Here is a 287,157-nt window from a genome sequence, read left to right as displayed (position 1 = left end):
TAGTAGTAGTTGGAATAGGTGTAGTAGTGGTAGTAGTAGTAGTAGTAGCAGCAGTGGGAACGGGTTAGAAGCCCCGAAGGGGTTGCTTGGGTTCTGTTCTCGGTACAAAATGGTTAAATTACAGACTTGCCAAAATTTTATGGCAGCTTATTGAAAATTACGTGCGTTTCAGATTCGACCTCTATATTTCCACGTAAATACGTATCTCAGATGTAAGTGCACGCCATATTTCCATTACTTATACACTACTCTATTAAAATATTAGAAATTTCTTCTGTAAATTTTAAAATCTATGGATCTGTATAGTATAACCGCATCGTTAAAAGTACTTTGTATCATAATAAAGTATATGCGACAAGGGCTTTAGAAGAAATAGTGACTGAAATATATTTTTAGTTTTGGAGCCATAATTGCGCTCTTCTCCAGTGATTTGTTTGCTACGTCACGACAAAATGCTTATCAAAATGCTATCGTTTAAAAACACAATATACTTTTGATGCCATAGAATATTATGAGATTTTTGGCAGCACATCTGCTACGAGAAATGCTACGATAAATGCTTTCGTCTAAAACTAGTCTAACACTAGTTGCCTCGAGAGAAATCGGTTGCTTGGGCGTGAGCGAAGACTAAAGGGAAATTATACGCGTAATGCCAGTGCGTTTTGGGGATATCTGGGAATTGTCCTCTTTCCGTAGCGGTTTGCGTCAACGCAACGAAAATTTCGTGATTTACAGTATTATCCGACAATTAGTATAGTTGTTATAAATACTTGTTTCATTATTTGCGTTTCGTTGCGAAGTCTCTTACAGACTGAGGCTCCTTCGTTGGTTAATAGCCTATTAGAGAGTTCTTTATTACTTGGACAAATTCCATATATTCTGGTGAGTAGTGTCATCACCTGTCCAAAGCAAAATGTAGGAACTTCATGCAACGAACGAAGGTAAAAATGTGTGATCGCTTTCAGTAATACTAAGATAACTCTTACTAGTGAAGAGAAAATCATATTCATATACTTGCTGAAAGGAAAGTGTGTTTTAAGGTTTTCTCTTATTTTGAAGACTGTATAATAGTGTGGAAACTAAACTCCAATAATAATAATAATAATAATAATAATAATAATAATAATAATAATAATAATAATAATAATAATAATAATAATAATAATAATAATAATAATAATAACCAACTTCATCAATAAACATGAAAGTCGGGACATTTTAAAGTCATGACACGACCCGCTCGGGAAAGTAATACTCCCGGAAGTAACTTTTTCCTACCATAGCAAGCTGTTTTAAGTTGGTCACAAAATTTACATCATGGGGGGCCAAGGTGGAACAAAACGAGCCTTGTGGGGCTTCTAACCTGTTTCTCCTCCTCCTTCTTCTACTACTACTTATCTGCACGAAAGTAAGTTCAAATTCTTTTAATGGAAAAAAGTTATAAAAATAAAAACCCTTTCCTTAGGTCAGGTTTGAACCCACGCCAAAAGAGATTTCCACTACTAGCATATTGGCCTAGCACGCTCTGGTTCGAGGGCGAAAGCAGTAGGCGTTTGATTTCTGCTATATGCAAATTACGTATCTAGAAACAGATAACGCCAACCAATCAGAATCGTGTATTTAGTTCCTACTTCCGGGAGGCATTTTTGCCGATCCCAAGCTTATCATTTGTGGCGGACCGGCGGTATGTGTTTGCGTAGACCGACACCAACACAAGAGAGTTTAGTAACGTACCAAAATACTTCTGGTCAAGAAAGATTTTGTAAATACCAATTATAACTCGAGTGGCAAAGTTACAAACTGGAACAGGAACTCGGATAACAACCAATTTGAAGATCTTACTATTTTATAAGGTAGCGCTGGCCTCAGCCAAGACTAAACTTCCAAGAAATAGGTGTTCGATTATCTCCATTAACGCTTGAAAGTCATCATTTTTTTTTTTTTTTTTTGGTATCTTAGTAGCAAAGCCAAAAGAGTTTATTCTTTGCAGTATGCCTGCGGTTTATTAGTCCTATTGATAATATAAGTCCAAGAGCCTGGGGGCGTTGTGTAGAAAAGTGTATAAAGAGTTTGTAACTTACGTGACTTGTACCAATCGGCCATCACTTTAACAAAAGAATTCATTAATAAAACATAATAAAAACTTCACTAGATTGGGAGGGCACGAGTCAGTCCTAGTACAATTTAACTATTGTGTAACTATTTGATCTAACGGTGAGTTATGAGTTAGCTAGGCAATGGACCTAAAGTCTATCCGAACCCATATCAAATAGGGGAGAAACAGAACTTCGAGTGTCAGCTACCTAAGTTGACCACCAGTTTCTGGCGCTATGTCCGGGCTGTAGTCAAGGTTGCAGAAGCAGATTGCCAAGTTCGAAGGAAGCAGACTTTGACCATCAGTTTCCGAAACTGACCAGCGATTATGGGAACGCCACTGGCTGTTGTCAAGCTTTCAGAAACAAAATGCCAAGTTAGCCCAGAGGATGAGGTATGGTGGCTTCCGGGAAAGCCGGGCAGAGTGAGGCAGAGAGACGGCAGAGATTACTAGTTATCACTCGAAGTTCTGAACTGCCTAAGAGATTACGGACACCGTCTAGATAGTACGATCTTGAGGGCCTCAGAACCAGGGATAAGATGCCGAAGGATTCCAAAACCAAAACCTTCCCCTTGACTGTGCAATGCATGAAGCTTCCAAAGTGGTCCTTCAGGTACGGTTAACACTGAGGGCTGGTTGGTCTTGACACACCTCGAGCGAGGATAAAATTTTGTCAAAAAATTTGAAGGTAAAATTCTGAAGCTCAATTCTTCTATGATAAAGCATTAACGTCGTAAGCAACATCTGCATAGATATAATGTATGCTATATAAAAAATGAAATAAATGTTCTGAACTTCGATCTTGAAATGCAAAAGCAGAAAAATAACGGTGTAGATTAGAAATACAGTTCTTTTTTTTTTTTCATTTTCAGGTAAAATCTGTTAACTCGCAAAAAGAAATAAGGAGGATATACGAAAGCGGAAAAATAACGACGTAGATTAGGAATTCTATTTCTTTTTTTAATTTTCAGGTAAAGTCTGTTAACTTGCAAAAAGAAATAAGGAGGATATGTAGATAGAAAACGTGTGAGGCTGTAGCTTTACAATAGAGATCCCACTAGAAATAAATTACATATACAATGTGTCTTTTTTTGACAAAATTAACCCATAGTACTTTCTAGAAAGTATTTTCTAAACAATATTCCACTAAAGGTTGACCTTAGGAGGGCATAAATACAGTATTCATTGGGAAAACTCCATGCAATAGCGTAAAACTGGAGGGCTATAGTCGAGATGCGTCCGTAGGGAACAGGCGAATTTGCGATGGTGGGTATACGTGCAAGCGAATTAGGGGTTCACTTGAGCAGACGGTTCTGCCAAATAGAAAATTTATAGGCAAAATACGATGTGAAACATTTTTCGTGAAGGAATGAGACTGTGGATATAAGTAGTTACCATCAATCACAGCATATTGAAATGACGCTTCCACTATCCTCGTATACAGTGAACGTATACCACCGTCGCTGACAACCTTGCTCCCTATGGACGCATCCGCTCGCTATTATTCGGGCTCCCCTGATGCGCTCCTACCCTAACTCAGATAGCATTCGTGCTTTATAGTGGGCCGCATAGCACAACTTTATTCGTGTCTTATGTACTGTAGTTTTTATGTCATACGTCCACACTGTATTTATACTGAGCCCTTCTGAAGTCAATCTGCAAGTAGTAATAGAGCACTTCCTTTAGTGCATGCTCTGCTAAAAGAAATACAAAATTCTTATCTAACCTGAATAAGTAAGAAATGTGTCAACATTTGATAGAACTGCCTGCTCGAGTACTGCTCAAATTAGTACAAAAATATGCATCAAATCTGTCGTAGGTGGTCACTAGTACCTAGTTTCGCATTATAATTGCATAATTATGAACAGTACATCTTCCATAATCACAGATTACATACATGTGAACCGATGCGTATTTTGAGCAATTACAGCGCAAAACAGAAGGTTAATGTTTTCCACACTTGTCTTTTCTTATGCACACACCACAATCGCTAATGTGCATCCTTCCGCGGACAAAATCGCGCGTGATCCCTCAAATTGTGCCCAGCTTGAAATCGGAATAAATGCGAACTTAGAGTGTGTTGGGCATATAGCACAGATTCGTGCGTGGTTCTCGCACTTATGTATTTATAACACATAAGTTTGCAAGCATATTATAAATGTGTACGCAGCTGCTTGGCAGGTAAGAAATTAAAAATGTAGAAGCCAGATCATAAGTGGAAAAAATAGATGGTTGCGCTCCTCAACTGTTTACCTATGTTAACTGGGAAATGTAGGCAAACACCAATAGGTAAACGTATGTAAAAGACATTAGAATATTTTCAAGATGAAATATGTGCAACTGTTGAATCTATTTTCCCCATCAGCATGGGCGTCGCCAGAAACTTTCGCAGGGGGAGGTCAAGAACAAACGCTAATAATACACACACACACACACACACACACACACACACACACATATATATATATATATATATATATATATATATATATATATATATATATATTAAAGAAAATCACAATATTATAATTAGGAAGTCATGCAACTATATATACTATGTTGCAGCGGCGACTGGTACTATATGTTGCATGGTTGTGCAACCGGATATTTTTTAATACTAGAACTATTTTTAAGTATTAAAGTAGTGTATCAGTAAAAAATAAACCTCTGCTCTTGAGCGCAAAACAGTATTGAAGCATTTCTGAAAAAAGTCAATTAAAAAACGGAAAGAAAGAGAGAGATTTACATTTCCGGTGGCAGCGAACGTTACCACTGGAAACAGTAACATTGAGCATATGGCAACAAGCTCCTATCTCTTAACATGGGGAAGTGGATTTATTCCTGCATCGCTCTTATCTTTCCGTATAGCTCTCTTGCGGTTGCTTTTCTTCCGCAACTGGTCAGCTTCTGTAATAGTTACGAATTCATCCGCTTAGCAGCGCTTGACTCAATTGACAGAGTGAGGGAGATACAGACGCTTGGAAGAAAGAAGTTATTCACAAAACATAAACTCGCAAAGAACAAATATAAGTTTGGTGGTAGCAGGGACGGATCCAAGCTGAAAGTTTGGGGGGCGGTCGTTCGAAGTCAATAGATTTTATTTAACATTTATAATACAAAAGTGAAAATTCTTGGGATAAGATTTATTAAAAAAAAAACTATTCTGGGGGGGGGGTCGATCGAGTCTCGAAGAAGAAAATGTCTTACTACTAGTCTAATTCGTAGCTCTGTGTCTTTCGTGCACATGATTCCGTGTTCGATTTCCGGCGGAGAGCATAAATTAATATCAAATCATTCACTTCCAATACTCATCTGTCTTCTTTAGCCTAATTTGCTGGAATGTTAAACTATTTTTTTTTTTTCATTTTCGAAGGAAAACATCTTAGATTTCATGCTTCTTTACAGACAAAAATACGTGGTTTCTGAAAATGGACTTTTTGTACCGTATATTTATACAAAGAAATGCTAACAAAATGCATATTGTCGGAGGAGAGAGGTGTTTCTGGACCCTAAAGAAAATAAAGCGGAAAATATTTGTGGTAGCAGTGCTTTCTATTCAAAGAAACTTGGTGAGCCGCATTTCAGATTTCAATAAAGTCATAGAAAAATTTGAAGTCCAAAAGATCGAAGAAAGACCTTCCATTCTAAAATAATGCATAGTTTATATAGTTAAATAATTTTATTTAACTGCGTGTATGCAATTTTCTTGCTTTTTTTCTTCTTTTCGGATTAACGCCATCATTCATGACTTATAGCACATACTATATATTCGATTTCTCTCGTGTTCAATAACATGAGTGTAGAGGTTTTGTATATAAATAGTGTATAAAGGTACATTGATAGTGGTGTTTAAAAAAAAAAAGGAAATAGCTTATATATTAAATCAATATTAGAGAAACAATTTAATCAATAATATACAAATAGGGCTTAAAAGACTTTCCTCTTCATATTTCCTGAATATTTTGGGGGGGGAGGGGAACACTTGCGCGTACATATATACCTTTGATATTGCAACATTGCAACCGGTGCTTGTACAGACTACGAGCCGCTACTGCTATGTTGACTTTAGAAGAACTTTCCGAAGACAGAATCGTATGTTCCCTCCTTAATACTTCATAATAATTCCTGCTTTCAACATCTCAAACGTTGAAAGAATCAAGGAGAGAGAGAGAGAGAGAGAGAGAGAGAGAGAGAATGCATGTTCGTGACTATGTTGCTACCGTACGTGCCTTTGGTGTGGGAGATTCGAGTTGGATTCCTGGTAGAAGTTGAGCTCATGAAATTTGCATCCCATATGAAGCTTTCGGTCCACATCTCACCCTCGAGGCTCTAAGGGACACTAAACTCAGAATAAACCAACCCAAAAGAGAAAACTTTATAACAGTACTGTGTTTCTTGATGTTTATTTATCAGTCCTTTGCGAAGTCATGCAACAACGAGACTGGTCTCGGGATCTCAATAAATACAAGAAAATATTTTTTGTGCATGAAAATCAGAACCTAATCATTTAATATATAGAAATTTAAAAAAAAAAATAACACATGCAAAATGTATTTACGAAAATATTACGGTTATACTTACCAAACAGGAAAAGAGCAGATTTTATAAGATGAAATCGTCGTCATCTTCGTGTTTGTAAATGACTAAGCCACCAGGTAGAAATAATTCCTTGTCTTGTTTTATAAAGTTCACACAAAATGCACAAAATTTTCTTTCTTCCGTAACCACTTTACAAAACGCACTTTACAAACTTTACCCGACGATACTGCTAAAGCCAACGCTTTTGCCACATACCTCCAGGATATATTCACTCCTTCTGCACCAGATCCAGTATTTCGCCGACATCCCACTGACACTTTAGATCTTTCGTCACCAGACCTTCAACCTCACCCCAATCATCCATTACCTCTCCACAATCCACTTACAGCTCCTATCACTGTTTCTGATATCCAGCATACCATCTCTCGAAAGAAGAACACTGCCCGTGGCATAGACAAAATCACCTACGGCCACATCAAGGAAGGTCCCTATGTATTGCTTTACCTTCTTTTCACCATTTTTACTTTCATTTTTTGCACTGGCTTCTATCCTCTACCTTGGAAAACTTCCACTACCTTAATGTTCCTCAAACCTGCCAAACCCCCACAACCTGTCTCTTCATACCACCCTATCCAACTCACCCTTGTGTTTAGCAAGATTCTCGAACGTATCCTCGTCATTCGCCTTCCCACACATCTTTCAGCATATAACTTACTACCTCTCCATCAAGCAGGTTTTTGTCCTTCCTTTAGTATCTCCGATCAACTCCTCCGCCTTACTACTTTCATCACTAATCAGTTTAACACGTCCAAGCCTTCCTGCCTGACCTTATTTGACCCCGAGAAAGCTTTTGATACATCTGGCATCTTGGCCTCCTTTATAAACTTTTCTCCTTTCACCTGCCTCACTGTTATATTCGCCTCATCTATCAATTTCTCTCCTGCAGACTTAGCTATATATCAAATAGTAATCACCTTTCCTATCCTATCTTCCTTCATTCCGGAGTCCCCCAAGGATCAGCCCTATTCCCTCTGCTCTACCTTCTATATGTCGCAGACTTTCCCACACTTCCCCCCAACATTACCCTCTTTCAATATTCCGACGACACTGCCTTTTTAGCCACAGGAAATACGATTCAACGCATTAATTATTCTCTTCTTTCTTGGTGTCAGAAGTAGCGTCTTACCATCAATGCCGCTAAAAAGCAAGCGATTATCTTCTTACCGCCTGGAAAGCACTCCCACGTTCATCATAATTTTACCAATCTCCATCGTATACCCCATACTCCTGTCATCATCAGCAAAACAGTCACTTATTTAGGCATTATTTTCGACCAACATCTTAAATGGATTCCATACCTCAAGTACATATGTGCCAAGGCTTACTCACGCCTTAACCTTCTTCGCCACCTTACAGGCACTATCTGGGGTCTTTCTTCTGTCATTTTTCTTAATACGTACAAATCTTTCCTCCGACCAGTCTTTACCTACGGCTTTACAGCTTGGATCGATGCTCCCTCTTCTTTCTTTAAACGCCTCCAAATTCTAGAACACCACGCACTCCGACTTGCTTTTCGTATCCGTCTTCCCAGCCCTACCCGAGATCTGTATGACCGTACTCCGTTTCCACATATTCTATACCACCTTGAAACACTCCGCCTACGCTATATTTCTCAAAGCTTCCAGAACCACCACCCCTTACTTTTTGACACCATGTACACCGACGCCACCTTCCCGAAACCAGAACTTCTTCGTCATACACCGTTGTCTCTGTTTTTCTCACTGTATCATTACTCACTGTCACCTGGCAGCATTAATCTTCCTCCCGTTGCCGATTTCATCACTCATCTCGATTCACCTTACATTTTCCCATCTACTGCACAGTAGTCCTACTGTCTCAACAGGCCTTCCACTGTCTTAATCACGATCCAGAGTAACCCTGGATCAGAAGATAATCAGCATTTGTCGAACTAACCAAATACCTTGTGTTGTGGCGTCTAACCAAATACCCCGCCGGAGGGACGAAGGCGTAATTAGTGTAATCGAGTAGGTGGCCCGGCGGCGGCGTCCGCCAGCGGCCCGCCATTCGCACGTCGTTGGGCCTACGGCTGCCCGCTGGTGGAATGCTTATGGGGTACAGCGTAGCCAAACCCAAACTATCACTTAACTCAGTATGATGTTCTTATTCCCAGGGGTGGCTCTAGGATATTTTATATCCTAGGCGGAAACATATCTACGCCCGCATAATCTCATTCTTCCCCAATCCAAAACAAAGTGAAGCCTTGTCACCCCTGACATTTCACCACATCATTACATTGTTACCATTTGTTTAAGCATTAAATAAAATAAAACTTACTCCCAATGCCTCTTTCTATCGTATTAATAAGTAATCTATAACCCAATTATTTTTAAAAAATATTTTCATTGCTGTGGCGTTTGAAATGAAATTTTACTAATATAACAGGAAATTAAAGTTTTATTGTAATGTAAACCATGTTGATGTCCATTGTAAATATAAAACAAAAGATGGTTGTAATTCTTTCTAAAAAGATTCCATAGAAAACGTGATTAATGCTTGCAATGTGTCCAAAATTTAATTTTTGCTTGTTTAAGGAAATCAAAAGTCAAGAGGTATACTATAAACAGCTTCGGGCTTTGAATTTGTGAAATTTATTCTATCAAAAGCTGAGTAGCTTTTAAAATGCCCACGTCAGTAGTTATCTGATTATATAAATTTGATGGTCAGTGAAAGAAGGACCTTTGAATAATCGACAGTCTAGGGCGGGAAAGGTGGAAGAGGTGGGTATTTGGTGCTACGCAGGTAGGAATGTAAAGGGATAATTCTTGAAGTAGGACTTCAGATCTTAAGTTTCCTTGACTACTTTATGTAGAAACTTCAGGCCAGTGACATTTCTGCGAGCATCCGGAGTTTGGATATTCAGATAATGCAGATCTCTTTAGTCATAGAATGAACAGTGTGAACACGTAAACGTACTATGGCCAGACAGATGTTCCCCGCACTATATAGGTGAGCAGTAATCGATCTTGGGTAATCCCACTTTTCATTAACATCCTCTTCCTAAATATGCAGGGCGCTGGCGCACGTAAGTTTTAGCTAATATTGATAAACCGCATCTAAAAAAAAAAAAAAAATACCTGCAACTCCGCCCCTAAATGTTTCCGCCCTAGGCAGCGGCCTAGGTTGTCTATATGGACGAGCCGGCCCTGCTTATTCCTTTTTTTAAAAAAAAAAAAAAAAAAAACGAAAACTCGATTTAACGCCCGTTCAAAAATTTTGTGACCCCTGATCCTAAAACTAATTATTGGCCAAGATCGCAATCTTTTGTTGCATTTTTTGGATCATTCCTAAAACTCTTGGTCAAGATTGCAATCTTTTGATCCATTTTTTATCATTCCTAAAATTATTGTTTGTGTGGGTAATATACGTCTTTCTTCAAACAAGTTAAGCAAATTCATTTCCGATTTAAGCAATGTTCCGGAACTTTCCGGAAAACCGCTGTAGTACCATAAGATGTGCCTTGATATTGTCTCTTGGAAACTTCCAAAGAACTGCGTTTCTACCTCTTACTATTCTTTTAAAATCGAAAAAAGCATACTCTAATGCAGCGTTTCCCAACCTTTATCAACTTCGCTGCACACTACGGTTGTAACTTGAATTCTCGGGGCACACTCATAGATATTATTATTTGTAAATATAAAATACCGTGGTATTTTTTTCTGTGATTAATGATCTTTCTTACAAAGAGAAAAGTTCGATCACTGCCTCCCCCCCCCCCCCCGTGGTTAATCATTATGGTTATTTTTCATTCTAATTTAAAAATAAAAAAAATCGATGAAATATTGGACTCAGGTTTGCAAAACTACGCTTTCTTTTTCGAAAACTGTATCCAACCTTTCACTAAGAAGATAGATCACTAAATAACGAATGGACAAACAAATTTCTTTTACTTTTAAAACACAAATGTAGGCAATTTGTATGCATGTTTGCTTTATCGAAAGTATTGAATGATATTTTAAAATTTCAAGTTACGAAATAGTCTGCAACAATAAAGGAGCAACAATAGTCACAACAATGATAACAAACACTTTTTTCAACATTAAAATTGTACACAAGAGTAACACGGTATGAAACTTAAAATTGTAGATTCATAGTAGAGGTTCATAGTAATGTGAAATTCAAATATACATTTTCCCTTATGCCTTGCAATTTGATTTCTATAGAATGAATAATTTTCTTTCGATTTCCCCGCGGCACACCAGCGGTCCATTCACGGCACACCAGTGTGCCGCGGCACACCGGTTGGGAAACGCTGCTCTAATGTTACATTCAACATGCGATAATTTTCGAAAGCGTTGACTCACAAGTAAAGAGTCCAAATGGCTGAATCGAGTTGCGGGATGATGCATAGTGCCCCTGATACAGAATGTGAAAATATGTGTATGTGCAAAGTTATAGCGGCTGAGCACGATAAGAAACGAAGGAAGAGGGGATCAAAGTTGGTACGACCCGCTCGGGAGAGTAATACTCCCGGAAGTACGTTTTTCGCGCTCTACTTAGCCAACTGTTTTACGCGCTATCCTAGTCAGTTGTTTTAAGTTGGTATCCTCAAAATCTATATCATTTAGTACAAGGGGAACAAAACGAGCCTTATATCATGGACAAGGGCAACAAAACGAGCCCTGCGGGGCTTCTAACCAGTTCCTACTACTACTACCACTTATCTGCATAAAAGTAAGTAAATCACATTTTTGAGCATTACTTTCGTATTATTTTAATTTAAAAAGTGTTATAATAATGTAAAAAAAATGTTTATAAAAATTTCCTCGGGCCGGGTTTGACCTCACGCCAAAAGAGATTTTCGTTACTCTCATATAGCGCTAGTCCACTCGGCCACGAGGACCGACATCAACAGTTGTCTAAATTCTGCTATTTGAATGCAACGTGGCAAGACATAGGTAACGACAACCAATCAGAACTGTGTTTTTCGTTTCTACTTCCGGGAGCATTACTCTCCTGAACTAGTCCTAAGTTGGTGGGAGAAGTGCTATGCTATATTATACAGTAGAAATAAATCAAATAAACTGTTGAATCTTAAAAATAGTGAAAGGTAGACAATGCGAACGGTGGTAGTTTCACATATTGGCAAAAGAAGAATGGGGAGAGTAGATCACGAACCTCTGCTGCCATTTTAAAATCCGCCATTTTGAAATATGTGATATTTTTTGAAATAGAAAGGTAGCCATGCGGCACATGTGTTAAGACTGTGTTTTGACCATAAATGCAATGCTGCTGTCAATTTTGTCATATCACTAGCCGTTGATGAATTATGGCCTGTTTTATCACTTTGGATACAATCATAATAGGGGAGAGTAGCCAAAATCGCACCACTTTTTACATAAATGGTTTTAATTCGAAACTTTTGGAGAAAGGGCCTGTGACACATCCATAAGGTGTCTAGGCCACAACAACCAATTTTGACGAAACTTGGTAGACTAATAGGACACCTTGCAAAACTAATGTAATTAGCAGGAATTTGTCGGAAAAGCTGTAGTTTCTGAGATACAGTCAATTCATTAAAGATGACATTTGTCGTGATATCTCGAGAACGGCTCCACCGAGATCAAGCAAACTTTGCAAGCCATAGTAGATACATGATAGCATTAAAACGAAATTAAAACGAATTGTCTGCGCAAATAATTGTGCGCATGTGCATATCTCGGATACGTGAAGACTACGATATATTTTTCTCTTGCTTAGTTTGAACTATATGACGAGTATAACATAATGCAAAAAAAAAAAAAAAAAAGAAAAAAGAAAAAAAGGAAAAGAAAAAAGAAAAGAAAACTAGATTCAAAGGTGAGCGTTTTCAAGCAATTGAGGTGAGAAGATGTTGGGGTGGTCTGTCCCCGAACACCTGACTCGAGTTACGCACTCTATCTGGCTTCTCAGTCATACATTTCCATTATACCTGTGTAGAAGTCATATAGTTAACGTTAATAGTCGACATATTCGGGTCGTAGTGATATCAAGTACTGTAAGTCATCAATGTTGCACAACAGTAACACAGTTTTATTTATGCTATATTAAGATGAGGTATAATACATCTTTAAAGAGAAAAAAATACTGCAATGTAAGTAACGGACCACAGAAATAACACCTTAGAAATAAGCTAAGTAGAGATGCAACCTACAAGTAAAACAAATTAATATTTCTATGATATATCACATTATTTTATCTCAGTGTTATTAATACGAGGAAGAAAATCCATATTGTTGATCTAATAAGCAATATTGTTCATAATCCTATGAAATAACATATCTATATTTATGGAAAACAGACAGCTACACCTTATGTGCACAAATATCACATTGGAATGGACGCTCCTTTCCTGAAACACCCACACAAGACTCATGTATCCAGACTTTACACAAAACACCCTCTACCATATTTTCGACTAAATTTTATTGACAAAGGACGCAGAACCAATCTTGTTCATTGATTTCAAAAGCCACATTTGAAATACTGCGAATATGTTGCTTGGAATATTGTGATTTGGATTTATCTACTTTTCGAATACGCTTTTTGGTATTAAGGTTTCCTGAAGCACATACAAACGTAGCTGACGGTTCAGAGAGATTAGGTCTCTCCACACATTTAGATACTCTTGATTGCCTTTGCCGTTATTCTGTAAGATGCTTTTTTGTAAGGACTTGATGAAAGTACTTCTGTTCTTTGTGGTTGCATGTTGGTAGTTCTATTTCCTCCTGCTATTGGACTGGGCAGCGTCACTTTATTTTCTCTATATATTTTTTCCAAAGCACGATTCATAAACTCCGGAGACCATTTTTCATATTGCCATGTGCCCACCTTGTGTAAATTGTAACGAGAAATAAATCAGGAGAAACAATTCATCAGGGAGCCAAAATCGCACTGGTGCGATTTCGGACAAACGGTAGTAGTGCGATTTGGGAAACTACACCATTTTTTTTAAAAAATATTCTTTACATACCTCACAAATTAAAAGAAGAATAACTTGAGTTTGTCACTATAATATTAATGGTATTTTGTTTCTTACTACTTAGTGAAACTTAAGCTAATTCTCTTAGCTTAATACTTATTCTACTGTGAAATACCCCGAAAATTAGTAAGGAATACTCCAATTATATTGTACTGCAACTGCACACACACATAACTTACTGAACGTCATCACTTTTCTCTGTAATTATGGAAATATGCTTAAGTACTTAATTTAACTACCAGATGGCGTGTTAGTATTATGGTTCTTTTTAAACTAGGGGTGGTGCGATTCAGAACTCGGTGCGATATCGGGAACTCTCCCCTAGTACAGTAGAAAAAAGGGTGTGCCCGGAAAAAATGGTACAGAAACAATTTATGGCTTATTTGAAAGGTTTATGTTTGTACTTCAACGGAACAAAAATCCACCAAAATCCCTCTCGGGAATATCGAGATATGACATCATCAAAATGGCCGCCCGTGATTTCGCCTGAGTACATTTAAAAGTGCATGAAACCTCTACCATTCGTTAAAAAAGTTACATTTTCAGTTCATTTTTTTAGGGAATACATCAGAAAATAACTTATGTGAAAATATCTTGCCTATATATGGCGTCTAACAATAAAGTAAATCGACTTTTCTAAGTGCCCTTTGTATAAGGAACATTTCTTTACAACACTACTAACTGCAGAAACCCTTATATCAGAAATTTAATGAAACATTCTATGTAATTTTTCTGTTCGTCACTCCCTAGCACATGTTATTTAGCCAGCAAGATCGCATGATAAATTTCAAAATGGCGGAAATGAGAACTTTTCGTAATTTTTGCAATTCGTAACCTATTCCGCAATTATTAACTAAACCAAACTTAGCATAAAGATGGATATATACAATGTCTCAGTTGTGTGTTAAAATCAGCATGGTTCTGCAAAATCTTTTAACCTCTTCACGGATATGGCATTAAAAGATACCACATATTTATCGGGAAAATAATCCGATTTATTTATTTATTTTTTTTTTTTTGCAACTATCTTCATGTGTAGTTTAAAACAGGGACATTGAGGGAGTCTGAGGCGCTACCACCATATAATTTAACAAGAAATTGGAGGCCACTGTATGCAATAGTTTCTTGGGTAGAGTTAACTTTGCAAACCTGTTCATTAAGGATTTGACGATCTTTTAATGCTGCGAGTATTTTTTTTTTTTACACAAATTCCTTTTCCACATCCAAATAGAGCGGATGTGGTATCAGACCCAGTCATTGCATGGATGAACAACAGATGCGGCTGAAGATTTTCTCCCACATTCTGTAACATACGGTGCACAGTAATATGTTTAGTTGAACCTTATCGTCTAGTTCCAGACATGAAGCAGACATTAACCATTTCCGATTTTAGATGATAAAGTAGCATAATGAAAATATCTATTTCATCAGCAACTGCGATCACTTCATGGCCTTCTAAAGCTATCTGAAGTGAGGCTGCAACGACTTCTGTGTCCGCGTTACCAGAAGCTTGAATCACCTTGTGGCCATCGTCTGAAAGATGCTTGCAGAGTATAGAAATGAACTGTCTTTTGTTGTATGAATTTACGAGGAAAGCATTTTGGTATCTCTGGATTTTCGTGTCTTCAATAACTTTTACGTTGGCTGACGTGACTATAGCAGAGCGCCGTTGATGTTTATGGTCTTTAATGGAAGACTGGTCACCATAGCTATCAAATACTACTATAATTTGATTGGATCTTCCATATTTGCAAAAATGTTACTGTTGGCAGATGGCTAAGTAGGTTCCAATTGTAGGCCATTGAATGTGATGAAGAAGAGCTCCATCATCTAAGACATATCTGTCACATACTTTAGGTTGTGGAGCATCAGGCATATCCTTCATTAATATTATTGATTAGCCTTATCTTGCTTTGAACAGTGCTGCAGACTCAGCAGTAAGCTTATATTTGAGTTGCTCAGCCACATTTCCATTTCGTTCAGGAATGGTAATACGCCGTCGGAAAAGCAGTACGGACTGATCAATGGGGAGCACTGTGTGGACAACATTGATTTCTTTCTGCGAAGTTATTAGCGTTTGAACTTGATCTGCTTTTCGAATTGATGTTTTACACACTTTCTTATTGTTCAATGTCTTCTGTATTCTTGTGCCAATATCTTCAGCGTCATCGCAATTAATCCCATCTTCCAAAATAGCACAAGTATCTGATGACTAATTTCGAAAGTGAATCGTCACTGATGTCAAATGAATTGTGAACTTCAAACCACTCAGATACCTGATTTAGATCTGCTGCATCACGGTTCCTTCTAGACGACCTCATTTCAATGTGTTGTTCTCCGGAAATGTGACGAGTTACAGTTAGCAAAGTCATAAATTCGTGGACAGCGGAGCACATATGCATAGTGTGGCCCAAAGCAATCTTACATTGTCAGAGAATCTTCTTCCTTGAGTCAGACCGTCTCTTAATTAGCGTTTGTTCGATGAGAAGGTCTGGCCATAAACAAGCCCATTCGCAACTCGATCGACAGATTGTACAGGCATTTGATATGAATTATTCATATAACCACGGATGAGATGTCGGAAGTTTGTAGATGAATTGCAAGTACAGGCGAGCACATTTTGCGTATTGTATGTGTCCAGTTGCTGCAAAGAGACTGAGCATACGACTGACAGCAAAGAACTACAAGTGTCAATCACCAACACCCTCAACATGAACAAATAATTTCACAGTTTCCAAATACTCGAGATACTGCAACCACAGTCGTGATATCTGGGAATTTTCTGGAAGAAATTCTTTGTACTTCTGGAGTTGTGGGTCCACTACAAGTACTTTACTATAGTCATATTCGCTTAATACTTTAAACGAGAAAATACACCTTGCACGATAAAACAGATTACATCTCTGCCATCTTAACGCATACAGTACTGGTACTAGGCTCGTTTGAATGTTCATGATATACTCTAATCCTGATATAAATATATTTCCGCATATATATATAAGAATTTTAAAGTTATTTACTATTAAACACTGTAATGCACACTATGAAAGTCTATTTCTTTTATTGTTAGACGCCATATTTAAAAATGGCGGCAATCTATGCATGATATTTTTCACATAAATTCGTTTCTGATGTATTCTCTAAGAAATGAACCGAAAATTTAACTTTTCTATTAAACGGTAGAGGCTTTATGCACATTTAAATGTACTGAGGCGAAATTCACTGGCGGCCATATTGATGACGTCATATCTTGATATTACCGAGGGGGATTTTGGTAGATTTTGGTTATGTTGGAGTACAAACATAAACCTTTCAAACAAGGTATAAATCATTTCTGTACCAATTTTTTCCGGGTTTCACCTAAATGAAGGTTTCTGCTACTGTACTAATAACACATGTTCGAAATGACCACCCTGCGCAACAATAGCGTGTGCCAGACGCCTCCTCCACTCCTCATGCACAGCCAGCAAAGTCTTTGGACGCACAAAAGCACATACATCCTCAATACGCTGCATGGCATGTGGTAAATTCCGGACTTTGACGGAGTATACTATGGACTGAAGGTGGCCCCGCAAGTAGAAGCCGAGATCCGAAGAGCGTGGTGGCCATTCCATTGATCCCCGACGCCCGTTCCACTTCCCAAGGAACTGTTGATCCAGGTACTCCCCGCATACCAAGTTCGTAATGGGGAGGGGCTCCATACAGCTGGAAGAACGTTGGATATGAACCGTCCTCCAACACTGACAAAAGGATATCCTCTTCCAGCAGCTGTAGGTATTGGTTGGCTTTCAGAGAGCCGTAAATGAGGAATGGGTCAACGAACCTCGTACCAAAAACACCACACCATACCATAAACCTGCAGACCACCAACCATGCCTGAGGTGTCATTCCAATGAGGGTTATTGTCATTCCAGTAGCGGTGGTTTTGCTTGTTTACTTCTCAATTCACGTAAAAATTCGCCTCGTCGGAGAACAGGACGATCAAGGGAAAATCTGTATTGGTTACCAGTTTTTCTGTTGCCCATTCTGCAAACTGCACTCGACGGTCTGGATCATCCTCTGTTAGATGCTGGTAAACCTGGAATTTGTATGGGCGCCGCTTATTCGTGGAAAGTATCCTCCGAATGGACGCCTGACTAAATCGACATTCCTGGGATAAGCGAAGTGTGCTACGTGGAGGCTTTTACGGAAGGATACGAGAACAATGACTGTGGTTTCCTCATCTGTAACGTTTTCGGACGACATGACGCCTGTCGTCCATAGAACATGTCTACCGGTGATAAGTTTGGCAACACCATTGTGGGATGTGAGCTCTCTTTCGGTGTGTAGCGCATTAAATTCCGCAGCTACCACATGCGAACTGCGATTTCCAAACATCAAGATGACCGCTACACGTTCGTGGGTCAGTCACTGGAATCTGCAAAGATAAAACAGGCCATAATTTATCAATGGTTAGTGATATGACAAAATGGACAGTAGCATTGAATTCCTGATTAAAACGCAGTCTTAACACATATGCCGCATGGCTACCTTTCCATTAAAAAAAAGTCACAAATTTCAAAGTGGCGGATTTCAAGACGATAGCAGAGGTTCGTGATCTACTCTCCTTATTTCTATTTGGTCAATATGTGAAACTACCATCGTTTGCATCGTCTATCTTTACTATTTTTAAAATTCAACAGTTTATTTGATGTATTTCTATAACATAGCATAGCTCTTCTCCCACCAACTTTGACCCTTTCGCCTTCCGTTTCTTATGACGCTCACCGCTATAACTTTGCACATATACATATTTTTACATCCTCTTTCAGGCGCACTATGTTTCCTTCCGCAACTTGATTCATTCATTTGGACCCTTTATTTGTCAGCTTGATGATTAAGGTACCTTTTACTTCAGTACGAAAAGCTACGTTGGTTAATCGATGTCAATTTTCTGTACAGCTCTGGGGGGTTTTCAGTAGAAAATGTAAATGGCTCTTTCTTTAAAAATTGTCTGAAAGAACTCAATCTGAGAAGAAACTACACCTTGTGGATATTTTCAGAAAAAAAAAAAGACGCCACATGATAGGGTTGTAATGAAATATCTATTTATGAAATATAACCAAGTTGCCTGTGTAGTTTTTTTCGGGGGGGGGGGGGCAATTGACCCAAAAGAACTTACCCTAAGAATAAAATATGAGTAACTACACCTTTCGATTTTTTCTTGAAAAATGACACAATGTATTATAAGATAGTTAACGGTATATTAATTTATGAAATATAATCAAAATCGTTGAAGCCGTTATCTAGAAAATCACAAATTTTAAACTTTTACCCTCCAATAAATCACCCTTATTTTGGGGTCAGGAAGAGAATTCGAAAAATGCCTGTAGAGGATCTCATGAAAATGTTAAGTTAAAATTTGGTCTTTAAACATTGAACAGTATAGTTTCTAGGCGGGTCTGTATGAATCGGCACGAACGAACAGACAAATATCCAAAAATTCCGCTTTCGGCATGTAGGATGTGTAAATTTGTTGAGATCTTGAAGTCGATTATTTTCACGATCACCATACTTTCTTTCATCCTATCGTCCCTCGAAAGTAAGAATACACGGAAATAAAATAGAATATAAAATAATATTGAACGTGCAAAGGGTATTTGAGAACTCTATCCCCATTTATTTTTAAAATAGTAAGGTGAAGACATATTATATAACATTCCCGAAGTCATACATCCCTACTCACATCATCCAAGACTATTTATTGTTAAAGTAATACGTAAATTCCTTCCAAAATTTTGCAAATTTGTGAGCTCATGTGCGACAGTAGTACCGATGAAATCTAAAATTCAATAGTGCTAATTTTTCTATCTTCTAGAAATTGATAACACAAAAATACTTACACCAACACTGTTTTCAAAAATAAATAAATAAATAAAAAAAATAAAAATGTCTCCCCTATTCATTCTAATTTAGTTATCAATATCATTTCACCTGCTAATTCCTAGGCGTCTAGCCAAATACAAAAAAAAAAAAAAAATATATATATATATATATATATATATATATATATATATATATATATATATATATATATATATATATATATATATATATTTCAGTTGAAATGAGAGGGTTTTTACACTTCTTTTGTCATCTCTGACTTCTGCCCTTTCTAAATAGGCACAAAGTGTCGTTTTGATTCTAATGGCGAATATTTCAAGCCATTCCGCTTACTATCATTATAGTAATTCCTTTCGCAACACTATCTGTTCTGTAGTTGAAGAATTGCAGAGAAATCTGTGTAAAAGGAGTAGTGGGCACAAAATTGGGTTTTTCGGTTTCCAGATTTTAGGAAAACGGAAAACGGTTTTTGAAAATTTTCAGAAAACGGATTTCCACTGAAACAAGTTTCGGTTTTCTCCAAAATCGGTTCCATTTTTCATCGAAATCGGTTTCAGTTTTTCCAAAACTGGTTCTATTTCTGACCAGAATAGTGTTTCGTTGTTCTCCGGGAACCACAGAAATAGTTTTATGCGTTTTCCAAAACAGTTTTGGGTTTTTAGTTTTTACTAAAACTAGTGCAATTTTTGTCGAAGCTGGTATTGGTTCCTTCTTGGAGAAAAGGACGATGGGTGAATACAGAGAAACCGGGCTCTATGCCTCACCAGCACACTTGTATATACAGATTTTGGAGAAAACCGAAACTAATTTCGGTGAAAACTGAACCGGTTTTGGAAAAAAACGAAATGTCGGTTTTTCGGATTTCAGTTTTTCTAGAAACCGGTTTTGCCCATTCTTAGTAAGAAGTTAGGTAAAAAGACATGTATTCTTTCTACTTATCGCCTGTTCCTATATTCTTAAAGGAATTAAAATAAATTTAAAATAAAGCATCACTTACAAATATCTAAATAATAGTATTTTTTAAATTAAAATAGCACATATTGTGCATTGTGTGCTGGAGGGGGGGAATAAGAAAATTTCGACACAAGTACGATATATATGTCCTTGATTTTTCAGGAAAAATTAAATTAACATCTAAAAGAAAGTGTCTAAAACGTTTCATACATCAGAAACTAAATTAATCCTTATTCATAGCTATATGTTCATTACACATGTGAAAGAGAACGTAAAAAAAAAAGTAATAAACGAAGAAAAGCACAATGTAGAGGAGTCGCTAAAATTAATTCTCTTTAACGAGGACGATTTAAGAAACATCACCTACTGATTGAAATCCAGATTATTTTCCAATAAAGTAACTTCCAATAAACTTTCTTGTTATTGTTAATTATTCCATATCGGACTCCCGAAGAAAACTCATCTAAACAACTTATTGACCGCGCCAATAGCGACTACTCTCAGTCATGACTCCGTTTTCTTTCATTCAGAAATATAAAAGAAAGAGAAGAAAGTAGAAGGGTAAAGAAGGAGGTAGAAAAAGAAGAAAGAAAAAGACAGAGGGTATTTTAATAAGAAACAGATTACTGGATAATTCCGGAAATATAGTAAAAAGTCGAGAAAGTCGTTGAAAGATGAATCATTCTAAATGTTATTAACGACTAATCAATTTTGGAATGCTTCGGAATAGACACATGTTCCCTCATACCACCCAGACCTAGCTCCAGGCACCACGATCATGGGGTTGCCCAGACCTAGACCTGGAAATGAGAAAAGTAAAATTTAATTCTTTGTAACGTTATTCCAACCGGTGATTGATAACCATCCAGCATCTGAACTCTGTCCTCTAGGATCGACCACACATATGAATTAGTCAAAAAAAAAAATCAAACTTATAAACTCAATATAAATTTATGTATCGTATCAATAAAAGTTTCGACTTCCTGGAAGAAAGATGTCGTATCTAGGCTCATCCTGCTATTTTTGTTTCACTCCTAGAGCCGATTTAAACCATTAGTAGCGGTCCTTCATGACCTAGGTTATTTACCTTAACACATATGTTAAAACATGACACATATATTGCAGATGTTAATATGACAAATGATATCACACAAATTACTTAAATTAAATCCATCATGCATTCACACGCTCACTCACTCAGGACAGTGTACATATGTTCAAAGGAAACCAACTAACTACAAGGGTACAAATAGTTTATTACATTCATAGTGAAAGAAAAGACAAAACAAATAATTATGAAGAAAATATTAGAAGCACAAGTTCTTAGTTATATATTAATAGAGTACATAGTGTTATATTTTAGTAAATTTTTATATATTCAATCACATTGACAAATGGAAAGAAAAAAAAATTATTTACATGTATCATATCTTAGGCATGCTCAAGCAAATTATGATTTGCGACATACGCAAAGAAGACACTTATTTCACTTAAAAAAAAATTGAACAAAGAGGAAAGAAAAAAAACTTTTTGGTGTATTAGAACTTATATGAGTCTCTACCTCACATTGGGCGATAAAATATTAATAATTTTGAGCGTTCCAATCACAAATCACGCACTAGTCGTAGTGTCCAAAACATTTCGCTCCATTTAACTTAGTTTGTGTTTATGTATATATATATATCTCTCTATATATATATATATCTAGTGGTTTACAAAAACCATTCATCGACTATATTTGGTTTGTAACTGGTAACAGTTTATATCTGCAATCGCACACTGCTACGTCTATACCCATCTGGGGATTTCGAAAAAATCACTTTCGCCAGAGGATGTTTCTCCTCTTAGACGGTCCATTTCCAAACTTATTAATTGGATAGTTTTAAGTTATTTATTCAACACTGGGACACGTCATGAGACCTTTCCTTTAGATCACTTTGGTATATATGTATACATGGTTCGGATTTTAAAAAACGATCTCCCGCAGGTGTACGGAGTATGATGGTTTAAATTGAGGATAAAAAAAAACTGGTCAAGTCACAGGATACATATGCAGATGAGAAGGATTCAAGGTACACTTTTCACAATGGTTTTTGGTTAGTAGTTCAGGGATAATATTCGTTATGATGTGAGTTACGTTTAGACCTGCCGTTACTTTTCAATACATGCCATTACATAATTACAGAGGTTATCGTTTACATTTATTCAAAAGAAAAGGAAAATTACTTGAGTGCACGGCGGTATTCTTAACAAAATCTACATTCTTACATTCGTCGGAGAACTTACTGGTAAACTATAGCAACCAACACACGTTTAGGGGGACAGACACGAGCGCTCTTACATATATTCATATAATATATTTAATATCATACTTTTACTTTAAAATCATACTCACATACTAAGTACATATACATTTCGACGTATTCATTTCTCTCTATATATATATTTATAATAAATGCGCACACATTTAAATTAATCACCCCAACAGTAATGTCTGAAAAGGTTGCAACATTGTCCAAAACAAATGACTTCCGACATTACATATGAAAAAGAAAATCGCTTTTCTACCTGATACCGCGCATCTATAAATTTTTCACTTTTATATAATCAATTCGTGCTTAAATCATGAAGGAAAAAAAACTTTGTGAGGCAGGCACGTAACACAGAGCATTTCTAAAGATATAACTAGATAAACCAAAATACAAATTTCTGGGCCCAGATCAACTACAAGGTAATCGAAAACCAAAACAGAAAGGAAAGTGACCAACGGATTAAAAAAAAACTCAAGAGGGACGATGGTGAAAGAACGTAATCGAAGTGTCGTCAACTACGAAGTCTTTGTTCATTTCGGCGATAGGTCAAAATGTGATGGAGGACCCAATCACTATCTACTTTATCCATGAATCGTGTCTTGCAACGTCTCAGCTGGTAATTTCAGATCAGAGTTGTATGTTAAATAAATTATAAGCAACAAGTTCAAAATCGGGGGGGGGGGGGGAGGTTGAAAATTTGAAAAAAAAATCTCGAAGTAATGAAGACAGAGAGAGAGATAGAGAAGAAGGAAGACGAAGAATAGGGGCGCCAAAGACTTAAGTGAGAAATAACTAACGCTACAAAGATAGAAGTCGAATTTCGCTCTCAACAAAATCCATAGCCAAAATATTCTTAACATGCCAAAAGGGGTTCGGCTTACAAATAAATAGCCGAAAAAGCTGTCTGCGAAGATGAGACAAGTCTGTGTCCACGATGGGATTTTCGGAAAGACAAAGGCTTTAGGGAAATCCCACCACTCACCGTATCCGGTCAACACCCTTGCAGACTCCGAAATCCTCCGGAAGGTTAGAGACGGCGTTAATTTAGGATTTCAAAAGAAAAAAAATCATCCGACCTCTTGGAAACTAGAAGATTCCAGACTAGTAATGAAATTAGAGTAATAGCTAAGATATCCCTAATTAGTGATTTGCCAAAATAAAAAAAAATTAAATAAACTGAATTTTGGATCGGTGATTTCTATGGCCAAACCTCACCGATAGCTCCCCTTCGCAGAATGCGCTAAATTCTGAGGCATCGATTAATTTCCATCACTATCTAGTTTAGAAACTAGGAAAAGAAAACGAAAATATTCAAGGTGGGATGGGGTCGATGCCCGGGTACGGTATATATATATATATATATATATATATATATATATATATATATATATAATTGTTTTGATTCTGTCACCCTGTCAGAGCTGTCGCCTCCATGAACATTGTAAGCTAGCTCGAGTAGGTAACGTGAAGGGGAAAAAAAATCTCACAGAGCAGGATATTCTATTTTTAAAACCGACCAGAAGATATGATTCACTACAGCCCTGTTGTATAACTACTATTGTCTTTTCATAATTTATTATTCAATATGTCTAGTCAGCGATTATATGATGCTACCCATTCTATCAGATGGTATTACTATGCAGGGGCGTCATTTAGGGGGGCAGGAGGGGGCAATTGCCCCCCCCCAAGAGTTTGAAGAATACATATACTTTAATAGATTGCCTACTAATATACTAGTACAAAACGTGAAAGTCTTATGTCGGTGGTGCTCTTGCCCCCCCCCAAGCAAAGTCTGAAATGACGCCCCTGTTACTATGGTTGATTATTATTATAACACATAAAACTACAAAGCATTACCATAGTCCGAATATATATCGCCCTCCTGTCCGCGTGATATCATGGTGCAGGGGTCAGAACCCGAGATGTTTGTAGCTACACGTATCTATTCAATATCTATATATCAACACGCGGCGAAGTATTCACTGGGCTACTATATATATATATTTAACTATATGGGTGTCCTATCTTCTATATTTATTTACTACAATATTCATATACTTTCATATTCATATTCATATTAATATTCATATCATCATTCCTTTCATTTACTAAGACGCTATATTTTACAAACACCCTGTTTCCTCTATTTACGCCCAGCCTATATACACATTTCATCATAACACTTTAAAATCTATAATCACTACAAACATTTCCCATTCCGATCACTGCACGACAACCTCACTCGAACTCAAGACTCTTTCACCACACACACAATACTATGTAATACTCGGTAGCTTTATTAAGAAGAAAGAAAAAAATCCTACGTATGTTCACTGAAAATAGAATTATCTGCGATAATGTTTAATGTTTATGAAATTCTGCAGCAACAATGAACTTCTGCAGCCACGAAGAAAAAAATGGACATTTAATATAATTTCAAAGCGAAGAACTAGCATCATATCGCCCGACTTCTGTTAAAAATTTACGTATTGTTTATTTACTTAAATATTTCGATTTCTAGACTAGGCAGAATGTTGAAATTTTCAGCATATATTAATTTTGGGTCACTTGACCTAACTGTACATTCATATGGGCTGTGAATTATACCTTCTAGGTTTTATTTCGGAAAGAAAGGTCAATTTCATGAAAACTAAATCACTAAGCACCTCGACAGAAGAATGGCAGTTAGTACTAACTTTTGACACTAGGGCTATAGACGATATAATCAACCCTTGAACAACTGAATGTGACCTTGTACACGGAATTATTATACTATATTACGTTCACTTTTATAAATATTGTGTATGAGTTCACTTAATGACGGAATAATAAAATATTTATCGCATAGTAAATACTACACTGTCCATATTTAATTATCTCACACACTCTTTCATCACTTAACTATCACAATTACTACTACTAGAACATGTTTCTACATTACGAACACATACATGCCACATTCATACTACACACTACATTAATACATGTTATACTAATAAATATACACAGAAAACATTCATATTTTACCATGTTAAATCGGCTCGAAAGGAAAAGGAAAGAAATGAACAGGGCCAACTGGCCCTTATATTTACTAAATCACATTCTTTACTCAACCTGTTTAATCGATGCCCTGAGGGGACATATCGAAGTATGAACTAACAATAGGACCCCTGCCCTGAAGGGGCCGGAACCCGGAACAAACTACATGTTCAACTCATCCCGCTGGAAGCCGTACTCCCTATGAGTCAGATAGGAGCCCTTACTGTAAATTTACAAGTGCATTATTCTACCTATCTTAACTACAAAGAAATTAAATACCGCCATGTTACTAATGAATAAATACGAAAAGAAATCACATCCACTATATACACGAACACAAACGGTAGTGGGGCAGGTCTTACGTAACTAGAAAAGGAATAATTTTAAGGATAAAGTATTTTAAGGGGAAAACACCACTTTCCGAAACTGTTTGTGGGTCCCTAAGAACAACTCGCGAACTGATGCACTTCACCAAACCTGTCCACTATTAACTATATCTGCTCAACATGGCGTTACTAAATTATGCTTCCTATTTTTGCTTTTTTGTCCAGTTTCTACTATGAAATTTAATAGTTTTTGGCTCCCCAAGACTTCCAGTGATTTATAGACGTTAATAAAGTCCCAATATTACCTTTATTTGCAGCTTTTCTAACTCCCTTTTCGAGGTTTTAAGCTAGACGATAAGAATCTAGCGTCTTCAGTAACACTTCCCGGCACGGAATGGAATAATTGCGCCCTAATATCATAGCGTGGGTTTATCAGCCAATCAAAACTAAGCATTTTGGCGGTGGGGCTTTGAAACGAATAAAATTTGGTAAAATCTGGATTAAACTAGTTTTTAGAGGGACCTAGGTATCTAAAGAGAGGTGAAGGGTGGTCCTGAAAATTCTGTCGAATTTTAGATTGGTTATTTGATCTGGAAAGTTCCGTCCAATAGTGGACCTATGTTTTCAGATAGCACTGACACCGTAAGAATTGTAATAATCCATTTACACATCCATATACAAGACTTATAACTAATTTAAAATATAAATAAAGATATTGATTCCCAAAACTATAATTCCTAATGAATTTTTTACAGTTTTCCATGTTAATTTGAAATAGAATAACAAATAAAATTACGAATTATATGAACAGCCAGAAATTTTTTGTTAAACATCAAGTACAGTCGGTGCAAAAAATTTCGGGCACCCTCCTATTAAGAACATAATATCATTAGACTGTAATGGCATATTACAGTTCCCCGGCGTCGTTAAAAAAAAATTTGTTTGAATAACAAAATTTTGTTGAATAGAATTAACATGTATTAATACTAATGAACTAACTACTCACTCATACACTCATGCACTCAAATGAGACAGTGTAACATTCACTTTGGGTATTGAGATAGAAGTTCCTGTTTTTTGTCCTCAGTACAGTTGGAAAGCTTAAGATTTTGGAAATTGTGAGTTCCGATACTTTCACCTTTTAGATTGTGTAATACAGCGCAATTTTTCAATAATTTAACTGCTAAAAATGTTCACAAAGGAACAGGACGGACAGGAGTTCCAGCTGAGATATTGAAAGAGACAACTCATAAGGGTTCACTCGCAAACTGGCATATCCAATGACATTAAGATCTAGTTTCTCGACTATCAGTCCCTCGATTCGCTAGACATGCACGCGGGGATACGCAGAATTTTAATGCTAGTATTAGCACAATAGTTACTTCACATGAAACTCTGTAACATTCCATATCAAAATATACACGAAAAACGTAAAAATATTACTTGTATTTTCCTCTCTTAAAATTCAGTTTCAATGTACCTAGGTATTTCTTTCATTACATGAGCACATCTTTACATCAAATTTAACGTATTTGAAATGAAATGAAATCTTTTTTTACATCCCACGCTTATACTGGCTAGGTTAAGGAGACGGTGATGATGAGGAATGAATGAAATTGTAGAATGAAGGAAGTGGGAGGAAACGACAGAACCCCGAGTAAACCCACGCATACGGTGTTTGTCCACTACAAAGTTAACTTGGCGCGAGCTGGGATCGAACCAAGAATCCCATGTACCAGAGGTGAACGCTGTACCATTGAGCCCCGAGCCTTGAATTTAACGGATTTCTTTATTCTATTAAAAGCTACCACATCTTTTGTTAGTGATGTTTTGTATTCTATATTGTTTAGATGTAGTTCTCAACTACAGTTTGTAATTCCATACTTATAGCATCAGAAAAGTATTGCATTTAGAATATAACTTTTGATTTGCATACATAGGCGACTCGTGAGGTAAGTCACAATGATAAAAGTTTTCTCACTTCACACAAGGTTTTATCACTTCAAACTGAGATGAAAATATTTAATGTATTAATTCTTGTAAACAACACTTGCATGGTGCATTAGGAATGCTTTCTTCTTTTAGTTTGAAGCGATAAAAGTTTATTTTTTACTGGTGTGACTGACTTTCTTTACTCACCGCTTCTGATTAACTCTTATATGTTTATATCATATCTTACCTAAATACAATAATAATAATAATAATAATAATAATAATAATAATAATAATAATAATAATAATAATAATAATAATAATAAATATCATTGAATTATTTCAAATTCTTCATGGTTCATTTCATCCACTAGAAATGATTCTTAACAAATTTGCAAACTGTTAAATCAATTCTATTCTACAAGCGTGTAAGTCAATGCTTTGCAACTCGACGTCGCTTGATTTTGGTCGTAAATTCTGAACTAACGATAAAATAATACTAAATTTCCTTCATATGGTTCAGTGAATTAACTGGCGTGATCAGGATGTTGATTTCTACAATTTTGTGAGAGTAACATTCAATGGTGGTATCACCGGGTGTTCAGAAATTAACTATGCAGTGTCATGTGGTGTGCTAAGTGATGACATTTATGATTGTCAATTAGTAATACAACACTTTCCATTGTTTAACGTATTTGAACCATATTTGAACCATATTTGACAAGGTATTTGTATTTCTTCACATGTCCTGTTTGATTGAAGACCAACGTCTTGTGTGGCATCATTGTGATCTAGATCATCATGCTGACGATTGAACAAAGAGTGTTTCTTGTGGAGCATGTGTTCCTCAATTGAAACAATGTAATATGTCTATTACAGTTGTGTATACTAATAATAATAATAATAATAATAATAATAATAATAATAATAATAATAATAATAATAATAATAATAATAATAATAATAAAGGTTTATTATTCGCAGTAGAAGTTGAACACCCTGTATGAAAATGACTCTGAATATTAACAAATTTTCTCTTTGTTTATTAAATTCATTTATTTTACGTCCCAAATTAATTTTTATTTTATATAATTTAATATTATTTAGGTGAAAAGACAAAACTTATAATTTCAGAAATATTTTTATTTGTTCTTAAAATTTAAAATATTTCGGCGTCTATTTCCATATTTGGGCATAACATCTGGCAAATATCTGGAATACACATTTTTTTCTTTCTCAAACCATCTGTCAAAACACCTTTACAAGTGTTTTTAACTCTCCTCCAATCATAATTTTAATAAAATAGTTTATACCATCCCTCATTTTTCTGAGATTCCCATATTCCAAAAAATTGCCATATGTTAAAAGCGTCATGATGCTTTACACAGAGGAGAGTCATATGACTTCACTTTTGATCATAATTGATCACAGGATTTTCACCGTTGTTAGTTCCAGCGTCAAGCGAGTTAGTTCTTTTCCGGCTCTTGAAGGAGCAACGGTGGAGTTCTCGTTTGGCTTTTGGAGAAGCCACGGCACTCTCTTATTATCATTGCCGGGTTCGACATTAGACATTGATATGAAGTATACGAATTATTACCCAGTGATACTGAAATAAGACATTAGCAGTACAGAGCAGAACTGAATATTTCATTTTGCAATACTTACAAGATAGTTCGAGTCTAAGGAAGGAAGAGATTGACTTTGTCACTGAATGCAACGGCAGATAAGCTGATTAAGGAACATTGGATGAATCGCTTTCAGACACTGTGAGACTTTGATAACCAGTTTAATATCACAACACGTTCCTGTATAACATCCTGCAGAAATTTCCATGGGATTGTTTACGTCGCAGTTCGGCTAGGAACCATTGTAAGAGATTCGTCAAGATACGATCCGGGACCAGGTAATCTTAAGTCAACGAACAGTGAGTATGAGTTGTTTCCTATCCGGAACGCTATAGGAGATTTTCGACAGTCAAAATTTAGATCTTTTTCTTTTTTCCAAAAGTTTTATTAATTTTATTCCTCAACCGAAATAGCCTGTCCCTTATTTAAGTTTATGCAAAATCATTCTAAAGCTTCTTGTCAGTTTTGTGTCATTATTCGCTTAAGACCATGAGTTACAGTGTTGTAATGTATAAAAAGATAGTTAACAAGATGATAGCTTAAATCTATCCGGACTTTCTATTCATCCGGAGTTATCATTTAACCATGTAGGGTCAGTTAGTAGAAATTCCTTCCCACCAGGAAGGAATTACCACAAAAAATGTGTTATAGACTTTAGGTCTAACCAACACTAGAAATTAGAGATGAATTAGTCAGAACCCTAAGGCCACATTGTCTTCGTCAAACTCCTCCCTCCTATATTTATTTATTTTAAAAAATCCGTAAGTGTATAGTCAGAGCTAGTTTCATTTGAATATTAAACGAAGTTAATAATTAATATTTTTCATTTATGTATATTTATGTGTAGGTGTAAGTAGTATTTGATGTGTATTACTGTTTTGTTTGCTTTGGGTAGTATTAGTTGTGTTTGTATATGTATGTGTGTGTTTTCTTTATGTATTTGATTTTTTAACAGTAATTTAGTTTTACATTTTCATCGTTTTGTTTCAATATGGAACTAGTAAAAGGCCGTTAGACACAAAATTAGGTAAATTATCATCAAAATTCAACTTTGCGTTCGATCTTAACCATTTCGCCATTTACATTGAAGTGATGTCAAACCGTTTCAAACAGTAAAATTGCTGTATTGTAGTTTCTTTGTTTAAACCCACGCCTTGAAAACTAATTTAAGTCAAATTATCTCAAAATGTCTGTATAAATGTAAAATTCTACTAAAATGATTTATTGTAGACTAATCCGATTTATTACAAACTATTAAGGTTAGTGAAAGTTTTCTTAGGACTAACTAGGGCCTATCTGCTGACTGTATTTTCAGAAATAATGTTGTTGAGTAATGGGATTATTAAGTGATTTAAATAAGAGAACGTAGCTTGCATACTGTGTATTTTGTGGGATGATAGATTTAATTTTAAGAATTGAGCGTGCTATAAATAAAGACGTAGTATCGTAGAAATAAATAAGTAAGTAGTGTTTATACATGTAATTCGTTGTATGTGTAGAGGCCACCCTGAAATATATTTACGCCATAGATGGAGTGGGTCAGTGGGTCAAGTGGGTCGAGTTTTCTGAGTGGGTCAGTGGGTCGTGGGTCAACATCATGCGACCCACTGTGACCCACCACCCACCATGACCCACTGTGACCCACCACCCACCGTGACCCACTGCGACCCACCTCCCACCATGACCCACTGTGATTCACCACCCACCATGACCCACTGCGACCCACCACCCACAATGACCCACTGCGACCCACCACCCACCATGACCCACTTTGACCCACCACCCACTGCGACCCACCGACTCAGTATGATCTATCGACCCTCTCTGCTCACTGCATTGTAGACAGTATCTTCTGAAGACTGGTAAATTTGTCTTCGTTTTACTTTTAAGACCTTCATTTCTCTTTCTTTTCCACTTGTTTCTGTCTACTTACCTGAGGTGAGCATATCTAACCAAGTGAAAAAAGAACTTCAAGCACTTTCGGATATTGATGTTTTTAATATTAAATAGTAATAATAGCAATAGGACTTACACTACAATTTGGCTTTCGAGACCTGTGGGTTTTTAGAGCTAACTACTGGAAAAAATACATTTTTGAATCACTGTAATATATAAATTATTTATAAAAAAATTGAATGTAATTATGTGTGCCTGATCATCACGGTCAAATTGCAAAGTCAAATGAAATTACTTTTGGTATATAGTTAGGCCTTAGTCCAAATTGGGATGTTATATTGCTTTTATTATAATGCATAATATCCTAAGGAGGTAGTGAGGATCCGAATTTTTGAAAAAAAAAAAAATGAGTATCTCGCAAGCAGTTAAACTTACGGAGCTGAAATTCAGTGTATTAACTCTTTATTGAAAATAAACAGAATGTGTCCAAGCATTTTTTAAAATTCTCCTTTATGTGTGTGTGTGTGGGGGGGCACTTTCTATATATGGAAAATTGGTAGTGAGTTGGTTTGTAAACATGATCGAAAACGATCGATGTTATTTAAGAAAAAAAAAATCAGAAACAAAAAATACAGTGCTTGGCTCCATATATCCATTGCTTTCTGCTATAATAATTGCTGAAGCGCGTTTATTATATGGACCGCTCACAGCACAGGGCAATCAACCCATAAAGTTGTGAGAAAAATAGGCATAAAATTTGTACTGTAAGCTTAATTACACGGAAATTTGAAGTTTGGATTGCACGCATAATTGTATGGAAAATTTTACACCTTTTTTCCCTTTACGTTGGTCTACTTTGATTTGGAACTTTGAAATTTCATCCTTTTTTCCACTGAAAAGTATCGATAATTCAGCAAGGAAATAATTATACTATGATAATTTAATTGAAATTCATCGTAATTTGGCACATGGCAAACAGCAGTGTGGTAATTGAAGTTGAAGAAGGAGGGAAATTCCCATTCACCTCTGAACACTTTCCAGAAACCTCGTTCGTTTTCGCTTTCTAGACGGGGGAGGGAACTTGGTAATGGTATCAAACCTTCATGTGTAATTACAAAAATTAAATTTATAAACAAATAAGAAATCATCAGTTTATCAGGCTTTAATTGATAATTTATTCACAAGATTCCCTATCAAACACGTGGTAGATGAAGTTTCTGTTCTACATGGGTCGACATTGCCAACTGACATGGTCGATATGGAAAAGATGTTGTATGGTGATAGGTGATACTTCTTGCTAAGTATTTCAAAACTGACCAAGAAAAATCGGGAGTCACAGACTTGCGCACACTTATCTTCTTTATCAGCAAAGGCCAGATAAGAGGTTGATTGACAGTATCTTTGGCCAAGATTGCGCACAGGATCGGAAATCGACGTTGCCAGGTGATAAAAACAGAATTGTGCACAACATCTAATGAAGAAAAGAAAATGAGATTTCTCGATGCTAAGTCTGAAATACTAGTTATTCGTACTTGGAAGGGAAACAACACCACCTACTTTTATTTGTAAAGACAAATTTCAGTGGGTCCTGTTTCAGATAAAAAGTCCAGTGCATATAAATCAAAAACGGCTGGGAATAAAAAGATGAAACGAAAACTGAGGCAGGAAAATGTCATAGGGCACATCACATGGTGTTGTTGTGGTGACCCCCAGGGCCCTCCTTGAAGGGGGTCCAGAAGTCAACTTTAAATGTTCAAATGGAAACATGTATTGAATCATACCTCATTCGATAGTCCTAGAACCGCAAAAAGTGGTTCCTGTATCAGACAAAACGTCCAGTGCTTATAAATCAAAAAGGGCTGAGCACAAAAAGATGAAACAAAAACTGAGATAGGAAAGTGTCATAGGAACATCACATGGACCCACAGAACCTACTTTTTGCGGCCATTTTGAAAACGGTGACCGAAATCAAAAATTATTTCATTGTCGAAAGGATTGGAGACAAACATATAAACTGTTTTTTGGAGACAAACATATAAACTTAGCATTTTAATATATAGATTTGTAAACTACACATACATGCAGAGGCGGATCCAGGGGGGCTATAGCCCCCCTTGATGCTCAGTTATACACTGGATAAAATGGACTTCAATTCTGCTTTACACTGGATAAAGCTGCAAACTATGGTTTAGCCCCTCCCTTTATCATATCCTGGATCCGCCACTGCATACATGTGTAGGTAGGTCGTTCCTCACCTCTCCACATAATCACCAATGAAATTCAGACATTTGTCTCATCATTGCTCCAATTTGTCCCAGTGGCGGCTAATGTTAGCGTTGCAGCGTTGCGCAACGACCAAAATATTTCAAGAAAAAATATTATTATCAATAGTAGTAAAGAACAGAAAAAATATTTTTAATACTCGCATATATACACTTTAAATAACATAATTTTTACTTCTGTAACTGTCCGTTCCGTTAATCCGTTTTAAAAAGCGAAAAATAATCCGTCACAGAGTCTCTAATTTATATTGTGTTGCAGCGAGCATACAACGACCAGATTCATTCAGCGCGGCAATTGGAGCAAATGTTAAGTCTCCTTTCCCCTATCTCAGGAATAAAAGGGTCTGGTCGTTGCAGTGCTTCTGCAACACAGCATGGTTTCCAGTGAATGAGAAAGTTTTTCGCGCTAAATGAGCTTTCTGAATTTTATTTCACTAGCAATTAACAAGAGGAATTTGTTTTTATGCATTCATATTTATAAATTACGGGATCATACTGAAGCAAATCAATATAATGACAATTAAAAAAAGTGATTGCAGAATTACAAAATAAGAAAGAAAAAAATATCTAGTAGAGGAGAAAACAAATGAAAGTACACTCGCATTTACAAGTTAATTCTTAGCTTATATTGATAATGAAGGCTTCTTCTACAGTAATTTGTGAATCAAATATTAATAAGTCAGTATGTAGAATCGCTCCCCCCCCCCTCTGTGGATAGTATTTTGGTATAAACATATTTCTTTTATAAAATAAGAATATTTTATACTCTTGATAATTTCCACATAAAACTGTATGATGGGGAACGCCAGATTGAATTTGGGACTAGTTAGCAATGCTCAGGGGCGTATCCACGACGGGGTCCACCGGGTCCGGACCTCCCAAAAATTTCGAAATTTGACTAACATTTGTAGACTTTCTTAACGAACTATACTTGTTTAACAGAGAAATGATTAATATACGCTAAATATTTTATTTTACGCCTCATCATGTACTCTTTCTTTTCTTATAGAAATAATCGTTCTATAATTTTTTCTAAAAATATAGGTGACATATTGTTCCTATATCTCGCGGGTTTCAAGGTTGCTTTCCAGAACGTATGACATTTATAAACATTGTTTCGCCTCATGTGGAAGTATATTGTGTTCGTCGTGAATTGCGTAACAACCAAGACGGATGATTTGGAATGTAGTTTTTTTCTTTTACGCACATGTGTGTGTGTGTTGATATATGAATAGGGTTGCCAACTCTGTAAAATATAAAAACCAGCACTTCCTCAAAATTCTCTATGATATGGGTATTAGCGTGAAGTACCTCTGTTCGGACCTATCCATGGAAAGGAAATGTACTATCGTGAACAAAAGTGCATTAACGCATATATTCTGTACGTCCTTAGAACATTCACTAATAAACTTAATAGATACATTGTGCTATAAATGAGAAACTGAAATTGATCAATCGGCATTGATCAATTTATTGTATTTACCAGTAACTACCATTTCTTTAAAATTATCGAAACAGATGAACAAAAGTATAATAATCTTTACGTGACAATTTTGGATTTGGAAAATGAAATTCACTCTTTAAACATATAGTCTCTACTTCAACTGTAGGCAATTGCTTTAAGAAGTCCTTTTCCACTCTTAATAAATGTATAAAATTCCTTGAAAGGAAATTTACATTTTCACAATTTATTTTAAAACTTTCCTAGATAAATTGTGAATAAAGCGTGTTCAATGTACATTTTTTATAACATTAATCTCTGCTACGAACTCTCTTCAGTCTAGACTGAAGAGGAATTCGGATCACTGTCAGGGACTGTTTGCTAGAATGAATTGTTCACAATAATGTAGAAAAATATTTAGTGAATATATAAAGCTTCCGAAATTAATATTAACTGTACCTATAGCGTCAGTAAAAGAAGAAAAGTTTTTTTCACATCAAAAAGAATTGACACTTTCAAGAAATTGAATGTCCCAAGAAAGGTTATCACCATTGGTTATGCTTTCCATCGAAAAAGACCTGACAATAAGAATACCAGAGTTCAACCAGCATGTATTAAACAGATTTGTTCCAATCAAAGAGAGGAGAATGAATTAATTAAGGTGATTAATCGGATAAAATGTTCTGCGTTTTTTATTTTTTAAAAACAGAATTTTATTTAATTTAACATGTCAGATAGCATTTTTGCATCAAAAGTTATGCTGATTAATCAATGAGTCAACTTTATATCTTCTGTCTCTTATCGTTCGTACTGCAACACCCGAAACCACAATCCACCGGCCGCCACTGATTTGTCCTCATTTTTTGCTATGCGTGCGAAGTTTTTTCTGGGTCCTGTTTCAGATTAAAAAAAAGTCCAGTGCATATAAATCAAAAACGACTGAGAATAAAAAGATGAAACGAAAACTGAGGCAGGAAAATGTCATAGGGCACATCACATGGTGTTGTTGTGGTGACCCCCAGGGCCCTCCTTGAAGGGGGTCCAGAAGTCAACTTTAAATGTTCAAATGGAAACATGTATTGAATCATACCTCATTTGATAGTCCTAGAACAGCAAAAAGTGGTTCCTGTATCAGACAAAACGTCCAGTGCTTATAAATCAAAAAGGGCTGAGCACAAAAAGATGAAACAAAAACTGAGGTAGGAAAGTGTCATAGGGAACATCACATGGACCCACAGAACCTACTTTTTGCGGCCATTTTGAAAACGGTGACCGAAATCAAAAATTGTTTCCCACAAAAATTGTTTCCTTTTTCAAGGACTACTGAATGAGGTATGATTCAATACATACCATTTGAAAATTTGAAGTTGGCCCCTGGGCGCCTTCAAGGAGGGCCCCTGTGGTCACCACAATAACACCATGTGATGTGCCCTATGACATTTTCCTGCCTCAGTTTTTGTTTCATCTTTTTATTCCCAGCCATTTCTGAATTATAAACACTGGACGTTTTATCTGAAACACCCTGTATATATACTGTAGTTGTTACCGTCAAGGCTGAGACCTGCACGGTCTAAGTTTTGAGCCCAAGCATAAGCCTAACCCGAATAGTGTTGTCAACCAACTCTGCTCGGTTTAACTCAGCGAACAGACATCTTTCAAAGACTCTCAGAGAACAGACAGACATCTACAAACCGCATACCTTTCAAAGATTATACACGGTGTTCATATAAAGATAATAATAATAATAATAATAATAATAATAATAATAATAATAATAATAATAATAATAATAATAATAATAATAATAATAATAATAATAATAAGTGCAATAGTTGTATCATTGATAATTATATTATCTATGTAGGATTGGAACTACACACAGGATTTAGGACGAGTTGGCTCGTTTTGACTGGACTCGACTCGAAACTCGACCCAAATTCGAGTCGAGCTCAAACATGTCAGTTTCGAGTCGAGTCGAGTTTCAAAGAAAACTCGCTCGAACTCGCTCGTGCCCATCCCTAATAAAGATATGAGGAGTTGCAGAGAAGCAATGTATAATTGTCGAAATAAATTAGCCCCTACTCGACCCATACTTTCCAAGCTATTAAGCAGATAATAATGCAATGAGCCTGATCAGTACGGTACTGTATACCTACTTTTGGGACACCCTGTAAACATCTAAGTTTGGCAACGTTGTGAAAAAACTGTGCGCAAACCTGGATTTTTGGATCTTGATCTGTATAACTGAAAAGTGTGCGCAATCTTGGATCTCAAGTGTGCGCAAGTCTGTTGCACCCGAAAAATCGTTGTCAGACTTAAGTCTAACAAGTAGATTGTCGATGAGAAGTTGCAGAAATCGGGTAGAAGTATTATCAATTTCCACGACAGAGTACGAACAGGGATTTCCCCTTATGAATTTACAGATGACTGATATTAGAAATAGATTAAGTGCTCAAACATGGTCTAACTTGTTGTTCATCAATGTTAATGGCCCACTGCTAGACAAGCTCAAAGTAGACGAGCTAGTTATTTCTTGGCTGAAGGATAGACATCATTCCACTGCGGATGATTTACCGCCAAAAAGTTACCAACAGGAAATAAATCCGATTTCAGATTTGTTTTAAGGTGGAAAATTACGGGTTACGGAAAATGTATACTTGTATTACTAATGGCTTATTTTTTTTATTCAACTTTGTACCTACTTTTTAGTAAGTCTCTTCTTTGCTTTAGGTAAACTACTTTGGAATAAATATTCATATTAATTGCAATTATGCATATTTGTAACTTAAATTTAACGTGGTGTTTTAGTGATTACACAAATTACAATTATGAGCATACTTTATGGAGATGCTCTCACATAGAGTACCCGAGCACCTTTATACCCTATGAACAACTGATTTTTCTAGTTTTTTGTGAGAAAAATACTGTGAACTGAGAAACCATGACCTTTTCCATATTGTACAGGGGTATTTTCCTGCGAATAGAAGTTTCTTGTGGAATGCGTTCAGAAATTAACACTGGCAAGAATACTTTCTTAGTACAAGTATATTTTAGACACACACTAATTTCCCCCCACTTCGAACTGTTTCAATTTCCTCACTGACAGAAACTTTATCATTTTATATCGTAAAGGTCAGATCCACCGTTATTGTAACAGAGTGGTGCTTGAGCGATTGACTAGAAATTCAAACTCCGATTAGTGACAATTTCACAGTCTTGTTTTATTACAACTGTAAACTCTTTAGTCAGTTCAGAAGAGGCCGTGGATCGTGTTCAGAGTTGATGACGATGGATTTTGATGAGTCAGAGTAGGTCAAAATGGATGAGAGTGGTTCATGGTGGGTGGTGGGTCAGAGTGGGTCGCCGTGGGTGGTGGGTCACGGTGGGTGGTGGGCCATGGTGGGTGGTGGGTCAGAGTGGGTCACAGTGGGTAATGGGTCATGGTGGGTGGTGGATCAGTGGGTCGTGGGTCAAGTTTTCATTGACCCACGCCAACTCTGCATAGGGCTTTACCACACCAGATAAATTATGCTACGTTCTCCTACGAAATATCCCTCAATGCAGAAAACAACAAAAAAACCTAATAGTAAGTGGGTAGAAATGAATACAAGGCCAAGTGGTTGCGAGATAGCTTCTACGGCGAGGATCGGTTAAGTGAAGGAAACTACTAAATCAGGAAGTTTATATTTGCGATATGACTCATGTGAAAATATTAATTGGCACTAGTGGGGCCTGACAAAATCTTTTTCTTCTTTACTTTTCCACTATTCGTTAAAAATTAAGCAACCGAGTACTCAGAGAGAAGAAACGGTACAAGAGTGAATAACCTGAAATATTTTTTTCATATAACTGGTATCGTACTAGGCACTAAAGTCCCCTTTCCCTGTTTTGTTTCTAAATTATAGTAACAGTGGAAATTAATCGGTGCCCAGAAGTTCGCGTCCCTGCGATTGCTATGCGACCTGTGAGTCTTTGGACTAATTACAGTGGACTCTTTTTAATTCGAAGTCCAAGGGGACACGAAAAAACTTCGAATTATCCAAAATTCGAATTATCCAACAACATTCATTTTCACATATATTACAACAAACAAACCAAAGTACTGAACATCAAAAACATATTCATATGGTGTAGACTTTATCTTTAAAGCAGCTTATTATTTGCGCGATCGAATACCGCAAACTAACAAACGACATTGACTCCACATAATTCGAACTACGTGTACAATGGAAAATATATTTATGTACAACACTACAACATACATTGAATACAGGGGTGCCCACAAGGGGGGGCTATGACGCAAACTGCGTCATTGAAATATTTGGGGGTGTTAAAAATCTATATAAATATCTTTGAGGGGGTGTAAAAATTAATCGAAAAGATTTTTTTTTCATGGAAGAACACCTACGGATAGACAATTGAGGGGTGGTGCGTCATGGAGTTGAGGGGGGGCACCCCTGTTGAATAGCCCAAACAATTAAATACCAGTAACAATTTGAATATTCTGTTCTCACTTTTAAGAAGTCGTAAACCTCATTTGCTTAAATTTGATTGTTTCTGTACGGTCAATAAATCTTGAATTTCATGTATTGCGTGGAATACGGTATTAATAACATTTGGTTGACTTTATCAATAATTGATCTTAAATTTTCAACCAATTCTGAAAGAAGATGAGATTGGCACACGTTTTCTATCTTTACTTCTTCCCAACTCACCTTCTTCTATATCATTACATAGATTTTCTATTTGTCTTTTGTATTACTTTTCCCTATGGCTGCATCTGGATAACTGAAAACACGTTAAAACTGCATTTCTCTGTTTTTATCTGTTCAACATTAAAAATTTTCAACTGTTATTTACTTCGAATTATCCAAAACTTAGGTTCAAAAGTTCGATTTATCCACGATTTTTTACTATTGTTTTCAATACAGTTTTCAAGGGGAATGGACTTCTGTTCGAATTATCCAATATTTCGAATTATCCAAGTTCGAATTAACGAGACTCCACTGTAATACTTGCAGGTACTAAATTATTTTATTTAATACTTTTTTCTCAATTTGGCTAACATTAGTTAGGGATTTTTTAAAATTGTACTAACTCTTATTCCAATTTTCTACACTTTGCTCCAGACTCTGCTCAGCTTCTGAGGGGTCGGATATTTTTTAAATTTAGAAATTTCTAAATTAGAGACTACACTGACACTTCCTGTAGTGCCGGGGTCTCCAAGGTCTCAGCCAGCTGGAAATGCTGTGGGCTTGGAGATATTTATCTTAGGCTACGTACTTAATAGGCCACCTGTTTCGGCGTATGAAAGAATGTTTGGCAGAAGTGATTGTTTGTCATATGAATAAATTCGACCACTTATTCTTTGTATTTAGTATATCTATACTTTTTGGCGCCGCTATTATCTTCTCTCTACCTTCCTTCTTGTCCAAGATTTTTTAAAGTTTTAACCTCCCTCTCCCAATCTCCTCTTATAATTTATTTTAATTTTTTTGACATTTTAAAATTTTTCTTTATTCTTTGGAATTTACGTCTTTTTTTTACCGTTTGGTATACGTAGTTGAATTGGAACATTCTATTGAGAGGTAGATGATTGGGATTTGTAAGACTATTCGCTCTTGCTAAGCAGTAATAAAATTCTACACCGGTAGTTTTGACCGATTGAGTACGCGAGCGATCGCACAGTGGTTACTTTATTCCGACATTATTCTAATGACGACTAATTGACTTTTCGTGCACTTTATAGTTCAAATTTTCAATACTATTTCTACGGAGTACCATGGGATGAGAAATTTTAAGTTTAGATTCTTAGTATGTTCGGTTTAAATTAGGATTCTTTGTAAATTCAAATTTAATTTTTATTTTGTACTCGACCAAGTGTCACTTACTTGTCGAGAAATTTTGGGAAAATTGTTTATTACATATCTGGGATTTAGCGATATATTGTGCCTTGATATTTTTGGTATTGGGATGCATAACTACGTAACTGCGAGATTAGTTGAATGTATGTAAATTAAATATTTCATTACACGCGGTAGATGTTGTTTATGAGAAGTATTCTTGAAGAATTAAACGTCGTTAGAGATAATGTAATAAGAAGTATGTGTGAATATAAAAGATGTAAACTAATGCTTTGAAGGTTTATCTCCAACTCCGTGTTCGTCATATAATTCATAGAATATAAATATTGCACGTAGTTTGAGCAATCACTTTAAGTATAATTGCACTCCGTAACATCGCTTGTAAATCCTGGAAATATAGTAAACTTTATGTATTAACCCCTTTGTAAAACTAATGGCATGAAAGGGCAGGTTATTGTGCCTTCACTAGTTTTGCTGATAACCCGTACTACAGAACCTCATCAGTCTGAATTACCAAATCTCCCTGGTCCTGAATGTGTACCTCAGTGAACAGTGCTACGAAAGTTATATTCAGAAGATGCGATAGTGACCGAATGATTGGAAAGGTTTAAAAATTTTATCACAGTGAGTTTTTCTTTTTTTCTCCTTTTTTTCGTTTAATCTAAGTTGAATTCTACAATAACTAGGGCAAGTTCCCTCTAATGTTCCAAGAAGTTTGTTTTCATTTGAACGGTTTAACATTCCACGGATACCACTATTTCACATTATATCTTGATTTTGACTGTTCAACACAAATCCTGATTTTGATTATGAATGTGATTATGTTTATGTTTTGCAATTGAACTTAAATACTGAATAAACGGTATATTGTGTCGTGTTATCGTATCCTAGGTTTAATGACGATATTTTCGATTTGTGAAGTGCAAGTATGATTCCGCTAAAGGGGGATACAAAAGTCACTAGCTGAAAATTAACAATTCTGCGTATAGACACCTAACATGGTGCAGTGAAACGCGAAAATTTTCAAGTGATAGTAATAAACGAAGAGAATTGAACTCTTTCATTTCATTTTTTTTGTATGAAATGATGAAAAATAGACTCATTTTCATTTCGCTTTCTTTTTTATTTTTTTTACCAAAAAAATGAGAAACGGATTCATTTTCGTTTTCGACTTTTTATGACTATGAGAGATGGACTCATATTAAATACTTGATGTCATTACTCTTTATTCTTCATTAATCTAAATTTAAAAAAAAATATTTAGATTTTTTTTTAAATTAATCTTATTCTGTTGTATCCATTAGAAATAACTATGTTTGCCACTAATTTAACGATATATCCATTTATATTGTGATTTACGGAGTTTCATCCTTTAAGTTTATAAGCTAAATATCTATCCATGTATCTTCCCTGGAATACTTAAGTACACCATATAATTTTTACCTATATAATGGTCAACTTGTATATTTATGTAACTTGTCAAATACGTGTTTGCTCTTGCACAATAAATGTAAATCAACTTTCAGTAGATTAGTTTCCTTAAAAGTAAATTTTACCTAAATGTTGATGTGAAAGATCGTCCAGTATGAGTGTGCGTGTATGTGGATGGATGAACTCTTAGTTTTAAGCATGGTAGAAATAAGACAAGGTAAGTTTATCAGCGAACGCGTTTGCGTCCTACTCGCGCAATGACGTCACCTTCGACACACGCTCGGGATAGGAGTCGCGCTGTCTTCTGCTTGCTGCCGTGACTTTAAGATGTCTATTTGCTATTTCCAATTTAGATGTTTATTATATTACTGGAATTTTATTCCGGCATGGGAATATATTTTATTTTATATGTAGACAAATTACCCGTTACAAGTCACCCGACAACGCCTGAAGTATTGTCCGTGGTGTTTTTTTTTCTTAAATGGTATCCCCAGTAGGCCTAATCCACTTGAATTTGCCAATCAGAATTTTTTTTACTGACCCCTTAATTCTCTCACTTCACCACTTTCCTCATTTTCTTGTAAAGTATTCTTTTGGAGGAAGAACTTTTCAGTTGCTTGTTTAGTTCATTTATTATTATGCATGTTCTAAGCCGGATAAAATATGTTAAAACTTTCGGTTCACACTTATTATCGAATTCATTTTTCATGATACCGTTAATTTTTCTAATGATGCTTTTTCCTTTGCGGATAAATTCTCTATGATATTCAAGACAATATTTGTTAGCTACTCTGACTGTGTCTAGACGTTCCTTTGATAGAAATGTCAGTTTTCCTTTTGAAATTAATTGAGTCCAGTTGTATTGCAGTCCCTGAAGAGGTTCTTTGACAGGGAGCTGTGAATATTTGATTTTTAATTTGAAACCTACCCGCCCAGCTATAAATTCAGGACTTCGTTCTTCAAGGTCATTCGTATTTAATGAACACATTTGACCTTCATTTTCATTTTCATCTTCTGATAAAATATGCATGAACAGTTGCACTGTTGTATATATACATCATGCACTTACAGTACGGATTTCTTCAAATATACATATCTTCAATTAATGCAGATCTTACTGTTTCCTGCTGCGTAGAAGATTCTTCAATAAATTGACATTTTTTTTTTACCGTGGGTAAGTAAAATGGCAGAATTCTTTTCATTATATATCCTCTTAGTCTGTACTTAAATCCTAGAGACTCCGGATGGTCTCATATAAGAAAAAATGTTTTCTAAACTATCTTAATTTAATTTCCTTGTCAAGAACAATTTTCCTGCATACTTTTGTAATTTGATTCTTCATCAAAATGAAAGGAACAAATAACAGCTGAAATAAACGGAAAAGAATGGACTATATTTATTTCTTTTTTCCTGTTTAATCTAAAATAATTTTAGAAATAATAAGATTATTAAGAATGAGTTGCTTAAGAATGAAATTATTGCATAACAAAAGCCACAGCTATGAAAATATTCGAATAAATTATCTTCTATTACCCTGATAAAGAAAATAAAGTTGACATACATGATGAAAAATCATATGAATCTAAATTTAAATTTTCATTTCAAAATACTCTCTTATAAATCACTACTGAATATTAGAAAATAAACACACATATAAATTAAAGTTACCTGATTAACTTAGGACTTCAAAAACCAATACTCAGAAATCGGTATGTAAAGTCTAGCTCATGCAGATTATTTATTGAATAACTAGCCTTTGGTTAGCCGGGAACTTCGCCTCTAGACCCCTGCATTTGCTTTTCCCACGGCCTTTCATTTCTTGTATCCCTAAGTTCTCTCATCTGAAGGGATTTTGAGATATGGCTATCTTATTATAACAATTGCAACCAGTAATTTTTCTTCCCCTCTCTTTTCCCTTTTAACAGTAATATATATATATATATATATATATATATATATATATATATATATATATATATATATATATATATATATATATATATATATATATATATATATAAACGCTGAAATACATAATTAAATAAGATGCTTTTACTCTTAAGGGATTTCGGGATATAGCCATTTTATTTTACCAATTACAACCGCAACCCCTTTATCTTTTTTCTTAGGAAACATTAAAAAACGGAACATGTCTTTAATTGTTTTAAATTTAATTATTTTAAATTAAAAACACAAACACAAATTTTCACGCTAATAACTTTAAGGGATTTCGAGATATGGCTTTCCGATTATAACAATTGTAACTTTACCCTGGTTTGTTCCCTTCTAGGGCAAATGTAAGAAAACGCTTGCATACATATCTAATTATTTTAAATGAGAAGTCCAATTACTGAATTTCATGTCTCGGAGCTTAAGAGATTCCGAGATATGGACATCTTATTATAATAATTCTAATTCCCACCCCATTCTCATTCCCACTTCTTTTTCTTCCCATCACAAAACCAAATATCACAAAACGATAAAAGATGTGTATAATTATTTTAAATGAGAAGTTCATATACCAAACTTCACGTCTTTAACGTTCAAAGATTCCAGGATATGGAGATTTTAAGATAATAATTTCCACTCCTCTTTCTCCCTTCCCCTTCGGATTTTTTTTTTGGGGGGGCAACCTATGCTCTGTCTAAATTTTAAGTTTCGAACTTAAGCGGTATGGCCTGACCATGGATCAATCAGTCAGTCAGGACTTGATCTTTTATATAGGGCGTTGCACAATAAGCAAATTAATGTCAAAAATATTATTACAAAAGCAGTATTTAAAGTGGTAGTAGCAAAGAACACGTTGTGTTACTGTATACAGTATATTCATTCATTTCGTAAAATTCATAGAACTATGGCTGACATAAGCAGGGTGTGGACCTACGGACTTCTTGGGCCTAACCTCAGATGACAAAATTACGCCCTTATTCTTTTACAATTGGTTTTACAATTGCTATTTACAATCCTCCTGCTTTGGAAATGAATGGAACTTGACATTCTCTTCACCAACTTTTCTATTTCATGTGTTCATTTTACAGCCGTACACAACAGTGTTGGGTAAGTTACTTGTAAAAATGTAACGCGTTACAAGTTACTTTACTTTCTCTTAAAATGTAACGCGTTAGTAACGCGTTACTTGCCCCCCAAAAGTAACTGTTACTTTACTTCGAAAGTAACGCGTTACTAACGCGTTACTTTTAGGTCCGAAATTTTAGAAATGTAAAAAAATTATGACTTCAATTTTCCGTACTATTATTATTATTATTATTATTATTATTATTATTATTATTATTATTATTATTATTATTATTATTATTATTATTATTATTATTGCACGTTCTGAATCGCTTTATGTAAATGCAAGGACAAATTTTTACTTGATATATGAACATTTTCATATAATGTAACATTGATAAATTGCCATACTGTGTTACTCGTAGGGATGGACACAAACGAGTTTTCTTTGACACTCGATTCGACTAGAAACAAACATCTTTGAGCTCGACCCGAGAACTCGACTCGAAAAATTTCCTCCAATCCGACTCGAATTGGGGTCGAGTTTCGAGTCGACTCGAGCCAAATACGCTGTGTAGTTTCGAGTACATTCTTCAAGTATATTACATAGACATTATAATTATTATCAATGACACTACTACTACTACAACTTATATTATTATTATTATTATTATTATTATTATTATTATTATTATTATTATTATTATTATTATTATTATTATTATTATTATTATTATTATTAGGGTATATTATTATTATTATTACAACTATAACAACACTGTATATAAAAAGAAAGATAGGTGGTTTGTATTTGAATACTAAAAAACTAGTTGATTGCCAACCTTGGTAGTCGTGAAGTCTAGGGGTCAAGGACATTGTTCACGATCTTCTGAGTTTGGGTTGAGGATCTAGGTTGAGTACTCGGGCTCGAGCCAAACACTGTTAAAAGTTAAAGGGCACTGGCCAAATATCTTCAAAACTGCTCGGCCCGGGTTTAGAATTGTCAACGACTCGAGCGGCTCGACTCACGCCCATTCACTATCGACCCGAACCGAGAAGTGAGCCAAGCCAACAGCTCATCCAACCGACTCGGCAAAAGCCCTCGGCTCAGTAAGCCGAACGGAACTCATGGCTCATCCCCACCAAGCCAGCCCGAGGCGATGGTTCATCCCAAGTGAGCCGGCTCGAGCCATCTTCTCAGTTGAGCCGAGCCGAGCTGAGCTTGTTATAAAAATCTCTTGTGGTTTCGCTATCGAGACGAGACGAGATGCGAGCCGTGTCCTGTCTCGTGAGCAACACTAAAAGTATTCCATAGCTTACATTTCTCATGCTATCGTCTTCCAGTGCAATCAGGCCATGATTTCAAAACGACTTAAAACGAACGACCCATTTATCAAACTCGACTGGACTCGAAACTCGACGCGAAAAACTGAATCGGCTCGGAACTCGACTCGAGGATATTACCCTTGACTTGACTCGAAACTCGACTTGAATTCGAGTCGAGTCGAGTTTTAGCTTGACTCGTGCTCATCCATATACGTTAGAACAAATGCGGTTGCTTATTATTATTCTGCTAAACTAATTATATAATAATAACAATGTTATGTAAAATTAAAAATAAAGAGTATACTGTAGAGAAACATTACACTACTCTATAATCAACGGGACTCTAGGATAAGCAAACTGATATGAAAGGACTCGCATATTACATACCATCAGCAGACTATTTTATAGTAACAAAGTAGGCCTGCTCATCAGAACACAGTTTATTCATATTAACACCTTACTGTAAATCTTTAATTATGCCACCCTAGTTGTTGATAAATATTTTCCGTTGGGGTACTTCATACAGTTTACTTTTAAATTCTGTCCACCACCATCCTCAGCTCTTAAGAAAAAAAGTATTCTTTCAAATGTTCGAACGGTAAAATACTTTAGTTCTCCATCTTTATTAAAAAAAAAAACACCAATCAAAGTAAAATAGTTGCACTCCTAGTTCACTCACTGAATGTATTGATTTGGAGCTGTCAAAATCTACGACAAAATCTTCCAGGTTCTTGCAATCAGTACACGTGATTTACCTAGGGCTGTCCTCATCTTCCAAAAACAGCAAATGGCACTACGAACTTATCTGTTTCTCTGTGTGTCTATGACTGTCGGTCACTGACATATGTAGTACATGCTCGATTGTTTCATTCTGAGAAATTCACTTACAAGAAAGAAACATTTGTTTCCGAAAAAAGTATACATATATTGTAGTTACTCATCTGAAATGTAACGCGAAAAAAGTAACGCAAACTAGGTACGTTACTTAAAAATTTGTAACGCGTTACCGTTACAGTTACTTTTGAAAAAATGTAACGCGTTACTAGGAAACTTTACTTAAAAAGTAACGCGTTACAAGTAACGCGTTACTTGCGTTACGTTACTTCCCAACACTGGTACACAATGCGTGAGGGCATTGTTAAAGCTTTCAAAGTCAATGTAACAAATACAGATGAGTTCTATCTATACAGTATGTACAGTACAAAATAAATTGATTCAAGGCCAGTTTTCAGGGCAGTATCATATTTTTTGAGCAAAGAACTCTCATGCCAAGATGGAAAACATCGTAAAAAATAGGTTAAGCGAGGATTGATGAAGATGCCCTTAAAAGGAAAAAGGCTGAATGGGCTGAAATTGAGGAAAGTCGAGACAAGAACAATTCTAAAATAAACTATCTTCGTAACAATGGAATCTATGTGTTAATATAAAAGAATTAGTATCGTATAAAGCTGTGTGCACTAATGCGGTATCATTTTAAGGAAAGAGATGGAAAGCGCTCGGAGGCGGATCTAGAAGGTAAAGACGGGGGGGGGGGGGACCAGAACCCCAACTATGATAGGTATATCATGAGTTTACTTGAAGTTTCAAAAATATAATAGCGTCAATTATTTTTGTCACTCACATAACTTTGAAGGGCCTTGGTTTCCCGGCCCCGGCCAGATCCACCTCTATAAACGCTGATCTAAGTAATATGTGAACTTATGTAACTTAGCATGCCAGTAAGCAGGGGTGCCAATCCCCCCCCCCAAAGGCTGTGACGCCAATGCCCCAAATTAAAAAGTATCCCCCTCACATTTAACTTTACACCTCTCCCTATCACAACACCTGAGATCATTGGTAAGGAAAGAGGACTAAAGGACTCAAATTACAATCACACAAACTGTAAATTTAAATATAGTTTATTTCAACGTAAAATTGATAATTTATCATTGTACACTTAAGGATGTTTCATTTTGTAAGGCAAAAAATAAAATGTAAAATTTTTGCAGACTTTGCTTATGTTCCTAAACGTGCATATATATATATATATATATATATATATATATATATATATATATATATATATAATTATTATTAGTATTAGTATTAGTAAGTATTCTGCCTTTCGGCAGGTCCTGGGTCTAAATGGATATATAGCTATGTAACAGATTTCAAGAAGATTGGATAATACGAGGGTCACTACGAAAGTTTTGAGATACGCATTGTTGTGGCACAGTATTTGAATTCCAACAATTGCGTTCGATAGTGGTATCCAGAGCGAAGAAGCGAAGCAAATTTCCACTTGCCTCGCTTATCGGCGTGGCCGTATCGCCTTCACTTGTTTGTTGATGTGAGCAGTATTCGGCTGTCTAGAATGGAGCTCGAAAGAGAATCTTTTCGGGCAATGATCCTTTACGATTTCAAAAGTGGTTTGAACGAGACACAAAGCCTTGACCGTTTACAGGGGGCATTTGGGGACCTTGCTCCTTCCCGTACTACAATATTTTAGTGGTTTGGTGAATTCAGAAGAGGCCGGACATCGCTTAAAGATGAAGAGAGAGCTGGACGTCCGGCAGCAGCTGTGTCAGATAAAAACATTGCCGCTGTGGAACAAATGATTCGAGAAAATCCTCGAACAACTTTCAAGGACATTGAATCTACAGTGATCATTGGATCGCCAGCAGTAACAAAAATTTTCCATGATCATCTTCGGCTCAGGAAGGTTTCGTCTCTTTGGGTGCCTCACACTTTGACTGAACAGCAGAAGCGCATGCGTGTGGAATGGTGTGAAGAAATGCTTGCAAGATTTGATGGAGGCAATTCTCGACGCTTCTCTGACATTGTTACTGGTGATGAGACTTGGATCTATCAATTTGACCCAGTCTACAGTTTGGATCTTTCCAGACGAAAATCTACCCACGAAATGAAGTGACCGCGAAGTGTGGGGAAGAAGATGGTCGCGGATACTTTCTTCTCCAAATCTGGCATTGTTGCAACTGTTCCACTTGAAGAACAAAGGACTGTTATTTCTCAGTGGTACACCAGTGTTTGCCTAACAAAATTGTTCCAGAAGCTTCGGGAACGGGGTCCAAGAACTGGATTGCGTGGGATTCTCCTTCATCATGACAACGCGTCCGCACACACGGCCAACATCACAATTCAGTTTTTAGAATCTACGGAGGTCAAACTTATGACTCATCCGCCGTATAGCCCTGACCTGGCCCCGTGTGATTTTTTTCTGTTCCCCAGGATCAAAGATCGCATGCGTGGGAAGAAATTTTGCAGTCCTGAAGAAGCTGTAGTGGCTTACGAGAATGAACTTTCAATACTTGAAGAAAAAGACTTGCAACACTGCTTCCAAAAGTGTGTACAGTGTAATGGTGAATACTTCGAAAAAATGTAAGTGCTAAATTGATTTCAAGTATGTAAGTTATTTCACATCTCAAAACTTTCGTATGACCCTCGTATTTAGAGGCTGCACACTTTGATCAGTTTTGTAAAAGTAGGCCCAAAACACGATTTTTCAATGTTAGTTACTTTTATTTTTGAAACTAGACATCACAAACTTAAAATAGTACTAAAACTAGACATTAAGATTAATAAATAGTGTGATAGGCAAAACACATGTGATATTAAACAATTTTGAATGATGCAGTCCCTTCTTTTGTTTGCTCGTTGATGACTTTTTTGTGATGTTCGACTATCCTCAACAAGAACATTTGTTGTTTGACCCGGGCTTCAAATTTTATTTTTTTTATCAGAGCAATTCATCTTTATCTTGTACACTTAATTAAAAATTTTTATTTTACTTTTTAACTGACCTAAAATTCCCTATACACCTCGATATTCACTTGTAATCTGTATTTTACTGATTTATTTTTACACGTATGTTTATGTTAAAATTAGCCTTTATTTAGGCATATTATTATATTTATTTTGACAACCATTAACCAAAAGCAAGGCTACATGAAAATAAGTAAAATAAATTTTCTTAAAGATACAGAAAAAAATTGCATAATTCCAGAAATTGTAATGTGTAAAAATTACATCAAGTTACACAAGTAAAACTGAATGACAAAAACATTGAATTTAATGAATCTGACGTTTTAACAAGAACTTTTGTCTTTGTTTACCGGTTAAGGAAAACTGATCAATAATGTCCTCATATGATAATTCGTTTAAAATGTCAGCCTCGCTATTTAAAATTAGTAAGTTATTTAGCCAAGTGTCCCCCAATGCTTGTTCTTATGCGATTTATTTAAAATTTTGATCCAACTCATGGTTCTCTCAGCTGAGCAGCTTGTTACAGAGAGTGAAAGCAGAATTCTACAAAACCCATTTAAATTTGGAAATGCCGAGAGCTGCTGTAAACACCTGTATGGCTTAATAAAACCTCGTGTAATCCAGAGCTTCACAGTTGCATCCATGCTGTCTTTCTCTTCATCATCAATTTATTTTCCATCTAAAGCCTCTTCTTGAGCATCTTCTGAGTCTAATTTACTACTATTGTTCTTGTCTTGCTTGAAAATCTTAGACTTTTTTGGTTTGTTTAACAAATCAGAAATGTTTATGTTATGGTGTGAGGCCTTCTATACGAATGAAAAGTTTTCTAGCTTAGCTACTGTTTCTTCACCATCAAAATGGATCATATTTGACCGGAGACTTTCATTCAGTTTTTTAAGTCTATCATGGAAAAAGAAAGCCATTTGGGTTGGATTGATTTGAAAAGCGATCTAGTAAGTGATCAGTCAGTGAGTTAAGGATCAAGTAAACACGAACTTTAATTTTTCTGAAAGGTTTAGTTATTACTTCATCAACTGCCAGTTCGACCATAAACCTTTTCCTCTTCCGTGAAATATCCTCCCAAGAATTTTAATGACGCCATTGGCGTCATGTTTTCCCCTTGTGGGCACCCTTGCCAGTAAGTACTGCATACACAGATTATTAGGCTTGATGCATGGTTACAATATAGTTTCTCATGGTTAGGAAACCTCAAACGCTCGAAATAAGTGTTGCTGAAGACAAGGGCGCCGATCCTGGGGGGCCGAGGGTTCCGCCACCCCCACCCCCAAAGCTCATGTGGGCCCCCGTGCAGTATTTATGAATATACAATTTTGCATAATTTGAATGCAATTTGTCTTAAAATCCTCATATATACACCTTCTGTATCTGAATGGGACCCCAAATTTACAAAGAAATCGGCGCCCTTGGCCGAAGATGCCGTGAACATAATGCCAGGAAATTTTCATTAAAAACAACATAAGAGCATTCATGAACGTTTTAACATCCACAATTGTGTCATCTGATTCACTAATAACAAGTATTAGAAAACTACTCCCTAAATTGCTTGATAATCTTCCAGACGAAACTCTAAAATTGTTTTAAAAAAATGTTACATAGAAAAAAAACTTTAGCATTGAATAAGACTTAAGTTTAATAAGATGAATGGTAATGTTGACTAAGTATTGAGGTTTTCTGCCAACGTTTTTCATTATTTTTATTCATGTTGGGAACCACTGACTTTTTAATGGAGTTGTATAATATATTATCAATTTTCTTAACAGAAATGTTTTCTATTCCTTTTCCTTATTTTTTAGTAGATCTATTAAGAAATCTCTTACATTATCATGATAGTGCAGATGACATTACAACAACAAGCACATTTCAACTGATTAAGAAGATTTATTATATGATGCAGCGAAAAAATCATTTTGATTGGCGTCTGCTTCAACGAGAGGTGATGCTTGAACAAGGTCATACACTTCGTCATGAGATACTCATTCATGGAAAGCTCCGCCTATCCTTCGTGACGCAAGAAGAAGTCTAGTAAACACACGCGTTTTAAACAACATAAATTAATACCCTCCGATCTTCCGGAATCAAGACAAAAAGCCGGTCTGTCCAGTAGAGTTAAGTAGAGAGAATGTTATTGTTAATTCAATATCGTGTGTAAGTGGAAGGAAGATATAGAAAAATACTGGTTGTAGTGAAAAAATGATTCATATAAGAAAATATTTTGAAATAGTGATTATTGTATGTAGGTCAGAAGGGCAGTAGACAAAGTCAAAAGTCGATAGACATAATTCTAGGTAAGTTTTCTTGCATTATTCATTAAGTACTTTTTATTATATAACTGACATTTTAGATAACGCTTTATTCATCTGTTAAATTATAATAAAATATTTCACTTTTAATATCAATTTATGAGTGTGTAAACCTCTTAATCAATCTAAAGAAGGCAATCTATGATCTATTATAACTTTTATTTCCCTGGTTAATTTCATTTTAAAAAATCTTTATTTCTTTTCTTTTTCTTGGCTACAATTTAGCAAGCACAAATGAGTAATAAATAACCATGAAATTAAGAACACCTTTCATTTCACATAATACTCATTATATAGCTACCAGAGGGAGACCGGTGGCTCAGTGGTTGAGCTCTTGGCCCCTTGTACGACGATTTCGTAGTTCGGTATAGGTCACGTGAGCTTATGGAGACATCGTGTTCTTTGACCTTCCCGGAGTTCTCCCACATTCGCATTAAACGATCTCTTCTCCAATCACTCATTTCCATTAATCACAGTGGTCGAAGTAAGACGGTACGCGGTGGTATGCCATACCGCCTCTGGTTTTTCAATAATGAAGACGTACCGTCTGTGGTTTTTCAATGAACAAGACATATTTAAATAGCCGGTATATTCAGTGGCGAAGGGTACTATGAGGCTCTGAGGCCGGGCCTACCCTGTTTTCTACCATATATTTTCTTTATCTTTGGTTTCTTATAAAATAAAGTCAATACTTCAACATTTCGGTTTTTCCGGTAACAAAACACTATCTTGGAAACACTTGGAGTCCCTTCCGTCTGAGCCTCACCAGCTCACTAGACAGGTTTACGGGCAATGCTGCTCAGGGAGCGAAGCTATTATCGCTGGGGATTGCACGCATTGTGGGGAAGGTACGAAGGCTCGCCTCCGGGAGTTTAGTTTTAGCGTTGAAGGCATCTTTCAATGCTAATATGTTATAAAATGATTTCCTTAACACAGAGTACGAAGTTTCTGTGTAGAATTATGTATTTCTATTAGTGATAAATTGTTTAATTTAGGTATACACTCTCAGGAGAATAGCTGTTTTTCCCCCTACATGGGGCCTAGTCCATAATACCTTATAGAATATAAGTCTGATACATTAAACATATGTATAAATTTACCAAACGCTACACTAAGAAATAAAAGGACTAGGATTTTCGTGTAGATACATCGTGTTTACGCGGGTGCGCTTCTTAAGTAATGTAATTTCATGTATAAAAGCACAGCAGGTGGGAACACCATGCCAAGTCTGGAGTTCGGCGTCGAACTAGACTCGCTGTGATTGAATAATTTTATTCACATGATTGATTTCGTGTTAAAAACTATTACTCTCGTAAGATAGAGAGTCACAGATTTAGAAAGAACCAAGAGCTGACAGTCGTAGGAAGGTGATAACAACATTATATACCTAAGTTACCACCGTCGGAATGAGTATGGCGTTAATTCTAGATTTGAAATGGTGGTCCCACAATACAAAATTTTCGCTGGACGGTGGTGTAGATCGTAGGGTAAATGTGCCTGTTCTCGACCACCTAACTCATTTTCTTATCGTCCTTAGTCGTTTTTCACTCAATGGAACAACTTAGGAGGATGCAAGTAGCTCACGTGTGTTCCTAAAACTATATCTTATTTATACTTTATCCAAAATCGAAATAACTTATACCATTTATGTAATATTAGTCGGAGAAACACCAGTAACTGATTTCTTTTAGTGTTCGACCATTTTTCGTTAATGTTCGACCGCCTACTGTTTAGACATCGACCAGTACTCGGTTAATGTGCTTTTAATTACAGTATGAAGGCTAAAGCATAACTTGACCAAATTAATAGCATCTATAGATGTTACATTATTAGTTTTTCAGGTATCACTTCGCAGTTTCGCACAATAGTCGCTGAGAATAAGTAATTTTGTGATAGTTTTGTCAAGAAAGAGACCACCAAATTCATTTAAGGTTCAGTGGAATGCAGCACCAAACATGCTTCGTCTTCTCTGGGTTGAACGGCTATAAACCCCATCTTCTAAATTCGTTTTTAATTACTAATTGTGTTGCTACCTTGTATATCACTCTTTTAATTAGTGGTGCAGAAATAACACATGTAACATTTTACTCAGTTTCCATGTAGAACTCTCGAAAACGATTTGAACACCGATACGTCGCAGGGTTGAAGAATGTGTGTGCTGTTTGGTGGAAGCCAGTAGAGTACTATAGCATGGCTGGAACAAAATTCGGTGACTTCCATTGCCAAGTGAGTCTTGTGGCCGTCGATTAGCAGAAGGACTGGTTTCCTAATAGAGAGATCATTCACCCATTTTAGGAAGCCGTTTGCTATCCATTCGTAGTGTTTCACTTCGCATCCAGCCGCTATCTGACCTGACCTTCCTATGAAAATCTCTGAAGAAACTGCACTGATGACGTCCTTTGGAAGATACAATTTCTCCTGCTGCGGAAAAAGTGCAAAGCAGTGTTAATGTTTCTTTCTCGTTGCCTTTCACCTCGTACATATTTTTCCACGCTTTGAACCCCAACGCTTTTCTTGATTTAGGACACAGTTGAAAGGTGGATTCATCAGCATTAAATATTCGCTCAGAATCATTTAGAATATCAGATTGTCCCGTTTGTTTCAAGTATTTCTCAAGGTCCTAAAACCACAAGCGAATGTTTCCCTCGGTTACAGCGTATTACGCCTTGTTCAAAGTTTAAGGATACGATTTGTGGCTGTCTCCTCAAGTAAGTGTAGTACCAGGTTTCACCAGCTCGATTGTCTTTGAACGGCGTTTTGCGTTTTTCTGAATCGATAATTATTTAACACTGTTCAGAAGATCGTATTTCTTCTGTAGAAAGCTCTTATGCTCACACTAGCAGCGTTCACCCCGCTTCGCTGCGGTCACCCCGGAACGCAATAAACTTTGTTACTTAGATAATTTTTACTTTTTCGCTTTCAAGTGATATGATAAAAACCATAGAAGATTGCAGTAAATGTTAACATTATATCGCCTGTCATTTATGTTAACCCGCCCCGCTTCGCTGCGGTCACCCCCGAACGCAATAAACTTTGTTACTTAGATAATTTTTACTTTTTCGCTTTCAAGTGATATGATAAAAACCATTATAACGCCTGTCATTTATGTTAACCCGCCGAGTGACACGGTCATGCGGGTTGCATATACATACGTTTATTTTTATACCTATGATGAACTAACAAAGGATTTGTACGTAATGGACACCTGAATGGTCAATTATCTCAAGACACTGGTAATTGAAAATTAAAGTGATATGATAAAAACCATCTAGGGTCCAAATCCTAATAACCCCCCAAAAATAAAAGAAATTGGTTCAGCCGTATTAGCGTGATGAGCGGACAAAGGATTTGTACGTTCTCTTTTATATATATAGATTAAGGAGCTAATTTGCTAATCCCTCTTCTTCTTTCTGTGTTAGGTATGGTTCTGGATCTATTTTTCGCTTTTTGGGACTGTGACCATGAAATTTATCCATCAGCGTTACCCCAGGAATTCCATAGATTACTGATGCCTTTCGTATGGAACGTTTTTTTTTTTTTTTTTTTTTTTTGCGACAGGACTCCAGAGGCTTTTGTAGATCCTCGTTTGAATAAGCTGGCAGTTTAAGCTTAGGCCTACTCACTCATTATCTCTGAAAGAAACAAAACTTCTTAAGGACATGCAAAGAAAACAGATGTATTCCAGACTTAAGCTGATAGTAGCTATTCCGCTAACAATATTTGAATGCGTTCCACGACGAAGCGAGAATAGTGTAGTTCAATATTAAACGAATTTGACCAAATATAATAAATTTATTATTCAGATTAAATGTCATACCCTAACAGTGCCGTTAATTTTCCATGAAAATGTTTGGAAACTACATGAATATTCAGTTACTTGAATTTGAATTTATTTTATGGCCTTTAGGCATCTACGGTTCCGACCGGGATAGGTTGGGGGAGAGGGTGTTGGAAGTTAGACGGCCAGGGCCTATTTTGATGATACCATCCCAGCATTTGCATGGTGTGACTGAGGAAAAACTCGAAAGAACTCAGTCAAGATGGTCGACCGCTGGGATCGAACCGAGGACCTATTGAATGCTAAGCCAACGCTTTACTATTTTTTTCAAAGTTCGTATCAGCCGAGACATTAAGCCTGAATGTTCCTCGAGCCAATTGGAGGTAATCCAATCCTGACAGGGACACGAACACAGAAATATCGAGGACAATTAAAACTACCCTTGCTCTTGAGAGGGATTCGAACCCTCAGTGGATTGCCTCTTCACCATTACCATTGAGCCACGGCCATTTGGTGAATATTCATGTATTAACGGTAAGACTCAGCAGATGATTATACAAATGCAAATTGCTCACTGAATTAGTGTTTGAATCAAGAAATTCTGCGAGAAAGTACAAACGTAAAGCATGGTCGGACACTGAGAAAGAAACAGCTAATCTTCGACCAGTACAAATGCATTACGAAAAGCAGTGGTCGAACACTAGCAAGTGTTTTTGTATTCCATTATAACTTCAGAATTGGTAACTAGGTACTCATTTCATGCAGATGAATCGAAAGTTAGTCGTTATTGATATTTCTACTATTTTTCAGTGCTCGACCACCCTGTGGTCGAACACCAGTTAAAAAAGAATATTTCATAAGTCATTGTCCGACCACTACATTTTATTGATTTATTCTTACTTCATACCTGACAGTTATCGCTAAAATTTAATTACTAAAATGTGCTCTACAGTTACATGTAACAGAATAACATGTGTATTTCTTACCTGGTGAGATAAAACTATAGAAAAGCACGAAAAACAGGGCGCTGTCGTTCCCATTTGCAACAGATTAAAGTTGTCGAAAACTCAGTGCGTCTTCCGTAGGCATACATTTGATTGGCTATTACCGAATGCATGTGCAATATATTTTGACAGTATCTTTGTGATTGGTTCAGAATAAGCTGCAATTCAATTATAACGAAAAAGCATCCTTTTTTATCGGCAAATAAGCCTAATATATGGTTTTAAAGTGAAAAGTGGTGGGCAACTAGGGGGTGGTCGAAGACTGGCACATCCACCCTACTACTGCTGAAACAACATTACTTAATGTGGTGACGCGCGTAACCTGGTAAAAACAGCATTTACATGCCGACTGGATTATGCATATATATCTCCGTGTACTGTGCAGGATAAAACAATTATATTTGTGTGTAATTTTAGTTGTTTCCATTTCATAGAATTAATGGAATATTTACGATTTTGTTCGGAGGCTTTGATTCTTTCGGGAGGGACTTTGCCAATTTTATTCCTGGAAATGTGAAAATTCTGTAATATATATAAAACAATAAAAAGTTGCAATAAAATTTCGGTGAGTGCTTAAGCACGGAAGCCACCCTCTTAAAATGCCACTCCATAGAATGCAATATTAAATATCTTGCGTTAATTGAAATCGAGTTCCTTCTGAGAATTAACATTTCTAGTTAAGTCATTATCACGTAATGCATTAATTAAATACAATATTGTACTTACTTTAAAAGTGAGAGGTGCAAGTAACAAACGTTTATCCAAGAAATTTGACAGCTAACAGTAAGAATGTACTTTCTTTTTCTTTCCCTCCATTTTCAAATATGCTGGAAATGAAAATAGCAACTGAGGAGGAAATTCCCCTGCAAATCCCAGAAACAAGAAAATATGAAGTGCACTTCAAAATATTTATATTGGAGCTAAATGGCAATATTCCATTAATACATATTGTGTGTTTCCCTCATGTAAATATTTGTTTAATAATAATAATAATAATAATAATAATAATAATAATAATAATAATAATAATAATAATAATAATAATAATAATAAAAATAGACTACTTTCCGTCTACTTTTGCTTATATATTCATTCTTTCTTGTTAAATTAAACAACAAAAACAACAAAAAGAACTCATATGTATACATGCACATAAATTCAACTCTAAACAATGTTGAAAATACAGATAAGAACGTTCTTTAAATAAATAGATTTGGCGGTTTTTTGTTTAACTGAATAAGAAAAATAGAATTCTGATTGTAATTTTAAATATTTTATGATACATTAAATCCTATTTGTGTTATCAGTTTGTCGGGCCTATCCTACTTGTGGGATTAGTTTCGCCACTGGGCATTTTGAGTCAAAATCATAATAAAACATACGTCCTCTGCTCTTTTTCCACTTCGGACACTGCACCCTTTCCATTATTCTAAAAGACATAAATATAGGACATGGAACTAAATATTTTATTTCTCGCTTCATTTATGGCCTGAAGCATCTGCTCCTTGTTAAGATCTTGAGAGCGAAGAAACTAAATTATCTGACAAACAAGTAAAACTTTTCCCAGAAAATTTTGGCTGGGGAAAAAGTCAAAATTTGAGAGAGCTGCACTGGGACACTATTTCGGTATGTTAGCAACAGTAATTTAATTCTTTTAATTTCCGAGGGGGAGGGATAGTTGGCCAACTCCTGGAAGAGGGGGAGAAAGCTGCCCGGAAAGTATGCCTGTAAGAAACACTAGCAAGGACATAAATCAACGACGTGGAAGGGCAAGGAAGAAGACGAAATATAAATACGAAAAATAAGCCCCGCGAATAATAATAAATACGAAGTTTTGTAAATACAAAAAAAAAAATGCGATTTTCTTTCTATTAAAGCAACCACTTACTTCTCTTATACTAGCTGAAATGCTCGAATTTCGTACCAGGAAAGAAGGCTTATGGAAAATATTTGAAAACAAAGAAATGTATAACAACAAGCAAGGTTTCCGGCACTACCGATTCTTGCATATGCAACCTGGAACACACAACGAGCATATAAGTTGCCTACCTCAAGGTAATATTGTTCTGTGTTCGTATACGTACTTTGTTTGTAATTTTTGTCCACATCGAGTGGAAAATAGAAAAGGAACGGCTCCTTATGTGATTAGATATTTTAGAGATCTATGTGTGTACAAAATTTGGTGGCTCAAGATGACTCCTTTGTATTACGAAAGGAAATGACAGACTCAAAGTCTCATACACATAGGTATATATATATATATATGTGTGTGTGTGTGTGTTCCCGGAATTTTGTTATAACTCTCTATTTCCCCAATACACTTGCTCCATCGCTCCTACCATTACTGGAAACACCGACGAAAGTTCTCTTTTGGAATCTTCTGAACTTGAGCCGTCGCATTGGTTTTGATCTCTTCTACGGTGGTGAAACAATTACCGGTGCTGTTTTCCTTAAAACATTGTAACTGTAAACTGTTTTTAAGACTGTCAAAGTAGAACTCTGAAACGAATTTCGTCAATTTGCACATGAACTTGATGTTTACACGTTCCTCAAACTGCAACATTGCTCCAACTGATCACCATACACTCCTCCGTTTATTTACACAACTCGTACACTGCTTGCTATGGTCTATTCACACTCAAATTCATACTTAGACTACATGTAGTGTACAAGATTCATTGTGATTCCATCACTTGTCAAAACTACAACATTCCGGGAACTTTTTGACTGCTCGCCGTATATATATATATATATATATATATATATATATATATATATATATATATATATATATATATGCGGATCTAAGGGGGACTATAGGGGCTATAAAAATGGGCTTCAATCCTATTTTACACTGGATAAAGCGGCCAACTATGGTTTAGCCCCTTGTTGATTATACCCTGGATCCGTGTCTGTATATATATATATATATATATATATATATATATATATATATATATATATATAATTTTCTAAAAATGGTCTTCACGAAGAACAGAGCACTATGCTACTACAAGTCACAATAAAGCAAAAATGATATATAATGGTAAGTTTATGTACTCCAGAGCTATGGGAAATTAAAAGAATCAGTATGTGGCAACGTCATAGATTAACTTGGAATCATTAACGTTCCTCTACGAGTCTATCAAACGGTTACATCACGACTCATGTGGTGCGATTGTTAGGCTATTAGGTGGTGCTAGTGTTAACGTCTATGGACTCTGCCATCTGGAAAGAATGGATATAACTACATTTGATGGATTGGTAGGTGGTTATGGTTCTTTATGTGCGACGTTGCAGCATAGTACAATTCGCGTTTCCAGATGAGGTTCCGAAAGGTATACAATTATATATATATTTATAGCTTTTTTTGATTTGTAGAGCTTGGGCGTCATTTTTAGAACAACCGAGAAACTTGAAGAAGGACGAAGTGTGACCAGCATGGCCAAGAGTTTGGTGGCGGCCACAGTGTTGTTTCATATGCCTAGGGAGCATTGTAATGTTATGCGAAGGAGAGGTGGTGGTCAACCACGATCATCTACAAACAGCAGATGCAATTGCAAATACATTTAACAGGAATACAAGGTGTCCAATCTGACACTCCACAATAGGACATCGATTGCATGGGGGCTGTCTCTTTTACCGACTGTCATTACGTTGTATTCTGTTGACACCCGTACATCGCGGCATTTTTTGTGGTGGTGCCAGTAACATCAGGACTGGACCAAGGAGGAGTAGGGTCGCGTTCTCTTCTCGGATGAGAGAGATTGAGTTTAAGTAGTGATTCAGGACGTACACTCGCCTGGCGAGAGGTGGGAACGTGCAATGAACGCAGAAACATTGTCAGACATGATAGTTTTTGTGGTTCAGGCGTTTCTGTGTGGGGCAATACGAGTATAGTGTTGTATTGGCATACCTGCCTCCAAAATTTTGAAAATCATCCACTCACCGGACAGCAATTGTTGCTGTGAACTGTTAGTGGTATTGTCAATTGTTATCGTGGTACTGCGCTCCTTCTGTGCGTCTTTTCGAGGTGCAGTCAGCCCTAAGGTCATCTCTATGGACGATAACGCGCGACTGCATCGAACAGTGCAAGTAGCGGAGCTCTTAGAACGAGAGGATATTCGACGAATGGACTGGTCTGTTAGGTCCTCCTACTTGATAGAAACGTATAGGATACAATAGGGAGATGTCTTGCAGCGCGTCCAGATGCACTAATGACCATCCAGCAGTTGTCAATGGCACTAGTGGACGAGTGAAATTCCATGCTACAACAACTAATTATTAATCTTGTGAGCAGCATGGAAGCAGTTGCAGAGCGTGCAATATGCTGTTCATAGTGATCATACATTCTTCTAAGGACCATTTCACTCGTACTGTATAATCAGGCTGGGGTCACAGAAACTTCAGTGTAATATTGTTATAAAAGTCCATTAGTAATTTTCTAATCACATATTTCTTCCTTTTTTCTTCTGCATTATACTATGGTACTGATGAGTACGTTTGTTTTATCTTGGCAAGCTTCCCAAGTAAACGATGGGTCTGTCTGCAATGCGTTCTTGCCACGCCGCAGTTAAGTTGCGAGTTAAAAACGCTAGAGCAAAACGCCACACCACTCACAAGTCACTGTAACACACTTGTTCGCATGTGGCAACTAAGCACTTCAACTACCCACCAAATAGCAATGACCTCATTTCATAGGCTGTCTGATAACTAATGTCACCTACACGACAAATCCAATAAGACGTTTATTGGACTGAAACGTTCACGTGAGTGCTAGCAGAAAGTACTTTAAAAGCCAACCAAGTGCACTGGCGGGAAGCGTGCCAAGATAAAACAAACGTATTCTACATACATGGTATTTCAAAACAACACCGACAACGTTTGGGAGGTGATTCCTGACACCAAAATAAGACAAAAAGTATAGACCAACCTGGGTGCGCAAATGCTTCCTTTCGGAGTTGTAGGGTGCGGAGAACGTGAAAAAAATGAAATTTAAAGGTCCATAGCTCCAAAACTTTGGGGCCTACCGTAGTCGGGTCAAGACTTTCCTAAGGAACTAATTTCTGCTCTATCCAAAAATACAAGCTTCAGAATCCTGCTGCACTTCCGCAACAAGTTTTATAGAGGTAGTTAGTGAGTATTTCAGATTATATGCCCGTAACCAAACTGTCTGTGCAAAAATTGTTGCGTGAGTACGTTAGGATTCTGAAACATGTATTTTTGGATAAAGTACTTATTAGTTCTTAAGTAAAGTCTTGACCCGACCACAGTAGGTCCCATAGCTTTAAATTTCATTTTTTCGTTTTCGGCAGCCTATAACTCCGAAAGGAAGCATTTGTGCACCCAGGTTGGTCTATACTTTTCGTCTGATCTTGGTGTCAGGAATCACCTCCCAATCGTTGTCGGTGTTGTTTTGAAACACCCTGTATAGTTCAACTTTCACCAAACTATGCCACCTGAAAATGACACACCATGTGAAACTTACATTCGTCCTTAACTTTTGCCCCCAGTATAAATAGTACGTTCAAAACGTCCCTCTGCAATAGATGTAGTAACTTTTATTGTGAGAAAAGGGTTGAAATAGGTACATTTCGCCAGCCCCCCACCTTGGAATTTCGAAACAAAACCTATGCCAATTGTTTGTGCTACGTTTGTGCCGGAATGTACCGCAAAAGTTTTCGTTTGTACCACTTCCGGCACAGAGTTATAAGTTTTAAAGTGGGGGGAAACGGCAGCCCCCACCCTGGAATTTCGGAATCTTCCGGTCCAAGGTTATAAGAGTTAAACGACAGCCCCTCTACCTTGGAATTTCGAAACAAAACTTACGCCAATCGCTTGTGCTACGTTTGTGCCGGAATGTACCGCAAAAAGTTTCGTTTGTACCACTTCCGGTCCAAGGTTATAACAGTTTTAAAGTTGGGGCTGTGAAAACGGCAGCTCCTCCACCTTGGAATTTTGAAACAAAACCTACGCCAATCGTTTGTTCTACGTTTGTGCTGGAATGTACAGCAAAAATTTTCGTTTGTACAACTTTCGGTACAAAGTTATAAGAGTTTTAAAGTGATTGGCTGTGGAAACGGCAGCCCTTCCACCTTGGAATTTTGAAACAAAACCTACGCCAATCGTTTGTTCTATGTTTGTGCCGGAATTTACAGCAAAAAGTTTCGTTTGTACCACTTTCGGTACAAAGTTATAAGAGTTTTAAAGTTGGAGGTTGTGGAAACGGCAGCCCCCCCACCTTGGAATTTCGAAACAAAACATATGTCAATCGTTTGTGCCGGAATGTACCGCAAAAATTTTCGTTTGTATCACTTCCGGCACAAAGTTATAAGGGTTTCAAAGTAGAGGGGCAGTGGAAACGGCAGCCCTCTCACTTTGGAATTTCGAAATAAAACGTATGTTGATCGTTTGTACTAAGTTTGTATTGAAATGTACCGTAGAAGTTTTTGTTTGTACCACTTGTATGTAATTAAAAGTGTACCCTATATTTCTATAGTTTTTCATTTTCTTTTGCATTGTATATGAAATATTTATCCGAATTTTCGGATTAGTTTGATCCCACTGTCTTATTAGAATATATATGTTTTGTTCTCCTGAACGTGATAATACGTAACTGAAAGTCTTGTTCCGTTCGCTTTTTTGCTGCCACCTATTAAACATAAAGGTAATTAGCAACCGATATTGTAAATATATAATTTTTGGGTTGTTTGCTCCTTCGATAGATGTCGCAGAATAAAGAATGCTATATTTTCTTTCATTATTTCCACGTTCTTAAAAGTGAGGGTATTCAAGTTCATTTATTTATTTATTTTGTAAAGTATTTATATTACTAATGTCTGATACTAAAACTGCCCAAAAGAGATAACGTTAGGTATTTCTTAGCAATTTGGTATATAGGGGAAAGTCGTCTGGTATCGGACAGCGGGTGGTATCGGACAAAAGCAGTTTTCGTTATTTCCTGCTTAAGGCGGCACCTGTCAAGCATACAGTTAGTTGATCGAAATGAACTAGCCAAGCCCACGACATTGTGGATTTGTCCGATGAACGGTGTATCTCGTGCATCAAGGTTTTTGTATTTTTGCGAGTGATCAGGTGCACGGAGATTGATTTGTGTGCCTGCAACTTCTCACAAAGTAAATGTATTGATATATTATTGCCATCACAGCATTTATTAGGGTATATATATATTGTAATTTAGGCGCATAGTTGCCTTCGTGTTGTTACAAGCTGGTAGATAGCCATTCATAAGTTACAAGTGTTTCGGCTGGTATCGGACAAAAGGGAATCGGGTGGTATCGGACACAACACTGGTAAGTAAACTTGACGTTTTTAATGGTTTCTGGCCTTTTCAGGAAACCGTGGGGAAAATACGTGGCAGTTGGAATGAAGAAAATATGAAGTTGACCATGGACAAAGCTATTTCCAAAGAAGCACGTGCGGACAGTGCTAGATATCGTGTTCCTTAGAGTACATTAGAAGATCGTGTCGGAAGAGAAAGAGGTAACAGCTAAGCCTCGCTGCTCGGATAACAAAGGCACATCTAATAGAACGTGACCAAGAAGATACTATACAATAATGTAAAGGCTTTGTATAGTTAACTAGTCTAATGCCACTAAGAATATTAGCATTTTTAAAACTAGTTTAGAAACTTGCTGAAAAACTAAACATTATAATCTGCGGTGAGACTTTTGATGATTGGATACTGCGCAATATATGTAAAGACTTGGTGCATGAACAATATGAAAATTTTGAAGGGAGACTGTTTTATCATTGTGATTTATGTCAGAACAAAAAATAACTCTTGATGAGACTAAGAATTTTAAGATCTATTATTTACTCTTATTTTATGCTGTATTTCAAAGCATAATAAAACTCTATTTTGTGTGTAAGAACTCCTGTAAGTAAACAGCTAATATTTGCAAATTCTTTTGTTATTAAATTACGTCAAAAGACCAATTCTCTATAGTTTTATGTTTGTCCGATACCACCCTCCACTTTTTAAGAATGGTAATTTGTATTGCCTTTGATTTTTTACAAAAATATATATTAGTAGTTTTTACCTCTCAAATCACCTTTAACACGTTGTGTGTAAGATACCAAGGTATCATTTTGTGCATTAAGTAATTTGATATAGCTATTTATCAGCCTGACAAACAAAAAAAAGCTAAGGTGTCCGATACCAGACGACTTTCCCCTAATCCAGCATTTAATTTTGAGGCACGAAGTAAATAAAATACATATATTGCAGTCTTCTATTTGTTTGGAGCTATCTTCAGTAATTGAAGTGTATTCGTTGTATGTTCGTGAGTAGCATTGGTTGTGAAATTAAACTTTTGCTACGGTTTTTCAACGAAGCGTTCTGTGTGCTGTAAACCGTTGTGTTGTGTTTGTGTGTGCGTGTGTGTGCTGAAAATTGCGTTGTTATTTACATGTGATTCATTGCTGCTTTAAATATCTTTGTGAGTAAACTTTAGTCTACAAAAATGCGTAGAAAGCCTGTAATTGGAAGAACACTTCTGCTTGATGAAATTATCAAGCAGAAGTGTTTCAAAAGTGAAATACTCTGTTCTGACGGTGATATTTAGCCTCCATCTTCAGACGTGTGGAGAAATATTAGCGAAAAGTTGAACTTTCAGTGTTCTCCTAAGCATTTATATTCCATTGTGAAGTTCAACCGACATGTTCACGAACTGTTGGGGAATTTGACAAAAAATGGGAATAGTGAAGGTGAAGAAATGAAAGAGCTAAGTGAGCAAGAGTCATCGCCATCAGTGTATTCAGAGACCGAAGATGTTCAATGCAAGACGTTTATAGTAACTCTTTCGGCCGAGGAATTGGAAAAGATCAAACCGCAAAGTGTACAGTATAAGTGTTTCGAAAAAAATGTTTGGGAATCTGTAATCAATGAACATTTCTGGATACATACGTCGTTGCCTTGTTGCTTAGCTTTTAAACGGTCAAAAATATATCCTCGTGGCGCGAAGTACTCTATAATGTGTGCAAAATGCTCATCATGCAAGTCAGAACTTGAAGGCTATATTGAGAAAGAGCCTGCAGAAGGCACAAGAGTTCTTGTGCACTGCCGATATGCAGGAAATTATGCTGTGTAACTTCCTCAAAAAGGAGACTTATAGGACCACCGAAGGTTAAGGCTGTGAAGGCTTTGCTCGAACAAGGACTTTCCACCACAGCTCACCGAAAACAGGAAGCAAGGAAACCCAACACCAAGTCAGTTACCTTCCGATAATGCTTTACGAGTTTTAAAGTCTAAAGAGTTGAGAAAGAATTTTATTCATGACGATCCGGTGATAAGACTTAGTCACATGATGCATGAAAATCAGTTACAAGGATCAATCAAATGGCTTAGTTACAACCCATTTTACGTCCTGCATTGGCTTCCTTTTCAAATACATGTATATCACGCGTACTGTAAATCTGACGAAACTTCGAAAATAGCAATCAATGCAACAGGTGGTGTAGTTAAGCGCATTCAGAGACTTTATGGAAATAAATCGGCTCATATTTTCTTGTATGAAACCTCTGTACATATGGGATCACATCAATTTCCAGTAAGAAATATGCTCTCCGAAAGACACGACAAAATAGTCATTGCCATTGACTTTCAGTTTGAAAAAAAAAGAGGCATTATTCCAAAAGAAATAGTGCGCAATCATTCGCTAGCTCTCGCCGGAGCTATCATCCAAGCATTTACGCAATTCAACGATCTGAAAGATTACATCAGAGCTTTCTACTGCATTATATTTAAACAAAGACAAGTCGCCATACCATATTCCTTCGTTCGATTTAATGTAGCCCATACTGTTAAAATTGTAACAACTTGGAAAGCTTTGAAAAATAAAGGTTGACGAACGCGCCAATTTTTTATCAGAAGTTTAGCATTAATAATTCAGTCGCAAGCAATTAACGATGTGAAGAAGATTTTGAAAGATTTGTTCATCGTTTCACAATATGAAACAGGAGGTACAGATAAGAACACAGGACAAATAACATCTTGTGAAAGGACCCCGCACTTTTCTTATGGAAAGTGGCTTTCGGCTAATGTTGTTGAAACTTCGCTGGTTGATAGTTCTTAACATATGGATCAAAAGTCTCAATGGGCACAAAGACCGAAATCCACTCCTTCCCCCCCAAAAACCGCCTCCAAGTAGCTGGGGGGCATTGAACTGATTTCAGCATGTAAAACAATTTGTTGTTTTAATCAACTCAACAAGGACCCCAAACAACCACATGTTAGACTATCAAACTACCCCACTTGACACCGCCCTTTGCCCCCCACATTGCCCCCCCCCCGCGAATTACCTTACGGATGTTCCATATTACTGTAGTTTATAGTTGCGCGTATGTGTTGAAATACCTACAGTTTTGGTCTCACCGACGATATAATGGGTTTCACGTATCGCTGATTACGAATCTGAGGTGAGAGTTCTAGAATTCAAGATGGATGATCAATATGGCGGATTAAAAACACGAAACTCCTGAATGTAGCCACAAATAGCTGTTTACTAGGGTATTTTGGGTCGTTGGTTACGAATCTGAGGTCAAAATTCTTGAATTCAAGATTGCAGATCCAATATGGTGGATAAAAACGTCGAAGCCACAAATCGTAGTAGACTAGAGTGTTTTTAGATCGCTGTTTAAGTACGCAACATTCCTTGATACTTCTGCCACCATGTAGAATTATTCTGCACCCTTGCCCTTTACCAAAACCCACCACAGATATCTTAATGCTGAACGGTGTTAAAATAATTCATCAATTATCTGTTCATTATTTTCATCATTTCGGTTTGCAGCATCTAATGTGGTACTTAGCAATGAGTCATCGGGATATCTTATATTCTGTAAATGTCATGCATGGCCTAAATACCACAAGACACTTGCAACATGCGCACATGTACCTAATGTACGAGCACTGCTTTGCCATGTACAGTAGTAACATTTTGATCATAATCCTGGTCATTGTGTTAGTAGACAGAGGATACCGCGATGCAATTCCTTTACTGGAATATTTAGGAATTGATCATAGAATGCCCGCACTCCTACTACCACGTGAAAGACAACTATCAACAGAAGAAGCGAATACTTCTCGACTAGTTACAAAAAGTCGATGGATACTCGAGGCAAGAAACGGGCATCTAAGATCTGTTTTTAAGTTTCTAGCACAGACGTTGAATCTGCAACATGCAAAGAAACTGAATAGTTTCTATCGCATAGCTGGAGCTATTTTGAACAGATACCATCCCGTTATTTTCATGCAAGATGCAACCATTGAATTAGCTAGAGAAATGAGAAATAGATCAATCATGCCGAACGTTGTTAAAGCAAGAGCGGAGGTAGATAATCTTATTAGAAGGAACGGTCAATGGGTACTGCTGAATGATCAAGGCCTAATTGATTTCTCTGTACTTAACTTAAACTACTTACGAGATTTGACTGTAGGCACATATCAAGTAGATCTCTCATCCTCTTACGTCCAAGATAAACTAATACGAGATAAGGATGAGCAATTCCAGCTTGACGAAAACGTAACTGAACCGGGATTCCTGCGCATACGTCTCTACTCAAGGTTCCGCAATGCAACTAAGCATCAAGTTTTCATAGCATATGTAGCCAATGATGAAGATGACCAGGATTATGATCAAAATGTTATTCAAGGTTACTACTGTACATGGCAAAGCGGTGCTTGTACATTAGGTACATGTGCGCACGTTGCAAGTGTCTTGTGGTATTTAGGCCATGCACGACATTCACAGAATATAAGATATCCCGATGACTCATTGCTAAGTACCACATTAGATGCTGCAAACCGAAATGATGAAAATAATGAACAGATAATTGATGAATTATTTTAACACCGTTCAGCATTAAGATATCTGTGGTGGGTTTTGGTAAAGGGCAAGGGTGCAGAATAATTCTACATGGTGGCAGAAGTATCAAGGAATGTTGCGTACTTAAACAGCGATCTAAAAACACTCTAGTCTACTACGATTTGTGGCTTCGACGTTTTTATCCACCATATTGGATCTGCAATCTTGAATTCAAGAATTTTGACCTCAGATTCGTAACCAACGACCCAAAATACCCTAGTAAACAGCTATTTGTGGCTACATTCAGGAGTTTCGTGTTTTTAATCCGCCATATTGATCATCCATCTTGAATTCTAGAACTCTCACTTCAGATTCGTAATCAGCGATACGTGAAACCCATTATATCGTCGGTGAGACCAAAACTGTAGGTATTTCAACACATACGCGCAACTATAAACTACAGTAATATGGAACATCCGTAAGGTAATTCGCGGGGGGGGGCAATGTGGGGGCAAAGGGCGGTATCAAGTGGGGTAGTTTGATAGTCTAACATGTGGTTGTTTGGGGTCCTTGTTGAGTTGATTAAAACAACAAATTGTTTTACATGCTGAAATCAGTTCAATGCCCCCCAGCTACTTGGAGGCGGTTTTTGGGGGGGGAAGGAGTGGATTTCGGTCTTTGTGCCCATTGAGACTTTTGATCCACATGTTAAGAACTATCAACCAGCGAAGTTTCAACAACATTAGCCGAAAGCCACTTTCCATAAGAAAAGTGCGGGGTCCTTTCGAAAGACAAACTGAAAATGAAAATTGCTGGAAGTGTTCCTGAACAAGATTTATCTGATATCAACATCGAAAGTTCGACAAATGAGTTACCTCCTGATATCAGCATCACTGATGTAGATGACAATTCTGATTTTGGCCTATGGGAAAGAAACCTTGCCCAGGAAAGTCTTTAGCAAGTAGAGAAGGAAAAAGGAGATCATGATAACTTACAATATTTACCTGAGATCGTCCCCTGCATCGTAGATTTTGTAAAACGTGTACCATTATGGTCAGCGTTAATGGTACTACTCTTTGGATATGGATCATCAACGTGTAGTTCTGCATCCGTTGAAAGCAGTTTCAATGATTTGAAAAATCGAGCTCTGGCTCACAAAAAGCTGCCGTTGTGCCCTGATGTTTTTTCTGGACTTGCATATAAAGTCCATTGAAGGAACAATGAAACTTGTGGCAGGAGAGTGTCGAACTGAAAGGGGTTAAATGAAGATTCAGTTATGTCAAATGCAACAGAAGCACTGTCTGGAAGGAAAGAGAAAGTACAGCCAATAATTATCTTGTGGCTTGCAAGCGCCGCAGCTGGATTAAAACGTGCAACACTCTTGCTGACACCTCTCATCCCACCAAGTTCTAGAAGCGTTTCCATCAACTCATCGGCAAAAGTACCCGCACCTCTACCCACTTTTAGATGGCGATCATCCTCTTTCCGATGATACTACTAAAGCCAACGCCTTTGCAACCCATCTCCAAGGTATCTTTACCCCAACTGCGCTTGATCCGACTATTCGCCACCATCCTACTGATCATGTAAATCTTTCCTCACCGAACCTACAACGTCACTTCGATCATCAGCCTGCTCCAAACAATCCACTCACTGTCCCTATCACTGTCCGGGAAATCTGTCAAACCGTCTCTCGACAAAAGAACACTGCTCCCGGCATAGATAAAATCACATATCGTCATATCAAAGAAGGTTCTTATATCTTACATTACCTCCTTTCCGTTATTTTCACCTTCATCCTTTGCACTGGCTTTTATCCAATAGCCTGGAAAACCTTCACCACATTAATGTTTCTTATACCCAACAAACCAGTGCACTCTATTTTCTCTTATCGCCCCATCCAACTCACAATAGTATTATCAAAATTCTTGAACGTAGCCTTTTCACCCGTCTCCACACCCATCTCACTGCTTATAATTTACTCCCTCGCCATCAAGCTGGTTTCCGCCCTTCCTTTAGCATCTCAGATCAACTTCTCCGTCTCACTACTTTCATCATCAACCAGTTCAACACTTCCAAGCTGTTTTCTGTTATTTGATCTTGAAAAAGCATTTGACAAGTTATGGCATCTGGGCCTTCGCTATAAGCTCTTTCACTTCAATCTATCATATTGTCACATTCGTCTTATCTATCACTTTCTAACCTGTCGCCTTAGCTACGTATCCATTAATAATCACCTATCTCATCCCATTTTCCTTCACTCAGGTGTTCCACAAGGCTCGGCTCTCTCATCCGTTCTCCATCTTCTTTATGTCGCAGATTTTCCTACTCTACCCGCAAATATTACCCTTTTTCAATATGCTGATGACACTGCCTTTCTTGCTACAGGAAATACGATCTCTGGCCTTAATCTCTTACTCCAACCCGCCATCGATTCCTTTCTTTCTTGGTGCCACACATGGCGACTTACCATCAATGCCACAAAACCCAAACGATCATCTTCATACCACCTGGATAACGGTCCCGTGTCTATCGTAACCCCACCAGCCTCCATCTTCACATTTCTCACACTCCTATTGCCCTCAGTAAAACAGTCACTTATTTAGACGTTATATTTGATCAACACCTCAAATGTACTCCCTACCTTAAGTATATGTCAAAAGGCTTATTCTCGCCTTAATTTTCTTCTTCGTCTGACCGGTACCACGTGGGGCCTTTCTACTACCACACTTCTGAATATCTATAAAGTTTTCCTCCGACCAGTCCTCACCTATGGCTTTACAGCTTGGGTCGCTGCTCCTCCTTCCTACAAACGCCTTCAAATTCCTGAACGTCATGCTCTCCGGCTTGCTTTCCGAATCCGTCTTCCTAGCCCCACCCGTGATTTATACGACCCTACACCATTTCCATATATTTTCTATCATCTTGAAACTCTCCGCTTAAGATACATCTATCAACGCTTCCAGAACCACCATCCGCTTCTCTTTGACACTTTGCACTTTGACGCCACCTTTCGTAAAACGAAATTACTTCGCCATACTCCCTTATCTTTACTATTCATTCTCTACTACTACTCCCTCCCACCAGATAGTATTCACCTTCCTCTCATCGCCGATTTCATCACTCATCTTGATTCATCTTTCATTTTTCTATCTACTGCATAGTAGTCCTACTGTTTCACTAGGTCTCCCACTGTCTACATCATGATCCAGAGTAACCCTGGATCAGAAGATAACATGCATGTGTCTACTCTAACCATCTCTCTGTTGTTGTGATATCTACCGCACCTCATTCTCACCTCATCCCATCCTACTTGAATGATTATGGTTAAAGGCCATAATGTTCTTGCAGCTCAAAGATAGTCCCGCTGCTGCGAATTGATGCTTCCATCCACATTGTTTTTTTATTTTATTTTATATGCAAATAAAGAAATGAATAAAAATTGGTTTCCACCATCCACCATTTACCTTTCTCCGTCAGTTTTCCTTTCCTCCCTCATCCATCAATAAAGGGTGTGACCCTTTGGGCGGGTGCTAGTCGTATGCAGCTAGCAAAAAAAAAAAAAAAAGGCGTTTTTGTTGTTATTGTAGCATTTTAATAGATAGATGAGCAAGGAATCAAATCTCTTCTTATACCTTCATTGTTTGAGAGTGCAAAGGACTTGTATCTACTTGCGTTGCTCTTGTCAATTTACTTAATAAAATATGAAATACTATATATGGTATTTTAACTGAAAAAGATAGTATCCGATTAATTATGCAACTTTTCGTCAAACAAGGTGTAAGAAACAACCAGGAAAACTAACATTGATATACACATATTCAAATCATGTCTTGCCCCCCACTTTTAATTTCCAATCGCCGTCACTGCGTATACCTGAAATACCTCTATCCCAAGCTACACAGAAATCGGCGCCGCTGGTGGTCTCCACGTTCGATCAGAAAAATGGTGACAAAAATGAATGAATTGACCTGATTTTCGATTATGTAAATGGCAACAACATAATGTTCAGTAAAACCATGTAAAAATAAAATGATCATAAAGATAAGTATAAAATATCCTAATATGCATGAACCATTAATTAAGATATTGTGAGAAGTAGGATATTCATTCACATGAAGTACGTAAGTAGGAACAATAACATAAAAAAGAAATTAATTTCAACCTAAAAAGGAAAATCTCAACAAAATTGAAGCCCAAAACAAACAATTAACCAGAAAAAAAGATTTGCAGTGATTAATATCATTACTTCTTCTACAGGATTAGGATTAGGAATTGGATTTCTGGATCTTCGGAATCTTTGGCCATGTTTTCAAGTCACATATATGAGGGATGACGTCCCTCGGCAATCACACTGTTCGTGGAATTGGAGAGGAAAAAAGGAATGTGGAAGGGCGTGAAGCATCATTGTGTTTCTGGCTGCGCGCTTTTCTCGCTTTACTCTTATACAGTGATGTAATATCTATCACCAGCTAATCAGCGTCGTTTCCGATATGACCCAACCTTACTACTTTATTAACCTTGTACTTGAAGATAATAAAATCTGTCTGGAATGGCTTTGTTTTCTTGAACAGAACTGCTAAATATTTTGCTTTGATTCAATTGATTTTAGTAAACTAAAGTGAATAAATGAAATGGAGTGATTTGACTAAATATCTAAACTGTTTTATGTTTTTGTTTATCGAATGCAACTGTGTTGAGGCAATGTTTTGATTTCATAAATACTAAATTCATAACCAGACGCATAAATTCATTTCTTTAAATATGATTTATAATATACCGTTGCACCATTGTTTGTTTTAAAGTAATTGCCAATTAATGCCTAATCCTCTTTGGACGTTTGACCAACGTTAATGCCAGTAGAATTTCAAAGCATATACAGTGGGCTCACACTTAACCACCCTCTCTTTAACATTTTGTTGGCTTTACCACCCATCTTCCAAGATATGTCATTTTCGTTCTCAATTGCAGCCGATGCTGTACAACAGTATGCTATACAACAACAAAATAATTGCACCGAGGCTGTGTTTTTGCCTTGATATTGTTTCCACATCATAAATACACAAACACCGTAAATAAGTGTTTGGGTTGTGTGATAGTCTACTGCGATTTATTCAATATAAAGAATTTCGTTCAATTGAGTGCAAGAGGAGCGACTCACTTGTGGTCAAGGCTTTTGGTTAGATTTGTTGATTTATAATACCGTCAGCCCCTAATTCAATTTAGGGGCTATGATATGGTTATGATCATTTTAACTGGGTTTATCGTTAACAGACCAGGACCCGGTTCCGTGATTATCAGTTAACAGGAAATCCACTGTAATTGTGTTAACATTTATGCTATTTCAGTAAAATATTGATTCAAACTTTTTTTTTAAAAAAATACTGATTAGTTTCCTTTATTTTACGTTTTGTAAATTTACAATGAAATAGTTTATACAATATCACAGTGGTTACTATGGTTGTCGTAGTACACTCACACTTTGTGTCAAGACTAAATATATTCTGTTGTAGTTTAACAGACCCTTTCATTGTAGAAGTAAATTCATGGGTCACTTTTGTCAACGATATTACCTATTAATTTTTACTTTTATTTTTGAGATTCCCTTTTCCATTTGTTTAATTCTAACTATAGTAAACATATGGAAAAATGTTGCTTACGACCCAAGAGTTGAGGTAGCCTCGAACCGATAAAGTAGCGTGAAAGTGATATCCAGTGTTGAGTAAGTTACTTGTAAAAATGTAACACGTTACTAGTTACTTTATTTTCCTTTAAAATATAACGCGTTACTAACACGTTACTTGCCCCCAAAACGTAACTGTTATCCTACTTCGAAAGTAACGCGTTACTTTTAGGTCCGAAACTTTGAATATGTGAAAAAATCTTTATACTTCAACTTTCCGTACTACTACTACTACTACTACTACTACTACTACTACTACTACTACTACTACTACTACTACTACTACTACTACTATTATTATTATTATTATTATTATTATTATTATTATTATTATTATTATTATTATTATTATTATTATTATTATTATTATTATTATTATTATTATTATTCCACGTTCTGAATCGCTTTATGTAGATGCAAGAACAAATTCTTACTTGACATTTTCATATAACACTGACTAAAATACCATACTGCGTTACTCGTAGGGTTGGGCACGAGCGTGTTCGAGCGAGTTTTCTTTGAAACTGGACTTGACTCGAAATAGATCTTTGAGCTGGACTCGAGAACTCGGCTCGAAAACTTTCCTCCAACTATACTCGAATTCGAGTCGAGCCAAATCGAGCCAAATCGTGTGTGTAGTTTCAAGTACTCTCTTCAAATATCCTACATAGACAATATACCTAGGTAATTATTATCAATGATACTACTACTATTACAACTTTTATTATTATTATTATTATTATTATTATTATTATTATTATTATTATTGTTTAATATGACAACACTGTGCATAAACATGAAAACTAGGCAGTTGTATCTGAATACTAAAAAACTAGTTGCTTGCCAACCTCGGTAGTCGTGAAGGCTAGGAGTCAAGGATATTGGTCACGAACTTCTGAATTTGGGTTCAAGGTCTAGGTTGAGTATTCGGCCTAGAGCCAAACATAGTTAAAAGTTATAGAGCGCTGACCAAATATGTTCAAAAGGGCTTGGCCTGGGTTTAGAATTGTCAACGACTCGAACAGCTCGGCTCACAGCTCATTTAATTCGAACCGAACCGAGAAGTGAGCCGAGCCAACAGCTCACCCAACCGAGCAGGCTTGAGCCGATGGTTCACACCAAGCGAGCCGGCTAGGGCCATCGGCTCAGTTGAGCCGAGCCGAACTGAGTGCGTTATAAAAATCTCTTGTGGTCCCGTTATCGAGATGAGACGAGATGCAAGCAGTGTTCCCTTTCGTGAGCAACACTAAAAGCATTCCATATTACTGCTTACATTTCTCATGGCTTTCGCTTTCCAGTATAATCAGACCATGATTTCAAAACGAGTTAAAAAGTGAGCTGAACGAGCTAGCAATTTATCAAACTCGACTCGATTCGAAACTCAACGTCAAAAACAGTGAATCGGCTCGGAACTCGACTCGTGAAAATTACCTTTGACTCGACTCGAAACTTGACTTCCGACTTTCGACTCGAGTCGAGTTTTAGCTCGACTCGTGCTCATCCCTATGAGTTAGAAAAAATGACTGCTTATTGTTAGGAGTAGAAAATATAGACGTTTATAAGAAAAGGTTGTAAGCGTTGAGAAAATAATAAGGCACTAGCCAAAAAAAGAAGAAACGGAAGAAAAGAGATGTTTATGTTGCTAGGGACAGTTTTAGGTTGATTTGTAAAATGTAAAGTTGGGGTTGATTCAAGAACAGATCTTTTGACTTTTGAGTTTGATATAGTTGAGAAATGTTGTTAATAGTAAAGTATGATGGTAAGAGAGAATTTTGAGTGTACCAGTTGAGAAATAATAAAAGAGTAACAGAAGTTTACGAGTATATTGGATCAGTGTTGTTAGTAACCTAGGGGTTAGAATTTTGAAGATCAACCTAAAAAAGTTTTGAAAGTGAACTGAATTTAACCTAACGAATTAGGGGAATATAACTTAACCTAAGAGACTTGGCGGAACTTAACAGGAAGTTTTATACTAACATTGGCGCAGTCGTATTTAAGAACATTACGCTTTTAGATAAATACAATGGCTTCATTTGCTAATTTTGAACCCTTTGATGTTGAATCAGGCCGGATACAAGTTTACATTGAGCGTTTCGAGCAAGTGGTTTTATCTTCAGCCTTGCCTGAAGACAGAAAACTTTCTACTTTCTTGTCTGTCATTGGTATGAAAGCGTACGAAGAACTAAGAAACTTATGTACTCCAGTAAAACCTGCTCAGAAGTCTTATTCAGAATTGAAGGAATTAATGCTTCAGCACTACGGTGTACAGACAAATGAATTAGCAGAACGTTTTAAGTTCCACAATATTAGACAACAATCTCATCAAACAGTGGCACAATTTGTTTTAACTCGAAAGAAACAGGCTGCTTACTGTAATTTTAATGCATGTTTAGATCACGCTCTAAGAGATCAATTTGTATTTGGGATGAAAAGTAATATCGCTAGAAGACAAATATTAACTTCAAGTATTCTCACCTTCCAACAGGTGATAGATATAGCGACTGCAGTGGAGAATACGGAAGAACAGATGACCTTATTTAATAGTGTACCAGAAGAGATAACAAATCAACTTAATGTAGTACAACCTCGATTGAACAGTAATAATTAAAAAAAAAGTACAAAGAAAATCTGGATATGCTACTAACAGTAGTAGTTGGTCTAGAAGTGTGAGGCGTTCACCAGGAAATACTTCATCTTCATCAGACTCTATGTCGAAGTTGTGTCGAAGCTGCTTGCGTAGACATGATAAAGAAATTTGTCCTGCTTTCGGAAAAAGGTGTTTTAAATGTACAGGTTTACACCACTTTGCTAATGCCTGTGTTGTGCAGTCTACAGAAGGAGAAATTAAAGAACTCTAATTTCATGTTTCTGATGCTGAAGTTGTTCACGACAATGTAGAGTTAAGACAGGGTGATGTGAAATCTTCCGCTATATTAGAACCAGATAATGTACAGGATTCATTTCAAGTATTAACTTTGGATACGTTACATTATCAAGATCTTAGGGATAAACCTGATGTTATGCTATCTACTGGTGTCGTTGAGGATTATACAGAGCCATCTAAGGTTAAACTGGGAACCTCTACTGGATTATCTAGTAATCAAGATGCAGTTGGAGCTACTAAACTGGACCAGAGCACTAAAAGAAAGAAGAAATTTTCAAAACACAAATCTAAAGAAAAAGACCGTCAACTAAGTTACAAACAAACAAAAGTTACTATAATCTTATAGATGATCAAGTAAAAGAGCCTTTGATTGATGCCAAGGAAGACAGTGATAGTATTTTTCTCAAGTCGGAAGAAGATATTGATAGCAGAAGAAGAAGTGTACACAGGGAACACGGTACGAAAAATAAGCAAGTAAAGAATCAGGAGTTGAGTTTAATGGAGGACCAGATATTAGATTTGAAGGAGGATGTTTTCCAATTTGTGTTCGAAGAATTAGTATCTTGGATGAATAAGATTAGAACATCGTGGATGAGAATGAACAGAATGGAGAATCGATGCATGCTTTTAAAAGCTAGTTGTTCCAAACTCTATAATCAACGTGACTCTAGGATACGCAAACTAATCTGAAAGAGCTCCAATATTACATACCATCAATAAACTATTCTATAGTAATAAAGTCTATGACAAAATGTTCCAGGTGTTTGTTTACACGTGATTTCCCTGTGGCTATCCTCATCTTCCGAAAACAGCAAGTGGCACTATGACCTGATTTGTTTCTCTGTGGGTCGGTGACTCTCATTCACTGACATAGGGCCTACGTAGTTCATGCTCCATTATTCCATTCTGAGAAATTCACTTAGGTGAAAGAAACATTTGTTCCCGAAAAAAAAATATATATATTGTAGTTACTCATCGCGAATGTAACGCGAAAAAAGTAACTCAAAACGTTACTTAAAAATTTGTAAAGCGTTACCGTTACAGTTACTTTGGAAAAAATGTAACGTGTTACTAGGAAACGTTACTTCCCAAGACTGGTGATATCTCGTCTCGAAAAGTGATATCTTACTATGCAAGAGCTCTTTGTCGTCTCGTATCTTATGATGAAAATTCTGTCTCGTCTCGTTTCGTGAACAATCGTAATGAACAGGTCAAGAAATACAACCACAGCTTTAGTATACAATCCACTGCAAAGTGCAAAATTTGAAGGGCAGAGACAGAAGAAGTAACTAGGCTAATAGTGGTTACTTTATTTACGATAAAGTACATACATCACTGGGAAAGGGAGAGAATGGTAAAGAAAGGAAAAGCTACGTAGCTGGAAATTTCTGAGTAAAAAATTAAAATAAATAAATAAATAAAACGAAAGAGAAAAAAATTTTGTTGTGTTCTGCAGAAGAAAGAAAGAAAAAAATATGATAGTGAATACCCATCTTCAGCTGTCAAAAAGAAAGTAATCTACATGAAGGTAGATGGGAGATGATAGCAGATATCAAATAGATTGTATCTTATTTCAATGAAGCTACAGTAAGTGAAGTAAACAAGTGCTAGTCAAGAGCAGTTATCGATTCAGATTTTAGTTTAGAGATAACGAAAGGTCAATTACAGTGACTTACAAAGCAAGAAAGTTAAGTTCGTATAAAAAATGGAATATTGTGAAGTTAAAGAGAAATAGAAATATCTTGATTCGTTTCTACCAGCAAAGATGTAGGAAAAAGAAGCAACGTTGTCCCCTTGCGGTCTAGTGGTATCGGTCAGTGATGGAACGAGTCATGAGTCACCAAGTCACTTGGATCACGACGTTTGTCCTGTTTATCCGAGTCTGGCTCTTGCTTCTCAGAGCCCGACAAAACCAAAGATCCATACAGACCCGGCGGTTCAGACGGTTCTACAAATAGCCGGAACATCAGCTCTGCAGCAGTATTGCAGATTTTTATAACCAGTGGTGCTATCAACGGATTCGCTAAACAGTTTGTTATGCCCAGTGTCGCAGCTCCAGTACGCGAGCAGAACGTACTTTATAATTTCAACTTCAGGTTTAACAGTATGCGAGCGGTCACACGTCAATAAACAACAAACATATTAAGTTTTTCTTAATCTTTAGCAGCAGACAGATTCATGGGGTGGCAAGTTCGTTAAATAATAGAGACGAAGTTAATATCTCAGTTTATTTGTAGAAAGTAAAGTTACAGTTGAAGTCCGTCGGTTAATTTAGACTTACAATTGCCGAAAAAGAGATTGACCAACGGACTCCCGAGTTACATACTACGACGTGTGTCTACGAAGTTACTTCCGTTTTTGGAGACACATCACATTTATAGTAAATGCTAAAAACGTGACAAGTTTCTGCATCTTATGTCAGATCTTATGACTATTTTGTACTTTGGCCACCAATGTTAACTTTCCATATACACCCTTTTGTGCATCCAGCACTTCAGCTGCGTGCGCACATAGACTCCAAGTATTTTCCCTCTTCGTACACATTTTTTGTTATATTAAAAAAAATGACACATTGATATTTAGTGCTTAAGTCCTCACCACGTGTAAGGCCTGGTGACCATTTCCTAACAAACATCTCCAAAAATCTCTTTCATATATTGTCCTGAATTACCCCTTTGACTTTGTCTCAACCTTGTAGTCTCTCGTATGATATCCAATGCTAATAGGAATTTTCCATTGAGAATATTCTATCATAGGGATTTAAGAATACACAAAACATACATATTAAACAGACGAAATAACGAAACAGACATATACAATATAAACAATTGGTAACTTCTCAATTAAGAACGGGAGATCGGCCGTCCTTTTAACTTCCCATAGCATAATTAAATATGATTAACCAACAAGAATTACATAATATTCAATTAAAGAAAAAAAGAAAAATACAATAATAAGATGTACACTGTAACCAATAACCGTGAAAATAAGTGCCTCCTACCATAAAAAATATACGGTCTACCGTTTTTCTAAAATAATGGTAGGAGACCGTTTTCCTGTCAGATGCTTGTGTCGGGCATGCGCATTGGAGAGAAAAAGCACATGTTCGAAGCGAGGATTCATGGCGCGTAGGTTCGGATGTGTTGTGCTTTGTTTTGTTTCTTTCTTTTGTTTGTTTGTTTGTTTAGTGTGTGGTTTTCTGGTGTGATATATACGGTATTACAGTTGAAGATATCCTGGAAATTCAACATTAAGCAAGGTAATGTATGGGAAAGCACCATGTTAATATTTGAACTTTGTTCGGTGACAAACAAAACTTTAGTTGGCTATCGTGGCAAGCAGATCGCTCCAAAGTGCAACGATTCAAAACCAAGAAGCTGCTGGATGTATAAAGTCTTATGATAATGTAGCCAACTACGAGTGGTTTGTGAAGCTAGAATTACAATCACAATATTCAAATACTAAAAAAAAAAAAAAAAAAAAAAAAAGTGTTTCGTAGTTTACCGTAACAGCATTACATAACTTGTGTTGCATCAACTGGAATTTTTCATGTTACAGAAACAAAAGTATACTGTCACTCATGTGTGCCCAAAGGAGGGGCAGAGGGTCGCTCCTCTAGCTAGTGAAAACGTATTAAATTTCTTAATACAAATAAAAAATATCAGGGTATATACTAACCAGGGAGTTGAGTCCCCTAGAAAATTTTCATCGGGCGCCCATGCTGTCATTATTTTTTCTGGATAAATAAATTGTTAATTTGAAAAATATTTCTGTAAATGTTTTTATCTTTAATTTTGTTCTGAGTACCTATAATCTGTTCTGGTGTCTTGTTAATACATTTGAGCATTTAATAGTCTAAATATGATAAAGTTCGATACTCTGGAAGTTTGGTGACTTTTTTTTTAAACATTGATGCCACTGTTACATAATTACACAAACACGTATTTATTAATTTGAGATAGCGGATACTGGATACTGTAGGCAGTGTTGTGAGAAGTCATTCTAAGCTATGTTGTCGAGTGCCTGCTTGGTTATCTGAAACCGTAATAATGCGACTAATCGAATGAATCGCTGATTAGAATATTTGAGGTCTATTAGTCTACTGGTACTCATAGCGAAAATACATGCAATAAAGCTAGTCTTAACACTGTAACAGAATATCGATTTATGAATATCTTAAAAGGGCATGGATGTTTGTTCCAACTACATCTTCAAAGCGTGCGAAAACAGCTATAAAATTAAAGATTTTTTTTTTTTTTTTTGTATGTAATATCGAATCCTCTTCTGGTGTTTTGTTCAATACATGACAAAATTAGTAATTTTGAAAAGAAAAAGCAATGTATGTTCAAGATGATATCAGAACAAGGGTTCGATATTACACACTAAGAATTAATTTCAACTTTTATTCTTATGGATATTATGCACGTCGTAGGTGCAACGCTTCTTTCGTTCACTTTTGTTTTCTTTAGTTAAGTAGTCTTTAACAGCAGTGGACCAGTGTGCACTCTAGTTGCATCAATCCAGCAAAAATTATTGCTAGCCAGTGTGTGATACAGTTTCCAGCAATTCGATGAAAATTGGGTCAATATATATTGACCAGTAAGAATTCTTACTGGATCTAGCAAGAGGACACAGGTGTGTTATTGCCGTAAATCTTGTACGGTAATAACACACCTGTGCTTTTTTTTTAAAAAAACGAACCCTAAATATTACGGTAAATTACCGTAAAATATACGGTACCAAATTTCTTTCTAAACACGGTCAATATTATTTTGCTTCTAAATATACGGTCTGCCGTTTTTATGAAAAAACGGTGGTCCGTAAAATTTAGGGTAATCGGATGGCAGCGAGAGTTGACGGTAATCGGTCAGTAAATTTAAGGCGAAATTTTTTACAGTGTACGGCTGTGACACCAGACATAACAGTAAATTTTACCCAATTATACCAAGGAACAGTAAATTTTAGTTTAAATATCTTTGTTTTTAGAAATGCTTACATGCAGAGGGTTAAACATATGATCTCTCAGAACAAGGTATAAGCGTTTATTTCTTAATCTCAAATGCGCAGATATCACGAAAGAGAACTAACTAAATGAGTGTAGTGGTGAGAGTTATTTATATCTGAAAAGCATACATATCATTATCAACAATTGTCGATCCATTGCTGTATTCGAACTTCTGAAATACTTTTTGAAACCATCTATATTGGATAATTCGTTGCCTAGCTATTTGCAGTGCTACCTAATTTCATCACATCACCTTGTATTAGGATGCTGTGTAGGTCTCTACTTGTCACTTCATATACAGAACCGGTTGTTAAAAAGTTAGAATAACACCACTGTTTATAACTGATTAATGATGCTTACTACTCCAGCTCGAACATTCATTTATTTGATTCACGATGTGATTTTTCTTAATCACGATACAGTGTCTTGAATATTTCGAATATAATTTCATGGCAATTCTTCTTCCCGTACTAATACGAGAGAGAGAGAGAGAGAGAGAGAGAGAGAGAGAGAGAAAACGCCGGCTGTTTGGTTATCGATGACATACACTTGCAGATACAGAATTTTTATTATACACATTAGAAAACTATAACATTACATTACTTTTGACATTTTCTCACGTGCGTGAAGCTTGCTCATTCCAATTGAGCACATTTTTTAAAAAATAGTACCAAAAAATGTTCTAAAAATGTGCTTCACAGAGTACAAAACCTTTAAAAATATGCTCTTCAAATTGGTGAGAAATTAGATGATTAATTTGGGCGAAGCTAGCTTCAAGCTAGTCCCGCCCACCCTATCGGGGCACATCACACTAGTGCCAAATAATAGTGCTAAAAATATGCTCCCAGAAAAGCATCAAAACAAAAAATGCGCTCAATTATTTACCATAGAAACAGTGTTGCCAGGGCCGGCTCGTCCATGTAGACAACCTAGGCGGCTGCCTAGCGCGGAAACATTTAGGGGCGGAATGTTAGTTTTTTTTTTTTAACGTGAGGTTTCTCAACATTAGCCAAAACGTACGTGCGCCAGTGACCTACACATTTAGAAAGAGGATGTTAATGAAAAGTGGGATTACCCAAGATCAATTAGTGCTCACCTATATGGAGCGAGGGAACATCTATCTGGCCATAGTACGTTTCCGTGTTCCCACTATTCATTCTATGACTAAAGAAGATCTCAACTTTTGACAGAATAATTACACAAATTCAAAATAACTAAAAATGAATTAAGATGTTTCATTTGCTTTGTCTTAACCATCTTTTGTATTATATTTACAATTGACATCGACATGGTTTACATTATAATAAAACTTTAATTTTTGTTGTCCTGTGGTTATATTAGTAAAACTTCATTCATAACGCCACAGCAAGGTTTCACTTTAGTTTGGGTTTGGGGGAGAAGGTAATTAATTGGACGCAGACATGTTATTCGCGTATCGTATAAAATATCCTAGACCTGAACCTGAGGGTTGCCAAGTTGTGGACCAGTGTGAAGCTAGCCCCGCCCACCCAAAAAGGGGGGCCACCAAACTAGTGCCAAATAATAGTGCTAAAAATGTGCTTCCAGAAATGTATCAAAACAAAAAAAGTGCTCAATTATTTACCGCAGAAACAGGGTGCCAAGTTGGGGCCAGAATGAAGCTAGCTCCGCCGACCCATCGGGAGCCCACCATACTAGTGCCAAACAATAGTGCTAAAAATGTGCTCCCAAAAGAGCATCAAAACAAAAGATGTACTCACTTATTTACCGTAGAAAGAGGGTTGCCAAGTTGTGAGCCAGTGTGAAGCTAGCCCCGCCCACCCAAAAAGGGGGGCCACCAAACTAGTGCCAAATAATAGTGCTAAAATGTGCTCTGTGGAAAGCATCAAAACAGAAAATGTGCTCAATTATTTACCGTTGAAAGAGGGTTGCCAAGTTGGGGGCCAACCTGAGCCAACCGAACTAATACCAAAAAGTAGTGCTAAAATGTCCTTCCAATTAAGGTGGTCAGTCTTGCTATTAGAAATATTGAGAGTTGATTGAACACGTACCGGTATCTCTTTTTATTAGTGAATTGTTAAATTATGTTGATGCAAAATACGTATAGTTTGATACAAACCTCCCAGTGGATTTATATGTAAGGAAACCACCATATATAGCGCTCCTCTGTGGCTAAGCGGTTAGCGTACGTGACTTTGGCGTGGGAGACCCGGGTTCGATCCCCGGCGGGAGCTCATGTGGTTCGGATTCCACGTTAATCAGGAGGTCCCGTCTCATATAGTCTCGCTGCTGAAAGGAACGTTAAACTCAACTCAACGCAACAAACAAACAAATAAACAGTCATATACAAATTTGAAATAACTCAACACTGCCAGCTTATTTTGCATTTAATCGGTTCCGGGAATAATGAGGCTACAGGCCAATATGATATGTGGCGGGGTATTTGCAAGTTGGCACGACAGCGATAGAGGGTGCGCGTGTAATCAGTCACTTCCTACAACTCAAACCCGCAGTGGGCCGCAGCTCACTTCTGGTGCGTGGAATCTCTTGTTTGATTCCAGCTCGCGCAAGTGAGCTCTGTGGTGTACAAACACCATGTGCATGGGTTTCCCTCAGGGTTCTCCCGTTTCTCCCACATTCTTCATTCCACCATTTCATTCATTTCTCATCATCACAGTCTCCTTTAGCCTGCACGGCATAAGTGTGGGACGTAAAACTGAAAGATTTCATTTCATTATTTCAGATCCGCAGTGAATCTACATACTTAAATTGTAAACTTGTGTTGCAGATGTAGCCTGACTATCTCAGTGACCACGTTTCATATATATATGAGATCCTAAATTTAACGTCCCACAGATGAGCCCTTAGATAAGACGGATGATTATGAAACAATTGGTAGAATGAGATTGTGGGACAAAACTAAAAAAAAATCCAGAAAAACCCAAAGGCATGATGTTGTCCCCCACAAACTCACATAACTAGGAATCCTCACACTAGAGTTGAACGATCTATTACAGAGCCACCATATCTTCTACTTACTTTTCGTACCACTCCTAACCTCTTATAAATATAAACTTTCTTGTAAATACATTTGTAAAGTTTACAGAAGAAATGTGTTATTTCGAAAGAGATATGTATACGTCATCAAAATATATGGAAAACTTACCTGTGACGTGAGTAATGATGTTCGAAAACGCATTTTAAGTGTACGCTTTTAACTAATTAATAGTTGATAAGGAAGCCATAATGAATAGAAATTCTGAGTGAATGCAGTGTGTTAGTCGTGATCCGTAGCGATATAAGTGTCCGGAAGCTGTTGCAGGTAAGGAATAGGAACTCAGTGTGTTTTCACCATCTTTATTTACGCGAATATTCTTGTTGCTAAACCGCTTGCACCTTGTACCGCTAAGCTGCGGACAACCTCGTGCGGACTCATCAATTGTGCCCTGCCCTTACGCAGGTTACAACTCTTCATTTTAGTTGTCACCTGGCATAGGTTGGTTCATATTTTTTGCGCTGTCATTTTTACGGTATATGCTCGCGTGCTATACAGTATGGTGCTAAATTCGTTGTAAAAAAAAACCAGAGGAGTGATTCCTGGGAGTAAAACAAACAAAAAAGTTCCAATAAACGCGGCGAAACCCCATCGTTTACGTGTTATAGGCTGCCGAAATTATAAAAGAATGACTTTTAAAGGTTCATAGCTCCAAAACTATGAGACCTACCTTGGTCGGGTCAAGACTTCAGTTAGGAACTAGTATGTGCCCTATTCAAAAATGCGTGTTTCAGAATCCTGAGGCGCTTCTACAACATTTTTTTAATAGATAGAGTTTGACTACGGGCCTATGGTATAAAGTACCCTCCAACTACCTCCATAAAAATTGTTGCGTGAGTACCTTAGGATTCTAAAAACATGTATTTTTGGATAGAGCACATACTAGTTTCTAAGTGAAGTCTTGACCCGACTATAGTGGGTCCCATAGTTTTGGAGTATTGTTAGTAATTGCTTTTAAGATTCTTAACTTTACATCCCCAAATAACACATTATTTTGGTTCAAACATTACCTATGAGCTCTAGTGAGATGTTTAGTCTTTCATAAAAATCAAAATACCTTGCACTTTTAAATGTGTTTTTCTGTTTTGTTATTGTCGCAAATTAACGGATTTAGAAGCGTGGCCATAGATTTTCTGATGTAGGTTCTATTGACATTTTGACCAGTTGCCCGTTTGCACAAGGTTTTGGTAGAGAGTTGAGATTTGTTCTATCTTCTTTTATTTAACAATAGGTTTCATGCAATATGGTACTTTACCCCCGGTTCCATTTGCAAAATTTCAGTTGGACCCCGCCTGGGACCCTGCGAGTGCCCCGGGGACACAAATTTTTCATTCAAAAGGTGCTAGGCTCCCCACACTAATTTGATATGTATTCGCTGAGTTTCCTTACCCTACCGTTCCCGAAAAATCTGACCCGGAATCCGACTTTGTAATGTATAGTATGGAGCTCAATTTCTAACTTTTCACGCTTATATCTCCGCAACGGTTGCGATCGAGGATGTATCCCTTTTCGTGTTATGTTCTTTTGGGACAAGGTATCCAACGGCCATAGTCTCGACTCGAAGTCAGAGTTACACTTGGATAGATTCCCTCGTAAGCAGAGCTAGTCCTTTTACATTGAATGCTTTGAGCGGTGGTTCTTAAGCCTTATACTTCTTTACATATGTTGATGATATGTTTGCTATCTGGCCAAATTGACTTAAAACCTATAGAATTTTTCAACAGTTGCCACCTTCAGATCAAATTCACCATGGAATTGGAGCGTAATAGATACCTCGTTTTTCTTGATATTCTTGTTCGCCGTAAACCTGATGGAACATTAGGACACAGCGTATATAGGCAGTAGACACACACCAATCTCTAAATGTAAGAAACTGTCATCACAAGTCACAACGTCTTACAGTGTCATCTTGCCTCAACGAATAGTCTCTGTATGTGGCCAGAAAAGTTTAAAAGAGTAATTCAATCATCATCGCTCGATGCTACAAGAGAATGGTTACAGCCTTCAACATGGCTATAAAAGGAGCCGTTACTTCCCAACACAAAGTGATCAAAAAAGTAAAAACTGAGGATTATCTCTCCACTACTGTATTGCCTTTCATCTGTCACACCTCTAGCAAACACAGCGGAATACTTTCCAGACAAGGTATAAGTTATTCACAAACTTCCAGCCAATATAAAATCGTTATCAAACCAGTGAAGGACAACCTGCACCTGCACACTCCTGTGATTCTGGCAGATCATACATAGAGTAAACTGGACGTACCATAGATCAAAGATGCAAAGGGCACAACACTTACATCAGACTTCAGGAACCCAAAAAGTCAACACTAGCAGAGCATAGCTTTTGGGACATAATAATAAATGAAACGAAATGAAATCTTTGAATTTTACGTCCTACGGCTAGGCTAAAGGAGGCGGTGATGATGAGAAATGAATGAAATGGTGGAATGAAGAAAGTGGGAGGAAACGGGAGAACCCCGAGGAAACTCATGCATACGGTGTTTCTCCACCACAAAGTTCACTTGGAGCGAGCTGGAATCGAACCAAGGACCCCATGCACCAGCGGTGAACGCTCTACCACTGAGCCACAGCAGCCCATGAGAACAATAGAGGAAGCTATAACCATTTCACGTGAAAGCAACAATCTCAATAGAGACAATAGATAAGTCAGTCTTATCTGGTCGACCCCTTTAAAAAAAAGCGTTCAAGAAAGGCACTTCTCGTAACCACAACAACTGTTACTGAGGAGCCAATATTTCCCTCAACCAATCACAAGTCCCCATTCATAGCTTCACCTCTACATAATAACCATATTCGGTATATATATATGGCCACCTATCTTTGGTCTCTTAATCACAATCCCTGAAGATGAATGCAATGTCTGCATTCGGAACGTCGGAAGTCAATATTTTCACCTGGCTGATAACCCGAGAAAACTTACTTGAATGCGCTAAATACCTTATACGACCGACATCATTTGTATATAATTATAGAATATTATTATTAGGTTTAGAAAGGAAGCTTCTATCAGATCATCCATAGCGAGAATAAGAAGTAATGGTCCTAATGAAACTTTGTGAACACCAGAGAAAATAGAAAGACAATAAGAAGTAGCCCTACAAACAAAAAAGAAAATCATTTTTTATGATGTTAGATACATTGAATATATCACATAATTTATGTACTAGTTAACGATGATTAATCGTATCAAATGGGTAAGCAACATCAAAGTAGATAAAGTTTTAATTGACATGTCTCCCTCAATGTTGGAACTGGAGGGGACTGTCCACCCCAATAATCGATTTGAAATGTGTTTTTGGGTAGAAATGTGATGATTTGTGCCCGACTGGCACTTCATCTACATCTAATATATAATATACAACAGGCTCCCCTCAGAAATCAGATTCGTCTACCATAATTTGAGTCTCACTTCCCCTCCCCCTTCACAGAATAAGCCTGCTTGCTTCCCAATGTCGAAGACAACTCTGCTCCTCTGATCCTCCACAGCATTGTTTCTGTACTTCATAAGTATTTTGAACATCGCTTAAAAAAAAAAAAAAAAAAAAAAAACGCACTTACCCGTCCCCCGATGTTGAAGACAGATTTGCACTGCTGATTGTACGGTACCTGTACGTCTAGGTAAGTACAAAGGATAGACAAAATCAAAGAAAGGATTGTGAGGTAAAATCTTCCAGGAAGAACTCTTTGTGTTGAATATGAAAAACAATGTGAATTTTTGTAATTGATTCTTGATTATTTTATGAAAACAGTAGGCAGGAGTGAGATCTGGACCAGATCATTTACTCCAGGAATTAGTTTCTTGACATAGATAGTAGGAAAATACTAGTAGGATTTTTGTTAGAAAACATATGACTTATTGATTAGGAAACCTGTTACAATATCATTCCTTTTGTTTTGCTTTCTAAATAGATTACTATTGCGATTTAGCACACTTCGTACCTTTTCTTAAATAATTGATTGCTTGTGTACTTTAAATGTTATTTGTGGCTCTGTTTGGCTTACATTTGTAACTTTTTATTCAACACGGAAGCGAAGTTTTAATTGAATGACCACAACCGGTGAGCATTTAAATAGCCTTAAGAATAACTAAATAATAGGTTATTTTACGATAAGAATTATATTATAATTAACTCTCTTTTTCTTTTACACATAATATTCAAGTAATACGTTTTTATTATACACTACATAAAGTACATTGATTTTCGCTGTTGCCTTGCCAGCAACACGCAAAACAACAATTATTCGGCCATTTGTCTTTGTTTATTGTATAATATTTAGCCTTGAGAGTTGACAAAAAATGGCCACAAGAAAAGTATCTGCAAACGTAGCATATTATTGGGTTTTCGTCCTTCATTAGACTTTTTTTCTCTGAAGAAAAAAACGGGACAGTGTATATCGTACCCGATCTATCAAGCTGATGTGATGTTGATTTAATTTTGTGTAGTGGTAGATCTTACTGAACTTAATGTGCGTATGAAATATTATGGTAGAGAGCTGTGGTTTCCGAGTTATATGGGCCATCAAAGTTGAAGTTGGGAATTTTCCTGCAAAAAATTCTAACTGCTATTTAAAACTAAAATTCATGAAACATGGCTTAAGGTGATCATCACCCGGAAGTCAGTACATATTTTAGCTCATTCCCTTAACTACTGAGCAATGAAACGTTACATATTAGAAATATTGTATTATAAGATAAAGTTATGTTTCAGCTACAACACAAGACACTGATTCATTTGGTTGTATCTTCTGATATCGAAAAACGTAACAAATAGAAGAAAATATTTGATTCGCTTTACAATGAGCACACAAGATGGCACTTGCTGTTAGATCTTACTAGAAGTGCTCAATTTTATGAAATGTTTATTTTTATGTGTAAAGTATTTTAAAGTAACGATCTTATTACGAAATAGATATATTGCTTGACCGTTTTTCGTGTTATGTTTCACATTTTATTTAAATATGAATTTACATGTAAGGAAATAGATTTCGAGAAGAAACTTGCGCAGAGCGTCATAACGTGTTGTTGCCAAGTTTGTACGTTTAATTCCGGGATTCTACCGTTGCAGTTCGAGAAGTGGAACTTAGGTGTAAATTGCGGTAAGGGTCGAAAACTAATTTCTCCAGTAAGTATCCAAGCAGAATTCCATGATTTCTTCCTTTATTATCTGGCACCAGTAAACACTCGGCACCAGTGTTTCTTCCAGACATGTTTTTTGTGGGGACATTGCCCCCCGGAGCTCTGAGAGTGCCCCCCGAAGGAGACCAAAACAATACGTCTATAATATAATAATAAATAGAATAGTATCAGCAGTGGCCCCCGAAATACTAAATGTGCCCCCCGGAACATTTTTTTCTGAAAGAACGACTGCTCGACACTACCTGGCAACGCCGCACTATTCAAACAGCGTCAGTATAGCACCGAGAAGAGAACACCTAGTGATCCCAGCACATAATAAGAAGTTTAAGAAAGAAATTGATGATACGGTTCATTAGCTAGGTTTAAATGCACTGTGCGTTTGCAATAAATATTTGCTGAAAAAAAAGAAGAACCAATGAAGGACGAATGTTTTAAACAATAGAGTAACAATGCGCTTATCCTTATCATAACCTTGCTCAGTGATGTAAATGTTTCGGAATTTTTAGTCACCGATATAAAAGCAGTTCTTCCTGTTTTTTCCGGAAAAAATGGAAGATTTCAGGGGAAATCGTATCATTTCTCTTAACATATATTACCTTTAATGAACATTAAAATTTAATATTTCTGGCTTCAAATATGACAGTTACACTGGATACAATGCAATTAACATGGAAACTTGCGAGATTCTATTCCTAAAGAAAGAAATGGGGTCTTGTAATTATTATGACGTCTCCAGGTTTCCGCCACTATTAGGAGTAGGACTTTGAAAAATTGTAGATAGGATTGCTTAGGAACTTTGAAAAATTGCTTAGGGAAGGCTGTAAATAAGTCGGAACTTTGTCAGATGCAACCCCTAAAACAGAAAAGAGATTTTTGAAAGATTTACTAAATTTTCTAAGACCTCGGAAACTATTAGAGGTAGAACTTTAAAATTTTCTATACATACTCCATATACAGAGCCGGCCTTAGGTGGAGCGGGGCCCCAGGTTTACAACTAACTTACACCAAGGTCTGTAGAACCTCTCTCTCTCTCTCTCTCTCTCTCTCTCTCTCTCTCTATATATATATATATATATATATATATATATATATATATATATATATATATATATATATATATATATATAAAATCACACGAAAAAGTCACTTTACTTCTCAAAACAGTAACTTTTACTGACAAATTTGAAAAAAAAAACTTTTAGTGACCAACTTAAAAAAAGCAAATTTTAGTTTAAAAAAAGTGACTCGATATGAGCCTTGTTCCACTCAATGAATTTACGTGAATAAAAATATACTTTACAAATAATTAAGCTAGCGCCAAATGCGTTCCTGCATAACACTAGACTCAGTCTAAAATATATATAATTCTTACTTCAATCGATCACTTCATTTCTAAAAACGTCCGTCCGTTGATACACCACTTGCAGAGTAGGCTCGAAACCAACCACAGAGCTTTGGGGGCCATGAATATGTTAGGAGGGGCCAAGTCATTAAAAATTCTCTTTCAAATATCTAAATTGTGCATTTTGTATTGAGGTCTGGACGGGACATGAAAAATTTAGGGAGGGCCAGGCCCTCCCCAACCCTCCTCTAGTTGCGAGCCTGTTGCAGAGTAGCACTTACCAACTGAATCTGGTAAAAGCTTATTACTATATTGTCACATTTTTCCTTATTGAGGAGGAGGTAGGTGAATGACCGCTCAAGACGTTGCCAATTTCAGTCATCTGCATCTGTCCATCAATCTCTTTTCTCGGAAACGACCGCGGAACCCAGACAACCCGAAACAATGAGGTCGTGTGGTTCTCGAAGCCGTACATAAGAACGAGGTCGCTTCGTATTTTGAAGTGAAATAAATAAATAAGAATATTGCCTGCTTTCCTAAACGCTAAACCTTTTTGAACTTGATGTAATAAATAACCTACAGGGTGTTCGAGAAGTCCTTCCCTGATTACAGAAATTGATAACTCAGGCTAGAAATAAGATAGAAATATGATACTGGTGTTGAATTGTTTACAAACTATAAAAGTTTTGGTCACATCAGTACACTTCCACATGAGCACCCTTGGTAGCACGTAGTACATCTAGGCGATATTCAATTTCCATCCACACATTAGCCAACATCACTGGAGGGTTCTTGGTCGACCAGACCTCGGAAGGTCAGCAACCGACCCTGTGTTCTTGAACTTCTCATACCAGGCTTTAATGCTCTTGACATCAGGTGGAGTCCTCCCAAATGTTGTCTGGAACTGTCTCTGCACCGTGGTTGGTGATCGTGTCTCATGGTACCACAGGACACACTGTGCCTTCTCCTGGTTGGTTGGCATGGCTCCTTGGGCTTCTTACTTACGTACTACAAACCTAAAACAAACAAAAAAAATGAGACTTGGCAAAACAGAACAAACCTAACACAGACAAAAACTCTTATAGTTTGTAAACAATTCAACACCAGTTTCATATTTCTATCTTATTTCTAACCTGAGTTATCAATTTCTGTGATCAGGGAAGGACTTCTCGGACACCCTGTATATGATACTGATTGATACAATTGGATTTGGGGGAGTATTCCTTTTCCATCCAGGGGTGTGTGTAAAGAAATTTGGAGGGGTGTTAGGTGGGTGTTGGGGTGTGTAGATTACTCCCTGTTAACTACGCCATTGATACTGATTAATCTCAACTTTGTTTCTCTCATTTACCTATCTGGATGCACACAGTTGCTATTTTACAGTACAGTATTAGCTTACCATACTCTTGCATAACTGTCTGACAGTGATCTAATTTTTGAAAACGGATTTTGAATGTCTGTTCGTTTTTCCTTTCATGCTGATGTAAAGATTTTCACTGGCAAATGGGCCATACCTTTCAACATATCAAGACCAAATTTTAAACTTAAAGTTTTAAAAAGATTCCTTAGGAGCATTTTTCTTTCCCCTTTTAAAATTTTCTTCTTCGTACTTCTAAAAATAAGACTAGTTTACTGAAGGGTGAAAATTAAAATTTTCGATTTTCTCATATATACTTCACTCACATATACATACAGGGTGGTAGATAACTCCACCGAAAAACTTTAGGAGGTGATTCCTTATATGAAATGAAAGAAAAAAGGTCTGATAAACATAGGTCGAAGAACGTCTCCTTTCAGAGTTATGAATCGCCGAAAATTTGAAAAATCATGTTTCGAAACGCCCTGCCTAAGAAACCATAGGACCTATCTCAAGCGATTTAAGGAATTACACAGGAACTAGTATGCGATCTATCTAAATATTCATGTTTTAAAATCCTCTGTTATCAGCGAAATGAACGCACCATTAGTACTTAAAGGAGTATCCCTATACCTCAACTTCCTTTTTTAGTTCGTTTCCCCGGTAAAGGACCACGGTAGAACATAAATATTTAGATAGAGCGCATACTAGTTCCTTTGTAATTCCTTAAACCGCTTGGGATCGGTCCTGAAGTTTCTAAGGCAGAGCGTTTCGAAACGTGAAGTTTCGAATTTTCAGCGGTTCATAACTCTGAAAGGAGACGTTTTTCGTCCCATGTTTATTTGAATTTTTTTCTTTAATTTCATATAAGAACCACCTCCCAAAGTTTTTCGGTGGAGTTACTTACCACCCTGTTTACAATTTACTCATTTCATTCGGGTCATGTTTCACAAAAGCTATGTAATACGTGACAGCAATCTTATAATACTAAAGTGAAACATTAAAGCGCTTACTATTGCTTATAATATTAAATTATGACAAATTATAAACAAGAGCATGTGACAGTTTTCATGTGACAGTAATAACTGAAATAGGGTTACCATGTTCTGAAACACCAAAATGCAAATGATCTTAGAAAATGCGGACAAATCAGGGGATTTCGAAAAATGTATGCGGACGGAATTTTTTCTCTCAAAATACAAACATGTCCTCAAAATTGCTTACATATGGTACCCCTAAATGAACACAAGGTAGTTATTCGGTTTCATTAAGAAAATTCAACCTGCACGTTTCAATTACGATTTAATGTTATTTAGTTTACTGCATAAATTTCATTCACTCATGATAACATGTCTATTAATAGTACCTATAATAGTTCTCATAAGGAAATATACAACAATATTAATTACACGTTTTCACACATACTCAAATTGATTGTTTTCTCTTTGCCCTTTTATTTAATACTAGCATCAATTACCTGCTTCGCTGGGTTTAATTAAAAAGATAATAATACTTGTATGTTCCGATAGTCAGTCACTTTTCACTATTATTAAAGTGCTCTCTGATATCGGTCATTTTCGATCATTTTTATGTTTCTTCCTCCTTCTCCCCCATGCTGTGTCGTCGAATTTAGATTTAAACGGTATTCGGAAGTGTCACTGTTCATCTCAGCGACCTCGAAGACTATAGATTCGACACTAATATCGGTCATTTTCGAACATTTCCCACTCTCCTCCTCCACAAAGTTGCATCGTCAAAGTGATCAAAACCATCATAGGTCTGAACTTCATCTATGTTGAAAATTTGCTTGATATAGGTCGGGTGGTTTAAGAGTGACGAAGTCACAAATACAATCATTTCCATTTTTATTTTTTATATCTCTCCCCCATCTCCCTCCTTTACATTACACAGTCAAAGTACGAGTAAAATGATTTAAAAAATCCCAGTTCCAAACCTCATCGATGTTGAAAATTTGATATAGATTTGTCTTTTGCTTCAAGAGTTAGTAAATTTTGTTTATTTGTTATTATTTTTTGTATTTCCTTCTTCCCTAAGTTTTACCGTCAAAGTGAAAAGATTAAAACCATCACAGACTCGAACCTAATCTATACTGAAAATTTGATCACTTTCAATTTTATAATATAGATTTCTTTTTATCCAATGAGCATTCTCAAAGTATTAATAAGTTATTTTTCTAGATACATTCTGTGAGCTCCATTTCTTGAATAAGAATGTCTTAATAATTCAGACTTTTTCATTATTTAAGATCAACTATAATAGTTTGTAAAACTTACACGTTATATCTATCTAGAAAAAAACTTTATATCTCTGTATAATGTTTCTTCTTCTTCTTTTTGGCTTAATCATTTGGAATAAAATGTAGAATCTTAAAATACAGAAAAGAGAAAACAATCAAAGTGAAAAAATTAAAGGAATTGTAAGGACGAACTAGAAACTCATTTTAAAGAAGTTTAATTCACAAGAACGAAAGCTCCTTTTCATAAGTTAGGAAACGGAATTCGTAACTTTCCAATATATAAAGATAAAATGTATACGCAGAAATAAGAATTCAATTAGGGATGAGACATAGATGAAAGCGATTAGAATTTAATTCTGTCTATACCTCCTCCACCTATTTTTTGTATCTCGAATTAATGTTTGCTTAAATATGATACGATGGTTTTCATTATTGTTCTAGGCATACTTGAGTACAGTGTGAACCGGCACTGAACGTGAAGCATCTTCAATGGATTCAAGGAAATCTTCAATCAAGCGTGAGAGCACCAAATTCAAGTTGGAGCCTCCAGATGGTGGATGGGGTTGGATGGTCGCATTTGGAATGACACTGATGTTTGTAAGTAGTTTAAAATCCACAGTTAAATATGCTTGAATCTATTGACTGTAGTATGTTGGTTTTTGTTTCGTGAAAGCAAAGCTGCTCTTGTATAAACTACTAGCAGCGTTCACCCCGCTTCGCTGCGGTCACCCCGGAACGCAATAAACTTTGTTACTTAGATAATTTTTACTTTTTCGCTTTCAAGTGATATGATAAAAACCATAGAAGATTGCAGTAAATCTTAACATTATATCGCCTGTCATTTATGTTAACCCGCCCCGCTTCGCTGCGGTCATCCCGGAAGTTTTCGCTTTCAAGTGATATGATAAAAACCATAGTAGATTGCAGTAAATGTTAACATTATATCGCCTGTCATTTATGTTAACCCGCCGAGTGACACGGTCATGCGGGTTGCATATAAATACCTTTATTTTTACCTATGATGAACTAACAAAGGATTTGTACGTTATGGACACTTGAATGGTCAATTATCTCAAGACACTGGTAATTAAAAATTAAAGTGATATGATAAAAACCATCTAGGGTCCAAATCCTAATAACCCCCCAAAAATAAAAGAAATTGGTTCAGCCGTATTAGCGTGATGAGGGAACAAAGGATTTGTGCGTTCTCTTTTATATATATAGATTAGTTTTAATGGTTTCATCATGTTTTACAAGCTATAGAAAGTGTCCTGTTGTTATTGCTACATGAGAAGGAAGTAGGTCTTGATTTCTCTAAAGGTGTGAATGACATTTGGGATGTGAATGACATTTTGGATGTGAATGACCCTTGATGTGGCAACAAGACCATGGTTCCTGGCTTGAGAGTGCCCCAATGGGTCCCCAGGACCTCGTATAGCCCCTGGTCTCTCAAAATGGCCCCCAGAAGCTTTTGAGGCTTCGTATGCCAAAGCATACTCGTTGTTCCCTGATTTTCCAGGTTTGATACTAAAGACAGTATAAAAATTAGTTGTTTAAACTTGATTCCTGTAGCGCTGGGTCCCCAGAGACCCTCAAAAATGGTGCTCTCAGACCATTTGTTTTTCGCTTCGATACGAAGCTCATTGTTCCCTGACTTTCCAGGTTTGATACAAGGTAGTGTATAAAAACTAGTTGTTAAAACCTGATCCCTATAGCCCTGGGTCCTCAAATGTAAAAACTGATCCCTGTAGCCCTGGGTCCCCAGAGACCCTCAAAATCTCTTTCCCAGGACCCCCTATGTGAAAGGTGTGCACAATAACTGCATAGCCAAGGCGTTAGAAACTTTTTTCTACAAATAAAAAGAATGGGAACCGAACCCTCTTATTTGACTTGTATTATTAACATATTCGCTTCCTTTTTGGAAGCTTTGAACAAATTTATTTGTGATTCTATGAAGAAGTCGCTGTTAAAAATTCCTATGAAAGATTGGATTACAAACATTGTTTCGTACGAATAAAAAAGTTGGAATCGAACCCGTTGACCCTATGTGAAAGGCGTGCACAGTATGTGTTTAACACGGAGGATTGGAGGAAGGTAGAATTCTTTATTTATTCGAACACTTAAAGTGTGAGTGTACTAAAAACTCGATGAACAATCTATGATTGTGATCCAATAAAAATGTGAAGTGGAAAATCTTTATTCATTCATATTTTTCATATGCTTGATGCTGGTTTATATACTGTATACAGAACATGGTCTTCATACGTCCTTCTCTGCCAAAGTCAGGAGACTGAATAAAAGCTAAGAGGAAAGCTTGCTGTTCTGAAAGTGAAAGTGTGTCTATATGTGTGACGTCAGAGATTTACTCACCCATTCCCAACGTCACATTGCCAATGACCGGACTGCACAGTTCGTTAGAGGAAAATACGTATGAAGGTTCAGTACTTGGTAATGACCTCTTGTATTTTACCTCGCCCTCTCTTTTCTTCTGCATACTGCATGTGAGTGACCTACCAGTATGATTCGAGCTGAAAGTGAAAGGGGCAGGGGAGGAAGCAACTCTGTGTTGTACGTGTGAGAAGGAAATTTTGCTGGCAATAGTATATAGCCAGCTTCCACTCTCCGTCCTTTTGCATTCTTCTAAAATACAAAATTTGGAACATACCCGTGAACTTTCACTGGATCTCCCTAAGTGGGTTTTCACCAACATATACTACCCTAACCTAAGTAAAGCACCGTAAGACAACACAAAACTAACATGAAGTGTCGATGAGAATGACATAGGTGATAGTGTGAGCAAGCAGTACAAATAGTATTATTGTTCACGGACGTGGCTTTGATTATGTGACGAAGTTTAGCTGAGGTCGCATAATTATAATTGGGCATTGGGAATGCATTACATGTCAACACATTATTAATGTTGTATTGGATGTGCCATTAGCAACTGTTAACATTATTATAATACATTTAAAACGATACGAAAAGACATGTGTAGATCCGAGCTTGGATAGATTGGAACTAATACAACGTCTGACGCATTCGACAGTCCGGAGCATAAGACCCCAGCCATTAAAATCTGTCAATGTCATCGCAGCCTACAGTCACTCACATTAATATTAGGTTCTTATTAGGAATTCTCAAAAAAGATTGGATTTGGATAATAAAAGGACAAGTAAACGTAAATTGTAAGTGAAAAGATATGTGGATATATATTGTGAAGTATCTGTCTATTGGAAATGAAGTGACTGTGTATTTGATATAAAGAAGCATGAACTTTTGGAAACTTATTGAAGAAAACTTTGACTAGAAGTGTACATTCTCAGACACCTGTTGTAAATGCATATTTGTTAAATAAACTCGACTAGCTTCCTTCTTTCCTTTCCGCATACCTTCGAGCACAGCCTGATACTTCCCGATTAAGTCATCATTTTTGAGTTGGACAAAACTAGGAGGAACAGAACAACAAGGGGTATTCGGTATTCGACACGCGATCAAGAGAGGTGCAGGATCATCGGAGAGAAGCGGATCCCACCATTGGAGGACCACCGACTCCACAAGTCAAAGAGTACCATTCTGACGGTTCATCGCCGCAGACATCTTTAAGTTTGTCACCAGAGTAGTAGAATGAAGGTGTAGGAGGACAACATCGCAAAGACGCATCATCGACGCCCCTTGCAGTTCAACAGGATTAAGATCCAGATGTTGACTGTTACCAGCTAATCCAGACTTCTCCAGATATTCATTCCAGATGACCAGGACGACACCAGCTTCGTTGGATATGTCAGGCTAGTGCTCATTCCTATTCTTTAATTACAACCTTTCTCTTTCTCTCACCCTTTTCCCCAACTAGTCATTTTCTAAATTAAAAACATTTGAATTTTATTTAAATTCAACCACAATTTTACAGTTAAGTACCGTGTTGTGCATCAGTTCCATCCCCATTTGATTGCATTTATTTATTTCATATTCTGAGCTATAACTGATGACACAGCACCGGCACATGGTGGAGATGTTGTGAGGCTTACGCCTTTGTTACGATCCTAAAATTTTGATAAATTACGATTCTAAATATTCGGTAGATGCTTTAAGATCCCAAATTTTGAGTAATTTGTACTGTGTAATTTTAGTTTGTCAACAGAAATTAAGTAGAGTTATTTTAACCCACCCGCCCCACCCTCGCTACTTTATTCATTTGCTCTGTTAGAGTAATTTTTTTTTTCTGTTTCTTAATCGAATGATAAATGGGTGAGAAGAGAAATTTTTGCCAAGTTATTATATTTTGTTTTTCTTTGTGTTATTTACATTTTGGTGTTGGATATATATACATAGTAGTGTAAGATATTTATTATAAGTGTGATTTTGAAAATAGATATAATGGAGAATACTAGTGTTATGTCTTCTGCTATAGATCGTTTAGTAGAACCCCCCAAATTTTCCGGCAAATTGAACGAGTCAGTTCAATCATTTTTTAGTCATTTTGAGGATTTTTCTGTCCTTCATAACCTACGTGATGTACAGAAACGTCATTTGTTGCCGTATTGTTTAGAAAATGGGGCTCGTGCTTATCTGCTAGCTTTACAATCAACCGCAGAATATGATAATCTCATGTATGTACAGATTAAGAAGAAATTAATAGAGGCTTATGAAGATAATATAGTTTCGCAAGTTTTAGAGCAAGAAATGAGAAATAGAGAGCAGTTAAATTCTGAATCTGTCCTAGATTACATTTTTCATAAATGGAAATTAATACTTGAGTACGATCCGAAGATGCCAGTGACCGAACAAATTAACTTGATAATCAATGGGTTATTGCCTTCATTTTATTCTGTAGTTGTAAGAAAATCGTATAAGACTGTTATTGAGTTAGCAAAGTCCTTAGGTCTAGAGGAAAGAGTTAATTTTCTTGTCAGCATGCGTAGTCAGCAATTGAAGTCCTTGGCAATAACAAACGAATACAATATACATCCTGTTAGTAAGAATGCTATACAGCAAAAAGAAAATACTTTAGATGTTAATATTCAGAACGAAAATGAAATTGTAAGTCAGCCTGAAAAAAAAAATACATTGATAGCTCAGTTAGACGGTATCAAAGTCCAGTTACAAGATCTTGTGCAAAGAACAGCGCTCGCGAAAGTTTCTCACGCACACAAAGGAAAATCTGTGTGTATACAATCTTATGAGCATTCGCGTTTGGAGCGAAGAAATCCTATTCATGAATCCTCTCCATCTTTTGCTTATCCGTTGCCTTATGCTTCTGTCAATGTAAATGAGAATGTTAAATCGAATAATGGGAATAAAGTAGACAATAATATGTGTAATAATGTTAGAAATAGTAAGCGATATTATGTTCCTATTCAATATGAAGCTGATTTGCCTCATGTTAAAGCATATATTGATAATAAGCCGCATTTATTTCTATTGGATTCAGGCAGCACTGTCAGCTTAATTTCTGGTAATAGTTTAAGCAATAAGCATAAAATACTCAAAGGAACTACTTTTATTCGTGGTATCACTGGAAATTCTCAAGGAAGTGATCAAATCGCTTTAGTGAAATTTAAATTAGGAGGACAGTATTTTACGCATCCTTTTCGAGTGTATAATAATTTTCCGTATAATAGCATAATTGGCCAAGATTTTTTGAAAAGTCATCTTGCAATGGTTGATCACAATAAGAATTCTTTTAGTTTTGTTAAATTTGGTATTCCTCCAAGAATTGAATTGCCACCATACGTTTCTTTTGAAGAAATTTCTAACCATATAGCAAAATTATATAAACCTCAATTTTTAGTGGCTCGCTCTGTTGTTTTGCCTCCAAATTCAAGTGTTCAAGTTACATTGAAAAAAGTAAATGATCTTGCAGGAAATCGCAATTTATTAGTTCCCAATGAGTTAATAGATACGCAGGCAGAAATTTTTGTGCGTAAATTAGTTGTAGACGAAATTCATCCGGTAATATCTGTGATTAATCCTACCAAAAGTAAACTTTACTTAAAAAAAGATGTTGTTTTGGGTTCTGCCGAAAATGTTATCAGTAATACCAACTTTAAGAAACAAAATACCACTAATAACAAGGTTCATCAAGTTAATGCAGCAGATACGAAATCTTTTCCTGAAGGTTATGATAAATATAGAGTAAATGTTAACCCTGAATTGTTGCCACATCAACAGCAGCAATTATATGATTTAGTAGAGGAATTTTATTCTAGTTTTTCTTGGAATGAATTTGATTATGGTTGTGCTAAAGGATATAAGCATAAAATTGAATTAGTAGACAATATCCCAGTAAATCGACCCCAATTTTCGATACCATTTCACCTACGGGATGAGATCAAAAAACAAGTAGATATTTTATTGAAAAGTAAGATCATTGAACCTAGTATTAGTCCGTATAATTCTCCGGTAATGCTTGTTAAAAAGAAGAATGGACAGTATAGATTTGTGCAAGACGCCCGTTATATTAACCGGAAAATGGTTCCTGACAGCTATCCGGTTCCTCCTATCCAGGATATTTTGACTAATTTGGCAGGACGCAAATATCTATGTTCTAGCGACGTTTTTGGAGCGTTCTTTAATATTCCCCTCACTGAAGAATCTAAACCTATTACAGCTTTTTCGATTCCGGGCGTGGGATCGTACCATTTTAATTTTTTGCCTCAGGGTGTCAAGACATCTACTAGTGGTATGAACAGATTAGTGAAACTCACCTTAGAAGGTCTTCCACAAGATAAAATATTCGCCTATGTTGACGATTATTTTTGGTCTAGTGATAGTTTTGATGAAATTTTGCAGTTAACTCGTATGTTGCTTCAAAGAATAAAAGAAATTGGTTTAAAGCTTTCCCCAGAAAAAACAAAATTGGGATATTTTTCATTAGATGTTTTAGGTCACACTGTTAGTAAAGATGGTTTGTCTATTTCGAAACGAATAATTAACTCAATCTCCAACTATCAACGTCCCAAAACAAAGAAACAAGTTAAAAGTTTTTTAGGATTGGCTTCTTTCGTTCGTTCGTATTTACCTAATTTTAGTCAATTAGCAGAAGCGTTACTTTCTTTGTTGAAAAAAGACGCTCCTTTTCGTTGGAAGGACGCACAGGAGACAGCATTCAATAATATTAAACAAGCCATCATTTCAGCACCTTGTCTCATGGGGTACAAGCCTGATTATCCTCTGTATCTCTATTTTGATGCCAGCAAACTCGCTCTTTCTGGACTAATCAAACAACCTCAAAATTCACCTGACGACACAAATCTAGTTCCTATTAGTTATTGTAGTCGTGCAACGTCTCCTAGCGAGAAAAAATTACACCCATATCAGCTTGAATTACTAGCATTATTGTACTCATTACGTTCATTCAGATATTTTCTATTGGGACGTCATTTTTATTTGAAGACAGATTGTCATAGTTTAATTTATTTGAAGCAAACAAAGAATGTAAGTAAGATTTCTAGATGGTTGAGTGAGATCGAATCGTATAATTTCACTATTTCACATATCAGTGGCTCCAGTAACGTAGAGGCAGACGCCATTTCACGTTTTTCTAACCCCCCTAGAGATTTGGAAGACGAGAAAAAGAATCAAGAAGATCCGAAAATTTTGTTTACTCAGACCACAAATTCATTTTCAATTTTAAATGAGTCAAATCTGGCAACAGAACAGCGTAAAGATCCGTTTTTTAAAGATATTTTTTCTTGGTTGGAACAGAAAGAAAATAGAAATTCTAAAATAGAACGCCAAGCATTATATTTTACTATTAAGGATGGAATTTTGTATAGAAAACAGAAAACTTCTCAAGGTATAAGATTTTTAGTTGCAGTTCCTACTTCTTTGCGTTATAAAGTTTTTAATGCTTGTCATACGTCAGCATTGGGATCATCTCATTCTGGTTATTCTAAAACCTATGATATGTTAGTAAAAACAGTGTATTTTCCCAACATGAAGAAATATATATATCAGAAATGTAAAGAATGTACGATTTGTCAAGTATCGAAATCGAAAATTGGTTCTCCGTATGGTACATTGCTTACTTATCCCTCCGTTCCCCCCTTCTATCGCATCCACATAGATGTAGCTGGGAATTATTCCCCCAATAATATGTTAAATCACAAATATATGATAGTTGTAGTAGACAGTTGTACTAGATACATAATTGCAGATTCCCTTCCTGATGTTACAGCAAGTACTTTGGCTTCATTTCTTTATCATAAAGTAATTTTAAAGTTTGGAATTTTCTATGAAATTGTCTTAGATAAAGGCAGTGCTTTCACTAGTGGACTATTTAAAGAATTATGTGCTATGATTGGTGCTAACATGCGTTTTGTAAATGTACATGGGCATTATAGTAATGGTGTTTGTGAAATTAGTATTAGAAACATAGAACAACGATTGAAATCAGCTTTATGTGACAAGGATTTAGGAGAATGGATTGACTTATTACAACCCATAGTTTTTTCGCTTAACGTCACCAAGAATTTATCGTCTCAAATTTCACCATTTGAATGTCTTTTTGGCTTCAAACCTAGGTTACTTCATCAGGCAATTTTAAATACCCCGTGTCAATACGAAGAAAATGCCGTTCGTTTACAGCAACTACAAGAGATTAGAGACAAAGCGCAAGAAAATCTTTACAAACGTCATAAAACGGCGACAAAATTTTTTGACAAGAGACATACGAAACCTGTTTTTAAAGAAGGAGAAAAAGTTTGGATTTTAGACACCACAAGAAAAAAAGGTCACGCCAAAGCATTCAGCGGAAAGTTTATTGGTCCAGGCATAATTGAACGTGTGGAAAATCCAAATTCATATTTTGTTAAGTATAAGACCGCCCGAGGATCTTACAAGATAGACAGCATAGCAGTCCAGAGATTGAAGAAGTTTTATGAGAAGGAAAACCCGGAAGAGGAAGACCACCTTGAAGACTCTGACGAAGAGATGCCTATCAACGTCTGCACGGAAGACCATACGATGAAAAAGAAGAAGACGAGACGCGAAGACCATCAAGAACCACCAACTGAAGAGATTTTCAACCCCAGGAAACAATGTTTGGAAGAAGAAATTTTCATCCCTTCTCTTCATATTAAGGATGTTGTAGATGCCGAAAATCTACCAACGTGGGCAACTATAGGGAAGAATTCTACAGAAGAAAAACCGAAATTTGCCTGTAATACTGCCATCAATCAGAAGATTAGTATTTATAAAGGTAACATAGTGGATATAAAAGCAGATGCCTTAGTAAATCCAACGAATGAAACCTTAACTCCTTTAGGTGGTGCAGATAAAGCCATTCAAGACGCAGCTGGATCTGAATTTTTAGAAGAATGTTTGACCATATCATCATTGAAGCCAGGAGAAGCGAAGATTGCCAATGGTTATCGTCTACCAGCTAATTATGTAATTATGACATGTGGACCGCGGAATTCAGACAAGAAGATTTTACGAGAGACGTACAAAAATTGTTTTAAAGTGATGTTGGAGAATGACCTATCTACAATTGTATTACCTAATATTTCGACTGGAGCATTTAAATTTCCGAAGTTAGAAGCTGCCAAAATTGCCTTAGCTACAACAAGAATATTTTTAGAGGAACATCTTGATGACGTAAACCGTGTCGTATTTTGTGTTTATGATAGAGAGAATTGGGACATTTATCAGCGATTACTCCCCATATATTTTCCCATTGATGAAGAATCTGTTAGTCCGTCTGTCCGTACGTAACTTGTATGTGGACTACTTTTCTTGAAGATTGGATTGTGCATAGGAACACCTTGTAGATGGATGATGAACTTTCTTTTAGCACTGGCCACGCTTAGAAGTTAGTTTATCTTGGTTTTGAATTGTGCATCCAAATCCACCGGTGGAAAACTTCGAAAACTTAGAACACTTTGAAACTTGGAATACTTCGAATTTTGGAACATGTTAGTATCTTCAAGAATTGTACCATTTCGTTTGATTGGACAGCGTATCATTACAGAAGTTTCTTACTTTTATTTTTTTTTCAAATGTGAGTATGTGAAGAATGAAGAAAATCGACGACACGTATATGGATAGATATTTCGATGGATATATTAAGAAGATGTAAGAAGATTGAAATCAAGATCGCAAGAACCATGCTCCATCCTTTAGATGTCTAGTATTCGATGCCCGAAGAGGACAAGATTTAAGAAGAAAGAAGATGAAGATAAGAAGAATTTATATGTTAGTTAGGGTTGTAGGTTATATGTGGTGAATAGTTCTCTCGTGCTGATTTCATATAGTTTGATTACAGCCAGTATATGGGGCTATAACCATATCTTGGAATTCTTTTCCAGTCTACGGACGCTTTAAGCCTAAATAACTTAAAGCTCATTTTTCTCAAACTGAAATCAGTACCCTTCTTGTGCAGTTTAACTTTACTATCTTTGGTTAGCTAGATAGTATTACACCGTTTTTTTTTCTTTTCGCGTATTAGTCACGTGTGATATTGATGTTATTTTCTGCATTAGAGGAACATATATATATATATAGAGGTCTACATTGGATTATGAAATATTTATTTATTTGATTATGATTTTTTATTATACGTATCTAAGTTTTGATAATCTGTGTTAGTGATAATTAAATTTAGTATTATTCCTACCTTTCATTTCCCTTCCCTGAGCACTTAACGGAACTCCAAACTAACACATGTCACTCACAATGATATTATGCAAGCACTAATGTTTATTTTTCTTTTTCTTATTTTCCATTTTCCCAGAGACGCTGTCGTCATATCTTCAGGTCAACCTACTGAACTATATGAACTGTTTCAGGAACGCACATTCAGCATTTTGTACTTTTGTGGTCAAGGATTAATTCAAAACAAACAATATGTTACACAAAGAACTCTCTTACCTTTAACGAACAAATTTTTTTTTTTGACTTTCTTCAATATTTTTATTTTTTCTTTTTCTACTACGGAAAATTAAAATTTTCGTGTATTTTGATTTCGAGGAGGGGGTGTGAAGTATCTGTCTATTGGAAATGAAGTGACTGTGTATTTGATATAAAGAAGCATGAACTTTTGGAAACTTATTGAAGAAAACTTTGACTAGAAGTGTACATTCTCAGACACCTGTTGTAAATGCATATTTGTTAAATAAACTCGACTAGCTTCCTTCTTTCCTTTCCGCATACCTTCGAGCACAGCCTGATACTTCCCGATTAAGTCATCATTTTTGAGTTGGACAAAACTAGGAGGAACAGAACAACAAGGGGTATTCGGTATTCGACACGCGATCAAGAGAGGTGCAGGATCATCGGAGAGAAGCGGATCCCACCATTGGAGGACCACCGACTCCACAAGTCAAAGAGTACCATTCTGACGGTTCATCGCCGCAGACATCTTTAAGTTTGTCACCAGAGTAGTAGAATGAAGGTGTAGGAGGACAACATCGCAAAGACGCATCATCGACGCCCCTTGCAGTTCAACAGGATTAAGATCCAGATGTTGACTGTTACCAGCTAATCCAGACTTCTCCAGATATTCATTCCAGATGACCAGGACGACACCAGCTTCGTTGGATATGTCAGGCTAGTGCTCATTCCTATTCTTTAATTACAACCTTTCTCTTTCTCTCACCCTTTTCCCCAACTAGTCATTTTCTAAATTAAAAACATTTGAATTTTATTTAAATTCAACCACAATTTTACAGTTAAGTACCGTGTTGTGCATCAGTTCCATCCCCATTTGATTGCATTTATTTATTTCATATTCTGAGCTATAACTGATGACACAGCACCGGCACAATATTGAACGCTGAATGAAAAAATGTGGCACAAAATACTAATCAATGCTTGGTAACAGGATCTGAAACAGATAATTTACCAAAAATACCTCCCATTAATATTCGGTTTCGATAACGCCAACGGTGTTTACTCGTTTCTGTACTACGTAGAGGGCATGGTATGGTGACAAACATATACTACAGATGACAGCAGAAGAGAGGTCATAACAGAGGTGCATAAGCATTATTGAACGTTGTGAATCAAACAGGTCACATGGACTGTGGCGAATATGAATACAAAAGGTAAAAATACAAGTCTCAAGCAGTGGCAATTGGATCTGTCATCATGCAAAAGGGCGTAAATTCGCTAAAATAGCTGAAATATTACATATCCCCAAGAGTACCGTTGGAGACATTGTCAGGATGTATAAAATGAAAATAGAATAGAATCCATACGACAAATTGGACAGCCCAGGGCATTGTCAGTTAGTGGCGAACGTGCTATTCTTCGCAATTTAAGAACAGTCCGAGGCTAAGTGTAGTGATTGTTGCGGTATCCCCAAACCCCGAGTTTGGCAAGAACGTTATATCAGAAACAGTCAGTCCGCAGTGTTGAAATATTAAGTGTTTTATGATAGGGTACCAAAGTAAGTACAGTCAATAGAAGAAAAGGTTTAATTTCACACTAAAACATGTTGGTAAGTGGGTAAGTCTTATTCGTGGATGAACGTAAATTTGAGGTTTTTGGTTTAGACGTTTTCCTCCCAGTCTGCCGACTTACCCACATGTTCTCGTGCGAAATTAAATATTTTCTTCTATTGATTTTTCTTACGTACGGTTTCTTACTTGGTACCCTACCATCAAACACGGAATATCTCAACACTCTGCTGAGTATTTCTGCTATAACATTCTTGCCTAACTCTTAGTTTAGGGATGCCCCAATACTCACTGCACTTAGCCTGGAATTGTTCCTAATTTTGCGAACAATAGCACGTTCGTCATTATCTGACAATTTCCTGGGCTGTCCAATTTGTGGTATGGATTCTATTCTATTTTCATTTTTATACATCCTGACAATGTCTCCAACGGTATAATTTTAGAAAATAAAGCATAAAACATAATTTAAAATATATAGCACAATTCTTGGAAAATAATGTTTAACTGCAAGTTTAACACTATTAATGTTTTTAAAACCAATATTTACATTTCAAAATCATTGAGAACATTACAATGCAACAATGAAAAGCTTGTTTTTAGTTCTGTAAACTTTTCGTGTAATCCTTTGATGTGAAGAAAAGAAAAAAGGAAAAGAAGAAAAACTATTATTATTATTATTATTATTATTATTATTATTATTATTATTATTATTATTATTATTATTATTATTGCACGTTCTGAATTGCTTTGTGTAAATGCAAGGACAAATTTTTACTTGACAGCTATATGAACATTTTCATATAATGTAACATTGATTAAACTACATTACTCGTAGGGATGGGCACGAGCGATTTCGAACGAGTTTTCTTTGAAACTCGATTCGACTAGAAACAGACATCTTTGAACTCCACCCGAGAACTCGGCTCGAAAAATTTCCTCCAAGTCGACTCGAATTCGGGTCGAGTTTCGAGTCGAGTCGATCCAAATCCGGTGTGTAGTTTCGAGTACTCTCTTTAAGTATCTTACATAGGCAATATAATTGTTATCAATGATAGTACTACTACTACTACAATTTTATTATTATTATTATTATTATTATTATTATTATTATTATTAATTATAACAAGACTGTATAAACATGAAAGATAGGCGGTTTGCATTAAAATACTAAAAAAAAGTAGTTCATTGCCAACCACGATAGTCGTGAAGTCTAGGAATCAAGGACATTGTTCAAGAGTTATAGGGCCTTGGCCAAATATCTTCAAAACTGATCGGGGCCGGGTTTAGAATTGTCAACGACTCGAGCAGCTCGGCTCACAGCTCATTCACTATCGATCCGAACCGAGCCGAGCCACGGAGCCAACAGCTCACCCAACCGAGCCGGCTCGAGCCATCGGCTCAGTTGAGCCGAGCTGAACTTGTTATAAAAAATCTCTTGGAATCTCGCTATCGAGACGAAACGAGATGCGAGCACTGTGCCCTCTCATGAGCAACACTAAAATATTCCATATTACTGCTTAGCTTACATTTCTCATGGCTTTCACTTCCAGTTTAATCAAAACGAGTTAAAACGAGCGAACCATTTATCAAACTCGACTCGACTCGAAACTCGACGTCGAAAACTGTGAATCGGCTCGGAACTCGACTCGAGAATATTACCTTTGACTCGACTCGAAACTCGACTTCAATTCGAGTCGAGTTTTAGCTTGACTCGTGCCCATAACTATGCGTTAGAAAAAATGGTTGCTTATTATTATTCTGCTAAACTAATTATATAATAATAACAATGCTGTTATGTAAAATTAAAAATACAGAATATAGAGAAACATTACACTACAACTAATAAAATTAGAACACATGAACTGGGGTGAATCAAAACTTGCCAGTAACTTTAAAATCGATACATGCTTTTTAAAGTTAGTTGTTCCAAAATCTATAGTCAACGATACTCTAAGAGAGACAAACTGATCTGAAAGAACTCCAATATTACATACCATCAGCAAACAATTTTCTAGTAATGAAATAGCCTGCTCATCAAAACACAGTTTATTCGTATTAACCCCTTATTGTATATCGTTAATTATGGCAACCTAGTTGTTGATAAATACTTCCTGCCGGGGCACCACTTTACTTTTAAATCCTGTCCACCATCATCTTCGGCTTTTAAGAAAATTATTCTTTCAAATGTTCCAACAATAAAATATTTTCGTTCTCCATCTATATATATATATAACACCTATCAAAGTAAAATAGCCTACCGGTACCATTGTACTCGCAATTCACTCATTGAATGTATTGATTTGGAGCTGTCAAAATCTACGACAAAATGTTCCAGGTGCTTGCAATCAGTACGCGTGATTTGACTGAGGCTGTTCACATCTTCGAAAAAAGACAAGTTTCACTATGATCTTATGTTTCTTTGTGTGCCAGTGATTGACTGTCGGTCACCTACATCGTTCATGCTCCATTCCTCCATTCTGAGAAATTCTCTTACAGGAAAGAAACATTTGTTTCCAAAAAAAGTATTTACATATATTGTAGTTACTCATCCGAAATGTAACGCGAAAAAAGTAACGCAAACTAGGTACGTTACTTAAAAATTTGTAACGCGTTACCGTTACAGTTACTTTGGAAAAATGTAACGCGTTACTAGGAAACGTTACTTAAAAAGTAACGCGTTACTTGCGTTACGTTACTTCCTAACACTGCTACAATATATGTATATTTTTTTCGGAAACAAATGTTTCTCTCCTGTAAGTAAATTTCTCAGAATGGAGCAATGGAACATGAATACCTATGTCAGTGACCGACACACAAAGAAAAGATAAGGTCATAGTGCCACTTGCTGTTTTTCGAAGATGAGAACAGCCTCAGGGAAATCACGTGTACTGATTGCAAGCATCAGGAAGATTTTGTAGTAGATTTTGACAGCTCCAAATCAATACATTCAATAATTAAACTACGTTTGCAATGGTACCGGTAGTCTATTTTACTTTGATTAGTATTGTTTTTATAAAGATGGAGAACAAAAATATTTTATCATTTGAACATATGAAAGAATATTTTTTCTTAAAAACTGAAGATGATGGTGAACAGAATTTAGAAGTAAAGTGGTGCCCCGGCGGGAAATATTTATCAACAACTAGGGTGCCATAATTAACGATATACAGTAAGGGGTTAATATGAATGAACTGTGTTCTGATGATGTAATATATTGATGTACTTTATTGATGTAATATTGATGGTATGTAATATTCGAGTTTTTTCAGATCAGTTTTCGCATCCTAGAGTCCCGTTGGTTATAGAGTTTGGAACAACTAGTTTTAAAAGCATGTATCGATTTCAGAGTTACTGGCAAGTTTTGATTCATCCCCAGTTCATGTGTTCTCATTTTATTAGACGTAGTGTAATGCTTCTCTCTCTATTTTTAATTTTACATAACATTCTTATTTTTATATAATTAGTCTAACAGAATCAGCCATTTTTCTAACGTATAGGGATGGACACGAGTCGAGTTAAAACTCGACTCGAATTCAAGTCGAGTTTCGACTCGAGTCAAAGGTAATATTCTCGAGTCGAGTTCCGAGTCTATTCACAGTTTTTGACGTCGAGTTTGATAAATGGCTCGCTCTTTTTAACTCGTTTTGAAATCATGGCCTGATTACACTGGAAAGGGAAAGCCATGAGAAATGTAAGCTAAGTAGTAATATGGAATTCTTTTAGTGTTGTTCTCGAGAGGGGACAGTGCTCGCATCTCGTCCCGTCTCGATAGCGAGACCACAAGAGATTTTTATAACAAGCTCAGTTCGGCTTGGCTCAACTGAGCCGATGGCTCGAACCGGCTCGCTTCGGGTGAAATATCGGCTCAAGCTGGCTTGGTTTAGATGAGTCTTCAGCTCGGTTCAGCTCAACTGGGCTGAGGGCTCTAGCCGAGTCGGTTAGGTGAACTGTTGGCTCGGCTCACTTCTCGGTTCGGATCGATAGTGAATGAACTGTGAGCCGAGCTGCTCGAGTCGTTGACGATCTAAACCTGGGCCGAGAAGTTTTGAAGATATTTGGCCAGTGCCCTATAACTTTTAACAATGTTTGGCTCGACCCCGAATACTCAACCTAGACCCTCAATCCAAATTCAGAAGCTCGTGAACAATGTCCTTGACTCCTATCGAGATTGGCAATCAATTAATATTTTAGTATTCAAATACAAACTACCTATCTTTCATGTTTATACACAGTATTGTTATAATAATAATAATAATAATAATAATAATAATAATAATAATAATAATAATAATAATAATAATAATAATAATAATAATAATAATAATAAGTTGTAGTAGTACTAGTATCATTGATAATAATTATATTGTCTAGGTAAGATACTTGAAGAGAGTACTGGAAACTACACACCGGATGTGGCTCGACTCCCGTCGAGTTGGAAGAAATTTTTCGAGCCAACTTTTTGGGTCGAGCTCAAAGATGGCTGTTTCTAGTCGAATCGAGTTTCAAAGAAAAGTCGCTCGTACCCATCCCAACGAGTAACGCAGTATGGCATTTTAGTCAATGCTACATATGAAAATGTTCTAATAGCTGTCAAGTAAAAATTTGTCCTTGCATTTACATAAAGCGATTCAGGACGTGGAATAATAATAATAATAATAATAATAATAATAATAATAATAATAATAATAATAATAATAATAATAATAATAATAATAATAATAGTAGCGGTAGTAATAGTAGTACGAAAAATTGAAGTAATATTTTTTTCACATATTCAAATTTTCGGACCTAAAAGTAACGCGTTACTTTCGAAGTAAAGTAACAGTTACTTTTTTGGGCAAGTAAAGCGTTACATTTTAAGAGAAAGTAAAGTAACTTGTAACGCGTTACATTTTTACAAGTAACTTACCCAACACTGCAATATAGTGTGGACTTCTTGTGTACTATTCATTGTTGGCGGAACGTATTTTTCTTCTTTTCCTTTTTTCTTTTCTTCACATCAAAGGATTACACGAAAAGTTTACAGAACTAAAAACAAGCTTTTCATTGTTGCATTGTAATGTTCTCAATGATTTTGAAATGTAAATATTGGTTTTATAAACATTAATAGTGTTAAACTTGCAGTTAAACATTATTTTCCAAGAATTGTGCTATATATTTTAAATTATGTTTTATGCTTTATTTTCTAAAATTATGCTTTTAAAATTAGTTTGTTCTGGACCCTTAGACAACCACAACCACGTTCAAGGTACCAACCATATGTGTAAATTGCTGTTATGCTTTTGTATTTCCCGATTGATTAAGTTTCGCAATCACATTCGCTTCAATCGTTCTATACTGTAGCTGACAATCCTCTTCAATATTTTTCAATCTCTGTCACTGAGTCTTTCCTGTGTATGTGTGAGTTTTTTTTCAATATTTAAATGTTCCCCATTTTTATCTATCTATAAAATTCCAATTCTTTCCGCCTAGAAACGGTAAACAACAAATTCTTCTGAACCCTTCAAAAAAGATTATGCTCCAAACTGTTTCACCCCTATTGTAAAAACTGGCGGCTGCTTTTCGACTTGGGTGCAATTTCCTGGTATTTCATGAAACTTGTAATTTCTCAGGAAGCATTACTGCCACCTATTGTGTATACGTGTATGCCTTAGGAGACCATGTGCCTCCTGTGGTGAAGGTATTGTTCTTAGTTAATGATGTAAGTTCCATGAGGACAATGCACCAGTTCACATTGTTGGAATGGTTAAGGGTGGTTTCATGAATATGGAAATGAATATCACACATTTTCCGTATTTAGCTCATTTCCCAGACCTCAGCATTATCGAATACTTGTGGTTAGTCCTGGAACCCAGAGTCTGGAGCAGATTTCCTCCTCCAATCCACTGACAGAACTGAGTATTTTACTGCATGAGGAATTGTGCAAAGTTGTTGCTAGTGCTCTTAAACGGGTCAGCTCGGGTCGGGTCGGGTCAGGTCAACTCAGGTCGGGTTATCGGGTCGGGTCAGTCGGGTCAGCTCGGGTCGGGTTGTCGGGTCAGGCTAATCGAGTCGGGTTGTCGGGTCGGATCAGCTCGGGTCGGGTCAATTGGGTCAACTCGGGTCGGGTCAATCGGGTCAGCTCGGGTCGGGTTATCGGGTCGGGTCACTTGGGTCGGGTTATCGGGTCGGGTCACTTGGGTCGGGTTATCGGGTCGGGTTGTCGGGTCGGGTCAGTCGGGTTATCGGGTCGGGTCAGTCGGGTCAGTTCACTTTGGTCAACTGAGTTTAGGTTGAGTTTAAACTCGGCTGGAGTCGAAAGCTGCTGTTTTTCACTAGCTGCCTAATTAAAAATAGCAATTTTCAATTGATTTTATAGAAAGCATAAATCTATTTTGAACACTTGCAGCTAGTGTTTTTATGATAAATGCTTATTTTTCTAATTGTGTGTACTTTAATTTTTAAATGTGGAAGATTGATTTTACCAATCGACTGTAATATTAATATCTACGCCAATATGGAGTCTGGATTTAGAACAAAACTAGAAGTTGTTTAAGCAACGCCAAAAGAGAGATTGGATATGGACGACCAAGCCCAAGCAGGGCCGCGGTGGCTCAGTGGTAGAGAATTCATCTCTGGTGCATGGTGTCCAGTAGCGTAGCTAGATTTTTTTCAGGGGGGCCAATGAAGGGCCCAAGAGGATTTTGAGGGGGACATCTCCAATATATATATATATATATATATATATATATATATATATATATATATATATATATATATATATATATATATATATATATATATATATATATATATATACAGTAAAACCTGTCAACTTGGCCACCTCTCTAAGTTAGCCACCTGCCTATCTTGGTCTGGTTCGTCTTGAACCTGCATTTTCCCATAAGTCATTCGTTACTTATTACCTCTGCATGTTGGCCACCTGTCTATCTTGGAAGTTGGCCGCATTAAAGCAATGTTTACCCTATGTTGATAATGATAAATTTACCTGCGTATCTTGGCCACGCGAATACGTTATGTTATTTTTCTTAACTCTTTCGTATTCACGTATGAGAACCAAATGTTTTGTATTTGTTACTGGAGACAGAGAAGCATAGATTCCCACGATTTATTTTTGGAGGTCAATGGCCAGAACACTACCCTTATAAAGGGATGGTGAAGGAAGATGCGAATAAGAAAGAGCACGTACAGGAATTCAGGAAATGGTTGTACGTTTTTGTTTACCCGGCCTGTTTTGATAAAGCCATTAGCTATATCGGCTCCTTTCATCAGTGGGGAGCTTTAATAATTCCGAAAAATTTTCAAGGTTAAAGCAAACCATCTCAATTGTCATTTATTGGCACGTGACTGCTTGTCGAAAGGTAGCGGAGGTTTCACGTCTTTCGCTCCAAGGGAAACACTTGTAGCTCATTAAGAAGAGGTAGTTACTACAAAATTAGAATGTTCATATGTGCAAAAAAGAATAAAAGACATACGTTTAGAATGAACCACAATAAATAAATTTGTTATTAATAACTGATTTGCTACTTTTTGAAAGGTATCTACAGAAAATATTTGTCATTGCCGAAAAAAATGCATATAAACTGCATATAAATTATTGAATTTAAAATTTTGCTTTTCTTGTTTTCAATCTGAGTAACTCAGTTTGCTACAATACCAATTTCAATAAAGTGCGTACATGTGTTTCGATTTTATAGTTGTTTGTGTGATTGTGTTTTCCATCCGAATAATTCAGTGTACCAGACTAGTTTTCAAGAAGAAGAAGGTACATATATTAAATATACTGTAGTATTTTTTCTAGTACTGTACAGAGATGGAGTGGGTCAGGTGGTCAAGTGGGTCAAGTTTTCTGAGTGGGTCAGTGGGTCGTGGGTCAACGGCATGTGACCCACTGTGAACCACCACCCACCATGACCCACTGTGAACCACCACCCACCGTGACCCACTGCGACCCACCGACTCAGTATGATCTACTGACCCCCTCTGCTCACTGCAGCTAGCTGCATTGTAGACAGTATCTTCTGAAGACTGGTAAATTTGTCTTCGTTTTCCTTCAAGGCCTTCATTTCCTTTCCTTTTCCACTTGTTTCTGTCTACTTACCTGAGGTGAGTATATCTAACCAAGTGAAAAAAGAACTTCAGGACTTTTGGATATTGATATTTTTAATTGTAATAATACCAATAGAACTTCTACTTGGCTTTCGAGATCTGAGTTTTTAGAAGAGCTAACTACTGGAAAAAATACATTTTTGAATCACTGTAATATATAAATTATTATATATATAAAAAAATTGAATGTAATTGTGTGCGCCTGATCATCACGGTCAAATTGAAAAGTCAAATGAAATTACTTTTGGTATATAGTTAGACCTTAATCCAAACTGGGATGTTATATTGCTTTTATTATAATGCATAATATCCTAAGGAGATAGAGAGGATCCGAATTTTTGCAAAAAAAAAAAAAAAAAAAAAAAAAGTATCTCGCAAACCGTTAAACTTACGGAGCTGAAATTCAGTGTATGAACTCTTTATTGAAAATAAACAGAATGTGTCCTAGCATTTTTTAAAATTCTCCTTTATGTGTGTGGAGGGAGGGGACAATTTTATATATGGAAAATTGGTAGTGAGTTGATTTGTAAAAATGATCGAAAACGATCGATGTTATTTAAGAAAAAAAATCAGAAACAAAAAATACAGTGCTTGGCTTCATATATCCATTGCTTTCTACTATAATAATTGCTGAAGCTCATGTTTATTATATGGAGCGCTTTCAGCACAGGGCAATCAACCCAAAAACTTGACTAAAATAGGCATAAAATTTGTACTGTAAGCTTAATTATACGGCGGACATTTTAAGTTTGGATTGTACGCATAATTATATGGAAAATTTTACACTTTTTTCCCTTTACGTTGGTCTACTTTCCTTGATTTGGAACTTTGAAATTTCATCCTTTTTTCCACTGAAAAGTATTGATAATTCAACAAGGAAATAATTATACTATGATAATTTAATTGAAATTCATCGTAATTTGGCACATGGCAAGCAGCAGTGTGGTAGTTGAAGGGGAAGGAGGAGGGAAATTCCCATTCACTTCTGAACATTCCAGGAACCTCGTACCCTTTCGCTTTCTAGACGGGGGAGGGAACTTGGTAATGGCATCAAACCTTCATGTGTAATTGCAAAAATTAAATTTATAAACAAATAAGAAATCATCAGTTTATCAGGCTTTAATTGATAATTTATTCACAAGATTCCCTATTGAAAGCGTGGTAGATGAAGTTTCTGTTGTCCATGAGTCGACATTTGCCAACTGACATGGTCGATATGGAAAAGATGTTGTATGGTGATAGAGAGATTATACTTCTTGCTGAGTATTTCAAAACTGACTAAGAAAAATCGTTATGAGACTTAAATCTAACAAGCAGATTGTCGGTGAGGAGTTGCAGAAATCGGGTAGAAGTATTATCAATTTCCACGACAGATTGCGAACGGGGATTTCTCCTTATGAATTTACAGATGACTGATATTAGAAATAGACTAAGTGCTTAAACATTGTCTAACTTGTTGCTCATCAATGTTAATGGCCCACCGCTAGACAAGCTCAAAGTACACGAGCTAGTTATTTCTTGGCTGAAGGATGAACATCATTCCGCTGCGGATGATTTACCACGAAAAAGTTACCAACAGGAAATGAACCCGATTTCAGATTTGTTTTGAGGCGGAAAATTACGAGTTATAGAAAATGTATATTTGTATTAGTAATGGCTTATTTTTGTTATTCAACTTTGTACGTATTTGTTAGTAAGTCTCTTCTATGCTTTAGGTAAACTACTTTGAATAAATATTCATAATAATTGCAATTATGCGTATTTGTAACTTAAATTTAACGTGGTGTTTTAGTGATTACACAAATTACAATTATGAGATTACTTTATGGAGATGCTCTCACACAGGAATTTATTAGTAGCCAGGGAAGCCTGGGAATTTCCCCCCTTCTAAATTTTGACTTCCCTGTCTCTAGGTTTAATCCAGACTTCCCAGCCTGGGAAGATGTTTTCCCCCTTTCTTAAGTTATAAACTGGTTTGAAGTGCAATGATTCATGTTTTAGTAGCGATTCTTTATTTTTTTCAGTATATTTATTGTCACGAGCTATATTGGTCTTGTTTATGAAATTGCCTCCCGAAGAATTGTTCATAGAATTGCTTGCAGTTTCTTCTGCAGAGTGTAAGAGAGGCTTTTCCAACTTAAACTTACAGCATACTGACGCTAGAAACCATGTATCTGTAAAAACCCTCGAATCTCTTCTTTCCATAAACGTTAATAGGCCAGACATTACTTGTTTCAATGCAGGAAAGTATGCCTTCAGTGGGATAAAAAGTGGATATCATGCTGCTACCGAGAAACCAACTGAAAAAGACGATATTGCATGTAAACCAACCTCCTATTGCTTCACTATTCTAAAGTGAGGTACGCTGTGAAAATATTAATTTATAAAGACAGTGTTAGATAACACGCCGTAAGTCATGCTTTAGCTTAACTCAAGGTGAAATTGGCTGTCAATCACTTCTTGTGATTTTGTTGTAAAAACTGTAAATGTTGTAGGCTACAATGGCTGTTTCAATTTCGAGAGTAAAAGTGAAAGAAAAGTTAAAGTATTTTTTTTACTTAGATAGCATCATATTGGTAATTGTTTAATAGATGCTCATGATTCTTCGGAGACCAGATTACAGTCTTTGTTCAATTCTGGATTCGTTTTAATACCAGTATGTTTTGTTGACCAGAACAGTGCTACGGTCACACACCCCTGAATCTAATTTTATTAAGTAGAAGGAGCAAGTGCAAAAACTCATTCATGATATGACGCATGATATTTAATACTGTCTTTCCCATTCTATTTAATAAAACCAGGTTCAAGTGTATGTGCACCTATCACTGTTCTGCCCAAAGTAAACTCTTACCTTTTATCGTATTTATTGTTCGGGCGAGGAATTTGGTTTTCAAAGACCAAATTAGAACGCACTAAAGAATTATTTGTCATAACAAAACTGTTTAACGTAGGAGTGTGACACTTGTTATGACAAGTTGTGCAGATTGCAATGTAACTATAGGGCTTTTATTGGATGCTGCACCCTTGTCTTCAGCAGTAGGACGAAAAGTAGCAAGGTAACATATGTTAACTAATCTACCTAACCAAATCTTATCTAACGTAGCTACCCGTATTTATCACAAAACTTTTTAAAAGGATAAAAAAATGAACTTGGGGACCGCCTATCAAACTAGTAGCATTATTTTAATGTAGGTAGGTTTAAAAATAACGTTGTCCCAACCCGACTTTAAAGTTGTTCTGTAATACGGAACACAATCTTGCATAAACATTCCTCCCTTCTACAAAATCCACAAATAAATCACTGCTTTCACTTAGGGTACCCGAGCACCTTTATAAACTATGAAAAACTGATTTTTCAAGTTTTTTGTGAGAAAAATACTGTGAACTGAGAAACCACAACCTTTTCCATATTGTACAGGGGTATTTTCCTACGAATAGAAGTTTTTTTTTTTTTTTTGGAATGCGTTCAGAAATTAACACTTGCAAGAATACTCTCTTAGTACAAGTATATTTTAGGCACACGCTAATTCCCCCCCCCCCCACCTCGAACTGTTTCAATTTCCTCACTGACAAACACTTTACCATTTTATATCATAAAGGTCAGATCCACCGTTATTCTAACAGAGTGGTGGTTGAGAGATTGATAGAAATTCAAACTTCGATTAGTGACAATTTCACAGTCTTGTTTTATTATAAGTGTAAACTCTTTAGTCAGTACAGAAGAGGCCGTGGATCGTGTTCAGAGTTGATGACGATGGATTTTGGTTAGTCAGAATAGGTCACAGTGGATGAGAGTGATTCATGGTGGGTGGTGGGTCACGGTGGGTCACGATGGGTGGTGGGTCAGAGTGGGTCACCGTGGGTGGTGGGTCATGGTGGGTCATGGTGGGTGGTGGGTCACGGTGGGTCGTGGGTCAGAGTGGGTCACGGTGGGTGGTGGGTCAGTGGGTCGTGGGTCACGGTGGGTCGTGGGTCAAGGTTTCATTGACCCACGCCAACTCTGGTACTGTATATTGTTATAATTACTCAATATACATTATTTAAAAGTAGATGTCGTGGTATTGCTAATTAAAATTTTACATTCAAATAATACTAGAAGTTCTATTCTAAAAATACACCAATCACACTTATTTTCTGTAAGTTGGCCGCCTGCCTAAGTTGGCCACTTTTCAATGGAACGGATGGTGGCCAACATAGACAGGTTTCACTGTATATATATATATATATATATATATATATATATATATATATATATATATATGTGTGTGTGTGTGTGTGTGTGTGTGTGTGTGTGTGTGTGTGTGTGTGTGTGTTTATTCAAGGTGAATGTTTCCATCTTTATTGTTCATGATTTTACTCTTTGGAAAACAGTGACAATATAAGAATTTAGTACCTCAAACAACTAGGATTCATTAATGCAATTGATTTCTAATATAAGTAAATAGTTATTTAATCATGGCGTTTAAAATATGTGTAGCTGGTTGACTTAAGTGGAAGCAAATACACTTTTACAGGTAAAGAAAATAACTTATAGGTTCATGCCTCTACATTACTTGAAGAGGATCTTTCTATTCGTGTGGGCAGCAGCAAACATATCCACAACTTGTTAAAGATCTAACGATTTAGCAATTTTCTTCTCAATATAAAGTAACACTAAGTTTTTCAACCTATCATGAGTCATTGACTTGCGTATACAAGTCTTTAATCTTTTCAAAGAAAAGAATGACATTTCACATGTGGCACTAGAAACTGATATAATCACAGAGATGATACCTAGCTTGTAGGTTTCTAGGAATGCGTTTTTGTAGACACAAAGAAGATCAACGAAATTCGTTAAGGAATTAGCTTTCGTTTTCTTCTCGTCTTCATACAACTTAATTGTTAGAGCAACCCACATTATGCTTTATTTCTTGTTTAATTATGCTTTTTTAAATTTATGCTTTATTGTTAATTTCAATGATTATTTTACATTAATCGTGTATAATGTATATTTATTATACATCAAATATTCTAAATATCTTGATCTATTTATCGATTTTTTTTTGCAACTAGTTTCTCTCATATTTAATGAACTTTCTATACTTAATTCTTTGTAAAGAGATGTGCTTTGCTCGAATAAATTTTTTCTATCATTTGTGTGCGCCTTACAGGTACATATATACAGAAAAGGAAAGTAAAAGATGCCACCAAAAAGTACAAAAAGTGCTTAAGTTCAAAAAGTAAACATAACAATACAGTGATGACGCCAGAGGGGGGCAAGGGGGGCGAGCGCCCCTCTAGTAGCTACTTCTGCCCCCCTGACTACCACCTAGACTGCCCCCCCCAGACTCGTACAATCTTTAAACATTCTTCATGTAGTATTATATATCAGTATCATAACCAATCTCATTGACAAATTGTAGTCTACTTTCCATGAATTTACTATGTGGCAGATTAATCCTCAAGCTTTCTTCTTTGAGCGTCTGGGTATGCACGCATATTTCTGTTTTCTAATTTAGCCCCTTTTGAGGTAAATTTTAGTTATACTTCTTTCTTATGATTTTTAATAATTGTGCCTAGCGAACAATAGTAGAGTTGGTCGACTTGTTTTCTTCTCATTGGATCAACTTCGATTGGAAACAAAAGAAAGGTAAAACCAGTTACGTAACTTGTTTGTATTTGTCCAGGTTTGAAGTTTTCAGTTTCATATTTTGTTTTATTTAAAACTTCTTTTTTCTGAAACATTATTCTCGGCTTCCAATATTCAGAGGATGTGCTTATAACAGCTTAGTTTGCAACTACCAGGGCTTAATTTTTTGAAGGAGATAAAAAGAGTTGTGGTTTCCCTTCCTGCAAATGATAATAATAAAATTATGGAATGAAATTGATTCCCAATAAAATGTATTGTCAGAGTGCTGATCTTTAGTTAGTAATTGGTTTATACTAGTGCTCCTTTACTTATTTTGTTTCAAAGTACTGACGTGACGTCTACCATATTGACTAGGAACTGCTGAAAAATTCGTAGCCCAACCCAGAAGGAGTGCACGTGAATTGGTGAAGTTTTACTTCTTCTTCTCTTCCCCCGAGAGTCAATATACTACCTTGTACAGTGCTCCAGCTTTTGCAGAAAAGTTAAAAAAATCTAGATTTCCTCGCACCACTGTTCGTAGCACTACCCCTATCAGATCTAAAATGGCGTCTTTCAAGTGTTATTTAAGTTTGGGAAATAAGTACACGTAATAGTTAGACGGAGCTAAATCTGCGGAATAAGAATGATGATCTAGACATTGAAATCCTAGATTATGCAATGTCAGTTATGTTCTGCAATGTCAGTTATGTTCGCAGAGGCTTGATGGACAGGTGTATTCTCCTGAAGGAACAGAATTCCTTTCTTTTCATTTTCCGCAGCGTTGAACTTTGAATTTTTCTTTCAGTTTTGTAAGTAATGTAGAGATTCTGGATTAAATATCTGACCATTGAGGAGGTATCTACCACTCCATACTTATACCAGAAGAATGTTCCAAACAGTTTCTCAACCTACTTCTGTGTCTTGAACTTCTTGGGACGATGGAGAAATGAGTGCTACTACTCCATTAACTGTTATTCCGATTCAGGATCATAGTGGTACAACCATATTTCATCTATGGTTACTATTCGTCAGCGAAATTGATCAGCATTACGGTCGAATTGGAAGAATACTTCTCTTAATGCAGTTACCCTTTTATTCTCCTGACATATTTTTCTGAACCCATTATGCCGAGAACTTGCGCATACCCAAGCCATTCTGAATTATGCTACCGACGAGTTTCAAAGAAATGCCCAGAATCCCTGACACAAGTTTTGCTGAGAAGGTAAAAACTGAGAAAGCGGGGTGCAGACCTCAGACTATAATAAATATAAATAGCTTAAATTATTTTTGTCACACAAAAACTGGGGTGGCCTAGGCCCTCCGGCCCCGGGCTATATCCACCACTGGCTGAAATGCTGCAATTTTCAAGAATAATGTCACAAATTGCATCCATGATTCCAGGAAGAGTCATTGCTTTTAATCATCCTGGATGTAAAGCATAATTTGTTGAGAAACTGCTATGTTTATACTAAGCCACTTACTTCTTCACCACTATATATAACGGAGGAAAGTCCCGTTGTGTTTCACTGATTTCCTAATTAATTTACTTCGGTGACTTTCCTTGGTGGAACAAAAATGTTATAACAGTAAGGATCGGGATGTTCGTGAAATTATCTGTTTGGGCACACATAATCACTTGAGAGGCCTGAGAAACAATAAGAATTTCATTATTAATATGAAAATTTATATTTGTACATACAGAGATATGTTTTTGTAAACTACGGTTTCATTTTTCTACCTAGTACCTACACTCCTTCTGGATTGGACTAGGACATTTTCAGCAGCTCCTCGTAAATTCTCTCTCTGGCTCTCTCTCTCTCTCTACATATATATATATATATATATATATATATATATATATATATATAGAGAGAGAGAGAGAGAGAGAGAGGGAGAGAGCGAGAGATACGTAGCATATAGACGAATGTTACTTGTAGCATACGCGAAAGTAATTCAATTTATGTTTAGGCTTCAAAAGTTTCATTGAAAAATATTTCATGTGCAGACGTTACTTATTTGTTAGTTACAAATTTTATCTATATATATAAAAGAGAACGTACAAAATCCTTTGTCCGCTCATCACGCTAATACGGCTGAACCAATTTCTTTCATTTTTGGGGGGTTATTAGGATTTGGACCCTAGATGGTTTTTATCATATCACTTTAATTTTTAATTACCAGTGTCTTGAGATAATTGACCATTCAGGTGTCCACAAATCCTTTGTTAGTTCATCATAGGTAAAAATAAACGTATTTATATGCAACCCGCATGACCGTGTCACTCGGCGGGTTAACATAAATGACAGGCGATATACAGCGGAAAATAGCTTGAATCTTCTGTTTAAAATTTTTTAATTGATTTGCTTATTTTTACAGACACTTTTACAATATGCCAGCACCGGGATGACCGCAGCGAAGCGGGGCGGGTTAACATAAATGACAGGCGATATAATGTTAAGATTTACTGCAATCTTCTATGGTTTTTATCATATCACTTGAAAGCGAAAAAGTAAAAATTATCTAAGTAACAAAGTTTATTGCGTTCCGGGGTGACCGCAGCGAAGCGGGGTGAACGCTGCTAGTCTATATATATAAAAGAGAACGTACAAAATCCTTTGTCCGCTCATCACGCTAATACGGCTGAACCAATTTCTTTCATTTTTGGGGGGTTATTAGGATTTGGACACTAGATGGTTTTTATCATATCACTTTAATTTTTAATTACCAGTGTCTTGAGATAATTGACCATTCAGGTGTCCACAAATCCTTTGTTAGTTCATCATAGGTAAAAATAAACGTATTTATATGCAACCCGCATGACCGTGTCACTCGGCGGGTTAACATAAATGACAGGCGATATACAGCGGAAAATAGCTTGAATCTTCTGTTTAAAATTTTTTAATTGATTTGCTTATTTTTACAGACACTTTTACAATATGCCAGCACCGGGATGACCGCAGCGAAGCGGGGCGGGTTAACATAAATGACAGGCGATATAATGTTAAGATTTACTGCAATCTTCTATGGTTTTTATCATATCACTTGAAAGCGAAAAAGTAAAAATTATCTAAGTAACAAAGTTTATTGCGTTCCGGGGTGACCGCAGCGAAGCGGGGTGAACGCTGCTAGTTTGAAATAAGTTTAATTTATAATCATATAGATCTAACATAAAAACAGCAACGAAATACACAATGTAATCTAAAATAAGTCAAACGTAATAAATATGTCATTTTTGGTATGGCAAATAGCCGCCCCCCGAAAATGTATCTGCCCCTCCTTTGGCCCCCTAAGAACTTAAAGCTGGCGTCGTCACTGTAACAATATAGTATGGAGTTCTTGTATACTATTCATTGTTGGCGGAAAAATTTCTTCTTTTACTTTCGTTTCTCCACATCAAAGGATTACACCGAAAAGTTTACAGAAATGAAAATAAGCTTTTCATTGTTGCATTGTTATGTTCTCAATGATTTTGCATTGTAAATATTGGCTTTAAAAAATATTAACACAGTATGTTAAACTTTCAGTTAAAGAGAATTTTCCAAGAATTGTGCTATATATTTTAAATTATGCTTTATGCTTTATTTTCTAAAATTATGCTTTTAAGACTAGTTTCCCAATGTGAGTGCATTTTGGCGTTCACCCAGTGTCGTGACCATAGTGCTCTCAAACGGGTCGGGTTTTCCCGACCCGACCCGACCCGACTCGGATCGGGTCAGTTCGGGTCGGGTCAACTCGGGTCGGGTCAGTCGGGTCTGTTCGGGTCGGGCTGTCGGGTTGTCGGGTCGGGTCAGTCGGGTCAGCTCAGGTCGGGTTGTCGGGTCGAATTATTCGGGTCGGGTTGTCGGGTTGGGTCAATCGTGTCAGCTCGGGTCGGGTTATCGGGTCAGGTCAATCAGATCGGATCACGGTTCGGGTCAGTCGGGTCGGGTCGGGTCATGGGGTCGGGTCAGTCAATTCGGGTCACTGGTCGGGTCGGGTCGGTCTTCAACCCGACCCGACCCGACCCGTTGAGAGCACTAGTTGTTGCAGAAACTTGTTGTGATTAAATGGTGCTGAATTAGGTAGAATTGTACCAACTTTTTCACAAAAGGGTACCAACGGGCCGATGAATGACAAAAAAGGCTGAATTTGGTACAATTGTACCAAGTGTGGCAACAGTGGTCTCCACTAATAGTAAAAATGATGAATGGAAATCGTCCTATGCTTAGAACTCCCAGATTTTCAAATTAAGAAACCAGGACAACATACATATGAAAAGTTAGAGAATAGCCATAGTTAGGAACTTGCTTTTTCTTGAAATGTTAGATTTAATTAAATACATATGTAACAGGTCAACGCTAATCAAAAAGTCACTGACAGGGAGCAGACTATTTCTATCTGTTGGGTATTGATGACTAACAAAAGATGACATTTTTTAAATATCTCATGAAGGATATTATTTTATGGTTTAAAAAAAAACGGATTATTCGAAGCAGTGGCGGCGTAAGGGCGGGGCGAGTGGTGCTCCCGCCCCGGCCCCGGACAGTAGGTGAAAAATAATTAGTAAAGCACCTTGTTAGCATGAGCCGTACAAGGGCCGTCAAGGTTTATAATCGACACCTTTCCAAAAAGTAAATGCAAATATTACACCAAAAACGGACGAAACAACAGAAAAGTCTGTCTAATAAAACTAATCAGTGCCGGATTTCTGTATAAACTAAAAAAAAAGCTATAGCTTCGGGCCTCACTCTCTTGGGGATCCACAAAGAAATTTAAAGAAAAACTGAATGTAGATTAAAAATAAATAAAGTAAAAGTTTCATTATCATGGGGCCTCCCATAGAAATTTAAAGGAAAGAGCTCTGAATATAGGTGAAAAATAGATAAAGTAAACGTTTCACGCTCTTCGGGGGCCCCAAAAAGAAATTTAAAGGAGAAGGCTGAATGTAGGTTAAAAAAATAAGAAAACAAACGTTTCACTCCCTTGTCCCCCCCGAAAAAAAGAAAAAAATTGAATGTAGGTGAAAAATAAATAAAATAAAATAAAAGTTTCACTATCTTGGGGCCCCAAAGAAACTTAAAGAAAAAATTATGTGGATTAAAATATGAATAAAATAAAATTTCACTCTATTCAATAGCTTCAGAGAAATTTAAAGGAAAAAACTGAGTGTAGATTAAAATATAATAAAGAAAATCGAAGTATATTGTGTTATTTACATCCTAAGGTCTTATGATGCAAGTAATGGAGCCCCGTCTGCTAGCCTGCTTCCTAAAATATCACTATTTATTTATCAGTTCAATGAAAGGGCACAGAGAAGGGATCAAAGTACATAATGATTTATTAGAGTACTAGCATTCTGTGCTAACTAAAAGATCTTTGGTGCAGTCGCTATAGTCGCTGATTCACTTGTTTTCTTCTGTTTTTTTCTTCTTTCTTTAAAAGTCGAATTTTCTGCGAGCGAAACCCTTTTGCTTAGCTGGTTTTAGCATTTTTGTTCTTGTCTTGTAGCGTACGAATTTACACTTCAGCCCACAATTTTAGATTGAGAAAAATTTTCAATAAGAAAACAAGTATTCAAATATTCAAAATATTCCAGCATTATAATTGATCCAACTCCTGATAGTTCTCATGTGGAACAGCTGCCATTCGATTTGTTGACATGCAACGTGATTCTGTTCAAGTTCGGGAAGCATTTATTGATTTCATATCTGTCGAAGGAAAGTCTGCTGAGAGTATTTCTGCTGAAATACTGAAGAAACTTCAACGTGATAGGCTTGATATTAAGACTGCAGAGACCAGTCTTATAATAATCAGACTACAATGGCCGGGTAATATTCTGGAGTTCAAACTTTGATACGGAATATAAGTCCTTTGGCCATTTTCATTCCTTGTAACAATAATTCACTGAACATTGTGGCGTATATGCTGTGCACGTTAACGCTCTGGCGGTTACTGTTTGGAGCAATGGAACGTTTGTTTGTATTCTTTTCTAGATCTACTCACCAATGGAATGTGCTGCAAAAGCACGTAAAGATTGGTCTGAAACGTAAAAGTGACACCAGATGGAGTTCAAAAGCAGGAACTGTAAAGGCACTTTCTAGTCAAGTCGATGAAGTAATTGATGTGTTGGAAGAACTGCGTGACATTTCGACTGAAATGCTTGATACTGGAGGAGATGCTGGTCTTATTCTTGCAAGATCCAGTTATTTAACTTCATCACTTTATACTGTATTTCTGGTCTGAAGTTCTCTCATATTTTGATCAGATCCAAAAATGCCTTCAATCTCAGGATATGAGTTTCAATCAAACTCTTATTTAGTTACACAGCCTGGCTGACACCATTGATACCTGGAGACTTGAGATGGCCAAGAAAAGAACACAACTGTGGGTACACGCAGTAGGAGAAGATGCATACCTGGAGAAGAAGCAAAGAATGAACATCTGACTGCACAGGCCGCGGTAAGGAGCTTTATCAATGAAATTCTAGATGAGATGTGACAACAAATGTATGACCGTTTTACTCACAAGTAAACCTTACGTTTGGGTGAATCGAGTTGCTGACTGAAACTTATATGAGCAAGTAGTACTAAATGTGGGCAGTATTTCAGTGAAGTTGTAGGTGCGAAGCTCCAGGGGTTTAGGAGATACAGCTACCAGAACATCATATTGAAGTACAGAATAGTCTTCATACAGTTGGAGGTAAAAGCCCTGCAGGACCACTTGTAACGACAAAAGGTGAATAACAAATATATGGCTACATATTAGGACTAGGGGGAAGTCATATAGTAAGGGTATACCTGACGGCGGCCATCTTGAAATCCGCCATTTTGAATTAAGATTAAGTTTTTAAAATAGGAATAGGGTCATGTGATACATGATTTAAGGGGCAAATTTAATCAGAAGAACAATGGTGACATTAATTTTGATTTACGCGCAATTGGTAAAAAGTTACAGGGGAATTAAATATTGTTGCAGCATATGTATTAGTCCTTTAACCCACTTTGTAAATTTTGTGTTAATGATAATAATTAAATAAAAAGCAGGTGGATAAATATTAGGCCTATGGTAAGAGTTGCCCTGATGGTGGCCATGTTCAAATCCGCCATTTTGAATCAGACAAAAGTTTTAAACAAAACGCGTAACAGTGACACCTTATTAATAGCAAATTTTACCATAAATCCAACGGTATAATCATTTTTGCTTTATCATTAACCAGCATTTGTTACGCCACCATTGTATTTCTTATTAACTTCTAGCCTGAAGTCATCTATTGCATTATCCTATTCCCATTTAATTTTGTGCTTGTTAATGATAAAGCAGAAATTGTTATACCGGTGGAATTATGGTAAAATTTGCTATTATAAGATGTCACTGTTATACGTTTTGTTTAAAACTTTTGTCTGATTCAAAATGGCGGATATGAACATGGCCGCCATCAAGGCAACTCTTACCATAGACCTAATATGTATCCACCTGCTTTTTATTTAATTATTATCATTAACACAAAATTTACAAAGTGGGGTAGAGGACTAATACATATGCTGCAACAATATTTAATTCCCCTGTAACTTTTTACCAATTGCGCGTAAATCAAAATTAATGTCACCATTGTTCTTCTGATTAAATTTGCGCCTTAAATCATATATCACATGACCCTATTCCTATTTTAAAAACTTAAACTTAATTAAAAATGGCGTATTTCAAGATGGCCGCCGTCAGGCATACCCTTACTATATGACTTCCCTCTAGTCCTAATATGTACCCATATATTTGTTATTCACCTTTTGTCGTTACAAGAGGTCTTACAGGGCTTTTACCTCCAACTGTATGAAGACTATTCTGTACTTCCATATGATGTTCTGGTAGCTATATCTCCTAAACCCCTGGAGCTTCGCACCTATAACTTCACTGAAATACTGCCCACATTTAGTACTACTTGCTCATATGTGTCTCAGTCAGTAACTCGATTCACCCAAACGTAAGGTTTACTTGTCAGATGTGTGACCTGGGACCTATTCCACCATTGAACTTTGCAATTTTTCACTTTGCGCTTCACGAATGTTCCACGAAAAAAAATATTTCTGCAAAGTTAAAAGTGCAAAGTGGAAAGCGAACACTTGCAAAGAGTTTGCAGAAATTTCTGACTTTTGTTCCACCATCATCTTAAAACTGAAAAGTTCAGAGGAAGAGTTTGCAAAGTTGTGTCGTATTTTGCAAAGAGAAATGTTTCGGAGGTTATTATATTCATCGTATAATGAATCAAGTGAGGATGAGACTCCTAAGAAAGTGCATAAATCAGAATCAACTTCCACAGCATGAATTTCATAGAATGCTTTCGTTTGACAAGTGAGCAAGTAGAATTCGTATTGGAGCACATTGGAGAGCGTCACTCTTATCGTTCCCGAGATATTGGCCAAAAATAGCCCATTTCCAGAGATTTAAGAAGCCATATCTCGGGAACGAGAGATCATATTGGTGTTGACCAATATCTAAAAGGATGGTAAATATTTTGGTACCAAATAGTGACCAGTGGCCATTGTCCAACTGGCTACTGGTTTGGCCACTGGCCACCAATTATTATCGGTACCAAAATGTTTAACATTGTATTAAGGATTAACTAATACCAATATAATCTCTTTATGATCTACCGTTTCCGTGATATTGGCCAAAAAATAGCCAATTTCTAGATATTTAACGAGCCATAGCTCGGGAACCATCAGTTGTAGAGAGATGATATTGATGCTGATCAATACCTAAGAAGATGGTTAATATTTTGGTACCAAATAGTAACCGGCGGTAATGTCCAACTGGCCACTGGTTTGGTCAATGGCCAGTTGGCCAGTGGCCATCAATTATTATCGGTACCAAAATGTTTAACATTCAATTAGAGATTGATTAATATCATCTCTCTATAACTTACCGTTCCCGTGATATTGGCCAAAAGGTTGTTCCGATTTCCAGATATTTAAGGAACCATATTTCAGGAACCGTAAGTCACACAGAGAGCATATTGGTGTTGATCAATACCTAAGAGGATGGTGAATATTTTGGTACCAAATAATAACCGATGGCCACTGATTAACTGTCTACTAGCCAATTGGCCACCGTTCCCCAGATACTGGCCAAAAAAGTTCGAATTTCTAGATATTTAAGCAGCCATATCTTGAGAACTGTAAGTCATAGAGAAATGATATTTTGCTAATTTTTGTGAGAAAGAGAAGAAGGTATGGATAAAACGTTTTAACATCTAGGAACAATGACAGTTATCCTTCCCGCTCCATCTCTCCATTCTTTTTAAGTTCGCTGTGGCAATGCTCTTGAAGCATTCTCAACAGGTTAATTAACTGATTTGTATATGGTTACTATACAACAACAATTACCGCTGAGACCCAACTAAACTCATAATTTATTAGGTATGTTGCAAGACACGATACCAACTACGGAAGTGTAAAATAAATAAATTCTTGTATAAAAGTCATTCAGTAAACATACCCTTCTTAAGTTATTCTCTACTTGTACATAGGAAACTAATATGTGCGTCATGAAATCGATTGCAAAATAACCTACTTGCAGAAATATTTGCTTCAGAACAAATATGACTCAAAACAAATAACATTTATGAAAAGGGTTCCACAGCACTTCATAGTAACAATTACCATTAACTTGTTAGATACTGGACGTAAAATCCATCTAAATAAAATAATAGAAACACATTTGCTTTACTAGAACACATAGAACACATGAATTAACTCAATTAATAATTACTACTCCAACAGAAACATTATAGTGATTACACATCGTCTAATCACTATACACTGTAATTTGTGACTCTACACTGAGAAAAATCAATTATCCGGACAGCGGTATATTGTACAAATACAAGGATTCGTTATGTTTACTAAGGAAATCTGTACGGAGCGTACTTTATCCATATGCTACACAGGTATTGCCTTTTACCCGCTTAGATATTACATCATGTCGCTGCAGGATGTCTGACATCTAACACTCTTCTGTATTTTACATACGTATACGTATGTTAAATACTTCAGCTATATGTTATATATGTCCATCTGTGTGTGAGGTCCTGACCGCCTATAGACTCCTCTTTCTTGCACCATAGATGACGTCATGAAACAACGGTCGTTTGCTTGCGAGTTGGTTTATAAACGAGGTTGTTTACAAACGGAAAAGAAGAGCGGAAGGAAACAAAAGCCTGGGTAAGTGCAATAGTAAATTATCACTTTAGTTAAATATTCCATTAATTATATATTCCTTTAGTATAACTTGCTTTAATATAGTACTAAACAAGTAATGTGATTTATGACTACAATTCTTACTATTGTAACTCGTTAATGGTTGAGGAGAAAGGAATGGGTTAATCTGAATTTTGAGAAATCTTTGAATATTACTGTTTTGTAACTTTTTACATTTCAATGTACGCAAAATGAATGTTATGTGTTTATTCATTCCTTTTTATATGTGACGGTTTATTACTTGATGGAGATTTACTACAGGACTGCTTAACATAATTGCTAAGAAACCGTTTTCAGCGCGAACATTTTCTTGTGTAGTGAAGATTTAGGATTTAGATTTCTGGGCTTTCGGCATCAATGACCTTGTTAGCCCGTCACATGTGAGTTATGACGTCCCTCGGTGAGCACACTATCCGGGGAAAGGGAAGGAAGCAAACGGCCTGGGACCTATGTGTTGGGTACCACCCGGCATTTGCCTGGTGTGAAATGAGGAAAACCCAAGAAAGCCTCATTCAGGATGGCTGGACTTAAAAGCTTTTGATACTTTTTCGACCGAGTGCCCCTACCGGAATCGAACCTGGGTCCGTTCGTACCGAAGGCGAGAGCGTTAGCAACTACGCTACGCGGAGCCACTTGTGTCTAGAAAACTTATTTTTACATTTGCAACAAAATTTATTTCATTTCTTTCTTTATTTTTCTTTGTCTTTTTGTTTTTTAACAATAAAACAAAACATATTTTACAGCCTCACTGAAATTTAAAAACAACGGTCAGGGAGAGCTCACCTTTAAGGTTCTTTTTGTTTTGTTTTGTTTTGCTTGTTATGTTCTCTAGTTAACTAATGTTTGAGTTACTGAGAATTAAAACATTATTATTATTGTTTCATAATTTTGGAACCAAAAATTAGATGTTTTTCTTTTTTTCCTTGTGTTGACGTCATTGTGGCAAGTTGGGGTGTTTGTATCGTACCTTGGCATTAATTTGGTTACTAGCACGTAGTTTCAAGGTCATAAGTTGCTGGCCGCTTGAAACAGCTACTACACAGCTTGAAGAGTTAGGAGTGTCAGGCGTTTGACTTGCAGCTTTCGTTACAGCGTCTAAATTGCAGTATTGGATTGCGTCCAGCTTCTATCGCTGGTAAAAAAGTTATATCGCTTTCGTAATATGGTAAGAAATAGAATGTAACAGTTAGGTATAGTATATATGACTAGTTTAATCAGTTGGAACTTACTCTGTTTCCTTGTCTTATTCTTTCGATTATGTTTAAGTACTGTGACTTCATAGTATTGTTTCACTATTTCTAGAAGGAATTAAGTATTAACGAAGTAAAGAATAAGCAGAAGCCCACTTTGATTGACGTTTACTATTTCTCATACTTCATTGAGAATGTTTTGATCCCCAATTGCGCAAACTTCTAGTGTATATATATATATATATATATATATATATATATATATATATATATATGTGTGTGTGTGTGAGTGGGTGTGTGTGTGTGTGTTTGTGTTTGTTTTTTGTGTTGCTTACACTGCTTTAGAGATGAGCTCCTTCATGGCTAAGCGGTTAGCGTACGCGCCTTTGGTGTGGAAGACCCGCGTTCGATTCCCGGCGAGAGTGGTTCGGAGTCCATGTTAATCAGTAAGTCCACGTCTCATCTCTCGTTGCAGAAAAGGATATTAAAATCAACTTAGCACTGCTTTACAGATGGAGTTGTTTGATTCAGGGTTCGAATGAAGCTTTTTACGGGAAGCAGGCACGTAGCCAAGGGGTGGGTCCAGACCCCCCCTTTGGATCCAGAAATGAAAAATATTAAGGAAAGATGAAACAGATGAATCAGCCTCAAAAATATAAAGCTACAATAAGCGTTTGGTTACTCTTTCTTACGAGGAGCTTTGTGTGGAGGAAACGGGGAAACGGGATCAAGTTGAAATTGGATATTATTGTAACGGAACATTCCGAATTCCATCTAGCTCCATGTTAACTCTATGCAGCGGCGCAAATCTGTCTTCAACATTGGGAGGGACGCGTAAGACAGTTCTCATAATTTTTTAAAGGATGTTCAAAATATTTATGAAGTTGAAAAACAATGCTGCGGAGGATCAGGGGAGCAGAGTTGTCTTCAAAATTGTGAGGCGGGCAGATTGAGGGCTTATTCTGGGGTGGGTACATAATTTCATCTTACTTTCCTTTGTGGCAATCAGACACAAATCATCACATTTCTCCCCAAAAATTGCATTTCAAATCGGATTATTGAGGGGAAAGTCCCCCCCCAGTTCTAAGATTGGAGGGGACATGTCCTCATCCCCCGGAATTTGCGCCAGTAACCCTATGGACTAAAATGACGATCGATAAACCGGTTCTTTCAGATAGCCTGTCAGTTAGAACTTAAGCAATGCCCAGAATTACCAATAATATCAACCATTTTGAATTTCGCGGCAACACTAATCCATTTTATAGGATGTCTTTACTCCCGAAAGAGATCTCGTTGCTATCCTTGACGGCATTAAACTAAGATAAGAGAAATAGAAAGAAGACGAGAAGAACCGAGTTCGAATGACCTCGGAAGACTATGTCTTTGTTAATACTTTTTTCTATTCTTTTACGCTAGATTTCTTCATAATTCTTTAATTAAAATACGTACTAACATAGGGCCTATCCTTATTTTATTGTCCTAACAAATCAATATGGATATGTTGTCAGTAAAATAGTTTAGATTGATCGATCCCCTGGTGTTGTAACCACAGTATTTCAAGTCACGCACCCCCCTTCCATTACGAAAGCCTAGCTAAAGGAACGAATATATGCTACCAGTAAAATAGTTTAGAATGATCCAACCCAAACGAAGCAGGTAATTAACAATAGTACTAGGTATGTGTAGACTAAATGAGGTGATTTGCTTCGTGACCCTTCGAACAATGTACGAAGCGGATGCAAGCAGTTAGTACATGGAGTTAGCTTACCTAAATTTAGATTTCGCTTTCCGAAATCTTAATGGATGTATTAAGTGATTTCGTTACTTACACTCTGTCTCTAAATACAAGGATTCAAAACACATTTTCGATTCCAAACTATGACTCTGCTAGACAAAGAAAGCATAGGCCAGTGTATGTTTTACTTCATTTTCATATACGTGCTTGTAGGTTTTCTCGGGGACTTGGTTTCCTCCCACTTTCTCATTCCACCAAATATTCCATAATCATTAACTTGCTTTAATCACCGTCTCCCTTAGCCTAACAGCATAATCATGGGACATTAAACTCAACGACTTTATTTTTATTTTCAAGTGATTACTTTTCTCTCCCTTATTTATTTTTAATTTAATTTCTCTTTCAATTTCCCTCTTTTAGGAACATTAACATAATTTGCAATTCTTGCTCATTATAATAACACTATTAAAAGTCCCATATGCAGCTTACCACGTTGTAACCCAGCGGAAACAGATGAACAACGAATATTCTCGGAAATATATATTGCTTACAGCGACGTAGCGAGCATTACAAGATTGGGAGGGGGATGAAACTTGAAATTGCCAAGTCTTGATTTTTTTTTTTTAAAAATGTCAAGTCTTGATAAAAAAAATGCCAAGTGTTTCGAAAATCTTACAAGCCCTGTGGAAAACTATTACAGCAACCTTATTTTCATATTCGTTCCATTCCATGCCCCGTCTGAGACACGAATAAGATCAGCCCTTGTTCCGCTCTCGAGTCCAATTTTAACATCTAACCTCAGGATCATTATCATCACAACTGTTAATTTGATAACTCATGGCTATGTTAGGTGACCTCCGCCAGCTAATCTTCACGAGAACCTTTCAAGTTACAATCAGTTGTAGAAATGCATTTAAAAACGTAGAATAAGGTAGGTTATATTTACTGTTTGTGATGTAGAAGTGCCTAATTTACATATTAAACATTCAATTGAGGGGTTCAGTGAGAGACCAGGCTAACCTACATCCAGGTCAAGATTAAGATTTTGACGGAACAGCATACCAATGTCATTAATTGACCTTTGCCTCAACCACTTGTCGGTGTGGCTTGTCCTGAGTCAGGGGCGGATCCAGGGAGGGTCTATCGCCCCCAAGAAGAGGAAATTTTGTGAATTTTAATATAAAATAAACCCACCCAGAGTTGAATCTCTTAAAAGTAGCTATAACTTGTAAGTAGTGGCATTACAACCCACCGCCCCCCAGTTGTCCATCCTGGATCCATCCCTGTTGTATACTAAGCCAAACTATGAATATCAGACGTATCCTTTGTAACGTGCTGTTTTCATTTGTTTCCTTTTCTTTCAGAAAGTTAAAATTGTCAGTTAGCCTAGTCTCTCGCTAAACTGTCAATTGTGACAAAGCACACCAATAATTGTTGATGCCAACTAAAACATACATATCCAAAGCCTACAAAATATATCACATTATTTAAGTTTTTTTTTTTTTCAAAATTGCTTGCAATGTTTTTCTTCGTGCCAAGCATCCGAATGTCATCTTGAATTCTGACCTTCTCATTTCACTACAATTCTTTGAAGTGTAAAAATGCGCAGCTTTTTTTTCCCTCTCTCTCGCTCTCTTCAGTCCTTCAGTCTCCCCCACTTTGATTTCATGATTTCGCACTCTGATGAAAAGTATTAAACACCAAAACGGAAAAGTACTAATATATAACCTCTCTTTTAGTAGCCCCTCCAACCACGCGCCCGGGGCACGTGCCTTGCTTGCTCGCCCATAGCTCTGTGAGCTATATAAGTAACATACAATGCGCGCGCATATGTAAAGTTGGTGCCAGCTTTGATTCTCGCTGAGGGAGTATACATATAATGTTGGTTCGAATTCCATCAAAACCATATTCTCATTTTTGTGTAACCTTGGTACTGAAGAAGACAGACTTCAACAAATATTCCTGTCGGGCCTCGGTGGCTCAGTGGTAGAGCGTTCACCTCTGGTGTTTGGGGTCTTTGGTTTGATCCCAGCTCGCGCCAAGTAAACTTTGTGGTGGACAAACACCGTGTGAGTGGGTTTTCTCGGGGTTCTCCCGTTTCCTCCCACTTTCTTCATTTCACCATTTCATTCATTATACCATCATCAGCGTCTCCTTTAGCCTAGCTGGTATACTCGTCGCACGTAAAACTCAGATTTCAACAAATATTCCCTTTTCAGCAAAACATTAGGTTAAATTGGAAACAACGAACTAGATCACATATTTCCAACTTCATTATTGATACAACTATTATATACAGGGTGCATCAGAAGTCCCTTGTCATCCTTTCTGAAAACTACAGGGATGTAGTTTAATTGAATGCGAGATAAGAGATACACATTAGGCCCAGAGGGATACTTTCGGATTACATCACGCGGACGGTCGCCATCTTAGATTCGAAATTTTAATACGGATGATAAGTGGGTAGTGTGATACATGGCCATGCACTAAAATGTTCTGAGGATGTCAAATATGCAATCAGATATCATGTAACTTATTCTGGTGAAATGTTATTGGCAATGAACCAAGTGAGACTATATGTAGTGGTATGTCATACCCTTCTGTTTTTTTTTCAGTGATAGAGACATACCGTTTCTGGTTTTTTAGTGATCAAGATATACCTTCACGGAAGAATAAATGCTAAATACCTTTAATAAATCCATTTTTATACGCATTGACAAAGATTTTATTTCTTATGTAGAAGTAACTTCTAAGTTGACAATACTGACATTTTTTACCTTTTTCTACCTTTTGTTTGTAAATTTAGGTGTTCTCAAAGAAGTTCATTAGTTTATATTTTGATGTGCCATATTGAATTGTTTCTTTCGGATGTTGGTATGTGTCGTCTTGTCTGAAGTCTTATAAGCGTCGTGTTTTGAGCATGGGCGGATTTAGGGGATTGCAGTGGGGGCGGATCTTACGGGAGTTTGAAATACCCCTCATTCGAGTGTGTGGTCCAGGAGTTTTCCCGCTGGAAATTGTTAATATTAAAAGTCGGTTTTTGAGCACTTTCGTGTATAATTTTCTGATACAAGGTAAGGGGCTATTTTTATTTTATTTTATTTTTTTTTTCAGAAAGTTGTTCACGATGAATGGATCAGTCTCTCCATTTTTTCTCCGTAACTAAAGAAGCTTTCCAGTGGTTTTCAGACATTATATAAATAGAAATGCAATCTTGTAGGCTTCACACTTCACTGCATTTGAACATTTAGGTAGCCGGTATGTCGAGTCTAAATCGTAATAAAACGCACCGCCTCTGATTGTTCCCACTTCGAACACATTTCGCTGTTATAGTCAGGGGTAAAAGCGAGGGGGAACGCGGAGGACGGAGTTCCTCACCTCGAAAAAAACATGTACGGCGTCTCCCAGACCCTAAAATGGTACAATGGGCAAAGATAGGCAGGAGGAACGGCGTGGAGTGATGCCGCTACCTACCGTCCCCCCACCTTTTCAGGTCCACTTTTACCCCTGGTTATAGTATATGTTCCACATGTCCCTACTGAGCAATAAACATTTGCAGAAGCTTCTTCCAATTAATGTGGACACAAAGTAGGATATAGGGTCAAATTCATGCACAGACGATGGCGATACTTTGTTCTAGATGATAAAAATTATGAATATTTACTGCACAAACCATAGGCTTAACATGTCCACAAAGCTAGAAATTGAACAGCGTTAGGTCCGGTGATCGGGCAGCCATTCAACTGCCTCTCGTCGATCAACCCATGTTCTAGGGAATTGTTCAAGTAGTGACGCACCATGAATCCCATAATGAAGAAAGCGCCATGGTGTTGAAAAAACTGCGAGAATGTACCATCCTCGGGCATCGCAGCTCGCAATATCTATCTTGTACGAGCGTGAGGTATTATTCCGCAGTTAATTTTATGGAATGAAAAAGTGACTGATTAGACGTATTCCTCATTTGTCTGCCAACACCATAATTAATTTTCTTTGCGCTGGTCATGTTGGAGGAGGCTTGCACGCGGGGTTGTCAGGTGACCAATTGTACATGTTTTGCCTATTAACCTTCCCATTTACGTAGAGGTCAGCTTCATCTGAAAAGAGTATTTGCATAAAAATGTTAGAGTTTAACCATAATTACTCGATAACTCGGTCACAAAACTGCACTTGGCGATCAAGATCGTTCTCGTGGAGATGTTGCTTCATTTGCACCTTGTACGGATGCACTTCTACACGCGCAGACCCTATGACTCAACCCACATTGCATTAATAAATGACGTGTGCCCCTTTGGGGCCACATCGAGAAGGAAGTCAGCACTGCCGTAGGCGTTGCTTCATCTGTAGCTGTCTACGATCGTCCGCTACGTATGGCCACGAATGTGCCCGTCTCCTCAAATTTAGTTAATTACTGTGACACTGCAACATATAACACAGTCACATTGTGGATGATTCTGTTTGCAATCGGTAACCACTGCACAGGCACTCCTCCCGCCCCACAGTTTGAATATTTCGATACATTCCTTACGTGCTAACGGTATGGTTCTACATCTAGAAGAAAGAGGTAAATGCAACGTTCAATTGGCAATAACTTTTCACCAAATCAAGCTCCATGGAATCTGATTGCATATTTGACATACTGAGAAAATTCTAGCCCGTGGCCATATATATATCACATTACCCACCAATTTATAACAAACAAATTTAATCCAAAATGGCGGCCATCTGTGTGAGTATTCCCAAACGGCCTAATGTATCATCCATCTCACATTCAATTAAACTACACCCGTGTAGAATTTAGAAAGGAACTTCGTATGATGTATACAGGGTGTTTCGAAAGTCCCCTGACACAGGGTAACTCTGTTATCAGAGTTACAACAACATGTAAGAGGAAAAAACATTTCTAAATATGTTGTTTTCAATCTAAAGTGAACACAATTTAAAAATCGGAGGAGCAGTTTGGGCTGTACTCTTTATGCACCCAATGTGGAATGAAAATGCAATGTTACCATTTACCTGGACCCACAACATATGTGAATGAAGTTACTGTTTGAAATGGGGGCTAGCCATCGACATGTTAGCGTAAAAATCAGTAACTTCATTCACTTATGTTGTGGGTCCAGGTAAATGGCAACGTTGCATTTTCATTTAACATTGGACGCATAAAGAGTGTACAGCCAAACGACTCATCCGATTTCGAAAATTCTTTCAACTTACATTGGAAACATCATATTTGGAGACGGTTTCCCAATTACATTTTGTTGTAACTCTGATAATAACCGAGTTACTTTATGCCAGGGGACTTTTGAGACACCCTATATATCTTATGGAATATATGTTTGATGTCCCTATAACTGTAGTATAATTTTGTTTAAATTTACAAGTTATTACAAGTAGATTCTGACTTACATGCGTAAGAGTTTGTATGTAACTAACTAATGAATTCTATTTCATGAAATTTACATTGAAATATTTAACACAAAATCTTTTATATTCATGCTTAGTGACTTGGCTTTGGACTGCAACTGATTATTGTACCCCATTATTGCTTGAGAAGAAAACCGATGTCCGAATCTTCATTTGGAGAAATCAAAGTTCTATTGGAATGCTGAGGATTGCAATTATTAATTTCTAGACTTCAAGGTGCGTAAATTATATCTAGGTATAATCTGTGTTTATTGTTATAATTACTATTACTATTATTGGGTTTAGAATCAATCAAGTACTTCATGATATTTTAGAGGGATCAATATGGCTGCCAGATAGATAAATATTTGAGCGTCAGGCCCTTATTTCTTTTCAATTTTATATTTAATCAATGTCTATTTTTTCCCCCTCATTATTCCACCAAATCGTATTCCAAGATCATCAATTTTCAATACGCATTTGTGACTGTCAGCATACATAGCATAACCGTAGGACGTAAAACAAAGATTTCTTTTTATTTTTCGTTTTCATGTCTTTTCTCCATACCTGTGAAAAATAACGCCTTCAACATCATAAATTTGTATGCTACTTGCCTGCATTCGAGCACAGTAATCAACTATTTGGACATTACGAAGCAAAGCAGGTCTACTTTGCAGTTAGCATAATTTTGAAAGGATGTGACATAATGATATTGATGTTGCAATGTTCAGCACCGTAGATAATTAAACAGTGCTAGTAAATAAATCTGTAACAATTGTATTGGTGTTTAGCTTACATGACCTCCAGACGGGCCATTTTTTTTACAACATATTGTTACTTGTAGATACTCTATATGAGGGGCCGCGGTGGCTCAGTGGTAGAGCGTTCACCTCTGGTGCTTGGGGTCCCGGGTTCGATCCCAGTCCCCGCCAAGTGAACTTTGTGGTGGACAAACACCGTGTGCGTGGGTTTTCTCGGGGTTCTCCCGTTTCCTCCCACTTTCTTCATTCCACCATTTCACTCATCTCTCATTATCACCGTCTCCTTTAGCCTAACCGGCATAATCGTGGGACGTTAAACTTAAAGATTTCATTTCATTTTTAATTTTAAACTGATAAACAGTGCGTTTCTGAATAAATTATGTCAAGTTATTTGAGTGACGAACACTGGTAGAAAATTCTGACTACTACTGGAACATTTTGATTTTAAGGTGACGACTACTGGTGCAAGGATTTTAAAATATTGTTTTTCCTTCAACGGCTACTCCTTTTTGAATTCTGACTACATGGTCATTATAGGAAGGATCAGTGAGTCTTTCCAACTATGGTACAGCTCCGACAGATTCACGATGCTGAGAGAAGAGACAAAATAGTATGTTTTCAACCTTAAAGTGAGAACCACTGGCGTTTTTACCCTGCTATGCAAAAGTAAGTGGGTACTCAATGGGGTTCCAATGCGGTACCTAATTTCTGCATTTCAGATATATGGAAATGCATGTGTCTAAAATGTAAAGAACTGATATTTGTTTACTGAAAACTGCAACTCGGTAAGCCTTAGGGATACCGAGATATGGGAAAATAAAGAGCGACACGATATTATGTGGGGCTTGCCAGGCCCGTATCCAGGGAGGTCTAGGGGGGCCCGGCCCCCCTATATTTTTGCTGGCCTCCTCTCGCAAAAGAACTATAATATGGTGATGAACTATCATATGGTTGGATCGGGCCCCCCCTAACTTCAGCCGGGCCCCCCGCATATTTTTGGGCTGGCTACGGGCCTGGGGCTTGCATACTTGAAGGTACAATTTGGAAAATGAATTAAAATATGACTAACTGCTATCAAGATATTGTCAAATAAAGGGAGGACCAATACGGGTATGGGATTTTCGTGTTAGATGATAAAATTTCCGAAACCGGTCATGGAAAATTAATAAGCACCAGTAGCAATTCCATCTTCAAGTAATTAGATATTTCGATGGGGTGTTAGAACATCTTACAGTCTACTAAGATTAAATTTTAAAAGCTTTTGAAAATATAACTTGAGATTTGTAAAGAGTATTAGAAATATATAAGTATAAATATGTTTACCTAAAACTTCCAGCCAGTACATCTAACATATAGAGAAACACCGTGAAATAAAAGAGTATGAGATGTTGAAACTTCGGAAAAATTATTAGTCCCAACAAAATTAAATAAGATGGTACATCTATGGGTTAAGTGAGTACCTCATTACAATTTCGATGGAAAGATTAGTTCTAGGTTTTCTTCAGGCAGTTCCAAAGGTTCATCGAGCTGTGTAAAAGAGTGAAAATTCCCTGTGAATATCTAATATAGTAATCAAAATATAACGAGTCATATGTTTTATGGCGTAAAAATAGAGATCTTTAAGGATTTGTACTTCTGGGTCTTTGCTATAAGAAAGAAATTCAAAAACCTACTCTTTGTACCTTAATAGACAATTAAATCAGTGAGAACACAGTAACTTAGTGGTGGGGTGTTTACCTAGTATGTTTTGCAGAAACTACACTGGAGTATTCTCTTAATCCACAGAGATACGATCACACTTAACTGCCCATTTAATTTTAAAATGAAATTAAGGCAAATGAATGTTGATGATAGAATTGATGGAGTGCAAAGGTGGGAGGAAACGGGAGTACCCCGAGAATACCCACGAATACGATGTCGACTACAAACTGACTTGGCCGCGGATCGAACCAGGAACCCAATACACCAAAGATACGCACTCTACCACTAAGCCACCGTGCCTGCACCCATTTAATTGTCTATTAAGGTATATACGGTAGTTTTCTGAAATTTCTTCTTCTTACAGCAAAGACTCAACAGTACAAATCCATGTGGGTCTCCATTTTTACGACGTCATAAAATACATAATTACTTATATCTCGGTTGCTATATTAGATATTGACAAAGAATTTTCATTCTTTTTGTACGCTAGGAATTATCACGCTTGGATTTACCCGAAGAAAACTTCGAGCTGAATTAATCTTTCGATCGGAATTGCCCTGACGAGTGTGAGGTACTCACTTAACCCATATAAGTACCATCTTATTTAACATTTATTAAGATCAAAAGTTGTTTTATGAAATTTCAAGATCTAATACTCTTTTATTTCACGGTGTCTCTCTAGCTGTAAGACGTACTGGCTGGAAGTTTTGGGTAACTCTATTTTCTTTTCTAATACTCTTTACAAATGTCAAATTATATTTTCCAAAGCTTTTAAAACTTAATCTTTTTAGACCCATGATGTTCTAAAACCCCATGGAAATACCCAGTTACTTTAGGATGAAATTGCTACTGGTGCTTATTCAGATTTCATGACCAGTTTCGGAAATTTTACCACCTAACACCAAAACCCCGTAACTGTGTGGGTCCTCCCTTTATTTGACAATATCTTGATAGCCATTAGTCATATTTTCATTAATTTTCTAAACTGTACTGTCAAGTATGGAAGCCCCACATACCTATGGTGTTCCTATTTATTTCACTATATTTCGGTAACTGTTAAACGTACCGACTTGCGGTTTCGGTAAACACACACCTGTAACGTTCTTTATAAGTTTATTAAAATATATTTTAGAATGTTTAGAAATGGGAGGTCTGTGAATGCCATAGTACCCGAAAGCCCCCATAAGGACGTGTGTGTAGTGTACTGAATTGAAACTACTTTTGAGGTTGTTGTTAGCCCTCAGTAATTACGTTTTCGAAACTGCACAATCTAGTACGCAAACCTCACACTTCTATGGTGTTGTTCTTTATTTTCCCATACCTCGGTATCCATAAGGCTTACCGAGTTGCGGTTTTCTGTACTAAACAGATATCAGTTCTTTACATTTTAGAGACATATATTTCCACATATCTAAAAATGCAGACATTAGGTACCGCATGGTACCTCGAACGCCATTGGGTACCCACTTACTTTTGCATAGTAATACATTTCGAGTTGTTCAGCATCAATAAACACTTTTTTTTAATTAATCGTTTTTCTACCAGAAACCCAAAAGTCTATACCTGACCGACCAGGTTTTGTCCATTTAATTTAAAAAATGTTAAATATTTTAAAATGTAACATTTTAAATATTTTTTTGATTTTTGTTTCAGGTATTTCATGCATCAAAACAAAACCAGGATTCTGCATGAAAGACAGCGAAAAGAAGCAGTGTAATTTGTGGCTAAAAGCACGTCCTTTCTGAAGACAGACCCGATTATATTCACATTCTTTTGTACGAATATGTAACCTTAATAAATATACTGCTCCACAAATTATTTCTTTCTTCCATAAATTAGAATAAATGTATGTCTGTTTAAAGAAAATGTTTGTTACGTTAAGTCCTTTCAACTCTTTTTCTCTGTAAATAAGAACATTATACCTTGCAACATTTTTTTTATCATTGTGCAATTCCGATTGGATAAAGTAAATCTGCACGAAGCACTATTATTTCAGACATACATTAATAACTAATGTATTGTTCTGTGAATAAGGCAATGGTATAGTGAACATGTTTTAACATAAAATCTGTAACTCAGCTTTTCAGTAGTCAACTTTATTGAGAATCCGAAGAAAGAAAGAAAAAATGTTGGACTTTTCAACAACGAATTTCAAAATTAGTTTTGTTCGAGTTCTGGACTAATCCAAATTATCCAGAGAAATCATTTATGTTGCTCTCTACAGATGTATCCTTTATCCAAATTGTATGAAAAGGAGACTTCATACATCGCTATATTTTGTATGAACTATGTTTCGTATTTATTTAATCACTTTGTACCTTTCTCTAGTGTTGACAACGCCGCAAGTGTCAATCGAATAATTTAGTGTTTCACTCATGTAACCTTGTGACTAACGTACGTCCTGTCGGTATATATATATGTTACTGGGTTCGATTAGCGACAAACAATTTTTAGCGTTAAACAAATACAAAAATCTACACGCAATGAGATACGATGATCTTTGCCTCATAGACAATACCAAGCAACTAACTTTACTGAGTGTGGTTGAGTTTACTAGTGGTATTATCTGGGTATAATCAGTGTTCCGAGAGCTATACTTCTTTTTGTGCTCTGAATTGCAAACTTTGATATAACCGTTTTAAATTATTGTATATCTATCTATCTATCTATATATCTATCTATATCTATATCATATAAAATTGTAAACTAGAAACTTCCGAGTAGTTCTGAGAATCATCGCTCTTTCTTTAAATAATGTATGAGACTATTACACTGCTCGTTACTTAAAATGTTGAACTAAGAAGGATACATCCAGGAAAGTCCAAATTTGCAGAATGTATAGAGCAGGGAAGGATAAATATGTTTGGTCGATGGCTGCACAGCTTCTCATACCTGTGAACTCCGCCAGCTACAGTTGATGAGCTGTGGCATGGGATCGTAAGACGCATGGCTTACCATACCAGAAGAGAACATCCTCTCGATGTCTCGCTGTGTTACAGTCGTTCTGGTTGTGAATGTTGGGTCAGTTCTGCTCCTTTGTCACCACGTTGTCACCGCTTGGTATGTTAAGGGTTAAGCATAGTTGACACTTACTATTAGATATCGGCTTGGGAACTTTGGCGTAGCTACCCTGTCTCCTTGAAGTTTCATTTTTAATGGCGAGTACTGTGTAGGAATCATCTTGTGAGGGAACACGTTTTCAGCTGACACCATGTTTTTAATTATAGCGTCATTTAAAAAATAACTTATCTGTTAATTAAAATGTGCAGAGAAGTTATTTCTGGAAAATCCTATTCACGCCTCTTGTGGTAACAACTTCTGCATTTTGGAAGAGGATATTATTAAGGAAAAGAATGAGGTAAAGTCGTCTTTATATAGTACACACGGAAAAGAAAGTATTTGACAGTTGACAAATTTTCTTTTGCCAATAGCTCGGGAACAAATGAATTAATTTGGATCTTTTTGTTGTTATTCTTGACAACCTGCCAAAGTCGGTACTCTAATAGGTTAATTTATTGTTGAGTTTTTAGGAAAACAAATTTTGTCAACTGACAAATATTTAATTTCGTAACTGTACAAACAATGGATGATAACGGCTTAATAAATGACTTACGTAAGTCTTGTTTGAGTTTGAACATAGGATTGTACATGGCTGTGCATTTTGCATTATTATTGAAGTGCTGCAACTAAGTTATTGCAAAAGGTATGATAAATTCTTACAGTAATATTGTCACATATTGATTTACTCTGTATGAAAACTAAAATAGTTTAACATATGGTTACCCTCCTTTGTGCCAATAATTTTAAAATTAACGCTTGTGCCACTTTTCAACCTTGGCTTTGCAGTAGGTTTCCAAAGAATTAGCAGGAAGTCCAAACTTACACCCTGCAGATAAATACATTTCTCTGGACAGTTTCACTGCTCCAAACTAAGATTGAAAAGTGTAAATTTTTAATCTTATTATTATTGGCACAAAGAAGATCAACCATATTTTAAGCTATTTTTGTTTCCATACAGAGAAAAACAATATGTGACAACATTACAGTAAGAATGTATCATGCATTTCTCACTATGTTGCAGCACTTCAATAATGGTGCACTATACGTACAATCTAGATCCTGAATATGTCCAATCCATATATTACAACAAGGCAATACGTATGCGATACAGGTAAAATCCGCATATTTCATATGGACAATCTATAAGCTACATACATCCAATCCATACATTACATATGGCCAGCCTGTACGCGACATACGTATAATCTATATGCTGCATGCAGACAGTCTGTAAGCTGCATATGTGCACTCTGTATGGTGCATACGGATATTCTGTATGCTGTATCGGGACAAGCTGTGTGCGACATAAGGAAAATCTGTATAATACATAGGTACAATACGTACACTGTATCTAGTCGTACGTACGGGGCACAAGTAGACAAGTCTACAATATAGATGCTGTCTCGGGGTTAAACGCAAGAAACACACGTACAGAACGTATATTGCATACTTCTTGAAATTATGCTCCGTCCTGATAGTCAGTGAGTGTCGTCATTATTAACCCACATGCTACATACGATCCTGACGTCACAAAGCTAGATATTACCTCCGTATATACTTGTTGCTGCAGATGACGTCACACGAATGACGTCATTGCACTTATGCGGACAGTTCGTATAATGCATACTTTTTCAGCTATACGTTTGCTGCAGGATGTTATATACGGTTGTACGTTAAGTCCAGAAACTACAGGAATTACGAATGTAACCTACGTTTTTAAGTATGCCACCTACATTTTTTTTTCTCAGTGTATACCCTGTTCTTCATCTTTCAATTACATTCATATCTCGAAAGTCTTTTTCTGTTCATCAGTAAATAACTTTGCAAAGACTTTGCAATTTTGCAGTTGCAGAACATTATACTGCAAAGTTTTTCAAAAATAATGGTGGAACTCAAAAGCTTATCACTTTGCAAATTTTGCAAAGTGAAAATGAAAAGTTGCAAAATCCAATAGTGGAATAGGCTTCTAGATTTCTCATAGAGAGTGTCATTTTTCTTCACGACAACGCGCACCCGTACATATCTGAGTAGACCACGCTGTTGAACAGTTTCGCTGGTATACCATTGATCACTCTCTCTACAGCCCCGACCTCACTCCAAGCGACTTTCACCTGTTAGTGTATTTGACGGTGCACCTAGGAGGCCGTCACTTTGCTTCAGACGAAGGGGTGAAACACTTGGTTACAACATGGCTGAACACGCAGGGACAGAGTTTTTACCAAGCGGGAATATTCAAACTCATTTCACGATGGGACAAGTGCCTCAACCGATATTGAAGCTATGTCGAAAAATAATTTAATGTATGTACTTTGTGTTCGCTGTGTTTCACTGCAGCCTTTGTAACCTTACTTTCTGATCACTCCTCGTAGTATAGGTTTCTATCAAGTAGCGACTTCACGTATTACTCAGGGGTTGATTGGTACATTCTGTCTCAGAATTGATGTTAACCAAATATTAAATGCTTCATAACGTTGAAATCCTAACAGGTAGGAACCATTGTACTACGAACTAAGGATGAAATCAAGCTCAATCTCAAAGCGAAAAATATATCCTGTCTCTCTTTGAATTACATTGTCTACAGACGGATGCATTAAATTACCATAAAACGAGAAATTCATAGGTGATAAGTCTGGGGTCAGGGTGGTCACTCAATTGGATCATTGCGTGAGGAGACTGAACATTCAACATATTAACTTGTGATAAGAAGGGGCATCGCAACGTTGAAATATAGAAGCATGTCACCAGCTACATGCAACATACTCGGAGACACGTCGAGATCCACTAATGCAATGGTCTCTGTGATGCAAACACGAAGATCCTGGATGGTGTTTAGCAAAGGTAGCTGATACACACGTTGTTTGACAAAACATCAAAGAAAAAGAACTATCCGTCTGTTTGGTAGTCGCAGTTCAGTTCACGTCTGATGTCTGAGTGGAAATGGGATAGTGCCCCATCATGTTGATAAATGAAGCCGGGAATATCCTGTTCCAGTTATGAAAGAAGCCATGTCCATAACATTTGATTTTACGGAGTCCCCGTGATTGTACCCTTGTCGAAGAAGAACAATCCCATACAGTCTTTCATGATTGATAACACACACAAACACACACACACACACACACACACACACACACACACACACACACACACACACACACACAGAGAGAGAGAGAGAGAGAGAGAGAGAGAGAGAGAGAAACATTCGCCTTGGGGGATGGGGGATTATGTACATGTTTCACATTATATCGAGAAATTTCCAGAACCCAAATTTGAACTTATGTTTATGCTCTTTGCCTGACAAGTGGAACGTGGCTTCACTGAATAACAATAATTTTATGAAACCATCAGCCTTCATTTCGATTTGTGTATTCTTGGAAAAAGTTTGTCTCTTAGCTTTGTTACCTGGTTTCCAGTAGCGTAGCGTGGTATTCCGAAATGGGGATGCCAAAGTTAGTCACTTGTGCGATACAATACTACTAAAATCAGCAATACATAGCTATACCGATGGGATATATAGGGTTGTAAAAAATTTAGGGGGGAGGCCCCCTAATTGGTGGCCTAGTAGGGCATACAGAAGCAAATGCGTGGATTACGTCAGAAGCCAATAAGCAATTGTATCAGCTTCTTCTTACCACTACCGTGTGACAAGAAAACTCGGCCCCGCTGTTGTATGAGCATTGTTTCCAGTATAGTTCCCTTTATTTCTTTCTCGTGGGCAGCTTCTTTCTCCACATACCATACTTCAATCTCGTTCTTTAAAAAGTCACCCCTAGAAATTTGTCATCTTCAGTCCGAAACTCAGACCCCCATTCGTGAATATGGGCCTGAGTGTATACGTATATCATTTGAAGATGTAAATAGAAAACACTTAAACCAGCTCGGGGGGCCTGTTTCTGAGTATGTATTTCGTTGTCAGATATCCAGATACTGAAGGCAGGGGCGCAAATCTGTCTTCAACGTTCGGGGAACGGATAACACCGTTCCCATTTTTTAAAGCGATGTTCAAAATATTTATGAAATTGAAAAACAATGCTGTGGAGGATCAGAGTTGTCTTCAACATTTGGAGGAGAGCAGATTTAAGGGAGGAGGGCATATTTGAGGCTTACTCAGGGGGGAGGGGGATGAAACTCATATTACGGTAGATGAATCTGATTTCTGAGGTGAACCTGTTGTATATTATGTACCAGACGATGTAGATAAAATTGTGATACGTATAAAGTGTCGTGAACACATTGTGATACGTATCAAGTGTCGTGAAATCTGAATACATGCATATTTATAATTGATATGTTTCTATTTACGCATCCACAATGATCCACATTAAAATTTTAGGACACTTGTTTTGTAATAATATAAATAATGACTTCCCCAAAACTAAGAAAGAAAATCAACTATGTATGGCGCAACAATTTTCTTGTTTGAGCAAAATTATGATGATCACAATAGCATTATAGGAATCGTTACAGGAATTAAACAAATAGTTGAAAATAGACTAACAATAATAAATGATCATGAAATATTAAAAAACACGATTCTTTTTTCAAAATGAAACAAGTCAAGGGAAACAATTTCATCCCACTTTCCTTTGTGGCATTCGGATACAAATCATCACAATTTTAAATCGGGTGTAGGGGACATGTCCCTCTCATCTCCTCGGGATATGTGCCAATGACTGAAGGGTCCAAGCAATCTTTGCGAGAGGCGAGAATGCTGGCTCTCTTGGTCTACCAGATCGGTAACCGTGATTCTACAGAATGCTTTATATTTATGCTTGTGTGTGTGAGCTCCCTCAAAGAATTTCTGGCCACGCCACTGGACATACTATGTATTTATGATGAAGATTAATAGTTTGTCTTTAATTACGATTACAATTACGATGCATTTATTTACGATTAAAGTATAACTATTTTTATACTATTCTTTACATAACCGACATGCTTCAAAAAGGCATTGAACTAGCCATTTCTGTTTTGTCTTTCCTTGACGTTAGCGCTCGTACGTTCTGTACAGAAACTATAGCTTAGTTCAAAATAGAGAGAGTTGGAAATACTTGAAGATATGCCAGCGTATATCTAAAGCAAAATGTAGAGTTGCAAGGGGTGAAGGGAGTTAAGAAAGCAAGTAGTTGCGCATGAGCACTCCACAGAAAGCAGACGAACTCCCCGTTTCTTGCAGTAGGCCTGGATGCCCAAGGAACATAGCATACGACAAGAGTAAAGATAGAAAATGTGCATCTGAGTGATGCGCATGCGTAGGTTCCGCTTATCAAAGTAAGGCGAGAGAGCACATCCAGAAGATTGCAGTGGAAATAATTCTGATAATTACAAGCAAACAATTTATATACAATGAAATACGTATTTTTCTTATTAATAGGGAATGCCGGGCATACCGGCGTTCCCTTACGCTACGTCGCTGCTGGTTTCACGTCTTGCAACATTGTAGACGATAAAGATGAAACCGCATATATTTGTGCAAAATCCTCGAGGCACGTCTAATTCCCAGCTGGCTGCGAGAGTGAATTTCTGTGGGCTTCAAAAAGAAACTGTATCTCACTCGCTGTACGGTTGTCTTTCTTACTGATGAACGGCCACTTCACTTTTCCTTACAGATGCATTCATTTGCTTTAAATTCCGGATATGATTTACAGATACTGTGCCCATTGAAAGTTTATTCAAGAAACTTCATTCAAAAGTTAATCTGCACAGTGGGGGATAACACGCGTACTACCAAATGCGAACATACAGAAGTCCTTCCCTGTCATTTGCGGTCATTTTCTCTCAATGACTTAAGAGATGAAAACGTTAACTACGCGACAACTTTACCAACTATTGAAAATTTTAGGTTTCCGGTTTCACTTTCACCTATCTGACTATTGTTAAGCGAGATTTGTTCAAATTTGTATTCGGAAAGATAATTTGTAATAATACTGTATATTCACAAAAATGTCCGCCACTATTGCTACTACCACTAAACATAATAAACATATTGTATTATGTATTTCACTCCACTGACTACTGTACAAATATGAAGGGGGCGCGGTGGCTCAGTGGTAGAGCGTTCCCCTCTGATGCTTGGGGTCCTGTTCACATATTCCTGTTCAAGAACGCACTACTTCCTGCCTGTCTGGGTACTCCACCCTGTTAGTTGGATGTATACAAAGTTGGTGACGTTAGACATGTGATCTTAGTCCATCCCTGTGATGTGTTGCTGAGATGAGTTTCAAAGGAGACGTGAAAAAGGATATTTCATTCACGTCGACCTAACATGTCCTAAATTATTGGAAGAAAAGTATGTATATGTATAATAACACACACTTTTGTTGACAACTGTAGTTTTAGATACCTACCCTTATATTAATACATTCTCACATATCAAGAACACAAACTGATTAGGAAAATTCTGGAGCAATTTTATTGTCATTGCTTTCTGTTTCAAAGTACAATAATTTGCTTTGTATAATTTGTGTTCTTGGATATTCATCTTGTTTAGAAGTTGAGATTCATCTTAATAGTCAGAAAATCATGTACAAGCGACATGGAAGTGTTGAAATCAAATCAGTAGATTCCACGCTAAGAACCCATGGTCCAACACCAACAGATCTAGACTATCCATAAATTCGCCAAATTTTCAGAGCAATAATCCATACAGCGCTTCATGGTCCAATGCAGGAAGACAAAAGTTCAGCATACAAATCTAGATTCCGAAGGTCCATAATGTTGAACTAGATCTCACAACATCGCCGAATTCACAAGCAGATCAGAAATGGAAAGTTCAGCAGCAGATAAGTTTGGTTGCATGAAGACCTTGTTGTTGGTTGAGATCCACAAATACTGTATATAGCTGGATAGGTCTACATGCCAATAGATATGAGATCAAAGTGTAAATTTGCTTTATAGTAGGTTCCAATGCAAATTTGTTGACAATAGGGATGATCCTATGTAGATGGGCGTCAATATGCAGCAAGTGTCAATCACAAAAATAAACTGAATGTCTTTATAGATCTATCGGTCCACAGGATCCAGGTAATGTCAGCTTGGTGATCTAGAATATGTTCCAACAGTAACTCATACTTCTAGTTTGTTATTCAATGACCGAGCAAACAGCGAAACTGGATCTAGATTTTGATGACCCCCGTTTTGTATATTGGCGATCTGGGTGGAACACAACTGCCTTGTTGAAACCCATTCGATGCATCACAATCAAGCTTGCAGAAATATATTCCAAATTCATACATAGAAGAAAATGAAGACCAAGATCTTTTAGATTGACAAACGTAGATGGAGTTAAAATCAAAGATCAGATAATATTAGGAACCAGCAGATCCTGTAGAATAGCTTAGAATGAGTAAACTTGCTGCAGTCTCTAGATCTATATTACTGCATAAACCAAGATAAACTATGTCTCAATACCTCATCTTCTAGGCCCATATTCCCAAAAGTGACATCTAGAGTAATCTGAAGACAATACATTGATCTCATCTACGCCATCTATTTCAGCAAAAAACAAGCTACTTCTTTCTTCACATAATGAGATAGCTTCAAGGCAGCTGATATCAAGAGGTTGATGATCAATCAAAGGTTGTACTCCATAGTATGTAATACCAACAAGAATTTCAATGCCGTCGATGATGACAACATCGGTTTAGGCCGAAATGTGTACCCTCCTCTGACCCACTTCCTCCTTAGACATCACCATACCCGCGAATCGTCGATCCTAGGAAGCTCGTAGTTGAGAAATCGGGGTAGTCGCTTTTGGGTTGTCTTGCCAGGTATGGACATAACTTCAACTAGAAGAGATCACGCTAAGGCATGGTGTGTCGGGCGTCAAGTCCGGGTAAAGGAAGTCCTCAAGCCATGGGCACGGTTAGTCATATCCAGGATTGTCGCAGTTAGGGACGACACAAGTAGAGGTAAGTTTTCCCACGGCGAAGACTTTTTTGTCAAGTCCGAGTAGAAACAGGATGCTTCCTCCCTCGGGTTGTAATATCCGGTGTTTGTCAAGTTCAGTGTAGTCATCTCAGGGTAAAGTCTTGAAGGAAGTTCCTGTTTGGCGTCATAATCGGTGGAGGTCAGCTGTTTTATCAATTGGTTGATATTCTCTTCTCTCTCTCTTTTCCGTAGAAAAAATCGTAGATTAGAATTCCAACGAATTGTTACAAAGTGGAAATAGTATCGAAACACCATACTTGTCTTTATCCCTGAAAAAGAAACGCAGAAAAGTACAAGGCTTCGATTTACATTAGATGGCAGTCATATGCTACCATCTTCAACAGCTGACAAAATATAAATGAAGAAACAATGCCTCAACATGTATATATATAATTAAAACGCGGACTTCCTAGAATACAGATTGAAAGGTAATTATTCACTTTATTGTTGTTAATGTAGTTTGAAAACTTAATAATGAATTTCTTATTAACAATATACAATAAAACAAGTAGCAGAGTCACGTGTACACCACGTGAAAGAGTTTGTTTTTAATGGCTTTATGCTATGCCTTTGATGGAATTTAATTAGATCGTACATCAAGGGCTGCTGCCGTCGTATAGAACGATAGACTCGGACTTATAGTGTTGAAAATTAGCACCAGTATGCTTAGCAATTTAAAACAGACGGCTGGAATTGGTGAACAGATAAGGTGTTGTATACCACTCTGACAATGAAACACCGCATACTTTTTTTAAGGACCTATCATAAATTGAAAATAATTCGCTGGGAGGTTTTAATCGATCCATTCTTAAGCCCGATGCCGGCCCCATAAGAGTATCATTTGTTTTGGTATTTGCAGAACTCCATGAATGATATTGAGTTGGTTTCAAAAGACACTGCGAAAAACGCGAGTCATATACATATATACACTGAGAAAAAAAAATGTAGGTGGCGTACTTAAAAAGATAGGTTACATGGGTAATTCCTGTAGTTTTTGGACTTAACGTACAGCAGACATATAACTGAAAACGCATGTTTTATAATACTTTCTGTATAAGTGTTCCATCTATACATACTTTCCGTATGAAACAATGTAGGCGGTCAGGATCTCACATGCAAATGGACGTATATAACATATAGCTGACGAAGGTAACATAAGTATATGCATGTGATATACGGAAAACTGTTAGATGTCAGACATCCTTCAACGGCATGATGTAACATCTAAGGGCAGTGCCTATGTAGCATACGGATAACGTATGCTCCGTACTGATTTCTATAGTAAGCAAGAGGATACCGTATATTTGTACAATATACCGCTGTCCGGAGAACGGATTTTTCTCTGTATATATATATATATATATATATATAACCAGAAGTCTCAGATTATATAGCAACAGGATTTTGGTATTACTGAAAAAAACATAGCAGAAGGTCATCGAACAAAATGGCACATACATGATTTCATAATATTATTTTCGAATAACAATAATGTTTTCTCAATTTTAACTTCCAAAGGCTTACTAATTTTTTAGCAACCTGACGACAGATTTGGATTCCTGTGTCCTTTCGCCAACTCTCTGTAGCAGCTAGATGAGAGCGAGAAAAGGCTAAAAGCATGTTGCTCTGATCTGGCTTTGTTCTACCCGAATGACCTGGATGATGTAGAATTATTTGAGGATTGTAAGGATATAATCCGTTCACTAAGGTGTGCTCAGAAAGCTAAAGAACAACTTGACTTTTCCCCACAAGGCATACTGAAATATGTACCTTCACTGAAGCTTGAAGTTCACTAAAGTTTGGCAACGCTCTTCAGAGTTTGATAACACTACCAGTATCTATCGGATCCTGTGAAAGGTCTTTCAGGAAAATGAAATTAAAATCATACTTGCGCTCCACAATGAGTCAAGAAAGACTCACGAATCTGGCCATTCTTTCTATTGGAAATGAAATAGCATCTACTTTGGATTTTGATAATATAGTTGAGACTTTCGCAGCTACCAAAGTAAGGAAAGTAGGTAGCATTCTGAATGCTGTTGGAAATATGGTAGTGAAACTACTGTCGAAACTAGTTTCAACTTAAGACAATAAAAATACAAAAGTACCAAAAGAGTAATAACAAGATCTGTCAATTGACTGGTAATGAAAAGTATGATGATACAACCCGCAGTAGAATTCTGTGTTCACATATTTATTCTATGATCTATCTCCAATTATTCAATATATTCAGGAATTTTTGTTATTCTAATACTAACAAGTAAACCTTACGTTTGGGTGAATCGAGTTGCTGACTGAGACACATATGAGAAAGTAGTACTAAATGTGGTCAGTATTTCAGTGAAGTTTTAGGTGCGAAGCTCCAGGGGTTTAGGAGATACAGCTACCAGAACATCACATGGAAGTACAGAATAGTCTTCATACAGTTGGAGGTAAAAGCTCTGTAAGACCTCTTGTAACGACAAAAGGTAAATAACAAATATATGTGTATATATTAGGACTAGGGGGAAGTCATATAGTAAGGGTATACCTGACGGCGGCCATCTTGAAATCCGCCATTTTGAATTAAGGTTAAGTTTTTAAAATAAGAATAGGGTCATGTGATACATAATTTAAGGCGCAAATTTAATCAGAAGAGCAATGGTCACGTTAATTTTGAGTTACGCACAATTGGTAAAAAGTTACAGGGAAATTAAATATTGTTACAGCATATTAGTCCTTTACCCCACCTTGTAAATTTTGTTTTAATGATAATAATTAAATAAAAAGCAGGTGGATAAATATTAGGTCTATGGTAAGAGTTGCCTTGATGGCGGCCATGTTCAAATCCGCCATTTTGAAGCAGACAAAAGTTTTAAACGAAACGCATAACAGTGATACCTTATTAATAGCAAATTTTACCATAACTACAACGGTATAACCATTTTTGGTTTATCATTAACCACCACAAAATTAAATGGATCGCTCCTTACGACTACTGCTTTGACGGAATTGTTAACGACAGATGTGTCATGTGTAACTCGATTGCCTTTGTCAGGTGTGCTCACTGTAAGCAGAGCATTTGTGCAAGTTATGCACTCTTTTCTGAACTAATATTGATTGTACTAATTGAGGACTTTTCTGAAAGAAAGACCCAAGTTCAATTATGACTCAATTCCTCTTTGGTCATTTTTCCTTAAATTAGCAACTTGTTTATGCGATAACAAATGATGGTTAATGATAATGCAAAAATGGTTATACCGTTGAATTTATGGTAAAATTTGCTATTAATAAGGTATCACTGTTATGCGTTTTGTTTAAAACTTTTGTCTGCTTCAAAATGGCAGATTTGAACATGGCCGCCATCAAGACAACTCTTACCATAGACCTAATATTTATCCACCTGCTTTTTATTTAATTATTATCATTAAAACAAAATTTACAAGGTGGGGTAAAGGACTAATATGCTGCAACAATATTTAATTTCCCTGTAACTTTTTACCAATTGTGCGTAACTCAAAATTAACGTGACCATTGCTCTTCTGATTAAATTTGCGCCTTAAATCATGTATCACATGACCCTATTCTTATTTTAAAAACTTGACCTTAATTCAAAATGGCGGATTTCAAGATGGCCGCCGTCAGGTATACCCTTACTATATGACTTCCCCCTAGTCCTAATATATACCCATATATTTGTTATTCACCTTTTGTCGTTACAAGAGGTCTTACAGAGATTTTACCTCCAACTGTATGAAGACTATTCTGTACTTCCATGTGATATTCTGGTAGCTGTATCTCCTAAACCCCTGGAGCTTCGCACCTAAAACTTCACTGAAATACTGACCACATTTAGTACTACTTTCTCATATGTGTCTCAGTCAGCAACTCGATTCACCCAAACGTAAGGTTTACTTGTAAGTATGTTAGTAAGTGGTAGTGGAAATAGTCATAAGTGACAGAATATAAACATAACTGAATTATTAAATACAAAATAATATAATCATAAATCGAGTGTGAAATCTGGAAACAATAGTAAAAGAGACAAACAGAAGAGAAACATTCTAATGCTTGACTATTCATTGATACTTCGGCAAAAGCAATGGGACTAAATAGACCGTATGTTATCACTGGATACGCAGGAAGAAGATACGCAGGAGAGAAGTCTATTCTTGCCATTATTTACTGATAGTTCGGTAAAAAAAAAAAAAAAAAGTGTTTTAAGTATCATGTATGTTCATTGGAGAGAAACCGAATGTTAAGTGAATGGGGCTAATTGTAGGAGAAAAATCTAATCAAATAAAACCTATGTAGCGTAAACTCAGACAGGTGATGAACCATGAATAAACTTAACCATATCACAAATTGCAAAGAAGAAACACCAAAGGCGAGAACCGAACAAGAAAATTCTAGAAAACATAGAGCTTACATTTAGAAATCGCGTCGGTTACATTATTAGTTGCAATTCTTTTCAATGTCAGCTCATTGTTACGTTTCGTACGTAAATTTGTCTCTAAATGTATTATTAGGAGCATTACTTCCCCTATTCCATCTAATTACAGTACACGTTTAAACTAGGATGGTATAGGTGTAGGATAAATCAGGATTCTTTATTGTCATTTTGTTTGTTCTTGAGATTACGTTATTTCTGTCGTAGGTCATAGTTTCCGTTACATTTATATCCTTAATCCTTACTCTATCGTGTCCTTTGTTTAAAAATGAACAAAAAGAAAGAAAAAATATGCAATGATAGTCGTGGTCCAGTTTTACTTTTAGATGCCAGCCTGAAGGCGGTCCTAAGCATTATAAAAAAAAATAGACAGGGATGCTGAATGTCACCCCATTTACTTAATGTATCCCAGATTAAGATGGTCTAAACATACGCACATCAACGGGAAAGGGGGAAGAGTAAACAGAAAGAATGAATATGCAAATGAATGTCAAAAATAGAAGGTATAAATAATGATTGTTTGAAAAGGGGTCCCGATCTACTTCACTGGCTTCGGGCCCCAGTTTGCCTTACACCGCCACTGATTCGAAGTTTTCAACAACTTTTGGAGACAGATGGTGTAAATCTGGGACTGTCTCAGCTAAACCGGGATTCTGAGGTCCTACTTATAGGGGAGCGGGGGAACATTGGTACGCGGGGCACATAGGTACGAAGTAGATATTTTTTCACTGTGAAGAGGTAAATTGACAACAGTTTGGTGTTTGCAACATTGGTGACAAACGAACATCGTGAGGCATAGTTGATGGATGGACGCAGCGTTCTTTTCTCAGTGCAGAAAAAAAATGATTTCTTAGAGTAAAAGTAAGTTTTCACTTATGACTTTGTAAGCTTATATTTGTAATAAGCACTGGATTTTTGAAAACCTATGTATGTTGCATGAAAGTGTAATTCTTTACAAATAATTTATGTTCAATTGCCCTGCGTGGAGTAATTTATCAGTTATAGGAATTAATGATCCTGAAGTTCGGTTTGGGCACGTTAGTACGCATGCATATGGGGTGGATTGGTACGGACCAATGTGCCCCCACTGCACTGTACCAATCTACCCCTTCCATTTGTAATTATAAGGATAGACTACTCTTTGTGCATTTCCCATGTAGACCTATCACAGTTTTTGTTGTGATTAACATCAAGTAGAAAAAGTTACTAATATTATAGGCTATGTCTTGTGTGATCGCTTGATTTCCGTAATCAAAGCGTAAAAATAAATTAACCAAAATAATATGAAAAATTTTCTTATTATTATATTCCCGACTTTCCGGAACTATAGGTACAGCCGATAGGTACACAAACTTTTAAATGGAAAATTGTTTAACCATTTAGGAGCCTTGATAGCAAAAATGTGAAGAATCTTTCCCACAGGTCATAACATGCGAGTGATTTTAATAGGCACATGTCTAACAAAATCAACCTCAAATATATATTTGTACATGGACGCTAAAAGCCAACGTGTAGTACGCGTCATATTTATTCGACTTTCAGGAACCTATTTGAAAATTATTCGGCGAAGTTCTTGAAACTTTAACATTATGAAGGTAACCAAGAAAGTTATGTCACTTTTTGTGGAGGTCTGAGTTCAATTGGCCCTCACACCGTGAGTTGAATTCGAATGGAGATAAGGCGAAGGTCAGTTGTTGGTATGGATACACCCAACATACTACCTGATTGTGGCAGTTCAGTTACACAGTGTACTTGCGTAAGGACAGAGTGAACATGGAACCTCCACAGAGAGTCATAAGGCGCGATTGCTGTACAAGCTCAAACTAGGGTCGAACGCCGCTGTAGCAAGGGAGAAGATATGCCAGGCCTTTTGTGGGAGTGTCGTGACTACGCGGACAGTGCAACGGCGGTTTACCAAATTTAAAAACACTGACGAAACACTGGAAGATGTACCCAGTGTTTATTCCAGACCTGTTTTTGGGGGGCACTGCCCCCCAGAGCTAAGAGAGTGCTCCCGCGGAGGAGACCAAAATATTGCGTCTATAATATAATAAAAAATAGAATAGTATCAGCAGTGCCTCCCGGAACACTAAGTGAGCCCCCCGGAACATTGTTTCTGAGAGAAACACTGAATGCACCACGTGCCAGAAGACCAACACATATACAAAATGAAGATCTTCAGGTAGCAATTAAGGCGAACAGTGGCCAGACAGGTGAGGAACTGAGACTACAATTCAGCGTAAGTGAAGAAACCGTTCGGCAGAACATCCATCAACTTGGGAAGCACTACAAGCTGGGTCGATGGGTTCCACATGATTGGATCCGAGCTAGAATGTAACGCGAGCAGATACCTGTGTTTCTTTGCTGTCTTGTCTGAGGAACGAGAAATTTCTGGAAGGGTGTTGATATATGATGAGAAGTAGGTCCTGTACGAAGCTCCATTGGGCCGTCATCATTAGTTAGCATCCCATGAACCGGTTCAAAAACAGCCAAAACCAGCTCTGCACCAAAAGAAGGTCCTCCTGTGTATTTGGTGGAATGCCCCTGGCATCGTGCATGGGGAACTGCTACCAGTTTGTCAGAGCATCAATGCAACTGTGTACTGTGAGCAGTTGGTTTGTATTCAAGAACAACTCAAAACTCTAGAGCCAGCACATCTGAATCGCAAAGGGGTCCTCCTGTTACAGGACAATGCTAAGCCCCACGTGGCTAGGATGACCCGGGACACCATTCTATGCCTTTTAAGGGAAACACTACTGCATCCGCCATACTCCTCAGGCATTGCACCATCCGATTACCGCCTGTTCTACCGCGATGGGATCCATGGCCTTCCAGAGCGTTGGCAGAAGGTCGTCGATGCTGATCGGACTATTTTTGATCTTGCAGGTACGTCTTAGGTGACATATCGATGTTCGAAGGTTGTGGGTGAAAAAGCGACATATCTTTCTTGGTTACCTTTATAATAACAAAGCTCCGCCTTCTTTAGAGACAAGGGGACGCTCGAACCAAAATTATAGTAGGTCTATCTTTTCCAGTTAGTAGTTGAGGTATGAAAGATTTCAAAATTTTGTAAGCTGTAGGTAGCCCTTGGATTATTTACTTCTATTTTTCCTTATAGAGACAGAACCTCATTTATAGTACGTTTTTATCTTTGTAAATACCTTGCGGAACTTTTAAATTTTGATGAGAACACAAGCAAGCATTGGACTTTTAATTTTTTATTTTTATGTAACAGGTTGAACTTGATCTATTGAATTACTAAAGATTCTGACAAATCTTTACATTCTTTTTATGAAACATGCTTTATTTTGCATTTTTGCTGCTGTAGGTCCTTAAACCTATTGTTAAAATACTTGAGTTTGTGGAAGTTTAATAGAATATTATATTTCATAATATTTCATGGAAAACTAAAACAAAAAAATATGTTATCTCTATTATCAAAATATGTGTGATATTTCACTTTGTTCGTACCAATCTGCCCCAAGCCAGTACCAAATCTACATGGGGAAGATTGGTACAGATTGCAGACCTTTGGTAAAATGTAATTTACTCCAGGTAGGACATTAGTAGAAACAATATTGTACATTGTAAATGTAGCTAGAGAATCACAGTTTAAGTAGGAAAAAATCATGTTTCTCAAGCTGGCAATATGTTCTAAAATCTCGGGTAAGTAAAAATCGTACCAGTGTCCCCCCCTCTCATCTACTTCAAATAATCGTTTTTAGATTTTGTATTCTTTGTGGACTATTGTTAAAAATTTTTAAAAAGTTTCATGGAAACATTGTTCACAGAACAAATAATAAAACATGTTTGAGATAGCCTTAAAATTAGTTAATTTTTACAGTATTGAATAACAAGTTAAAATAAATTATCTAAATACTAAACATGTTTTTTGTTTTGACACAATTAATTTTTCTTTTATTTCCACTTCAGAATACTATAGCGTCTCATATTCCTTCTTTCGGAATTCTTTTTGCCGGGATATTAAATGATCTTGGACAAGGAACTGCAGGGGCTACTCTTATAACAAACATTTTAACTGCCGCTGCAAATTTTGCTGGTAAGTTTTAGTTCCAGCTTCACAAAATATGAGAATACCAATCAATATACAAGTATCTGCAATTCTTTCTAATACAAAAATTACGTTAAATAACGATAATGATTAATCTAAGAAACAATAATTTTAATTCAAACAGATAATTTAACATTCAAGTAGTTCAAAGTTTTTATGATAATGCAAAAGTATTTGCAATTTTATTTATGTCGACTAGAGTTAAAATACATTGTGTATAGAAATACAACGTTATCCACCTAAATATAATCTTACAATAATTGTATAGTTCTCAAAATGAGTTTGTTTGATGTCATAAACAAATATTCTACAAGAAATAAATCTTTTCGCAAACATCGGATTTCGAGGCGAAAATGGGTTCCACGAAGTTTTCTAGTTCCATTTCCTAGTTCCCATTTTCCTAGTTCTCCACGAAGTTTCGAACCGTAAGAAATGTGCACAGAACGAAACATGTGCAAACTTTGGCGCCAGGTTTGGAAAATAGACTAATGTGGTGTATATACTCACTTTTTGAGTGAATCATATTGATTTGTTGAACTGCATAAGAACTCTTTTTCCATTTACTAGTTCTGGGTAGCAACAGCAAAGAAAATCCAGTTAATGCCAGTTACAATGCCGTGTACATAACTACGTATCAAAGTATATATTCGTTTGAGTATTAGCCTAAGCAAATTAGCTTTCTCAGTGGAACAAATTTGGAACAAGCTGATTTTTGGTACACATGTTCAGAATAGCATTAGAAACAATACTGGAGAGTTCAATTGTGGGAAACCTGGGAAATCGCCGCCATCTTGTAAAAACTATTTTTGGCCATTTTTCTTTTTTTCTTTTCTTTTTTCTTTTCTTTTTCTTTTGCTAAAAGTATACAAGATACGCAAAGATGTAATTGGACCTTTCTTGTAGAGCATTAAATTTCCAATAAATTGAAGAAAATTGCAATTCTCTAAAGCAGTGGTTTCCAACAGGTGGTCCGTGGATCCGTAGAGATCAGTAGACATTCACCACAGGACATGCGATTTACAGTTGGGGAAAGAGTTTTATCCTGAGCTAGTCTTCAACTAACATTATAATTTAAAATTTTTTAAACCTTACTTTGTCGTAATATATTTAATTGGTGACAGGACAAATTCATTCTTTGTTTTTTCAGAATTGGAATATCAATTACCACTTTTAGGATTTAGTTTTTTGGGGGCCTCATTGATCATGGTGATAAATAAAGTTCTCCAAAAGTTGTTGGGAATATTGCTCTGAAGCAACCCGTTTCTATTTTCCTTTTCCGGGAGCATTTTCCTCTCTCTCTCTCTTTTTATTTTTGCTTTTTTCTTACCTTTTATTCTGATTATTTTATTTTATATTTTTATATAACCTTAAAACATATTTACTAGGAGAATATTACGTTATATATTTACTCCATCTTCAAAACTAAAAATAATTTGCTTACCATCCTTAAATGTGTTATCGGGATCGAACTCAGACAAGCTAACTTCATGTCCTTCCTTATTCATATTGCATTATATTTTTATCTGAATGTCCTGGCTGTTCCCAATCCTCTCTTGTTGTCAGTTTTTTGTCATCCTTCTTTTTGTGACTTTCGGAACACTACTACCAGAAGTGCACAGCTCTACATTTTCAGATTCTCTTATGTTTTTCTTCATCATCAAAGAGTTGTTCTTCAACTTCATCACCCATGATTTCTTCTTCAGTTGACATAATAGGTGGCGAGTTGTGGCATACCAATCCTCTACAGTGATATCATACAATAGAATGTGGAAGGCCTGCATTTATGCGTCTGCAACCAAAATAGCAACCCTTTTGATACTTTATACATACTATTAGCTTCAAGAGATTTTCGGGAGCGGATGGTTTAAGCGTGGTGACTGGAACCAAAGGAATTCCACCTTCTTTCTGCGAACCCCATCTTTCTGCTGGTAACACATTGTCCTTCCATAGTTGCACTTGATGAAACACTGTGAATAGGTGTTGTTGGGCAGCCTCTGTTGTTCGGGAAAGACCACCCAAGTTAATTCAGTTTTGGCTTTAGAAACGAGTTGACAGAATTTAATGTATCTAAAGGTGTTTAAAGAAGTCTCTGTCTCTGTAGTTCCGTAGACTCGAAGTAGATTTTTTTTCCCTCAGCCAGTAATGTAGATGCTTGTGCTGATGGATCATTGAAAACTGAAACTGCATTTTGAAGTCCAGGGTTAGTTCTCAGAATTTGAAAGATTTTCTTCTTTCCTTGCATGAACAAAGATGGTGTAGTATCACAGCCACTTACTGCATGCAAAACCATAAATTGAACTATGATATTTTTAAAGCAGTGTTACGCATCAATAGAAGAAACATTTTATCAAAAACTTTGCCTCGTCCTAGCTTCAAAAGTAAATAACTACCTCATCGAGTGCAAGTGATGCCAGCAGAATCAGTAGTTCAACATCTTCTTCTGCTCAGCAATGAAAATTTTCCCATTCATAAAAACATACTCCACTTATTCCTACATCGTTGTTTAGCCGTGATGTGAGGTGGAAAATTTTCTTCTATATTTTTCCGGAAAATTTTTCGTTCTTAACAAATATCAGTGATCAAGTAACAGTTAATCAGTATTCATAAAATTGGTTGAAATCATGTATAGAAATGTTAAAAAGTGAAAGATCGTTTAAAGAATCTGAAAATTTTCATGGCTCAGACAATTTTTAGTACTATCTAGGAACAAGTGAAACAATTTTTCATGAATCGAAAAATAGTCTGTCCTGTACAGTGATGAAAATTTTCCGGAAAATTTTGAAACGGAAAATTTTCCGATTCGTAAAAACATACTCCACTTATTCCTACATCGTTGTTTAGCCGTGATGTGAGGTGGAAAATTTTCTTCTATATTTTCCGGAAAATTTTCAGTTCTTAACAAGTATCAGTGATCAAGTAACAGTTAATCAGTATTCATAAAATTGATTGAAATCATGTATAGAAATGTTAAAAAGTGAAAGATCGTTTGAAGAATCTGAAAATTTTCATTGCTCAGACAATTTTCAGTACTATGTAGGAATAAGTGAAACAATTTTTCATGAATCGAAATACTTTCTCTCTTGTATGGAAAAATTGAAGAACTTTTTATAAGTCGGAAAACTTTCATCATTTTGAAGCAAAAAGTAAAATCTTTTTGTGAATCGGAAAGTTTTATTGCTCTGTAGAAACAAGTGAAAGGAATTTTCATGAATCGGAAAATTGTCATCTCGATGAAGAAACAAGTGAAAAAACTTTTCATAATCCGGACAATTTTGGATATTATGTCTGGTGATGTTTGGTGGAAAATTTTCCACTATATTTAACTGCACATTCAGCTATAAAATTCAATTAATGTAGAGGAAAGTTAGACGGCAACAAATTATAATTTTCCAATTAGCTTTCGGAAACCAGAAAATTTTCTAATATTTCAAGTTGGGAAGTAAAAATATACAGTGTTCCTCTCTCTCTCTGTCTGTCTGTGTGTGTGTGTAAAGTGCAGGGAACATATATCGAGTTCGTAGAGAACAAATATCCCATTCCAATATTTAAAATATAACAAGAAATTGAAAAGAAACCTTTGTGAATTTATCAATTTCAGTAACAGAAAATTCCACTATTTCTTCACATGTAGGCCTGCCTATGTAATGAAATAACTACATAAAAGTTTCTTATGAAGACTATTTTTGTAACAAAAAATAAGAAAAAATGATTTTATTGTGTTTAACACTCTTAAATCATAATTTCAATATTGGAATTTTGTATAATCATCTTAGAGCAGATATTTGTATTGTAAAACTACCCTTATTATGTATAAAATGTATTAGAAATAATGACGATTGGATAGAACAAGTATATATATATATATATAAAAGAAATATGTTTTTTTTTTATTTTGTAAATTAAAATGAAATTACTTGTTGCTTTTAGAACGCAGTGCTAATAGTGCAGTTTTTTATGTTTGTTTTATTATTTTATTGAAAGAACAACTACACAAATCAGCTTCCTTATTAGTTATATTTCACTTTCTCTTCTGAATGAATATATGCATATATACTGTAAATGTTTATTTCCAGAAAATGGTCAGTATTTGCTTTCATGAGTTACTTAAACTCGAATTTTGGGTAGTCAAAAATTTACAGTAGGCACTTTATATTATATCTACTTATTTATAAATGTTGCAGTATGTAAATCTATAAAAGTAGTAAAGCTATGAGAAAACCGTCTTATGCGTATTAAACTGGCGAAATCTAATATTGTAAGATCAAAGGTGGATTCTGAGGGAAGAACGCATTGAAGTTTTTGAAACATTCTTGAAATGAAGAATCGTTAGATTTTCACTTCATGAAACTTTTTAAGACAATATTTATTACCAATAAATTTTACGGCTAAACAACGATATAGGAATAAGTGGAGTATGTTTTTCTGAATCGGAAAATATTCATGACTTTTAACAAATTGAAATTTTAAATAATAGAATGGGATATTTGTACTCTACGAACTCGATATATGTTCTCTGCACTTTGCATACCCCCCCCACACACACACAGAGAGAGAGAGAGAGAGAGAGAGAGAGAGAGAGAAAGAGAGAGAGAGAGGAGTTGAATTTAGTTGATTTTGAGTTTAACGTCTCTTTCAGCAGCGAGACTATATAAGACGGAACCAACTGATTAACGTGGAATCCGAACTACATGAGCTCCCGCTGAGAATCGAAGCCAGGTCTTTCATGCCAAAGACGCGTATGCTAACCCCTTAGCAACGAAGGAGCTCGCAGAGGAAGAGAGAGAGAGAAACACTATGTAAAATTTTACTTCCCAACTTGAAATATTAGAACATTTTCCGGTTCCCGAAAGCTAATTGGAAAATTATAATTTGTTGCTGACTAACTTTCCTCTACAGAAATTCAATTTTGTAGCTCTATGTGCAGTTAAATATAGTGAAAAATTTTCCACCTAACATCACTATACATAATATCCAAAATTGTCCGGATTATGAAAAGTTTTTTCTCTTGTTTCTACATCGTCATGAAAATTTTCCGATCTATGAAAACTCCTTTCACTTGTTTCTGCAGAGCAATAAAACTTTCCGATTCACAAAAAGTTGTTTTACTTTTTGCTTCAAAATGACGAAAATTTTCCGACTCATAAAAAGTTCTTCAATTTTTCCATATAAGACAGAAAATATTTCGATTCATGAAAAATTGTTTCACTTGTTCCTACATAGTACTGAAAATTGTCTGAGCCATGAAAATTTTCAGATTCTTCAAACGATCTTTCAGTTTTTAACATTTCTATACATGAATTCAACCACTTTTATCATTGCTGAGGAATTGTTACTTGATTAGTCTATTGATATTTTTTTTTAGAACGGAAAATTTTCCGGAAAAATATAGTGGAAACCTCACATCACTACTCCTACTACAAGTACAGGCTTATTATTGACGCTGCTAGCCAGTTTGATAGCCGTTTGCACGATGAGCCTGTCTTCATCATCATTTGTGTGAACGACAGTAATTCCTTTACCTTGGAGTTGTTTTGTGAGTTGCTGAATAAAATGAGACTTATTCGACAGATTTCACAAAAACTTACTTTGTTCATTTGTTGAGTTCATATCTCCTTCAAAAACTGTCAGGGCAAGTTATTTTCAAGGATCGTCTCTGTCTTTTGACATATTTTGTTAGAGTTGAGCTGGATTCATAACCATCAAACACTACTACTGAGCCATAGCCAAAGTGCTTGATTACATAACTACTGTATGCTTTGTATATATTTGCATACATGGTTTGGGTAGGCAAACCACTTTGTGTAGCAAGTGACCTCCATCAATTACATATTGACAGTTTTCCATAGGTAGATCCTCAGTCGGTTTGAAAAGAGAGTAGAGAAGATTTGCGTGTCTTTCTCATTCCATCCTCATCAATGATAATGGTGCTGGTGCCATTCAAAGTTAAGTAAAATCTTGTTGAATATAATTAGCAGTACTCTGATTTTTAGTTATGTATATATTATAAATTGATAGTCCTTTAAGAAATTTTACAATTATAGTAAAAAAAAAACTAAATTCCAAAAATCGTACTTAAAATTCCAATTCTAAAAAAAAAAAGACTGAATGTATACTGTCACCAATTAAATATGTTAAAACAAAATACGGTTAGAAAATTTTTAGAATCTCGCCCTCCCATCCCCCTCTCCTAAATTCTATCGTCAAAGTGAATAGATAAATACCATCCCAGGCCCGAACCTCATCTATGTTGAAAATTTGATCGATATCGGTCGGTTGGTTCAAGAGAGATGAAGTCATAAAGACAGTAACTTTCATTTGTATTTTTTACATATATATCTCCCCCTCCCCCTCCTCTACGTTGCACCGTCAAAGTTAAATGATATAAATTATCCCCCGTGAATTACAACGCAAGATGTGTCGCTCCCATATAAGGGTGAAATTTCATGGAGCTAAAGTGGCTTCAAATGTTTGTCTGTAGATACAGTTATATACTCGGGAACAGGGGCGGATCCAGGACGGACTTGTAGGGGGGGGGCGGTGGGTTGTAATACTGCTACGTAGAGCTACTTTTAAGAGCTCCAAACTCTGAGATTGGTTTTATTTGTATATAACATTTAAAAAGTTTCCTCTTCTGGGGCGGGGGGAGGGGCGATCGCCCCGATCGCTCCCCCCTGAATCCGCCCCTGCTCTGGAATAACGAAGAAAATAGAAAATAGCTCTATTCTTATTTCATTCCGACAGATACATCCATGCCTTGTCCAGAGGCACTATAAACTCCCACTTATCCTTTGCAATATGACGTTCTTCAGCTTTCGACTGTTCATCTTCCTCCCTATAATATGTAAGGGGTGCACCATATGAACTTTAGATTTAAGCTACTTAATATTTGGAAGTCTTGCACAATTATGCAATTTTCGGTCATGGTAAATCCTCGTACTTGGTATCGTTCTTTGAGACGGTGAGTTCTAATGTTGCACCAAAGACTTACTTTCTACACCACATCGGGGCTTCCGATATCTAAGTTCTCTAAATTTGGAATGCCCATCAACAGTAGCGGGTAGGGGGTGTCCGTTTTGTTATGGTTTAACAGAGCATTGATTCCTTAAGTATAATTAATAATAAATTATGCTTCGGTGTTTCTAATTACATTCCTTTCTTTGACTTATGGGAAACTATTGTCACACACTACCAGTATTTACTTATTTGACTATAACCAATATCGGAAAGGACACAAATGCATCCTTCCCAGACTTGAGCTAATGACCATTCACTCACACAACAACCATCACGAGTCTACAGACAACAACTACCACCTAGGACGTGTTCACACGCGCTGCTACCTAGTGGACAAAACGTGAATAGCCCTCTAAGCCGATTCGTGATTTTGTCTCTATACGTGCACATTTATCTAATAAAACTGGCGTACGACCAGAACATTATCAAAACGCATTGAACTCCAATGCATGCCTTACACTTCTTCGGAATTATATTATCTCAGTATTGCGAAACACTACTCAGGGGCGGCTTTAGGATTGTAATTTAGGGTAGGCCCGCTCCCTCGTTTATGGATACATATAGTCTACACATTTGAATGATTAATTACAGTAGGAAATTACTTTACAGTAGTGAATGATGCTATTTTTTGTTAAATAATTATGTACTATTAATATAAACAGTGGAAAATATATTTACTCTTTATTGTATCTTTTAGCGTTTGTATTTTTTCAGATTTTTTGGGTAGGCCTGTGCCTACCCGGCCTACCCTCTAAAGCCGCCACTGACACTACTACTTTAGAATTGATTAAGTGAAACCATAAAAACGACAGCTGGTTTTGAAACTGGTGATTTGCGAAAATTTAGAACTTAAAAATATATTTTATGTCATTTCGTAAGTCTAGACTTTATACAAAAGTGTATTTTTACCATGAAGTTTTGAGATAGATTATATCAGTCAACGCCTGCCACAGCAGCAAGTGCTTAATTCTAATCTGGCTAACTAGGTTTGTCGCAATATCGTGAGTATTTGTTAAAGTATCGTCAGTGAAAAGAAGTTCGAAAGCACTATATAACGATATAGATAAATCATTTTGATAAAAGTAGAGATAGTTCAGAAATGACTACACACCAGTAAGTTCATGTGACAAAAAGACTTAAGCAAAATAATGTTACTTGCCGCAGATATAATTGTTTATAAGAGCATTTTTCGTAAGGAAGTTATGGGGACCCGAATTCCAAATTCCTTTTCCAAGAAAACAAAATTTATGCACTTATACTGCTATGGTTTTCACTTTTTTAATTCGCCTTGTTCGTCCTAAACTTAGCTGAGTTTATATAGAACTTTTATAGTATTAAAACTAAACGTCAGAAATTTTTGAATTGGAAACGAGAATGTTTCCCACGAAAAGAATATGAAAATATAATTTTGATATTGGAGCTACTTGTATTTTAAGAATGTGTATTGAAAATAGTAGATTTCTAATTTTTCTTATGTATATTAAGTTCATATTATTTGTTTTCAATAGGTTTAGTTACAAACCAACTTCTCAAATCATTCTCGTATCGTGTGGTTGCCATAATTGGAGGACTTTTGTCTACTATTGGCTTTTTTCTGACAAGTTTTGCAAATAGTATGACGCACATTATTATTACATACAGCATATTATTAGGTAAGCACAGAAAGAAAATTATTAATTTCTGAATTATGATCTAATGGTAAGAGCTTTGTGTATTTATTATCATATTTTAATTACATTAATCACAAGAAAGTTATCAACATCCGCAAATATTTGAAAAGATAAAGTTTTAGTGTACAAATGCAGTATATCCTTATTATAAAAGCAACATATCTAATAGTTAACCGTTAATGTAAGTACCGTTAATTTCTAATAGTTAACTCTCGCTATTCCACTACGAGCACTGCCTGTCTGAAATCAATCAAGGAAAAGTTTGTCAATAGAGTTTGCAGATTATTTCTCATGATAAAGCGAAATAGTTGTAATATTTGTTCAGTCCTGGAACACTTCTTCCTGAAAAGGAGAATATAAACTCCACGAGTGACATGGATGAATGTAACTTAGACGCACTACTTGGTTGGTTGCTTTGGAGTTAGCGTCCTTTTCAGCACAAAGCTGTACGAGACTTGTAAATATAGTTTAAGGCAGAATTCGAACCACCGTAATACGTTTAAAGTTTTGAAGGCTCTCCCACGAGGATTGAATCCCTTCCCCAAGCATCAAAAGCACGCATGATAGCCAATGAACCAGAGGGAATGCTAATAATATTAATAATAGTAGTAATAGTGGACAGAATTGTGTAATTTTATTGTATTAAAGCGTTTGAGATACAAGTGTGCATGCTACAAGTGACGTTAAAAGTGGAGGGGCAAGACATAATCTGAATATTTGTATATCAATGTTAGTTTTCTTGGACGTTTCTAACACAATATTTGATGAAAGGTTGTATAAATAATAGGATACTATCTTTTTCAGTTAAAATACCATATATCGTATTTCATATTTTATTAAGTAAATTGACAAGAGCAAGGCAGGTAGGTATTAGTCCTTTGTACTCTTAAACAACGAAAGTATAAAAAGAGATATGATTTCTTGCTCATGAACATCTTAAAATTCTGTTTGGAAAATTGTGTGATCATATTATTTAATAACAAATTTGCAAAACAAATAAATAGAAAGGATAATATTAAATCATAATAATGAATAATGAGGCTTGTTTTCAAAAGTTATGTTGAAACTGGGGATTAATGAACAACCTATATTTTTAATTCCACACATGCTATTAAATGTGTTATTACTCTTAGAAAATGAAAGACAGTAAATACTACAAGCTTATGCTACAACATTTAAATAATACTCGATTGCAATATTAATTGCTTTGAATTACAATTAAAATGAAATTCCTGTAGCTTTCTTAACTCCACGGGAAGACAAACAATCAATACGTACTCACGCAATGGCATATATTATATGGCACCATTTTTTTATGAACCAGTAATGCATTCAAAAACTTCGCATTTACTTCGCATTTCCAAATCAAATTATATACATTAAGGGCTCACTTCAAAAAAAGTGGGGAGGGTAACTGCCCCTCTTGTCCCCTCTTGCCCCTAATCGCGCTCCTCATGCAGACTCAGTTTTTGTGATTTAGCGTGTTTCTTGTTCAATAGTTAGCAACTTCTTGGCATATGATCGAACTACCTTACAAGTGTTTTCTTGCTCTCGCTCGAAGCACCGATGAAACAACGCTTAGCAGCTCAAACAGAAAATTGCTCAGATCTGATGGATGGTCTATGTTTTTAAAACAGAATTCGCGTTTGGAACAACACAGATAATCTCGATTCTTAAGTTTCGAAAAACATGAGTTATGTATGCTTCTCCAGTTTGGTCTACAGGAATATGGGGGAAGTAGCAATTACCATGACATCATTTCTTTCTATCTTGATAATTGGAAGAAACAGCATTAAAAGATACCCATTCAACACGCAATGTATTCTATTTATGTTTTCTATTTGTTAATGCGTAAAGATGAAACATGCACGACAATGCTTTGCTCTATGCAATTTTTTAATTAACTCCAGGAAAAAATAAAATTGAATTAAACGTGCATCGCTATTTCTGTCATGAAACATGCAGCTACTTTTAGCAGGATTAGAACAACATTTATGACTCATGTCTACCATTCATTTAATTAATATTTTCTTTTCTTTCATAATCTCAATTCAGGTCTTATATATTCACATATAGTCCCAGATCCAGTCACCTATATCAGGAGTATTATAGAAATTAAACGTAAAGACCGATGAAAGCAATCGATGAAAGCGTCGGATCTGCGTAATTTTGATATTCTTCAGCTAGATCTTTGTGTTTACTAGATTCAGTGCCGTGGAAACATCTTTGATAAAAAAGATCAGAGAATGATATTACATAGTAAATGTTAGTATCAATTAATTGATTCCTTTTATGTATAAGAAGCTGCAACAAATTGAATAAAACTCCCTTTTTCTCGGTGATGGGAATATAAAGAGAGACAAATTATGAAGAAAAGGATCAGAAAATATGAAAATCCAAAATCCAAAATCCAAAATATGAAAGAATATGAAGCTTTGAAAATATACTTTCAAGAAGATAAACTATATATGTATCTATCACCTTACATTTACCTCACTAGTTTATTATTATTATTATTATTATTATTATTATTATTATTATTATTATTATTATTATTATTATTATTATTATTATTATTATTTAAAAAACATATTATGTGTAGGTTTATGCAATTATATATCAACACTATTAGGTATATCCCTTTGGGGATCCCATGGTACAATTTGTACCATAGGGGTGTTTCATGGTATATTGCGTTATAACTCTCCTATTTGAGCTTTTTCGTCTGGTTTTTTTTTTTTTTTTTTTTTTTTTTTGTTTTTCAAGTCCAGAGGCAGTGTAGAAGACATTACGTATGGTTTCACACCTTCCTGCGTCGAGACATAGGAGGTGATGACGTCATAAGTCTAAAATTTATATTTTCGTGTAATACTTTTTGGGGGCGTTTATGTAAGGTATTTTTGGCGGGCTTATTTTTGCACGTAAAAGATTGAAATTTTGCACAAACATGCAGTCCACCGAGTAGTATTTACCAGATTTTTTTTTCAGATTTCTGCGTTAAAACAGAGGGGGGGGGGATCCAGAGGGTCAAAAAGTTGAAAAAAGGGAAATTTTTACCCCAAAATCCCGTTTTTCCTCATTTTCCCGCCTTAGATACATGATGGAGACAAGTGAATGGTGCCGCGTGAAAGGCAGTTCTATTCTGAAGAGGATGATGTGCGACACATGGCCCTAGGGTAATTAGGGAAGTGTCAGGGAATTTTTACCAAATATACTTCTGTATAGGGAATTTTGGACATTTTCGGTATTATTTTTTGCGGGCTTATTTTTGCACGTAGAAGATTGAAATTGTGCACAAACATTCAGTCCACCGAGTAGTATCTACCAGATTTTTTTCCAGATTTCTGCGTTAAAACAGGGGGGTACAGAGGGGCTAAACGTTGAAAAAGGGAAATTTTTACCAAAAAATCCCTTTCACGGGATTTTACCGCCTTACATACATGATGAGGACAAGTGAATGGTACTGCCTGAAAGGCAGTACTATTCTGAAGAAAATGATGGGCGAAACATGACCGTAGAGTAATTAGGGATGTCTCAGGGAATGTTTAAAAATTTCCCTCTGCATACGGGAATATGGGACATTGTCGGTATATATATTTTTTTTTTTGGCGGGCTTACTTTTGCACCTAGAAAATTGGAATTGTGCATAAACATTCAGCCCACCGAGTAGTATTTACCAGATTTTTTCAGATCTCTGCGTTAAAACAGGGTGGTCCAGGGGGGGGGGGGCTAAAAGTTGAAAAAAGGATATTTAGATCCAAAAAATCCCGTTTTGCCTCATTTTCCCGTCTTAGATACATGATGAAGACACGTGAGTCATACCGCCTGAAAGGCAGTTCTAAGCTGAAGAGGATGATGGACGAAACATGACCCTAGGGTAATTACGGATGTCTCAGGAAATTTTTTACCTGAGATCATGGTGTTTTACGGTAATTTGGGGCATGGTGGGAATTCATGATAAAATTTCTCCCGCTCTTGATATTCAAGATGGAAACTTGAAATTTGGCACACACATTCAGTATACCAAGTACTATTTATCAGATTTTTTTTATATGTCTACGTTCAGACAGAGCCGCTTCAGAGGGGCCCAAAGGGCGAGAAAAAAAAATTCCCTCCAAAATTTTCCCTTTGACATAATTTTTCCCGCTCCTGGTATATGGTATGAGCATGCAAATGGTATCATTTGAAAGCCAGCTTTATTCTGAAGAGAATGAGGTATGAACCATGATCCTAGGATAAATAGTGACGATGCAGTAGCTGCTTGACTGAAAGTCTAAAAAATAGCCCAAAAAACCAGGTGCCGGAAAGGGATATATAAAAAAGTAGAAGTGACTCAGTCATCATGTTCCAAACCATACTATTATAGATAAGAACATGCAATTTGGATAGAGGGATTAAACGCAAGGGTTAAGGAAGGGTTTTTGGAAATAACCTAAGGGTGCAATGGGGGCTTTTTTTTTTTTTTTTTTTTTTTTTCAAGAACAGATTATCTCACAAACCCTTGAAGTTAAGAAAATGAAATTCAGCATACGAACTTCCCATTAAAAGTAATTGACAATATTTATTCAGAAAATACCAAATGTAATTATTCACTTAAGTTGGAGGCATAAAATCTGGCATTTAAACTGTTAAGCAAAAGATATAGCTAATGGAACACACATTTCAACATTCTTAAAAATCCCGTTCCTTTGAGGAAAAGGGGAAATTTCTATACTTAAATTTTCTACTATTTAACCGGAAAATATAAAACTTAAGAATTCACTTAAAAGTTGATTATATAAAATTCGGAACTTAAAGTCTTAACTAAAAGCAATGGAATGCTGGCTTCAACGCTTCCAAAAACTCAACTCCTGACGGGGAAAGGGAAGGCAGATTCTAACCAAATGTAAGGATTCGCTTCATTTGGAGGTTTGAAATTCGGTATGTAAACTCTTAACTAAAAACAATAAACAAAATGTTCCCAAAGTTTTCAAAAATTTCTTTCGTACGGGGAGAAAGGGGAGATAAATACTCTCAGTTTTTATTCAGAATAGGGCCAATGTAAGAATTCACTTGTTAGAGGTGTGCAATTTTGTATGTAAATTCATAATTAAAAATAAGGAATATGTGTTTCAGTTTTATCGAAAATTCCGCTTTTAAAGGGAAAGGGAGAATTTCTATACATTTTTTGTCATTAAAATTGACGTTGTGTATCTTATCATCATCAGAAATCATTTGGACCATTAAAAATGGATTTTTGAACATGATTATCACTGTCCTCGATTGGCCATGTTTTCGATCTTTTTATCATTGAAATGCGTATCTAAAAAGGGAGGATGTGAGCCAAAAAATATAGTAGTATGTCACAAGTCTCTCGTGCTAGAGAGAGAAAATTCGCTTTGTAAACTCTTTATTAACCATTTCGGACCCAGGTCATTTTTGGCGTTTTCCTACATTTTCAGTTGGTGATTATTGCTCAAAAACTATTTACCCTATTGATATGGTTAAGGCCTTGTTTTTAAGAAGAGGAATGTGGCTATGTTTTGGTCTAAGTTACATTTCAGTGTTGCCAACGGGAGGGAAATTATTGAGAGAAATGTAGGGGTGAAAATTTACATAAAATAATCCCTAACCGAATTTCAAGATTTTTTGTAACTGGCACCACTGTTGCCATATGGGTCCAAGTCACCTAAAAATTCTTTGTTGTGTTGACAAGGTACAGTGAAAACCTAAAGTTGTTGGCTCCCATACAAAGAAGAAAAGAAGAAATTTTCTGTCGTCATACACATGAAATTTTGACACTTTTTACGCCTCAGAAGCAAAAATCAACAGATATGCTGGGGCTACAGCTTTCCTAATTATCCTACGTGTACATTTTATGCTGAGCTCTGTAGACCCAAGAGGAGACTTTCAAATAGTGTTACGTTTGTTCTAATGTAGCCAGCAAGAGGGAAATAATAGAGGGAGAAAAAGGGAAATTTTCCAAATTTTAACCTAAATTCGGGAATTATTTTTTGGATGGTAACACTGCCACTAGACAGATGCAAACTATCTGAAAATAAACATTGGTACTCCACTAATATGTACTACAAGTATCATGGCGATATGTAACAAAGGTGGTGTGAAATTTAAAAAAAAATCTCATTCTACTTCAGAAATTCACGATTTTCTTACCATTTACAGAACATAGTTTATTATAATCCTCAAGTCTACTTCCCCTAATTATCCTACTGAAACTTTTTATGGTTCGTTGTGTAGGATAAGGACGAGACATTCAGACAGTGGTACGTTTTTTCGAATGTAGCCTACAAGAGTGAGAAAATAGAGACAAAAAGGAATTTTCCAAAATTTTCCCCATAATCGGGAATTATTTTTTGACTGGCAACACTGCTACCAAACGGACGCAAACTATCTTAAAATAAAAAAAGCACTAATATATCCTACAAGTATCATGGCCATATTTAAGAAAGAAAGCTTCTAATTACAAAAAGTAGATTAGATAAACAGAAAAGTTGAGAAAAACTAGAAAATCAATGGTTGAACCTAAATACAAATTTTTTTGTGCGCCCCCTAATTACCCCCTGTAACGATCTCTACCCGCTTTTGTTCAGTAAGGACCAATGTTCGATTGGCGTAAGTTGGCTTGCACTCGGACGTCCGAAAATTTCGAGTTTTGTCCAAATTTAAGGAAATTTTAATTTCTCTAGTTGGCAACACTGTGCGCGAGCCGGTCTAATTTATGTCAACAATTAGATATCCATCGGAGGCATCTACTTGAGAAGTTTTAAGGAGATATCTCTACAACGAAGGAAGCTACAAGGAAAAAAGAAAAAAATTCTAAATTCGAAAATTCTCGAATTTTTGACTTTGAGCTGAAATTTGAGAAGGAATTCGACACCCAGAAGAAAAAGAAACTAATATGATAAACTATGGTCCAAACATATTTGGCCAGAAAAAGTTATCCCTATATCTTAATTAGTGTCCACACAGGAGCGGATTAAAAACGTGACATACTCGTGTGTGCCACTTCGGTCACCTGGGTCCGAAAAGGTTAAAAATACGTGGTGTGCTCCAGCGTTTGCGAAAATTCTTCTAAAAGGGAAAGGGGGTAGCAATTTCTACAATATTTTCAGCAATGTCTTATTATTACCGGAAAACAGCTGTACGTTTGAAATGGACTTCGAAACATAGTTTGCACGTGGGTCGAACCAGAATTTTGTCATGTTACTTTCATTAAAACGATTGAGGGAGGAAGGGGTTCAAAATGTAAGGCAAAAGTAGAACATCTTAGGAGCCTCTTTAGTTAGCGAGATGTAACTCGGTATATGTATAAGATCCTTACCAAATATGAGTTGGCACGTTTCCAAATGTTTTCGGAAATTATGCTTCTAAAGAAGCCTTTTTTAAAACTATTTTAATCTTCCAATTTTTAACAATGCACTTTAAAATGTGTATTCTAAAGAAGAGGTAGTTTAAGTTTTAACTTTTTCGCAAAGAATAGCGGATGTATCATCTAGAATGCAATTTTGAACATAGTTAGGAATTGGGTCAGACTAAGTTTTAAATTTTTTCATTAAAATAAGCATCGTAAGGAGGAAAGGGGGATTCGAAGAGATATCTTTCAAATATTTTTCATAAACCTATTCTTCTATGTATTTCAGCTAGCTTCAGTAATAAGAGCTAACTATTAACAACTCGCGTTGCTAATATATATACACTTTATGTATGTATAACATACAAGGGAGAGAGTGTCTTTCGAAGGAACACTTAACTCTTGTGCGAAGAGTTCTGGTTCAATCGCAGGCCACGAGATTTTCTCGTGAACAACTTGTGTAAGTGAGCTTTCTCGTGTTCTACTATTTCCTCCCACATTCTCATTCCATCAATTATTTAATAGTCATTCATTTTCAATAATTATCCATCTTCTTTTGCTTAGGGAACAAATACATAGGACGTCTAACGAGAAATTTCATTTAATTTTAATAATATAGTCTATAATAAATATAAAAAGAACATGCTGCTGGAGAAGAAAGATACCTCTCACTTCCAAAATGGCGGATTGCACATAGGCCAATAATTGCTTCTAATCAAGGATGTTATAAAATAGAGGATTTGCCCATATGTATCTTCATCCTATTAACTCAATGAAGCCAAAAAAAAACAATCGAACATCGGCACTTCTGATTGGCTACTCCCGTTTCCGCCATCGTCTGATTGGTTACTTTCGTTACCGCTCTGAATGTTGGCTCAAAACATTGTGATCTTGTTGGGCGGAATGGGCATAGTGGGAGTTGCGAAACTGTGACGCATGCCTTCAAGATTTTGTTGTAAAGGCAGATCCTCTATTTTATAACATCCTTGATACTAATAGAGTAGATAGTGCCTCAGCCCTAATCTGAGGTAGGTAGGGCTAAGATTGTAGGCTGGTTCTAGATCATGGGTTGGACTCTGTAGAATTGTCGACATTCAGTGGAAGTCGGTACTTTACGATCTCGAAAAGCCTCCTGGAACCAAAAGGGGATCCTTGTGAACCTGCCACCACCCACCTCTCCGTACAAACGATTTCCGTATATCAATAAAAAGTATTTCGTTTGTACCGCAAACGTTTTGTTTGTATTGTACTGCAGTATGAGAAATTAAGAAAATAAAGTGGGGGCCAAGTTCACGCAGCCCCCCACAATGTCCTAGGATAGATTTAATTGGCTCATTTGAAAGACCTTTGTTTGTACCGGATTGTACCGTAATTTGTTTCGTTTGTACCGTCTTGGCTTTTAAAAAATTAACGAAACAGAATGGGGGCCCAGGTCAAGCAGGCCCTCAAATTAGGACTTAATACACTGGGTGCACATGATTTTTGTATGTCATATAAAAGTACTTAGTTAGTACTGTATTGTAGCACAATGAGTTTTAGTTTAACCATTATAGATTATGAAAAACTAAGAAAACAAAATTGGAGGGCTGTGTGAACCTGCCCCCCCCCCTTACCACGTACAATCGATTTAATCCACACATTTGAAAGATTTTCGTTTGTAACGGATTGTACCGTAGTTTGTTTCGTTTGTACCGTCCTAGATTATGATAAATTAACGGAACAAACTGGGGGCTCAATTCAAGCATGCACTAAACTCAGGTTTCATAACACAGAATACAAATGACTTTCGAGAAATTTGAATTTCTCATGGCAGGTCAATCTGGCCCGCACATCTTAGTTTCCTTTCCAATTCGAATCAAAACGTCATGAAAAATTTGCATCCAGTATGTACCAATTTATAGCGTCAAGGTTAGAATTTGTACCCTCATCAATTTCGAGAAATTTGAATTTTTGTGGTGGGTAAAGTTCTCCCGCACAACTATCTTCTTTTCATTCTAGTTCGAATCGAAACGGTACCAGAAATTTGTACCTTATATGTACCAATTTGTACCAACAAAATTAGAATTTTTACCCCTACTAATTTCGAGAAATTAGAATTTTTGATATCTGGCCAGGTTGAAGACAAGCTGGCCCTTACAACACATTTTCTTTCCAATTCGAATCAAAACGATACCAAATATTTGTACCCAATAAGTATCAATCTGTACCACTAAAATTAGAATTTGTACCCCCACCAATATCGAGAAATTTGAATTTTTGTTGGTGGTTCAAGCTGGCCTGGGAAACTTGTTTTTCTTTCCAATTCGAATCAGTACGGTATCAAAAATTTGTACTCAATATGTACCAATTTGTACCACCAAAATTAAATCTGTACTCACTTATTTCGAGAAATTTCAATTTTTGATGGCGGGTCAGCTTAAGGTCAAGTTGTCACGCAGAACTCTTGTTTTCTTTCAAATTCGAATCAAAATTGTACTTAATTTTTTTGCAATTTGTACGAGTTTGTACCACTAAAGTTAGAATTTGTACACCCCACCAATTTCGAGAAATTTGAATTTTTGGTGGCGACGTTAAACTGGCCCTCACAACTTATTTTCTTTCCAATTCGAATCGATATACTATCGAAAATATGTTCCTAATATGTACTAATTTGTAACACGAAGATTAGGATTTGTGCCCCTACCAATTTTGAGAAATTTTTAACACTCAATGCTCGAGCCAACTTGACGTCAAAACTTAGGTTGCACAACACATTTCTTTTACCAATTTGAATCAAAATGTTACCAACATTTTGTGCCAAATAGATACCAGTTTGTGCCACCTATAAACATCGAAAACAAAATTATTTTAATTTTTTTTTTCACGGTGTGCCAGATGTTAGAAAGAATAAAGGAAAACATTATCACAAAACAACTTGTTGGGTAGGCAGTAGATTAAATGGATAGCATTGGCATTTGTACAACTTGGTTGGGGGAGAGAGAGTCAAACATCTACATATGTTGAGGACTCCAAAATATTTATGGGTGGGTTATTTTTTCTCCAACCATTTGTGATCATGGACAATATTAATTTTTATTACAGAACTCATTCAGAGAATCAGTTCTGTGAAGTCGTCTCCATCAACTCATATCTTCATTTCGATAACAGAGTCTAAGTTCTAATTTTGCTTATACAAAGTTTTACAAATTCAGTTACCATCAATGATAAACTCCGGAGTTAAAATATTTAATGGAATCAATCAAAAATTCGTTTGCGAAGTGATGATGTCGAATTTAAAAAAAAATACGATTCTGTTGTTTACCTTGAGATCAAATAGATCCACATATTTGAGTGAGCATTTCAAATTTATTGAATTAGTATAGGTACAATTTAATTTTTTTTGTTACAAATTGTCTAAAAAATTTTTGGACAGTTTTCATATGAATTCTGAATAAGATTTTGTCCTGGAAGAGTTGACTTGGTGATAAATTGGCCATTCGTTGAATAACAATTTCTAATCTTTATTCGTACATAATTTTGCTCATGCAAGTTATAAGCAAATTTTTCGTTCCATTTTTATGAATTGCAGGGAAATTTGGTTACACGTGCTCGTTCGATTCGAATTCCATTTTGATCAATACAAAAAAAAAAAAAAAAAGTGGCCGTGCCCAGACAGATTGCAATGAAAAATCAAATTTCTAGAAACTGCTAGGGTTGAAAATTCTAATTTTGACAGTACAAACTGGTACTTACTTGGCACAAATTTTTGGTAACATTTTAATCCGAATTTGTAAAACAATGTGTTGCAGGAGTCAAGTTTCGACTTCAAATTGGCTCCAGCATTGAAATTCAAATTTCTCCAAATCGGTAAGGGTACAAATTCTAATTTTGGCAATAGAAATAGGTACATATCGAGTACACATTTTTGGTATCGTTTTCATTCGAATTACAGAGAAAATAAGTTATGCGGCCCAGTTTCACCCGCTAGCAAAAATTATAATTTCTCGAAATTAGTGGGGGTACAAATTCAAATTGTGGTCGTACAGATTGGTACTTATTGGGTCCAAATTTTCGGTGCGATTTTGATTCGAATTGGAAACAAAAATAAGTTGGCCGGCCAATTTGACCTGCCATTAAAAATTCATATTTATTGAAATTGGTGAGTGTACATATTGTAGTTTAGGTGATACAAGTTCTAAAATATTGGGTACAAATTTTTGGTACAGTTTTGATTCGAATTGGGAAGAAAAAAGTTTTGTGCTCGCCAGCTTTACCTCCTAACAAAAATTCAAATTTGTCGAAATTGGTGAGGGTACAAATTCTTATTTTGGTAGCTCAAATTGGTACATATTGGGTACACATTTTTTTTACCGTTTTTGATTCGAATGGGAAAGAAAGTGTTTGTGGATCAGTTTAATCCACTATCAAAAATTAAAATTCCTCGAATTTGGTGGGGTTAGAAATTCTAATTTTTGTGGTAAAAGTTGGTACATATCGGGTACAAAGTTTTGTACAATTTTGATTCAAATTGGATAGAGAAATAAGTTCTATACGCAAGTTTGACCTGCCAACAAAATTCTGCCTGATATGTCCTCCTATGCTTCACGAAGTTTCTTGGGATACAAATTCTAATTTTGGTGTTACATTGGGTACACCAAAATTTGACCTCCCATGCTACATTGGGTACAAAATTCTGGTACCGTTTTGATTTGAGTTGGGAAGAAAAAAGTGTTGTGCGAGCCTGCCTAACCCGCCATTAAAAATTCAATTCTAGGGAAATTGGTGAGGGTGCAAATCATAATTTTGGTGGTATAAATTGGTACATGTTGTTTACGAAGTTTTAGTACCGTTTTGATTGCAATTTCAAAAAAAAAAAAAAAATGAGTTGTTCGGCTCTGCTCCACCCGTTATCAAAAATTCAATCTTTTCGAAATTGACGAGGGTACAAATATTAATTTTGGCGGTACAAACAGGTAATATAGAGTACAAATGTTTGGTACCGTTTTGATTCGAATTTTAATCAAAAATAAGTTGTGCGGGCCGGTTTAAGCCGCCAACCTAAATCCAAATTTCTTGAAATTGGTGGTTGTACATATTCTAATTTTGGTACTACAAATTGGTAAATATTGGCTACAAATTTTTGATACCGTTTTGATTACTATTCGAAAGAAAAATAAGTTATCCGTGACAGCTTGAGTCACAATCAAGAATTCAAACTTCTAAGTATTGGTGGGGAGCTATTTCTATTTTTGATGGTACAAATTGGTACATATCTGGTACAAATTTTTGGTCTCATTTTCATTCGAATTGTAAAGAAATTGTGTTGTCTGGGCCAGTTTATCAACCAGGTTCACAGCCCCCAATGTTGTTTTCTTAATTTTTCATAATCTATAATGGTTAAACTCATTGTGGTACAATACAGTATTAACCAAGTAGATAAATATTTTATCAAGTAGATAAATATTTTCTCTTCACTAGCAAGGCTTATATTACCTTGTTAGTGTTACAGAGAAATGATCGTACATTTCTAGCTTTATTTGTTGCATAAAGTATCGCTACATTTCGCATTGCATAGGTGGCAACCTTACTCACCAGAGTAAATGGAAGCTGCCCGAGTAATAATAAACGTTGAAATAGGCAGTTAGCAAGGAAGGAGACTCAGTCTATAAGAGCTTCGCAAACTGCTGTAAAACACAAAATTTTCGTTGCGTTAACGCAAACCGCTATGAGACGAGGCTCATGATGTCCAAAACAATTCCCAGAGAACCCCAAAATGCACTGTCATTACTCGTATAATTTCCCTTGACTCTTCCCTCACGCCGAAGAAACCGTTTTCTCTAGAGGTAACTGCTGTTATCTGGCAGCCCGTTCGTACGTTGTGGATGGAGGTGCAGCAAAGGAGAATGCTCTGATACGATTCTTGTTGTAGTAGCTAGAGAGTGGTTTCTACTGCGGTGTCATTGAAGAACTCGTAAGTTCGCGAGACAGGCTGCATGCAAAGAAGTGGATCTTTCTAAATGCATACAGTTCTTAGAAACTTGCATCAATGAAAGAAGATACTAAAGTATAAAATTATTAATATAATTTAGTTTATATTATAAAAACTTTACTTTGTAATATTCTAGGGCTACCGCCGGTAGGCCCGGTAGTCCACAAAATACGTCAGATTAATTGTTAATTTCTCAGCGCATTCCAAAACGGATTTTACACGCAGGAAAATACTCCTGTATAATGTGGAAACGGTTATGATTTCTCAGTTCACAGTATTTTCTTCACAAAAGACTTGAAAAATCATTTTACTAATATACATAGCATAGGCCTATAAAGGTGCTTGGGTACCCTCTGCGAGAGGTCTCCATAAAGTGTGATCATAATTGTAATTTGTGTAATCACTAGAATACCACGTTAAATTTAAGTTACAAATATACGTAACTGCAATTATGATGATTATTTATTCAAGGTAGTTAACCGTCTAGTTAACTTACATCCATTGTTCACAGTAAAATAGTTTTTAACGAAACGAAAAACTAAACCTGAGAGACTGAAAAACACCTCATCCTGTTCACTCCTCAGGAGATGTTACTTTTCAGCGTTTCGGATAGCTCACTGTACTAAGACTTTGTACTGTGTCTTCTTGGAGTAAAATCCATTTCGATACAGATTCCTTAGTAGTAAGTTTTAAACAGATGATTTGATTTCTTATTTGCTTATAAATTTAATTTTCGAAATAAATGAAGGTTTAATGTCATTATCAAGTTCCCCCCTTAGAAAGCATAAAGGGAATGAGGTTCCGGGGAAGTGTTCAGAGGTGCCTGGGTATTTCCCCCCTTTCCCTCCTTTCAATTACCACACTGCCTTCATATGACATACAAAATTCATGTGTACCCGATGTATTAAGTTCTAATTTGATTGCCTGCTTTACCTTGCCTCCATTTTGTTTCGTTAATTTTTCATAATCCAGGACGGTACAAAGGAAAAAAATTACGGTACAATCCGGTAGAAACGAAAATCCTTCAAATGAATCGATTAAATCATTTGTCCAACATGATGGGAGGTCCAGGTTCACAGCCCCCAATTTTTTTTTTAATTTTTCATAACCTACATCTAGGTAATGGTTAAACTAAAACTAATTATGGTACAATACAGTACTAACCAAATACTTTCATACGACATACAAAATTCATCTGTACCCGTACCCGGTATATTAAGTCCTGATTTGAGGACCTGCTTGACCTGGGTCCCCAGTTTGTTTCGTTAATTTTTCATAATCCAGGACGTTATTTTTTCATAATGAAACAAACTACGGTACAATCCAGTAAAAAATAAATCTTTCAAGTGAGTCGATTAAGTCGTTTGTATACACGACTCCAAAAGTGCATTACCACCGGCAATTCTCGTTTTCCTGCAATAGCAGGCACCCCAAAAAGCTCGGCGGTTGGGTTGGTTCCAAATTCGAAAGGCGTTGGACCAAACCTCAATTTTGTTAAAAATATATCAGTGTGGCAAACTGAAAAATAAGGAAATAAAACAAATTGTTAAGAATGACAATTTTATTATCGTGACGGAGTTGGATGACATCAAAAGTTACAAAATGATCTTACTTAAGCAGTTCAAAAAAGATGAATGGCAAAAGACACATATCAGAAAAAACATTTCTCTCCTTCTCCCCCCCAAAAAAAAGAATTTTAAAAAAGAAAAAGCTACATAAAGTAAAGGTTTAATATAAAAGACTCGCCCAAAATTTTGAAAATTGACACGCGAATGGCAAGAATAACTGAACCCAAGTGAATAAAATTGTGCACAGATATTGCAGACGTAAAATGTGGGAATACAGGCTTCATATTTTCCTGAAAAAAAACGGTAGGGTGGGGCACGGACCCCTCCAAACCCTTGATCACGAGATGTCAAAAATGCTTGTAACAGTATGTCAGATGTGTGTAAAGGACATGAAGAATTGTAACGAATCTTTTTCTGTGGACAACACGTAAAAAATAAAGGAATATGAGGTTTTAATGTTCTGCGGAAAACAGTTTTAGGGGGCAAAAGCCCCCACGAAAAATTTTGAAATTTGACGTCCGAAAGGTAAGAAGAAGTGAACCGAACTGAATGAAATTCTGCACAGATATTATAAACATAAAATGAGGGAATACGGGTTTCTTATTTTCCTTTAAAAAACGGCTGGGTAGGGCGCGGACTCCTCCAAACATTTGACCATGAAATATCAAAAGTACTAGTAACAAATGTCAGATGGTTGTAAAGGACATGAAGAATTACAACGAAACTTTTTGTATGGACAATACGCAGAAAATAAAGGAATACGTTTTTATTTATTTTCTGCGGAAAGACAGTTTTATAGGGTAAAAGAACCCACCCCAAAATTTTAAAGTTGACGCGAGAAAGATAAGAAGAAGTGAACCAAAATGAGTGAAATATTGCAAAGATGTCGTAGGTTTAAAATGAGGAAATACGGGTTTCGTATTTTCCTGCAAAAAAAGGTTCGGTGAGGCACGGACCCCTCCAAACATTTGATCACGAAATATCAAAAGTGCTAGTAACAGTATGTGAGATGTGTCTAAAGAACATGAAGAATTGCAACGAAACTTAATGTATGGATAATATGCGAAAAACATACGAATACTGTTTTTTTTTTATTTTCTGCGTAAAAATGGTTTTACGGGGAAAAGCACCCACCCAAAATTTTGAAAGTTGACGAACGAAAAGCAAGAACAAGTGAATCGAAATGAATGAACTTGTGCACACATATTGTAAACGTAAAATGAGTGAATATGGTTTTCGTATTTTCCTGGAAAAAAACTGTTGGAAAGGGCACGAACCCTTCCAAAGTTTTGATCACGAAATATCAAAAGTACTAGTAACAGTGAGGTGTGTGTAAAGGAAATGAAGAATTGCAACGAAACATTTTGTATGGAAAATAACCATAAAATAAATCAATACGAGTTTCTTATTTCCTGCGGAAAAACTGTTTTAAGGGTCAAAGGCTCCTACCCAAAATTTTGAAAGTTGACACCCGAAAGACAAGAAGAAATGAGCCGAAGTGAATGAAATTTGCACAAGTACTGCAGACGTAAAATGAGGATAAGGGTTTTATATTTTCTTAGAGAAAACAGTTAGGTGGGGCGCCGACCCTCCCAAACGTTTGATAACAAAAAATCAAAAATAATATTAATAGTATGTGAGATGTGTGTAAAGGAAATGAAGACTTTCAACGAAACTTTTTGTGTGGGAAATGTGCTGAAAACAAAAAAATACGGGTTTTTCATTTTTGCGGAAAAACGGTTTTATGGGGCAAAAGGCCCCACCCCAAAATTTTGAAATTTGGCACCGAAAGGGAAGAAAAAGTGAACCGAAGTGAATAAAATTTTGCGCAGATATTGTAGACATAAAATGAGGGTATACGTGTTTCGCATTTACCTGAAAAAAAAAAAAAAACGGTTAAGTGTGGCACGGACTCCTCCGAATCTTTGTTCACGAAATTTCATAAGCGCTAGTAACAGTATGTCAGATGTCTGTAAAGGACATGAAGAATTGCAACGAAACATTGTGTATGGAGAATACGCAAAAAGGAAATGAATACTTGTTTCTTATTTTATGGAGAAAAATTATTTTGTGGGCAAAAGAACCCACCCCAAAATTTTGAAAGTTGATGCTCGAAAGGTAAGAAGAATTGAGCCGAAGTGAACGAAATTGTGCACAGATATTGCAGGCATAAAATAGGGGAGTATGGGTTTCGTATTTTCCTTGAGAAAACGGAAGCGTGGGGTGCCGACCCCTCCAAACCTTTGATCACGAAATATCGAAAGTACTATTAATAGTATGTCAGATGTGTGTAAAGGACATGAAGAATTCCAAAGAAACATTTCGTATCGACAATACGCAAAAAATAAAGGAATACGGGTTTTTTATGTTCTGCAGGAAAACGGTTTTAAAGGCTATAGCCCCACCCAAACTTTTGAAAGTTGAAGCCCGAAAGGCAAGAAGTAGTGAGCCGAAGTGAATTAAATTGTGCACAAATACTGCAGACGTAAAATGAGGATACGGGTTTCGTATTGTCCTGGGGAAAATGGTTCCGTAGTGCGCCAACCCCTCCAAACCTTTGATCACCAAATATCAAAAGTACTAGTAACAGTATCTGAGATGTGTGTAAAGGACATGAAGAATTGCAACATATCTTTTTGTATGGACAATACGCAAAAAATAAAGGAATACGGGTTTATTATTTTCTGCGGGAAAACGGTTTTATGGGGCAAAACAACCCACCCCAAAATTTTAAATTTGAAGCTGGAAAGGTCAGAACAAGTGAACCGAAGTGAGTGAAATATTGCACAGATATTGAAGGCTTAAAACAAGGGAATACGGGTTTCGTATTTTCCTGGAAAAAGGGGTTGGGTGAGGCACGGACTCCTTCAAACATTTTGATCACGAAATATCAAAAGTACTAGTAACAGTATTTGAGATATATGTAAAGGACATGAAGAATTGCAACATAACTTTTTGTATGGACAATACGCAAAAAATAAAGGAATATGAGTTTCTAATGTTCTGCGAGAAACGGTTTTAGGGGGCAAAAGACCCCATCCAAAATTTTAAAAGTTGACGCCCGAAAGGTAAAAAGACATTAGCCGAGGTAAATGAAATTCTGCACAGATATTACAGACGTAAAATGAAGATATGAGTTTCGTATCTTGCTGAAGAAAAAGGTTGGGTGAGGCACCGACCCCTCCAAACCTTTGATCACGAAATATCAAAAGCGCTAGTAACAGTATGTCAGATGTGTGTAAAGAACATGAAGAATTGCAACGAAACATTGTGTATGCAAAATAACCAAAAAATAAATGAATACTGGTTTCTTATTTTCTGCGGAAAACTGTTTTAGGGGTCAAAATCTCTCACCCAAAATTTTGAAGTTGACACCCGAAAGAAAAGAAGAAATGAGCCGAAGTAAATGAAATTTGCACAGATATTGCAGACAGAAAATGAGATTACGGGTTTCGTATTTTTCTAGAGAAAACAGTCGGGTGGAGCGCCGACCCTCCAAACGTTTGATAACGAAAAATCAAAAGTGCTACTAACAGTATGTCAAATGTGTGTATAGGACATGAAGAATTGCACCGAAACTTTTGTATGGACAATGCACTGAAAACAAAGGAATACGAGTTTTTTTATTTTTGCGGAAAAACGGTTTTATGGGGCAAAAGACCCCATCCCAAAATTTTGAAATTTGACGCCAAAAAGTAAGAAAAAGTAAACGGAAGTGAATGAAATTTTGCACAAATATTGTAGACATAAAACGAGGGAATACGAGTTTCGTATTTACCTAAAAAAAACGGTTAGTTGGGGCCCGGACTCTTCTGAACCTTTGATCACGAAATATCAAGAGTGCTAGTAACAGATTGTCAGGTGTGTGTGAAGCCCACCAAGAATTCCAAAGAAACTTTCTGTATGGACAATACGCAAAAAATAAAGGAATACGTTTTTTTATTTTCTGCGGAGAAACAGTTGTAGGGGGCAAAAGAACCCACCCAAAGTTTTGAAAGTTGATGCCCGAAAGGCAAGAAGAAGTGAGGCGAAGTGAATTAAATTGTGCACAGATATTGTAGACATAAAATGAGGGAATACGAGTTTCGTATTTTCCTGGGGAAAACGGAAGCGTGGGGCGCCGACCCCTCCAAACCTTTGATCACGAAATATGAAAAGTGCTAGTATGTCAGATGTGTGTAAAGGACATGAAGAATTGCAACACAACCTTTTGTATGGACAATACGCAAAAAATAAAGGAATACGGGTTTTTTATGATCTGCGGGAAAACGGTTTTAGGCGGCAAGAGACCCACCCAAAATTTTAAAAGTTGACGCCCGAAAGACGCGAAGATGTAAACCAAATTGAATCAAATATTGCACAGATATTGTAGGTTTAAATTGAGGGAAACGGGTTTCGTATTTTTCTGAGAAAAACGGTTAGGGGGCTCGGACACCTCCAAACCTTTGATCACGAAATATAAAAAAATGCTGGTAACAGTATGTCATATGTGTGTAAAGGCCACGAAGAATTCCAACGAAACTTTTTGTATGGACAAATACGCAAAAAAATAAAGGAATGCTTTTTTATTTTCTGCAGAAAAACAGTTTTATGGGGCAAAAGAACCCACACCAAACTTTTGAAAGTTGACTCCCGAAAGGTACATGTTGTCTCAAAGGTCGAGGGCATTCTTTATTACTATTTTAAGGAAAAAAATTTCTAAGTCCAGCTTCGGGTATCTTCGGGAAAAAGTAAACCAGGTTCGAACATCGAAGTCAACCTTTGCAATCGGGAGAAATTTTGCAGACGTGTTTTTCTTCTTTTAAATATAATAAGACTTGTTATTAATTGTATAAAAAAGCAACATTGATTGAAATACTTAATAATTCAATATTTCGAAACTTTGTATTAATATCAGCACATGCCTGTTTGTCATTTAGCTCTCCATACGTAATGAAACATTTAGATACGTAAACGAATCTTTCCATATGTGAAAGAATGCAGAAAATTAAGACATAGAACACAATTCTCGTCTGAGTACTAAAATAAAAGTCAAAATGGAACAAAAACAGCGTTTGCAGTGAATATAAATCAGAGCCCTGCACCAGAGCCCTGCACGGGCCGGGCGCGCCCGATTCGGCCCGGTGCCCGGCCCGGCCCGGCCCGGCCCGACCCGTTTCAAGTAATATCAAACTGGACCGGGCCCTAACCGGGCCGGGCACATTTCGGGCCGAACCGGGCCGGGCACATTTCGGGCCGAGCACATACCGGCTCGGCCCGATAATCTGAAAGACGGTTCGGAAACTAATGTTGTCAGCCTACTTGTTTTTTTAATGTCCTCCACTACCTCTATTTTTGCCGTGTTTGTACGGTCTTACTGTCAGCCTATGTTAATCGTAATGTGTTTGGGAAACTGACTCTTTATTCAAGACTGTGATGTACTGGTAATACTATTACTATTACTACTTCTACTACTACTATTACTACTTCTACTATTACTACTACAACCACTGCTAATACTACTACAAGTGCTACGACTTCGCGTCAGAGTTGACATGTCTGATGGTTCCGAATTTACCTTCAAAGTACAGAATAAAATTGAGAAATGCTAGTTATTATGGCCGGTCTGCGTAGAATGTGAACCGATGCTTGATCTACGAGGGAGAATAGTGGCTCAATAGAAAAAACACACATCTGGTGCTAGAGGTCGTCGGATCAATCCCTGCTCATGCTATGTGAGCTTTGTTGTGGACAAACATCGTGTGCATGGGAGTTTCTGGGGTGGTCCCGCTTCCTCCCACTGTTTTCTTTCCACCAATTCATTCCATCATCATCCATTCAGCCTGAGCCGTAGTTACCTAAAGAACGTATGGTAAAGTCAAGTACTTGACCTAGTAAGTAGAATTTGGTACGCTACCATTGGACCACGGAGGGCAAAACCATAAACTGGCGTGCTCATAAGATCAGTGCAATTTGTAGTAATGTTCAATTAGCAAGGCAAATATCGAATGGTGTTACATGCTCATGTATTGTTTATAGTATGATGCTACAAATATAACAAAATATAATGATCAAATAAATCACCAAATCGCCAGGGTCGATTAGGTGTTCCTGGAACGGTGGCTCAGCGGTTGAGCGTTCACCTCTGGTGTATGGGGTCCCTGGTTTGATCCGAGCTCTCGCCAAGTGAACTTTGTGGTGGACAAACACCGTGTGGGGGGTTCGCGGCGTTCTCCTGTTTCCTTCCACTTTATTTACTCCACTATTTCATTTATTTCTCACCATCGTCTCCTTTAGGCTAGTTGGCATAACTTGGAACCACCTACCAAGAAGAATAAACTAATGGATTGGGAAGATAGACATTCAGTCTCTGGTGAATTTGATGATGAAGTAGACATCTACCTCAACATGTCATCATGTGTAAGAGAACTAGATATACTGCAGTGGTGGAAGCAACAAGAACAAACATTACCAAAATTGTGTAAATTAACGCGTCAGTATCTCGTCATCCCTGCTTCTAGTGCGTCTACTGAAACAGATTTTAGTACTCAGGAACGGAGAAATGCTCTAAAGTCTGAAACTGTTGAATCTGTTTCCGTGCTATTCGATGCGTACAAGGACATACAGTAAAGCGATGCTCATTTTGCACTATTGGTTTCTTAGGAAACCTTATATTTTCATTTTCTTAATATCAACTATCCCTTCTATTATATGTGATGTTAAGAGGCATTTTTGATGGCTGATATCTATACATTTTTCATTCAGGGGACTTTTGAGGTATTTCTTGATCAACAATGATATGTGTGGATTTTGTTTTGATTTACTGCCTCGCATTCCGTCATATAGCTCTGTTATTTACTTGTTACGCACCGTTCCAGGAACACTTCATCGATCCTGGGGTCTGGGTGATTTATTTGATCATTGTTTTTTGTTATTATTATTGTAGCATCGAATTATAAAGAATACAGGAACATGTAATATGATTTGGAATCTGCCGTGCTAATTGAACATTACTACAAATTGCGCTAATCTTATGAACACGCCAGTTCATGGTTTCGGCCTCCGTGGTCTAATGTAGCGGAACAAATTCTAATTAGTAGGTCAAGGACTTGACTTTCTCATATGTTCTTTAGGCAATTACGGCTCAAGACGTATGAATGATGATGGATGAATTGGTGGAATGAAGACAGTGGACGAAAACGGTCTAATCCAAAAACTCCCACGCTCACGATTTTTGTCCACAAAGCTCACATAACACGAGGAGGGATCGATCCGACGACCTCTAGCACCAGATGTGAATGCATTCTACTGGCCAGACTACGCAGACTGGCCATAATAACTAGTATTTCTTCGATTTTTTCTGTACTTAGATTGTAAAGTATGTACCACCAGACATGTCAACTCTGACGCTCGTAGCAGTTGTAGTAGTAGAAGTAATAATAATAATAATAATAATAATAATAATAATAATAATAATAATAATAATAATAATAATAATAATAATAATAATAATAATAATAATAATAGCAGTAGCAGTAGTAGTAGTAATAAGAGTAGTAGAAGTACAGTACTTTACAGTCTTGAATAAAGAGTTAATTTCCCAAACACCAGTGGCGGCGGTTGGACGTTAAAAGTGAGGGGGCAAGACATGATCTGAATATTTGTATATAAATGTTAGTTTTCCTGGTTGTTTCTAACATTTTGTTTGACGAAAGGTTGTATAACTAATAGGATACTATATTTTCAGTTAAAATACCGTATATCATATATAATAGTTTATTAAGTAAATTGAGAAGAACAACGCAAGTAAATACTGGCCCTTTGTACTCTTAAACAACGAAAGTGTAAGAAGAGATTTGATTCCTTGCTCATGAACACCTTAAAATTCTGTCTGGAAAATTGTGTGATCAGATTATTTAATAAATTTGCAAAACAAATAAATAGAAAGGATAATATTAATCATAGTAATGAATAATGATGCTTGTTTTGCAAAAGTTATATTGAAACTGAGGATTATTGAAAAACTTAATATTTAATTCCACACATGATATTAAATGTATGTTATTACTCTTAGAAAATGAAAGACAGTAAATACTACAAGCATATGCTACGACATTTAAAGAAATATTTGCTTTTGCAACTTCTTGAAATATGTTCGTTGCCATTAGGTGCAGATTTCACTTTCTTGGAACACATCAAAACACAACAATACTTACAATCCACACTTCAGTTATACAAAATAAACTTAAAACCTAGAATTATGTTCAATTTACTAAATTTTATTGTATATACACTCGTACATCCTTAAACACAACACTTCACTCGTATATTACACTACAAAACAATGGAAAAGGTAGAAGTTGTTTCTTATCACGCTCTTTTTAATCGATATTCCTTACTTTAGAAAGAAGAAAAGACATTTTAGGAACTGTCAATTTTTGTGCAATTAAAGAATAACTTGTGAAATAGGCCCTACTTTTTTGCATAATGTTCTTTCGATTAGCTTCAAAGCGGCTCACTAACATATCGAGCCCTTGTAAGAAGAAATGAAAGTATGCTGAAATTGTGCTCCAATAGGTTATTTTTTGGGGTTATTTTCTGTGGCGATTAAAACGCAATTACTGTAGCTTTCTTTACTCCACGGGAAGACAACCAATACGTATTCACGCAACAGCAAATATTATATGGCAGCATTTTTTCCTATTAATCAGTAACACATACAAAATCGTTACATTTCCAAATGAAACTATATACATTAATTGGTTACTTAAAAAAAGTGCGGGGGCAACTGCCCCCCTTTGCCCCCCCTAATCGCCGCCCATGCCAAACACATTACGATTAACACAGGCTGCCAACATTAGTTTCCGATCCGTCTTTCACAGTGTTCGGGCCGAGTCGGGCCGGCCCGGCTCGGCCCGATTTGTGCTCGGCCCGATTTGTGCCCGACCCGTTTCGGCCCGGCTCGGCCCGAAATGTGCCCGGCCCGGTTAGAGCCCGGCTCGATATTCGGGCCGGGCCGGGTCGAGCCGGGCACAGAATTCAGATCCATTCGGGTCGGGCCGGGCCGTCTTCGGACCTGGGTTTGCAGGGCTCTGCCCTGGACGGGCTGGGCGTGTCCTGTTCGGCCCGAACACAAATGCTATAGGGCCGAACCGGGCGCACGTATTTCCGGGTTGGAACCGGGCACTCAAGGACGGATTGGAAACTAATATTGTCATTTTTTCCCTTAAATGTCCTCCACTACTCATGCCTTTGCCGTGTTCGTACGGTCTTACTGTCAGTCTATGTTAGTCGTAGTGTGTTTGGGAAACTGACTCTTTATTCAAGACTGCAAAGTACAGTAATACTACTAATATTACTACTACTTCTATTATTACTACTACGACCACAGTTAATACTACTATAACTGCTACGATTTCGCGTCAGAGTTGAAATGTCTGGTGGTACAGAATTTACCTTCTAAGTACAGTATTTTATAACAAGACTTGTCAAACAGGGTGAAATATCCCTATTTTCATTTTCCAACCATTTTTGACCATAAATCGACTTTTGCGAGGTGAGAAAGGAAGATACGACAGAAGGAAAACAAAGTTATTGTAGAAGCATTATCATCAATATTTTGCATTCCAAAATACGGAATGTTACTTAACAAACATAACTTTAAAAGAAATATCTACTAAAATGAAAGAACAATCATGGCATTTTAGGCGTGTGCGCAACAGTAATATACAAAATAAATATTACAATACTTTTGAGGGTCTAGATCATTTAGATTAGATATTGGTATTCCAAAGGTAAACAAATGAAATGTTTTTTTTTCTTTTGACTGAAAACGTGATTTTGAATTATATATATACAGACTGTTATACAATTCGTGTAATTTTCTACAGCACTGGGAGAAGATGAAGTTTTCACACCATTAATATAAAATTTGGCACTCTTATTGAGAAATATCTGAATTTTTCGAATTTCTAAAGGAAATAGAAGAAAATTAATGTTTAGCCCCTCTTTTGGAAGTGTAAACACAGAAGTTCATTTTCCTTATGAGAGGTTCAATGTTAAATTTTGGAAGCAGTTTTCTCCAATAATTATTCGTAAAGATTTTGGGGCAAATGAGTTGTATTTGTTACGAAATGCAAAAACACTCATTCACAAAGCTAGTAAAGCCGTTTCAAGCATTATTTTGGGAAGGCCCCCTTTCGGGGGGCAAGGGCCGTAAAAAGCTGGTGGGTGATGTGTTACCAAATCCCAAAATTTATTTTCGGAGTGCCAGTAAACGTCAGATTAATCACGAATGTCACATAATTAATGCTCCAACGCTCCTTACATGTAAGAGTGACTGATAATGGGGCTACAGCCCCCTTTCAAAAGTAAGAAAATCACCAGAAATATCCTTAGTAGGGACATACGAGAAGAAGGTGTTTTTGTTAATTAGTCTGAAATTTGGCGTCATTGTAGCAAAAGAGTATGCATTTTTGAAATATGGAATGCTATTTTGGTAACGCACCGCCTTAGGGGGGCACAGGGGACGAAGCATTAGATGATGTACCTTTATAAAAATTCAAAATTTTGTTCCGGAAATGCCAGTGAGCGTCAGATTTTTCACAAATGTCACAGAATTAATATTCTAATGCTCCTTGCATGTGTCAGTAACTTGTGTGGGGCTATAACCCCCTTTCATAAAATATCCCCATAATTCTTCAATTTATTTGAGGTGACCTTTGTGCTGCCTCTGTACCATATCGGGTTGTGCATTAACGGAAGCCATGGCTAAAAATAATATACATTTCCTTTCCCCCGACTTCGATCCGACATTTTGTTCTCGAGTTACGGCTGTTTTGGGCATTTTTCCGACTGGTTTTTGGCTGGTCATAGCGCCAAAAGGAAGCATTGTGCACCCAGGTTGTCTTATCACGGTGTCAGGAATGAGCTCTCAAACGTTATAAGTGTTGTTTTGAAACACCCTCTATATTTCTATCCTGTTTCTGATTAGCTTCTCTTTGCCAATCAATTTCCAGTATTCCCAAAATAAACCAAAAGTGAACTAAATTCACTAAATCGCCTTCTTCCTTTGCTTTCTTCTTGTATAGTACTTATTATATATTTATATTGTAATTGACAGAGATTGCCAATATTGATTGAAATATATGGTTAAAATTCTATTAGAGGAATTCCCTCTTCAGTACAGAAATTCCCTCCTTGCATCCTACCGCCATTTTAGGCGAGATGGGATTAAGTAAGATGGAAATTCCCATCTCGCCTAAAATGGTAGACATTCTTATTTTGCAGATATAAGTGGCTGATAAATCGTTAGGCGAGGTGGGATTAGGCTAGATGGGATGGAATCATCTGAAACGGTAGGGGTACGGTAGGTAGCGGCATGATGTCACGCTGTCCCCCATGCCTATCTTTGCCCATTGTAATTGCTTAGGAAGTGGGAGGACGCCGTACACAGTTTTTTTGAGGTGGGGATAGGGTCCCCCGCGTTCCCACGCACTTTAACCCCTGCTGCTAAGTATTAATCTGTGAGGACTAACGAAAAATATTATGTGATAATAATAATAATAATAATAATAATAATAATAATAATAATAATAATAATAATAAAGTATATGAATGATACAGATATTTTTTCAACTTTTATTACAATTGCTGTGGGTTCCCATGAATCTGGTTATATTGTTTTTGAAATGAATAAAGAGGCTTCAAACAACAATATGATTTGTATAAAAGAAAAAACGCCTTATCAGTTGCAAGAACTGACAAGTGGCCTTGTGTCTGTTTTTCTAAACACAATGTTACGAGGCACAGAAGCCACCACGCCTGCGGTGTGCTTGCTTTTTTGCCTCAGGCAGCTTCAGTACTAAAATTAAGACTTTGCTTCAGGCAGACAGTACTAAAATTCTGTCAATTTATGTGTAGCTATCAGCAACCACACAGGTTCTTTGAAACGCTGAATTTTACAAGAAAGGTTTTGTCCATCGGATAGGAAGCGAACGAAGCCCACCGTACGTTGTAATCCCTCCCCTCTTTTGCACACTGTGTGAAATTTAACTTGTATACTGTAATAAGTTACAGAAAAGAGAATGCTATTTTTTAAAAAATGACATTATCGAATAAGATTGACCATTATTACAATATATTCAAGATGAAAAATATTCTTTTAACAGTCGTCGTACTTAGTTGTCTGCACTGAAATTCCCATAATGTGCTTTCTTCTTTTCTAATATGAGCTCCGAGGTTCTTCGTGTCTAAGTGGTTAGCGTACGTGCCTTTGGCGTGAGAGACCCGGGTTCGATTCCGGTGAGAGCTCATGTAGTTCGGGTTTGTCAATTAATCAGTAGGTCCCGTCTTATATAGCCTCACTGCTATAAGGGACGACAAAATCAACTCAACTCATATTGAGCACCATAGGAGATATAACTCCGAGGTGAATTTTGTCCCTGGAAAACCTCCCAAAATCATCAACGGTATGAAATATGTCTGCAATGCAACATGTCCATCATTTCCAACTCTATGCTCTGTGATCTAGTTTGCTTTTCATGTTTTCAGTAAACTAGACAGACAAAAGGAAGAATAGAGGCTTTCTTCCAGAAAATTGTGTTCGAGGGTGGGGGGTCACACAGGCTCGTATCCACAGGGAGTCTAGGGGGCCGGGCTCACCAAAAATGTTTACATTAGAATGATTTATGGGCATTAAAGTAGTCAGCCATTAGGATTTTTTTTTGTTTTAGGATGATACCAGATTCGACTCCTGGTGTAAGCTCAACTTTCAGTATTGTGTCATTTGCAGTTCTCGTCTCATACAGATTCGTTGAAAAACCTCTAAACATGTGCTATGACTAGTATGCGAACTAAAGTTTTTTTTAGCAAAAGAGAGAGAAATTTCTTGCTTTAGACTCTGCCCTGTAATCCAGTTTTTCTGGAGGCGAGATAGTATGGTTGGGAACGACCTATCAGATTCAAGTTCCGAACCCACATATAAAAGACCTTCCTTTATAACCTTGGTGTTGTATAAAGATGAAAAACAAAAATATACTGATAGCTCCAGTAATAGATATTATAGCAAAGAGATTTAAAAAATAGGTGGTTTTGAAATAGAGAAAGGACAGTACCTGAGCTTTATTAGTATTACTAGCATATATTACCCGCTTTGCTAAGTTAAAATGAAAATTTTAAAGCACAACTCCGTATTTCATGTGTTTAGTACCCGTGAAATATGCTGTTTTCGTTTTTAATGGCATCGATTTAAACAGCATCGGAAAGATCATTGATCAACTCGGCGACCCCAAAAATCATGGATTCGACACCAATAATGGTCATTTTCGGTCATTTATATATAATATTTCCTCCTCCCCTATGTTGCGGGCCATGGCAACGAAAGTGTCACTGTTCATCTCAGCGACCCCCCACAAATGTGGATTCAGCACTAATTAACGGTCATTTTCCATTATCTTTAAATATCTCTTCCTCCCTTTCCCCCAAGTTGTGGGGTTGAATTTGAATTTAAACATGATCAAAAGTACCACTGCTCATCTAAGCGACCCAGAAAACTATAAATTTGACACTGATAGTGGCCATTATAGATCATTTTATATATCACTTTCTCCCCTTCCCGCAAGTGGCGGAGCTGATTTTGCATTTAAACCGGATCGAAGATGTCACAGTTCATCAGAATGATCCCGAAAACTATGGATTAGGCACTAATATTGGTTATTTTCGATTATTATTATTATATATAGCTCCCTCTCCCCCGTGCTGCGGCACACGAAATCAGAATTGTCACTGTTAATCTCAGCTACTCCTAAAACTATTGATTCGACACTAATAGTACTCAGTTTCGATCATTTTTAAACGTTTATCCCCCTCTCCTCCATTGTACCCTCCACCTTCCCAGCTATTAGGGCTGAACTTGGATTGAAACAGCATCAGAAGTGTTACTGTTTGTCTCATCGGGTCCGAAAACTATGGATTCAACATTAATATCGGTCATTTTTGATCATTTTTAAATTTCTCTCCCTCTCGCCCTCCCCTACGTTGTTTCGTCAAAGTAAATAGCCTAAAGTAATCCCTGCCCCTATTCTCATGTATATTGAAAATTTGATTTAGATCGGTCGGGTGGTTCAAGAGTGATGAAGTCACAGAGACAGGCATTTTTATTTTTATTTTTTTACATATATCTGCCCCCTCTCCCTCCCCTACGTTGGCTCGTCAAAGTGAAATGATAAAAAAACACCCATGGCCTGAGCCTCATCTATGTTGAAAATTTGATCAAGATTGGCCGAGTGGTTCAGGAATTATTAAATTTTATTTATTTTTACACCCCCCCCTAAGATGTACCATCAAAGTGAATAGCCTAAAACCAGCCCAGCCGTAAAACTCATCCATGTTTCAAATTTGATTAAGATCAGTGGAGCGGTTCGGGAGATTTATACTCACAAACATAGTGTTTCTCAATTATATATATATTAGTAGTGTCGAATCTAGATTTTTTCCTATGGGGGCAACGTAAAATTTTACGGCACATTCCACCAGCCCCCCTTCCAACAGAACGGCGAATATGCATCGTTTTTACCACTACCACTCTACATTGAGACTTTTCCCAAATAGGCAGTACTGGCTTCGTTAGAAGGAAAAAAAGTTTGAAGCGCCTGATCGGGACAGTGAAGAGAAGAGTGGCAGTGTTGGGCAAATTTCAATTGAATTGACAATTAACAATTAATCTGTAAATTTAATTGTTAATTGCAATTGACAACGGAAGTAAGTAATGGTTAATTGTTAATTGCAGTTGCCCATTAATAAAGGAGAATCAATTGCAATTAATCAATCGATTGAAAGTAATTGCAATTGAAATTAATTAGCAATTAATCCAATTGCAATTTTTGATTTCCACAAAATTACTTTCAATTGATTGATCAATTGCAATTGATTTTCACTGATTACTTTTCAACACTGTAGTTCAGAGAGAGTGTGGGGCAATGAAAACTTTAGCCACGACCAACTAACCCACTACCCATCGTGACCCATGACCCACCGTGACCCACTCTGTCCCAACACCCACCATGAACCACTGTCACACACTGTGACCCAAGACCCACCGAAACCCATTGTCATCAACTCTGACCCACGAATCATGCCCTCTTCTCTACTGACTAAAGAGTTTAAACTTGTAATAAAACAAGGCTATGAAATTATCACTCATTATTTTAAATTTCTACGATCAATCACTCAAGCACCGCTCTATTACAATAACGGTGGATCTGACCTTTCTAATATAAATAAAATAGAGTTTGCTTGAGTGTCTGTCTCTCTATCTGTGTGCGGCCCGTGGACCAGACGAGTGGACAAAAGTTTTTAAAATTTGGCCGCGGGTAGCTTGGCCTAGGCCACAGATCAAGACTAAGAGTTTTTTTTTTCAACCGGGACCGGCCTGGGAACCAGACAAGTTGGCCGAGAGTTACCAAATTTTGGACACGGATACCTTGGTTCAGGTCCCAGACCAAGGTGAAGCGTTTTTGACTAAATTCGAACCAGGGGGGTCTCAGGAGGGCGTTAACCCAGACATGTAAAAGTAGTAGAAAATGACCGATATTAGTGTCGATTTCATAGTTTTCGCGGTCGCTGAGATCAATGGTGATACTTTCATTAGCGATGATTTTCTAATTCAGCCACCATTGTATGTGGGCCGGGAGTCACCAGGGTGGAGAATTGCGAGACATGTAAAAATAATGGAAAATGACCGATATTAGTCTCAAATCAATAGTTTTCACTGTCGCTGAGATGAATGGTGATACTCACACAAGCGTTGACTTCCAAATACTGCCCCCATCGGCTGCTGGCCAGAGGCATGGTTTTTTTCAAAATCGGAACCAGAGGGTCATAGGGGCTTTTATCGGAATATGTAAAAGTAGTAGAAAATGGCAGATTTTAGTGTCACATTCATAGTTTTCGCGGTATCGGCTGGAGGCCAGAGGCGATTTTTTCACAATTCGAACCAAGGGGGTCTCAGGGGGCGTTTACCGGGACATATAAAAGTAGTAGAAAATGACCAATATTTGTGTCGAATCCATATTTATCGGGATTGCTCAGATGTATAGTGACAACCCCGATAGTGTTTACGTTCAAATTCAGCCCCCATCGGCCTTCCCAATGAAAACACATGTATATATATTATTTTGTTTTCCATGTAGTTAACATTAATGTCATAGTAGATTAAATGATAAAATTCGAATTAGTAATTCTGTTTTACATTGCTCCATACATACACTGGAGCAAATCCCGGGGGGATGAAGGGGACATGTCCCCTCCAATCTTGGAAATGGGGAGATAATCCGATTTGAAATGTGTTTTTTGGGAGAGAAATTTGATTATTTGTGTCCGATCGCTAGAAAGGAAAGTGAGATGAAATTAATGTCCACTCAGAATAAGCCTCAAATCTGCCCGCCTCCCAATGTTGAAGACAATTCTGCTCCCCTGATCCTCTACAGCATTGTTTCTCGGCTACAGAAATATTTTGAACATCGCTATATATGTATATATATAATATGGGAACGATCTTACCCGTCCCCCCTCCCCTAATGTTGAAGACAGATTTGCGCTGTTGCATACATACCTGTCGTTTCTCGTTTCTTTTTGTCCATGAACTCAAAATCCTGGACAAGGCTTGCATAAATTTCTCGCCGTGCTTTTTGCTTTTCAATCCTGTCCTTGAAAGAGTCTGTTTTCTTATCCCATATGCAAAGTCTACATTCCACAAGTTCAATAACGGTTAAAATATCGAATGGAAAAATTCCTGCCATCTCTAAAAATCTAAGCAAAACTAGAAAGGAAGAATGCAATAATACACAACCTTTTGATCCAGTCACTGTAGCTAAAATGCAGAACTCTATCAGGGGGTCGATCCCGGTACAAAGGGGAGAGGGAAAACTTGAATACATAGCTTTAGTCTTTGTTTTCAATTGCCATTCTACACATTATTTTTTAAAATGGGAGATTTGGGATAGTTTTGGAAGTGAGAGAAAAAATCTGTAACAAGTGAAGCATGAAGTCACATCCCTATTGTTGAGATCACAATCAAGAAAATGCCAAGTTAGTAACTTGTCCTTGGAGCTTGGGAAAGAGTGTTTGATTGTGTTCATTTCGTTTCAAAATAATAATTCTACTTTGACTTGTCAAAAAATATTGTATTCAATCACTGCTTATTGAGTGGAACCGGGAAAAGTGATCTGCACACAATTTAATGAAAATAAAAGGAAGTAATAATAATCAGGATTTTTTCCATATGTTTATGTTCACAGTGTATCAAAATTTGAAAATTACGCTTAAATTAATTTCCAGAATGTATTGAAATTTAAATGCATTAATAGATTAAAAAATATACCATCAAAGAGTGTGTGTGTGTGTGTGTGTGAGAGAGAGACAGAGAGAGAAAGAACAAAAATTAAAAATTAGTGGAAAATAATAAAAAACTTGGTTATCTAAATTTTCTATATTCTATTTGGTAATAGCTATTTAGAGGGAAACCAATACTCTTCAAACTTCCCACATTTTATACTTATTTAATAAAGGGAATTAGCTACTCCAAAACAAAGACTAAAAAAATAATAAGCTGTTCCGAAGTTGTTTATAGGACAAGATAATAATAATATTATTATACAATTATAATAGAAAAAAATGGAAACAACAAAATTCCAAAGACAAGAAACGAAATAAAAATATACAGCGCCTTGTCACTCACTCTCTTCATCTAACCCACTGGCCGGCCGATATTATCGGCCACATGTGCATCCAATCATAAGAAAACATTGCCACCGACAAAATCGGTGTTGGCGATACTGCCGACATTATCTGGGGCTTGGCCGACAGCATCTGCGTGTCGGAGGATCGGCCGATAATATCGGTGGCGTGTGTAAGCTACGATTTGAGTACATTGAAGTCGATTTCACCGCCGACTTTATCGATGCTTCCACCGATATTATCGTTGCCGTGTGCAAACGCATTAAGACTTCTCTTTGATCTGTATGTAAACTTTTGTCAGTTGATGCAAAAAATAAGTGAGTTTGTTCTACGCTCTACATTTCGAAACTGATTTTATAAGATGAACAGACTCCCCACACTTGAAAACAACATAGACAGATTTTCTGAAACTTTCGTACGTTGTTAGCTGCAATATTCCTGTACAGGTAATTATTCGCGGAGATGTTTACATAGAGTCAAGGAAATCTTTACGATCTATGAAGAGAAAGAAAACAGACTTTGTTCTTATTTGCTGTCAATCTGCATTCCATCGGTTTCTTTTTCTCCGCGGACAATCCTAAGTTCACGCACGTGACCTAGCGAGGGAAGAGAGAGAAAGAAATCTACCTGGTTAGATTCCTATCTGCTGTTCTGCACTGTTGCAAAATGCAGCCAATATCTTAAACAGCTTTTAAATGGAAGAAAATTAATTTTTAATTAGCGCGCTATAATATTACCTTAGCAAGAAAAAGTAAAAGTGAACATGCAATATTAATAGTAATAAACATTTGGCCGAATTTTGAACTCTATAAAATAAATAGTTTTTATAAAATTTTGGAAAGAAATATGCTATGATATTATATATATTAGGGATGGCCAAAAATTTTCGGATCCGGATATCCCGGATCCAGTGAGATCCGGATCCGGATCTTGCCGGATCCGGACTTAGATCCGGATCTCGGATCCGAATCTCAGATCCGGATCTCGGATCTGGGTCCGGATCTCGGATCTGGATCCGAAATTCGAATCTCAGATCTTGATTCGTATCCAAACCTACATCTGAAATTGTGATCTTATAAAATTGAATATCTAAAATTCGTTAAAACTTTTTTCGGATTCACTGATATAGTAGGTTGCTGTGCTTTTAAATGTTTCCGTAACACGTTTGTGCTACCTTTGTTCTTTATTTTATTTTAACCTTGCAATATTTACATGTTGCACTTTCTGTCGAAGTCGCTTTAGTAAAATGTTTCCAAGTTTGATTTCCTCCCATTTCAGAGTATAGTGAACTGTCTGAAAACTGATGTAAATGGTAACAAATTCTTCTGTTTAGCTCCTCTTCGAAACTTAATGTTAGCTTCACATTGATAATTATTTTATTCTTAGAAAATAAACTTTCTCCTTTTCTCAGATACAAATGAAACATCTTTTAGATAAGGCCCTTTTAATCGCAGGAATACTAGACAAAACAAACTCTTTATTAATAGTAGTTTCTGGCTCACTAGAGTCCAACCATCAACAAATGTAATAATGAATATCTTTTACTTCGAAGGTATATACAACAAAAAATATAGACTGGTTGGCGTGCGAATTTCAGGAGAGCGATATGGTTGTGTTCGTTGTATGATTTTATTACCTAACTTATGGCTTGCCCTTCTGAGGTCGGTCGTTTGTTGAAGGAGTAAATATAAGAGATTTCTATTATTTTTTCTGCACCCTCCATGTTTCTTTAAAAATACATTGCAGGAAGTAACCAAAACATATCCATGCGTCGTATCATTAAAGCGTTTTGTGTTTTGTATATTAAAGTGTTCAAAAATATTTAACATATGCGCATTTGTTCATGTGATCTCAGGTTCAATTCTCGGTGGGAACATACATGAGAAAATTGAAAGCTGAAACAATATGAAAATAGTATTTAAAAGTCGGGAAATTGATATTAAAACTTTAGCTATATATTGGGACTGTAAGGCTGTAGTTAAATTAACCCACACGTTTCGTGAAGATATATTACGTCGTTATTGTTTTTTCACTATAAGCTACCAGATACATCCTCAGAGGCTACTTTACACTGTAGTAATCAACAGATGAAAACATTGGAAAAGGAATGGAAGGAAGGTCTCCAGAGCCTTGGATCAAGGTACTAACCTAGCATTTGCCCATTATAACTGAGAAACAACCCTGGAAAATCCTCAGTCAGGAAGGCTGGTCTCCGAATTCGAATCCGGTATTATCCAATCGCGAAGCAAGAATCATAACAAGTAGCCTGAGCTCGCTCCGTATTATTATTATTATTATTATTTAATTAATGTAATGTTTTAAAATTAGTGCAAATTAAACCGTACTTTATTTATTGCTGATGTTATAGTTAATAAGTGTACATGAGGCATCAGTCCGCTATCAAGAAAGAATACTAGAACTGGAATTCAGGAAGCGGATGTAAAGAGATTAATGAAGATGAGGAAACTATGTACGATGCAAAAACTGAGTAATTATGACTTCGTCACAGATATATTCACTTACATACGTCAATTAATATTTCTCTGATTCAGTGCACTCTTACTTTCTATAGTGGCAGAAAAATGGCCCGCTTTTGTAAACGAACACACTAAGCACGTGGGTATAGGTGCAATGTCCGTGCAAAGAAATATAGGTAAAACTAGAAAAAAATAGGGAAAGCGAGGGGAAATGATAAACCGCCTTTCAACTTAAAAAAAAACTAAAAACTTAGAGCTACGAAAAACGCGAGACGAATTTTATTGAAAAGATTGTTTTTCGTTAGTGATTAGTTCTTCTAACTATGAACATGAATTAAAAAGAAAACAAGTAGCTAGCTCCGAGTTTCGCAAACTAGTTGAAAAGAAAATATTGGATAAAATTTAATAATAAAGAAGGCATTTATGATAATTAAAACAAATTAAATTCTTGGCACGACAGTCCTTTGGTTCCTACCAGCGGCCTTACGTTCAAAGTGGGGATGTGTAGTCAACGCATCGACACCCGAAGTCCTTATGCCGGCTTTCTAGACTGGAGTCCGCTACCTCTTACTTAAGATAACTCCCCCACGATGCTGGGTCAACATCGAAATTGTTGAGTGCCTCTCTGGACATTGAACCCATGACCACGGGCACCGAAGGCAGGCTTTCAGTCTTCTACAGACGAAAAGCTATAGTTACCCACATTATCTAATACAGAAATAAGTTCTGATTCTCTAATAGCTGCTGATGGTGATAGTCAAGGTTCACCGAAGCATGAACCCAAACCCAAACTGAGATATTGATGTCACTGGAACGCCTGAAAAGTCATTGTGGGTAAGTGAATTGCCCGGATGTCCGGAATTGTCAGGATGAAGGGCGATGGTGATGTGAAATGCGGGGCTGTCAGAGGTACTACTTATGATAATTGGATTTATAATCTATGTTGCCATAAACCCTCTTCAAGAACATAACTGTTAATCTTAGCTTTGAAAATGTTAAATAAGGAGTTTTATTGCTATTATTAGGTTGCATTAGGAATTATCGGATTTATTTTAACGCTTAATTTTTACATCTCTACTAATTTACGAATATTTAAATCGCAATTATACCCTTAAGGTCAATTAGTGATATTTTAAATCATGAAATGAAATGGAATCTTTAAGTTTAACGTCCCGCGGTTATGCCGGTTAGGCTAAAGGAGACGGTGATAATGAGAAATGAGTGAAATGGTGGAATGAAGGAAGTGGGAGGAAACGGGAGAACCCCGAGAATACCCACGAGCACGATGTTTGTCCACCACAAAGTCCACACGGCGCGTGCTGTGATCGAACCAGGAACCCCAATCACCGGAGGTGAACGCTCTACCACGGAGCCACCGCACCGTTCATTTTAAATCATTTCGAACCAACTTTATATAAGGTTAGTCTTACTATATTTGAATAATTGAGACCAGAAGCAGTCTACACGCTAAGTCCAAAAGAATCTTGGCCGACCTCCTGATAAACCACGTCTTTCAGAAAGGTGAATTGTGGCAATCCGATACCCACATGAGGAAATCTTCGGTTCAGTGTGAAAGCTTCCATAAGAACCAGCACTCTCATCAGTGAAATGTGCTTTGGTAATTTTTATTCAATGTGAAAGTACCTAACTTTATTGCTAAGAAAATGGCATTTATTTCAAACAAGTCGCCATTACAGTTTTCGTATTTAAACACAACACTCATGAAAAGTCATGTTAAAGCGCGACTTGCCCCTGAAAAAGAATATATATCTGTTTTTAGTTTCTCGTGTTCCCCAAAGTACACGCGGACTTAGTGCAAGTGCCTTCCGCTCGCACTACCTAGGTACAAAGGGCTACGATCTTGGTACTAGCACTTGTTTCGGTTTCCAGATCTCAAATATTTATCTTTCAGCCTGATTCTATGTATGAATCCGAAAGTTCAAATCTAGATAAGGGGCACCAAAATTCATAGTTTATTCTCGGTGCTCATATTGTGATTTATTAAATAATTATTAAATCTAATTGTAAGTTATACATTTGATATTTTGAGCAGACTGAGAAAGATAAATATACGTAAAAACTAGTCAATACTTATCTTAACTGTTTATGTTTTCTTAACTGTCAATGAAATAGGTGCATTGAGGAATTTTAAATATTCGTGTTTTGTATTCCGGTTTCAAATATAAATATATATGTATTTCATCTCGGTCTTGCAACCGGGTGGACTTAGATTCGACATTCGAACTCTCATCCGGATCAAATCAGATTATTTTTTAGTTAGGCAAGCATTTAATTGTTAGTGTAGATTGAAGGAGACAAATAGACTTGGCAGTATTCTTCTTAATTTTCTGTTTTCTTCTTCAGTCAAAACTTCGTGAAATTTCTTTCGGCGAATTTTCGATATTCAAGTTTATCAAAATTTGGGTGGGATGTGGGTTTGGATAAGAATCAAGATCTGAGATCCGAATTTCGAACCCAGATCCGAATTTCGAATCCAGATCCGGATCCAGATCCGAGATTCGAGATCCGGACCCAGATCCAAGATCCGGAACCAGATCCGAGATCCGGATCCAGATCCGGATCTTCGAATCCGACCAGATCCGGATCCGGTCATTCCTAATATATATAACGTTACCCTCGCGTTCCCCTTCAGTTTTACCACTACTATATACGAGAATTAACATTTCCCTTTATGCTTATTATGGACATAACAAAATGGATACTCAGAACAGTTTCGGTTTTCAAACACTAATGCCAAGAAGCAAGCATATCTCCATGAAACAAGCATACCGTTTTGTTTATTTCTTTCTTTCTTGACTCTTCGATCTAGTCGATCGCCTGAAGGCAAAATATCGCACAGCAAACCAGCTGCTTCGACACGTGCCAACGACAGAACGAAAGTCTTGATTTTAGTACTGAAACTACACTCAGGCAAAAAAAAAAGCAAAATGCCCGCACGCTTCTGTGCCTTGTAACATTGTGTTAAAAAACACAAGGTCAGCTGTCAGACACCTGATAAGACTTTTATACAAATCGTCGTTGTTTGAAGCCTCTTTATTCCTCATAAAAACAATATATCCAGATTCGCGAAAGCCCACAGAGATTGTATTAGAAAGTTAAGAAAATATCTTTATCATTCAGATAATTTATTATTATTATTATTATTATTATTATTATTAGTAGTAGTAGTAGTAGTAGTAGTAGAATTACCACAATATTTTTCGTTAGTCCTTACAGCAATTAATACTTAGCAGCAGAGGTAAAAGTGCTTGGGAATGCAGGGGACGCCGTCCCCCACCTCCAAAAAATGTGTACGGCGTCCCCCCAGTTCCTAAGAAATTACAATGGGCAAAGATAGGCATGGGGGACGGCGTGATGTCATGCCGCTACCTACCGTTCCCCTACCTTTTCAGATTCACTTTATCTTTGCTTAGCAGGAAATCGATACAAGAGTTAGTAGGACAGCCACTCTTTATTGATAAAAATCGTAATTTGGCGTTATTAAAAACAAAATTTCTGTGTCTAGAGGTAGAAGAGAGGGGACCATGGAAGTTACTATTGCCACGTACAAAAATGAAACCTGTATTCAACACTGACTACGTATAATTCAAGGATTTTTTTAAAGCAAAATGCTTATACCTTTTCAAAAGTAAAGTTAAAATAATTACTAAGAAATACATTCATTGAAAAACTCAGGGGTGGCAAGTCCACCGTTTTAAATCTGATGCAGAGCGTTCGAGTCCAAATTCAAGTAAAGTTAACGCATGGAAGACCCAGGTTCGATTCCCGGTGGGAGTTCATGTGATTCGGATTCGACGTTAATTAGTAGGTCCACGTTTTATATAGCTTCGCTGCTGAAAGGGACGTTAAGTTCAAAATCATCTCAAGAAAAGTTAAAACAATGAGAATGTTTTCTACTGTTTTGTCGTATGCAATTCTATGTTAAACAAAACTACATACACTATTTGATAATGGAAGCATCGTCAGAAATACAGTATCCAATAAATAAAACTTTTCACGGAGGGTTTATCTGAAGATACATACAAATATTGAAAATAGTTTAAAAAGGTGCATAATGCGGAAATACTATTTTATCGCGTATGAACTTAAGGCTTCTAGAACAGCAAGTTCTGACCCGATATTAACACCGCAGAACCAGAATATGATCAAGGGATGGACTAAACCAGCGTTTCCCAACCGGTGTGCCGCGAATGGGTCGCTGGTGTGCCGCGAGGAAATCGGAACAAAATTATTAATTCTATAGCAATCAAATTGCAAGACATACAGAAAAAGGTATATTTGTATTTCAAATTACTACTATGAATCTAAAATTTAAAGTTTCATACTGTGTTACTTTTCTGTAGAACATTTTTCTGTACATTTCTAATTTTGAAAAAAAAGTATTTGTTATCATTGTTATGACCATTATAGCTTCTTTATTGTTGTAGACTATTTCGTAACTTGAAATTTTAAAATATTATTCAATCCTTCCGGCAAAGTAAACATGCATGCGAATTACCTATATTTGTGTTTTAAAAGTAAAAGAGATTCGTTTGTTCGTTCGTTATTTAGTGATCCTCCTTCTTAATGAAAGGTTGGATACAGTTTTCGAAAAAAAAGTGTATTTTTAACAACTTGAGCCCTATATCTGATTGTAATTGTTTTCTATTTTTAAATTAAAATGAAAAATAAGCATAATGATTTACCACGGGGAAAAAACAGTGGTCTAGCTTTCTTCTCTGTGAGAAGGTTGTCAGTAATCAGAAAAAAATACCACAGTATTTTATATTTTCAAATAATAATAATAATAATAATAATAATAATAATAATAATAATAATAATAATAATCATAATAATAATAATCATAATAATAATAATAATATGTGTGCCGCGAGAATTCAAGTTACCCTGAAGTGTGCCGCAAGTTGAAAAAGGTTGGGAAACGATGGACTAAACCATAGTTTCCAACTTTACCCATTGTAAATAAAGTAGGATTGAAACCCACTCTATCCAGTGTACACCTGAGCGTCATGGGGGGGGGGGGGCTGTATCCCTATCTCCTATAAAATTCCTCTTGGATCCGCGCCTGTTGAAACCAATTCCTAATTCATAACTTCATACACGGCACGATCAAGCACTGAATCTATTGAAATCTTACTACATAAAATAATTATCGAATGTCTACACTTTTTCTATTAAAGCTCATAGTATATTCTATCATAATATAAATTGTCATTCATGTAGTGTGTGCTAATATAACTAGGGATGCGCACGAGACAAGATTTGTGGCTGTCTCTTCTCGAAAATGTGCTGTAAAAGTGATGTCTCGACTCGAAAAATGTATATTTCTCTATTGGAAGTGCCATGTCTCGACTCGAATTTTGTCAGGAAAATCCTGTCTCGATTCGTCTCGTGCTCATCCCTAAATGTAACTCATGACAAAAATATTTTGTTTTAAAACAAAATTAAACGGTTGAAGTGGACTCTGCCGAGTAGAAGACATCCAATTTATTAAACCGCCTCGCAACTCACTTGGCAGCACACTTAGGTTACACTCTTCACCTTTTTCCCATGCTATCTAAATTATCGGCTAATCTTAAATTCGCATTGCCGATTCGGGTTTTCTAACAAGAATTATTATGTTGCAACTTAATTTGGATGTGAAATCCTGACTTAATTAGCATTTAAGAACTTCGAAGTCTGCATTAAAATCATGACAGAAATATAGTTAAAAATCAGTTCTAAATTTTATGTCTACCTTGCATCTAAATACTTGTGCTGTCATTTCTTTCAATGTTGGTAGGAGCAGAAGTTCCAATTGATCCCAATTTTTTGCTTTAATTCCCTCTATTTGTTCATAAAATTTTAGAGAAATATTATTATTAACAAGCAACACTTCTGAAGTGTAACACTCCGATCTTGATAAAATTTGGAAGGTAGATACTATACATGAAATAAACGAATCCGTGTTTCTTATTTTCTGCGGAGAAAAGGGTTTTGAGGGGCAAGAGACCCCACCCACAATTTTCAAAGTTGACGCCCCAAAGGCAAAAACCAAGGAAACCGAAGTAAACGAAATTTTACACACATATTGCAGATATAAAATGAGGGAACACGTGTTTCGTATTTTCCTGGAAAAAACGGTTAGGTGGGGACCGGATCCCTCCAAAACTTTCATCACGAAATATCGAAAGTGATAATAGCAATATGACAAATGTGTGTAAAGGACACAAAGAATTGCAACGAAACTTTGTGTATGAACAACATACCAAAAAATAAAGGCACACGGTTTTTTTATTTTGTGCTGAGAAACGATTTCAGGGGGCAAAAGCTATCACCCAAAATTTTGAAAGTTAAGGCCCGGAAGGCCAGAGGAAATGAACCGAACTGAATGAAATTCTGCACAGATATTGTCGACATAAAATGAGGGAATACGTTTTTCTCATTTTCCTGAGGAAAAAAAAAGAAAACCGTTTAGGTGGGACACACACACCTCCAGAACTTTGATCATGAAATATCAAAACTGCTAATAACAGAAGTGTTTGAAGGACATGACGAATTGGAACGACACATTGTGTAGGGACAATACGCAAAAAATAAACGAATACGGTTTTTCTTTTATTTTCTGCGAAAAAACGGTTTTAGGGGGGAAAAGCCCCCATCCCAAATTTTGAAATTTGAGGCCCAAAATGCAAGAAGAAGTGCACCGAATTAAATGAAATTGTGCGCAGATATTGTAGACGAAAAACGAGATAATTGGGTTTTGTATTTTCCTGGGAAAACCGGTTGAGTGAGGCACGGACCTTCTAAACCGTTGATTACGGAATATCAAAAGTGCAAATAAGCATACGCAAAAGTTCCTAAAGAATATGGAGAATTGGAACGAAACTTCGTAAAGGGACTATTTGCAAAACAGTATATGAAACGTGTTTTAATTTTTGCGGAAAAACATTGTTGGGGCCTAGGTCCCATCCCAAAAAGAAAGGAAATATTACCGTAATAGCTCAGAAAGGAGTGGACCCAAGCAAATCAAATTGTGTGTAGACATTATATGTAAAATAAGGGCTCTCGTGTTTCTCAAGTGTTCCTATCCGTTTTGCTTCAAATTTGGCATACCAATAGCAAACTGGAAATAAATCGACACGTGTTTTTCTTTATGCTGAAAAAGCATTGGAAGGGTTAAAGGTGCCTCCTGAAATACTATAAAATACGCTATACTGTTTGTGTTTGCTGTTACTTGATCTGCCAAATTTGAAGAAATCGGATGGAGACACGACATTTGTTAAACACGAGAGGCCATATTTTACATATCCAATATCTACATACAATTGCTTTCGCTTCGGTCCACTTCTCCCGCGACTCAAAGCCTCGGTTCACTCACATTTTTTTTTCTTTCAGGAAAATACGAAACACGTATTCCCTCACTTTACCTCTACAATATTAGTGGACATTTCATTCACTTCGGTCCACTTCTTCTTGTCTTTTGGGGTCAAATTCCAAAATTGTAGACGGGGGCTTTTGCCAACCAAAACCTTTTTTAACCAAAATTAAAAAAATGTATTCGTTTATTTTTTGCGTATTGCCCATACTCGCAGAGCTCCTCCGTGGCTAAGCGGTTAGCGTACGCGCCTTTGGCGTGGGAGACCCGGGTTCGATTCCCGGCGGGAGCTCATGTGGTTCGGATTCCACGTTAATCAGTAGGTCCACGTCTCATATAGCCTCGCTGCTGAAAGGGACGCTAAACTAAAATCAACTCAACTCAACCCATACACGCAGTTTGATGCAATTCTTCATGTCCGTTACACGCATCTGATATACTGTTACTAGATATTTTGACATTTCGTGATGAAGGGTTTGGAGGAATCCATGCTCCACCTGGCCGTTTTTTCCAGGAAAATAAGGAAACTTATTCCCTAATTTTGTGTCTACAATATCTGTCCAAATTTCATTCACTTCAGTTCACTTCTTCTTACCTTTCGCGCGTCAACTTTCAAAATTTTGGTTTTGGGTTCTTTTGCCCCTAAAACCGTCTTTCCGCAAAAAAGAAAAACATATTCTTTATTTTTTGTCCACACAGAAAGTTTTGTTGCAATTCTTCATGTCTTTTACACACATCTAACATATTGTTACTAGCATTTTTCATTTTTTGTGATCAAAGCTTTGGAGGGATCGGTGCCCCACCCAACCGATTTCTAAAGGAAAATACGAAACCCGTATTCACTCACTTTATGTCTACAATATCTGTGCACAAATTCATTCCCTTCGGTTCACTTCTTTTTGCCTTTCGGGAGTCAACATTCAAACTTTTGTTTGGGAGGTTTTGCCCCCCAAAAACCGTTTTCCCGCAGAACATAATAAAACCCGTATTCATTTACTTTCTGCGTATTGTCCATACACAAAGTTATGTTGCAATTCTTTATTTCCTTTACACACATCTGACATACTGTTATTATTACTTTTGATTTTTCGGGATCAAAGGTTTGGAGGGGTCTGTGCACCACCCTACTGTTTTTCCCAGGAAAGTACGAAACTCGTACCCTCATTTCACGTCTGCAATATCTGTGCAAAATTTCATTCACTTCGGCTCACTTCTTCTTGCCTTTCGGACGTCAACTTTCAAAATTTCGGGTGGTGGCTTTTGCCTCTGAAACCGTTTTTCCGCAGAACAAAAAAAAGTATTCATTTTTCTGCGTATTGTTAATACACAAAGTTATGTTGGAATTCTTCAAGTTGTTTGCACACATCTGACATACTGTTGGTAGCACTTTTAATATTTCGTGATCACAGGTTTGGAGGGGTCCATGCAGCACCCAACCCTGTTTTCCAGGAAAATAGAAAACCGTATTCCCTCATTTTACCGTCTACAATATCTGTGTAGAAATTCATTCACTTCGGTTCACTTCTTTTTGCCTTTCGGGCGTCAATTTTCAAAATTTTGTGTGGGAGCTTTTGCCCCCTAATACCATTTTTCAACAGAATATAAAAGAACCCGTATTGCTTTATTTCTGGCGTATTATCCATACAATAAGTTTCATTGCAATTCTTCATGTCCCTTATACACTTTCTACATACTGTTATTAGCATTTTAATTTTTTGTAATCAAAGGTTTGGAAGGGTCCGTGCCCCACACGAATATTTTCTCCAGGAAAATATGAAACCCTTATCCTTATTTTATGTCTACAATATATGTTCACATTTGCACTCACTTCGATTCACTTCTTGGGGCCGCGGTGGCTCAGTGGTAGAGCGTTCACCTCTGGTGCTTGGGGTCCCGGGTTGGATCCCAGCCCCCGCCAAGTGAACTTTGTGGTGGACAAACACCATGTGCGTGGGTTTTCTCGGGGTTCTCCCGTTTCCTCCCACTTTCTTCATTCTACCATTTCATTCATTACTCATCATCACCGTCTCCTTTAGCCTAACCGGCATAGCCGTGGGACGTAAAACTTAAAGATTTCCTTTCATTTTTTTTCGATTCACTTCTGTTTGCCTTTCGAGTTCAACTTTCCAAATTTAGGGTGGGAGCTTTTGCCCCCTAAAACCGTTTTCCCGCAGAACTTAGAAAAACCCGTATTCGTTTACTTTTTGCGTATTATCCATACACAAAGTTATGTTGCAATTTTTCATGTCCTTGACACACATCTGACATACTAGCACTTTTGATATTTTGTGATCAAACGTTAGGGAGGGTCTGTGCCGCACCCACTCCATTTTTTTCAGGAAAATAGCAAACCCATATTCCCTCATTTTATATCTACAATGTCCGTGCACAATTTGATTCACTTCGGTTCACTTCTTTTTGCCTTCCCGGCGTCAACTTTCATAATTTTGTGTGAGAGCTTTTGCCCCTAAAACCGTTTTTCCGCAGGAAAACCCTTCTCCATTTTTTTTTTTTTTTGCGTATTGCCCGTACATAAAGTTTCATTGGAATTCTTCATGTCCTTTACACAAATCTGATATACTGTTACTAGCACTTTTGATATTTCCTGAGCAAATGTTTGGAGTGGTCTGTGCCCCACCTAACAGTTTTTTTCAGGAAATACGGAACTAGAATTCCCACATTTTATTTTCACAATATGTGTGAAAAATTTCATTCACTTCGGTTCACTTCTTCTTGCTTTTTCGGCGTCAAATTTCAAACTTTTGGGGTGGGTTCATTTGCCCCCCTAAAACCGTTTTCCTGCAGAACATTAAGAAAACGTATTCTTTCATTTTTTTCCTATTGTTCATACACAAAGTTTCGTTGCAATTCTTCATGTCCTATACACACATTTGACATATTGTTACAAGAACTTTTATTTTTCGTGGTCAAATGTTTGGAGGGGTCCGTGCCCCACGCGGCCGTTTTTTCCAGGGAAATACGACATTCGTATCCTCATTTTACGTATTCAATATCTGTGAAAATTTTTATTCACTTCGGTTTACTTCTGGTTTTCAGGGGCCGCCGTGGCTCAGTGGTAGAGCATTCACCTCTGGTGCTTGGGGTCCTGGGTTCGATCCCAGCCCCCGCCAAGTGAACTTTGTGGTGGACAAACACCGTGTGCGTGGGTTTTCTCGGGGTTGTCCCGTTTCCTCCCACTTTCTTCATTCCACCATTTCATTCATTACTCATCATCAACGTCTGTTTCCTTTAGCCTAACCGGCATAACCGTGAGACGTAAAACTGAAAGATTTCATTTTTTCTTCTGCCTTTCGGGCGTCAACTCTAAAATTTTGTGTGGGAATTTTTCCCTCTAAAACCGTTTTTCCGCGGAAAATAAAAAAAAAACAATATTTATTTATTTTTTTGTCCACACATAAAGTTTCGTTGCACATTCTTCATGTCCTTTACACACATCACAGATACGGTTACTAGCACTTTTGATATTTCGTGATCAAAGGTTTGGAGGGGTTAGTGCCCCACCGAACCGTTACTTCCAGAAAAATACGAAACTCGTATTCCCTCCTTTTACGTTTACAATATCTGTGCACAATTTTATTGACTTTGGCTCAGTTGTTCTTGCCTTTCGGGTGTCAACTTTCACAATATAGAGTGGGTCTTTTATATTAAAACTTACGTAACTTTATGTAACTTTTTCTTTTTTATGAGATTCTTTTTTTGGGAGGTGAGGAGAGAAATGTTTTCCTCTGATATGTGTCTTTTGCCATTCATCTTTTTTGAACTGCTTAAGTAAGATCATTTTGTAACTTTTGATGTCATCCATCTCCGTCATGATAATATTATTGTCATTTTTAACAATTTGTTTTATTCCCTCATTTGCAGTCTGCCACACTGATATATTTATTACAAAATTGAGGTTTGGTCCAGCGCCTTTCGAATTCGGAACCAACCCAACCGCCGAGCTTTTTGGGGTGCCTGCTATTGCAGGAAAACGAGAATTGCAGGTGGTAATGCACTTTTGGAGTCGTGTATACAACGTGGTGGGGGTCCAGGTTCACACAGCCCCCCGAATTTTGTTTTATTAATTTTTCATAATTTATTATGGTTAAACTAAAGCTCATTGTGGCCAAGTACTTTCATATCACATACAAAATTCATGTGTACCCGGTGTATTACGTCCTAATTTGAGGGCCTGCTTGACTTGGGTCCCCATTCTGTTTCGTTAATTTTTCATAATCCAAGACGGTACAAACGAAACAAATTACGGTATAATCTGGTACAAATGAAAATCTTTCAAATGAGCCAATTAAATCGATCCTAGGACATTGTGGGGGGCTGCGTCAACTTGGCCCTCCACATTGTTTTCTTAATTTCTCATGCTGCATTACAGTACAAACAAAAATATTTGCAGTACAAACCGGTATAAACGAAGTACTTTTTATTGATATGCGGAAATCGTTTGTACCGAGAGGGGGGGGGCAGGTTCACAAGGGTCCAAAGGGGAATGCTACCTCCCTTTAAAACGCTGCGGTGCCAACACTGGAGTTGCTTGTCGGCTAGAGAAATCCCTCCACTAGTAGATACTAGTAGGAGATAGATTAACCTCGCCTTCCGTTTGGAGAAGGGAAAATGCGCTTATCCTACATAGTAATACAAGTCACTGAGTTCAACGAAGTTAGAGATCAGATTAGACATACAACATATGCAGAATATGAAGAAATATGAAGATTTTTGCTAAATATGAAACTTTTGTCAAAATAGGTATATTATGAAATATGAAAATGTAAAACAATACATCTATTTCGTTTCAATACATCATAAAACATTTAGGTCATTTTTTTCTATTGCCATAGGAGGCATGGTGTTACTGTATTACAGCGAACAAAGGACGACACATAATAATCTGTCGCCGCTGCTCTGGTTTTCTATTCTAGAAAAGCTAATGTTTCACGGCTAGCTCATGGCATTGTGTTTTCAGGAAAAATCGAATCCAAGACCTGCTCATCAAGGAAATTCATTTTATATTGTTCAAGGAAAGTTAACATTTAACACTTGACATTTACTGGAGTTTAATCTTCTAAATGAAATGTCTATTTTCTGTATATTAACAACTAAGAGTGGTTTACACAACATATTCTTCTCCAGTTATACTCCGAAACAAACTGAAGCATGTTCAGAATCATTCTTACGTGTGATTATAATCGTATTAATGATTAACGTGATTAGCATTATACTGATGTATCTAATGTGTGAATGCGTTGGTGATGTTATTCACAACTCATAAACAGAAAAAGATAAGATAAAATAGTAAAGAACATAACGTTAGAATATAATGTCAATGGAAATCAAACATAACAGTAGTTTTAAATGATAAACTACAAGTATGTACAGTATAATAATGAGCTATTATTTAATACTAACTAGTACAACTAAACAAGTGCGATAAAAATACATCATATTTAAAATCATTTTTGGAACAAATTATTCTAGAAATTCCTTTTCACATTATACAGAATGGCCAAAATAAAAGAGCCCCGTGTGATACGGAACGTGAAATTTGCAGCTTTCTGAGTGTTCTTATTTTTTAACATTAGTGCGGCGCTTGAGCAGAGTCATTTGATGTCGAGCGGCTGTTAGTGACCATAATAATTTACTATTCTGTAATCTGTATTTACAATAAATGAGTTATAAGACATGGGAACTCTTTTATCTTGGCCACCCTGTATAATGATAATATTACATTCTTCTGGATTTGAAGAAATATGATATATTCGTAATTTATTTCACTCATGTAATATAAACAAGACAATATAAAATGACACTCTTTCGCATTAGAATTAGTAGATGCGCTAATAAGCTTGTTTTCACCTAATATGTTTGGAGCAGTCCTGGGAAGAAATCGTGGCTGACCTTTTGCGATTTAAGTCGAGGTCATAATAATTATAATCCATAATAATTATAATGGATATAATAATTATAATACAACTGAACTTTTTCCCGATGAATATTATGGCTAGGTTGAACTTTGACATTGTGGACCTCAAGTATTGGCTTACGTACTGTATAACAGAAAAATTACAACTGAAACTATATCTTATGTTTCCAAAATTTTCCAATAAAGAATAAAATGGAATGCTTACTGTAAATTTTAAAAATATATAAATAATTGCCTCAATTATTTTTGTCACTCAAAAATAGGCCGTAGACATTAATATGCCCCATTATATGGCCATGGCCCCATTATATCTAGGTATACGGAATTGTTCGCATATCTTTCCTTATGTGAGTAGTAAGTACCATACTGAGTGGTATTTCTATCCTTACAAAAGTGACAGATTTGGCATTTTTGTACTAACTCTCGAATATTTCGAAATAAATTTTTACAGGTGTATCTACTAGCCACCTTAGCCATTGTCCTCTGAAAACCACTATGACCACCGTCCACAGGGTCTTCGTGATGACATTTAATAATACTATATTTAAGTGAGTCAGGAATTACCGCTCTTAATCCACCATATTGCTTACACTTTGTTTTCTTTATTAATACTCTATCTTTAATTAAATGAGGGTGTTTTATCTTACCCTCTCAATTTCGTGGATAATAGTACGCAAATATGGATCCTCTCGCTGATGCTCACTCAAAGTTCTATGAAAAATGGATTTCTCCAAAAATTAACAAAATTTAAATGTACATCTTTTCCATCTACTTTTTCAATTTCCATAATTTCTTTCGAAGGAAGGGTGAAATCATAATTATTAATTCGTGAAATATAATCAGCCCAATTATTGCGCCCACTGCGTAAATAAATTACATCAAACTGATATTTACTAACCTTTTCCATAAGGGAACCATATTTCTTTTGACGCTTATGATTTCGAAGAATCCAGACTAAGGCCGAATTGTCACAGTAAACAGTGAACTTCTTATGCAAATACAAATAGAATTTATCAAGAGCATAAACTAAACTCCTTAATTCCAGATCGAAAATACTCTTTGACCAATCTGATGGAGGTATTCGTTTACTCAGAAAATAAACAGGTTTAAGTTTACCTTCTCCATCATATTGACTTAACATGGCCCCATCATTTTTGGGCGAAGCATCAAAATGGATTGCGAAGGGGGCATCCATATCTGGCACTTTAAGAACATGATTAATTATGACTTCTTTTCCATTTGTCTGGGGAAAGAAGGAGGATGAACTTCTGGAAAATATTACTGAGGGAGAGCTCTTTGCATTCAAAGGAGCTAAAATTCAGTGTAATCTTTCAGAAATCTGAACTAATAATTTAGAAATCCTAACATCTTCTTTAAAGCTCTTTTATTCTTTGATTTAGGCATATCTCTAATTACATTTATTCTTTCTTCATCAATTTTAATTTCCCCATTACTAAATTCATATCCCAAGATTTTAATTTTTAATTTTAAAATTTTAGCTTTATGAGGACTGATAGTAATCCCCCATTCTCTAAGGCGTTTAAGTGCTTCTTCTAATATTTCTTAATGTTTTTCCACGGAATCCGTGTGAATAATCAAATCGTCACAATAAATGTCTAAATAGTCGCCCTCTAAATCTCCAAAGATTTTATACATTAAGCTAGAGCGAATAAATGGGTTCACAGCGAGTCCCATTGGGAGCTCAACCAGTGGCGTAGCATACTTTTGCGGGCCCCCCGCAAAGTACAGAGAAGGAGCCCTAGTTGTAAAGCCGACAGAAGTAAGGTTGAAGTTCTACTTCTTTAAATCTTTATTCATCGCAAGGCTTCGAGGCCCCCTATACCTCGGGCCCCCCCGCACTGCAGGGGTTGCGGGGGCAGCTGCTACGCCACTGAGCTCAACCTTTTGTAGTAACCTATTAGGAGTCGCAAAGGCAGTTATTTTCCTACATTATGGCTTAATGTTCACTTGAAAGAAAGAACTTTTCAAGTCGACCATTCAATACAGATTATGACGTCCAATATTAGAAATAATACTTTCTAAATTAGGTGTTGGATAAGCTGTCAATAGCAACTTCCGGTTGAGAGATTCGTATTTATGACAAGCCTTTCAGAATTATACTTGTTTGTTACGAGGAAACAAGGAGAAATATATGAACTTTATGAAGCTCCTCCTACCCCAGATTCTATTAATTGATCTATGTATTGATTGAGTTCTTTCAATTTATGCTTAGAAAATGAATAAGGTTATGCTAGGTGACGGGTCAGTTAACTGAGTTTCATACATATAATCCTTAACTTGTCCTAACCTTTCAGTAATAACATCTTGGAATTCGCTAGGTAAATTTTTCACACAATCAATTAATTTTTCATTAGCAATATTTTCAAAATCATTAATACCTTTTGATTTTCTTTCTGCCTCCTCCGTTGATATATCCTTTTATGTAGGATTGAAAACTCTGGAACCAGCTGGTACTTCCACATTCCCATGCTCCGTCGATCTTTCTGGCCTCACCATTCCCATGCATGTAGTTTCCTCTTGGACTCTCTCTCTCTCCTCTCTTCTTCCATCCTCCGTCACTGGTGGACTGGCATTTCTTCTTTCCAAGACTCCTTGACTGTCGAGAATTTTGTGTTGTTGATTGTACAGATGGATATTGTTCTTGAAAATCAGGTCTGGAACCTCCGTAGGACTCCCAAGCTTTGGCGCTTTGTTGCCTAGGGGCATTCCAGACAGACCTGAAAATATATGAATAATCGCACAGCTTACTGCACTTAACACCAGATTCCCAATCTAAAGGTTTCAATCCAATTTTAAGATTAACCTTTTCAAACCAGTTTTTGGGCATTAACATTAATATGCGCAAAGTTATCACGGATAAAGTTTATTCCAATTAACAGTTTAAGTTTAGGATGTTTCACCACACCAAACCAGGCCGAAAACCACACACCATTAATTAAAAACATAATTTGCACTAATTCGCGCACCAATAAATCCTTATCGTGCATAATAGTTACTGAATAATTAACTTGTTTCACTATAGGTTGACATTTTGTTCGTGTTGCTTCTAGTACTTTTTCTTCAATGAAATTTAAACTAGAACCCGTATCAATTATGCAGGGATACAACGTGTGACAAATACAAAGAGGCAACTGTAATAAAGTTCCATCATTACCGTCTTCCTTAGAAGAGCTGGAAGCACTATGGAATCCTAAAGTATAATTCGATCTTGAAAAGTTTCTTTTATGCGCAAAAGTTCTATTCTCCGAAGTTTGGCGAGTGTTAATACTCCTAAGAAGGGCTTTAAATCTTGGATAAGGCATAGTGTCCTTCCTTATAACCTTTTTATAATCCTGACTATATTTCTCATTAATTTCAAAACTTTCAGCAAAATCTAAATACTCATGTATTGTTTTCGGAATGCTCAAAATTAATAAATTTCTAATTTCTGGAGTTACCAAATTACAAATCATTTTACATATTTCTTCCTCACACATTTCAATTTCTAGAATATCCAGAGTACTAAACTTCTCTTGTATAAAATTAACAAATTCTCAACTTCCGGAGTAACTCTATATAACACCAATTTCATAAATTCAGTATTTACTAAAGGAGTCACAAACCAAAAGAGAATGGCAAATATGTTGCCAATCTGTAGTAACGGTATGTAAGCGTTGTAATTCCTCTTAAGCTTGTTTCCTACATTTTTGTAGACTTGATACCAAAATGACTTCAACAGGAGCTATTTCCTTAACAATTAACAATTAACAGGAAATTACAAACTAATAACCCATCCTTTCCTTCTATCTCCGGTAATTCATTAATTTGGTTTTCTAAAGAACTAAATATGCTTTGAGAAAATTGCTTTTGAAAATTGCAAAGTATAGGAGGTCGCAACACTGGTTCATTCCGATGTGGCTGTAAAGGTCGGCGAGTGAAAGACAACGAGTTGTTTGCTCCAGCCTTCAGCCTTTCTCTCCCCTCCCCTTCATCGTCGTCATAGAAAAAATAAGAGGCGGGTCTGCGATAGGAACATAAGGTGCAAAAGCACGCCTTAATTGGTTAACTCGTAACCCTCTATTCACATTATAATTGCTCATTTCTTTTCTTCTCTAATTAACTGCCTAAACCAAATATAAATAATTTTTATCACAGCTTACAATTTCAAATTTAATCAGAGTTTGTTTGCCTAAATTCCACGGATTTAATTCCTTCACACATCAAAGTTTATTAAAGAGAACAGAAGAAAAGGTAACTATATATTTACAGTATATGTAGCAGCAATGCACCGAAACGGGTAAACTGCTATCTTTGAAAGGGTTCGAAACATATTCCCTTTGATGCGGAATTATAGGCAAGAATCCAATTCTCAAGAAATATTCGATAAATTTCAATAACACTAACAATCTATTCATGAATAAATGTAACAAATAAAAATAGTAACAACCGAATAAATGTAATAGATAATATGACGTAACAACATGAAAAATAATAGTTTTCCCTTTCAATACTTTTAAATAGTACCCCATCAGGATCCAGCCGCCTACAGTCGGACAATTTGTCCATACCGACCAGATGCCGCAGTCGGATTGCCGGTGCCGGACACATGTCTCTTTTACCGTGATTTTCGACCGTGACGAATATTTGCCTTGCCGAGCAGTCGGCAAACAGCCGGAAATCACCATTAAATGCGTCGGCGCCGCCGTCGAAAAGAGGCCAACATAAGGAGTCGGCAGAGGGTCGGAAACAGGCCTTTCCGACTGTTTTGCCGACTCTGGTAGGCAACAGTAGGCAAAGAGTCAGCAAAGGGCATTTTATTTTACGATTTTCGACCGCTTGCCGCCTGGGCAAAAGGTTGGCAACTTTGAAAAAGTAGATCGTCATGCCGCCGCGGACGGGTGCCGGCTGCCTCCGGCGGCCCACCATCGTCGACTGCGGCAATCCCTCTTTCCGACCGCGACTTCCTGATGGGGTAGTATGCACAGTTCCACGTTTCAACGCCCTAAAATTCCTGTTTAACATATCTATCAAAATAGTAATTTACACAAATTTCCAATTTAATACCAAAACTTTATACTTAATAATCTCTAAACTTGAATTTAATATTACAAAAGAATAGTTATGTGCGACCTGATGGAACATATTCCCTGGAAACGAAGTATCATTGGTCCAAAATGGGGCAAAAGATATTGGTTAAAATTTTAAATATACTTACAGCCTCCGCCGAATATACTACATCAAATCACTCACAAAAAATTTACCACCACATTTCAAGCGATATTATTCCACACTACTTTATGAACGGATCATTATGTCAACTCTAAAACGCACAATTTAGTAACATATTCCCTGTTTAACTTAACAAACCACCATTAAATTTTACTAGATCCGTCGTTCATTCCTTTTCTTCTGTTCTGACGCAAATCGGTAGTGGTCATTCGACCACAATACATAGGTGATGTTGCTAATTTTTAATGAACAAATGAAGAACTACCTTACATTGAACCTGAGCTACTAACATAATTCATAATAGCCAACTGTATGTTTAAATGAGTGATCAGCTGTTTCAATGTCCAAGCTAATGTTTTTTCCTTTCTTGGAGAAATGTTACAATACAACATCTTCAATTATATACAGGATGTTCTTTGCTGTCGTACGAGGACGCCCGCTCCTTTACTCATCTTACACACTCACGTGACTATCAAGTAATTTCAGTACTGTTTAGGCAAATGCTGCATTGTCATCATAATAGTACCATACAATTTTGCAATCGGATAAGAGATCGTTCCTCTTCTAGCGTCTACGCAGAGAGCTGAGTAGCATTTTGTGTACCTCTTATTGAGGACGTGTTAGGTCCTGAAACTTATTCTGCTGCCAAAAAGTATAAATGGCTGAACCTCGTCTCAGTAAAGTAGCAACTTCCTACCTCCAATAGCTTAAAATTTATTTATCAATTGAGATGAACAGTTATAGAATAGATTATTATTTACCTAAAGGCAGCCTATCTTCTTTTAGACTGGAAAAGATCATAGTATTATAAAGCGTATGCCTCATAAATTATTTTTAATCTAAATAAAAGGCAAAGTTTGAATTTAAGCAGCAAATGCTAAAATTCTTTATCAAGCTATAAGTTAGTTCACGAAATCTCACCTACATACCTCCATCTACTTGCTAAGTTCAGATCCATAGTATCCAGCAGGTCCCAGAGCAAATTACTGCATCTCAAGAGATTTGACGAGTTCCCCTGGCAGATCGGATATTCAATATTGTGCCTCTTAATTCTTTAATAGAAATATCGATAAAATCTCTATCGAACGTCACTCATATACAAAAAATACAGATCTAAACATTGAATAAACACAACACTGTTTGAGACACTTGAATAGCAGCAGACGTTGAATAAAACCATTAGCGTGAGTCAAAGCAAACAAGTCCCACTGGCAAATCTGAACCCCTTTACATTCTTCGTATACACTCACACATACCCACATACGCTTACATATGCACATACGATACAAATAGCGAAGAATATTGATTTGGACCTTGCTTTCAGGAATTCAACTACTTACGTGGAAATCTTACTATGCCTATACTAGTAGATACTGTTGACAATACAGTTTCGTTAATACAAACCTAAAATGAGCCTCAGATGCATCAAATACTACTACTAGTACTTCTACTACTACTACTACTACTACTACTACTACTACTACTACTACTACTACTACTACTAGACCATAATAATAATAATAATAATAATAATAATAAAAATAATAATAATAATAATAATAATAATAATAATAATGTTGGTACAAAAAACAAAAATAAAAAAATGTCTCAGAAATACCACAGAAGAGAAGACATAGAGGCATACAGCAGTTGGGGAATCTCTTATGCTTGTTCTTTATCACTTCCGAAAAATAGATTATAATGACAATTTGCTTTCTTTGCACGATTGACTTAATATAAACCATGCTAGAACCATGAATAGAGTAGTTTCTTGCCTTTTTTTCTCTGTGTTGAGCATCAATTGCTTCAGAGGCAACTGAACAGTAAGTGGATGGAGAATAAGATGAGAGTAGAGACAGATCCCTTTCTCTTGGTTAGATATCTTCTAAATTAATTCTTAATAAGGATGTTAAGCTGAAAAAACATGTCTGATAGAGTCATCGAAGCAGTGCAATGAGTACTAAAATGAAAAATTGTAGCAACAATTTCAATTATTTCGTTGAGGTTCATTTCTTACTTACAACGTATTAGAAACACCTACTATCTCAAAACCAAAGGGGTATCTGTGCAATAATAGTGTTCAGCATTAGTTAACCTACCTAACGGTAAGCTAAATTAATATCATATGAGGCAGTTTAATACAAGCTTAATGAATACTCTAACCTTTCATTATATTTTGGTAAGTTATTAAGATTACAAAACAGACTATTCATTCATTCTTCAAGTAAATATATAAATTTGTGAATATTGTTCAAACAATCAAATTATACGTATGTGAACAATGAACTATACTTATACAGTGGTAGCGCTATTCAAATAAGGAAAATTACTAGAATGGATTATAAGAGCACTATAACAGATAGTGGACAACGACTTTTCTAGCTAAATATCTTACAAACTGCCATTATGAACTCCAGTACCGCTTTATTTAGTGACTTCTTTTCCTTTTATCTAGGAGTTGGATTGGGAATAGTGATGCCAGCTGCTTTCATGGCAATGAATTGTTACTTCTTCAAAAGAAGAGGATTTGCTACAGGTGTCTCTTTAGCTGGGAATGGAGTTGGTCTGATGGTGTTTCCAGTATTGTGTCAATTGCTCCTTGATGAGTATGGCTTTCGAGGAGCTGTATTAGTATTATCTGCGATATGCCTTAATAGTGTGCTTGGAGCAATGCTTTTCCATCCCGTGGAATGGCATATGAAGCGCGTTTCTCTAGAACCGAATGAAGGTAATGGGACAGTATTACTTGAAAATAAGACACCTATTAATGCCGACGAAACTTCAAGTGATAATTTTAAACAAATTGATGATCATCAAGAGAGAGAACAAGAGACTAACGAATCAGATAACGCATTGTTGAGAAATTCAGTGTCATATGGAAATCTAAAACAAAGAACTTCGGTAAATTTTGGTAGTGGCATACTTGCTTTTGACAGTGCAGTGACTGAAATTAGTAAACGAACTAGAAGAAGTACTAGGAGATCGTTAAGAATGAACACTGTTCTATCTAGAGTATCTGAGTTCTTCGATTTGTGGTTATTAAAAGATCTCTCGTACGTAAATATAGTGTTTGGATTGTCACTTTCAATTGTATCAGAAGTAAATTTCTTTGTTATTTTGCCATTTTACTTGAGATCATTACATTTTACAGAGAAACAGACAGCACTTTGTTTGTCCATAATGGCAATAACAGATGTCATTTCTCGGTTAACATTACCATCAATTGGAGATTATTTCAAATTAAAGAAGCGAACGTCTTTCATGTTAGGATGTTATTTTTCTGCTTTTGCTCGTTCCGGTAAGTTTAATTTGAACAATTACTACAAACTATGATACTATCTAGGTATTAGTAATTATGTCTTATTTAACTATAGACCTACATTAACTTTTGACTGATACAGTTCTTTCCTTATCCTTTTGAGAATATGCAATTGATTTGAACTATTTCCGTGACTTTGTTAAAATGAGGAGGCCTAGCTAAATTGCTTTCCCCATCTGAAACCGATAAAATAACTTCATTTATTGAAAATAGGTTATCTTTAAAGGGAAAAGGTACAACGAACAACTAACAAGGAATTTCGGATTAATTGAGTAACTTAACAATGTACACGAAAGTGAGAATTTCCTTCAAGCTTGAAACATTTCGGTAAGTTGGATTTTGAAATGTAATAGATAGTAAGCAGAAGCAACCAAACGTGAATGAAGACAGTTAAAAGGAAAAATGAAATGAAATCTTTAAGTTTAACGTCCCACGGTTATGCCGGTTAGGCTAAGGGAGACGGTGATAATGAGAAATGAGTGAAACGGTGGAATGAAGAAAGTGGGAGGAAACGGGAGAACCCCGAGAAAACCCACGAGCACGATGTTTGTCCACCACAAAGTCCACACGGCGCGAGCTGGGATCGAACCAGGGACCCCAAGCACCGGAGGTGAACGCTCTACCACTGAGCCACCGCGCTGAAGTTATATGTTTCATGTTTCATGACCCTCTATACCGAAAAAGTGATTTTGGATATTTATCTCTCTGTTCATCATTCGTTTGTTCTTCTTGATGTATATACACTCACTTGAAGGCCATACCATTCAACGTATTGACTGGATTTAAAACTTAAGGCTTTCCGAAGATTCTCCGGGATTTCTAAGAGATTTTTTTGAAGTTTCCTCCTACCCTTAAAATAGGGACAGTTTACTGGAGGTTGAAAACTAAAATTTCCGATTTTCTCTACAACTCTAACAATTTTGTTTATATTTCATAAATCAATAAATATACTATTAACAACCCTTAAACCGTCATAGGTTATTTTTCTAGAAAATATCCAAAAGGGGTCAGTTTTTCTGGACGATTGTCTGAAAACAGCTGAGACAATTTTGTTCTTATTTTACAAACAACCATTTTATTAATAGACATACAATGTAAGTCATTTCTTTCAAAAATTTTCACAAGTGTTAATTTACTTTTGAGGTGCTTTTTCGGATGAGCTTTTTAAATACAACTAAGGCCACTTTGATCTTATTTCATAAATAAATATTTCATTAATTATCCTTGGTAATTTCAATAGGGTTATTTATTCTTGAGAGTATGATTTTTTTCGAAAAATTTTCACAAAACTCTGATGATTTTGTTCATACGAGATAAATATACGGGGCAAACCGAATGAAATCGACCAATGATGGTTGCTGATAAAATTTAGTTTTTTTCTTAAATTAATTTTTTACCTAAGTTTGTACCACATTCAGGGAGTTGAAAGCGGGTTTCATTTATTTTTTTGCCGCGAAGGTTTTGTCGTAGCAGCCATTTTTTATAAGCGCCTGAGCGTATTTTGAACTTCAGGGGATTCCATTAAACGCTGTAACTTCTTAGGTTTTAAAGATAATGAGATCAAACCAAAACCATATGAAAGATAATGGAATGGACAACGTTCTGTGTTTTGTGCACATTGAGACGTATTTCAGGACGTTGAAAAAAGAACCTCTGAACATTGAGGTTGGAAATCTAAAAATGGCCATTTTGGAATGTACACTCATGTGCAAAATGATTCCCGCATATCTATAACTGTCTTCTTGTAAGAATATAATTTGACAACGACTTTGTAGGGCACTTTTAATACTGATACTATGTGTATAATCGAGAAATGTATATTTGTAGTAAATTTCATAGGAAAAGAATTATAAATACGAAAATTAGAATGAATAAAACAAAATGTTGCTAAGTGGACAAGAAAGTTTTATTTCCGTTTTAATGTTCTTATTTACTGCTTTTTTGACATGAAATTTGCTATATACATGTCTTTGCCGATTATACACATACTAAGATTGTAAGAAATATCGGGCGAATTCGTTATCAAGTTATATTCCTACAACAATATATTTATAGACATGCGACAATAGTTTTGGACATGAGTGTAAATTTTGATACGAAATAAATAAGACTCACTTTCAACTTTTAGTCTACATAGAGACTAGATAATAGACTACGTCCCAAACAAGTTTCATATTTGATAATCATATACTTGATTTTTTTTTTTTTTGAAATTTTTAAACATTGCGAATTTTCGAAAATCGTGTATTTTCACCATCAAATATCTCAGGAAGGACACAAGTGAAAAGTATCAAATTTGGACAAAATAGACGACAGTTATGCAGGAATAAGTGGGTAAAATTGCATTACTGCGACTCGAGTGGTTTTTGAGTTATAAGATTTTTCTTCACTGGGACTTAATATCATGAAGCTTCATGAAGCGTAGATATAAACTTCGTAGCAAAACTCAAAATAACACGACAGTAATGTTAAATGAGTAAGTGTGCATAATTTTGAATTATATCTTGTAAAAAAAATACGAAACGCGTCTGTTATTTCTTTTCTGCCTATAGCGTTGCCGTTAAAACATCAATGAGGTAAATAGTTGACTGATTTGTGTACAGAGTTTGGCACTGATATTGAAAGTACGACCTGTAGGAGTTGTAAACTCTATGGGTGTGAGTTTCCGGAGAACCTTAGTGATTGCCACCCACACTTTGTCTTCGTAGATAGTTTAAAAGAGGTTCTTGTGACCCATGGGCGGAAAAAGTTATCAAGAAGATCGTTATTTTCTTGACTGATGTCTTCAATTCCCCCAATCCACCATTTCTTGTCATAAATACAGGCTACGGTATCATTAGGTGGAAATGACATGCTATGTTCTGGAAGTACTGAAGTACTGTAACCAGTAAATTCATCTGATTGTGAGTATTCATAACATCTGATTTGTGTTTGCGTCAGAGGTAAAAATCTTATAATTTGGTATTGATAATTTTATTACAAGTAGCAAATCTCGAATTTCTTGCTGTTTGACTGCACCTCTTCTGATGAAACATAGACTAATTGTATGCCTGAGATATTATATCAACACAAAACCTGCACATCTGTCCAGCTCTTAAAATCGTGAATCTCACATCGCTGTAATTCAGAAACTACTCAATCTCAGTGATGCAATTTTACTTGTTACTACACAACTATCGTCTATTTTGTGCAAATTTGGGATTTTTCACTTGTGTCCTTCCTGAGATATTTGATGGTGAAAATACACGATTTTCGAAAATTCACAATGTTTAAAAACTTCCAAAAAATCAAGTATAAGGTTCTCAGATCTGAAACTCGCTTGGGATGTTGTTTACTATCTAGTCTCTATATAGACAAAGAATTGAATTGAGTCTTATTTATTTCGTTTAACAAGTACATTCCAAAATGGCCATTTCTAGCTTTCCAACCTCAATATTCAGAGCAGCCTTTCTCGATGTTCTAAAGTACATCTTAATATGCACAGAATACAGAATGTTGTCCATTCCATTATCTTTCACATGGTTTCCGTTTAAACTTATTATCTTTAAAACCCCAAAAGTTACAGCGTTTAACAAAATCCTCTGAAAAGTGCAAAATACACATACACGCCTATACAAAATGGCTGCCACAAACAAACCTACGCGGCTAAATATTAATAAATGAATACCCGTTTTCAACTCCCTGTATGAAGTGCAATCTTAGGTAAAGAATTAAAAAAAAATAAATAAATTTTTTCAGCAACCTTTGACCTTTGAAATTGGTCAATTTCATTTGGATTGCCCCATACAGTAGGCCTATATTTCGTTAACAACGCTATGAGGTAGTTTAAACGGTTTCTTCTGAAACGTCAAAGGGTAGTTTACTTTTGTGGTGAATTTTATTCAGGTGATTTCCTCAAAAACTGCTCGGCCGGTTTTCTTCATATTTGAGAAGGAAAAACTAACAACCTTGTAATATTCTTCTGCAGCTATTTCTTCTTAAAAACAAGGGGCTGTGTACTCTTAGGATGAAATTTAAAATGCTGAGCAAAACAACGTTTCTTTAAAAATAATAATTGTGTAACAGATCCGCCAACTAACTGAACATATTGACTTCATCAGACAGAGAGTCTGATGATACCAATATGTTCAGTTAATTGACGAAACTGTTACATTTATTGTTTTTAAATAAACGCTGCTTTGCTCAGCATTTTGTATTTCTAATTTAAGTTATTTAAGATAGAAAAGCCAGTATGAACGAATTAGTCTTAGGATGAGTTTTCTCAGACGATTTTATCAAAAGCTGATCAATCCAATTTCTTCAAATGTGATAAATAAACATTTCACTGTCAACTCTATAATGTAGCATAAGGAGTTTCTTCTGAAGATATCCACCACGGATAGTTTGATTTTGGGAATAAGTTTTGTCACATGAGATTCCGCTGGGAATCGAAGCCAGGTCTCCCACACCAAAGGCATCCGGGTCTCACTAGGCGCCGTTGGCGTGGGAGACCCGGATTCGATTCACGGCAAGGGCTCATGTTGTTAGGATTCCATGTTAAGCTGCAGGTCCACGTCATATAATCTCGATGGTGAAAGGACCCTAAACTTAAAAATCTAACTCTTGTTTTCAGACTGTTTCCTCAAAAATTTCTCATCCAATTTGGTCCGTATTTCATAAACAACTCTATAATGTTGTGAGTCGTTTCTTCTGAAAATATCCACAAGGGGTAGTTTATTCTTCAGGTGTTTTTAGACTATTTTTTTAAAAAGAAGTCACTGATAGTATTTTGCTCATTTTTATAAATAAACACAATAACAACCCTGCAATATGGCACATGTTATATTAAGTGAAAACAAGTAGTTTGACCTTACAGGTAGGTTATTTTCGAAGTTTTCTGAAAACGCCTATTATAATTTATATATATATATATATATATATATATATATATATATATATATATATATATATATATATATATATATATATATATATATATATATAAACGTTTGAGTAATAACTGCAAAATAACTTCGTTAAATTTAATAAGTAGAAAGCAGAACGTTTAGTGCGGTGGCCCCTATTTTAAAATCATTTTTCTTGTTTTAAATAGATTTCTTGGATTATATTAATTAAATAGTAATAATTAAATAGTAAAGAGTATTACACTTACTTAATTTAATCTATCACTATTTTAAGTCATTAATTAATAAGATAGTATTAAGAACCCTCCATATTTACTTTGAGCGTATTAAGAATGAAAGAGTTTGTTGATGTTTAGAGCGAAAGAATTTTTTTTTTTTTTTTAAATCACTACTAAAATCCTGAGCTACCTACAATATACTTCAATAAATGGAGCTTCATTATAGGAAGTCTCTCAGAATTCTACGCGTTACAGACGTGTTAGTTTTTGTAGAGTTAAAAAAAAAAAAAAGAATTTGAATCATCCATTATTATTGTTTTTATTGTAGTATGCAGCTTGGCTTGAGGGAAGGCATGCAATTAAAAGTATGGTTGACACATATACAAAATCTCAGTAATTATTGATGTGAAACAGTTTAATATTTTTAAAAACTTGTGCCTCTCTAAGCGTAGTATTTATGCTCCCCCACTTCAAACTTTTGTGGCTGGTTGCGAGCCTGTAAGAAGGTGTATTCCTTCCAACGGGTTTCCTGAATTGCAACTTCGGTCAGAAATCAGGATTGCAGGTAAGGGTACGATGTTCATTTGATTCTTCTAGTGGAAAGCTAAGAATTTTTAAGTATGGAGAATTGCGTTAACTTTATGCTTGGGAGAAAGTTTTTTTTTCTCTCTCTCTCTCTCATTCGATTTTGCCGTCAGTCATGGTCGGTCAGGATGAAAATGATCTGAGAAATGGACTGGAGACGATAAATGAAGTTTTTGCTATTTAAGCTTGAAGAATTAGTCTATTTGACTGAGACTATTCTCGTTTTCTATTTTTTTTTAGTCATAAATCTGCCTATATTCAAACAGGAGTTGGAGACGATAAATGTATCATCGTAGAGGGGATTTTCCTCAAAGCTATTTATTACTAACTTCGGAAAAACTGAATTTTAAATGAATAATTTGTTTTATCATTTTAAGCCTATGCTTTTGAATTTTGGAGAACATATTCCAAACGACTGTAGAAGAATAGTATTGCAGGATTTTTGAAATTTTGTCAACGAGTGTACAATGAAGTTAGTGCTACTGCATTAGGGATTACTTCAATAGCTTCACTGTGGCGCATGTATAAAAATTAAAAGCTATATTTATAAGAAGATTTGGAAATTAGCAGAATGGAACTATTTGAATTCTTATTTTGATTTTTGAACTCAGGAAGTTATTTGCTTTTGCATTAATGTCGAAACAATGAATTGTGTGATGGTTTATGAGAAAGGAAGGTTGTTTAGAGAAGTCAAACAGGAGAGAATCAATAAGTCAGAATTAACTTACGTATCTTTCGTTTGATCAACTGATTTATACTCTTAACCAGTGGTGCATGTAAGGGGAATTTCAGGGTTTAATCCCCTTTGAGTAAGATGTTCCGGAAAAATAAACATTTGCTACATTCAGTTGAATAGCTATAGAAAATCATGCTTGTCCTAAATGGATATGAGGTAGAGCCACCTTGATAAAATTCTGTTCATGCTGCTGCTTTTACCTAACACGAGAGTTTGTGTGTATGGTGATTATTTTCTGCTTACTTTCATGCTTAATCTATGATTAATAAAAATAATATAATTTTAATTTGTCCTTAACTTTGCTTGAACTGAAATGAAATTTCGTGAAACTTTTCATTGTATGCTTCGGTATTCTTCATTGTGTTCATCGATGTATATCATAAACTATATATAATACTATCTATTACTAAACATATGTTGGATTATTATCATTAAGGTAGCTAATAACTAGCAAAAATAAACTAGGAAAATGCTTAATAATAGTAAATTATTTTTAGTGATATATACAACAAAGGAGAATTATATCTTGGAAACAGCTTGAAAAATATAATTTAAATGTATATACATGTGAAGTAAGGCTTGAAGGCGTTTTAATAAGCTGTCTGTAGTTTATTGAGTATGGAACAAAGCTTTTTTTTTTCTATTTCACTTAATATTTAGTATTGTAATGTATTAAACTAAGAAAAGTGATTATCTAATTATCTCGTATTACTTACACTGATGGTAATCTTACGAACTTTGTTGTGTAAATAGGAAATGTATTTGGCTTGTTTCTATGAGTGAGCTCCTTTAAGTTATATGTGAATATTTTGATACGTGTGACCCTGTTACGCTTTAACTTTATCAGAGAATCTTACTTCACACTTCTCTTACACAGCTCTTACGTTATTAAGTGAGTTTATGCCTTCAGCCATAGTGGTTGCGATGATTGGACTTCTGAGAGGAACGCTGATCGTTAACATTTCACTAACCATTGCGGAACACTGTCCACTGAAAGATTTTCCTGCTGCTTTTAGTCTTTATATGGTAATCAATGGAATCATTGCCTTAGTTTTGGGACCTTTAGTTGGTATGTATTAATTAAAATATGTTAATTAATTAATTAATAAGAATTTGAATTTATTAATTAATATAAATGAAGGCATATTGGAAGGAATATTGGGTATTTGTGGAAATATTTTAGTATCTTTAAACGGAACATTGAAATTAATTACTTTTTGAAACTGCAGTCAGAGTGTTTCTAAGACATAAGAACCACAAGTTTGAGGAAAGTATTCACACACAATGAATTCAAGGCAATCCACTGGCGATGCGAAGTGATTTTTTGATCTAGCAGAGTATTCAAACTGTATGATGAGGTAGCATACCAAAGGAAGGTTTTCACATACCGTATTTGACCATCTTTGTTAGCTATTTAGAGACAATTAAATTTACTATACTACCCATTCCGTAAACATAACATATAGCTCGGAATATTGACTTAGAGTATCGTATAGAGCTCGTATAAATATAAATATAAACCAATGACATCCTAATAATGGACAAAGGGAGGACATAAGACGAAATTTGACACAAACATCTTACATTTGACGTAGACTTCCATCTCAGAAATACTTTTAGGGTATGATGAACAAGAATAATTGTGATATACTTAAAATAATGTTTACAATACTTTACAAGTGACCCATAAATCTGTCTTTAATATGAATTATTTCAAAGCTTCGATAAAATATGCACTTTCTGTTCTTTTTGTAATAAAATACTGGTGAAAATATGGCAGAAGTAAAGGGAAACGACATCTATACATACTTCATACATGCTCACTTTTAAAATAATATTTTCTCACTTTCTGATGTGAAAATCGGTTTCTGCGTGTGATATTTATCTCTGATAATTTAAAGTATATTTCATTATTTGATAATATTTAGCATGACCGGATCCAGGATTTTCTGACGAGAGGTGCACGAATAACTACCAGCAATGTATATAGAGTATTACAGCTGGCACATTTTCTGCTATCGAGAGAAAAAAATACCCAGAATTCTTGCGCGACGTGGAAGAGAGCACTAAACAAACACATTGTAGGGAATACAGTAAGCGGTCTCGATGCGGGAAATTTATAAAGAATGGGTAATTATTGAGAGAAAAATGAATAAAAATAACTTTTATCTTGCTCAATGTCCGAATTGAAAAAGGGAGACTCCATGTATAATATAGCACCCCTTTGCTAAAATGTTGTTGGTACAACGACAGAGAGTTTCTCGGTGTAAACGCGCAGACAGAGTCGATGTAAACAATGCTAATATTTATTCTATTCATTTCTTACCGAAAGATTATGAGACAGACTTACAACACGAACTTCATAAGCTACCTATAAGAAAAAAAGTTCCTCCCTCATGCAATTTCTTCCCTGCATATAGCGAATTGGCATGGAATTGTTAAGGACGAACATAATTAAAAGGTTAAGAGAAAATAATTTATTTTTCAAACATATGAAGTTGAAGAACTTGAAAGAAATTTAAATAACTAGAGTCATGGATTCCGATCCTGTAGGACGAGCAAAAATTTTAGGAAAGAGGATTTGTCCATTTTGTCCCCATAACTCGGTGAAAGCAAAGCAAAACAAAACAAAACAAAAAAATAATCGAGACAAACCTGATTGGCAACTCTCTTTTCCGCCAGTAATGCTCGCTCAAAACTAGGTTTTCCGTATGCCAACATATAGTGTTCATTGCGTTTATTCTTATTTAAATATTCACTTTAACGTTTAAAATAGTTACATGCGCAGCTTATGGGTTCGTGTTCATTACCTTCAATGGGGGTCGCGTTCTTATTTCCGTTGAGGCTCGTGCTCACTTGGGCTAGGACTCATCCTCAATATGGATCACACTCAGGATGGGATCCCGGATTTTCTGAGCGGGGGTGCACCAATAATTACCAAACTAACCAATCACACTGAAACTCTTCAAAGTGTCAATATTCTTTACCCTTGACAATGGTGATACATAGAACGGGGAGCGGTTATTTTAAAGAAGGTCGGATGTTTTCTGTCCTACTTGACAAATGTTATATTGTTTTGCTTGGTGAATCATTTTCCTTCAACCTTCAGAAAATCGACTTAATGTATTGCTTTTGTAAAGCTCTGCTTTCTCTTAAGCCCCAAACGGAAAAATAATGGCAGAAAGTTTCGGAAAGTGTTGCTATTTTCACTGCTAGCTTCTCATTTTAGATAGTGTATATTTACAACGAAGGGGTGCACGTGCACCGGTGCACCTCCCTAAATCCGGCCGTGATCACACTCACTAGACTGCTGGGAGCTCGCGCTCACTAACTTCATTGGGGGTGGAGGCGTGTTGGCTCAGTGGTAGAGCGTTCACCTTCGGTGCTTGGGGTCCATGGTTCGATTCTAGTTCGCGCCGTGTGGACTTTGTGGTGAACAAACACCGTGTTCATGGGTTTCTCGGGGTTCTCCCGGTTCCTCCCCCTTTTTTCATTCCACCATTTCATTCATTTCTCATAATCACCGTCTCCTTTAGAATAACCAGCATAACCGTAGGACGTAAAACTTAAAGATTTCATTTCATTTCATTTTCATTTTCATTTCATTGGGGTACACGTTTGTTGGGTTTGGGCTCACTACACTCAATAAAGCTCGGGCTTACTAACTAGAGTAAAGGTCACTAACTAGAGTAAAGGACCTCGTGCTCAATGGCGTCAGTGGGGCTTGCAATGAGTTTATTACTTTCAGTGGGGAAAAAGTTCACTATTCTCGTTAAGGCTCGCTCTTACTCAAGCTCGTGCTCATATCCTCAATGAGGCTTGCGTTTACTCGGTCTCGGTCTCACATCCTGCAGTGAGGCTCACTCTCACCAAGCTCCTTGGAGATCGTGCACGCTAATTTATTTCGAGGAGCACGCGATTAGTTAGGCTCGGGATCACTAATCTTAATTAGATTCTTGCTCACTCGCGCGTGCTATTTCCCGTCAACCGGTGTCGAGCTCACTCATCAATGGGGCTCAAACTTACTGACACTAGTGTGTATTAATGTGGGCTCGGGTTCGAAATTTTCAGTGAGGTTCGTGCTATTTATTCTCGTTGAGGCTTGCGCTTTCTTGGTCTAGGACTGACATTCTTTAATGCGGTTCGAACTCACTAGGCTCCTTGGAACTCGTGCTCTCTAGTCTCCTTCGGTCACACACTTACTTGGATTCGGGCACACTAATCTGGATTGGACGCGTGCTCACTTGTGTTGGCTCACTTCCGTCACCTGGGCTCGATCTCACTACCATCATATAACTCGAGCTCACTGATACCAGCGCGGTTTTCACTAATGTGGGCTCGTGCTCATTGCGTCAATCAAGTGAACCAAATATGCGTCAATCAAGTGTCATGCTCAGAGGTCACGATCAGATCAAGGTCACAGGTCACCTTAAGAACCCATTTGACATGATGAGGTACGGTCATTGCGTTGTTTTCAGTGTATTCAAATGGGTTCTCAAGATCACCTGTGACCTTGATCTGACAGTGACCTCTGCCCTTGACACTTGATTGACGCATATTTGGTCGGCTTGCGACATAGAATCATACCATACAGCTTTTTCTGTTATCACTTCGATTTACGTTTTTTCAGTCTCTTTCAGAATTTACCATTGCAGTTCCATAAGGAAAAAAAAATAATCGAAATTTGACCTTTGACCCTATATCTCTTCAATCTTTAGTACGGGCGACATGCTTCTATGGCGAAACAAAACTTATGTCCTTCATCTAAAGTTACACCAAATTCCACGGCTTTACCTCATACCACTTTTGCACAGTGAACAAATGAAATTGACACACGAAATAATCAACCCTCTCTCTCTCTCTCTCTCTCTCTCTCTCTCTATATATATATATATATATATATATATATATATATATATATATATATATATATATATATAATTTTATTTATTGTTTTTTCTTATATTTTGGAAATGTACATAAAGATTTTCCTTTAATTGTTTGGGGCCCTAAGCTATAGCTTTTTTTATTTTGTTTTTTTAGCTTATACGTAAATCTTTCAATGAGGCTTCCACTAATTAGGTTCCTTGGAGCTCGTGCTCACTGATCTCTTTCTGGCAAGCGCTTACTTGGGCTCAAACTTCAACACTCAGTGGGACTCGAGCTCACTGGCGTTAGTAGGGCTTGTTCTCATTTTTGCTTGGGCTCACATCCTTCATTCAGGCTCGTGCTTAGTCAGGTTTTGGCTCAGATCCTTTAATGAGACTTGCAGTTATTACCCTCCTGGCACTCGCGCTTACGAATTTTGTTCGGGCACGTTTTTCGCGAACTAAACCCAAAATATAGTAGAAACAGATGTTCTACCAAAAACAAAAACATTTATTTGAGCAATCTCAACCTAAAAAAAAAATTAAATAAATAAATAAAGCCCAAACAATGAAGAAACACAGTGCAAGAAAAAAAAATCAATGTATTCCGGGTTCTGTTACTTCTGAAGGCTGCAATTAGAATTAATTATCACTAACATTTCCTATCAATATTCATAAAACAATAACAATGAGTGCATGATAACATTAATATAAATTATAATATAACAATTTACCCTACGTATTTGTAGTGTTAGAATTAGTAATATTTTTGTCTTTATGTAGTTTTAACAATCAAGTTACAATATGCTCGGAGTATACAAAAAGTATATGCTAAAAGCAGAAGACGCGATTTCCTCTCTTCCCCGTGACGTCACACTTCCAGCGACCAATGCCAGTTCGAATCGCATATGTAGCAGCCCCTGAACTACCAGTACGTTTGATTTAAATGTAATTTTTTAAAATACCTTTAGACATCTGTGGTGTGAATGAGGAATTTCTCTGGAAGGGGGGGGGGGATGAACGTGCACCGGTGCATCCCCTAAATACTGATATTTAGAAACAAATACAATGCTAATTGAAACAGATGATATGACAAGGAATTTTCTCAGGTTATTTCTCAACTGGTGAAATTTCGACTTTATTGAAGCTATAATATTTGTATTTTCCTAGATACCTTATAGCAAACTTGAAGTCAATTTTATAACTTCAGTGACTAGTTTTATTTACAATTTGTTAAATAGTTCGATGTATATACGAGTGTATACTGTATTATAACTGAAATAATACTACAAACTATTTTTGTAAATATTAATTCTTGTCATAAGCTTGGTTGGTTATTGTTTGATGGGAGCCCCTCCGTGGCTAAGCGGTTAGCGTACGCGCCTTTGGCGTGGGAGGCTCGGGTTCGATTCCCGGCGGGAGCTCATGTGGTTCGAATTTCACGTTAATAAGTAGGTCCACGTCTCATATAGCGTCGCTGCTGAATAGGGACCTTAAACTCAAGATCAACTCAACTCATATTTTAATTCGATTATAATTTCTTTGAGAAATATTTTCGTGTATTTTGTTTGTATGTAAGGGTTGTTTTTTCATGTGTTACCCTATATTTACTGTATACTGGATGCAATTACCGCATGAGGTCAGTAATCTAAATTTGTTTATCCTCTCTGTAATGCACATATCTTGTTTATGGAAAATAATCATGTCTCATCAGCGTCCGCTAGTAAGAGGTTTCACTGCAATTATCTTGAAATAAGGCAGAAGATAATTTCCAACGAGAGCTTCGAAAATAAAAAATCTTATTATTATAAATAAAGGACAACACATAGAAGAAATAAGCAACTTCTTTAATTTTAAAAAGAGGCAGAAGATACTTTAGCAGTTACTTGATTGTATATACCTCAGAAACTCTGATGTGTGTTGTTATAGGGAGACATCGGTTTATGTCTCTGTTAGAAACCCCCTACTGTAGCGGAAACAATGGTATTACGTGTAAACATCACAAACCTAGTACGTATTCAGAAAACGTGAGGAAATCCCAGTTAGTCAGGAGGCAGAGTGTTATTGAACAGGTTCATCTGAAAATGTTCCAGGGCATCTCTGGGCGCTCGACTAGATAAAAATTGAGGTCGACGACTAGATTGATGAAAGCTTGTAGATTCAACTTAATTTACGTCAAAATTCTGAATTAAATATAAAGCTAGTTGAGCTAGAGGATCAAGTTTCTATATCTACCAGCACAACTTATCCTTCACTGGTAGGCTACTTGCACATACTCCGCCTTAGAAGATTTTTTTATCGTCTTTTCATAATGTCTACGTTCCTTAGAAGCGTATATGCTATGATCCTTGGTGAACTTAGTTTTTTAGGAATTATATTATTACTATTCAATAATTATATACATATATATATATATATATATATATATATATATATATATATATATATATATATATATATATATATATATATATATATAGATAGATAGATAGATACCACCCTTGTTTCTGGTCCATAATATTTTCTATTACGTGACACAAAGTACAAGTTTTTTGAACAATGTGTTATTTCACATTTTTTTCGCTCCCATTATTCCTAATACCTTTTTTTAATTTAACGTGCCAATCAGAAGTTTCACTATTCTCCTCAATATACAAGTTTGGAAGTATTAAAATACAAGATTTTTTTGTTGTCTTTTCATAATGTCTACGTTCCTTCACCGTGCAACGCAATACTCAACATTCAACCCCATTTTGTAAGTTTTCATTCAGTGACTCATATAGTGCGCTTCTCATCATCATTATCATATTTCACAATTTCTCATATTGCCTTTTATTTTCACTTACATTTCATAGCTTCGTTCGTAGTATAAGGTCTGAAATGTATCTGTTATTATTAATGACTCGCGTACTACCTGTTATTGAAAAGTAGCAAGCTGTTCTACTTAAACAATTATCACAACCTCAATCGCCCCACCCAACATTGCTTTAATCTTCTTCATATTTTTTAAATCTCAAACAATTTTCAGAGTTTATCTCTTCTGACTTATATTAATTTTTAATTTTTATTCCTCAACGACAGCTTTATCAAGTATGGTTGCGAAACATGGTTGCTTTATACTGAAGGAAGAACGCAGAGTGAAAGTATTTGAGAATAAATTCTTGAGACGAATACTAAAATCCAAGAGAAACGGGAATGGATAATGAGGAAAACTTCATAACGAGGAACTACATAGTTTATACCGTTTACCAAGCATTGCTAGGATCGCCAAGTCTAGAAGGCTCAAGTGGACAGGTCACGTAGCCCGGAATGGATGAAAGTAGGAATGCTTTCAAAATTTTAACTGGAAATCTAATTGGTAAATGATCATTAGGAAGACCAAGGTACAGCTGGGAGAACAATAATAACATGGATCTCGCAGCAATCGGAATACAAAGTAGATACTGGATCCAGTTGACTAAAGGACAGAAGTCAATGGAGAGCTTTTGTAAACACAGCATCGATCCTTTGTGTTTATACGCCGTAAAGTTAGTCGATCCTAAGCCCGACTCAGACTAGTTTTGTATGTTTATCCCGAAACGCCGGAGCCCGAGTCCAACTCATTTTTCACGTAATAGCCCCTATGTAAAGTATGATGGGTTTCGGTCGGTTGACGGCCGTATTAAATACTTATTGAGACTCAGTTCTCGAAGAAATACTATTAACCTGGCATCCAGCGAATAGTAAACGAACTTTTGCAGTCTGATTCTTGTGTTCAACTTTCTGCGTTTAACTGCAACAGGTTCGATAATATAGTGGAATATTTTGTTTCAAAAACCATTTAATTTTACAGACATTGTCTTGTTTGAAGCAAGTAAAACGAATCAAAGGTTTTAGAAGAATACAGTTTAGATCCCGTTCGGAAGTGAAATTGCCGATTCAGATTTAGATCCTGATCTCGAAATTTAAAAAGCAGGTGAGTACATGAGCAGTGCCGTGCCGTGGAAAATCAGCTCCCGGGGCCAGAGTATACGACGGCACCCTCCTCTCCGTACATATGAGTGAAGCGCCACCATAGTTGGCGGGAAGAAAATTTTCAACTTTTTCAACTCAAGAAAATTTTCTACTTTTCCTTGATTTTGACACTTTTTAAAATTACTTTTTCCTTCCATTTTATATATATCATTTTTTTTCCTCCCGAATTCTGCGCCTCCTTACTTCGGCGTCCGGGGCCGTCGCCTCTCTCCCCCCGCACGGTACTGTACACCCAGCCACAAAAGTATCTCCCTCCTAAGCGCTTTAATTCCATTACTTGGGGCCCAGGTAATTTGCGGTTGTGGGAACGCCTAGAGAGATGCAACCCAACTTACACGTAACTTTTCGCGGCACTGACAGAAGTTGGTAGACCTGATCCAGGTGTTTATTCAGGTAAAATTGTGAAGTAGGTGACTAACGAAACAGTTCTCCATTCTAAGATGAATCTGTATGGTTCGGATTGTGTTCTCCAAAGAACACCATATATTAATCTCAATATTGCTGTGTATGTAATGTATTATTTCTTTATATACTGTATGTTTACAGAAATATAAATACTGACGCATTCATTGTTGCATCTGATGAAAGCAGGATCTACTATGACAAATGTAAAAGGTCAGGACTGTAGTTGGATTCTGCTTAATGCTCAGGACTGTTTCCTAAAACACTCTCCATCCGCACATGGTACTGTTGCTTCTATTATGGTTCATCGGGGAGAGGAAGGGATGATCCATCATGTTTTTCCCCGTCGAAGCGAAACTTTCTTTTCTGATCACAATAGTGCGACCTCCATAAAGCGTATCGCAAACTTGTCTACAAGCTTCCAGTAATGGTGTAATCACGTTGCATAAAAATACATTCCTACATGTCGAAAACGGAAACGGTGCATAATTTCCATTAATAGTTGAACCAAACAATTCATCACCCACAATATTTCTCTCTCACTAACTACCACATCTTCCGACATCTCGATCACATCGTGGCAGGTAAGAACTACTTTGATAACCCGAAAGTAAAACGTGTAATTGAGGAGTTCTTCGCATCGCAGAATACAGACTTTATTTTTTTGTTTCGTTATTTAATCCCATCCTTGGCTGAGGAACGATTAAAGTATGTGGGTGAAACTACAGGCGATTAAAGTATGTTGGTGACATTTTATTTGCACCAAGTCAATATTTTGTATTCTTGAACCTAATACTCAACCTGTAAGAGTTACATAATAAGACGATGAGAATACTTTAAACACTATATTTAGACAACGTCAAGCGTTAAACTGCGATCTTTCGGAATACGTATTTATTTTTTACTCGTTATTTTATTTATTTATATAATTAACTACCTCTATGAACTATGATCCCGGAGGTTCAGTGCTGCGTTCACAAAAGCCCTGCATTGGCTTCTATCCTCAATAAACTGGATTGTTTCTACTACGTATTCCTATTTCTGCTAGACCAACCTTAATATTATCCTCTCATCTGCGCCTGGGTCTTCCTAGTGGTCGTTTTCCTATTACATTTCCAGTTAAAACTTTTGAAGTGTTCCTATTTCTGGCTACATGATCTACCCACCTGGGCCTCCTAAACTTGATGACCCTAAAAATGTTGGTAAAAGATACAAATTATAGAGTTCCTCGTTATGAAGTTTCCGCCAGTCTTCTCCCGTTCCTCTTGGGTCCGAATATTCGTCTCAGGACTTTATTTAGTCGAGAAGATAGCAATGGTAAAATTTACTATATCTTACCACATGGTATAAAGTTTTTTCTTTGCTTTTTATTATGAATTGGAATGTTCTCTTTTAAATTCCGATTGATGCCACCTTGGCATCCTTGGGCAATTTTCAATATTACGTCATATATGACGTCACTGTTTCACACCTCTAATTTATGTAGTAAACGCTAATGAATGAGTTATAATCTCTGTAACACAGCAACCATACACAGTAAAAACACAATTTTTGACAGGATACATATAGTTAGACCTTTCCACAATTTGGGACATTTTAGTGACCATCCCTGGTATGGGATCAATATAGTGACGTTACAATTTTGGAAAAATATTCATTCACTTTAATAATTCGCTATGAACAAGGTATTTAAACAAATTGGACCAAACTAAAGGAAATGACAAAGAAAAATATAAAATAAATATTTCTTACTCATGAAAGCACTACAGTAAAACTTGTATAAATGTAAAAAGTGAGATAAGGGTGTTTATGTTACGCTAATATGTATAGTGTATAGGAATCATATACTAGGTATACCTATGACACGAGTCGATCTTATGGATTAACAATACCACGTCTGAAAGGTTCATCTGTGCATCATCTCACACTTAGTGACTTGCTACAAGTAACGCCTATGCATATCGCGGTCCAAAGGAATTGTGCCCACCCTTTGTGGCTATCACGAAAGGTCAATCTCTCGATATAATCAAAACTTCAGAAAACATTTCTCATGTCTTAGAAATGGACATACAGTGGTTGCAAACTATTCTGACTGGTGATGATATATAATGGTCGGGGAACAAGAATAGAATTGCCAGACAAACAAACTATATGTCAACTCCAGCACGCTATATGTTTGGGCCACTTATTAATTCTCCACCGTCCCATCCAGCTACTGTTCTTAAAACGTGTTATGTGGAAGAAGTTGTCAGAGAAAAATATCCTTATATACATTAACAGCAAATATGCAAATATACAAAGTTATAACGAAAATCAAGTGGTTTGATATTGAGCGCTGGCATCACTTTGTTGCTAGACCAGGTATGGTGCACACACTAATGTCATTCATTGTATCTATTGGATATCTTAGGAGAGGAAGCGGTTTGGAGGATTTGCTACAGTTAGCATTTGGAGATGTGAGCAATATGCTTTCCGGAAACGTATGGGTGAGAGCAGTGCGAGGATTGCGTATGGTGGTATCCGTTCTTCTTGATGACTTTATTCACGATGGAACTAACACAGTAGGAGAGCTACAGTATGGACTTGACAAAGAAAGGGAAACCCCAACTAGTCAGTTTGTGGATGGACACGTTAGTCATCACTGTTGTCATAACTCAGTTGTTTATTAGATCACAAAGAAAGGGTGACTGGTTAATTAAGCTGTACTGTCTAAAGCGCTTTTTTTGAAAAGCAGCTGCACATTTCAACTATGCGAGATACATAACGTGGCATATTGTTGAAATGGAAATATGTTCTCCCTTCTGAGTTTAAAGACACTCTTAGAAGGACATAGTGTTCGCCATCATAGAGCTGAACCTTGGAATGGTGTTCATGTAGATTAGTTTGGAGATCATTCTTAAATTAGAAAGGGGAAGGCAAAAGGAGGACTCATTCTGACGACTCTTTCTCCAGATCAAGTTCCCGGATGGATTCTTTCTCACCATATCTGCAATACTGTGTCCATACCAAAGGATCTGATGGAAGAAGATTCCAAAAAGAATACTCATAAAGAGGAGGAAGCCAGCCGTATAGTTCTGGATCAAAACAACCGAGAGAAGATAAGAAAACCTTTTAACAATGCATTTATCCACTAAATACTGAAATCAGCGACATTGTTAACGTCAGTACTGGACATACGGGTGACGTTAATGTAAATATAGAAGATGCTCTGGAGATTGGTTTCAGATTTCAAAAATAATTCGCCGCATGGATTCCACCACAGTCTAAGAAAAACCGAAAAAAAGTCACACTTGGAAAGAAGGAAGGATATGATGTTAAAGTATACAGTCAATTATTAGTTATATCGCAGAAGAGGCAAATGGATCTCTCATATGTTCTCAAGTTTGAACTATCTGTTTTGCCAGGTAGCTGCATATTACAGTTGTGATGCCATTGTTATGTTTGGTAAATACACTGATCTTCTAGAACATTATGACCGCCTACGTAATAGTCGGTATGTCCACCTTTGGCACAGATAACAACGACGGCGCGTCTGGCATGGAAGTAATGAGGTCTTGGTAGGTTACTAGAGAAAATTGGCATCACATTTGCACACACATGTAACCAAATTCCTTAAATCCCGAGGAGGGAGATGATGCGCTTTGACGACGCATCCAGAGGTGTTCCATTGGGTTCAGATCCAGCACGTTGGGGGCCAGCATATCAATTGGAGCTCGCCATTGTGTTCCTCGGTTCTGTTTTACCAGTCTTCCTAGCCTACGAAGTCCGACATCTGTAATGAGGGGGCCCGCCAAACCTCTCGACGTTTGGACGTCGTTTCACCTTGGGTTCGTCACTTGTTGAAGACACTCACCACAGCACTTCTCGAAAACCCGACAAGTCGTACAGTTTCCGAAATGCTCGTACCGAGCCTCCGGGCCATTACAATCTGTTCTCAGTCAAACTCAGATGTTTCGCGCGCCTTTCCCATTCTAACACACGGCCAGCACGCTCACTGGTAATACACGCACCGTATGTGTGTCTGCCTAGCAGGCATTCCTCGTCAGGTGACGCTGCTATCTCCTTGACAGGTTTATATCGATAGTAAGTAGGTGGCTGTAATGTTCTGGCTGGTCAGTGTATAAGCCACAGTCTACTAGGACTCATGAATGCAATGGACATACGTATTTCTCCCTTCTATCTCGTTTAGTTTGGTACAATTTCTTTAAATAATTTGTTCATAGCGAATTATTAAAGTCCATTTTTAAATAAATGCTTTTCCAAAATTGTAACGTCACTATATTGTTCCCATACCAGGGATGGTCACTAAAATGTCCCAAATTGTGGAAAGGTCTAACTATATGTATCCTGTCAAAAATTGTGTTTTTACTGTGTATGGTTGCTGTGTTTCAGAGATTATAACTCATTCATTAGCGTTTACTACATAAATTAGAGGTGTGAAACAGTGACGTCATATATGACGTAATATTGAAAATTGCCCAAGGATGACAAGGTGGCATTAATCGGAATCTACAAAAGGACATTCTATTTTATAATAAAAAGCAAAGAAAAAAACTATACCAGATGGTACGGCTCCCCGCCAAATCTGCCCGACTAATTTTAAAATATTTTCAGTCTTCCTCCTTCCCTTTGTGTAAGCCAGGGGTGGAACCAGGGGGGTGCGATCGGGGCGATCGCCCCCCCAGAAGGGGAAACTTTCTTATTTTATATATATAAATAAAACCCATCCCAAAGTTTGGAGCCCTTAAAAGTAGCAGTATGACACCCCATCAACCCCCCAGAAGACGGTCCTGGATCCGCCCCTGGTGTAAGCGACCATGTTTCAGAAACCATAGAGCACAAGAGACATGGTTATTGTTTTATATATTTTGAGCTTCACATTCCTCAACAGAATTCGCGACGACAAAAGATTTTGAACTGAATAATAATACAAATTCCCTGCTTCCAGCCGATTTAATTTCTTCGTGGATTTTATTTTTGTCTCTTAATATCGATCCTAGATATATGAAAGTATCCACTTTGTCGAAACAATTATTTGGTATTTTAACGCATCCATAATTTGCAGTACTGACATGTATTTAATTTTTTCTCCATTTCCTTCTATCTATGTCCCTGCCAGCGTTTAAAAGACATCTGCATTTCTTTATATTGTTCTCCTATCTCCTCTATCCACACACCATAACCTGGTGAATACCATTTTAGTTCCAGGCACTGGTTGTTATCTTTAATTTTCCTTGCTCGAGAACGAAGTTGGGACCATGGTGGCTTAGTGATAGAGCGTTTACCTCTGATGCGTTGGGATCCTAGATCGATCCCAGGTCGCGCCAAGTGGACTTTGTATTGGACAAACACCGGGTTTTCCCGGGATCCCCTTTTCGTCCCCCTTTCTTCATTCCACCATTGCATTCATTTCTCATTATCACCGTCTCTTTTAGCCTTACCGGCATAAGCGTGGGACGTAAAAACTCAAAGATTCATTTTCTTCATGCTCAAGAATAAAGTTACAGTATATAATAATGACGAAAACACATCTCCTTGTTTCAGGTCATTCTTGACCTGTAAGCTCGTGGAAGGAATTTTCCTTCTGGGACTTTACTTTGGGATTAATTTAAACACATCTTAATTAACCTAACTGGCTTTTTCCGTATTCCAAATTCTGTAAGAATATCGTATAATGTTTTCTTCCTAAACGAGTCATAGGCTTTTCTAAATCAATAAATAATTTTATAGGATGTTGATGCCTAAATAATTATTACAATCAGTTTTATCTCCTTTCTTATGTATTGGGACAATGATTGATTCTTTCCAGTTTTGTCGCAATTCCTGCTTGTTCCAGATAAGGAGAATGAATTTGTGTATCCTGTTTCATAATTTTCCCCCTCTAGTCAAGATTAACTCAGTGGAAATTTCGTCTACACCCAGCGATTTGTGTTTCTTTAATTTCTTTTAAGTAATTTCTAATTCTTTTTGGTTAGACTCTGGAATATCAGTTCTGCTGTTTGGTTTTTCCTTTCTCCACCCGGTTGCGTGTTAAGAGTCTTCATCCCGGCGAAATTAAAATACTGCTAATTTTACAGTAATTATGTGATATCTTCAAATAGATAAAAGATAATTGAAATATGGAACAAGAGCGCCCTAGACAATATTATTTTGCGTGAGGTACCGTTATCACAAGTCACCTAGTGGCTTTCCGTTTTCAGCTGTTTAGAAACGCGAAAATAAATGCCGATTTTCAAAATGGCTCGAAATCGAAAGCAGATAAGTGAGTTGTGATAACGGTTTCTTATGTAAAATAATATTGTCTAGGGCGCTCTTGTTCCACAGTTCGATTATCTTTTATATATTTGAAGATATCACATAATTACTGTAAAATTAGCGGTATTTTAATTTCGCCGGGATGAAAACTCTTAAGCAAATTGTCAAAGAAATCGTTCCATCTATTCAAGATACTATCTGTGTTAGTAAGGATTATTCCATGGGCTTTCTTTAACCCTTAGACCCTAATCAGGCGCATCAATTCCTGTCAGTGTTGGGCAAATTTCAATTGAATTAACAATTAACAATTAATCTGTAAATTTAATTGTTAATTGCAATTAACAATTGAAGTAAGCAATGGTTAATTGTTAATTGCAGTTGGCCATTAATAATGGAGAATCAATTGCAATTAATCAATTGATTGAAAGTAATTGCAGTGGAAAGTAATTGCAATTGAATTCAGTCATTCAATTGCAAATGAAATTAATTGGCAATTAATTCAATTGCAATTGATTTCCACAGCAATTATTTTCAATTGATTGATCAATTGCAATTGATTTTCACAGATTAATTTTCAACACCCTAGTTCAGAGAGTGCGTGGGGCAATGAAAACTTTATCCACGACCAATTGACTCACCACCCATCGTGACCCACGAGCCACCGTGACCCACTCTGACCCATCACCTACCATGAACCACTTTCACCCACTGTGACCCACAGACCCTACAAAACCCGTTGTCATCAACTCTGACCCATGATTCACGCCCTCTTCTCTACTGACTAAAGAGTTTAAACTTGTAATAAAACAAGCCTATGAAATTATCACTCATCGGAGTTTGAATTTCTACGATCAATCGCTTAAGCACCGCTCTATTATAATAACTGCAGATCTGACCTTTCTAATATAAATAAAATAAAGAATTTGTTTGTGTCTGTCTGTCTATCTTTGTGGGACTTGTGGACCAGACGAGTAGACCGATACTTTTCAAAATTTGGTCACGGGTAGCTTGGTCTAAGCCCTAGATCAAGACGAAGATTTTTTTTTTTTTCAAATTTCGAACTAGGGGGTCTCAAGGGGACGTTTACCGGGACCGGCCTAGGGACCAGACAAGTTGATCGAGAGTAATCAAATTTTGGTCACGGGTACCTTGGTCCAGGTCCCACACCAAGGCGAAGCGTTTTTGACAAAATTCGAACCAGGGTGTCTCAAGGGGGCGTTTACCGGGACATGTAAAAGTAGTAGAAAATGACCGATATTAATGTCGATTTCATAGTTTTCGCGGTCGCTGAGATCAATGGTGAAACTCCGATTGCATTAACTTCCAAATTCACCCTATTCGACTGCGAGCTGGGGGTCAACAGGGGGGGAAGGATACCGAAACGTAAAAGTAATCCAAAATGACCGATACTAGTGTCAAATCCATAGTTTTCGCAGTCGCTTAGATCAATGGTGACACTACGATTAGCGATGACTTTCAAATTCATCCACCGTTGTATACGGCCTTGGGTCACCAGAGGGGGGAATTCCGAGACGTAAAAATAATCGAAAATAACCTATATTAATGTCAAATCCATAGTTTCCAGAGTCGCTGAGCTCAATGGTGAAACTCAAGACCGCGTGTACTTTCACATTTAGCTCCCATCAGCTAAGGAACGGGGCATTATAAAGGGGATCACGAGAATTGTAAAAAAAAAAAAAAAAAAGAAAAAAAAGTCCACAATGAGCGATATTAGTGTCAAATTCGTAGTTTTCGCAGTCTCTGAGATCAATGGTGATACTTTCATTAGCGATGATTTTCAAATTTAGCCACCATTGTATGCGGGCCGGGAGTCACCTGGGGGGTGGAGAATTACGAGACATATAAAAATAATGGAAAATGACCGATATTAGTGTCAAATCCATACTTTTCGCTGTCACTGAGATGAATGGCGATACTTCCACAGGCGTTGACTTCCAAATACAGCCCCTATGGGCTGCGGGCCAAAGGCGTTGTCTTTTTCAAAATTGGAACCAGAGGATCATAGGGGCTTTTACCGGTATATGTAAAAAGTAGTAGAAAATGGCAGATGTTAGTGTCACATTCATAGTCTTCGCGGTATCGGCTGGGGGCCAGAGGGGTCTGAGGGGGCGTTCACCGGGACATATAAAAGTAGTAGAAAATGACCAATATTTGTCTCGAATTCTTATTTATTGGGGTTGCTCAGATGTATAGTGACACCCCCAATAGTGTTTACGTTCAAATTCAGCCCCCATCGGCCTTCCCAATGAAAACACATATACGTTGTTGGATATACAGGGTGTTTCAAAAAGACACGGCAAAAATTCAGGGGCAGATTCCTTACGGGTAGACAAGTAAAAACGTTCATATGAACATATGTCCGGAAATGCATCGTTACAGAGCTATAGCCACTGACACCACCTGACGGTGTGAAATAGTCACCTTCTGTCCGGAACTGTTTCCTGACGTATTACCAGTGTCGTGTGTGAAAGAATATGCAACACAGGTTCGAACGAAATTAATTAAGCCGATTGCGCGTTGAATGGTACAAGAATCAGAAAAAAAAAACACTCGCAAATAATGCATAATAATTGGTACTTTTAATGTCCGTATTGGAAAGTGCAACACTAATACAAATGGCAGTGAGAAAAGCAAAATGACACAGGTATAGTCATAAAGTCCAAAGAACCATCATCAAACAAGAGTTACAACCACAAACAGTAAATTGTGTGCATCAGCAGCGCCACAAAATCGATACTGTAGTACTTTACAGCAAGTGCTGAAAATGTCCTCCTTCTGCCCGAATGCAAGCTGCAGCCCGTCGCCGCATGGATGAACGAACGCGTGCCCAAGTACCAGGGGTGTTCCGTAGTCGCTGGCAAGCTGCTTCGATACGAATACGAAGCGTCTCCTCAGTATCCACAGCAGATGCGTAGACCAACGACTTTAAATGTCCCCACAGGTAATAGTCCAATGGATTTAGATCTGGTGAGCGTGGAGGCCAAGCAACTGGTTCTCCACGCCCTATCCATCTGCCAGGGAATACGGCATTTAGATACTGACGGGCTGTAACACTGAAATGCGCGGGCGCACCGTCATGCATAAAATGTAACATTGGACGCAGAGCCAGGTGTACAGTATCCAGTACATCTGGAATGTGGGTTTCCAAGGAGTCTCGATAGTTGTTTCCGGTCAGTCTCGGTGGGAGTATATATGGACCTAGGAAAGTGTCGCCGACAATACCACACCACACATTTAGAGCAAACTGTTGTTGATGTCTTCTTTGACTGATCGCATGAGGATTATCTGGCGACCAGACATGTGCATTATGGAAATTGAAGATGCCGTCACGTGTGAACTGCGCCTCATCTCTAAACACTATTGCAGATGCGAAGTTTGGATTGACGGCACACTGCTCGCGGTACCATTGGCAAAAGCGCACTCTTGGCTGATGATCGGCTGGCGACAAAGCCTGCACTCGCTGAAAGTGATACGGATACAGGTTCGCTCGCCGACAAACACGCCATATCTGTGCGTGAGGTACACGCAGTCTCATACCTACTCCTCGTGTGCTGTCCTCCGGATTGTGTCGAAAAGCATCCACTATCTGCTCTTCTACCTCGGGGGTCATAGCTCTTGGTCTGTCACTGTTTCCAGCAGCATGGGGCGCAAAACTTCCATACTCACGCAGGCGGCGATGGAGGGATTCAAATGTTTTTCTGTCGGGAATGTGACGTCCGGGGTATCTCTCCTGGTACAGACGCCGTGCTTCTAGTGCATTTCCATCCGCCAATCCATATGTGAAATGCATATATGCTAATTCTGCATTCATGTACATGTTTCACTTCTGTCCTAAACACCACTGTCTATTGATACGTACATACACTTTCTTCACAAACATGTATTCCCGTCTTCCAAAGCACAAGTTGTAGTCACTTTTCCCGTTTCTGTTCCACACCACTAAGTGCAGTCAATTCTCACCAGGTCGTCTGTTCCACAGCACAATTTGCTTACTTTGAATGTAAACTTCTGTTTCACAGCACTACTGTCACTTCAGCTCACATTGTACCCAGCTCTTTCTTCTTTTTTTAATTGCTAGCCGAAGGCTAGCTCCCTTGCGAGGGTTACGCCCTCTATCCGGGTTGAGAGGTGAAATTATTGGGGCAGAGAGGATATTGGAGCTGGTCTAAGGGATATGTAGGAAGACTGGAGCATCATTTTATACATACCACTTTATTATATTTCATCTTTATTTCATTATATTATACAAGTATGGTATCCACTTGGTCATTATGATCTTGTGATCATAATCATTAGGGCTGGGAAAAATGATGATGAGGTGCACTTGACAGGACAAACACAAACAAGTTGTTAAAAACACGAATGCTGGTTATCTTCTTGTCCAGGGGCTACTCTGGACAGTGATGAAGACGAGTGAAGCCCTGTTAGTATGATGAGTTCAGAGTGCAACATATGTGGGCGAGACGTGATGGGGAAGATGGTCGGAAGCGTAGGCAGAAGCGACAAAACGATCGGGGTGGTCAGGTGGATAAAGGGAGATAAAGGGATAAAGGGAGAAGAGCAAAGATAGAGGGCAAGTGACTAAATTATATCCCAGATCGTAGTGGCGGTCGATGTCCATGGTGTCCAGAAGTAAAGGATGTCTTTGCTGAAATCGGGTGGTAATGAATTTGAGCCTTAACTTTTCTATGTGATGGAGTATGGTAGGAAAAGTTATGCGGTCATACAACTTATGCGTTGGACTCGGGAGCTTGATTCGATAAGCTAAACGGAAAGCATGGCGTTCGAGTACTTTCAATTTGGCATAGAAAAAAGGCAAAGCACTAACCCAGGCAGTGTGGACGTACGTCAAGATGGGTACGTACGTAAAAATACCTTGTAGGTATTCAGGACTGTATTAGGCTGTAATCCCCAGGTGGTGCCAATAAGACGTTTAAGTAGATTTAGTCGATTGTAGGCCTTGTGAATGATTTCTTTCAAATATGGCCGCCAAGTTAGGTGATGATCTATAGTGAGACCTAGGTAAGTAACCTGTTTGGCGGTTTGAATTCGTGTGCCATCGACTCTGATGTTAAGAAGGTTCGGATTTTTTTGTATTCGAGAGCGCTTGCGAGGTGGAATAAAGACAATTGCCTGCGTCTTAGTGGAGTTGATGTGAAGTCGCCACGTATTGCACCATCGAAGGAAGGAGTCAATCGCTATGCTGAGAGAAGAATTAATCTGTTGAATGGTCCGGGCTGTGCAGAGAAAAGCAGTGTCATCGGCATATTGAAAAGTGTGCACATTGAGAGGAAGTGCCGGCATGTCAGCTACAAACAAAAGGTATAGAAGGGGTGAAAGAGCGGAGCCTTGAGGTACACCAGAGTGAATAAAAATAGGATGAGATAGAGAGCTATTGATGGTTACGTAAGAGAGGCGGTTAGAAAGAAAATGAAGAATGAAGCGAAGATAAGAGAGTGGAAGCCGGAAGCGGTGAAGTTTAAACATGAGAGCTAAGTGCCAGACTTTATCAAAAGCTTTTTCGAGATCGAAAAGAATGAGGCAAGACGGACGTGCAGTATTATAATGATTTGTAATGAGATTTATGAGTCTGAGTAATTGGTCGTTGATGCTAAAATTAGGACGGAAACCAGCCTGATGCACAGGTAACAGATTATGGGTAGTGAGATGAAGATGAAGTCTGATGACAATGATGCGTTCTAGGATTTTGCTAAATACGGAGGTTAGTTGAATCGGTCGGTAGGATGCAACAGAAGCTGGAGGTTTGTTAGGCTTTAGAAACATGAGGGTAGATGAGGTTTTCCAGTCTGGGGGAAAGTAGCCGGTACGGAGAATGAACGTATATATATAAGAAAGAAGGAGGAGAAGACAGTAAGGTGCTTCTTTGATGTGGCGGTACGTTATCCGATCCAGACCAGGAGCTGTATTCTTTTTGCGAGTTACAACAGATGAGATGTCAGCAGTAGAGATAGGAGCGGTAAGAGGATTATTACCGGGGAGGATATGCGTTTCACTTGGTTGTAGATATGGTGCTGATAAGTTTAAGATGTCAGTAGGATGCCTCCGGGGAAAGTCTGGTGAAAAGGGTGTGAATGTAGTTTGTAGGTGGTCGGCAAAAGCGTTGGATTTTTTCTTCGTCAGTATGTAGCGGACAGTCGTTAATTAGGAATGGATAAGGCATCCGGATAAGCTTGCCCGTTAGCATATTAAAACGCTTCCAGTACTTAGTTGGGTGGGAAGTTTCTGCTAAGGTGTTGCAAGTCTTTACCCAGTTATGGAGTTTATATGCCTTGACATAATTTCGGACTGTGCGCTGGAGCTTGCGATGATGTCGAAGAGCTTCTAAGTTCCCAGTGCGCTGAAACTCACGGAAGAATTCACGGGAACGGTGTATTAGAGGTAAGTAGCTTGGTGGTAAGCGAGGTTGATACCTTGTTAGTGCAGTGGTTGGTATGTGGAGGTCAGAAGCATGACGGATAGAGCTGGTGATGTCGGAGATACGATTATATAGATCCTCTTCTGTTGTTGGCGGCTCAATATGGGGTAAGTCGGCGGTAATGGTTGAACGATAATCTTCCCAGTTTGCTTGGTCGAAGCGTGGAATACGACGAGGTTCTGGTAATTCTCGAGGAGTAGGAGCCTGTGGTTGATCTATGTGGAGCTTGATGGGAAGATGATCACTACCAATGGAATCTAGTACCTCAAGAGTGCATCGTTGTGAAAGGTTGATAGAGGAAATTACTACGTCTGGTGTGGTTTCAGTGATAGGTCGAGTGGGCTTGGGGATATGAAAAATATTGCCTGTGGTATGAGTAGTGATATAATCAAAGAAACGTTGTTTTTGAGTATCCGGACGGCTATGAATGTTGATGTCGGCCATGATGATATAGTATTTAAAGGTATTGGATATATATTGAAAGAATGAATAGGGGATTGGATGTCCAGGGCGTACATAGATGGTGGCTATGGTAAGGTAAAGAGAGCGAAAGTACAGAGTAATAATGAGATACTCTGGCAGATTAGGCAAGGATAGATGATACTGGCGATGACTGATTGAAGGATAGAAGCCGATGGCCACACCCCCGTTTGCTCGGCGTGCTGCTATCGCAGAGTCGCAACGAAGAAATGTATATCGAGGTACTTTGAACGACATGGATGGGGTAAGATGAGTTTCGTTGATGAGAAAGGCTTGGATGGTTTCTTCTAAGAGAAGCTGCTTAAAAAGGGTATAGTGAGAGGCTAGTGACCGGATATTAACAAATAATAGAGAAATACCCATAATTACGATGCAGCAGAAGGGTTGGAAGTTTTGGGTGATGCATGTTCTTCAAGTGGGGTAACATGAAAATAAACGTGTGGGCCAGAGTATGTGGCTTGAAAGGAACACTTAAAGATGAGGCGAGCAGAGTGGTTGACCACGCCGAGAATGTGTTGGCGAAGAAAAAGGATGGATATTTTGCATAGCGATAGTGAAAAATGAAATTAGTTGTTGGATAGTAATAGCTTCGTCGGCAGTTGGTGGTGGTAGAGCTTGCTGAGTTGGTGGTAAAACAGGTCTTAACGGCACAGTTAGCTCCGGATTTAGAGGCTCAGCTGTAGGCCGTGCTTTGCAGCGATAACTATAAGTCGGGTGCTGCTCCGGACATGTAGAACATTGAGGGGGCTTAGCTAAGTTAGTGCAAGCCTTGGTGTCGTGGGCACCACTACAATATCCACATTTGCTAGGTTGTGTGCATTTCGAAGTCGAATGAGAATTGTACGCCTGACAGCGTTCACATCTCGGTGGTAAAGGTGGCGGTGATTTGGACGGCTCGACTCTATGCTTCTTTTTATAGATAAGAGCGCCATAAGTTAACAGGTCATCAATGGTGGTTTGTGAATTAGTTAAAACTCGTACCATGTATGTGGCTCCATGATCGCTTTTAATGCGGATACACTTAAGTATGGAGTGACCCTCGAGAGTGAGTTCTTCCTGAATCTCGTCGTCTGTGAGGGAGAGATCAACCCCCCTAATAACAACTGAAAGAGCCGGTGGTTTTCGTGGTGGTGGCGTCTGTTTAAATTCCTTGGAGTCGAGTCGCTTCATTTGAGCATTCTTGCCAAAAATTTCAAAGCTGCATTTGTTACGTACAGTGGTTAAGAATGTTGACTCATACGATTTGAAGATTATCCCGTTTCGTGTACGAACAATTTGAGCGACTGAAGCGTGGGGTAGGTATTTGATGAGCTGTTGGAAAGCCAGCTTGGTGTTTTCAAATTTGGCATCAAAATTAGTTAGTAAGAATGAATGGAGACGAGGTTTGGAGGAATCTTGCAGAGATGGAAATTCATTACCGTCGTCAAGGTTCATGGACGAGACAGACTGTTCTGATTCACTCACGGTGTGATGACGCTTAGACGGTGGCTGAGTTGAGGAAGTGTTATGTTTATCCGGTGTGCGTGAGCGGGATCTATCAGTATTTTTGCTTTGAGAAGCAGATGTATGCCTTCGGTCAGTCCCCTGGCCCACTAACGTGGGATTCAGAGACGGCCCAGGAGGTTGCTGTGGTAGTTCCGGATGGCCACCTGACGCCATCCAGATGGGCGCAAAAGATTGCGGCGAAGAGGATGAAAGTGACAATGAAATGAGGTTCTAAAGCGTCCTCGATCGAGAGGAAGCCCACTGTGGCTCTCACTTGAGGCAACAATACGTCCTCGCGGAGATGTCGGTCAGTGCAAGCACTGGCCCTCCACAAAAGAGATGAGAAAACGAATATGATGATGGCCACGGGCTCCCACTTGAATCAACAATACGGACTGCAAGGGGATGTCGATTGTCTGTAACAGTACAATCCTCCCTAAATGAACAAAAAATGCTAGACAATGCTCGTAGAGCGTTAGCAATCGACCTCAGACCTGTAAATCGATAATCGATTCTGAATTCTGAGTATGTACCCAGCTCCTTTTTTTTAACAATGCTAGCATGCTGAAGGCATGCTAGCCCCTTACAAGGGTTACGCCCTTTTCTCGGGAAGAGAAGGAATATTAATATGGAAAGGAGGCAGCAGGGATGGTCTAAGTGATTTAATAATTTATATTAACTTTATTGACCATAAATTATATATTAAAGTACCATAGACATTATGGCCTTTAGCCATAATCATTAGGATGGGTGATGAGATGGAGATGAGAGTGAGGTGCACTGAACGCCACAACACAGTGAAGGGAAGGGTTAGTTAGACGAATGCATGTTATCTTCCGATCCTGGGGCTGCTCAGGATCATGATGAGAGACACAATGAGCCCTGTTAGAAGAGATGAATTACTGTGCGTATGATGGGAAGATGTAGTGCGAATCTGAATGAATGGCAAAGGCAGCTGCGATGTCTTGATCTGGATGATTTGGTGGGAATGAATAACGATATAAAGTAAAGAGGAGGGAGAGTGGCGGGTGGCGAACAGGATGTTGTGGAGCATAATCAATATCACTGTGTAGAATATCAAGGAAAAGGGATGCTTCTGTGCCAGTCTATTGGTGACGTAGGAAAGTCGAAGCTTTTCTATGTGGTACAGGATGTGAGGAAAGGAGATGCGATCATACAGATCTTGTGTAGGGCTGGGTAGCTTTATACGATATGCAATACGCAGGGCGTGTCGCTCTAGGATCTGGAGCTTGGTGTAAAAGGTTGAATGTGCAGCGACCCAAGCTGTGAACCCATAGGTGAGGACGGGTCGTAGGAACACCTTATATGTTGTGAGAATGGTATCTGCTCGTAGGCCCCAGGTTGTGCCAGAAAGTCGGCGAAGAAGATTCAGTCTATTGTAGGCTTTAGTGATAATCTGCACTAAGTGAGGACGCCAGGTGAGGTGAGTATCGAATGTAACGCCTAGGTACTTAACGTGTTTGGTAGGTTTGATGGGAGTATCAAGAACAGTAAGGTTCAGGCGTGTTGGGTTTCTATGGACGCGGTTCCGTCTTTTAGGGTCAAGAAAAACTATTGCTTGAGTCTTCTCAGAATTTAGGCGTAATCGCCATTTCGAGCACCAACTAACGAAGATATCGATGGCAGATTGGAGTGCTATGTTCAATTGATGGACCGTTTTGCCGAGAGCAAGAAAGGCTGTGTCGTCTGCAAGCTGGAAGAGATGTACATTTGAAGGAAGTGGAGGAAGATCGGCAACGAAGAGCAGATACAAAAGTGGAGATAATGCTGAGCCCTGTGGAACTCCGGAATGAATAAAGACAGGGTGTGATAAGGAGTTGTTAGCAGATATGTATGTTATGCGACATGATAGAAAGTTGAAAATGAATCGGATGTAGCACATTGGTAGTTTACAGGACAGAAGCTTAAAGAAAAGCGCAAGATGCCATACCTTATCAAAAGCTTTCTCAAGGTCGAATAGAAGTAAACATGATGGCTGTGAGCGGTTGAAGTGATTCGTAATGAGATTGGTAAAGCGTAAGAGCTGGTCATGAACACTAATGTGAGGACGGAAACCTGCCCGATGGAGTGGAATGATGCGATGGCGAGAGAAATGTGGATGAAGTCTGTTAACAAGAATGCGTTCGAGAATTTTGCAGAAAACAGTGGTTAATTGGATTGGACGGTAAGATGATACTGAGGTAGCTGGCTTGTTAGGTTGTAGAAACATTAAGGTCTTGGAGGTTTTCCAATTGACGGGAATGATACCGGTACGTAAAATGAAAGCGAAAATATGGGCTAACAGGAGCAGTAAACAGAAAGAACTCTCTTTAATGTGACGGTAGGTGATAAGGTCCATGCCTGGAGCAGTGTTACGTTTGCGAGCTGTGACTTCACGAATTTCTGGAACTGTGATAGGTGTGGTAAGCTCGTGATGAGCTGGAAAGGTATGCTCTGTACTGGGTTGAAGATGACGAGAATCAACATTAAACGCATATGCAGGATGGCGGCGTTCAGATCTTTCAGGAGGAAACGGCGTGAAGATGGTTTGGAGGTGATTCGCAAAGGCATCAGCTTTGGCACTATCTGAGGTGAGTGGATGATCACCGTCAATGAGAGGATAAGGTGTTCGAGTGAGTTTGCCAGTCAATGCTTTGAATCTCTTCCAGTATTTGGTAGGATGTAAAGTTGCGTCCAGTGTATTGCATGTTTTGACCCAGTTTCGAAGTTTATAAGCTATAACGTAGTTACGAACCGTACGTTGGAGTTGTCGGTGATGGCGTAGAGCCTCTTCGTTTTTGGTACGTACGTAATCTCGGTAAAATTGTCGAGAACGTCTGATCATGTGAAGGTATTGAGGTGGTAATCGAGGACGCCATGGATGTACTTGCGAGGTAGGTATATTCTCGGCAGATGCTGTATGGATAGAAGAGGTGATAGTATCCAGCGCCGAATATAGTTCATCCTCACTATTTGGTGGCTCGAGATGTTCAAGCTTAGAAGTGAGATGAAGTCTGTAGTTATCCCAATTAGCTTTGTCAAATCTAGGGACCTCGCTCGGTGGAATGTTTACAGAACAGTGGTGACGAAAAGAACGTTTGATAGATAACTTGACTGGGAGGTGGTCGCTGCCAAGAGGGTCTAAGACTTCAATATGGCATTTGCCGGCAAGGGTAGTTGAGGTGATGACAACATCCAGTGTGGTATCTGAGATAGGGCGTGTTGATTTTGGAAGTTTATGCAGAATGCAAGGTATGCGTGTTGTAACAAAGTCCTGGAATTGAGCCTTCTGGTAAGCAGGTCTACTATGAATGTTAATATCGGCCATTATAATGAAGTGGCGGAAATTGTTTGCGATATACTGAAGAAAGGAGTATGGTATTGCATGGCCGGGGCGCACGTAGATGGTTGCCAAGGTGATGTATAAAGCCTTGAAATAGACGGTTGTGATAAGATATTCTGGAAGGTTGGGAATAGGAGCTTGGAAAGTACGATAAGGTAACTGAGAAGCAAATCCAATGAGTACGCCGCCATTGGCGCGGAGGGCAGGTGTTCGGTTGTCGGCTCGAAAGATCTGGTATCCTGAAAACTTACAAGACATGCGAGGTGTGAGATGCGTTTCGTTTAGTAGAAACGCTGATGCATGTTCTTCCAAAAGAAGTTGTTCGAAGAGAGGTTTATGTTGATTGAGGGAACTGATGTTGAGAAAGATAATAACGATATCCATAAAGAAATTCATAATCTCAAACAGATGTTTCCAAGCGGGTGGTGTGAAAGTGAACTCGTTGGCCTGTATAGGTGGCATTGAAGGTAACGTGGAATATACAGCGGGCAGCATACTGTACTTGTTGTAGTACATGCGGCCGTAGAAAAGGATGCACGTTCTGTAGCGTTAATGTGATGAACTGAAGAAGTTGAGATACTGTAACAGGCTGAGAATCAGGTGGTACATTGGAGGAAGGATTGGGGTCGGTTGTTGGTTCACTTTGAGTGCGAAGTGGTGCCACTAAGTGAGGTTTATCTGGTGAAGGTGCGGGTCGAGCTTGACACTTAAAGCTGTAAGTCGGGTGTTGTTCAGGACAAGCCCAGCTCCAATTACAGTAAATTTACAATTAATTTTCAGTCTTAAATACCTTCGAGATGTTAATGTTGCAATGTCCTCCTAAACCTGAGAGTGCGCCCAAAGCTTCATGCACCTTTCGGCAAATGCTATGTTTTAACTTGTAACTAATCTAATTAGAAATGCTGTCCATCAGCAGTGATTCTTGTTGTCAGCCATGGTACTCCTCCACACCTACTCGCGAGACATCTTGCGTTCAACATTTCCCTCCTTCATTCCTTGGGTTATAGCTCCTGCACGATGCTTTCGTTATGCTATTTTCTTATGCCTGATGAGCTTGCATTTTTGGGTGCGTTTTTCTCACTGCCATTTGTATTAGTGTTGCACTTTCCAATACGGACATTAAAAGTACCAATTATTATGCATTATTTGCGCGTGTTTTTTCTGATCCTTGTACCATTCAACGCGCAATCGGCTTAATTAATTTCGTTCGAACCTGTGTTGCATATTCTTTCACACACGACACTCTGGTAATACGTCGGGAAACAGTTCCGGACAGAAGGTGACTATTTCACACCGTCAGGTGGTGTCAGTGACTATAGCTCTGTAACGATGCATTTCCGGACATATGTTCATATGAACGTTTTTACTTGTCTACCCGTAAGGAATCTGCCCCTGAATTTTTGCCGTGTCTTTTTGAAACACTTTGTATATTCACACAAAATATATACAATTTTAGAAATGTTTCTTAATTGTTCTCCCGTTGTTCAGTTTGTTTACATTGATATTTTATCTGATTCGTGCGAAGAACGGGGATAACAGCTAGTACGAAATGGTAAAGTGTTTGTCATGGACGAAATCACAATGAATTATTAAATAAATAATTATTATAATTATCACTGATAATTATTTCCTTGTTGAATTATAGATACTTTTCAGTGGAAAAAAGAATAAAATTTGAAAGCGCAAATCAACGTAAAGTAGAGCAACGTAAAGGAAAAGTGTATAAAATTTTCCATATAATTAAGCGTACCGTACAAACTTAAAATTTCCGTGTAATTAAGTTAAATTTCCATTTTTGTGTCGTTTGTGCGCCTATATTCACGTTTTGTTCGTCACCGGAGATGGGTCAATGTTATCCTACAAATATGGCGAAACATGTTAATGCTGTTCCGCCATATTTGTAGGCCCAATTTGACCCACTTCCGGTGACGCACAAAATGTGGGAATAGGCGAACAAAGCGACACAAAAGACACACAAAAGATGCAAAACAAAGTACCTCGAAACTCGTTGGTGGCGGAACAAGTTAATGATGCCGTGAGCACCAATATAAGTATATACTGTAGTTCTTACCATCAAGGCTAAGAACTGCACGGTCCAATTTTTTAGCCAAAGTAGATGCCCAACCGGGATGGTGATGTCAACCGGCTCGGCTCGGTTTAACTGAGCGAACAGCTTGAACTGACATGGTTGGGATGACCCATCGATTAGGCTCAATTGAGCCGATTGCTTGAGCCGGCTCGTTAGGGACGAGTCATCGACTCGGCTCGATTGGAGCCAATGGTTTGAACCAGCTCCGTTGAAACGAGTCCATAAGCTGGGTTCGAGTCAACTCAACTGAACCGATGGCTCGAACCGGCTCGGTTGGGGTAAGCAATCAGCTCGGTTCGGTTCGGATCGTGTGAGCCATCGGCTCGAGCTGGCTCGGCTCACTTCTCGGTTCGGCTCGATAAGTTTATGAGCTGTGAGAGAGCCGCTTGAGTCGTTGACAACCCTAAACCCGGGTCGAGCAGTTTTGAACTTTTAACAATTTTTGGCTCGAGCCCGAATACTTGCTCTTCTTGAACTCAAACCTAGAACCTCGAGACCGATGTCCCTGCCTCCTGAAGATTTCTTGACGACCGAGATCGACAGTCAACTAATTTTTAGTATTCAGATACAAACCGCCTATATTTCGTGTTTATACACGGTATTATAATAATAATTAGTTATAGTAGTATTGTAGTATCATTGATAATTATATTGTCTATCTAGGATACTTGAAGAGAGTAGTACTTGGAACTACACAAAGGATTTAGCTCAAATCGTCTCGTTTTGGCTCGACTCGACTGGAAACTCGATCCGAATTCAAGTCGAGTTGGGGGAAATTTTTCGAGCCGAGCTCAAAGACGTCTGCTTCGAGTCGATAAATGGATCAAAGCTGAAAGTATTTAGATCTACATGGAGGAAGTAAAAACATAGGCAGAACAAATTAAATTTGTGTTCTTAAACATTAGGTTAATGTGATTAGAATGTTCGCCTGACGTGTGCCGCTTTCAAAGAAGGATTTTTTTTAAAGTTACTTTTTTTGGTTAGTCAAAGTACAGTAGTATCGGGTGCAGGCACACAATTTTCTCATTCTCATTGCTTAATCAGCAACAATTGGTTTCCATGACGAAGGGAGACTGGAGAAGGGAAGGAAAGGATGCAAAGAAAGTTTATCTGCGAATTAAAAAGGGAAATCTACAAAGACAGGGAAATATACAATAAAAGCGAAGGTGAGAAGAAGAATTTAAAAATATAGAGAAATTTGAATATTACATATGACAGTAAATTTCATGCGAATACTGTAGAAGGGCAGCAAGGGACAATTACTATGACAATATAGAAACTAAAGATAGAAATGAGTGTTTAATGAGCGAATTGACTTTGAGGAAGATGGAAAGAATACATTGAGGAGCCGGATGACAGCAAGAATAAACTGTGCATTTTAGACATTAAAACGGAAAACGAAGTAATCGAGGATGGTTCATTGGACAAGTCAAAAATATAACAGCGAAATGAAGAACAAAAAAGGAGATAATATACGTTTTGAATTTATTAAGAATACAGAAGAAGAATGAAAATCAATAATTCGAAACTCGCAACCAAATCAAGTATCATCGTAAGACTTCTTTCAGAGAGTTAAGATTTTGTTAGGTAAAGAATCGAAATATATGAGGACTATAAAACTACACTGCTGCAAATGTTTTTAAGAACACTGAGTAGGAATTCACCGGGAGGGATGTCAAGGTGAAGAAATTACCTGAGAACCATATTTTATATATAAACTTTTTTTCCAGCAAGTAATCTATGGACCAGTGATGGAAGAAAATTATGATGAATTGTGTTGGTAAAGGTAGAAAGAGCGAACGCCATTAGTAAAGTAGATTCCAGTTTACTCATAATTTTGACATAACTTTAGTTGGGGTCTACTAGCATTCTAGTTGTCCCCATCGCCCCCAATTTTAACATGCCAGAGACGCCAATGAGTTTGTTGATTATAGTCACAAGTCTAAAGTGGTAATTCATTTTTTTCTTTGTGTTGTTTCTGATATACGAAATCTCATAACATACGTATGGTATCCTCGTCGCCATAAGTGCCTTTACATCGCAGTGACGGGTATGTGACCGCGCAGTACTCCAAGGAAGGGATGGTTGTATAAGAATTTTTGATTAATTTTGAAGAGTTTTTATTTTGACTAGGGAATTAACATAGGTATAGGGAGTAAAGACACAGATTTGAAGCATCAGTGCACGAAAAGATTCGTATTCTCAGTTTTTCTATTTATTGTTTTATATGTTAAGTTAAACACCACAATATATATCACTGATATCGCAGATCGAATTATTTTGTAAAATCGTGTCTGTAACCTATTGTCAAAACATTCATCTCAAGACATGATGTAGAGAAAAGAGAAAGAGATAAGACATCTGTAATATATGTATAATTACTCAATAAGTAATTATAAGTAAATTAGACTCAATAAGTAATTGTAGAAATTAGTTAAAGGACACGTAAGAGAGCGAAAAGGAGGTCTAGAAGTCTGAACTTTTTAGAAACGTCCTAGATAGGTGAAAATATAGTTAAAAATTGCAAAAGGTATAATGTAATTTATCTTTCTTTTCTTATATCCTAGTATACTTTTTTCTTTCACATCCAAACATCTCTATTCAGAATTACGAGATGTTTGTGAAGAGAGGTGAAGAGAGAAACATTTCCATTTCAAGAATTATATCAGGAAAAAAATCTTTTGACTTAGGCTAGATTCGAACTCGTAACCCTTGAATCCATAAGTCTGCGCTCTACCGATTGAGCTAACTAGTTTTATTGGTACTAACTTCAAATACAGAACATGCACTCAACTATTCGTGATACAACAGAAAAGTATTGAAACAACTTGAAAGTGAGTACTCAGCTTAAAGACATAAGATACAGAAATAAAATCAAGAATTAAAGGAAAATGCAGAATAATAATAATAATAATAATAATAATAATAATAATAATAATAATAATAATAATAATAATAAAAAAGATGATGAAAAGAATTTAAAAAGTCGCATTGTTAAAAGTTTGGTGTGCGAAGTTAGTCCTAATATGAGATTTTATTAATTATATATAATAAATGTAAGCGTGGTTTATTCGTGCGTGCTACTCAATATGCGCAACTCATAAGGGTTGTACAGTAGCCTTGCGTCCTCCAACCGTGAAGAAAGATTCGGTTTGAACCTATGCGTGTCCTAAGAGGAAGGAGGAGATTCAAAGAAAGAAAAGTGGTTTAGAAATTATGCAAAAATAGAATATCTCACGAGGTGAGGTGATATAGAGTTCAGCGTGTCTTTCAGCTGTGACTCTATACAAGATGTGCATCTACGACTTAACGTGGAACCCGAACCACACGACTCCTGCCGGGAATCGAAACCCGTATCATCTCTAGCTCTATCATGGAGAGACACACAAGGGCGCCCATATTGTGGTTTGAAAAGGGGGCAAGTATAAGCGACATTTCAAATATAGTTCCAAATTTTGGGGTAAATATTCAAACAATTTTAGGGTTTTCGATCTTGCAAAGTATAATTTCCTCTAGAGGGGGCAATCGCTCCCTCTTACTCCCTTAATGGGCGCCCCTGGAGACACAGGGACATGCAAAAATAATCGAAAATAAACGATATTAATGTTAAATCCATAGCTTTTGAGTACATGAATTATGAAACCTTCTATCGTTCACATCAAAGTTTAGCATTGTCGGCATGGAGGTTTAATGGGAGGGGTGAAAATTTAATAATTCTTAATTGAAAGATATGAGTGTCTATTCAATAGTTTTCGGGGTTGCTGAAATTAATAATTACACTCCAGATACCATTAAAGCCCAAAGCTTTACTCTTTCGTTAGCAGGAAGTTATTCATTTACTTAACTCAGGAGACCTTAAAGTTAAGGATATGAAACTCGATGCATATATTTCTAATTCAAAATTATTAGATACGTATTGTAGCTTAGACTTCTAAGGAGGGGAAGGGCCAATTTATGCAATGATTTCCTTCACATTCGAATAAAATGCTGTTCCATTATATTGCGAAAACTCATTTCGAGTAGTGTCATTGGTAATAGTTTTCCGTATTTGTTTAGACCCCTACTCATTTATAACAGAATCTCACTTTTCCTCTAACACCTAAGCAAGCACTTAGTAAAGTAAATGCCATTAAAATCTATATTCATAGGACAGTGGTGCAAATGCAGTTGAGCTCTTCGGCAATCTTTAGCATGGAAAGAGAAAAAAGCCACCACATTGATATTGGAAATGTAGCTAATGAATTCCTCCCCGAAAAAGGTCACCCGCACATTTATTTTACAGATGGTGGTTTATAGCTATACGTAAGTTTGTTGAAATTGCTCCATAGTTGTGGGGGCAAGACACTGAAGTCATCCGTAATAAGGGGGCAAGTGGCATGTAAAAGTACTCAATATGAACAATATTAATATCGAAATCGTTATGGTATTAGTTTTCGTGGTCGCAGATGAATAGTGACGCTGTCGATGGTGCTTAAGTTCAAGTTAAGCCTTGGTTGGCATGGAGGTCAGAGTGGGAGGGTGACAGGCAAATAAATAAATAAAATAAAATAAAATCGAAAACATCCTTTATTTGTGTCGAATATATATTTTTCGGGATCTCTGACATAAACGGTAATATTCCAGATGTGGTATATGACCAAGGTTGGCCCCATTCGCATGCGGTTTCAGAGGAGAGAACCGGTGAAGATTTCAGAACAGTTCCTTTGACTTAAGTTTCAATACACTTAGAGTGAGGAGTGGTAATACACAAATACTGGTGTCACATCCGGACCTATCAGAGGTATGATTTCTGGGGAACTGTCGTTGCTCCAGGGAGGCATTACCCCATGATCAGTCCCTAAAATTCTTACTGCTTTACAGGAGCGTATACAGGAATTTTTTCAGTGATCGAAAGCATTTTTAGAGTTAAATTGTTCAGATGGTAATGTATACGTATACTAAATTCGTTTGAAATCCCTCCAGGAGCCCATGTTGCATCGTACGTTCAACTGTACTTTTTTCTGAATCAAAACTCTCTCTCTCTCTCTCTCTCTCTCTATATATATATATATATATATAAAACAGTAGGGATGCAAAAAAGCGAGAATTTTGGAAATTTTGGCTTTTTTCATTTTCATGATTTTTCTATCCAAATAGCTTTCTTATAGTATATTCTATAGTTAGATAAGAATTCCACGACCTGAATGCCATATTTAGCTCTGTAATTCACCATCAAGATGGATGAAGCACATATTTTACGAATTAAAGCTAACATAAAGAATGTAGTATTTGAGGACAATTTTACAGGCTATTTAACTTTATTTTAACTTTTGAGTTTTTGACATTTTTTTCTTCTCTAGATCATTTTAGTTTGTCATCCGTGTTTCATTTCTAAGAGCTTAGTATTCTAGATTCTAGCACAAAAGTTAACTTACGTTTTTCTATATATCCGTCAAAGTATACGTTTTTAAATATGTCCGTCAAACCGTACTTCCACATTTCTGTTATACTGTAGTTGTGCAATGATTTAGCAATATTTTTCCAGATACAACCTTGAATACCAATTTATACAAATAATCAGTAGCGGATTTAGAAAAGTACTTTGGGAGGGGTTTCTCTGATTGTTTCGTTTTCTAAAAAGTCCTAATTTTATTTAAGAGGTGCTTGAAGTTTATGAGTATAGGCATAACTAATATTTCGTTTCGTTTATATGTTTAGCAATAATCTTCCGGATACAACCTTGAAGATCATTTTATACTGAGAATCAGTGGCGAATTTAAAAAAGTGTTTTGGGAGGGGTTTTCTTACTACTAATGTTTAGTTTTTCTAAACATTCGTAATTTTTATTTGACGGGAGCTTAAAGTTTATGAGTAAAGGCATAACTAATAGATATTTCGTTCGTTTTAGACATTCCGCAACTTTGTGAACAGGCTTCAGTCCGAAAGACCGATCCCCTAACTTTCGCAAAATCGTCACTGCTGGTAATTAGTAATAATAACGATTTAAAAACAATAAGAAAGGAAGTCGGCCAACTCCTACACTCCTAGTCGGCCAGTACACGCACTATTTCTACATTCACAGATGGAATGAAGGAAGGTTTTGTCAGAATGGTCGAATGCTGGGTTGAATCCCGGACTTCCCGATAGAAGCGCAAACGCCAACCACTCAGTCATCTTTGTTGTGCAGTTGTATTTAGCTTAACTTAAATATATTCCGTAGTCCTTTTTTGGGGGGGATTCCCTAATGATATGCTGAATCCCTCTTGTTAAAAAATCAGAAAACTTGAGGACTGGGTAAACCGTGATGTGGTCAAGGGCACCCATGTTGTGGTTTCCAAAGGGGGGCAATTATAAGCGACGTTTCAAAAATAGTTTCAAATTTTGCTGTAACTAATGTAAAATTCTATTGGATTTTCAATATTCTGAAGTACATTTTCCTCTAGGGGGGCAAGCGCCCCCTTGCTCCCTTCCTGATGGGTGGCCTTGATGGTGGTTATAAAAAACTTGACTGTAGAATTTCAAGAATATGCAGAACCAAAAGTTCCAGATGTGCAGCCTTTAATTGTATCTTATGAATCTAAGTAGCCTATTTCTCTTATGTTTTATTTAAATTTTATTTTCTTTCAAAAAGAGGGTACGGAATATTTTGCAGTAAAAATACTACATACAATTTTGCTAGTTATTTGTATATTTTTTAAAAAGAAGTTTTTACTTTTAGGGTTGGCTCGTTTACACCAGCTGTTTTTTTTTAAAAAATAACTGGTTTAAACTAAAAAAAATAAAAAGAACAAATATGTGAATCGTGTGAACTTCATGGTGACGTTTCCACATGTCAAACCATCTGCATTAGTCTTATTTCCTTTTCACCTTTTAATCATGGTATCCCATGTTCAATTCTCGGTCGAACCACAACCCTTCTTCCATGTGTAAACCAAGTAGCGGTTCGGATGTCACTTTAAGCGATAGTCTTCTCCTTGATAACCTCGGTATTACGTAAGGATGTTAAGCCTAAACATACGAAACGAAACCAAATTATATATTTCTGCATGCCTGTTGTTTTATAAAGAAGCCAAGGTTGCTTAAATATTTTGATTGAAATTGGTAAAATTTATCGATTGCCTACGTAGCTTCCAACATTAGCTTGGACTGGATTTTCAATGATATCTACAACTAAATTTGTAATTTTAATACCTCAGTTTTAGCGTAGTGATTATAATACGTTGACCTTAAAGTTTTACATGGAAAGCAATAACAGGATTTTCCCGTTATTGTTTTACATTTAAAAGAATGACGGGATTTCCCCGATGGCTAGGGCGGGAGTTTCTCAATTTAAGAAATTTACTGACCGGGCTTCTTTAAGCTCATGGGACCTCTTCCAGCATAACCCCGTTGTTGCATAATAACACCAACGCGAAACAAACCTATTTCTGTGAATATGTAATATAAATACATAAAACAAAATATCTAAATCAAAAAACCTGGTTTAAACCCCAAAAAAACTGGTTTAAACTGCCCCCCAAAAACGGGTTTATGGCATTTTCAGAAACAACCATGGTTCTTGCCAACTCAGCTTACTTTTGTATATAGGAGGTTAATTTTTTTATTATATGCATTGGTTAATCCTTTGGAATTCATAATGTAAAAACGTTGAAGTAAAATTGTTTAAAATATCTTTTCGAAATTCATGGCTTATTTTCGAAGTTTTATATTATTATCGGCATCAACCACTAATTAAATAACTTTTTGTGTTATAGAGAAGCGAAACAAAATCTGATTTATCAATTTAAAGCAGAATTTTGAAAAAAGCCCAAAATTTCCCAAGCAAAAAAGCGAAGCAGAAAAAAACGAGTTTTTTTAAAAAAAAGCCGTTTTTTTTTCGAGCCCTTGCATCTCTATAAAACAGTAACAGAATCGGTTGTAGACATTTTGTAAGTGTAAATAAACAATATTTAGTCGCCCCCGCCTAAATGATAATAAAAGAATAGAATGCTGTAATGGACAAAAATTCTTCAGATAATTGTTACAATTACAAATTTCTTCAATATATAATAATTCAGTCTTCCTGTGAGTATTAAAGGAAAATGGCGAAATTAAACCTAATTAACTGTGGATGAATCATGACCAAAGTTCCAGTTTTAATAATTTATATATTTTATTTATTAAATAAGCACAGGAAACAACTAAAATGTATACCTAAGATGTAGTTTGTCAAATGCAGTTGAAACATAAAAGTCGAAATAGAATAAAACTAATGAGCTTTAAGTTTAACATTATCACAGGTTTGATTTTGACAAAGAGATATGCTCTTACACTTCATTAAAAGCATATTTAAATAGTATTTTCCAGTGATACAAATATGGTAGTTAGCTTAATTTCTCGTTTTCTTTGTTACTGTAAAGTTCATGTTATAAAGACACTTTTGTGGCTTTCAATTTGGCAAAATCTCTTATTATTGCATCAATATCAATTTCATTCAGAATGTAATTTTCAATGGCCATCAAAGCTAGTCCATTTAATCGTTCTTGAGATATACTTGATTTCAAATAATTCTTTATTAATTTTAGTTAAACTAGTTAAATACACAACAAATGACAAAAGTGTGTGTCTTAATTGATATTTAATTTGTCCTCGAGCCAGTGGCAGCACTTTAAAATCAGGTTCCTTCGCAAAAAATCTTTTCAGGGCCCTTTAGGCCTATAGAACAATTCAATTCTTTCATGTTTCTTTCCAACATAAACGTACGAAATCAGGCAGTAACACAATGTAAACACAAGCAAAGATGCACCCAAGATTTTTCTTTCGGGTTCGAAGATTTTTCGGAATAGCCTACAAATGCAAATAATTTTGTGTATCTGCCCCTGAAATTGTGCTAATTGAAGGATCCAGACTCTCAGACTACCTGTGCAGTGTTTCGTCCACACAAATTTTTAGGGGGCCACTTTCCCCCGGGAGGAGATCAAAATAATACGTCTGTAATATAATAATAAATAAAAGAATAGCAGCAGTGGCCCTCTAAATACTAAGTGTACCTTCCCGGAAGATTTTTTCTGAAAGGAACACTGCACCTATTAGGGATGCCCACGAGACAAGATGTGTAGCTGTCTCGTCTCGAAAATGTGTTGTAAAAGTGATGTCTCGACTCGAAAAATGTATATTGCTCTATTGGAAGAACCGTGTCTCGACTCGAATTTTGTCTGGAAAATCCTGTCTCGATTCGTCTCGTGCGCATCCCTAGCACCTATGTCGGTGCATCCCTGAACACAAGCAACTAATAATCAAAACTCTACTTTGCATTAGAATTATTACTAATTTAAAATATCTCTCCATCTAAATTTAATAACAGAGAATGGATTAATAATTATTGTTATGCTGTTATAGTAAAACAAGCATCTGTATATGCTGCTGTGATTGAAAGTGAGAATACTGAAAAAAAAAACTACTTGTCATCCAAATGACCTTTCATAGCTTTCGATTATATCCTTTCAAGTTATATACTTATATGCCGCGTGAAAACTAATTGTATTCAAACATATTTTGAAATACATGAAATTTAATTCAGACCCGTAACAGAAATGACCGTATAGTCCCATTTTAATTCAACAATTAAATTACTGCAATCAGGTAAAATAACCTTACAGTTTCAAAAGAATGTCGACCTGCAAATGCTTCGTTAACAGTGACTGGTATTTTCAACTCCCCACCTCAACGTTTGTATGATTTTGTCCAGAACGCGAAAGAAACCTTTTAGAGACTTCGGTTGCCTCTTATCTTCATTCATGTTTTGTAGCTTTCTTTTCCGATAAAATGCTCACTTGGTTTTATATCGTTGTTCATTATTATTACATGAAAAACAAAGTACTATTAAAAAGTGAAAGCACACATCATTATAAATTTAAAAAATAAAACAAAAACGAAATGACTTAGGATAGAAATGAAAATCTTGACGAACGACAAATGAACTAATAGATATTAAACAAAGTGAGCATTAACCAGTGGACAGTGATTTGAGCCATTAGGAACTTAAGTTAAAATTTCCCTCAGAAATGATTTTTAAAAAATCCACTTGTACCGCCCGTCTTTTCTTAGTATTCGCTCCACTCCCTGGGCGAATGGACAAGAAAAGCTTACTTGCTTGCATGGGGGCCCGAAGAATTTTTTAGAGGGGTCATCTTCCTGGTTGGTATATTACGTTTGGTATTTTTATTTGTATTAAGAAAATCTTAAGAAATTATACATATATATTATACTTGTCGTAAGCCAGGTGGGGCCCGGCCCCCTCGTCCCCTTTTGGGCGCCCATGCTTGCTTCAACTTTGATAATGTGAATTTCATTTACGGTGATCTTTCTCAACCCTTAACTGAGGTCATTGAACCAAAGTACCATGCGAAGACACTGTTTAAGACAAGATGGAGGAGCACCCTTGGAGACATTTCTTTCTACTGTGATAATGCCACCCAATCCATAAACAATACTTGCGGTTGAATTCCTTTCGTTTGTTGATCCATTCGGATTTTAAAGACATATTTGGCAATGATATTCTCTAACAAGGTGTCGGAAGGATTGTTGAGGAAGGAATGAAGAGTCTGTTATATTTGTATTTTGTGCATATGGTGGGATTGTGGAAAGAATACCACTGTCTTTAGCTCTACGGTCACTGTCTTTAGCTCTAAATTTTCCTCAAACTAGCATCACTTGTGCGTGTGGTATTGGCAAAAATTGATGTACGAGTCCATTTCATTTGTAAAGGGTGTTTTACAGCCCACCACGCAAAGATTCGACTTTATTGTCCTTTTGATGTATTTTATCTGTATCTCAGTCTGTACAATATTTATTTGAAGCTATATGAGGAAAATTTTTCATCATAACATTTTTTTAAATAAATATTTACATTTAAAACAAAATTCATTTTTCTAATTTGGCTCCCTGTTCACCTGGCGCCTCCTCCGAACGCGTAGTTCGCTGGCTTCAAGATCCGGCCCTGCAGTAACAATGAAATTCTGTATTACCGCCCGACTATCGTTGTTGTGAAAACATTCATCATGATATGACGTAGGAAAATGAGTTACATTAGGGTTCTAAGATCTAATATCAAAGTTGAAACATCGCAAGTAAAACAAAAACATGTAATAGCAAATAGTTTTGAAAATAATTTCAGTTTAAACTAGCTGCGACTACATTTAATTCAAAATTGAACTTCTGGAGTGCAACATATGAGCGTAGCTAAAAGAAAAAATCAATAAGAACAGTCGGGATTTGAACCTAAGCAACACAAGTAGGAGTTCCTTACACTAACCATTCATCTACTATATTTTGTTTTTCTAAAAATATTTTCCATGCAGCAAAATGCCATTTCACACTGAAACATCAACAACATAAGAACAAAGATTTCAAGAAAATTTGCCAAAGCTTATGTATTAAAGGTATCCTGATATTCGCCCAGTGGTACTGCAAAATCACTAGTCAGGATGCCTCGTATCGAAATTTGAACCGGGAGACTCTCAATTACGAAGCGTCAACACTAACCAGTAACCTTCGTTCGCTCAGTAAATGTCTTCAAATTACTTTTCTGTAATTATTTTTCAAAAATTTTATTATTTTCATGAAGCAAAGAGTGCATCTTCTACTTGGGTTGAGAACTATATCTACTATACTTCTAACAGTCAACTAATAGTTGATGTTTATTATTTCTATCGATTTTCTACGTCTACTAAGTTATTTCAATTTTTTATAAGTTTTCCCTTCCGTTTATGACAATGATTAGAAATGAAGGCTCCTCTTCTTATACAAATCTTGATCATTGTAACATTTTTTAGTCAAAATTCTGAATTATTGAAAATATTTAAATTTGTTAGAATGAAGAGGATAATACTAAGAAACATGGTTAGAAAAAAAGAAACATTGTTGTTTAACGAATTGATAAAATCAAGCTTTTTCAAAACATAAAAAAATACTGTATGGTATGGGATGATCATGGAAAAAGTAAAAATAGCCATCGAGGACACACTAACCAACTACTGTACGCGGATAAGTCAAGGTTCGTTAACTTGGTAGACGTATATGAAGAAACCACTAACAGAAAATAGCTGATAGCTTTACGCCTAATCATCTCAGCGACCTCGAAACTATGAACTCTACATTAACATCGGTTGTCGTTTTCGATCATTTTATATGTTACTCCCTTCCATTGTCCAAGGTATGTCTTACCCCTTATCCCAATGCATGAAAAGCAAATAATATTTTCACAAACACCGCGAGGGGCAGGGAGGGAGTAACAGAACGCACACAGCTCGCTGTATGGCTTTAGGGCAAATACCTAAAGGCATAAGCAATAGGCCACTTGACCAAGAGCAATGTTGCCAAACGTAACACAAGATAAGCCCACGCGCAGCCTGTCTCTTCGCGTGACATTACCTTCGACACAAAATCACTGACCCTTCGAACAAGATAACATTGTTGCGCTCTCAGAGTCAGGTTTTAATTGCATTTGTGTTGAAGAAATGGAATGAAATCTTTAAGTTTTACGTCCCACGATTGTGCCGGTTAGGCTAAAGGAGACGGTGATGATGAGTAATGAATGAAATGAAGAGAGTGGGAGGAAATAGGAGAACTCCGAGGAAACCGACGCACACGGTGTTCGTCCGCCACAAAGTTCAATTGGCGGGGGCTGGGATCGAACCCGAGGCCCTAAGCACTAGAGGTGAAAGCTCTGCCACTGAGCAACCGCGGCCCTAAAGGAAAAGAAAAGAAAAGCGCACTCAAGACAATACCTCTAGAGTTGTGGGGAAACTTGTCCAAATAGACTTTTCTTTTTATTTACATTTAAAAAGAAATAAAATATATTTCCATGATGGAATAAAATTCCACTAATATAATAGACATCTAAATTAGAAATAGCAAAAACAGCTGAAAGTAAGGAGAAAGCAGTAATTTCACATCAGGTTCCAAAGAGAATAAACAGCACCGAGTAAGCAAACAACAGCGTTACTCCTCCTGTGGTCCTGTCCCGAGCATGTGTCAAAGGTGACGTCATTGCACGATATGACGGAAACGCGTTCAGTGATGAACTTACCAAGCCAGTAACTACTGTATTTACACTACGGAGTCCGACACTCTATAAAGTGCCTTTTATGTATACAGGATTATGCGCGATCAACATTATAACTGTTACATTTTTCATTCTCTGTTGCAAGAAAATAATTGACATAAGGATAGGACCTGTACTTAAACGCAAAATTACCTAAACGGTCTGGTAGTTTTAGTTAGAACGATCCGTCAAGTGGAGGTGGGGTAAGTTCTCAAACATTTAAATATACAACGTCTTATATACTGTAGGTGCACTACGCAACCAGTTACTAGAGAACAAACCCCGAAGTAGGACTGGTATCAAAACGAGACAACACGAGACTATTTACAGTATCAGTCTCCTTTCAACCGACAAATAGCGGTCTCAGTCTCGTCTCGATAGTTTCGAAATAAATTATTTGAAATTATTCCACACTAAATTCGACAGTAGATAAATAAAATACATCTCCAATAGTTCTCCCTATTGCTTCAGAATATATAATGGATGCACCATTTTCTACTAGATAAAGTATGAATTAGCAATTCATATACAACATTCAAAAATACATATGTCTGTTTCCATTAAATATACTCATTGTTTCTTAAATTATTTATTTACTAATTGAAATACCCGGCGTTGCACGGGAAGAATAGGTTTATATTTCAAAGATATATTTGAGATTAGTTTTCCCACTAGAATACATATTTGAATCGGAATGAAATAGTACGAATCCATTTCCAGCAGGAGCAAATGAATTAACTTGCCGCTAACGAAGAATAAAAACTTGGGCTTTTATGGTATCTGGAAGGTCATTATTCACTTCAGTGACCCCGAAAACTATTGAATAGACACTCATATCTTTCAATTAGGAGTTTTTAGGACCTCGAAAGCTATGGATTTAACATTAATATCGTTTATTTTCGATTATTTTTACATGTCCCTGTGTCTCCCATGATAGAGCTAGAGGTGATATGGGTTTCGATTCCCGGCAGGAGTCGAGTGGTTCGGGTTCCACGTTACGTCGTAGATGCACATCTTGTATAGTGTCACAGCTGAAAGACACGCTGAACTCTATATCACCTCACCTCGTGAGATATTCTATTTTTGCATAATTTCTAAACCACTTCTCTTTCTTTGAATCTCCTCCTTCCTCTTAGGACACGCATAGGTTCAAACCGAATCTTTCTGCACGGTTGGAGGACGCAAGGCTACTGTACCATATGCGTACAACCCTTATGAGTTGCGCATATTGAGTAGCACGCACGAATAAACCACGCTTACATTTATTATATATAATTAATAAAATCTCATATTAGGACTAACTTCGCACACCAAACTTTTAACAATGCGACTTTTTAAATTCTGTTCATTATCTTCTTTAGTATTATTATTATTATTATTATTATTATTATTATTATTATTATTATTATTATTATTATTGCAATAGCTATATGAAGCAAATATCTCGGCCAATTTCGTTAATACACACCATTCAGCAACCGGTAGTTGTAGAAATCAGGCTTTTGCAACAGCAATTGTTAGCTCAATCGGTAGAGCGCAGACTTATGGATTCAAGGGTTACGAGTTCGAATCTAGCCTAAGTCAAAAGATTTTTTTCCTGATATAATTCTTGAGATGGAAATGTTTCTCTCTTCACCTCTCTTCACAAACATCTCGTAATTCTGAATAGAGATGTTTGGATGTGAAAGAAAAAAGTATACTAGGATATAAGAAAAGAAAGATAAATTACATTATACCTTTTGCAATTTTTAACTATATTTTCACCTATCTAGGACGTTTCTAAAAAGTTCAGACTTCTAGACCTCCTTTTCGCTCTCTTACGTGTCCTTTAACTAATTTCTACAATTACTTATTGAGTCTAATTTACTTATAATTACTTATTGAGTAATTATACATATATTACAGATGTCTTATCTCTTTCTCTTTTCTCTACATCATGTCTTGAGATGAATGTTTTGACAATAGGTTACAGACACGATTTTACAAAATAATACGATCTGCGATATCAGTGATACATATTGTGGTGTTTAACTTAACATATAAAACAATAAATAGAAAAACTGAGAATACGAATCTTTTCGTGCACTGATGCTTCAAATCTGTGTCTTTACTCCCTATACCTATGTTAATTCCCTAGTCAAAATAAAAACTCTTCAAAATTAATCAAACATTCTTATACAACCATCCCTTCCTTGGAGTACTGCGCGGTCACATACCCGTCACTGCGATGTAAAGGCACTTATGGCGACGAGGATACAAGAAGCCTTACAAACAAATATTTCCTTGGATTCCCATAGAGTAATTACAAGATTCGCTATTCTATCCCCAATGATCTAACGGGAAAATAATTTTAAAAAAGAAAAGCGCTGAGAATGAAATATTGTTTTCTATCTTTATCTTTTTTGAGATAATGATGAAAGACTGCAGACGGAACCTAGTGATATGATTACGCACAAAGTAGGGAATAAACATCAAAATGTGAAAGTAAACATGAATATTATGTAATTAATCTGACCATTCGTCATAACAATGATTAAGTATGCTTCTTCTTCATAATTATCACATCATAATGTTATATCAAATTAGATAACGTCTCTATTTTCAAACATAATTCTTCAAGGTTAGTGGCACTCAAGTCGAGTGCCTACAAACTACTCCAAAGTTGGCTTGGTCACTCGTAATCGTATTTTTATATTCTGTGTATTTATTTTTTTAAATTCTTTTCGTAGATGAACAGATTTGCGAAATTGACAAGCTTTCAATGTAGAGTAGATTTATTAACATGAAAAAATTGCTTATAATTTCTATATTTAAGTAAACCCATGATAGATATTTTCCGTTATAATGTTTAAAATAAGTTAAATTTTATGCACACATGAAACACATAAATACACAATTCTTTTATACGACCTTATTAAAAAAAATGGATTCTTTGTAGTAATAGTATCCGTCCATGAGTACAATAAGTTGTGTTATTTTCTGTCGTTAATGAAGTACAGTTACCATTAGCCCTCCTGCTTACTGATTTCAGGTAAACATAGTCATATATGTTGAGGCATACATTATTCTGTTAAAAACTTTTAGTTATAGAATTCCTAACGTAGAATTCCTAATTTCGCTACAAATAGTGACATTCCGCTACTATTATTATTAGTACTACATTTGAAAGTACAATCTCGATATATATATATATATATATATATATATATATATAGGAAATAGATGATTGCGCACTGAAACATAGTGATTCTATCATATTTATCTGGTGATGAAAAGGCATTTTTTTTTAAAGGTTTAACATGAAGTTTGTCGACACAAATTACCAGCATTTTAAATTAATATGAAATTCCAATTCAGTCTTTGCTTTAGTCTAATAATGCTTCTCTTTCCATGGTCTTGTCCTATCCTAATCTGATTTCCTTTATCTTTCTAGTTCCAATCTCATCATATCTCTATGCTCAATTACAACTAATACAAAGACAATAAATATATTGACAGACAGTTTAAAACTTTGTGTTGTTTCAAATTATTTCCAATATACAAAGATTATTAGAGAAGGCATTGCCTTCCTTACTACTACATTCATGATTAAGACTGCTGCTTTCATAGCTTACATACAAGGTAGCAACTAAAGAAATTGAATAATGATAAGTTGAGTTTTTTTTTTTTATTATTATTGAAGACAATACTGAAACTTTCAAGACTGGGCTTGGTCTTGTTTCCAATTGCAAATGTTTGTCTTAGTTTCATCTTGAGTAAGTTTCAGTGAGTAAGGTCACTGTCTCTTCTGGATAAACAAATGTCCGTTCTTGGTAGCATTCTAGAAGACAGTGACCAGAACCGCAGTATCAGCGCCCCGATTCATCAACCATATCTAAACCAAGTTTCAAATTTAAAGTGAATTTCTAAATTTACTTTTTCAGACTTGGTTTGAAAGAGATTATATAACGTAAATCAGTGAGTAAAATTATCTTTTATTTTATATCTTTAGAACTGCTAATAATACTTCCATTTATTTTCAGGTGTTATTCGTGACGCCACAGCTAGCTACGCAGTCTGCATACATGTACTATCTGCCATTTTGCTTCTCTGCTCAATTTCCTGGACTGTTGAGATGCTTGTAATACGTTATTCAACTTCAAAGAAAACGAAAAGGAAAGATAAAAATAAGTCCGAAGTGAAGATCTGATTTTTCTAAGTTTTAAGATATTACGAAATATTATACTTTAAGTATTAACGGAAGAGAATTTATTATTCCAGTGTTTTTCAGTGTAATATTTATACAGGATTGGATACACAAAGGTCAGAATTTGTTTCTTGGCTTTAGCGTATCATTACTAGAGTTGATAAAATCAAATTTGATCTAACTGCCGCGCAATGGACAATAGTGTCTTGTAAACTAAAGATTAAAGACTTCAAACATTAAAATATTTATTATTTTGTCGTATATTCGTATCTTTATTTAATAAATATTGTTTATATCTTACTAAGATTCAATTGTTTTTAAATTATGAAATTTCATCGTTTATTCTTAAATGTTTATGTTTGTCGACCGTCACATTGACAGAAGTTTCCAAATTGCAATTCATGTTTACTCTTCTCTTCTTTTTTCTGAAATTTTTAATGTCAAAATCACTTCTTCACTCTTACTATATGTATAAAATTGAATCATAATAACTCAAATTCTGCGAACAATAAAACGACGATAAGCAGAGCTTTATGTACAAATATTTAGATGGTATCAATTCCTACCTGACAGAGAACAGTTTCGTGGAATTTATGAAATATCACATGTTTTTTTGTTTAATCTGGAAATTTCATTTTCGAAGTAAAGTTAGAGATTTTTGCTTAATGAACAATATCTACTCTAAAATTGGAACTCATGGAATCTACAGCCAAAAGTTTCATCTGAAACTTGTAGTCCACAATTCGCAGTTACTTAGTTTGTTATATTTACATTAGGAGTTACAAACGCTTAAAATTTTGACACACTGTGGGATAGCACACTTAGACTACTAGCAAATCACTATAACCATGCATGACGATTAACCGGTGGCGGCTTTAGCGGGTAAGCACGGGCCTACTCACAACATTTTGAAAAATGTATTAACACTAAAAGTTACAATAAAGAGTAAATATATTTTCCACTATTTATATTAATGGTAGATAATTATTTAACAAATAGCATCAAATACTACTGTGAAAATAATTTCCTACTGTCATTAATCAATCAAATGTGTATATACATCCCTAAGCGATGGAGCGGGCCTATCCAAAATTAAAATTCTAAAGCCACCCCTGCTATTAACCATACCACGATTGTAACCTAGATCAACCAAAAGATTTTTTGGGAAGTGAGTGAAGATGAATCTCATAAATGTAGATATAATGCAAAATAACTGCATCATAATGAATTCTTGTTCCAATGATTCATGTAATTTATTAAGCACTTTGGTTTATAAAAATTCCTTTATATATGAGGCTCGGGTGAACATAATGGTAAGCGCCACTTCCAGTGAAATTGAGTTACTAGGTTGAATGCGTTGGCATCGAACCACATAATAGTATGTACATAGTTTAATTTCGGAAATGTACTTGCAGAAGATACACAGGAAGCTTGTTTGGTAAATCAGGTCCCGAGCCCTCATGTTTACTATGTCTATCCGATGGTCCGGGACACACACACAAAACCCTCAAGACCTTACTTGATGAATCATTGTCAAATTTTGTCAGAATGTAGAAGGTCAAAAGTTTAAAATCGATATCATTTTTAGAGCCAATATTCAAGCCGGAAGTGGTACAAATTAAACATTTCCATTTTAACGGTGATCCCTATGGGGCATAAACGGTCTACAAAGAGAGAAGCGGTTTTCTGGAAAGGATTAAGTGTATCAAGAGTACGTTATTCTCAAACCGGGAGTGGTAGAAATCCACTAAAAATTCTGGTTTCAATGTTCATCTACATAGAGGGAAAACGATAACAGATAGCGAGAAGAGGTTTTCTGATATCGATTTACCGTTCTAAGAATAGGTACCATCTTCTGTACAAACCCACTCTTCAATCCGAAGTGACAGAAATCAAGCATTTCCGGTTTTAACGTTGATCATCGCCGTAGAATAAATACCGTAACAGATAACGAATAGCGGTTTTCTGGAATCAATTTGTTAGAATGCTGCAAAAATATGAGGAGCAGTACATCCTTGAAAATCCACTTCCTCTATTCACATAGAATATGTTAGTGATGAACAAGAGGAAAGGTTTCACCAAGACATTTCCGTGATAGAGAAGAGATACCTAGGTCATAGGGATCCTACCGTGGTATGAGATTATTGTTACTTTCATGTGGAAGAGTAAAAAGGATTACAAGGGCAGCACAAAAATAAGGTTTAAGCAAGTTAGCCGGCATATCTCGTTACAATATAAGGTATCACTGGCGTAGGAAGAGCCTGGCTAAATAGACGAGTCATTATAGCTCAAAATTTTGTGATTAGTTAAAAAAAACCTTATAAGCATGGGACTTTGAGATTAGATGCTTTGAGTTGTGGTGAACAACATACTAAAAGTCCCTAAAAATCACAAGTGTGCTACGGCTGCCATATTGAAAAATGGCCGCCGTAATAAATTCAATCTTTTAAAGTTGTGATCAATAAGGGAAATACCTTATAGGCATGGGCTATGTGAATCGATGGATTTTGTAGTAATGAAGAACATACTGAAATCCTTCCAATAGCGCAAGTGTACCATGGCCGCCATATTGAAATCTGAACCTCGTAATATTCAATAATTAGAAGCTGTTATGAATTCTTTATACATAAATATGTTATATATATATATATATATATATATATATATATATATATATATATATATATATATATATATATATATATAAATTTCAGCAACTTTTCAGTTTCTGTGCAATTGGCATTTGAAAATATATACCTTAAAAATTTTCATTAGAAATAAAGTAAATGAAAAGCAAAAGATGTTTCTACGAATAAAACAAATGCAATCAAATTATGTCAATCACCACTTTTAGTCTATGTCTTCTTCGTCATCAGAAAATAGATAATTTGTATTAGCCTTATACATACAGGAAAATCCTTGACAATTTTTACACATAGCAGAACATAACAAACCCGTTTTTACAATTACATATAGATGTAAATCGACATGAAATAAGCTTCATCAATTGTGGAGGTGCTGGACTCCTTGTTATCGGCACTGGAGACAAGGCATTTCCCAACTTTACTCACCCCCAGTCGGTTGGGTTTATTTTATTGTCTTTCCATACCTGGACCTAAAGGTACACACGATACGAATGTTGGGCAGCTGCGTCACTTGTAGGAGGTAGTGATCAAAGGTCAAATGTTATGTTGAAAGCTTGTTTGGATATCGTTATTGTACCTGTAGTACCGTAGATCGTCCAATGTTTTTTGTTGTCCACCACCATATAAGTGTAGTAAAAATATTTCTCCTGCTTTGGATATCTGCTCTCGTGTTGCCAAAGGGTTATTAAATACTAATATATTCTCCGTTAGGCTGCTATTTTCCTGTATGAGGTGTAATGTCTTTCGTTTACACTATTTATACAACGCCGAAGTTGTGTCACATCCCGTAGCTGCGTGAAGGAAAGGAAATTCTTTACATGTTTCTCCCAACAGTGATTTCTGGCGCTGAATAGAGAATAGCTTCGGTTTCTGTTGACTGGATGCTGGGGAAAGAAACCATATCATATCACTTTCACTTGACAAAGACGTTAATAGCACAATTAAATCTGTATTACGTCTCACAACCACTACCGATGATATTGTGCTTGCCATCTCTATAGTACAATGAATGTATCAGCATCTGCCTAAGCAATGAGAACATCTATGTTGTATGACTTGCAGTGACTAGCTAGAAGTTCGATTAATGATGTTTTTTCTTGTTATTTGCTAGGAAATCTTCCTGTGATTATGTAGTTACTGCATTTAGATGAGGTTGTATTGCCGGTGAGGATCGTCGAGCTGCTCGTCTCTGCTGTTGCCAGCATTTAATTGTAGGTCTGTCTGGATAACCGACGAACACAACGATGCAATTACTGCTAAAGTGGGTTAAGAGATATGAAACGTAGCAGTCAACAACCTGGTCGAGGCTCAGAGTCAAAGCTTGCAGTGAAGAAGATTTAACTCCTTTTCGCAGAAATGCTTCATGAAAAAGAGATGGAGGCTTGGGTGCTAGTTCATAAGAAAAACATTCCTTCAACTTTTGTTGTTCTTTCACGACGTACATAATGCGATGAGTGTTGATGACGATGCTTGTATCTCCCACTTTGACTGATGCAAGAGTCTTCACTTTAAATTTTCACAGAGAAGATTACTCCTTTCTATTGCATGCATGGGGTTCTCTCCATCCTCGCGTTCATTGTCGCAATTTACTGTTGAGTTTGCATTAATCCCGGTAGACATGTTTACGATATCATCACTGACCTGTTGGAATGGATAGTGCTCCATTAACCATGCACACATTTTCTCTACATCACGTGAATCGCTAATTTGCCTGCCAGGAGTGTCCTCATTGTGTTCGTTACTTATACTTGAGGTCACGCCTTGAAAGATTCCAAAGATTTGGTGATATTTGTTGCAAGTGAGAGATGAAGTCCATGGTAGTAGAGTCTTTTCTGTAATTCCTCTTCCATGAGTAAACCCACCAATTGATTTCATGGGTCTCATGAGTGAGTGCTCAATTACCATGTCTGACCACGTACCAGACCAGTATTTTGAAGTTCGTTGAATTGTGAAGTATCCCTCATGTGCAAAATGTTCATAAGCTTCTTCACTCATTGGAGACGGTAGTTCTATCTTTTGTAGATATAAATGGGCACTTTTAGCATGTAAATGAAGAAAGGAAGCATCCACATGACCGTGTTCAAGTGCAACTGAAAATCTCCAGTTCTTTCCGCTTTAATAACTAGGTATACTCCACCATCAGCATCACCATTCGAATATATTATATTCATAGTTTGGCTGTTCGACTAGATTTAGTAGCTTCACTGCATACTCTTTGGAATTCTTCAACTAAAGGCTTTCCCAATTCCGACAACAAAATATCGGTTGGTGTTATCCCATTCCTTATTAACATTTCGCTGTGCTCAACTACTTCAAGTAATGCATCGCCGTTTAGTGTTGGATACGTTTCAACTAAACATTTAAATAGGCTAACGACTACTAACAAATGAGCTCTCACCCATAGGGAGAATGCATGGTCCAACATCAATTGTAAAATGGTTCCTCTGGCATTTACACATTCCCATAGTTCCTCAACTCCACTTCTACTCATGATGGTTCCTATAGGCCTACTCACCAAGAACCTCATCAGCAGGTGGAATCCACCGAGCCTGACAATGACGGCAGACAGTGGACTGTCGATGGCAGGTGCTTATACTATTTCACATGCTTTAATAAACAGTGGCTGGTCGAATGTCACAATACAAAATTGATTTATAAGCTGGAATTCAGATGCTGCGTGCGTACAGCACTACAGAGTACAGCGATGTCGGGTTGGCAGAATCCAAGTGGATGAAAGGCAAGGACATAACTTTTGATGTTTGATA

General features: G+C 36.8%; 2 protein-coding genes and 1 long non-coding RNA gene across 4 annotated transcripts; all 3 read left to right on the top strand.

The window, feature by feature from the left end:
* Positions 1–52,779: 52,779 nt before the first annotated feature.
* LOC145680885 (monocarboxylate transporter 1-like) lies at positions 52,780–282,708 on the top strand. Of its 2 annotated transcripts, XM_081752035.1 has the most exons (7): positions 52,780–53,067; positions 96,856–97,011; positions 162,900–163,026; positions 171,561–171,704; positions 227,799–228,641; positions 235,983–236,174; positions 281,584–282,708. In XM_081752035.1, exons 2-7 carry the CDS (start codon positions 96,904–96,906, stop codon positions 281,748–281,750), a joined length of 1,581 nt encoding a protein of 526 aa, XP_081608161.1. In that variant the 5' UTR covers positions 52,780–53,067; positions 96,856–96,903; the 3' UTR covers positions 281,751–282,708. The 2 variants fall into 2 exon arrangements, with proteins under 2 accessions (XP_081608161.1, XP_081608162.1); XM_081752036.1 differs by lacking the exon at positions 162,900–163,026.
* LOC145682035 (uncharacterized) lies at positions 77,399–77,983 on the top strand. Its single transcript, XM_081753635.1, has one exon. The coding sequence runs from the start codon at positions 77,399–77,401 to the stop codon at positions 77,981–77,983; it is 585 nt and encodes a 194-aa protein (XP_081609761.1).
* LOC145681552 (uncharacterized) lies at positions 141,072–145,366 on the top strand. The gene is made up of 2 exons (XR_014130810.1): positions 141,072–141,326; positions 145,205–145,366. It is a non-coding gene; the product is annotated as an uncharacterized LOC145681552 (long non-coding RNA).
* Positions 282,709–287,157: the final 4,449 nt, after the last annotated feature.

The sequence above is a fragment of the Thermobia domestica genome, chromosome 3 (assembly GCF_964235325.1).
Source record: "Thermobia domestica chromosome 3, izTheDome1.hap1.1, whole genome shotgun sequence".
Taxonomy (NCBI): domain Eukaryota; kingdom Metazoa; phylum Arthropoda; class Insecta; order Zygentoma; family Lepismatidae; genus Thermobia; species Thermobia domestica.
This window is presented reverse-complemented; position numbering and strand designations above follow the sequence as displayed.

Coding starts and splice junctions, on each gene's coding strand:
- LOC145680885 (XM_081752035.1), top strand. CDS start 96,904: ATGGATTCAAGGAAATCTTCAATCAAGCGTGAGAGCACCAAATTCAAG. Junction 97,012..162,899: donor TTGGAATGACACTGATGTTT/GTAAGTAGTTTA, acceptor TTTCCACTTCAG/AATACTATAGCGTCTCATAT. Junction 236,175..281,583: donor AGTTTTGGGACCTTTAGTTG/GTATGTATTAAT, acceptor ATTTATTTTCAG/GTGTTATTCGTGACGCCACA.
- LOC145682035 (XM_081753635.1), top strand. CDS start 77,399: ATGGCTTCATTTGCTAATTTTGAACCCTTTGATGTTGAATCAGGCCGG.